At 38.0% G+C, this 288358-nt stretch overlaps 1 long non-coding RNA gene across 1 annotated transcript; it reads right to left on the bottom strand.

The window, feature by feature from the left end:
- Positions 1-112752: 112752 nt before the first annotated feature.
- Positions 112753-243935, bottom strand: LOC148106991 (uncharacterized). Its single transcript, XR_015723492.1, has 3 exons — positions 243754-243935; positions 230897-230999; positions 112753-112845 (listed from the first exon to the last, which is right to left on the bottom strand). It is a non-coding gene; the product is annotated as an uncharacterized LOC148106991 (long non-coding RNA).
- Between the last annotated feature and the right edge of the window lie 44423 nt (positions 243936-288358).

The raw sequence follows: 288358 nt of genomic DNA, 5'->3' as shown, positions 1-288358 counted from the left end.
TACTTCCTTTCTATCTATGGACAGAAAAGAGGGAGCCAAGGAACAGAGGGAAGGAGGAAGGGAAGGAAATAGTGGGGATAAAGAGACTGAAAAAGAGTGAGGGAAAGAAAGTGTTCTCAAAAATCATCAATACTGAACTCCTCACTTCAGAATTATTGGATAGAGGAGAAATTTTGTAAAGGTAGTTTTTAAGAAAGATGTCAACTAGGAAACCTCGAGCCACTTATTAGTTTTTAGAGTGAAAACTTTTGAACCAAAAATAGGCAAGTAAACATTATTTTGTATTCCTTTCAGCACACTGATGATATTTTGCAGTGTGATGGATTGAAGTTGTTTCAGATATTCTACAATTTCAGTGATTTTCACCCACTGAGACTCTATTCAGATAAAAGGATCAATCTAAATTCTGATGGTTAAGAATTGCGTGTGCCACTTTTCAATCATATTTCAAGAAATCAGCTGAATATACCAAATAATTCCAAAGCATTTTTGTCCTATCTCAGCCCTTTGGGTCTGGGTTTCACAGGGAGTAAGTTTTAATTGCTCTTTAGCAGAAAGTAGAAAGCAAGTTATAAACAGAAGCCTTAAGACAAACATTGGAGGGGTTGTCATATTATATCCTGGATTTTCATGTTTTTGAAACAACCATAAAGAAGCATTTTCATATTTTTTTTCATATTTTTCCATACACTCAAAATTACAGAATCTAAAGTATTCCAGGGGCTTTTGTTTAATTTTTCTATTTATCAGTAGATCTAAATAAAATTAAGATTCTTCTTAATTCTACCCATTAGTTGTTGTAGCTCACGTTACATACTTTTCACACTCTAGTTCTGATCAGTCCATTTTGTTGAGAACGGGAAGAGAAATAGGTACGTTTGAAAATGAATGGGTTTTATAAAGCCTCATGAGGGGCTCCTGGGTGGCTCAGTCGTTAAGCGTCTGCCTTCGGCTCGGGTCATGATCCCGGCGTTCTGGGATCGAGCCCCGCATCGGGCTCCCTGCTCGGCGGGAGGCCTGCTTCTCCCTCTCCCACTCCCCCTGCTTATGTTCCCTCTCTCTCTGGCTGTCTCTCTCTGTCAAATAAATAAATAAAATCTTAAAAAAAAAATAAAGCCTCATGAGAGGTGATTCACTAAGATATCAGAAACAAACTCTCCCATCCTGCATACTATCTGGCAATGGGACTCTCCCAATAACCCCATTAAGAGGCAGTGCCTATTTGCTTTCTCCTTGAATCTGGGCTGGCCCCATGTCTTTCAAATGGAATGTGGCAAAAGAGATATTGTGCAAATTTTATGGCGTTAAGAGGCCTTACCACTTCATTTTTTACCCTCCTGTGTTCTGAGGCCCCATGGCGACCCTGCTAGAGAGAAACGTGAGCTAGAGGTCTTTTTTAGATGGTACCAGTCACTAGACATGAGCAAAGCCATTCTGAATGATTTGACCCCAGCTGAGTTTCTAGCAATTACTACCATATGAATCATCCCAGCCAACATATATGAAGCAGAACTAGCCAAAAGAGCTCTACAGAACTATGATTATAAAATCCTTGTTGATTTTGGAGGGAGTGTGATATGCCGGGGTAGATAATGAATGCAAGCCTCAAATGCCACTGCTGTCTCCTTCTCTGTAATTATGATGAAGATGATGTTCCTTTTCCTCTCCGAGAACACATTTCCATCTTTGCTCATTGTCTTGCATTTTTAGGAGACCTTCCTTATTTCAACTATGCCTTCTTTAATCATGTATATCATGCATCTTCTACTACTACCCCTCTATTAGTTCGTTCCTATTCATATTTAAACATCGCTTGTTCTGTCTTATCTTAAAAATACACTTTTCAGTATCCATCTTATCAATTCCAGTTAGCAACAAATCTCTTCTCTCTTCTCTTCTCTTCTCTTCTCTTCTCTTCTCTTCTCTTCTCTTCTCTTTACAACTCAACAGTTTTAAAGAGTTCTTTACACTGGGTGATTTTACTCTCACTTCATTTTTTAACTCACTGACACGTGACTTCTGGAGCACCATGGAAATGGAGTATTACCAATGATCTTGCTCTCCCTAAATCCAATAGAAATTTCTTAGTATTTTTCTTACTGAACTCTCCTGTATCCCCTGATTTTATCAGTCATTCCCTTGTCCTTTAAACACTATCTTCTCTTGACTTGATAACACTTCATATTTCTCATTTTACTCTAACAACTATCCTGTCCTTCTCAGAATCCTTTGATAATTCCTCTTATTCTGTTCACTCTGGTTTCCTTTAGACCAGCAGTCAGTGAATTATGGCCTATAGGCCAAATTCTGACCTCTATCTGTTTTTGTAAATAAAGTTATATTAGAACCTAGCCTCACTCATTCATTCATGTATTGGCTATAGCTATGATCAATGACAAATGAACAAGTTGAGTAGTTGTAACACAGACCATACAACCCACAAAGCCTAAAATGTTTTCTATCTGGCCCTTTACAGAAAAAACTTGCTAACCTCTGATACATAGCTCTGATATGTGTTCTATTTTATTTTTACTATAAAACTTTTCTGAATAAGCTTACCCTTCTCTATCATAAACACACAATGAAAGTAATAGCTATACAGTGGATAGCTTCTACAAATCCTGTCTCTAACCCAGGTGACAGATTCAGATCTTCTGTTGGCTATTCCCCCCGCCCCTTTATTGGTCTGTGTGCTTATCCATTTATTCTCTGCCTTACTCTGTGACTGGAGAAGCTGAGCTCCATGGACTGGGCTCCCTTGCCCTTTGCTTTTAATTGGTTTAGCTCAAGTGGAGGCCTTAGTGGGAAATGGGAGGGCAAAGAAAGAGAAAGGTGAAGGTATATACTCTACTGCTTCCCTCACTTACAGAACATGGTTTTGCAGTGGTTTTGTTGTTTTACTGAAGGCAACATCTCTTGTCCTATGATGCTCTTTTTTTTTTTAATTTTTAAAAAAATTTTAAGTTTTAATTTAAATTCTAGTGAACATATAGTATAATATTGGTTTCAGGAGTAGAATTTAGTGATTCATCAGTTGCATATAACACCCAGTGCTCATCACAAGTGCCCTCCTTAATACCCATCACCCATCTAGCCCTTCCCCCACACACCTCCCCTCCAGCAACCCTTGGTTTGTTCTCTATAGTTAAGAGTCTTTTATGGTTCACCTCCCTTTTTTTCCCTTCTCCTATATTCATCTGTTTTGTTTCTTAAATTCCACATATGAGTAAACTCATATGGTACTTGTCTTTCTCTATTTTGCTTGGCATAATACAATCTAGCTCCATATACATCATTGCAAATGGCAAGATTTCATTCTTTTTGATGGCTGAGTAATATTACAGTGTGTGTACACACACATATCCCACATGTTGTTTATCCATTCACTACGATGCTCTTCTATAGCTATATGTCTTCTGAATCTTGGTAACCGCTCATTCCCCTTTCTCCCTTAGGTCTAAGGAAGGGCTCCCTACTGTTGTTAGCCTCAAGTGCCTCCTCAGTTTTTTGGTTTCCTTAAACTCTACCTACATTTTATAAGGCTTTCCTTAAAATCTCCTTTATCATACATTTTGGATATATCTTTCAGTTTCTCCAGGATTTTGATGTAAGCAACTGTCCACTGGATATATAAACGTAGACATCTGATAGTTAAACATGAGGTATCCTTAGGGCACTTGGGTGGTTCAGTTGGTTAAGCATCTGACTCTTGATTTTGAGCTCAGGTCATGATCTCAGGATTGTGAGATGAAGCCCTGCTTCAGACTCGTGCTGGGCATGGAGCCTGCTTAGGATTCTCTCTCTCTCTCCCTCTCCCTCTGCCCCGCCCCCCACCATTCATGCTTGCTCTCTCTCTCTCTCTAAAAAAAAAGAAAAGAAAAAAGAAATGAAATCACTGCCACAAACCTGAGTATTTATCATGACCTCTTCTGAGTCTTTCACAGCTCAGCTAGACCAAAGTTCTGACCTAAATCGATGCTAAGCCCACTGACACCTCTGCCTAAGCCCTGTTCCTGCCTCCAGTGCCCATCCCGACATTCTATTTTTCATAATGCAACCAGATTCTGCTTTCTAAATTAAAGTCTGATCATAGCAGTCTCTTTCTTAAAACTCTTCAACTCTATCTCTAAAATAAAGGCCAAATCCTTTAACATGGCATACCTGATCCTCCATGACCTGAACCTGTTTACCTCCCAGTCTCATCTCTTCTCACTTCTTACAATGTGTTGCATGCTCTGAGCCAGATTTAAATTCCTTTTAGTCCTTTGAAAGTGCCACACTTTGTCTTGCTTCTGTGCCATTCTAGCTGCCATTCCTCACATGTGGAACACTTTTTCTCTCAAGTTCATTTGGATAATCTCTAGTTTTCTTTCATTTCACTACTCCCAGGAAGTCTTCCTTTACACACTCAGACTCAATTTAACCTTGCTGTGTTCTACATCTGTGCTGAATAATACTTCTGCAGTAGCAGTAATTGCATTATTTTGTAATGCGTTTTATGCCCTTCCACCAGGCTATAAATGAAGAAAGGGTAGGAATGCCATTGATGTCATTCACCATTATATCAACAGGAGGTATCATATGCCCATACTTACCATAGTCATATAGATTTAAAAAATTAAATTAATTTGATAATAAAATGATCTACTATTTTAAATTGTGAGCCTCCTAGATTAGATTAAATTTCATGGCAAATATGTTACAGCAGCTAACACAGCATGACATTTGCAAAGCTCCTGCTTTCAGCGTGCTTGGTAGAATACAGTTGTTTGAGGTAGGTCTTTGTGACTCTACGTAATCTCACAGCGGTCACAAGGGCAAGATAAATGGGAGATGTTGTGGCAACTTACAGGTATCACAAAGGAAAGTGAATTGGGACTTCTAGAGTTTAAACTGCTTGAATATCTTAAATGAATGAATAACTATCCATTTATGTGCCCTTCCACCATGACATGTCCAGAATTAAGGCTCCTGTACTCAGAACTCTTGCTTAAGATATTCACTTGAGCTAAAGAGACAAATGAAAGCTACAAATGTTGCTTTTCTGCTCGGCCACCAACGGAGGAGGGTGACTGAGGCACCATCAGCGTAGCGGGCCTGGTGGCAGCATCTATATATCAATCACTCGACTCTTCGAGGTACAACAGATCCTATGAGGTGAAGTTGAATGAAGGTTGTCTTGATGTTTTCCAGAAACCACTCAGAGGATGGCTGTGATAAAACCACTGGGAGCACAACTGCACATAATGCGCATATAGGTAGCTACAGATGACTATTCAAGTCCGTAACTACTGTGGTTAAAATTCTTCATTGCCTCAAGGGCATGCAATTGGAAGGAAAAATGAAGAATTGGTCAAGAAGACATGAATTGAAACCAATGATGAAAATTCCTATTTTATTCAACATTGATCACCTCACAAAGGTCATGTAGAAAAATACATGTTCAAATACTTTCAATTGCTGGGCAATAAAGTCTACTATTTTTAAAATATATCAAGTGTTTAAACAGCTCCATTCTCATAATCACTAGTCAGACTTGTTTTTAACATACTTTGAGGAAAGTATGTTCTTGTCAATAATTAGCTCATTTGTAGAACGATTCCCTTTGAGGGGGCAGTCAGCTGCGTAGACATTCTAGTACCTCCAGTTCTCCTGCCCTTTCTTACCTTAGGGGAGTTCAGCAAACTAGATAAACATGGAGGCCTCCCTTTCAGAACCTGATCTTATAGCTAAAAAGCAAATATTTGGTATCTCCTAAACACCTTAATGAATTATCCCTTACAAGTAAAGATTTCACCTGTGACCTACAGAATGTTTGTTTAAAATTAGAATCTTGTTTTATTCGTTGTTTTTACCTTTGAATAAAAAAGTAATCCTGGGGGGGGAGAAAGCAACAAATGTTAAATCTAGACCCTCATTTATAAAATGAAGAGAAAAACAAGTATCACCATACATTTGAGGAAAAACAAGTGCATGAAAGAGAGGTGCCAAACTTAGCAAAATGAAGAAACTCACAATGAAAGAGAGAGTGAGAACAGAAAACAGAACCTACTTAAAAGAAGTATAATGCAAAACAAAGTAAGTATAATGGATATCTTCAGAGTAATGCTAATACATATTATTTCTGAAAAGAAAGATTTTAAGGATGAAATAAATACAAATCAAAATTTAACCATGAATTCTGAAGTTAAAAATTCCAAATATAGGCTAAATAATGGAAAGAATGACTTCAAAGAATAAAATTCATGAGCTGGGGAATATTTCAAAATTGAGAGGAAAAGAATAAAGGGACGAGGAATATGAGAAAAAAATTTAAGTAACATGAAGGATAAAACCAGATACACCAAAACTGATCCACCGAAATGTTGCACAGAGATAAGAAAGAGCAAAGGTAAGGGAAACAAACACTAAAAAATACAGAAAAAAGTTTTATGATCTGATAGGAGAATTTTGTATATACTTAGATTGGAAGAGGCCTTTAGTGAGGAGCAATAAAGAGGACAAACGATTTAATTCTAGACCTGCTTCTGGGGAAATTTCTGACACTTACATCAAAATATTTATCACTGTTATACCAGGAAGACATTCCAGGACAAATTTCAACGCTCCTTTTATATCCTTCCCACATGAACCTTCTGACAGGGAACCAGAATATTTTTATTATGTGGTATAATTGCACTTGAATTCTAATTGATATAATAAAAAGTGAGTCATATCTTTAATAACGATTTGAAGGCACTGGGGCCATAGTGTGTTACCGTCCTCATTTCTCCACTCTGATTTACTGTCCCATTTTTTCTCCCAGTGTCCTGGAAAATTACAGTGAGAAATCTATTATTTCAGCTTGCAGGGTTTTTTCCACCCTTCATTCTGACAGACTCTCTCTACATTAGAAAATGGGAGGGGTGTAAATTCCCCTATTCAGTTCCCATGTTAACACGCTGTTTTTGAAAAATCATCTTAAGAACCCCTAACCTATGTTCACCTCACTTTTGGTATATAGGTAAGTTATAAGCCTACTCCCCACTCTCAAAACAGAAGGTAGAGTATAAGTATTAGTTCACTCCTACAAGGAGTCCTCACAGCTTTAGCAATACTGGAAGATTCTGCCATGTATCAGTCTCTATGCCGGCACTGAGTAACATGGCCCATCAACCTGATGTCTACAAAGTATATTTAAGTGTAGCTGAATACTGATTGAGCTTCTCGGATATCTCACCACCTCCCTGTGCGTTCTTAAAAGGGAGATTAGTGGGCAGCCTACTTTCTTGCCAAAGATTATGAAATAAGAGACAGACAATGGTGTAAATCTTCATGGCATACACTAACAATTCGACTTATTGTCTACAAAGTTTCTTCTGTTCAGTGGCCATTCCATAAAAAAAATTGGTGAAATTTGGTTCATTCTCTCTTATTGATTAATTTGTTGTGGGTTGTAAGGGGGAAATTCTGTCCTACATTGTAGAGAACTGTGTACTTTCCACAGAAAACTTAACTCTCAGAGTCTAACCCTTGATCAGATTGAGTTATATCATTGAAACTATATAGTGAATGGTAGTTCACCCAGAATGACACAGTGGTAGATACATTCTGGTTCCTGGTGAAATAAGCATGTGGATAGTTGTTGAACATCATGACAAATGTATTAAGTTCTAGTGAGATGAAATTCGTGCATTCTAATTGCAGGTACTTACAGCTCTGAGAAGTCTCCAGACTTTTGACCTGGATGTCTTTTGCTCTTATCAATTCAAACCACTGGGCCCAAATTAGCTCTAAAATTTCCTCCCTGAGCAAGTGACTGGAGTCATCAGATAACATTCTCCAACATGGAGAGTAGTACACTGGTGACAGTATCGATAATTTCAATTATATTAGCACTAGTCACTGAAGTACTTAGTAGAACTCACAGTAATGAATTTACATGTACTTATTACTTATGCAATAATAGTTTCAAGACATTTAGGGACATCTCTGAATCTTTTTTTTTAATGTTCAGTTAGCCACTGTATAGTACACCATTAGTATTTGATGTAGTGTTCAATGATTCATCAGTTATGTGTAACACTCAGTGCTCACCACAGCACGACATTTCTGAATCTTTTAGCAAAGACTATTGTCTCTTTCCCTTTTCAGCCTCTCTCAGCTAGCACCTAGTTTGATATTTATGTTTTGACTCCTCCAATCTGACTGAAGTAGTTGTGATTTCTCCAGTGGTATGTGTTTTATGGTTACCATGGATGTTGCCACAGAAGGATGACGCAAAAACTCATCTGTACCATATTTTTCCCTTTAGTGTCTTTCCTTTTAAGGAAATACAATGTTTTAATAGATTTTTGTGAGTTGCAAGTAGGAAAATGCATCTATATCTCTTTGATATTCGATCTGATATGTAATGAATACAGAAATTTCAAACAGTGTAACTACCCATTGCTGCCACATGGTATTTTCTCTGTTGCTGGTAACATTTTATGTAAGTGGATTGTTGCCATTCTCTATTCCAAAAGGCACCTTCAAACTTGACAGTGATAGATCATTTTGGTTTAAGAATTCACCTTCCACAGTACAGAATTTCATTCTTAAATAATTTTGGCTAGTAACTTATGTAACTTCTCTTTGACTTGACAAGACACAGCCTCTGTGGCTAATGAAGGACTGAGTGTGGTCATGATAATTTATGACAGTGTTCCGTATCAGACGCATCTTATGTGCCACCTCAGATATCTCTTGATCCCACTTATCTCTATAGCCCTTGTCCACCGCTTCCAATAACCCGCTCCAGAATTATACCAGCCACTGCGAAGTTACCAACTTTGTGTGGCTACATGCAGCACAACACAACATGACCTCACTTCATTTTTTTACTGTGTGCCTCTAGCCTCCCACCTGGAACTTCCCTGTTACCACTGAGGTATGAGATCAAAGCATAATCCAAAACTGTGGGGGAATTGAAACCCATGGAAAAATAGCTTTAATGAATGGGATTGAAAGCCAGTGAATACAATTTCAACTACTTTTCCCTCCAACCAACTTCTCTGTGACTCATAAGACTTGTCAGAGTCCACTGAGATTGAATAATAAGTTACATCTGATGCCAAGTGGAGACCAGTTCGGCAACCCTTCCTTATATTGTCTCCTCCTCCTGATTCAGTCTTCATTTACTTCATTCTTGGTGCCTTAGAATTACATTCCCTAATAAACTAGCAGCACGTAAGATTTCCCTTACGCTTTACTTTTTTAGAGAATTCGGACTGATAGTCGGTATCAGAAGCGGCCCTAGAACAGAGACATATCCCATCTTTTTTTAATGGATTTTTGGAGTCGGATTACTCATCAGATTAATAACAATAGAGACACCACTTCTGGTGATAGGTGAGGTGGTGATGGCTCATGTCACACAATGGCATTACAAGCAAAAAGGCTTTTTTAAAACATCTGGTTAATTGGGATAAAATCAGGTTGACGGTGAGACTATGGAATATATGGTTGCTATAGCAATTGACCTGTATGAGGCCAAAGCTACTTTAGACTGATGGTAGAGTAGGCTGGCTTCTGTTACTAGCATTGGAAGCCTAGCAAAAATGAAACAAAAATCTCAGAGAAGACAACTGACAATGATGGCATGCTATAAAAGCCAGAGGGCCTCTCATTCCCAACAGCTGCAAGCAGGCAGGCCCAGACACACACACACACACACACACACACACACACACACACACACACACACACAGAGTTATAAGATATTATGGAAAACACGGCAAACACTGACTAGATATTTGATAGTTTTAAGGAATTATTATTTCTTTTTGGTTTTATAAAAATACTTTGGTTGTATTAAAAGGAATCTTTTTGAAATACAGACATTTAAATATTTACAAATAAAATACTGATGTCGGAGATTTGCTACAAAATGACTGGGTCGTGGGAGTGAGTCAAGATATATTTAAAACAACATTTGTTATGCACTGATTATTGTTGAAGCTGGGTGATGGGTGCAAATGTCTTCATTTTACTATTATATCTACTTCTATACATATTTGAAAATGTCCATAGTATACATCCATAGTATATTATTGTTTAAGAAAATCAGGCCTAGGATTTGATTATAAATGTAGCAGAGCTACAAAAGAGCTGGGATATGCAGTCATGATAGCAAGCTGTGACAAAGTTAGGACTTCGATAGAAAAAGAATGGGTTCTTGAAATCTGGAAAGAGGTCACATGTTGATAAGCCTGAGAATATTATACTCACAAATTCCCCTAAATCCTCCAGGCCAACAGAAGCAATCTCCTCTACTTACAGGTATATACCCAAAATAATTGAAAGCAAGGACTCAAACAGATATTTGTACATTGATACTTATAGCAGCATTATTCAAAATAGACAAAGGTAGAAATAACCCAAATGTCCACTGGCAGATTAACTGGTAACTAAAATGTGTTATATACATACAATGGAATATTATTCAACTTTCAAAAGGAATAAAGTTCTGATACATGCTACGACAGGGATAAAACTTGAAAACATTATGCTGAGTGAAATAGGCAGATACAAAAAGACAAGTATTGTATGTTTTAACTTATATGAGGTACCTAGGATAGTCAAATTCCTAGAGACAAAAAGTAGAATAGTGGTTATGAGGGGCTGGGGGATAGAAGGGAATGAAGAGTTATTGTTTAATGGGTATAGAGTTTCAGTTTGTGATGATTAAAATTTTCTGGAGATATTTGGTGGTGAATGTACTTAATGCCACTAAACTGTATATTAAAAATAATTAAAATTCTAAATTTTATATTATATATATTTTACCACAACAAAAAAATTATTTCTTATGACTTAGGCTTTTTGTGTCTTATTTTAAGAAATCTTTGTGTACTCCAAAGCTACAAAGATATTACCCTATAGTTACTTCCAGGAATTTTATGGTTTTATGTCCATGTGTATGATTCATTTCAAGTTATTTTTATACAGTGCAAGGATCAAAGTTCATTTATTTCCACATAATTATCCAGTTGTCCCAGCACCATTTGTTTAAAAGTTTATCTTTTCCACACTGAAACACCATGGCACATTAAATGAAAATCAATGGCCATATCTTATTCCTTTGACTTATCTGTTTATTTTTATGACAATATCATGCTATTTTGATTACTGTTGATTTACAGTTAATTTTCACATCAGACAGTATAAGTCTTCCAACTTTGTTGTTTTTCAAGTGATTTTGGTTACTTGACTTTCTTTCCATTTCTATATAAATTCTGTAATCAATTTGCCAATTTCCACAAAGACCCTGCCAGCTGTGGGTTTACTAGAATTACAACGAATCTGTAGATAAATGCTCTTAGAATCAGCATATTAATACAAATGAATCTTCAAATCTATGAACATGGCATACTCTCCAATTATTTAGTCTAAGTTTTTTTCTCTAAGCATTGCTTTGTAGTTTTAACGAATGTAGAAATTGTATACCTATCTTATTAACTAATTAATTAATTAATTTATTTATTAGGCTCCATGCCCAACGTGGAGCCCAATGTGGGGCTTGAACTCATGACCTGACCGACTTGACTCAAGACCTGGGCTGAGATCAAGAGTCAGACGCTTAACCGACTGAGCCACCTGCATACCTCTGTACACCTGTATTTTTAGACTTTACCTAAGCATCTCATATTTGGGATACAATTTTCAATTGTTTATTGTTGGTTTATAAAAATCCTATTTAATTTTACATATGATCTTGTATCTGCAAACTTGTTTAACTTTTAAGTTCTAATATCTTTTTGGAGATTCCTTAGTGTTTTCTAAGTGCACAATCATATTGTATACATTTAAGACAGCTTTATTTCTTTATTTCTGATTTCTATGACTTCCTGTTTTTCCTTGCCTTGTCACACTGTCCGGGTCCCCTCACTGAACTGTTGAATAGAAGTGGAAGGAATGAACACCTTTGTTTTGTTCCTAATTTTAGGGGCAAAAATCCAGTATTTTACAAATAATATGATTTTAGCTCTAGAATTTTTCATAGATGTCTTTTACCAAGGTTGAGGAAGTTCCTAAAAGAACTTCCTAGTTTTCTAAATATTTTTATCATGAATAGGTATTAGAATGTATCAAAGGATTTTTCAGCACATTTTATTCCTTTTTTAAAAAAGATTTTATTTATTTACTTGAGAGAGAGAGAGAGCACGCACACAAGCTGGAGGAGGAACAGAGTGAGTAGGACAAGCAGACTCCATGCTGAACTTGGAGCCTGAGGTGGGGCTCCATCTCACATCCCTGAGATCATGACCTGAGCCACAATCAAGGGTCGGAGGCTCAACCAACTGAGCTACCCAGGCACCCCTTGGAGCACATTTTAAGATGATACTATGGTTTACAGCAAAGGAGCTAACAGGAATACCCTGACATGCCTGAGCCATTGCAACTTAGATTGGTAGAGTAGGAAATAAGGAATGAAAAAAGAGGGCAAAATAGCAACTAGGAAAGAATATACTAGTAGAGGGCACTGTGAGGCCAATTAAGAGGGTGGAAGAATTTGAAGAATAGGAGAATGACTTTACTGATAACATCTTTTAAGTTAGGCAACTTGGAGGCAAAATTCAAACTAGCTGTGTAGATGTAATAAATTCTATAAAAGAAGATGTAGAAATATGAAAGGAAAAATAAAGTAGGTCTGTTTGTAGACACATAAGAAAAACAAAATCCCAGATTTTTTTTTAAGGTTTTACTTTTTTTTTTTTTTTTTTTTTTTGAGAGAGAGAGTGTGAGTGGTGGGGAGGGTCAAAAGGAGAGGGAGAAGGAGAATCTTAAGCAGGCTCCATCCTTAGCATGGAGTATGACACAAGGCTTGTCTCATGACCCTGAGATCATGACCTGAGCTGAAATCAAGAGTTGGACACTCAACTGACTGAGCCACCCAGATGTCCCAGATTTTACTTTTTAGGTTATCTATATACCCTATGTGGGGCTCGAACTCACAACCCTGAGATTAAGAGTTGCACGCTCTACTGGCTGAGCCAGCCAGGCCCCCTCATAATCTTAGATTTTAAAAGCACTTTGTAGTTTATCTAGTTTATTGACCCATTATATGTTTGAAAGTTTCCCACGTCAGTCAGGAGCACATTTATTAAACATTAACACCACTGGCGATAGAAATTCCCTTCTATACTATATATTTTTTTACATATTAAATGTCCATACTGTTTCTACTTGTTAGGCATTATTCTACTCTTTGGACATAGTAGAATTCATTTGAAAGCCTGATATAGAGCTGTTTTGAGAATACTTAAGAAATTAGATATAAAATCAGTAGAACTTTGGTGTGTTGATGAGTGGTGATGGGAAAAAGTAAAAAGTAAAGCTGAATTACCTATTCTCAACAGTTGATATATTACCCACAAGAAGGGAGATAAAAAAAACTTCTTGGTTAGACAGGGTGCCTGGCCGACTCAGCTGGAAGAGAATGCAACCCTCAATCTTGAGATCAAGCCCCACGTTAGGTGCAGAGATTACTACAAGAAAATAAACTTAAAAAAAAAAAAAAAACTTCTTGGTTAGAGGCGGTAGCTGTCCTTTCATAGTAGAAGTAATACTATTACTACGACCACTATACTGTTGTTGCTGTCGTTGCTGTTGTTCATCTCAGAGTGCCTATAGAACAATCAGGTGAGCTATCCGGGAAGGGACTAGGGAAGTGAGTCTTGCCCCTCTTCACTTACTAGCAGGTGATGAGGGCACTTCTTGGGCATGATTGCTTGTTACTGAGGTTTCAAAATCTCTGAAATAGGAGTAATAACACCTACCTCACAGGATGATTATAAGAATAAAATGGATTAACTCGTTTAAAGTGCTGAGTTCACTTTATATAACCACTATTTTTATTACTGTAAATAACCAAAATATTTAGGAAAATATATGTAATATAAATGTAAGTAATATATAATGTACTATATATTGTAGGAAATAATAGTAGAAAATATCTGTATTTTAAATTATTTTGAAGCATTAGTATAATTATAGAATCATGTCAAATTTCCTTCCAATATTTTTGATGGCCAAATGGACTCATTTATTATTTGGTATCACAGTCATTGTGTTATTTATTTATTTATTTATTTATTTATTTATTTATTTATTTTTAAAGATTTTATTTATTTATTTGACAGAGAGAGAGACAGCCAGAGAGAGAGGGAACACAGGCAGGGGGAGTGGGAGAGGAAGAAGCAGGCTCCCAGCGGAGGAGCCTGACGTGGGGCTCGATCCCAGAACACCAGGATCACACCCTGAGCCAAAGGCAGACACTTAACGACTGAGCCATCCAGGCGCCCCAACAATTTATAAAATATTTTTTGTTTCTCTTTTCAGGTGTGTAGGGAGTTTGTATCTCCCCACCATTGAAATGGTAACTGAATATGTGAGTTCCTTATCTGAAGAAATGTGAGTAGAACATGATGTGTCATTTCCAGACTGAATCATCAGTCTCTCTCTACCCTGAAATGAGGAGAGCCTCTAGCTCTCCCATGTAGCAGGAACAAGAAATACATCTTAATGACATAAGCCACTAATCATTTTTTAACTGCAGAATAATCTACATATATCATCTCTCTTAATTAATACTGAAATATGTATGTAGAAATGTGGTATGGTCATAACAAAACCTTAACATATAAAGACTGGGAAGTGGGTGGTGAGGAAAGTATGATCAGAGGCAATAAGAATGGTGATCTATGTTATGTAGCATCTAATCAGTTGATAAAATTGTTGACATAATTGTTGAGATAATCTGGAAGACAAATTACATATCTTGTGAATTTGTAAATCAAGAAGTAAATATTGCAAAAGAATGTAAGTGTGTGTTGACTGGGTTTGTCGGTAGCTTTGAAAAAGTTCTACAAAAAGAGATTGGCTCTAAAAAACATTGGCTGGTTTGCAAGAAGAAATAAAAGGAAGGAGTGCGAGTCCAGAAAGTTGGGGACTATAGGATTAGAAGAGGCAGTTGTTTTTTAACGCTAATTGGTAAAATATACATCTGAGAAGGGCTTTGAGAGACAAAGGCCAATTAAAACCCAGTCTTGTGACAGAAATCAAATCAAGAGTACTCCCTCCATAACCACTATTAAAATCTCTGGACAAATTAAGATCTTTCAGAGAAAAGACCCAATTAAGGTTTTGACACCCAGCAAATCCTTTCAATTGGACAAAATGGCTCAAGAAAAAGAGAATAAAGTTGTGGCTTGCCTACTGCTCAAGAAATAAGCAATTAAGTTGAAAGAAGATGTGGGGATGAAAAAGTCAAGAAATAGAGCAAATCTAATAAGCAAGTACAGAAACAGACTGTGTGCACAACTTTTAGAGCACAGAACTGACTAGAATGAAATATATAATAAGCCTACTAAGTTTTTAATGTATGTATGTATGTATGTACTTATTTATTTATTTATTTGAAACGGGGAGGGGCAGAGGGAGAGACAGTCTCAGGCACACTCCATGCTTAGTCCAGAGCCTGAGGAGGGCTCCCTGAGATCACGACCTGAGCTGAAATAAAGAGTCGACCACTTAACTAAGCCACCCAGGTGCTCCAAGCCTACCAAGTTTCTTAAGAGAATGTTACGGCAAAAGAAACTGAAAACTTTATGACTGTTTAAGACTCAAAGTGACCCGTGGAGTCTCAACCTTTCCAGGGGCAGCAGACTGAGAAAAAACCCCAAGGAGAGATATTCTCCATTGCTTATTTCAGATGTGTGCGAGGAGGATAATGGAAAAGGAAACATCTTCACAGTTTGTAGCTGGAGACCACGGAGAGCAATGAATTGGACACACCTTCCCTATAGCAGAATTGGGGCCTAGTCAAAAAACATTTTACCCACTCACTTCCCCTCCAGCTTTTATCCTTATATTTTCCTCAGTATATATATATAATATTGGTGTGGGACATATCATTTAATCACTGGTCTTATTGGTTTATAGTTCTCTAAATCAAGAGTGGCTATGTGTGGAAATTCTAAAATTTCAGCTAAATGTATGAGAGTATGGAATTTGGGGGTTTTATTCCTTAGAAAGATGTCAAGGAGATATGTGTATATTTTTCATGCAAAAAGAGAAACCAAATATCTGGTAACCATCAGAGCAAACTGTGAGAGTCATTAATGCTCTTCACTAACATTTCTTGCTCTCTTTCCAGATATTTGCCAACATTGCATTTATCCTCTCCCTTGAAGTTGAAACCACATGAATGGTTTTAGGTAATAAAATGTGAGTGGATGGGATGTATGCTGCTCTCAAGAAGAAGTTACAAGAATCTTTAAAAGAAATAGGAGATATCAGTCAGTGGGTACAAACTTCCAGTTAGAAGATGAATAAGTTCTGGGGATCTAATACACAGAATTGTTACTATGGTTAAAAATAATACACTATTACTTGAAAGTTGTTAAGAGAATAGATCTTAAATGTCCTCACCACAAATAAGAAACAGTAATTATGTGACATGATGGAGCTGTTAGCTTATGCTATGGTGGTAATCATTTTGCAATATGTAAGTGTGTCAAATCAACACATTGTACACTCTAAATTTACACGACGGTATATGTCAATTGTATCTCAATAAAGCTGGAAAACTTTTAAAATTTAAAAATTAAAAAAAGTAGGAGATTCATAATTCTCTGTCTTTAACTTTGTCCAAACGAATGGGCAAATGTTTAACATAATGTTTAACATAATGACTGCTACAGCAGAACTGGTCCTGAATTGAGATGATGTAGAACAGAATTCCCAGCCAATCGACCAGTCATATGGTACATAAGTGAGAAATGAATTTTTGTTTTATATGTCATCAAAACTTGGAGCTTGTTTTTACTGTAGAATAACTTAGCCTACCTGATTAATTAATTTTGGTTCAAGCACTAATTGATATTCTTTAATCTCATTTGAAGACAATGGTGATTTATTTATAACAAAGTATCAGATAATTCAGAAACAGTAAAGTTACATTATATACACACTATTAATTCAGAATTATCTTCAGATTTCTCTTCCTCCTTCTAGAAATTACTGAAATATTTTATTTATATTATTTACTTGGGTTAAAATGATTTATTTCCAGGATTCAGACTAATTTTTAAGTTTTTTAATATTTCTAGTCTAACAAAATAGCATATATAGAATTAGATGTTATTATATTCAGAAATCATCTGAAAATCATTAAGAATACATACTTGAAAATTATTTTGTATGTTACTACATATACAGGTAACAAAATGACATAAAATAATTGCTAAAGGAAAGCATTAATTGGAGAATGCTTAGGATAATGTTGAAAATATTTATAAATTCTGATAAATTCTGATAGTTCATATTTGTTTATTAGTTTCTAAAAAGAGAACATATATGACTTGTCTGTGCATGACCTATGACCTTAATACTTCAGTTAGAACATATATGTAGGTATGTGGATAATGGGAAGAACGATGATATATAAGTCCATGGCACATGGAGTTACATTGGCAAATGCAGTGTTTCACTATGCCCTTGTCCATTACATCAGAAAGTAGGTTGTTAAGATGATAAAGAGGCAGGGGCACCTGGTGGTTCAGTCCGTTAAGCATCTGCCTTCAGCTCAGGTCATGATCTCGGGGTCCTGGGATCAAGCCCCACGGCAGGTTCCTTGCCCAGGGGGGACTCTGCTGCTCCCTCTCCCTTTACCCCTCCCCCCGCCTCTCTCTCTCTCAAATAAATAAAATCTTTAAAAAAAAAAAGATGATAAAGAGACAAAATTGTGATAATCTTAGGTCTGGAAGCTGGGCAATGAGTATATGTAGAACTTTCTTTTTTTTTTAATCCCCCCCGCCCCCTGCAATGTGGGGATTGAACTCAAGACCCTAAGATCAAGACTGGAGCTGAGATCAAGAGTAGGACAATTAACTGACTGAGCCACCCTGGTGCCCCAAATATATGTAAAACTTAAAGAGTAAATATATTGTTGTCCCTGTAACATTTTAACAGTATTGTGAATAAATATTGAGTTTATACTACTACAGTATATCATTTTGGTTTATGGAATATTGTAAGGGAGGGAGGCCTGGTAGGACCAGTAAGGATCATGGTGAAATAGTAAGAGCATAGCCTTTGGTTAAAAAATCAGAATCTGAAAAAAAAAAAAAATCAGAATCTGATTTAAATCTAATTCTACTAAAACTTGACCATATATCCTTAGACAAGTTACTTTCTTAACCTTACTTTTTTCATTTGTCTACCTACTTCATGATGTTATTGGATAAATTACATCAGGTTAAGTGAATAAGTAGGTACCTAATAAATGCTAATTGCCTGAGTTTTAACCAAATCTTTATCCTCTTTTTGGGGACAGAGGTTTTACTGAGTTGACATGTCCCCCCAGATTCATGTCCATCCAGAACCTCACAATGTGATCGTATTTGAAAATGCCTTTATCAATGTCATCAAGTGAAGATAAGGTTAAACTGAATTGGGTGGGTCCTAATCCAATGACTGGTGTCCTCATGAGAAGAGGAAAATTTGAACACATACATAGGGAACATAGCCATGTAAAGATGGAGGCAGAGATTAGAGTTCTGCAGCCAAAAGCCAAGGAACACCAACAACAGCCAGCAACCACCTGAAGTTGTGAGAATGACATGGAAGAGATTTTCCTTCAGAGCCTCCAAGAAGCAACTAACACTGCCAACACCTTAATTTCATACTTCTAGCATCCAGAATGATGAGAGAAGAAATTTCTGTTGTTTTAGGTCACGAGGTTATGGCAATTTGTTAGGGTAACCCTAGGAAACTAACACAAAGGTAATAAAAACATGGACAAAAATGACATTTAACTTGGAATTTTCAGTGATCTACCAAAAGGGTGATTTAGGCAGTAAGTTAGCTATGAATCTATGTGCTTCGGAAAAAATAAAAGTACAGAAAACTCTAAAAATTAATTTTAAAAGACAACAAAGAAAATAGTTCCAATTGGACTATTGTCTCTCTTTTGGAATACTGTGAGATAGTAATTTTTAATTTATATAAAGAAAATATACCAGGAAAACTCTTTGAGTATTCCTAGTTGAATATTCCTGGATAAAGTATAGTGGTTCCATTTTCTAATCTGTAACATCAGTGGACTTGGGGAGCAATAGGGGAAAAAAGATGAGGCATTATAGTGGATGATCATTCTAATTTGAATGAATTACTTTATTTACTCATTCAACAGATATTACATAACTACTCTATGCTAGGCACTGCAGGTGTAATTTATACCCAATCGCTGACTTGAGGGGATCACAATATGGAATTAGAGATACACTGTAAATAATCAAACAAATGGATAAATACCAACATGCGTAAATTAAAGGAAAGTACAAAGAGCTATAAGAGAATATAAGAGGTGGACTTTATTCAGATGAGAACTGTCTTTGGACATGTTATCGAAAGGATGAGAATTTGTTAACTAGGTAATGGGGCAGATATACAAAGAACAGTATCTTTGGAAAGAACTACACAGGCAAAGGTCCTGACTTAGGAAGAAGTATGGTTCAATGATCGAAAGTGACAGAAGGCTAGAATAATTTTATTATAGAGAGCTGAGTGGTGGATAGGGGATCATGGAGAGTGGCAACAGTGGACAGTACCAGAGGAGGTAGCCAGATACTGTAGATCAGTTTAAGAAGATTGAGGTTCATCCTTACAGAAATGGTAAGGCATTAAAGGGTTTTAGTGAAGAAATGAAATTATCAAATTTGCAATTTTAAAGATTTATTTATATATTAGAGAGAGAGACAGAGCACAAGCAGGGTGAGGGGCAGAGGAAGAGGGAGAGAAGCAGACTCCCCAACCCACTGAGCCCCCAACCCATCCCTCAAATTTGTATTTTAAAAGGTCATCCTGAAAGATTCTAAAAATTCTGTATATTATACATTTTATTTATGACTTTTAAAACTATTCATAAATAACTATTTTCTTGGGATACATAGTCCCATCTCACCTGATACACAATACTATTGTATAAAGCATTGGGTACATGTCTGTACCTATTACAAGAGCTATACAAAATAAATATGATAAAGTTTGTTTCTTCAGAATTTTCAACCCAACAATAGCCAGAGTAGTATGTTTCAAAATGTAGCATACATGAGCATCACCCAAAGGGTTCAATAAAACAGACTGCTGGGCCTTAACTCCTGATAAGTTTCCAGTGACACAGATGCTGCTGGACCCGAGATCATGCTTTGAGAACCACTAAGCTCGAATTCTAACCTTAAAAACTACTTTCAAACTCTTCAAACTCAATATTAACAAAAACTGGTTAAGATTTCTGGATAGTGCCCCTTAAACTATAAGGTACATGCAAACTGCCTGTGAATGCGGTTCAAAAACAGATTCTGATTCAACTACTCGAGGGCGGAGCCCAAGGTTAGGCATTTCTAAAACGCTGCCAGGTGATGCTAATTGAGCTGGTCCATGACACACCCTTTGAAGAGCAGCATCTCAAGCAGACCAATAACCTTTGGATCATGGAGAAACTTACTAGAAATCTCAGGTCTCACTTCACACCCACTGACTCAGAATCTGTAGCTAAACAGATCTCCTATGTGAGCTCCATAGGTGATTCCCGTGCCCTTTAAAGTATAAGCACTGTCACAAAGCACTAGTTCTCAAACATGGCTAAACATTGGAGTCACCTAGAAAGAGATAAAAAAAAAATACTGTGTCTTACCAAGATAATTCATTATTTGTTTGGTACTTGGTTCAGCCTGGGCATTGAGGGTTTTAATGCTCCCCAGGAGCATTAATGTTTGAGAATGATTCTTTCAAAGCTTTGCTCTTTGAAGTGTGGTCAACTGGGAGTTTGCTAGAAATGCAGACTCTCAGGTCCCACCCTAGACGCACTGCATCTGAATTTTCCTTTGAACAACCTCCCCTGCTATGTATTAAAGCTTCAGAAGAGCTGTTGTAAAGTTGTGCTGGCCAATATCAAGAGAGTAGCTACAAGCCTATTACTGTTTAAATTAATGACAGTTTAAAAACTGAAAATTCATTTCCTCAGTCTTACTAGCCACATTTCAAGTGCTCACTAGTCACCTGTGGCTAGAGGCGATCATAATGGATAACATAGATATGGAACATTTTCATCATAGCATAAAGTTCTATGGGCTAGCACTGCTGGCAGTATGGCAGGCTTGTATTTAAATCACTGGGCAAAGCCAAGTTTAAAATAGATACAGAAAGCTGAAGAGAGATTGTAGTATCTGAAATAGATACCCATGGAAACATATATTCATACATCTTTATAAAAAGCACATTATAAGTAAATGAAATTATTTCTCAAAATTCTGACCTTGCTTAGAGATCACTACTAGCGTAACTCCTATGCATAGCTCCTACAGAGTAATTATTTTTCATAAAAGTATTACATATGGTTTATGGGAAGAGAAAACTTTTCCTGTTTTATATTCTGGAAAGGCTATTTCTTTCCAGCTCCCATTCATGCTAAAGGCATCTCTGAACTATGCTCAGGCAGCTCTGCTCTTACAAGGTGCTTCAGGGAATAGGAATTTACTTCCTCTACTTAAGTCAGGAGGATAACTAGGAAGCTTGCTGATTTAATTTTTGAAAAAGGTCTTGACGTTTTGCCTCTATTTGCAAAAATGTCTTCAGGGGTTGAGTGACTCACCAAGCCAGCCATCAGTGCCATCCCAGGTATGCGATTGGGGGCATGCTTTGTTAACATGCAGCATTGATCGCTGCCAGGGTCATCACTCCAGACACACACATATTTCTGGAATGAAGGATGTTTGGAAGTCCTCCTTTCCTTCTAATTGTGAGATCCAAAATGGGGACAATTTCTTTGAAGGCACCCTTAGGCATTTCTATGTAGCATTATTTAGAGTTTGACAGTAAATGATCTACTGCTTTAAAATTCCTTTACCAGAAATGCTTTCATCCTATTCTAATGCTTTGACTTCTAGTTTACAAGTAAATCTCCTGCTTGCCTTGTGGTGAAGCACATTGCTCCTAAGGAGCAAAATTAAATAATAAGATATGTTTAGAAATTATATTTTAAACAGACAATTTATAAAAAGTGAGTTTTCTGTAGCTTTCATATTAAAAGGATCGTTAAGTTCTAACATTAGAATGTAAGTGGGAGAGGAAACCAAGAGAAGATACTTTCCTCAAACAATGATCACTTTATTTCCTTATAATATACAATATTTAATAAACCCAAGTAGGTGAAGGAGGTGATTTGAACTTAGCGAGTAGAAGTTTAAGTTATTTCTGTAAATTACAGATTTAGAGTAAACATTTATAGACCAAACCTTAATGGAAATTTTAAATTTTAGGTTAATAAGAGAAGGCACAAAGCCCTAAAATGATGCGCTAAAAGATAGGCATGCACATACATTTTCAAAGGTTTCGCTTTGTCCCCTTATACAGGTATGCATGCACAATGGGAATGAGTTCTGTATTCATGCAATAGTGATAGAGTCTGATTATACTAGTATATAAATATTATACTTTATGGTATAAGAATGACATAATTCATAAAAATCAAAACAATGCAAATTGACAGAAGAAGTACAAATCTTGTTGGATTACCCTTTCCTTCCCATACCCAGAATAATGCTGTTTTTCACCAGGCAGGAAATTAAGAATAACGAATGTTTCAAACCTGGAATGTAATTTTCCAGATAAACTGATGCTTCATTGATACCAGATCCTCCCTGAGACTCAGCTGACTCAAACATCACTGACCATTCAATAATGTTTCCAACAGAGGGTGAAAGGACTTCAGGAAAATGATCAGATTGCTTAACTATTATTTCCAAATAATAATGTGCCAATTTGGCTGTGGGTTCAAGCCAAAACCTTCTCTATGTTTCCATACAGGATCGCCTACATTTCAAAAACTTAACCATTTGCTCTCAGGCTGAAGGGAATACATCTGTTGGATTTTTTTTTGACATTATCGTGTATTCACAATGGAAATTTACTGCACATACCTCTAAAGTAAGGGAAGGCAAATTCCAAACTTACCTAAAGGAACAAAGAAGCTGAAAGTTGTCTTGTCCATAGTCCCTTGGTTCTCGTAATGGTGTCTGCTGTTTTTATAGGGACGTGGAGTACAGTGGCACAAAGACAGATGCCTGGATCTCATCTCATAGTCACCTAGGGAAGTTTAGAAGTAATAAAAGTGAACCACAAAGAGGAATTATTAGAAAGAGAAGTTACTGAGGGAAGTATTATATTGGAGGGCAGTGAGGATAGGGAATGGGAGGTGAAACACCACAAAATGAAAAGGGAAGCTGGGGGTCTGGCTGGCTCAGTTGCTGGAGCAGGTGACTCCTGCTCCTGTGGTTATGAGTTCAAGCCTCACATTGGGTGTAGACCTTACTTAAAAATAAATAAATGAATACATACATACATATAAACACACATAAAATGAAAAAAGAAGCTAGAAATTTTGGACATTTAAGTCATCATTACTAAAAATTGCCACAGAAAAGTGATATATTGCATAGTTACACATAGAAACAGATACTAGCAATACTCCATAAATAAGTTATGCTGTAAATTTCAACCATTTGGCTGATATTTAGATGAATGTCTTGCGTCACACACAGGGGCAAAGCTTTGATGCATGAAGAGGGAATGACAACTCAAAAGATGGTGGGGTCAGGCCAGTAATATACAAAAGAAAGAAGTGGGCCAGGTGGGAACTATGGTGATCTAGGGAAGGTGGGTAAATACAGAGAAATCAGAAACCATGACACAAACAGAGAACTGCAAGTACTTTATCATGAATGGGGCACAGAGGTGTGAGAAATGGCAAGTCAATAGATAACTAGAAAGATAAGCAAAGGCTGGATTTTAAGGAAGAGAGATACCACGCTAAGGATGTTCATTTCATCCTTACAGGTGTAAGAAAGAAATGATTATGGTACAGGTTTTAAAAAGATTATGTTAATGGTATTGTGTATAATTCTTTTGTCCCCAGGAGACCGAGGTCTGTAGAGATCATATGTCCAAAACAGAAATCTAGATAATATCAAGACTAGAACTCAAAGTCATCAGACTCACTCCTGGTTCAGTGTAGGATACAACTATCTTTGGTTGTGTGATATAATGTGACTATTTGTATTGGCAAATGCAAAGTTAAGCCAATAACCTTTCTTAATTTAAATGCAAAGGAACTATCTGTATTTGACTGAAAATTTCTGGAGACTTGGGTTGTATATGGGTAAATATATTTTAAAAACAAGTATCTAATGAGGTGTGTATATTTATATACTTAATATATGAATATTGATGATGAAGATATAGAGCATGTAAAATTGCTCAATTTCTCTCTCTGCAAAATCATTTCAGAAGCTGACCTTCAGAATTCATTAGCATCATTACTAATTGATTCAAGTATTGACTTAGGTGACCTTTAGTAACAGCCTTAATTCAAATACTAAATCTAGCAGAAGCAGAACATTCTCTCAGGCAGTTTATCTTGTGCTGTTCACTTTTTGTTATGGAAATATTAAAAATATACTGAAGTAGAGAGAATAATACAATAAACCACCCATGTGCCCATCACCCAGCTTCAAAAATTAATAACTCAAAGTCGATCTTCAAAAACAGTCAACTTTGCCCTCCAGTGGAAATCTGTCAATGTCTTGAGACATTTTTGGTTGTCACAATTGGTAGAGGGGGTACTACTGGCCAGAGACTTTGGTAAATATTCTACAATGCACAGCCCTTGATGACAATTACTTAGCCTAAAATGTCAGTGGTGCTGCTGTTGAAATATCTTGATCTATGTCCTAACTCACTCTGTCCCTTTTCTGTATTATTGTTAAGCAAACCCTAAACATCATATAACTTCATCCATATTTTTTTTTGGCATAGAATATAAAGGGTTAAGAGGTTCTGAAGAATTTTAAAAAACATGGTAAGTAGGTTGTTTTTTTGTTTGTTTGTTTCTCAAACCCATACCTAGCAGCCCCTGATCTGCTTTGTATCCCAAAGAGCTGTCCTCTGTAAACCACATTTCTCAGTCTCCATTGCCAACTAAATTCTTGGTAGGTTTGGCAAATGGAAGCCATTGGAAGGAAAATGCTTCAGGTGACATCTCCAACAAATTCCAGAGTGGATCCACTTCTTGCCTGAGTTGAATGGTGTCCCCCACCCCCAAATTCATGTCCACCTGGAACCTGTGAATGTCACCTTCTTTGGATATAGGGTCTTTGCAGATGTAAGTACTTTAATATGAGGGCATACTGGACTAGAGTTGGCCCTAAATCCAATGACTGTTGTCTTTATAAAAAGAAGGACATCTGAACACAGAGAATTAGAGGAGACAGACACACAGGGGGAAGACAGCCATGTGAAGGTGGAGGCAGAAACTGGGATAAAGCAACAACAAATCAAGCAATGCCAAGGGTTGCAGTTAACAACCAGAAGCTAGGAAGAAGCAAGGAGTATTCTTCCCCTGAGCCTTCAGAGGGAGCCTGGACCCACTGACACCTTCATTTCAGACTTTAGGACCCCTGAACTGTAATGGAATACATTTCTCTTGTTTTAAGCCACTCAGTTTATGACAGTAGTTACGGCAGCCCAAAGAAACTAATACACCACCCCTCCATGGCCCCACTTCCTGCTGTGATTTCAGGTGCTACTCAGAAGCACTAGTAGCTTTTTTATTCTTACAGATGCAGTGGCAACATACAGTTGGTAATCTTTTAGTTGACTCACCATCTTCAGTTTTAGTTTTTCTAATATCTTTACAACTAGTTCCCTGCATTAAATACCTTATAATGAAGTATCTGGGTGGTTTCTTTTTTCCTCACTGAATCTTTTTACACATGGAAAATACAGTACCAAATTTAGTAATTTATAGAAAATACTTATCTTTGGGTAGTACTTGAGCTTCTTTTAATTTCTCTCTTAAACAGATTCCACAGTCTGGCTTTTACACAAAAGGATTATTTTCAATCTATTTAATATTTTGCATTTTTATGTGAAATCTGATATAAATTAACCTGCACGAGCATTATCATTTAGCACTTTATATCTGGGCAATACTTAGCAAACATGTATTAATTAGTGAAAGAAACACTAAGTTTTACAGAACTATAATGCAAAACTATAAACCAGGGGTCTGTCAACTTTCTCTGTAAAGAACCAGATAGTAAATAATTTAAATTAGGCTTTGTAGGCCTTATGGTCTCTACCACAACGGCTCAACTCTGCTGCTGTAGAGTGAAAGCTGTCGTAAACAATATGTAAAAATGTGAGCATAGGGGCACCTGGGTGGCTCAGATGGTTACGCATCTGCTTTCGGCTCAGGTCATGATCCCAGGGTCCTGGGATTGAGCCCCATGTCTGGCTCCTGGCTCAGCGGGGAGTCTGCTTCTCCCTCTCCCTCTGCCTCTCTCCCTGCTCATGCTCTCCCTTTCTGTATCTCTCTGTCTCAAATGAATAAATAAAATCTTTAAAAAAAAATGTGAGCATAGCTGTATTCCAATAAAACTTTATTTACATACAAAGGTAGTGGGCTTGATTTGTCCTAGAGGCCATAGTGTGATGACCTTGCTATAAACTATCTAGACTTTGGAATGTATATTTTTCATCAATATCACGTATACACACCACATGCTTCTATACATTTTCCACACAGAGAAAAAATATACTTTCTTTCTCTTAAAAAAGTCAATTTTTCAAAGATCTGCTAGCTTCTACTCTCAGTATTTCATTCTTTCAAAAGATTGATATCTTGGAAAAGAGTCATTAGGCCAAAACATTAGACCTTAGGGATAAACCTACAGAAAATTGATTGAGTGAACAAACCAACTTACTCTTTTGTAAAGTCTCCCTACACTCTTATTTAGAAGGATGAATAATATCTCAACAACTGGTCAGGATTTATTTTTGTCAGTATCAAATTTTGGTTCCATTCTCAAACACTTCCCCAAAACAAAATCAATATTTTAAAAAGTAAACAGATTTGACCACACACAGATAACAAAGAACATATGACTTACTTATGTTTCCACTAGACATATATTTTGAAGGCATGCTCTAATTTGTTTTATTGTTCTTAACATCCAACTTAATTTGTCTCCTCATTGTAAGTCATCAAATAATATTTGTTGAATAAATGAACATAGTATTCTAAGATGGTGAAATATGTATAATAATGTGTCATGTAGAATCTATGACTGGTTATTTCATAAATACAGAAGTTAAAAAATTGGCTTATGGGAACAAGAAATTATTTACTTCAATGGAGGAATCTATGAATCTGAACATGGAGAGAAGGGCTAACAGGTGCTAATTTACATTGAGGTCAATTCTTTTCTTGGAATTGAATGTTCTCTCTGTTATGAGCAGGCAGTCCAATAGCTATAGGCACAAAAAGTATTGTGTTATATCCTGGGGTTAACCAAGTCTGATAACATGGTAGACTTTGACAGAATTTAAGATTGAGATTTCCTTCCAGGTGCCAGAATGTCATACAACAGTCCACAGTAACCATGCATGTAGGCAGCCCTAAACAGGCTGCTAGTTCCTGAGTATCTAAATTTGTGACAATTTGTGAATGAATCACCATGCCCTCCATAGAACTTGGCAAATGGATCAGCGCTTCTGCATCTGGCATTGTACACAATTTGCATATTGTGGAATTGAAGCACTTTGCAATCTCTGGAGCCCATCTCATTATGGCATGATGAGCTCATAGCCATGTGCTTTCCATCTTTAGTTTTAATTTCAGGGCAGCCGTAGTTGAAACCTGAGGACATACATACATAGCTTATGGATAATGATTGGCTAAACTGTTTTTACTTTAGTAAACTTAAGATGTTAAATTAAGGACAACTCAACACTAACTCAAGTGGAAAAGAGGACAGGCAAAAGTCTTCCCTCCTTAATACCAGTATTTACAAAATAAAAAAAAAAATTAAGAATACTTGTTACTTCAAATGAGAAAAGTGCTGGAAATAGTTATTAAAATTTAAACTACCTCCATAATTTACATTTAGTTTCCATAAAACATTGTTAACAATCATAAATTCATGGGAACCATGTGCTAAAAATGTGTTTCTAAAATATGACAGTAGTTATATTTCTTCTATCCTTTATGTAGCTTGATTTTGTTATTATTTAAAAACAAGATTAAATGAGCATATGGGAGTAGGGTTGTTGTTGTTGTTTTTTGCAAATTTGTTTAACATGTATATTTAAAATTAGAATTAAGAGAAAATTTAGATAATGTTCCGTGGTGCTAGTGTTCATTACACAGATTGTGAGACACATACAAGTAGAAGAGCACATAACCATACGCTGTCCATTACTACTGGAACTCTAAATGCATTGACAATTAATGTCTTATAAATGCATCCCAGAACCAGATTTTGGCTTCAATATTCAGCTCCCCTACAGATTCACTAGTTCCATAACTTACCTCTTATGATTGATAATTTCAAGAGTTAGAACTTCGAACTTAATGGATTTATTATGAATATATTTTTGTGATATGTGATCTCAAAATAATTTTGAGGAAAGATTACTAATTAAGAACACTCAGATCAAAAAATGGTGTTGGGGGCGCCTGGGTGGCACAGCAGTTAAGCGTCTGCCTTCGGCTCAGGGCGTGATCCCGGCGTTGTGGGATCGAGCCCCACATCAGGCTCCTCCACTATGAGCCTGTTTCTTCCTCTCCCACTCCCCCTGCTTGTGTTTTCTCTCTCGCTGGCTGCCTCTATCTCTGTCAAATAAATAAACAAAATCTTAAAAAAAAAATGGTATTGGGAAAACTAGACAGCAACATGCAAAAGAAGGAAACTGGACTACTTTCTTACATCACATACAAAAACAAACTCAAAATGGATTAAAGACCTAAATGTGAGACCTGAAACTATAAAAATCCTAAAGAGAATACAGGCAGTAATTTCTCTGACATTGGTTGTAGTGACATCTTTTTAGATATGTGTCCTGAGGTAAGGGAAACAAAAGCAAAAATAAACTATTGAGACTACATCAAAATAAAAAGCTTCTGCACAGTAAATGAAACAACCAACAAAACTAAACTAAAAGGCAACCTACTGAATGTGAGAAGATATTTGGAAATGACACATCTGATAAAAAATTAGTATCCAAAATGTATAAGGAACTTATAAAACTCAACACCAAGAAAACAAATAATCCAATTAAAAATGGGCAGAAGAGAACAAACATTTCTCCAAACAATACATACAGATGGCCAACAGACACATGAAATGATGCTCAGCATCACTCATCATTAGAGGAATGCAAATCAAAACCACAATGAGATATCCCCTCACACCTGTCAAAATGGCAAAAATCAACAACAAAAGAAACAATAAGTGTTGGTTGGGATACGGAGAAAAAAGAACACTGTTGGTGGGACTGCAAACTGGTGCAGCCACTGCAGAAGACAGTGTGGAGATTCCTCAAAAAATTAAAAATAGAACTAACCTATGATCCAATAATTGTACAACTGGGTATTTACCCCAAAAATAAGAAAACACTAATTCAAAGCGATATATGCACCCCTGTGTTCATTGCAGCATTATCTACAATAGCCAAACTACAGAAGCAGCCCAAGGGTCCATCAATAGATGAACGGATAAAGAAGATGTGGTATATATATGTGTATACACACACACACACACACACACACACACACACACACACACAATGGAACATTATCAGCTATAAAAAATGAAATCTTGCCAACTTCAACAACACAGATTGGTTTAGAGAGTATAATGCTAAACAAAATAAGCCAGTGAGAAAAAGGCAAATACCATATGATTTCATTCATATGTGGAATTAAGAAACAAAACAGCAAAGGCGGGGGCGGGGGTAGAGACAAACCAAAATACATACTCTTAGCTATTGAAAACAAACAGATGGTTATGGCAGGGAGGGTTGCTGGTAGGAAATGGGTGAAATAGGTGAAGTGGATTAAGAGTACCCTTATCTTAATGAGCACTGGGTAATATATGGAATTGCTGAATCACTATATGGTACACCTGAAACTAATATAACACCGTATGTTAACTACGCTGGAATTAAAATAAAATAAAATACATGCATAGGAAAAAAAGAATGCTCAGTATTTTCATAGTATGGGGAAAAGCATCAAGATAAAAATGATCCAAAAATATATCTTCTTCAAGCTAATGAAATATTTGTCTGAAAAAGATCAATGTGGTCAATTTATTTGTGGTCTTGAGATAGCCACAAATGTACTTCAGTGTTTTTAAAAATCAATGAGAACTTTGTTGATGGATTGTCACATAGTCAAATTACCAAGCAGGTAATATCTCAAACACAGAATTTGAAATAACGCATATCACATGAAGGCAATGAAATCTGGTCCCAAAATATGGGGAATTTGGGAGGTGGATGAGAGGTTAAACACTTCTTCTGGCAAGATATTGATTTATCTAAAAGTATGTAGCTCAAGTTTCCAAGATCTTGCTAATACTCCTGTAGTGAAGATAAGAGATCCTGAAAGCTGGGCAGCCATGGGAGAAGGAGAATGTTTCCTTAAAGACTTTTTCCCATGGTTAATTATAAGTTGAATTGGATGAAGGAATAACCATGCAGATAGACACCCTGTCTTTTTTTTTTTTTTTTTTTAATGCATTCATTAATGTAAAGGAGCACCTAATAACCACCAGCCTTCTGGAGAAATCCTGGATCATGAAAAAAAAAAAAAACCAGACTAAGAAATATATATTAACATATATTAGATAAATAGATAGATGAATAGATAGATGGATAAATAAATTCTGAAAAAAAGGGGATAATATAAGAGATAGAAGACATTTATTTTTAAAGAACTGTTCATTAGATATCTAGTTTCTGGTCTGGCATATAAGGAGCCTAGAAGTTGTCGTGCCATCCTAACAACAAGGAAAAAGATGAACAAATTAAAAAATTAACAGCTCTTCTTGGATCTGTCACAGAAGTGAGGTCACAGGGCAAAGTGCTGCCCCCCATGTATGATCCACAAAAGAAATAATTAATAAGTTGGACTTCATTAAAATTAAAATCCTCTTCTCTGCCAACAACACTCTCAGAGAATAAGACAAGCCACATACTGGGGAAAATATTTGCAAAAGACATTTCTCCTATAGGACTGTTCTTTAAAACGTACAAAGAATTCTTTTTTTTTTTTTTTTTTAAGATTTTATTTATTTATGTGACAGAGAGACAGCCAGTGAGAGAGGGAACACAGCAGGGGAGTGGGAGAGGAAGAAGCAGGCTCCCAGCAGAGGAGCCCGACGTGGGACTCGATCCCGGAACGCCGAGATCACGCCCTGAGCCGAAGGCAGACGCCCAACGACTGCGCCATCCAGGCGCCCTAAAACGTACAAAGAATTCTTAAACGCAACATTAAGAATATAATAACCATAAGAATGGGCAAAATATCTCACCACATATGGCAAATAAGCATATAAAAAGGTGTTCAGCATCATATGTTATTAGGGAATTACAAATCAAAACAATAATGTAATACCATTATATGCCTGTTAAAATGACAAAAAAAAAAATTCCAAAACACTGATAGCACCAAGTGCTGGCAAGTAGGTGAAGCAACAGGAACTTCCATTCATTGCTGGTGGGAATGCAAAATGTCTTCATAAGACAGTTTGGCAATGTCTTACAAAACTAAACCCGTTCTTTCTTTTTTAAATTTTTCTTTTTTAAAAATTTTACTTAGTTAACATACAATGCAATACTGGTTTCTTGAGTAGAATTCAGTGATTCATCACTTGCACACAACACCTAGTACTCGTCACAACAAGTGCCCTCTTTAATCCCCATCACCCATCGAGCCCATCTCCCACCCACCTCCCTCCATCAACTCTCAGTTTGTTCTCTATCATTAAGAATCTCTTATGGTTTGTTTCCCTCTGTCCTTTTTTTCTTTTCCCCCTTCCCATATGTTCAGCTGTTTTCTTTCTTAAATTCCACATATGAGTGAGATCATATTGTATTTGTCTTTCTCTGATTGACTTATTTCACTTAACGTAATACACTCCAGCTCCATCCACGTCATTGCAAACGGCAAGATTTCATTCTTTTTGATGGCTGAGTAATATTCCACATCGACTTTATCCATTCATCAGTCGATGGACATTTGGGCTCTCTCCATAGATTGGCTATTATTGATACTGTTGCTATAAACATTGGGGTGCACATACCCCTTTGAATCTGTATTTTTGTATCCCTTGGGTAAATACCTAGTTGTGCAATTGCTGGATCATAGGGTATTTCTGTTTTTAACTTTTTGAGGAACCTCCATACTGTTCTCCAGAGTAGCTGCACTGGTTTGCATTCCCACCAACAAAACTAAACACATTCTTTTTTTTTTTTTTTTTTAAGATTTTATTTATTCATTTGTCAGAGAGAGAGAGAGTGCGCAAGCAGGGTGAGTGGCAGGCAGAGGGAGAGGGAGAGGGAGAAGTAGGCTCCCCGCTGAGCAAGGAGCCCGATGTGGGACTCAATCCCAAGACCCTGGGATCATGACCTGAGCCAAAGGCAGACGCTCAAACAACTAAGCTAACCAGGCATCCCAACTAAACACATTCTTAACACATGATCCAGCAATTGCACTAAGTGTTGGTTGGGCTGAAAGTTTATGTTCACACCAAGACCTGCATGAGGATGTTATGGCAGCTTTATTCGCCATTGCCAAAACTTGGAAGTAACCGAGATATCCTTTAGTAGGTGAATGGATATATAAACTGTGGTACAGACAGACAATGGAACATTATTCAACACTAAGAGGACATGAGCTAACAAGCTATGAAAAGACATGGAGAAACCTTAAATTCATATTACTAAGTGAAGGAAGCCAATCTAAAATGGCTGTATATTTTATGATTCCAACTATATGACATTCTGGATAGGAAGAACTATGGAGATAGTAAAAAGATTAGTGGTTGCTAGGGGTGGGGAGGGCTGAACAGGTAGAGCATAGGGGATTTTTAGGACACTGAAAATACTCTGCATGACACCATACTGATAGACACATGTCATTTTACATTTATCCAAACCCACAGTATGTACTATACCAAGAGTGAATCCTAAGGTAAACTATGGACTTTGAGTCATTATTATGTGTCAATGTAAGTTTACCAGTTCTAACAAAAGTCCCACTCTGGTGGGAGATATTGATAACGGGGGAGGCCATGCATACATAGGAGTAGGAAATACACAGGAAATCCCTGTACCCTCTCCTCAATTTTGCTGTGAACCTGAAACTGCTTTTTAAAAAGTCTACTTAATAAAATGATTAATTAGTATTTTTAGGAAGATTTGAGAATAATATCCACCCAGTGAGATATAAAGAGAGAACAAGACAGTCCTCTTAGAATTAATAATATCATTTAAAAAATCAGTAAAAGCATTGGAGAGGAAAGCTGATAATTTACCAAATAAAAATGAAAGAAGATATTAAAGATAAGAGAAATAGGAGATAAGTGAAACAACAAAAGATTTATACATTTTTAAAAATGTATTTGTATACAGATAACTGAGGGGTGACATAAGGGTAAGAACTCTCTAGATTTCCCAAAATGAGGCAGAAGTAAGAACCCTTGCTGGTAAAGAAGCACCAAAGCTTGCTTTCAATATAAGTGTACTAACCAAAACCCAGATAATTTAAATTTTTGGGTAGGTATCACAGCAAGAATTTAAAACCTAGAACCCACCACAATGGATAACCCAATTGGAGAATTCCTGCATTAAAACGGAATTGCAAACTATGAATACGTAATAAACTTGCTGTAGAGAAGGGAGCTAAAGGAAATTCAGCTAACTTAGTTTAGGCACGGAGTAGAAGTTTAAAAAATAAACATAGCAAGAAACCAAAAGAAAAAAATAAAACCCCATATGATAATTCTGGAAAGAAATATCAGACTCAAGCAGGTTCTTGTTTGATTTGGGGCCACTTGATTTTTTTAAATGTCATTTAATTTTAAATTGTGCTGAATTGGTGGGGCACCCAAGGAACAGTCAAAAGTAAGCTATTTACAGCAAGACACATGTAAAGCAAAAGAATATAAAAACTTGAACATGAATGTGAAAGATTAGAAACATACAGACAAAAGGAAGATTTATCATTATCAACTAAAACAGACTTGAAATCATTATTAAAGTTACAATGGCTACTACATATATAGTAAATATTTTAGTTCTAAACTTGTATGGCTCTACTAACATGGTTTATAACATTTAAGCAAAATATTTTATTTTATTTTAAAGATTTTATTTATTCATTTGAGAGAGAGAGAGAGAGAGACAGAAACAGCACAAACAGGGAGAGGAAGAAGCAGACTCCCCGCTGAGGAGGGAGCCCGACGTGGGGCTTGATCCCAGGACCTTGAGATTATGACCTCAGCCGAAGGCAGACACTTAACCATCTGAGCCACCCAGGTGCACTAAGCACAATATTTTAAAAGAGTGACAAGGGGCACCTGGGTGGGTCAGTCATTAAGCGTCTGCCCTTGGCTCAGGGTGTGATTCTAGCATTCTGGGATCGAGCCCCGCACCAGGCTCCCAGCTGGGCGGGAAGCCTGCTTCTCCCTCTCCCACTCCCCCTGCTTGTGTTCCCCCTCTCGCTGGCTGTCTCTCTGTCAAATAAATAAATAAAATCTTAAAAAAAAAAAAAAGAGTGACAAAAAGAACTTTACAAAGAAACCAATATTTTAGGATATTTTAACATAATTATTCTAATAAGTTATAAATTGACCAGGTGAAATATCATATATTGTCTTAAATAGAAATGAAATTAAATTAGGGGCACCTGGCTGGCTCGGTTGTGGCACATGCAACTCCTGATCTTGGGGTTGTGAGTTCAAACCCTACCCAGGGCCTAGAGCTTATTTAAAAAAAAAAAAAAAGAAGAAGAAGGAGAAATGAAATCAGAACTACGTTTTGGGAAACATGAAAAGATAATTAAAAATCATCAAAATATTTCCAAATCTCATAAGTCAGAAATATATTAAAATAAAGATAATATTTATAACTGAAACACTCCAAATCAAAATTTGAAAGGTGCAACTAGAGCTGAGAAACGATAGCCTTAAATACTTACACTAGGAAATCAGACAGTATGAAAATTAATGCAGTAATTATCAAATTTAAGTAGTTATCAAGAAACAGTAAAAAAAAAAAAAAGCCTAAGGGAAAAAAGACAAAGGGAATAAATGCTGAACAATGTTAAAAGTTAATTGTTTAAAAAGACAAACATTTGACACAATTCTAGTGAGATTCAGCAAGGGAAAAATGGCAAAGAAATAAACAATATTAAGTTATACTTTAAAAAATTACCTTCAGTGATAAAACCAGAGAAGCTGTACAAACTAAGCAGATATTAAGTGCAAATATAGACAATATTATGACAATATATCTTTGCACCCAGTCATCTGTAGAAAATCCACTTTCTTTCTGCTCTATAGTACATGGAGTTTGCCTTCACCCCTAGCCCACGCACCTAATCTGACATTTCTCATGACTTAGTTGTCATGGCTTCATATCCTGTCATGCCTTAATATCCTGTCAGTATTCATCCAAGATAGTAAATATTAGTTCTCTGCTATAGTATTTTATATGGAGATATAGATTACTATGAATACTATAAACACCACCACTTATCTTGGCCACTAAATCTTGCTCCTAAGTATCGACAACTGACTACGAGCTAAATAAATGGAACTGTTCAGAAGTAATAAGAGGGAAAGAAAGGGCTTCATTTTGGAATGAGGACTAAGCTGTTTTGTTTTATTCCTCCTGGTAAGAATATCTAGAAAATTAGAAAAAAATATAAAACAGAAACAGCGAGACAATTGCTAAGATTTAAAGATACTGCTCAGTGTCTGAGAAACAGTGATTTCAGATTCACAGGGATTGGTAAACAATGATGGAATTCAGGTTCTGCCAAAACGAGGAGCCCAAGAAAACATCCAGAAAGGCTACAAACTAGAGACAAAACTCTGCTGCGAAATGAAGCCAACAAATATAAATCTTCAGGGGAAGGTCTCACCACCTAGATCCTCCAATTAGTCCCTCCTTATTTCACATCCAATGTGCAGTGCTAAATAAAATATAAGCAGGCATAAAACAAACAACAGTACACTCAACAAGAGAGAAAGAATGAGTGAAAAGAAAGATACATCAAAAGAAAACATACAGAAGATAACGAAAGGAGCAAATGGAAACAAACATATGAGACATGTACAAAATCCGCATTGGTCAATTCTGAAATCTATGCTAGTAAAATGATCCAACTTAAAAGATAAAGAAGAACTCCTCTGGTCTTCCAGCTGAAAAGAATGTCACTTACAAAGGAAAAACAATCAAGTTTAAATCTGACTTCTTGATAGCAGTACACAAAGCAAAGCAACAGAGAAGCAACATTTTTAAGAAATACAAGAAAATAAAGTGAGAATCAAGGACTTTATATGTTGCCAATGTGTCCTTCAGGTACAAAGCTAAAACAAAAGACTGTCATTCATGCTAGACATCAGAGAATATTGTTCTCATAAACCCTTACAAACCTACTACACTCACGTAACTAGAGGATAAGCTTCCTACAACCCATTGATAATATGAGAAACTTCAAAAAGATGACCGGTAGTGAGCACCAGATGAATTTAATGGTTGGTTTAGGTCAGGACCACAGGCGGAGGTAAGAACTGAAGACTGAAACATAAATGTTTTTGGTTTCATCAAATAGATGTAATAGAATTTTTAAAATTGAGAATTGAAATTTAGAATAAGCACATTGTTTGCCTCATAGATAATATGTGGGTGCCAAGGACTAATATTTAAAGCTTACAAACCAAACATGACTAAATAAGAAAAAGAAGGATAATAACATTATATTAGAGTATTAGTTTAAAGGTTATCACTTGGATAAAATCTAAATAAACCTTCCTAAGTGCAAACAAACACAAAACTAACACATCAGATAAGGAGAACAGACAGCGGAATACCACGCAAAAAACATAATGCATTTAAACATAATATAAAATATTTTTAAAAAGCAGAATCTAATTATGTCAGTCATGTCAGCCATCCTCATAAAAGCAAACATGCTAGGCTCACCATTAAATGGAAATTATTTTCAGAGTGGCCTGCAAGGCAAAACCCATGTCTGTGCTGAAATCAAGAGACATAACTTTGGGGCGCTTGGGTGGCTCAGTCGCTTAAGCTTCCAACTTTGGTTTCAGCTGCAGTCATGACCTCGGGGTAGTGAGATGGAGCCACACATCGGGTTCTGCCCTGAGTGTGGAGCTTGCTTGAGATTCTCTCTCTCCCTCTGCCCCCTTCCCCTGCTCTCACTCTCTCTCTCTCTCAAAAAACAAAAGAAACGTAACTTTTAAAAGGTGATTCAGAAAAACTAAATATAAAGGATAAGAGAAAGTATATCAGAAGACTGAAAAAAAAAGGAGTGGATACAATATTGATATTTGGCAAGGCAGAATTAAGGCCAAAAACAATCATATACAAAAAAAAAAAAAAAAAAGAAAGAAAGACAAGAAAAGAAAGAAACAACACATTATAATTCAGAAGTCAAATTCACAATGTAGACATAACAGCTATGAATGAATATATCTATGCCCTAAATAACATACAGCAGAAATGACATGAGATGCTAAGAGTAATAAATAGAAACACACTAATAAATACAAATGCTTAACACACTACTTTCAAATCAACTGAAGTGAAGTGAACTGAATCAGTAGAGAAATGGAAGACCTAAGAACACTCATGAATAAAGTCCATCTAGTGGAGTATATATCAAATTTTGCACTCCACTAATTGAAGATGCACTTTTTTTTCCAAGTACATTTGGAACACTTATGAGATTAATTGGGTCACAAAGAAAAGCTTAATGTATAAAAATAATACAAACTATGTACTTAGTTCACAATTCGATATGTTAGAAATCAATATTTTTTTTCAAAAGACCATCCTTTCTGGAGATTTAAAAGCTCAATAGTGCAGTTTAGTTTCTATGGAACACAATGAAAGGAGAGACAGAGAAGTCACATCCTTAAATATTCATACCAACACAAATGAAAAAGAAGAAAATGCAGGAAAAAAATTAACCCATTAGCTAAAAACAAACAACAAAATAAAATGAAAGAGAGCAAAAAAGGAAATAAAAGGGATAACAGCAGAAATGAATGCATATGGGGCGCCTGGGTGGCTCAGTCAGTTGAGTGTCCAACTCTTGATTTCAGCTCAGATCATGATCTCAGAGTCAAGGGATCAAGCCCTGTGACAGGCCCTATGCTCAGGGCTGAGTCTGCTTGAGATTCTCTCTCTCCCTCTCCCTCTGCCCCTTCCTGCCCTGTGCACTCTCTCACTCCCATTCTCTCTCAAATAAATAAATAAATAAATAAAATATTTTTTAAAAAAGAAAGAAACGAATGCATTTGAAACAGAAAAGTACTATAACTGCATACACATGAAACCCTTATTTCTATGAAAAATTAGTGAAATAGATAGCCTCTGAAAAACTAACCAAGAAAACAAGTACAATTTATAGTTGGTCTGAAATAACCATGGACACAGAGCAAGTTATTTGCAAAACTCTTTGCAAGTATACTTGGAAACCTCTGTGAAATGGATGAGTTATTAAAAAGTACAATTTACCATAACATATCCCCATAGAAAAACATATTGCAAACCAATTTCCATGGAAGAAGTAAAGGACATAACCAAAGAACTGACCTTAAAAAAAAAAAAAAAAAGAGTAGGTTCAAATTGTTTTATTGGAAATCCTATTATACCCTCAAAGAACAGATGCTGCTAACTTTACCTACACTTTTGCAGAGCCTAGGAAAAGAAGGAAAACTTGTAAATGTTATTTATTTATTTATTTATTTATTTATTTATTTATTTATTTATTATTTTATTGTTTATTTCTTTTTTTGCAGTAAGAACACTTAACATGGGATCTACCCTCTTAATCAACTTCTATGTGCACAATATTGCTAACTACAGTCATTGTGTTGTATAGCAGATCTTTGGAACTTAATCAACTTGCATAACTGATACTTCGTACCCGTTAAATAGCAACTCTCCATCTCCCCCTCCCCTGAGACCCTGGCAACCACTATTTTACTCTATGCGTCTATGGATTTGATTACCTTAGATAACTCACATAAATGGAATCATGTAATATTTGTTCTCTGTGACTGGTTTATTTCACTAAGCATAACGTCCTCAAGGTTCAATCATGTTGTTGCATATGGTAGGATTTCCTTCCTTTTAAAAGCTGAATAATATTCTATTGTATGTATATATTTTCTTTATCCATTCATCCATCTATTGATATTTCGTTTGTTTCCAGATCTTGGCTCTTGTGAATAATGCTGCAATAAACATGGGTGCACAATAATCTCTTTGAGATTCTGATTTCAATTCTTTTGGATAAATATCTAGAAGTAGTATTGCTGGATCATATGGATTTCTATCTTTAAAAAAAATGTTTTTAATGAAGCAAGAATAGCACTGACATCTAAATCCAATGGATACTGCATAAAAAGTAAAACCAAAAACTGACCTCATTTCAATTCTTCTTAGATCTTAGAAGTGGTGAATGATATTAATAGATTTTCTAATATTGAACAAGACTTGCATTTTTAAAATCAACCCTACTGGTTCATGGTGTAGTTCTTTGGGAAGAGGGCCTTGGATTCCATTTACAAATAGTCTGCTTTCAATTTCTAGATATTGAAAATGAGATTGGATGCCAAAAACACCATAACAAAATTCCACAAACATTCCTGGTAAAAGCAGTTAAACTAGGAATCAATAGGAACTTCCTTAACTATAGATGGATAGAAAGATGATAGATAAATGATATAGTACATAGGTTAGACAGATAGATGATGGACAGATAGACAGATGGATACATAGATACACAGATGGATAGACAAATAGATACACCTTAGCATAACTAACATCTTACCAAAGGGTGAAATAATGCTTCTTTCTGCTAAAGGAAGAAGCATTACATTGATGTTCACACTTATGTATTAATACACTGAATATGTAAAACACTGTAATTAGAGAAAACAATTAAAATAATAAGAATTGGAATGAACTGATAAAACTCTCTGCAGATGATACAGTGTACCCAAAATATTGATGGGGCACAATGCTAAAACTAACAATACAATACAAACAATAAGTTAATTATTAGGATATAAATTAGCATGGAGAGGATAGGTTAAGATGGCAAAGGAGTAGGGGACCCCTTTTTCAGCCGGTCCCCTGAGTCGAGCTGGATAGGTACCAGACCAGCCTGAACATCCACGGAATCAGCCTGAGACACAGGAAGATACATCTGGATCTCTACAAATGAACATCTCCAGCGCTGAGTATTGAGGTACGAAGCGGGGGGCCATGAAACCACGCACAGATATCGGAAGATAAACGGAAGGGGGAGGGAGCCGCCGAGCTCCGGCGCCGGGAAGTGGTAGCCACCTGCACGGGGGAGTGGGCGGGGCTCGCGGACCGGCACCTGCGAGAGAACAGACTGAGACCGTGAGCCGGGGAACGTGCGCCACCAGGCTTCTCACAGAACTCTGGTGTGCTCGCTGGATCCAGACTGAGACCGGGAGCTCTGGAGCGCGCGCCACCAGACTGAAAGGGAGCTCCGGTGTGCTCACTGGAACCAGACTGAGACCGGGAGCTCCGGGAGCATGCGGGGGCGGCTGGCGGCTGGCGGTGTTAGAAACACAAAGGACAGAGACGCGCCGGCCCTGGAAGTGAGGGCAGGGACGCTGGCTGTGGAGCGCACATCCCCGGACGCTGCAGGGTTGAGCAGCACCAACAGTAACAGAGTTAAAGTGGCCAGAACATCAGTGGAGAACGGTCTGCAATCCCTCTGTTCTGTGACAGAGGCTGAGATTCGGCCACTGCTGCTCTGACTCTCAGAAGAGGCACAGCAAACCACCAGGGAAAGCCGCCAGAGAACAAAAGCCTGGAAACACCGGCTCACAGGGTACCCATCCCCATTCCCCCTCGCAGGGGACACGGAGACCCTACCCAAACAGGGTTGCCTGAGTATCGGCGCGGCAGGCCCCTCCCCCAGAAGGCAGGCTGAAAAATCAAGAAGCCCACATCCCTAAGATCCCTATAAAACAAGGGTGCACGGCCTGGGTCCCGGTCAATAATTTGGGCTCTGGACAACCCCACAACCTCTCCTCATCAGAATGACGAGAAGGAGAAATCCCCCCCAGCAAAGAAAAGACAATGAGTCTGTGGCCTCTGCCACAGAACTAATGGATATGGATGTAACCAAATTATCAGAAATGGAATTCAGAGTAACAATGGTCAAGATGATGTGTAGACTTCAAAAAAGTATTAACGAAAATGTTAATGAGAATATAGAATCTCTAAGGGCGGAAATGAGAGCGAATCTGGCAGAAATTAAAAATTCTATGAGCCAAATGCAGTCAAAACTAGAGGCCCTGACGGCCAGGGTGAATGAGGCAGAAGAACGTATCAGCGAATTCGAGGATGGGTTAGTAGAAGAAAAAGCTAAAATAGAATCAGGACTTAAAAAAATCCATGCCCAAGAATGTAGGTTACGGGAGATTACTGACTCAATGAAACGTTCCAATGTCAGAATCATTGGCATCCCTGAGGGGGTGGAGAAAAACAGAGGTCTAGAAGACATATTTGAACAAATTGTAGCTGAAAACTTCCCTAATCTAACAAGGGAAACAAACATTCGTGTCCAAGAGGCAGAGAGGACCCCTCCCAAGCTCAACCATGACAAACCTACGCCACGTCACGTCATAGTGCATTTCGCAAATATTAGATCCAAGGATACAGTATTGAAAGTGGCCAGGGCAAAGAAATCTCTCACGTACCAAGGCAAAGGTATCAGAATTACATCAGACCTGTCTACACAGACCTGGAATGAGAGAAAGGGTTGGGGGTGGGGGGACATTTTTAAAACTCTTTCAGAGAAAAACATGCAGCCAAGGATCCTTTATCCAGTAAGGCTGTCATTCAGAATTGACGGAGAAATGAAGACCTTCCAGAATTGCCAGTCATTGACCAATTTCATAACCACGAAACCAGCCCTACAGGAGATATTAAGGGGGGTTCTATAAGGGTAAAAAGGCCCCAAGAGGGATACAGAACAGAAAGTCACAACTGATAGAACCAAAGACTTTACTGGCAACATGGCATCATTAAAATCATATCTCTCAATATTTACTCTCAATGTGAATGGCCCGACAGCTACCATAAAACGCCACAGGGTTGCAGATTGGATAAAATGACATGACCCATCCATGTGCTGTCTATAAGAGACTCATTTTGAACCTAAAGATACATTCAGACTGAAAGTAAAGGGATGGAGTACCATCTTTCACGCAAGTGGACCTCAAAAGAAAGCTGGGGTACCAATTCTCATAAGATAGATTGGATTTTAAACTAAAGACTATAGATAGAGACACAGAAGGGCACTATATTATTCTTAAAGGATGTATCCAACAAGTGGATATGACAATTATAAATATATATGCCCCCAACAGGGGAGCAGCAAGATACATAAGCCAACTCTTAACCACAATAAAGAGACATATAGATAAAAATACATTAATAGTAGGGGACCTCAACACCCCACTATCAGAAATAGACAGAACACCCTGGCAAAAACTAAGCAAAGAATCAAAGTCTTTGAATGCCATACTTGACGAGTTGGACCTCATAGATATATATAGAACACTACACCCCAGAACCAAAGAATACTCATTCTATTCTAATGCCCATGGAACATTCTCAAGAATAGACCATGTTCTGGGACACAAAACAGGTCTCAACTGATACCAAAAGACTGAAATTATTCCCTGCATATTCTCAGACCACAACACTTTGAAATTGGAACTCAACCACAAGGAAAAACTAGGAAGAAACTCAAACACTTGGAGACTAAGAACCATCCTGCTCAGGAATGATTCGATAAATCAGGAAATCAAAAATCAATTTAAACAATTTATGGAGACCAATGAGAATGAAAACATAACGGTCCAAAACCTATGGGATACTGCAAAGGCAGTCCTAAGGGGAAAATACATAGCCATCCAAGCCTCACTCAAAAGAACAGAAAAATCTAAAATGCAATTTTTATATTCTCACCTCAAGAAGCTGGAACAGCAACAGAGGGACAGGCCTAATCCATGCACGAGGAAGCAGTTGACCAAGATTAGAGCAGAAATCGACGAATTAGAAACCAAGAGTATAGTAGAGCAAATCAACAGAACTAGAAGCTGGTTCTTTGAGAGAATTAATAAAATTGACAAACCTTTGGCAAGACTTATCCAAAGGAATAGAGAAAGGACACAAATTAATAAAATTATGAATGAAAAAGGAGAGGTCACAACCAACACCAATGAAATTGGAAATATTATTAGAAACTTTTTCAACAGCTTTATGCCAATAAATTAAGCAATCTGGAAGAGATGGAGGCGTTCCTGGAAACCTATAAACTACCAAGACTGAAACAGGAGAAATTGATTTTTTAAACAGGCCAATTAATTATGAAGAGATTGAGTCAGTGATAAACAACCTTCCAAAAAATAAATCTCCAGGCCCAGACGGTTTTCCTGGGGAATTCTACCAAACGTTCAAAGAAGAAATAATACCTATTCTCCTAAAGCTATTTCAAAAAATAGAAACAGAAGGAAAGCTACCAAACTCATCCTATGAGCCCAATATTACCTTGATCCCCAAACCAGGCAAAGACCCCCTCAAAAAGGAGAATTACAGACCAATTTCCCTAATGAATATGGACGCCAAAATCCTCAACAAGATCCTGGCTAATAGAATCCAACTGTACATTAAAAGGATTATCCATCATGACCAAGTAGGATTCATCCCTGGGATGCAAGGGTGGTACAATATTCGCAAATCTATCAGTGTCTTAGATTTTATCCAGAAAGAAAAATTCAGAAATCATATGATTCTCTCAATAGATGCAGAAAAACCATTTGACAAAATACAGCATCCTTTCCTGATTAAAACCCTTCAGAGTGTAGGAATAGAGGGTACATTTCTCAAGTTCATAAAAGCCATCTATGAAAAGCTTACAGCAAATATTATTCTCAATGGGGAAAAGCTGGAAGCCTTTCCCTTAAGATCAGGAACACGACAAGGATGCCCACTCTCACCACTATTATTCAACATAGTACTAGAAGTCCTTGCAACAGCAATCAGACAACAAAAAGGGATAAAAGGTATCCAAATCGGCAAAGAAGAAGTCAAACTGTCTCTCTTCGCAGATGACATGATACTCTATATGGAAAACCCAAAAGAATCCACTCCCAAACTATTAGAAGTTATAGAGCAATTCAGTAATGTGGTGGGATACAAAATCAATGCTCAGAAATCAGTTGCATTTCTATACACAAATAATGAGACTGAAGAAAGAGAAATTAAGGAATCCATCCCATTTACAATAGCACCAAAAACCATACGTTACCTTGGAATTAACTTAACCAGAGACGTAAAGGACCTATATTCTAGAAACTATAAATCACTCTTGAAAGACATTGAGGAAGACACAAAAAGATGGAAAAATATTCCATGCTCATGGAACGGAAGAATTAACATAGTTAAAATGTCCATGCTACCCAGAGCAATCTACACTTTCAATGCTATCCCGATCAAAATACCGAGGACATTTTTCGAGGAACTGGAACAAATAGTCCTTAAATTTGTATGGAACCAGAAAAGGCCCCGAATCTCCAAGGAACTGTTGAAAAGGAAAAACAAAGCTGGGGGCATCACAATGCCGGATTTCGAGCTGTAGTACAAAGCTGTGATCACAAAGACAGCATGGTACTGGCACAAAAACAGACACATAGGCCAATGGAACAGAATACAGAACCCAGAAATGGACCCTTGGCTCTTTGGGCAACTAATCTTTGATAAAGCAGGAAAAAACATCTGGTGGAAAAAAGACAGTCTCTTCAATAAATGGTGTTGGGAAAACTGGACAGCTATATGCAAAAGAATGAAACTTGACCACTCTCTCACACCATACACAAAGATAAACTCCAAATGGATGAAAGACCTCGATGTGAGACAGGAATCCATCAGAATCCTAGAGGAGAACATAGGCAGCAACCTCTACGACATCGGCCAAAGCAACCTTTTTCATGACACATCTCCAAAGGCAAGAGAAACAAAAGATAGCATGAACGTGTGGGACTTCTCAACATAAAAATCTTCTGCACAGCCAAGGAAACAGTCAAAAAAACTAAGAGGCAGCCCATGGAATGGGAGAATGTATTTGCAAATGATGCTACAGATAAAAGACTGGTATCCAAGATCTACAAAGAACTTCTAACTCAATACGCGAGAAACAAATAAACAAATCATAAAATGGGCAGAAGATATGAACAGACACTTTTCCAATGATGACATACAAATGGCTAACAGACACATGAAAAAATGTTCAGAATCATTAGCCATCAGGGAAATTCAAATCAAAACCACACTGAGATACCACCTTATGCCAGTTAGAATGACAAAAATTGACAAGGCAGGAAACAGCAATTGCTGGAGAGGATGTGGAGAAAGGGGATCCCTCCTACATTGTTGGTGGGAATGCAGGTTGGTGCAGCCACTCTGGAAAACAGTGTGGAGGTCCCTTGAAAAGTTAAAAATTGAGCTACCCTATGACCCAGCCATTGCAATACTGGGTATTTACCCCAAAGATACAGACGTAATGAAGAGAAGGGCCATATGCACCCCAATGTTCATAGCAGCATTGTCCACAATAGCTAAATCGTGGAAGGAACCGAGATGCCCTTCAACAGATGACTGGATTAAGAAGATGTGGTCCATATATACAATGGAATATTACTCAGCTATCAGAAAGAATGAGTTCTTAACATTTGCTGCAACATGGACGGCACTGGAGGAGATAATGCTAAGTGAAATAAGTCAAGCAGAGAAAGACAATTATCATATGATTTCTCTCATCTATGGAATATAAGAACTAGGATGATCGGTAGGGGAAGAAAGGGATAAAGAAAGGGGGGTAATCAGAAGGGGGAATGAAGCATGAGAGACTATGGACTCTGAGAAACAAACTGAGGGCTTCAGAGGGGAGGGGGTTGGGGGAATGGGATAGGCTGGTGATGGGTAGTAAGGAGGGCACGTATTGCATGGTGCACTGGGTGTTATACGCAACTAATGAATCATTGAACTTTACATCAGAAACCAGGGATGTACTGTATGGTGACTAACATAATATAATAAAAAAAAAATTAAAATAAAATAAAAAAAATACCTCCCCAAAAACAAGAGTCCAGGGCCTGATGGATTCCCCAGGGAATTCTACCAAACATTCAAAGAAGAAACCAAGGCAAAGACCCCATCAAAATGGAGAATTACAGACCCATTTCCCTAATGAATATCATTTATGTTCTTTAGATTTTTGAATCATGTAACTAGTTCACATATTGAAATATAGAAGTAAATAGGGGCACCTGGCTGGCTCATTTGGTAGAGCATGTGACTCTTGATCTTGGGGTTTTAAGGTCAAGCCCCATGTTGAGTGTAGAGATTACTTAAAAATAGTCTTTTTTAAAAAAGTATATAAAAAGTTGAATAGAAAAGAAACAAATAAAACTGAGTGTATATCAAACTGACAACTTAATCACACAGAGAAAATAATTATTTCCTATAATTTTTAGCACAGTAGTCTAACTGCAAAGAATATTTGTGTTAGTAGTGATATAGCAATTTTGAAATAATTTTATAAATATTACAGTATAAAACAAGAAAATGAATATATTAGAAACTGACACTTCCCTGAAGGGAAAAAGAGATACAAATATAAAATATAATATTTTAAAGAAACCCCTGCAACAATAAATTTGAATGGGAAATAAACACATGAACACATAATTTTGGAACACATATAATTTTTAGTTTTTCCCCTGAAAGGACCTAGAGGAAATGACACTGCAGTGTTAGAGGCTTACAGTGGGCTCTTGGGCTCTTGGGAAAAATCTTCATTTTAGGTTTGCAAAAGGAAAGTATAAGAAAATCCAGGTCATATTGTGCCAGTACACAAGGAAGCACTAAAGAACTAATGGAATCATGTCAATAAGACATCGGGACGAGTATGAAGGGTTCAGAAAGGTCAAGTTGGGAACAATCTGATCATCTAAAAAAAATGACTTTAATTTATTGTAATTAAATAAATTACAAAACAAATTATAAAATTTATTTATTATAAAATGAAAATCATTAATACCCCCAAACTATACAAAAAAGAGTGATAAGGAGTGTTGAAAGAATGGTAGAAGTGAGGGGAAAAAAATCATGATTTTATAACCCTCATGGCAAATATCACCAAAGAATGTTAAAACCACTGGGTTAAAAGTTCTTAAATTAGCCAAAGTACTAATATGGTTACATACACACATATACACACATATAGAAGATTTCATATTAAAAGTATATTTTAGGGGGATCTGGGTGGCTCAGTCAGTTAAGCATCTGACTCTAGATTTCAGCTCAGGTCATAATCTCAGGGACGTGAGATCAAGCCCCAGGTCAGGCTCTGCACTGGGCATGAAGCCTGCTTAAAATTCTCTGTCTCCCTCTCCCTCTTCCCCTCTCCTGCCTCAAAAAAAAAAAAAAAAAAAAAAAAAAAAAGGCATATTTTATATCCCTCTTCCTCAGTCTCTAGAGAAAATATGAACACTTTTTGAATTTACATGGATAATATGGAGATGATTGTTATATTAGTCTTAAATTTTCAGTTTGAAAATTTTAAATGCAATAAATTGGAGGGAAATATATTATTTATAACAATAATATGGTCAACCCCATTATAAATACATTTTTTAAAAAAAGACATTAAAAAAGATCTAAATAAATATTGACATATTATATTCATGGCCAAGAAGACTAAATATTGGAAAGATGTCAATTATTCACTAATTATTCCATTGATTCAATATACTTTCAACATGAATTCCCGAAGAATTTTTCATTCAAATCAACCAGTTGTTTCTAAAATTTATATAGAACGAAAAGGCCTAAGAATGGCCAAGATATTCCCCCAAAAGAACAAATGTGAGGATATATGTTGTGATAAACCAAAACTATTTATAGAGCTATTATGTGGATTTGGTGCCATGAAAGCAAATAAACAGCCCATAAGGAGACACACGCTTATACGGAAAGTGATTTATGTTCCAGTTGCCATTGAATATCTTCGAGGAAATGTGGGTGGTGGAATAATTGGTGACCCATGGAGAAGAATGCAATTTGATCCCTCTAAACTATTTTTATAAATCAACTTCATCATTATTAAAGACTTAATTTTGACAAGCAAGACTATGAAACTTTTTTCAAATCAATATAAGAAAATATATTTAATATATTGGATTAGAAGAAAATGTCTAAAGATATAAACAGCATTAACTCTAAAGAAAAGGACTGGCGAATATAACTTAATGCAATTAAGAAATTTTGTTAAGTAAAAGACTACCACAAACCAGAAGGAAATATTTGCAATGTGTGTGAGTGACAGAAAATCACTGTAACAATATAAAGAATCAGTAAGTACACAAAGGATGAAAAATCTCAAAAGATGGGACACCTGGGTGGCTCAGTCGGTTGAGCGTCTGCCTTCATCTGGGGTCATCATCCCAGAGTCCCGGGATTGAGGCTTGGGTTGGACTTCCTGCTCAGCAGAGATCCTACTTCTCCCTTTCCCTCTGCCTGCCGTCCCCCCTGCTTATGCTCTTTCTCTCTTTCAAATAAATAAATAAACAAACAAAATCTTTACTTTTAAAAAATCTCAAAAAACAAAAACAAAAGATATAAACAGAACCTTCAAAAAACAGGAGATATATGTGACTCACAAACATAAAAAATATATAATTTCAACCTCATTAGTAATCTGTGTAACAAAAATTTTAATCACAAGAAATGCAATATTATACCCATTAAAAGTCAGTTAATATGTTGGCTAATATGAAGAGCAATACATAGTTTCACCCAACTGCTGCTAAAAGTTTACAGTGGTACAACTCCTTGCCACTTCCAAAACATTTTGGCATCACATAAGAAAGTTGAGCACGTGCTTATACAAAAACCAGCAATACTGCTTCCATCTATATGCTCTAAGGGTTGACTTTTTTCCTAAAGGGCTAATTGTAAGTATTTTAAGTTTTGTGGGCCATGGAGTCTCTATCAGAACCACTCAACTCTCTTTCTTTGGAGCATGAAAGCAGCCATAGAGAATACATGAACAATTGAGGATTGCATTATTCCAAAAGAACTTTATTTATGGACACTAAAATGTGAATTTCATATAATTTTTATGTATCACAAAATATCATTCTTCTTTTTTTAATTAAAAAAAATAAAAATAATTCTTAGCTCGTGGACAGTACTTAAACAAGCAGCAGGCTAGATTTGGCTCAAGAGCCATAGTTTGCCATAGTTTGCCAATCTTACAACTCCCTATTTAGAGAGGTCCAATGAAAGAGCAGCAATGAAATCACCTGGGAGTTGATAGAAATGCAGAATATCAGACCCTACCCAAGACTTCCTGAAAAAGAGTCTGCACTGGCCAACACATTAAGTATGAGTTATATTCACAATGAAATTCATGAAACATTGCTCTAGGTAAAATCTTGCACAACTGAACTAGAAAATATGAACAAATTGTTTACAGCAGTATTTGTTACAACTGAAAACTGATTAAAAATAACCTCATATAAAAAAAATAAACTTGTATGTCCATTAATAAAAGAATGGACAGATCAACTGTGCATATTCATAAAATGGATTATTATATAATAATACAGGCATCAACAATAGATGAATATCAAATACCCAAAATTGCAGAAGAGAAGCAAATCACAGAATAACATCTGATATGACCTGATTTATATAAAGTTCACAAAACAATACATTGTTTAAGAATATCTAACAAGGTAAATGTCCACAACAGATGAATGAATAAATAAATGTAATATATGTTCACAAGCAAGCGCGCACCCACAAGGGAATATTATTCAGCCTTAAAAAAGAAGGAAATCCTGCCATTTACAAATGGATGAAGTTGGAGGACATAATGTTAAGTGAAAGAGGGCAGACACAGAAAGACAATACTGCATGGTCTCACATGTGGAATCTAAAATAGATGCACATATCTCTGAAACCAATAATACATTATACGCTAATTAACTGAATTTAAATTTTTAAAAAATGGGAGGAACAAATTAAAAAAAAAAAAAAAACAGACCCACAGAGGGAGCCTGGGTGTCACAGTCAGTTAAGCGACCAACTCTTGGTTTCAGCTCCAGTGGTGATCTCAGGGACCTGAGATCGAGCCCCATGACGGCTCCCCACTGAGCACAGAGTCTGCTTAAGACTCTGTTTCCCTCTCCTTCTGCCCCTCCCCCATGCTCTCTCTCTCACTCAAATAAATAAAATAAATCTTAAAAAAATAAAACAGACTCACAGAGTCAGAGAATACAATGTTGGTTGCCACGGGGTGGAAGGGAGGGGGAAATGGGGAGATGGAGGTCAAAGGGTACAAAGTTTCAGTTATACAGGATGAGCAAGTTCTGGGAATCTAATTTACAGCAGGGTGCCTATAGTCAACAATAAATAATACTGCACCATACACTTGAAATTTTCTAAGAAAGTAAATCATTAGTGTTCTCGGCATACATACAAAAAAAGAAAATGGTAACTATGTGAAGTGATGAATATGTTAATCAGCTTTATTGTGGTGATTATTTCACAAAGCATATATACATGAAAACATCAAGTTGTATACCATAATACATACACTTTTCATTTGCCAGTTACACCTCAATAAAGCTGAGAAAAAGAATATCTAGACACGTGCAGAAACTAAAAGAAAAGCAGAAAAATTATAATGCAAAAATTAGGTCAAAATTCTTCTTCCAGCCATGATGGAATAATAGGTACCAAAGTAATCATCCCATTTTAAACAGTTAAAAGTGGACAAAATATATGAAACATATGTTTTCAGAAATTGGACAACTCCTAGCACAGGACAGCAATCCCCAAGAGACAGAAAACAAATTAGGGGAATCCTGTGATTGCCCGCATTTGCTGTCCCAGTGAGTATCCAACCAGGCTGCGCTTTAGAGAGGTACAACCAAGGCTGAGTTGGGCAAGCACCAGAACTTGAGAAGAAATACCTAAGAAACAGAGAAGCTAGGGAGGTTAGAATTTGCAAGTCCGCATACCAGAGAAAAGAAAGTCGCACAGAAAGAAGAGAACTCAACAGAAAAAGAGCTCAAGACAATTGCAGATGTTTCCATTGGAGTCCTCAGCTGTGCACAGATCAGTGCATGAATGCAAAAAAAACTCCCCAACGCCGAGGAAAGAACCACCGGAAAAAAGCAGACAGAATCATCAACAGAGATTACAGATGGCCAGGAACAGTCTGCATTCCTCAATAATAAAGAGAAAAAATCTTGAATACTGGAAGTCTAGAATACTAACAAGGATATGTTCTCAGTGGTATTTTAAGTCAGATGGTTGATTTTATATATTTCCTGTTTTCATTATGTTACAATCTCTTTTATCCTTTTAAAATTAAATCAGTTCATTTTTAGTTTATTATTATTATTATTATTTTAAAGATTTTATTTATTTATTTGACAGAGATAGAGACAGCCAGCGAGAGAGGGAACACAAGCAGGGGGAGTGGGAGAGGAAGAAGCAGTCTCATAGCAGAGAAGCCTGATGTGGGGCTCGATCCCATAACGCCGAGATCACGCCCTGAGCTGAAGGCAGACGTTTAACCGCTGTGCCACCCAGGCACCCCTAGTTTATTATTTTTATTAATGGAGATTTTTGTTAACTGAATTTGACAATTAGGATATGTGAATGCTGTTTTATTAATCTAATGCTAAAGAAATAAGAATGTAACTTTTTCTTACAGCCCTGTAATTCTTGGTGAATCAATAGAGAAGGAGGAGAATCTTAAGCAAAAACAGCTGAAGCTGTAATTGTCACAAATTATTAATTTTTTAGACTCTCCCTTGTTAATTTTGCAGGAAAACATTCTATATTGGAAAAGATTTCCTTTTATCTGTCCCTGCATCACCTGTCTCTAATGTCTCCTTTATGTTCCGGCAGGGAGAAGAGGATCAGCAGTAAAAACAACAGATGGGAGGAACCATTTCCTTGGTAATGATGCCTCTGTAACTCTGTGGATTTGATTGAGTCTATCAGTCAACAGCTTGTAGATACCTTTGGATTAAGAATTTTAAATGTCTGGTTTATTCAGTGTGATTTTCTGTTTTTAATTTATAACTATGGAGGAGTACTAGCTTCTTTTGTCTTTTTTAAACTAAAAGCCGAATTTCACCCAGGTAGCGTTTCACACACAGGATTGCCATCCTTCCAATGATGGTGTGTCGCTCTAACCTTTTGAGTTTGAGAGGGCAAAAACAATTTCTATTATATTCCTTTCCTTAGCCACACTTCTTTTATCCTTCACATTTGGACTGCTTGCAAAAGAGAATAGTATTTCTTAGATTTTTTTGCTTGAAAAATCAAGGAATACAATAACCAGGTTTTGAAAGAAATATCTGTAACAATTCAAGTTTACAATTGCACCACAGAGTCTGGTTATACCCATTTTTTAGAAATCCACAAGGGGATTCTTTTTTCTTAAAGAAAAAATCTGATATTTGCTTAAAATGTTTGAAAAACTATGTTAAGACACAACCAGAATGAGAAGTTTATTGCTTCTGTGCTCCAAGACACTTCTCAACATTTACTGTAATTTTTGTCACAACTGAATTGTAATTAATTTGAGGAAGCACAGTAGTATAGAAAATCTGATAAAAATACGCTAAAGAATGAGCAAATGAATATCAGTATCTGAAAGAAAGAAATATATTTTTGCATATGTCCTTAAAAGAAGCATCATAAACACAAACTGTTACAAAAATACCTATCAATAAAAATGACCACTTAGAAAAAGAAATGTATTTAATTTTAAAAGGACAAAAGATGAAATTATTTTATAATAATGAAGTGGCATAGTTAACATAACCTATTCATAGAGATATGCGGAATAATATGGTGAAAAATCCCATCAGTACCAATAAATTTGGGACAGACTTTTCGTGAAGTTTGTATAGATTTAAGTTTTCATTGCATCCGGTTAAAGTGATGAAAAGGTATTTCAATTGATTTAAGGATTATGTTTTAATTGTTCCTCAATGAGTGATTTGAAAAGCTAAAGCTTTGTAAAATCATGTTACTAACTATACTTAGATCTGAAAGCTTTTTTTTTTTTTTTTAAGATTTTATTTATTCATTTGGGGAGGGGCAGAGGGAGAAGCAGATTCACCACTGAGCAGAAAGCCCAATGGCAGAGCTCGATCCCAGGACCCTGGGATCATGACCTGAGCTGAAAACAGATGCTTAACTGACTGAGCCACCCAGGCACCCCCATCTGAAATCTTTTATAGTCACTTTGGTTAAAGGGGTATCTAAATATTGTTTCTCAGTGACCCATGATTTTATACAATCAAGTGTTCATACCTCCTGACAACGTGTGACATTTTGCATTCCAGAAAATAAATCCTAAGCGATATCTTCCTGATTTCAACCTGTTTTTGAGATTTCTCAGAGGATCCTGAGAAAATCACACAGGATCTTTCACTTTGTAAAAAGAGAGGGGCTAGAAATAATTAGATTTATTTCATATGTTTTCAGTTGTGTGGGAAGTGTTATCAAATCAGTAGAGATGCTTAACCTTACCTAGTTAAAGTTTATATGGGGAAAATGTTATAAATATTTCAGAAATTGTGCAAAGTTCTTAGAGATCTGCCAATGTCCTTGCTGTCCATGATATGTTTTGGTGCTGTTTTGCCTGATAACAGACAACAGTGTAGTGTGAGTCATAACTTCAGTTATTTTTTAAAATGTTGTATGACACAGAAACAACAAAATTTCCTTGTCAATTGTATTTATTTTCATAATTAAGTTTCATCAGATATTTAAATGTGGCTCTTTTAAGTCTTTTGTCACCCACACAGTTTTCTGTTTTAATTTGAGGCGTCCCTGAAAGTGCTTGAAAGCCAGAACATTTGCCTTTCTATGAGACCCATGAAAAGGACTATGCCAAGTACTCTGGAGCACTTTTGATAGCCTCACTTAAGTAACGGCTGAACTGAGTATTTGCAGAAGTATAGTCGAGAAGCTGATGAGTTCATGAGACTCCTAATTCAAGATCGAACTGAATGAGAATGAATTGCATAGGACTGAATGAACTTCTGAAGGATGTTTATGGGTTTCATTTAAAATATTCATGTTTTAACATTTTATTTTCTGAATGTAATGAACCCATTTTTTTCTTGAACTGGTTATGACAATTGAGTAGATTATAATTTTATAAAGAGACGAAACTTTTTTTTTCCTTGCCTGATCCTTCCAGAATTCAGAAACTCCTATTCAGTATTGTTATTTTCAAGGCAAAATAATACTTTGCATGGGTTTAATAAAAATCGGCTCTTCTTGTTAACAGAATATAATTGGCGACATTGGTTATATAACTAAGGCTTTGCCTGGAATGCCATATTTGAGAATGATGCTCATAGAACCAGACATGACCAGACACTTTGAAAGAACTAAGCCTGACTTTTTGAAGCCACTGCTTACAAAAAGCCAACCTGATACCTGACTCACAGGACCCCCAGCATTTCAGGTCAGTAAGGAAGGTCACTTCCTGGCAGGCCCAAGAAGCTTGAGACACTTAGGGAACTTTGAAAAGAGAGGAATTTATCCAAATTTAATACAGGTGAAATCCGCTGGTGAGGTCTTGGCTTTGCTTACTAGCCTTAAGAGGTTTTTAAAAGCCCAATTTAGAATTCCTTATAAAAACTTCCTTCAAATCATAACTTAAAAGACCTATATAGTAAATTATCATCCTTGCTGCACCCATGTAAATAATCTGGCCAAATCTAATGAGAGACGTATTTTGTGACCAAGAATAATCTTTCTTGGGGTGTCTGAGTGGCTCAGATGGTTAAGCGTCTGCCTTTGGCTCAGGTCGTGATCCCAGGGTCCTGGGATCAAGCCCCACATCAGGCTCCCTGCTCAGTGGGGAGCCTGCTTCTCCTTCTCCCTCTGCTGCTCCCCCTGCTTGTGGTCTCTCGCTCTCTCTGTCAAGTAAATAAATAAAATCTTAAAAAGAAAAAAAGAATAATCTTTCTTTGAGATTGTCTTTGATGAAAAGGGGCATGACTATAAGAGAAAGTTTATGTTTCAATTGTAAACTATAGCATACTATTGTGGATTATAATATTCTGGTCCTATTCATTGTCTGTGAGCTATTTTGTACCTCCTTGTAAACTGTATGGTTTTATTATCTACCTGGAAATTGGACTGAATCCTGTCATCTTGCACACATTGTCAACCATTAGCAAATTTTAAATTCTTGCAGTTTCCTTCCGTATCCAACTGCAACTCTCCAAGCTAACATTTCCCATTTTTCTCCCTCCCTCCTGACTTGGCATCACTGTGAACTGAAACCTGATCGCCCGGATCCTTACCAAGAGGCTCTAGGTTGCCATGTACTTGGTCCTTTCTCCCAGGAGCTGAAGAAGCACTGAGAGTTATAGCTCATTGACTACATATATACATCAAAGGACTCATTCCTGCAAGTGACTACACACGGGCTGGATTTCTTCCTGGACAAGCTGCTGTCCGGGTCACTAAGTAAGTCTGGTAAAATGCCCAGATGATGCAAACTCTTACATGATAGGCAATCAGGACTGGGCAACATCACTAAGAGCACTGATAACTTAACTTTGAGAAACTCAACGAGCGGTGCTGCATAATCAAAAGATTTTCACCTACCAACCACCTGCATGATTCAATGTATTAATGTTTAATACCACATTTTATATTGATATTCCTTTTTTTCATTATTGGTATCCCTCTTTTAAGACGCCTGACACTAAAACAACTGACCTTTGCTGCCACCCCTCAACGGATGGTTTAATGAATTTTGCAGGAACGATGTCCATATCAGTCCTCAGTCCCCTCGCTTACCTATGACAAGGCCAGACACAGACCCTACGAATTCCCTTTTTGGTCTCGTAATTAGCTGAACGGCTGCCTCACTAATCAATAGGAACAAAGCTTTTTCTCCTTTTTTCAAGCCCCTGAATTTTGGCCCACCCTTGGCCTGAGTCAGCAAACAGCCCCTCCTTAATGGCTCCTCCAGGAAAATAGGCTGGCCACAGATTAAATCATTGTCTGATTTACTAGCTGATCAAGCTATGGTTTCATTCCATTTCCCAAACCCAGTTCTTTCTAGCCTTGTTTACTCCTCTCTATAAAACAACAACAACAACAACAACAAAAACAACAACTCTATTTGCCTAACTCTTGAGGTTCTTGCAGATCTTACGGACACAGCATTCTTCCCACTGCCACAGTAACTCCCTCCACTTGCAATAATGCTTTTGAATGAAATCTCTCCTTACTAAGAAAAAAATTAGGGGCGCCTGGGTGGCTCAGTCGTTAAGCATCTGCTTTCAGCTCAGGGCGTGATCCCAGCATTATGGGATCGAGCCCCACATCAGGCTCCTCTGCTATGAGCCTGCTTCTTCCTCTCCCACTCCCCCTGCTTGTGTTCCCTCTCTCGCTGGCTCTCCCTCTCTCTGTCAAATAAATAAATAAAATCTTAAAAAAAAAAAAAAAAAGAAAAAAAGAAAAAAATTAATTGACCATATATGTGTTGTTCTATTTCTGTACTCTTTTCTGTCTTATTACACTATCTATTCTTTCACCGATTAAACATAATATAGATTACTATAGCTTTATATTAATTCTTGAAATCAGATTACAAGCATCTCCCAACTTTATTCTTTATAAAAAAAATTTTCCATGTCTAGGTTTTTGCTTTTCCGCATAAATTTTAGAATGACCTTGTCAAATTTTACAAAAACACCTGTTGGGATTATGAAGACAACTACACTGAATCTCTAGATCAATCTGGGGAGAACTAACATCTTGACATATTGAGTCTTTCAATATATGAACGCAGCCAGAACTCTCATACATTTTTGGTGAAAATACAAAATGGTACAGCAAATTTGGAAAATAATCTGGCAGTTTTTATATTTTTAAACATACACTTGCTATATTTTCCACCCACTCGGCATGTAGGTACATAACCAATAGAAATGAACACATATTTATACACAAACACTGTAAGTGAATGTTTACATCCACTGGAAACAACCCAAACGTTCATCAGTGGGGGAATGGTTACACAAACTGTGATGGGTACCTACGGTGAGTACTCAGCAACGAAAGCGTACAATCCACTGCTACATGCAAAAACAAGGACAAATGTCAAAAAGCACTATGCTAAGTACAAGAAGCCAGACCCCAAATTCTACAAACGGTTGGATTCAATTTATATAACATTCTGGAAAAATGAAAACTTGAGATATGGAAATGAGATCAGTAGTTGCCAAGGACGGGAGAGAAGGGAGGGCCTGACTGAAAGTGGTGCAAAGGTACTTTTCCAGGTGACAGGCATATGTTCATATATTGATTTTCAGTAATAGTTACTTGATTCTGTAAGATTGTCAAATTTCACGGAATGGTGCACATTAAAAAAGGGTGAATATGGGGCGCCTGGGTGGTACAGCGGTTAAGCGCCTGCCTTCGGCTCAGGGCGTGATCCCAGGGTCCTGGGATTGAGCCCCACATCAGGCTCTTCTGCTATGAGCCTGCTTCTTCCTCTCCCACTCCCCCTGCTTGTGTTCCCTTTCTCGCTGGCTGTCTCTCTCTCTGTCAAATAAATAAATAAAATCTTTAAAAATAAATAAATAAATAAATAAATAAAAATAAAAATTAAAAAGGGTGAATTTTACTATATGTAAATTATACTACAATAAATGAAAAAATGTAACTGCAAAAAGAGGACAGAATTCATTGGAGATTGCTTTTCATGTTCTTTTATTGTGTGATATTTGTTTGATTTTGTTGTCAATTTTATGCTGGTTTCTTAAGATACATTTGTTGCATCTTATTGTATGTCTTTTTCTTTTTTCACTATTCTAGGTAATTGGTTTTTGTTTTTGTTTTTTGTTTTTGGTGTGTGTGTGTGTGTGTGTGTGTGTGTGTGTGTGTGTGTATGTAGGTGTGTCTGTGTTTTGCTGAACTAATAGAAACAGAGAGTAGAATGGTGGTTACCAGGGCCTAGGAGGTGGAAGCATTGGTGAGATGCCGGTCAAAGGGGACAAACTTGCAACTACAAGATGAGGAAGTTCTAGAGAGCTAAGGCGCAACATAGTGATTGTAGTCAACAACACTGTATTTTATTTATTATTTTAAAAATTCTTCTGCCCACCTTTTTTTGTTTTAAAGATTTTATTTATTTTGAGAGAGAGAGAGAGTGCATACACCCGAGTAGGGGGAGAGGCAGAGAGTGAGGAAGAGAGAGAATTTCAAGTAGACACACGCTGAGCACAGAGCCCAACGTGGGGCTCAATCTATCAACCTTGAAACCATGACCTGAGCCAAAATCAAGAGTTGGACACTTAACTGACTGAGCCACCTGGGTGCCCCTTTAGTATTTTATTTTTTAACAATACTGTATTTTAGACTTCAGAGTTGCTAAAAGACTAGACCTTAAATGTTCTGCCTTTTCAGTTTAAACATTCGTTCCTCTCGTCATGTCACATGAATTTTCTTAAATAATTTTTAATAACTTTAACCTTTTTTCACATTTAATCTTTCTGGAATTGCTATAAATTTGATGTTTATCCCACTTCCCACTGGATTGACGTTCTCTGTGTCTTTTCCCTGCTCCACTGAACCCCCCCCCTTTTTGCTTTCTCCTTTTCTAGCTTCTGTTTTGTTATGTTTTCTTGATTTTTATCACCTACTACGGATTTTTACTTTTTGAGCAATTTTGCTTTTAAATTCAGCCTTTATTTTTTATCTCCTATTACTTTTTTTTAAAAAAGATTTTATTTATTTATTTGACACAGAGAGAGAGCTAGTGAGAGAGAGAGAGAGCACAAGCAGGGGGAGTGGCAGGTAGAGGGAGAGTGAGAAGCAGACTCCCCACTGAGCAAGGAGCCAGACATGGGGATTGATCCCAGGACTCTGGGATCATGACAGGAACTGAAGGCAGACTCCCAACCAACTGAGCCACTCAGGCGTCCCAATCTCCTCTTACTTTTTAATCATTTTAGATTTTTGTATTATTCATTGATTTTTTAAAAAATATTTCAGAAAATATTTAATTGAATTTCCTGTTTGTTGTTTTAAAGTATCTCCTGTTCCTTTAATCATCTTCTCCCCAACTTTTCCATTTTTGTGTTAGCTTCTGTTGCTTACTCTCTCATTTATTGCCATATTCCCTTAATGTCTAACAGTCTGAGGGGTCTGTCTATGGTTTAGAATGAGACTGTAAGTTTTATATGGGTCTAGAGGATCAGAATGCTCTGTTTAGAATGAGCAATTTGATCACCATCTTCATGACTGAAGATTCCTAAACATCAGATTGAGAAAAGGCATTACTTTGGGGTTCAAATTTGTTTCTCTCAGGCCCCATCTTTCAATTGCAAAGTTTCCTGTAAGGTTTTTAGAGTAGCTACATGGATTCAGATGACTCTGTATTGAAATTAGGTGAGGTGGTATTTAGGGAGAATTAAACACTTCCGTAGTGGAGAATGACTTCTGGCCCATTAAAACCCCCATTCTTACTATGATCTTCCACCATACACGTGGCCTCCAAGACCAAATGATCTCTCAGATTTTGCTAGGTGTATCATCTTCAGTCTCTACAGCCAATCCCTCCTGAATGGTTGAGATTTCTGCACATGTTCTAAGCTGCTGCTTCTTTGGTGCTCCATATTTTAGGAAGTTTTTTTTTAGTTCTTTCATCCTCTATTGGAATCTCACATTTCTAAAACATTGTTGTAGAAGGTACCTTTCTTCTGATCCTTTAATATAATTTTATGGCCTTTTAAGAAGGAGAATTTAAGTAAATGAGCTAAATTTGACATATTTCATCCCCATTTACTTAACCATTTTTAAAATTAATTTCATTCCAAGGTACCTGGGGAGCTCAGTAGGTTGAACATCCAACTTTTGATTTTGGCTCAGGTCATGATCTCAGGCTCCTGGGATCGAGCCCCATGTTGGGCTCCCTACTCAGGGGGAAGTCGGCTTGAGGATTCTCTCTCCCTTTCTCTCTGCCCCTCCCATTGCTCTCTCTCTAATAAATAAATAAATCTTTAAAAAAATTTTTTTTTAAATAAAAGTGATTTAATTCCAGAGGATTCTCTCCCTCTGCCTCTGCCCCTCCAACTGCTCGCACACACTCTCTCTCTAAAAGAAAGAAAGAAATAAATCTTTTTAAAAAAATGAAGTGATTTAATTCCAAATATACCAGTAACTATTATTCTTGGGTATGAAAATGAGTCTATCAATTTTCACCATAAAGGCACAGAAAAGTATAAACAAGAAATAGTAAACATATATTGAATTTCAACAGACATCTGCTACTAGTATTTCAGTGAATATTTTTACAGATTATTCTCTCTCTTTTCTGCCTTTCTTTGCCTCCGTTTCATATTTTCACTATCGCTATGTACATTTACATATATATCTACAACTACACTTTTGTTTGTTCAGTGTCTATTTATCATACATTTTATAAAATACAATGTCATATGTATTTTTCGTATACCTTAAATTAAAAAGAAAAAAGATAAAAAATCAGTAATCAAATAGATTATCTTAAGAAGAAAACCAGGGGTGCCTGGGTGGCTCAGTTAGTAAAATGTCTGCCTTCAGCTCAGGTCATGATCTCAGGGTCCTGGGAACAAGCCCCACCTTGGGCTCCCTGCTCAGTGGGAAGTCTGCTTCTCCCTCTCCCTCTTCCTCTGCCTCTCCCCCTGCTCATGCTCTTTCTCTCTCAAATAGATAAATAAAATCTTTTTTAAAAAGAAGAAAATCAAAAGCAGAGAAGTTACCCAAAGAAAAAGGGAGTGGAATAATAAAGATAAGAATGTCCATGACAGAGAAAAGAATCACTTGTATGACTTGGCAAAGGAAAAATAAAAATCACTGAAAAGAATAATAATACATATGTTCCTCTGGAAAGATTATGTCAAAAAAAGAGAAAAGCATGACAATGCAAAAGAAAGAAGAAAACAAAAAAAAAAAATTAAATAACATAAAAGAGAAAACATACAAAGAAAAGTCACTATATATACAGAAAGATATCTTTAAATTTGTAATGGAATATAATGAGTAATATGCCAGCAGACAGATGACCTTAGAAAACATGGAAAATATTTTAGAAAATAAACATTTATTGATTCAAGAGAAAAAGTAGAAAACTTGATCAGTTATAAAAACTGAATGCATTTTACCATCAACCCAAAATATACTTCCTAGCTTCAGAACAACTCCAAACCCTCCTGTCCCAGAGAATTATACAGGCTTAACAGTAAAAAAGGATCATTTAGTGTGCAATTTCAATAAATCAAACATTTTGCTATATGTAAGGTCATATATTCATGCCTATATTTTCACTTTCAGCTCTCCTATACATGTACATCATTTCATGGACTGCATACAATTTTTTTTCATCAAATGCAAAAAAAAACCCAAACCTTCATATTTTAGTCTCTTTGACAGTGGGTTTATTACATTTATATATATCATTTTATCTGCTATATTTGGGATTTTTCTTCTCACATTGTTTTTATATTTCCTTGCTATGCATTTGTGTTATATTTAGACAATACACAATATAAATCTGTAACCTATCACATTTCATTTTTTGTCTTAATCTGCAGGAATATTAGAACCAAATGTGCAGTCCAACTTAAATATTACAAGGACATTTTAATGTACATTTTTCTAGAGTAACGTTACATCTGTTCTTTTCATAGTATTTCCCTATATACATAATTCCTTCTCATGTTTCACTAATACGTATATATATTTTAAATTTTTTATGTGTCATCTCTTTTTTAAACCTTTATTTATTTATTTAAGAGAGAAAGAAAGTGAGAGAGAGAGAGAGAGAGCATGAGCAGGGGGACGGGCAAAGGGAGAGGGAGAGAGAATCTCAAGCAGACTCCTTGCTGAGCGTGGAGCCCAACACTGGGCTCCATCTCATGACTGTGAGATCATGACCTGAACTGAAATCAAGAGTTGGACGCTTAACCAACTGAGCCACCCAGGCGCCCCATGTGTCATGTTCCTTATCGCAAGTTACCCGACGCAGCATTTGAAATAAAAGGACAAGTAAGTGTAAAATGATGCCCCAAACTCAAAAAGTCAGACTTAGCAGAAACATAGAAAGAAATTTAAACATAAACCCTTATATATAGAAAAACATTTTTGACTAAATTTTTTACCTATTAAGCCTATAACCTTAGTACATCACCTGAATTTTTATTAACAAACTTTTTCAGAATTATTTTTATTTTTTCACTTTTATATAAAAAACTTTTTATAATCCATTACCCAATTAGTATGAAATGATGAATAGTTTTTCTATAATTTTTGTGTAAATTTAAAAATTTAAGTACTGAACATTCTGCTTGGATATTACATATGTGCATATGTTTCTGCACATGTGCGATTTTGTCTGAGCTATTTCTACTTAGTAGAATAGCGTTTTTATAGTTTTAGTACATTATGGCTTGGGCTTTTGGCTCTAAATTTCTCTGTTTTCACACTAGTTATTCGAGTATATGCAGTTCAATGAAATCATCTCAATTACTCGATACTTCCTTATTTTTAAAGAAAAGTGCTCATAAAAATTACTCATTACATACAGTAGGCTGCTAGGAAAAATCTAAAAGTTTTGCTGCTCCTTTCCTTGATTTATGTAGTATTGTTCTTTTTAACACATCAAATTATTTCAGTGATATCTTTGGCAGGATGTTTTACTAAATAATACGTGATTCACAGCAATGGAATGGATGCTCCGAGTGTGACTGTACTCTCTGATGTGTTTGCTGATTAAGGATGTTTGACAAACTGTGTCTCAGCTGTGGCGCAACCCACAGGCATTTCTGTTGTGGGAAGCAAATGACAACATCTCTAACGGTAAAGCGGCGACATGGTGCCTATGTTTCCCCGACAGTAAAACTTTTATCGCTAACCTTCAGAGGTCAAAGAAAATGATATCCCAATTGAGCACATACAAACTCCCAGCTTTCCCAGGGCAAAATCCACAGCAAATAGGCCAATATATGAAGCACAATGGAGAAACATAAAAACTGCTATTGGGCTCTGGAAAATTATATGTTATCTCCAGCTGTTAATTGTAGGTTTAGTGCCTTTTGTTTTAATTCCAGAGATGTGCAGAAGTAGAACCCTTTATTAAGCTCATCCAGTATCAATCTATGAACATCTCAATTACATGTTGTTTGTTGGTAGGCAGTCAGGTTGAACTAAGTAAGGAATGTTCACCAGTAATGTATCACTGGATATAAAAAGAGACGCATGCCCAAAGCATGATCCCCCTGTGCTGCATGGATTATTTTCCTTATTTTCTTTCTTCATTAAATAAGCAACTGCCTTAATTATGTCCTAAATATGAGTAAACTTTCGATATATGTTTAGAGTCTAAGCCAACCACTATTTTGTGATTAGACAACTCCTTCCACTATTTAATTCCTAAGATATAAGAAATAATTCAATTGTTTGCTCATTTTAGTGCCTTAAAAAGAGTTTTAGTTTAAAGCATTTTAATTTCTATTAGCCATTCAGGGTCTAACTCACTAAGAAGCAAAATGAGGAACTTCAACTTCTGCTTCCAAAATATATAAAAATATTTTTGAGAGTCAAAGAAAAGTACATGTTCTTTCTCCCATATGTTGTCTTTATCATCTGCTGAAACGTTAGCCCTTTTAAAGTGAAACCTATTATAGTTTAAAATATAAACATCATTTATTGTGGAATTGTTTTGTCCAGTAAAAAAAAAAATAAAAAAAAACCCACAATAAATGCACAATGTTAATGCTAATGTGTTTATAGATTTAAAGGATCAATGAAAATACTTGCCAGAGTAGTAAAATGAATACAGTATGACTCACTGAGTAGATCAACTCAACAGTCTTTCTAAATTGTTTTCATGAATATTATGCGAAGCTTAAATCTGTCAAAATAAAATCATCTAAAAAACAAACTAGAGTCTAGAAAGAGGTAGTACATCAAGTTGATATATTAATACCATAAGGTCTATCTATCTTTTGTGTTATATTGTAACTGCTTGCTCCTGTTTATTTATTGAACACTATACATTTCACTTATATTTGGGGGCCTATTTGTAAGTATTATCAGTTTTTTTTTTTTAAATTTTTATTTATTTAAGTAATCTCTAACACCTTACATGGAGCTTGAACTCACAACCCCAATACAACAACCACTTGCTTTTCTGACTGAGCCAGCCAGGCACCCCAGTTTAATTTTTTTTGATTTCTCAGTTACTGGAGAAATGTGCATATTTCACTGATACAGTAAAAACAGTAGGAACACATTTCCCTCAGATTTGGATTTTTAATATATATGAGATAATATCTCATCCAAGTGTTTCATGTGTATGTACGGAGTTTCACCGTTTGATCCTGAACAGGGAACTCAGTCAAGCTGAGGGGGGATAATATAAATGGGATATAAGCTCGATGTGCAATGAGACAGACTGGATTATACTAACACAAGCTGAGGCCCAAACTTAGTTTATCACACGCCTATTTTTCTGTTAGGAAATTGTGGGAGATGAGCTCTTACAAACATTATATTATAAAAAGAATGAAGGCTCCAGAAAAACAGATAACTGATAAGCCTTCAAAAGCAGCAAATTAGGGGAACATGGGTGGCTCGGTTGGTTAAATGTCTGTCTTCGGCTCAGGTCATGACCCCAGGATGGAGTCCTGCATCTGGCACCCTACTCAGGGGGGAGCCTGCCTCTCCCTCTGCCCCTTCCCATCCCCCCCCCCCCGCTCCTGTTTGCGCACTCGTGCTCACTTGCTCTCTATCAAATAAATAAAATCTTTTTAAAAAGTAGCAAATTAAATCGTCTCCTCAGAGATCTACACTCTGTTTCTTATGCATTATTGTTAGCCAGATTGTGGCCCCTGTCCTCAGTTCTCTTACCTGGTACTCTCTGTACTTGCTCTGCAGTTCAAGAGTTCAGAACCGAGCTTTCTCCAGTCTCTCTTCAATGACGATAAGGCTAAGTCTTCTCATTTTCATCTCCTTCGTGTTTTGCCTATAAAAACAGACACAGGCCATTTGACCAGATTCTGGATGGAAGCTGATTCTTATAATTTCTGGGGTGTTCACTATCGAGGTCTTTTCTAAATAAAAGGGCTAGAGTTCAAGCCACAGGAAAGGTGACTTAGGACCTTATAACATAGCCTGCACAGACTATTAGAATATTTGATGAGGTTTAGTCAAAAACAAGAAAAAATGTCAGGAATTAATTACCCTGTGCAGATGTGACAAAATGCCAAATGGATATAAAACTAGATTTACTTTTTACTTCGACAGAAGACAGAAAAGAGAATGTTATTTTCAGATATCATTCAGTAAAATGTTGGGTCAACATAAACATTAAAGTTTCTTAATAATCTGAACTTTTTAGAAATGAATGAGATGAGCTCTATAACAAGTTTGGAATTACTAGAAATGTTCTACTGGAAATTACATATGCCACTCCCAGGGGTATTACTGTTCATGTGATTTCTGTTTGGAAATGGAACATAAACCCCTCTGATAATTAGGACTCTGCAATGACATTCATTCATACATTCATTCGTGGGACAAACATCTCTTAGGCATTTCTGATAGGCCAGAGGCTGCGAAAGGCCTTGAAGAGACAGTAGTGGGTAGGACATAGCTCCTGCTTTTCAAGTGCTTCGATCTGGGGAGAAAGCTAAGCAAAAATAGAATCCCAAGAGTGTGAGAACATGATGTAGGTATGTACTAAATGGTACAAAAGTACATTAGAAAGCGCTCCACTCTTTTGGAGTAAAGGCTCCACAATATGTGTACAACCCATTTGGGAAAATGCAAAACACAAGCAAAACTATGTTGCTCATGCACAGAACCTGAGCTGAGCTATAAGCAAACACAACCGAGTACACGTGTGTCTTGGTGGAGCTGTTAGTAAAAGTACATATGACTTGAAGTTTGGTCCATGAGAGAGAAAAATCATTAAAATATTTACTAGCAAATAAATCACTTTAAACAGCTGGGGGCACTAAATATTAGCAATTTTGCAATATATAAACATTTAAGTGGCACTAAATAATCTAATCTGTTTATTTAAACATTTATATAAAATCTCAAGGTTAGCAATACTGTGTAAATTTAGTGATAGATCTGAATATCACACGTATTTCTGTTGTTCACAATTAGTACCTACATCATGTAATTCACTTTGGTTTAAAGTGCTGGACGAAGAAGACAGGATGACGAAATCAAAGGCAAGATACAATTAAAATTTGGGAAAGTATTTTAAAAGTGAATATAATCCAGGTAACATAAGACTTTTATTCTCTGGGTTTGCACAGAGTAATGAAAAACAGCTAGAAAAACAATAGATAACAGGCTACTACTTTCTGTTACCAAAAGTATTGGAGTAGAAGGTTTGAGAGGTTCCTAGAAATTTGAGTGTTGGGTGTGGGGTCAAGGGTCAGCCTGGGGAGGAAGTAGTCTCCCACAGAGATGACACACTGGGGAGATGGCCACACTAAGCAGAGCTGCTCTACATTATTTTCTATTATTTGAAAATCTATCGTGAGAGATGAAGTGATCTCCATCTACAAGTATTTCAATCATCAGACATCATCCACTGAAGAGAAAATATCGCTGGAAACAAACATCTTAAGCTACTTAGTTGGAACCATTGTCTGGAGTCTGGAGGTCAGGGGAGGTGCAGAACAAGAAGAGGTTTTCCACCTCTGAACAAGTTCAGAGGACTGTGGTAGGAGCAAGAGGATTTAGAAAGAAAAATGTTGTACTCTATTTCTTTAATAATAATAATAATAATAATAATAATAATAATACCACCTATTTAATACTCAATATATACCAGAATCTTTTATGTGAAATTATGTTGTTTCGTCTTTTAAGTACTTAAAGTTGGCAGTGTTGTTTTCTTGTTACAAATGAAAGTTGAGGCCTAGAAAATGTACATAAATTGCCCAAATTCACAGTTAACAATGGGCAAAGTGAGATTCAGACCTCTTATCTATTTGCTTGCAAATACCATGGCTTTCCAACATCCTGAGCTTAGCTGGAGTAACACATGAGTATCTGCTCTGATCACCTTCCTTGTTTAACTTATTCATCCCATGTGCTCCAAGGAGGCCTAATTTCAGAGCCAGCCTGAATGACAATTTTCTTGCTGGAATATCTGGCACACAGTGCTGCTGCACTTTAGCTGAATTATGACATAAACTCTCCGAAAGTTAAAAAAATTTTTAAAAAGCCAGTACCTGTAACATGAAAAGTCAGACAAAGCATAAGCCTGGGCATACAGTTTGTAGCAGCAGTCAGAAAGCAAACTTCAAAGTGATGAGTCCCAAGATAGAAGATTCTGACTCACTGGGTCAAAAGAGGCCTCCAGAGAAAAGCCTTATGGTATCCAGGTTATTCCATCAAAGTGGAAAAGCTCTAACAGAATCCAAGGACAGCTGGGTGGTTTTGGTTTCAGGTATCCATTTCCGGTTTGCTGGCTCTGTTGTCTCAGTAAGCATTACCCAGGTTGAGGTCTGTGGACCTTCAGTTCTGCCAGATTTTTGAAAGGAAAAAAAAAAAAAAACCCACTTTATGGCCAAAATATAAGTTTGGAAAATCTTCCCCTCTTCCCCTTTTGCAGATACATAGAAAGGCAAAGTATTTATTTAAAACAGAGCAAATCTAAACATTTGACCATTGAATTATTTTTGTTTGTTTCTAGTAACACCTATTAACCTACAGAAATAATTTCCTGAGTAATATACATCGGGAAATTCTATACTAGAGCAATGACTTCCAGTTTTTATACTAGAGCAATGACTTCCAGTTTTTTTTCACCAACTAGAGCCTTCCCATTATTTTTCCAACTTAGACCTCATGTTTTGAAAATGATTTAGTTCTTTCATGGTTAGAAAACCATTGCCGGATTCCCAGCACGTTTTGCTAAGCCCTCAGAAGTGTGGGAATACTGCTGCTTTCAGTTTGACTAAGAGTTCCCCAGCGATGTCCCTGTTCTAAGGAGGTTTATCAATGTGGACATGAGGGGCTCCACTTTAATCTTTATTTGGTAATTCATGTTCTAGGTTTCCTCTCCTTCCTGCTAGCCTGGTCTGAGCGTAGGGGTTTGGCCAACCTCTGACACAAGCTGAATCATACACAAAAGATCAAGAAAAATTTCAACTGTACCCATTATTCAAAGTTTAAAGAAAAACCTTGACCTTGGGTTTTTCTTGACCTCTCTATTTTTCTATTTTTAATAAGAATGGTATTTCTGACTTTGAAACATCACTAATAGGGATTTAATACCATACTTTAATATATATCTACCAGAATGTATATTAAATTCTGTTTTTCAAACACTAATTTATCATTACACAGGCTTTCTAATAAGACATTTTTTACATTATCTAAGCTATGCATAACACACAAATAGAAAACATTAAATACATCTTTCTCTCTTCACTGGTGTTAGATATGAATGTATTACCATTCACATAAGCATCAACAAGTTATTATCTGATAAGATACAATTTTCTTTACTTGAATTTTGAATTGTTCGATTTGCTTATTTTCCAGATGCATTATGTGTTGGTTATAAGAAATGAGACTTCTATTTTAGAAAAATCATCATGTTGCCGATCAGTGCGCATTAGGGGCTCTTCTGTTTGTTTGCTTTTGTTTGCTACCTGCCTTTGTTTGTGGGTTTATTAACTCAAGAGATATAGTACTTGCTCTTCTTCATTGCTATGAACCCAGTACATACACATACACACACAAACATGCTAACAATAATTTTATTATGTTTCTCACAATGCTCTAAAATAATGGAGAATTTGTCTAATTAAAATATCACTGTGTTGCATAAATTGAATCCAATTTATTATTGGATTACTATTAAGTAGGGATTTTAAATCTGTAAATATGTAAATACCTTCTGGAAAGTATGTCACATCTACGTTCCCCAAAAGGAAGGGCGATGAGCCCAATAATTGAAGCAAAACATGGTATGGCAATGACTACACACACACACACACACACACACACACACACACACACACACACACAGACTCACTGTGTCCCCCAAACATATACACTCGTACACTGTGCTAAAACTCCAACGTTTCCAAAAAGTGTCACCAGACTCCTTTATACCTTTACTATTTGTTTGAAACACAGTATTGTTGAATATTATTGAAAAGACAGAGTGAGGATATGAGTTGTTGACACTTCAGGTTGATATGTGGACAATTTTTTTTAAAGGATTTTATTTATTTATTTGTCAGAGAGATAGAGAGCACAAGCAAGGGGAGCAGCAGTAGTCAGAGGGAGAAGCAGGCTCCCCGCTGACCAAGGAGCCCGATGGGGGACTCTATCCCAGGACCCTGGGATCATAACCTGAGCCAAAGGCAGACATTTAACACTGGACTGGTTTGGTTAATAGTCTGATAGCTTTAGTTTAATTTGGGGATGCACTAACTGTTCATTTAACTATGTCAATTGCCAAAATCACTTTGCTTTTGAAGAACACTGCCATGTGTTCTCAGCACCTTAAATTCCAAGACTATTTTGATAACCTATGCAAATATGATTTGTTGTTGTTGTTGTTTTAAGATTTTATTTATTTATTTATTAGAGAGAGAGAGAGAGCCAGAAAGCACAAGCAGGGGGGAATGGCAGAGGGAGAGGGAGAAGCAGGTTCCCCGCTGAGCAGGGAGCCCGAAGCAGGACTCCATCCCCGGACCCTGGGATCATGACCTGAGCTGAAAGCAGACACTTAACCATCTGAGCCACCCAGGAGCCTCCAAATATGATTTATTAATATCTGTAGGGGCCAAGGGCAGGTTACTCCAAGATAGGCCACTTTGGCATAAAGATTATTTTAAGTTAAAAGTAATCAAAACCCAGAAGATGCAAGAAAAGCCCTTTGCCTCCCCCACAACCACCTATATTTACATTGGAAAGGAGAGCTTGTACCGGGAAGAGAGCTATCTGCCCAGTAGGGCAATTTTTGTTTTTCAAACCTCTCCTTTTCTTCATACTGATGGCCTTCTCCCTTTTGTGTCTTCAGACCCTGACCCCCTCCTTAGCTCCTATGAGCTTTGCATTGCCTCATTGTCTTTGGAATTTCCTGTCTATATGGATTCCCCATATTTATGCCTATTAAATTTGATTTTCTCCCGTTAATTTGTCTCATGCCAGTTTGATTCTAAGTCCAGCTAGAAGGCCACAGGGCAGAGGAAGGTCTTCCTTCCTGACATATCTCTACTTTAAATGAATATCTGCCATAATTATTCATACTTTCTACATATAAAATGACAAATATTATCTTCTAAAACTGTCTGGAGAAATTTACATTCTTCTGATAATTCTTCTCTCACATTCTCTTTGTCAAAAAACTTGAAAATATGAATTCTTGACAATATTGTGCAAGAGGAAAAAGAGGAAATCTACTGAAAAACAATGGGGAACTCTCCTCCTTTCTCCACTCAGGGTTTATAAGGAGTTTGAGAAAACAAAAAGAACAAAAAAAAAAAAAAATAAATCGCTTTTCACAAGTCTTCATATATAAATTTTTAAATTCTGATCTGATACATAAATTTTTACAGGGGTAATTATTATCATTAAAGTTAGACTTGGGGATCTTAGTGTTGGAATTTTGTATTATTGTGGTTTCTTTATATATATATATTTTTTTAAGATTTTTTATTTATTTATTTGACAGAGAGAGAGAGGCAGCCAGCGAGAGAGGGAACACAAGCAGGGGGAGTGGGAGAGGAAGAAGCAGGCTCATAGCAGAGGAGCCTGATGTGGGGCTCAATCCCATAATGCCGGGATCACGCCCTGAGCCGAAGGCAGACGCTTAACCGCTGTGCCACCCAGGCGCCCCTATATTTTTATTTTCTTAATACTATATTTCTTTGTTAGCCATATCTTTTGAAAAAAAAAATATTGTAAGCAGATTGAATGACCTATTTTGAATCCATTTTATCTATGAACACATTCTTTTAAATAGAAATTATTATTTGATTTGAAGAGAAGCGGAATATGCCACCCCAAAATATGCGTCTTTGGTTTAAGGATTATTTTAGGCTGATTATTTTTAAGAAACAGCAGACAGAGAAGCTCTGCATACTGAGTAGAAGGTCACCTTTTTCTAAGAGGCATTTACATTTATAAGGGAAATCTCCATTTGTAAGGGTGTCTCTCCGTGCTGTGCCAGGAAGAGAAAGACACTCTAAATCTCTAGAAATTCTGTTTTGTTTTGTTTTTTAATCTCTAGAAACTCTTATCCATGGAGAAGGCAAGGATTTATATCTGCACCACTTCCTTACTCTTGTTTACTGTGCTTTTTCTGGTAACCGCCCTTAACTGACTCCCCACGCCCAGCATCTTCTTTTGTCTTTAGCTAGAGACGGTATTAAGGGGGTGGCTTGGGCCATTTCAGGGAGTTACTCAGTTTTCCTGGGTCTCTCCTATGCATAGAGGAGGCATACATCTAATTCAACTTCTGTTCGTTTTTTTCTCCTATTAATCTGTCTTTTATTCCAGGGGTATCTAAGTCAAGAACCTAGAAGGATAGAGGAAAAATGACTTTTCCTCCCTCACAATATCTAATGATTACAAACTATCCTAGCAATGTTTAGTAAGACTCTAAATTAAAAAGTTGTCAGTGAAAGGGGTGCCTGGGAGGCTGGGTTGGTTAAGCATCCGACCCTTGATCTCAGCTCAGGTCTTGATCTCAGGGTCGTGAGTTCAAGCCCTGCATTGGGTTCAACACTGGGCACAGAGCCTACCTAAAAAAAAAAAAAATTGTTGGTGAAAAAGGCATGTCCAGGAGTTCACAAGTCATTCAAATGAAGGCACAGGGGGCGCCTGGCTGGCTCAGTTGTTAAGCGTCTGCCTTCGGCTCAGGGCGTGATCCCAGAGTCCTGGAATCGAGCCCCACATCAGGCTCCTCCGCTATGAGCCTGCCTCTTCCTCTCCCACTCCCCCTGCCTGTGTTCCCTCTCTCGCTGGCTGTCTCTATGTCAAATAAATAAGTAAAATCTTTTATAAATAAATAAAATCTTTTAAAAAACAAACACACAAACAAACAAAAAAACAAATGAAGGCACATAGCACCTGACAACAAGTCACATACAAAATGTACTATCTCTGCCTAGGAGATGGTGACAAAGAACAAAACTGGTTTATAAATGGAGGCTTAGAATAAATCCTAATTCTTTGCATTACAATATCTATGCCCATGTAGCTGTATTTTCATTCACAATATCTACCTGCGTTTAAAAGTATTTAAGTGTATAAATATACACTTAAAGTATTTATGTGTATAAATATGTACTTAAGTGTATAAATATGTACTTTAAGTGTAAAGTATTTAAGTGTATAAATATGTACTTAATCGTAAAAATACCGCTAGGTTGTTAAATTTTCTTAGCATGACCAAGAATTTAATTCTGTTAAAAAAAAAAAAGTCACCAAATGATAGCAACACTTCCCTTAGAAACACTTAACAGAAAGTAACTTTTGTTCTCTTAGGAACTGCAATACCGAATCAGTGTACTGGTCTATTTTTTCAAAGCTGCATCATGAATGTGAGAGGTGGCTGTGCATTACGAAAGCATCTCAAGATACTCTTCACAGACAATTAAATATTTCCTTGTAGTTTTGTCACTAATGTAATTTGTTCACTCTGCTACCGTCTATTCTCTAGTATAAGATTAGTCTTTAAAACAGGAGAACTATATTAAAGTTTTAAACGTATGACTCATGCTCTATTATGTTAAATAAAAGTCAAACATTTTGTGATAGGCCATGTTGACTGTACTGCTGAGACTCTTCATGTGAGATGTAAATGAATTTATTACTGTAAAAATGGGTTGACATCATTTTTAAGGGCTACTTGGACACATTAGAGAATATGAAATTAAAGCAAAACATCAGAACAAAATCTCTGAAGAAACATACTTGTGTTTGATAAATGAAACATGTTTTTCTTTTTTTTCTTCACAAGAAAAACAAAATACAAGGTTTAATGCAATTCACTGACACCCTGAATTGAATTTTAAACCTAGCATCTGTTTCTTGGATGACTGTGGGCTTACCACCCAGGGTGTTGAGAGACTCACATGAACTGACTAGCTTCTCTTTGTTCTGAGCTCTATTTATCTCCTCAGGCCCAAATCTCTCCTCCTTCTGCAGAAGACTGAAATTAAGTAATGCTGCCTGCACTCTCTAATTTTAGTCCTAGCATTCTTCTCAGGATGGTGGGGTGGAGAGACTATATTGTGACAAATATTTCACCCTCTTCTTCAATCTAAGGATGATAATTTCAGTGTCGTTTATAATAGATATGGGAGGTTTAAAAATGTCTCCCTCATAGCAGCTGTAAAATTGTTATCATAAAATAACATGATTTTAGCCATTTCATTTCATTGCTTTAGAATCAGGAGGTGGAGTTATTTTGATTAGAGAGGAAAAAAAAGAAAAAGATTCTGTGAACTTCTATTCATCTGGGAAAAAAATTAAGTTTAAGGCTACAGTTGTTAAGAGATACTTAGTTTTATATTATTATTTATGTTTCTGATTTATACATTTATTATGACAACTTAATGCTCAAAAATACTTTTTGGTGAGTGAAATTATAAAAAGCTTCAGTGGTTTTTATATGCTAAATCTCAATTCCAAAATCTCCATATGTTGGAATTTATATTTCCAAATCACGTAGTCTGGTAGCATTATTTCTTAATCCCTTCTCTGATATAATTTTGACTTTCAGGCAGCTATAAAACCATTTATAAGGTGCTATGGTGTCTTCTTTCAGTTTGACCCAGTTACAGATTCTTTATTATTCTTACTGACACATACTATACATAGTAATGATGGGATATAAAAGCATTTGAGTTGACTGAATGAGCTATGAAAATTTAAATTCACAGAAATGATAAAGGAAATCTGAAGGGACCTGGGGGAAGCACTAACTGCGGTCACACTTTGAACCGAGCAGTCTAATTTCCCAGGTTTTAGTTCAGTTACTCCACAAATTCAGTATTTACAGTAGTGCAAGCCAAGTGTTTGGGATTTGCTGGTAATAATGGTAGAAACCTACCTAAAGATGTTAGAGTCCATGAAACAGCACATACAATTAAACCAAAAATTATTTTATGATGTGTGCTGTGGCTGGGGTCACAGATATTAAGGAAACATGGTGGGGGAAAAGTGCCCCATGTAGATTAGGGGCAAAGTGTTTCTGGAGGAAGAGACATTGACATTGAGATCCGAAGGACGAGTGATTATTAGGTGAAGATAAGAAAAGGGGGGGTCCAGAGAGAGGGTACACAAAGAGAATGATCCATTGCCCAAACTGAAGGAGATTCCATGGGAAGCCATCTGTACTGGTGAGATTAGGGGAAAGAGAGGCAGAGTGACTATCTGTATTAATGGATGACTTAATTGAACTGAGTTCGGAGGACTTGGCTGAGTGGCCAAAAGGTATTCTGTGGGAGTTCTTAACTGTAACTGTGGCTTCTGGCTATCTCACTGCAGAGTCACCTTCTATTCTTTTGTAAATTCTTTTCAGTTCAGGAAAAATACTCATACTCCCCAACCAATTGTTACTCTTTTACCAGACTTCTCCTAGTTTTTATCTTCCGGGCCAAGAGCTTTCTGCTTGGCCAAACTCATTTCTTTCACTTGCAGCTAAGAAAAACTCTCTTTGCCTTTTTCCAGAGGCAGTCCAAAGGAGACATAAATTACCTTGGGCACCTGGGTGGCTCAGTTGGTTAAGTGGTTAAGCTTGGGACTCTTGATTTCAGCCAGGGTCACGGTGTGAGGGTTGTGAGATCCAACCCCACCTCAGGCTCAGGATTCCCTCTTTCCCTCTCCCTTTCCCCCTCGCCCCAACCCGCGCCTGTGGGTGGGGGCTTTCTTTCTCTCAAGAAAAACGGAAAAAATAGAAAAAAAATTGAAATCTACCCCACAAACCACTTGCCACAGCAAGGAATTTGGGCAGCTTTACAAAGTTAGTGTTGATTCATATTTGTATGGATTTATGCTCAACTACAAATGTTGACCTCTACTCTAAAATAAACATGCGCTTACTCTGATGTTTGCTCAATTGTATGTAAAGGACTTTGTATAGAGGAAAGGCTATAAACATATGGAAGACAGCTATCGGTTTTACTAGAGTCTCCAGAAATTCAAAGAGTAAGATTTTTCAATTGTCCCAAGGGCAGTTTTTAGACAAAATGCAAAATAAAGGTTTTTCACCAGAAAATATTTTTTGTATGTGCTGAGTTGGAATGACAAAAAAGGGAAACTCAATGTAAACCATTATTTGCCTAAGAGATACACTGTGTATTTTTAGACAAAATGTTAATTTTACAACTTAAAATTAGTTTATCCTTTTTCTTCTTCGAAAAATCTGAAAAAAAGGCATTAAAAATAAATAAGGTAAATAAAAATAAAATTGTCACCTAAACATAAGCAAACAAATAAACTTATTTATATTGCACAGCTAATAGTAGCACTGTTGAAATAGAGCCATCTGTTCAACTTGAAAACTTCATCTTGAAATTGTTACTAAGTATAGCTAACAATAGTCCTGGATATCCCGTAATCCAAAATTGGTTCTCCTTTAAGAACATTTCAAGAATTTTTTTTACGGTTAAGACATTTCTCTAAAATTTTACATAGGGTTTCCCAGTTTGGTTATTATTTCTTTGATTTTTTCAAAATCACTCATTACAGATTTCTTATGTTTATAAAATATTTCCTATTTTTTTCTATTTTCCTATTTATCAGCCATGTCTCTATAGCTGTGTTGTGGGTCACTCAGAATGCATGATCATTACCTTGTTCTCTTCACTTTTCAATATTTCCACCTTAATTACTAACTAGAGACAGCAATGGACTCTTCACTACAATGCATGAAGGGAATTCTATAGAGAATAAACAGTTCTGAATCAGCAAAGAATTCCTGAGGCCCAGGGAAAAGAAACAAGATTAACCTGGAATGATAAATAAATGCATGGCACTGGGCAGTGCATCCATATATTACTTCTCTTAGCCCAGATAGGATGCCATTGAGCAAGCAGTGGAGCTTACACTAGAATATGTTTCATGAGAAGAGGGATTTTTGTCTTTTGCACGCTCAAGTATCCCAAGTGCCAAAGAGAATATTTAGCCTATACTAAATGTCCATTAAAAATGTGTTGAATGAATGAACAAGGGGAAGAGAGGAGATAGGATATAACATTTCTCCAATGTAGGCATTGTGGGGGCACCTGGGTGCTCAGTTGGTTAAATGTCTTCTTGATTTCAGCTTGGGTCATGATCTTAGGGTCATGGGATCCAGCCCCTCATCGGGTTCCCCACTCAGTGTGGAGTCTGCCTGAAATTCTCTCTCTCCCTCTACCTCTCCCCCCAGCTCACACAGGCTCTCTATAAATCAATCGATCAATAAATCTTAAAAATGAATGTAAGCATTGTAATGAGCACTTCACATCTTAATGAATCCTTTACACAATCTTTATGAAGGGAACATGAATCTTTCCTTTTTTTCTAATTTAAAAAAAAATATTTTTTAAATTTTTAAGTAGGCCCCAGGCCCAGTGTGGGGCTTGAACTCATGACCCTAAGATTAACGGTCACATGCTCTACCAGCTGAGCCAGGCAGACACTCCCTTCTGCTCTTTTTAACAGAAAACTACTGCTCAGTTGGTGAGTTTAATTACCCAAGGGTTCACAGCCAGTAACCAGCAGATGTGGCAATCAAGGTCTAATAGGAGGCCCAAATAATACATCAGTAATGGTATCAGGCTACTCCTAAAATGGACCAGAAAGAGTAATGGATAAGTACTGCAGTTGTCCATGGCTGCTTCTGCATGGAAAAACCGTGACTGGAGAAGCAACAGAGATTAATTATTGTGGATGGAAGACACCACAGATCTAATCAACTGCTAAGGTTTACTGCTGAGAGCCACCAGTAAAATACATCACTGAAATTATCTGTTGATTGGTAAAATGTTTAAAGAAAACTTCACATTGCCATGTTAAGGAAAACTACCATTACTTGAGGGTCGCTGAATTAGTTTCCTATTGGTGCTATAACATATTAGTCACAAACATAGTGGTTTAAAACAATACATACTTATTATTTTAGAGTTCTTTAGTTCCAGAAGTCCAGTGTGAGTCTCAATGGGTTAAAATTATGGTTTGGTAGGGCTGCATTCCTTTCCTGAAGCTCTAAGGGAAAATCTGTTTCCTTGCTCATTCAGATATTGGTAGAATTCAGTTCCAAGAAGAGCTCTCCATTTCCTGCTGACTGTCATCTGAGGATTGTCCTGAGCTCCTAGAGGTCTTTCTTTGATCCTTGCATACTCCTTCATCTTAGAACCAGCAATGGGGCATTGAGTCCTTCTAACTCTTCCTGCTGACCTCCTCTTTTGCCCTTTTCTTCCACCTTTTAGGACTTGTGTCATTAAATTTGGGTTACCCAGGATAATCTCTGCATCTCAAGGTCCTTAACCTTAATCACATCTGCAAAGTCCCCTTTATCATAAAAAGTAATATAGTCACAGGTTTTAAGGATTAGGGTACCAACATCTTTAGGAGGCCATTATTCTGGCCATACTGATGTGTAGTTCTCTTAACATTCTGATGGGCATAAAGATTGCTAAACTTATATTTTGCAACCAAGAGATAACATAATTCACACACACACACACAAATGATAGCGATAACATAATTCCTTACCAAGGAACTTAGATGGCTTTTCAGTGATCTCTTAAATTATAACTAGTAAGTTTCTTTTTTTAATTGAAATATATTTGACATATAGCATTGTGAAAATTTAAGGTGTATAACATGTTAATTTGATACATTTGTACATTGTAATATGATTGCCATTGTAGTGATAATTAGTACCTCTATCATGTCACATAATTATCATTTCTTTTAAAAATATAACCCATCATTCAGAATTTAGGTAGTAGGATTTCTTCCAAAAAAGCATCGCACTATTACTTATCTTTTTTTTTTTTTTACTTCTTTGAATGCAGTCCTGTCTTTTATTTATGTCTAAAACTTTTCTCGTTGATTTTAGATTAGAATCAGGATCTGTAACTGATTTTCTTTTAGTACAGACCTTGAAAGTGGTTTCTTAGCAGTCACTGAGTAATGACCAGGATTTGACAAGTGGGAAATAGAGCTGGCCTTGCTCCCATAACCACATATCCCAAACTAGTTAACTACCATCCATGTATCAGTTTGAATTTTGGGAAGAAGCAAAAGCAGGAAATTAGAAAGAAAATAAGGATGAGAAAATGAAAGAAATACTTCAGAATGCATTATTGCATCTATTTTAAACACAAGGTTATATAATAAAAATTCTAAGGAAATAAATCCTGTTTGAAACAGAATGATAAAAATGTCCTTCAGATTTCTGACTGACACCCAAAACTGACAGCAATGGAGGGTAAAAGCTCAAATATTCTAAAAGGACACCCTAGACACACCAATGCCTAAGGGGCAAAGCAGTAGCGAAACTGGTGTCATGACCATCATCCATGTTTATTGCATATAAGAAAAAGCTGAAAATTCCGTAATGATATTTTTTGTAAGAAGAACTTCATAGGAGTGGAGAACACTATGACATTTCTCTCCATTCCTCGATTCAAGTCTTAAGGTTCCCCAGAGACCCACTGTGGATTTTTACTGAACTGCAGAATTTGATAGGCTACCCGTATAACAGTGCTGGAGCAGGGCACTAACAAGATCTTGGACAAACCTGGCATATCCTCAGGAATCTGGGAGAATCCATAAAATGTGTGGAAAAAGTGTGACGGCAAGAGGCAGAGTAATGCTATGTGTGATGGGAACTACCATTAAGCAAATTGATTCCCATAATTTGGTGGAGGCTATAGGAGTTTTCCTGATGGTCATGTGAATGCCGGTATTATTGAGGTTAATGCAAAGTTGTACCACGGCTTAACAGAATGACAACTTAGTTCTTACTTATGCAGAGTCTTGTATGGATCAGGTAGCCAGGTAGCTCTCCTTCATCTTGAAGCTGTGCCACCCGAACATATGGCTCCCTAAATTGCCATCTAGGGTAAGAGTGAGATGATGCACAACACCATTCCCTCACCTGGACGATACTCTCCTTTGTGATTTTTTGAAGCTCCATTCATTCATGCACACAAACAAAATAAAACAAAACAAAAATGATATGACTACTTCTAAGTGGAATAAAAAGGATGATACCTGTCTAGAAGCAATTCTTTTTTTTTTTTTAAGATTTTATTTACTTATTTGAGAGACAGAGTCAGAGAGAGAGAGAAGGAGCAGGGGGAGGGGCTGAGGGATACGGAGAAAAGACGCCCTGCTGAGCAAGGAGCCCGATGCAAGACTCGATCCCAGGACGCTGGAATCATGACCTGAGAGATGCTTAACCGAATGAGCCACCCAGTCACCCCCGTCTAGGAGCAATTCTAACAACTAAATATCAAATGCTAGGTTACAGTTTAAGAGGTCAATAGATAAACTGAAGACACACCTAAATTTCTTGGTAAGAAATTTCATCTTTTATTCTGCTAGATCCTTTTTCTAGCAGACAGGGTCTTTTCAAGATGACTTGAGTGGGCCACTTTATCAAACAGTACAAGCAGTCAATTAGTACTCAACACATATTTCTTGATTTCTTAACTCTTTTGAATTTCCCCTGAAGTTAGTTTGGAGCCTTATGGCATGTTCTGACAAACAAATGGCAAGTGGATATGATATGTGCCACTTCTGGAATGAGGTGGGTGATCTTCAGTGTGTGTGTGTGTAATAAAATACAATTTTCAAATATAGTGTTGTTCTACTTTTACTCCCTCTGAATATACTATTTAATATAGTAACAATTTGAATTCTGGATGTGACTAGCTGTGATTTTAAGCCATTTCAACTTCCAAATTATCAGTTTCATTATCTATAAAATTGGAGATTAAAATGATATACCTATTGGCCTCTAGTTCGTAATGGTAAACTGAGAACATTTATGGCCTTGCCTTCTTTTCAGAGTACCAGTGAAATTACAGAAAATATATGAAATGTATATTGTAGGTTAGGAAAAATAAAAAAAGATGTCACTAGGAACCTTTTCTTTTTTTTTTTAATTTTCTGGAAAATAGAATTGAGGCATAGATTGTTATGGAGAGGATAGTGGATTCTTGGCTGATGATTCAAGATCTTCCCAAGAGAATTCTGGAGATTCTTAAAATAAGAGTGTACTGCTATGTAAAAACGCAAATACCCTTCAAAAACTTAGTAGTTTAAAAGAGCAACTGTTTTGTTGTTGTCATTGTCATCATCACTGGGTTTTTGTTTTGGTTTTTTTCCATGATAACGTGAGCTGACTGGCTCAGTTGGGCAGTTTGTTCCATGTGGTTCCATCTTGGGTTGCAAACATCTAGACGCTCAACTGGCCTGGAATGTCCAAGATCCCTCATTTATGTCTGGTGCACAGACGGGGACAGCTGAAGAGCTGAGCTTGGGATACTAGGATAACTAGGGCTCTCGCTCTTTCTTTATAGTCTCAGGGCCTCTCCTCCTTGGCTTTTCCATGTAGTCTCTATATAACACCTCTCCAGTAGGACAGTCAAATTACTTACACAACAGCTCAGCACTCCCAAGAGCACAAAAGCACAAAGTTGTCAGGCCTTCTCAAAGCTTAGGCCTGGAACTAGCACAGCATCCTTTCATTACAAGGCATTGAATTAAGTGAGTCACACAGCCAGCCCAGTTTCATCATGGAAGGGGATATACAAGATTGTGAATATTCAGGTAAACTGGTGGCTGTCTTTAAGATTACTTACCACAGTTACTCATTGGAGCAATTCATTAAGAATGAGCATTCTGAAGAGCTATTAGACTATCAGCTCTCCCTTCCCTAAGCAGATGACTGAGGGAAATGTGCTCCTGACCCAAGATTTTAGTATTTGAAAAATGGGTGCAATCATCAAAAGAAGAGATCCTACTTATGATACTTGGCCCTGATAGAGAAGCAGAGCAGAATTTAATTTATGTCCAGTATTTTCACAAGAAAAGGTAGAATGGTGGGAAAGTATAAATGCATGGAATCAAGGAAAACCCCTTTTACCTAGTAATACACTATTCTAATGTCTTCCACTCTTAGAATAAAGTGCCTTCCAGACACTGATGTCAACAGTCCAAATCAAGAAAAAAAAAAATATTAAAGAAACAGTTCTCCATAAATGCAGAGAAATCTAATATTAGGTGTCTTTATTAATTAACCTATTCCACCATCCATGCATACAGAGAAGAAAAACAACCAATTAAAAAATAATGGAAAATCAATGTCATGGGAAAACAAATGAAAACAAAAACCTGAACTACACACATGCAGGTGTGTGTGCACACACATATTCATATTGAAACCAAAATTAACCAAACAAAATTTAGGTAAAATAATAAAATTATATGATGTCAAATACTTTGAATTTATATCATAATTATAAACAAAAGTAAATAATTCTGAAAAAACTAAGAGAAAGAAAAGAAGTCCAGGAAATTAATATATAATTTATGTGATTAAAAATCATAAATGCTCAGAGTAAATATTAGCTAGATAGCAATAAAGACCAAGCTAGTGTTCTAGAAGATAAAATTGGGGAAATTATGCAGTTTGTAAGGCTAAACAAATACACATGAAATATTAGATAGATGTTAACAGAAATGATTAATCCTTCCAGAAGGTATATATAACAGGGGTTCTAAGAGTCAAGAGCACAGGTAATGGAGGGGAGGGAATAATTAGTTAAGAAAACAAATTATATTAAATCACATTTTTTAGGATTTAAAACCATACTCACAGATATAAAAAGGAGCCCAAGATATTTTCAACAAGTGGTCATTGGATTCTGACACTTGAGCATTTTAACTGAACTAACAGGAGTTTGGTGATACAGCAGTGAACTTCAGTCAGTAGATGTCTATTCTATTTGCTTCTTGCTTTGGGAGAACTTCAGGAATTTCTTGGAGTGAGGCTTCAGACACTTGATACGGCCATTCAAAATGAATTCCTTTTCACAGAACTATATAAGTAATCAATTTGTAATCATTGTTGAGCAACCTATTTGTAAGAATGGCTAACATTTTCTACCTGCATGCCAGGCATTGTTCTAAGTACTTAAAACATATTACCTCTTCTAATCCTCACAAAAATCCTAGGCAGTAGGCAGGGGGGGGAGTCCGGATTTTGTAGTACCTGGGGCTAATGCAAGACACTCTTCATTAAAAAAAAAAAAAAAAAAAAAAAAAAAAAAAAAAAAAAAGTATGAAATTATGAACACAGAAACTGGTATGAAAATGAATATTTATGCAGTGTGGAAAGATGCCCTGAGGAATTACTGGAGTGTTGGAGCTGATCCATTTCTTTTGAGAAACTTCAGGTAAATTTTTTGGAAATGACTTTTATAAAGTGCTTCCAGTTAGCCCGGATTTCCTTCCTCATTTGGATAAGAGCTTAAACACGTGATGAGTCCCAAAGTTTAAGTTCCATTGGCTTCCTGGTGAATTAACCTTGGGAGATGGGTATTATTATATTCATAAGGAAATGGAGGCACAGAACATAACTGTCATAAGGAGCGGAGGCAGGGTTCAAACCAGGATGCCTGGTTCAAGAGTCTGAACTCTTGATCTCCATGTTATACTGTCAATTGCTGGGCATCAGGGAGAACTATTCTGAGGGAGAACAAGTTAAGTTTGCATACCACCTGATTAAAATCATGTCTTTTTTGATGAATAATCTTATTTTTACGTTAGTGATATATTCATCTCCACTGATGCGCTCAGGAGTAACTTGTCCTTTTTAGTCCCAAATATGACAAAAGGGAAATATGTTTGCATTTCCCCATAGACCCACAAATTCTGCCCATGATAGCTATCAGGTCTGGAACTGCTTGCAATGTGTTTCCCACAGGGGCCTTAGGTAAAGATTGTTCAAGATACCAGCCTCCCAATCACCAAGTTAAAATACTGATGCTGGAGTTCATAAACATTATGATCATTGGAGATTCAGATCCTCAGACCCCTTGAATGAGGGTGGATGAAATGTAGAATCTGGCCTCATACTCAATTGGGAATACTGCATACGTGAAGCTCATTGAAGATAATCTTTGTTTACTGAAAACTTCCACCTCACTGTGATCAAAAGAACATGTGTGGCCAATAAGAAGAGGTTTGCCAGGCCTAAAATAACTTTTCAGCGATTATCATTTATATAACTATAGTACTTTTCTTCTTCTGTTGGATTTAATGCTTTTGATTCAACTTAAAGCAAAACACAACATAGTTACTCCAATGTCACCTAATGGAAATGCTGAGGTCAGAGAGAGAGCAGGGAGTCAGAGCACATATGCCATTTAAATTATTTTGGCTTTTATACTAAGAATGATGCAGAGCCATTGCCATGTTGTGAGAAGAAGTATGACATCTGGGGACACCTGGCCGGCTCAGTCAGAAGAGCATGTGTCTCTTGATCTCAGGGTTGTGAGTTTGAGCCCCAGATTGGGGTAGAGATTACTAAATAAATAAATGAACTAAATAACTAAATAACTAAATAACTAAATAAATAAATAAAGTATAAAATTAAAAAGAAAAGAAAGGAGTGCCCAGGTGGTGCAGTTGGTTGTGTCCGGACTCTTGGTTTCAGCTCAGGTTCTGATATAAGGGTGGTGGGATCGTGCCTCATGCTGAGCTCCGCACTCAGTGGGGAGTCTTCTTAAGACTCTCTCTCCCTTTGCCCCTCCCTTCCCCACGCGCTGGCCTGCGTGTGTTCTCTCTCTCTAATAAATAACTCTTTTTTTCTTAAGAAGCATGACATCTTCAAGTAAGCAACAAATGACAGACCTAGGTTGTGCTGAGAATAAACATTAGAGGTCAAAGGGCTGAACAAATGAGGTCGATTAAGAGAATGTTACAATAATTTTAACCAAAGACTGTGGTAATTTGGACCAGAGATAAAGGTAATATGGTATCTATACAGACAGTTAGGAGCAGTTGGACTTGGTAAATACTTGGAAAGTAGAGAAACTAGGATTTGTTGGGAAACAATATAGGGGGAAGCGAGAGCAAAGGTATTGGGATGATTCCCTTTTTTAAACTGGTGACACTGAGAGGACAGGGCTGTTACTGTGAGGGAGAAGACTGTAGCAGCTTGGATGTGGGAACCAGGAGAATCTCATTGAGATGGTAAGCTTGGGATTGTTGGGGCACAGAAAGGACGGACAAGGCTCTCATGGAGATCGCCAGTCTCCAGAGCCTGCCGTCCCTCTTGTCATCATGTTGTGAAGGTGGACAAGAGGTAGTGCTGCCAGGAGCCCAATGAACACTGGGTGACTGAGGCCTATTGTTCAGCCGGATATTGAAGCAGTATGTATGTGGAAAAGGGGACCATGATACAGGGACCATTAGGAATTCTGGATTCTACTCTTCCTTCAAGCACATGAATAATTTCATATTACACTTTTTTTTTTATTGAATTAAGAAAACAAACAGTAAGCACGCTCTTCATTTTGGAGAGTTAGCATCCAATTATTTAAACAACAGCTTTTATTACTGAATGATCACTGCAACTGAAACAAACGTTTGATTTATTTTTGATATATATAATTTGGATGCAAAATGAATTAGATAAAAAATGTGTTATAAATGCATGTATATTATTAAAGTGGATCAAAGTCAGAATACAGTGAAGAATAAATAAGAGTGCTTTTTAAAAAAGATTTTAAGTAATCTCTACACCCAACGTGGGGCCTGAACTCACAACCCTGAGATCAAGAGTCACATGTTCCCCTAACTGAGCCAGCCAGGATCCCCTTAATAAGTTCTATAAGCTTTTTTCCTGTTCTTTTTTGGAGCACAGATCAGAATATTTTAGGAAAAAAATATTCAATAAATGATTAAGTGATTTCATAGTAATATACTTGTGTTGAATGCATTCAGGCTCTTTTAAATATACTATTATATGAGTAACCAGAATAGAAGCCAAAGAACAAATCAAGAAAATAATTCAAGATACATAAGGCCTTTCATCTAAGAAAAAGAGATACTTTGGAAAGACTGATTTTATATGAACTGCAGCAAGTGAATAGTGGCCCTTATATAATAAGTCACACTCAGAGAGTTTTACTTTAAATTTGACTGTTTTATTTTATTTATGTATTTATTTATGTATTTATTTATTTTAAAGATTTTATTTATTCATTTGACAGAGAGAGAGAGACAGCCAGCGAGAGAGAGAACACAAGCAGGGGGAGTGGGAGAGGAAGAAGCAGGCTCCCAGCGGAGGAGCCTGATGTGGGGCTCGATCCCAGGACTCTGGGATCACGCCCTGAGCTGAAGGCAGATGCTTAACGACTGAGCCACCCAGGCGCCCCAAAATTTGACTGTTTTAAATGCAACAATCCATGATTTAATCATTTTGTGCTTGACAGAGTCAAACAATAATTCGCAAACCATAATGAACATAGCTGTACTTAATTAACACTTTTTGTCATGCTGCGTCTAAAAGAAACTAAAATATCTCCTAGGTGTAGCTAACCCTTAAGATGTTTATCCACATATGGACAGTCACTCAGATTTGGGGTAATTGGTGCACTGATACTGAGTTTCCATCACTTTCTGCTTAACACAGCCCTCTCAGTGAATGAAATTGGTTGTGATGCCCTTATTTGTGCTGCCAGTTCATCTGGTGTACACTTCGGTGACTGTCGTGCTCCATGTTGGTGGTCTGCAAGCTTTGCTTGTAAAGTGCCACATAGTAAATATTTTCAGCTTTGTGGGCCAGATGGTCTCTGTTGTTACCGTCCAAGTCTATCCTTGTAGTGTGATAGCAGCCATAGAAAAATACATAACAATGGGGGTAGCTGTGTTCCAATAAAACTTTGTTTATAAAAACAGGTAGCAGTCTGAAGATGGCGCATGGACTGCAGTTTGCCATCCAATGCTCTATTAATCCTTGGCATATCTTTCTATTTCCTCCATTACATTTGGTTGATGGCAAGCATCATTTCAGGTTTTTATTTTTATTTCCAGAATACAACGTAATATCTAGAACATAGTTGGTATGTAAGAAATGTTGAACTGAATATTAATTTCTAAGGAGAATTAATTATTCTAAATGCTCTTTATGACTATATGAGTCACTATATTAAAACAGTAAAATTCTAAACTATGAAACATTAAAATACATTAAATATTAAAAATAAATTATGTAATATTAAAATTGAGAATGATTCTGAAGTTCTGTGTATAAATTCTATAGCCAAATGAAGCAATACATTAATGCTTACTTTTTAGTAAATATATTCTCATTGGCATGGTCTTTCCATTACAATAATATTTTTTCTATCTTTAAAAGCAATACAGATTTATCGTAGAAAATTTAGAAACTCAGGATTTTTTCACTGTGTTGTTACTAATAAGAAGGGCAATCCCATTTATTAGTCCAATGACTGTTTCAAGAATGGACTTATGCCTCCTGGTGTACTGGAAATGGCTCGCAAGAGATGACTGTGCACATCTCTTCCCTATTCTGTCTTCACTGGTGTAATACCGGTAGCTTGAAATAACCATCATGGGAGCATTTACACGACAGAACTTGGTGAAAGTGACTTTCTTTTGGTCAATTTGCCACCACGCTACTGCACTGCATATGATCCTGATCCTGGTCAGTGAGAGGCAAAGAAAGGTTTGCTGAGAACTCTGGGAAAGTGTTTTCTCACTCTAAAGAAAGGTCTGAAAATAACACATTTTCTTTCACCTGGAAATGAACACATAAACCCTTTTCACAGTTACTAACAGCAATCGTATGCTTTGAAAAAAATTACGAAGGCAAAGTTAGCACATAGGGAATCAGAGAAATGAAGCTGGAGATCTTTTTCAGTTCAGCTTGAAACTCTTTCCAACGCACAACTTCCAGGTATATGAGTTCTTTGATGTTGAGTCAATCTGAGACACATTTTAATTACTTGTTAACTGATATATGTCCAAATATGTGAATTTGTATTCCTCTCTTCCTGCCTTTATGTTTTCTCCTGCAACTCATGTCTCCTCGGTTCCATCACTTTTTCCTGATCAGCATAATATTAAGCTTCCCCATGAGTCTGATTGTTGGTATTATCTCTCATATAATGATTCCCAGAAATAATTACAATATTTCAGTTTAGCATTTCTGACACACGGCAAACTATTCACATTTATATTTGGATTATATTCCTCCATTAGTTAAAAAAAAAAAAGGTTTATGGGTCAGCTATTTCAAAAACGATGTTGTTTAATGCTACCCCAAACAGATGGTGGTTTAAAACACACATAATTTATTCTTGTCCACATGTCTCCTTGTCAGCTGGGTGTTAGCATATCTAGGTTGAACTCAACTGGGCTTGGCTTCAAGTTGCAAGTTAGGTTTAGATATGCGCCATATCTCTTTCATTTTCCATTGACCACAGAACTAGTTTGAGAGATGGGAGAAGCTCAAAGGGAATGAGTATAAAAATACGCACGACCTCTTACGGTCTAGTCTCAGAACCGGCACACAATATGGCTTCAGGCAAATCACAGGGTCAAGTCTAACATCAATGAGAGGGAATTGTACTCTGCCTTTAGGACAAGAGGATACAAAGTCACATAGCAAAGCAGGTAAACACAGGGAGGGGTGAACGGCAGTTATATATTACTACTTGGCTTTTCTTGGTAATCTAAATTGTTAAAGTTGTTGATATAGGCCAGTTACATGAGCCCCAGTTACATCATTTTGGTGATCATCATGTCTTCTCGATACAACAAGGCAACTAAGTAAGGCAAGTAAACGATATTAAACATGCTTACATAACCAAATTCTTAGACTGGTGCTTTAAATATGACATCCCTGTGCTCAAAAATCTTCAATAATTTTCCATTACATACAATGTAATCGCAACGTCTTAAAGAACATCACAATGTAGCCCCAAACTATATTTTCATCTATGTTTCCATAAGCCCTCTTGTCTAAGTAAATTCCTATCATCATTCTGCACTTAAACATTTTCTTGTCTTTCACTTGACTCATTATTCTCTCTACCTCAAAAGCCCTCCCTTTTTCTTTATGCATTCTGATTTCTAGGCAGATCAAGATCCCTGATAACCTGGCCCAGAGTAATCCGTCACTTATTTAAATTCCTGTAGAGTTTATAAGCTGCTGTACAGAGCTGGCCCTGACAGTCATAAAAGGATTAGCATAGACTCTTGTGCACTACCGGCCATATGGCACACTGAGAGGAAGGAGAGGCCAAGCTAGTAAGAGGAAGCAAGTGGGAATGAAGCCAACTATAAGGACAGAAGTTAGAAACAACCCCAGGTGATAGGACAGGCAGAAATGAGATCAAATAGAAAGGTAAAGAGATAGCCTACAGCATCAGAAAATTACTTCCAAACCCCCACACGCTGATTTAAGAGAAGCTGTACTAGGTGACCAAGCAGGGGTCCTGCTGGCTCTGCGGCCAGGACAAGCCTGGGGATTACTGGACTAGTGTGATGGGGATGAGGCCACACAGACTCTGACAATGATCATAACCTGCCTTGACCATTAATTCTTTTGTATTTGTGTTTATAGCTAAAACGACATACATCTTTCCCCACGAATTGACTTCAAGTTCCTGGAAGGCAAGCTTTAGATTTTGTAATTTATACCCATGAAACCCACAGGATTTTGAGCATGGCTGACTCTAAATGAGAATGATTTATTGATACATTTGAATCTGTGCTTTTTAAATAGCAGAAGTTACCTTCTTTCAAAATGCCCTCTTGGCTCAATCTGGTAGGAATAAAGAAAAAATAATGCATTTAATTTATATGCCAAAAGAAAATATATAAGCAAAATAACTGGACCAAAAAGTAACTTCTAATATGTATGCATAACAATCCAAAGGTGAGAGAGCATGAAGATTCTATTATTTAACTCATTCCTACAAAGACCGGGCTAGTTTCCAAAAACGTCCCCATACATCTGTTGCTTTTGGTGTCATTTGGGACTGTTGACATCACTGTCAAGTATTCTTCAGTTTAAATTAAATCTTTCTTCCATCCAGGCAGTATGAAAGACCAGTGTAGTCATTAAAACTGATGGGAGTACAAAATCAAGAGCCATCAACAAAAGTGGAGGAAATAGTGAACATCAGGTCTACTTGGCAAGGAAGCAAGGGGGAGGCAATACGAAACTGACAGCATACTCTGATTACATTTCTCCATTTTGCAACCTGCATGACAAAAGTTTGGTTTTAGATTGGAAGTGGATAAGAGTAAACCATATCCCAAGAAATAATAGTTGGGTTAGCTGGACTATATGCTAGAGAACAGAATCCTGTAGAAACCACACACACACATACACACACACACACACACACACACACACACACACACACACACACAAAACCAGACTGGCATTACACCCATGAAGTATAGTAGGAAAATCAGCAAAAAGAAAGTGTTGCAAAGAAACAAACAACACAGTTGTGGTTCCCAAAAGAGATGCAAATATGGGAATGAAATGGTTCCCTCTCGCTTTCTCTCTCTCTCTTTTCTTGAACAAAATTGTCATGGTGTTTGGGAAAATCTTGGCAGGTCCTGGGCAGGCAAGTGATAATAGCAGCAATAACTACCAGAACGATCAGGTATAATTGCTTTCTAGCAGCTAAAGCCAAGCAAGTAGAACCATGCCAACAGACCACAATTACATCTGAATAATGAAGCAGGTCAGATCAGGAATGCATTCACTGGAGTAAGATTAAGACAGACTTAAAACTGTGACAAGGAGGAGGAAATTGCTAGAATAGCCAGGCCATGGTTTGGCATCTTCTGTATTTATTATTTCTTTTTTGTTTACTTTTTAAAAAATTCCAGCTATATTAAATTATATTCTTATGTTATCAGATATTACCAATATTAATACCTAGAGGTATTTCTAAATTTGTTTTATGGCACAAAGTGCATGGTGTAAAGTGTCATTCATTGTATTTAGTTTGCAGCTTGTGGACTTCAAAAAACTATTATAAAATAAGTGTGAATAGACAGAAAAAATAAGATTGACATCTCCAAAGTAGGAATAAATTCATACCATGATATAACTGACTTAATCCCATAATTATACCACTGAACTAGTTAAACCAATGAAGTGCTTGCTCATCAATTTTCAAAGGAATTCCTACAGAAACTCATAGGCTTAATATCATTAAGGCTTAATGAAATTCATAGGCTTAATATCATGATGCAATTCTTCTCTAGTAGAATTTAATTACATGTAATTAATACCCTTCCCAAAATATAAGACTGCATTCCTCCTCCTCACCGTGTCCAACTTTATTTTATAAAAATAACAAATAAAATGATCACTCATCTATTTTATTAATTACTCAATTATTCATAAAGTGCCAAGTGTATTTATTTGTTAAGCTCGGAAAATACCTACTTATCTACTTGCCAAATCTGGTTCCCAATGCTGCCACAGCAAAGCCTGCTTTGCTGCTCCCATGTAAATGTTCCAAGTTCTTTAGACCTTGTTATCTTTTTGCTTTTAAATGTTTTTGATTTAGGTTTACCTATAAATCTGCCAAAAGTAATGATTGAGATTGATTTTTACTTAGATAGCTCAAGGTCATGATTCAAAATTTTTTTATGCCAACACTTTGGAATGGGTGAGATGCCAACTGTTATATGAGTCCACTTAACTAAAACTGAGAAAGTGAGCTATGTTATCACAGTGAACCCTAAGTGGCACTTCAAAAGATCAAGGCCACTGAAAATATAAAATATTTCCTATTATAAATATCTAGGGACAATTTTCTAATCAATGTGATTTCTGAACTAAAATAGACGCACACACAGATAATTTATATATGTAAAAATAGAGGGAACTCTTTTTAGTCATCTATAGAAATAAGAGATAGGAAAATTATAGACATGTCAAATACATCATTGATCCAAATATCTCATATTAACCATTATTTTAAGATTCCACCTACTAAATTTAATAAATAGGAACACTGCAAGTTTCTCCTTCCTTTTCCTTTTTTTTTTTTTTTTGTCATCAAAGGTGAATGGAAGAAAGAAAAAGACAAAGGTGATGATTAATATACAGATGAGATAATTATCTATAAAGTAATTAAGAATTACCTGTTAGGGCCACTTATTTGATTAATAGTTTAATGGTATTCACTGACCCAGTGCACCCGATACATGGAGGAAGCGGGTAGCTGCATCTGCCCACTCCTAGGCTTTAGTAAGTCTGAAATTATTTATGTTTCTCTTCTCTAGTGAAAGGCAGACTTTGCCTCGCGAGGACAGTTATACCTCGAACACAAGATGGAGAGTGACTTGTTGGGTAGACAAAAAGAAAGATAAATGTCCACTACAATAACCACACCCTAAGCAGTTTAATAACATACTACAATTACACATTGAGGAAGAAAAACACCTACTTCAAATACCATGCTTTCATTTTCAAGAATAAGGATGACATACCCCAAAATAATATAGTAACAAATTCTGAAACATTCAGTAGACACTTAACTATTCATATCTGATTTATGTTCTTCATGGGACTTGATGTTTTTAATTCCTCTTTATTGAAAATATTCTGTTTTGGTTTCTAAGGCACTACTCTCTCCTGATTTGCCTTATGATCAGTGCAATAAAATTCTTTTCTTTTTTTTTTAATTCGGTGATTACTATGTATCTTGGTTAGGCATTAGGAATAAAGTGTCAGTTAGAAATTGACACAGAAAGATGTACCATTTAATGGAAGAGACAGAGAAGTAAATGGATGGTTACATTGTTATTATTTGTGTTATAAATACAGGAAATTATGGAAATACTGCATGTGGACATTTAAATCAGCCTGGGGGGTGTTCTTCAGTGAAATCGTCTCAGAGTGACTGATGATGATAAACTCTATACCTTGCTCCTATATTTACTTTACATATTGGTTTTACTAGGATTCTAACTTTGAACCTACTTTTTCATCATTCTCCACACCAGTACACCCACAGTTACAGCTTTATCTTCTAACTTGACACCAATGATCTCTGAATTTATAGTATCTGCTGCAATCTCTCTCTCTCTTAGCATGAGGTTGGGTTTTTCAATACTTACTGGACCACATCTGAAAATGCCATAGAAATCTCCAAATAGGCTTACTACAAGCTTAAGTCATCCTCTTCTTGCACCAAAATCCTTCTTATATTAAATGTTTCACCTGACAACACCAAATAATTCTGAACTTCCTTAAGAACCATATCTAATTAATCAACAACCGTATAATCATTTCTTTTTTGTAATTATCTTACCAAAGCAGTCATTCATATCTATCTACAGTTTATCTTTCTGTATTTATACTCTCATAATTTCTTACCTCTGATATGATGTAAGAACTGAACTCTGCCTAAAACCTGTCTCTTGCACTCAGTCATGGTAGAATTACAACTATGAGTGAGGCACTTGCTGGCTATTATGCATGACTCCCTATTGCCTGCCAGGTAAACTACTTATTACTTCAGTATGTCATACAAAATTCATCTTTCCTCTGACTATATTTCTGAGAGCATTTTTTTACCAGACCTCACTTGTGTAGTCCCTAGAATAAGATATATCCTCTTCAACCTATCTATCTTTGCTCAAATTATCCTCCTTGTCTATGATCCCTTAACTTCACTTATGTGTTTGGTGAATTCTTTCCCACCTTTCAAGGTTTAGCTTCCATTTCACCACTTCCATGGTGATTCAAAAGACATTTCCTATCCCACCTCCATCTGGCAATACCACCTTACTTTGTTTACTGTTTTGCCTCACTCACCAAAATGTGAGCTTCTAGAATCCAGAAATGTTACCTTTTTTTTTTCCAGTCTCTTATGTGCCAGCATGAGTAGATGGTCAATACAGATAAATGGAATAAATGGTCATTGATTCATCTCTTAGATGTCAATAACAGGAAATTTAAAATCTGTGGTCATAAGTGGAGAACAATCTATACGAACTGTATCTTTACAGAAATTATTGCCTAAAGGCAAACTTGGTAGATCACATTAAGTTTGTAATTTTATATTATCACTTCAGAAATTCATATTCTAATACTTATTTCAATGTCTTCTTTCAAAACTCAGATTTTGTAAAAAAAATTCTATTACCAGTTTTGTTTTTCTTAAATATCTTGTAGCACAGTTTACTTTTTACCTAGATGGAAGTTTATACTATTCGATAGATAGATAGATAGATAGATAGATAGATAGACATATGCATACACACACACACACACACACACAATGTATATACACACACACATGTACACACACAATGGGTGAATGATGGGTACAGTGGAGGGAAGGCATTGTATTTATGTACAAAGTTTTCCCACTTAAATATTACATTATAATAGATGGTCTAAGATGATGTGATATGTTCATCCTGATGTTTTCTATACCACTTGGCACAACCCAAAATTAGGCATAATTCAGCCTGACAGACTTTTCCGGATCAACATTTTAGTGTTTTAAGCTATTTTTCCTGACACAGAGAATAATGTGTTTAAAATCTATAAATACCAACTTCCTCTAGTAATAAGAGTCACATACATTTCTCATTTAACTTTTAGCACAGTTTGATAAGGTATTTATATTAAGAGACATCTTACTTTCTCTATTCATTTATTTCTTCTTGATGAATAAAATCCCAGCAATGTGCTTACCTCTTCTTCAACCTTTTGAAGATAGAGATGGTTAATAAGATGATGCAGAAATTTGAGGGACATCCAGGAAAGTACTTCATAACTTTCTGAACATTGTCCTTCCTGTTATTGACTAGAAGGAACTCTGGAAGCCATGTGTGGATTATGAGACAAAGCTTAAGACTGTACTACAGACTTGGCCCTGTTCTCCTTGAGCAGCTGAACCTACACCATCCATCTTCGACTTCTGTACTTAGTATTAGTTGAGACTATCACACCTTATGTATTTAAGCCTATGTACAATTTGTAGCCAATTCAGCAAATTTATCCTCAGAGAATTTATAGAAGTGATCCAAGGAGGGGCACATAGGTGGCGCAGTCAGTTAAGCCTCTGACTGACTATTGGTTTCAGCTCAGGTTGTGATGTCAGGGTCGTTAGATAGAGACCCGCGTCTGGCTTCATGCTCGGCGGGGAGCCAGCTTGAGATTCTCTCTCTCCCTCTCTTTCTGCCTCTCTCCCCACTCGTGCTCGCTCGCTCTCTCGCTCTCAAATAAATAAATAAATAAATAAATCTATTAAAAAAAAAAAAGAAAGGATCCAAGGACACATGGATATCAAGGGTCAAAGTAGGACCATGAGCTCCAGCCTGGCTTGCTACCATATGCTCACTTTGTTACACTATATGACATTATGTGTGTCCTAGGAATTGTGTTTTCTTTCAGTGCTCTGTGGCAGTTTGTCTAAGGCCCATGAGACATCGCAGTAGTAAATTGAGACTGAATTTAACAAGGGGGCAAGAATATGCACTGGTTAAAATTTTTCTCCTTTTCAACCTCAGTCCCAACCTTTGCATTTGCGCAATCAACAGATCAACATGCTATCACTTATATTAAAAGGCTGACATTTGCCTTTGTCAGGACAGCTTAATTAATGTTATAGTTAATGCAGGAATATCCCAAATTGGAGCAGTTTTAGTGAAAAAAAAAAAAAAGGAGGGAGGGAAGAAAGGAAAGAGAGAGAGGAAAAAGAGAAAAAAGGAAAATGAATTCACTCTGCTTTGTGTGATGTCTCCCCTTTTTTTAGAATATTGCTTCTTGAAGCATGGAATTGCTTCCATTGAAAATATAAAAATTCTTTGTCTTCATTTTGAATATTTAGAGAGTAATTTCAATATGAAAGTGCACCAAGAAAGTTTTATTTTTTCTTAATTGTTTCATTTTTCCTACTCATGGTCTGAGGGCCACATGATTTTATACTTGGTGCACTCATCAAATGCTAAGTATTAAGGCAGAAATTATCAGAGAGAAACAGTAAATTATTCTTTTTTTTTCCCTCGGACACTTCTCTAACTGGAGAATCCTCTTCATTTCAAATGGAAGATCTTTCTTTCAGTAAGAACGCTCTGACCTGTGTAAACCGCCTGGCAAAGGAGCCATGTTTTTTCTCTTTTAAACTCCACAGAAGTTAATCTCCACACCAGAAGGTTTTATGCTCAAAAATAATTAACAATGCTATCCGTTTTGCTTTCTGAACTCTCCTCAAATATGAACTATTTGGCTAGATGAGTGACCCTAAAAGTGAAAGCTCTACTCTTTGTGCTTTCTCTTCTAAAATGTTATCATCATTTGTTTCATGTTTATGTTTCATAATGCTGTTGAAACAGAAATTATTGTAAAACTGTATCCTCAGTCTCTTTAACTCCTCCTATCACTATCAAATCTATCAGCCACATTTCTAAAAATTTTCTTTAGTTGGATATTGTTTCTCTATTACTTTTTAATGTAGCATCATTAGATACGCCAACGAGCCAAGTTCCACATTACGCATTGTGTGTGTGACATCAGATCTCGGTCTACGACAATTTTCTCCATGGGTTATCTGCTTCTGGAATCTCTTTCCTTCACTTCATCCTGTACATCACCAGAAATTCGATGTCTGTAACATGCAACTTCACTACCCCAAAGATACTCAGTATCCTCTCATTGCCCAAAAGATCATGTATAAAATTCCCAGCCTAAAAATACTCAAGGTTCATGACCATTTACCTTTTGAAAGGTAAATGCAGTACAGGTACACTACGTCATCGCCATCCACCTTAGAGTCCTAGTCAGTCGCTCTGATTTGCTCCAAGTCTACTGAACAGATTTTGATATATTCTCTCCCTGCAGATTTAATAAGGTATAAATAGAATGCATAAATAGTATAAACCATATAAACAGGGTATAAAGAGTATAATTTGAGTATAAATGGAACATAATATTTATAGAAGTTTGTTAGTGCCTAGCACGGTTCTCAGTATGCGTTAAGTATTTTTGAGTCTGTGTAACCAAGGCATGATGGATAATCTCATTTATATTAAATTCATCTCTCCCCCCTGCTTGGTAGAGGTACCAACTCTTAGTAGGTATTCATAATGTGTCTGAAGCAGGAAGGATGCAAAGGAAGGAAGGAAGGGAAGGAGGGAGGGAAGGAAGAATGAAGTCAAAGAAAGAATCGTAAGTAGATTATTACTGAAGAAATTCAACTACTCTACACACGTCAGTCTTTAATGATATTAAAAGCAACCTCAGTATTTAATTCATTATGTTATGGATGGACAAAATATGAAATGGTCAATAATTATTTATCATAAGTATTGGGAAAACAAATGACTATGTAAAGTTACCCTTTCAAAACCAGGAAGGAGAATTAAAATCAGCAATAATTATTGATTCTTCATATTAACTGAGAGAGAAGGCAAATCAAGGTGGATAATTCTACTTTAGATAAAAAATGAAGGATGACAATATAGATGGTTGACTGATTGATTATCTTGTGCAGCTTGTCAAATGTCCTCAGGCACAGTTCCAAAAAAGAATCCAAAACTGTGTTAAAAATACCAGCACTGAAGCAAAATTACATGTCATTTCACTAATTCCAGTCACATTTTCCAAAATTAACCTAAATTTCTGCCATGATACTACACCTATGCGCACACCATGACTCCTGAATTAATTGACAAATATTCTCCTCCAGGCAATCTTGGTAATTAATACCCTTTTTGAAAACAAATCTAATAAGAACAATATACCTCTAAAGTGAGATGCAAATTGCTTGGAGAATAAAAATTTGAATATAAAATTATTTAGTCTGAATCCCAAAGCTGATCATCATCCACTATATTAAATAAACTTTTCTTATGAAATGAAACCCATGTTCCCCAAGGATGACTTCATAGTGTTTTTCCTTCTAGATGCTACCATCTCAATTATGGAAATAATTGAGCCCTGTGGCTCAGTGTGCCCAGAGATGGCTTTTGAAAACAATACTAAGGGTGATAAAATGATAACTGGCTAGCTTGTCTTTCTCTGACACAATCTTTTGTTATGCACAGGTTGCATTTTTTTGGACAATGGAATCACAATTTCACCCGTTTTTCTTCCACCTTTACTAGATCCTGTGATGAACATAAAGATGCCCAGGGAAGGCCTCAACTGCAGAGAATTGCCACGCCCAAGGTCGTGCCTTCCAGGAGAGACTGTCATGCAGTGACTGACTGAACCAGCTGGTGTGCAAGGTGTCCAATGCACAATCTGACAGGCCATTTTAGCTGCAGAGTTCTCTGCGGGAGTCAGCTGAAGCTACTGCTTGGGTCTGCCATGAAGTTTGACTTCTCCATCTACTTTATCCTGCTTCTTCCCTCTTTCTTCCACAGATGTACCCGAGGGCACATAGGCTAGATCTAAATTCAGTCTCCGAGTCTGCTTCTCAAGGAACCCAACTGCCAGAAACCATGTGAAGTACTGATGGATTCACTTTGAGTCTATCTGACAGGATAATATTGAGAATTATTAACCATGTTATTTGGCTTTCCCAGTCATATCCTTTTCATGCTTGACTCTTGCTCCAGTGAGTGCTCTTTTTTCCAGAGCCAAACAGGCAAGGGTACAAAAGTTGGAGAAGGCTGAAGCAGAAGACCCAGTGGGAGCTGGAAGGGCTGTGGGTCCAGCCTCTGCCCTGCACAAACAAGGTGAGTCAGCAGATCAGCAACCACCTGCACGAGTGGCCATAAGCACTGGTGCCTTGCAGTGTGCTTCCAAGTGCAAAAAGTGTATTCTTCTCTCTCACCTGCCAATTCCCGTGCAAAATGTCTCTATTAGCCAAAGAGAATTCTGAGAAGCATAGTTCCAGCTTAGCTAACGTGACACAATACAAACTCATGACACATATATACTGTATTTAATCCTCACACTAAACCTATTATTATCCACATCTTATCTGCATCTTACAGATGAAGAAAACAAGACACACAGAGGATGTCATTTACCTGAATACATGCAGCTAGTACCTAGATTGGACTAACTTCCCAAAGATAACAATTACAAAATCTGGACAAAATATAAAATAATAATAATTTCAAGGTATAGAAAAAAAAAGAACAAAAGAAGGTAGAAACTGGAGGGGAATCGACCCTTGAAAGAACATAGCTGTACTTGGTGAAATTTGTGTTTACATCTTTTTGCCTTCTAGTATGGCTAGATCTCTATCTAGTGGGGGAACACAGAAGCCTGTGGCTTTATACGAACTGCATAGAGCACACGCCCAGGAAGCCGTGGGTGCAGCTGTTATTTGCCACTTTCAGGAGGAGCAGGTTTTGTGGCTAGGAGAAGGGAGTTTAGGCATTGCAGGTTGACGCAACGCATTTGATGGCGCTCAGTACACAAGAACATTTACTTTAAATATAAAGCATTTTATACTTTAAAAAAATCCATCCAGTCACTGAGAATTTCTGTTCATAGAATGGTACACCTCTGAATATAGAGAAATACCTGAACATTAGCAAGTCACCTTGAAAGATTTTACATTAATCTCTATTGAATTACATTTTTTTTGTTTCATTAATATATCACCATCTACAGATTACACGACATAATTTATAATTCTACCTGTCTAGATTGGAAGATTATTATATGTGTGATTTTCATTTCCATTGTACTTTAAAACCCTCTCAGATGTTTTGTGTAATTAAGCCAATGCTGGGTAATTATTTTAGTTCTGCTCCTAGTCTTTTAGTTTTGTGTACTACTAGTAACTTTGGCTATCTAAGCCAACACATAAATAACAATACTGATTACTAGTCATTACAACCTAGAGGAAAATGGGTATTATTTCTGAATTGTCTCTTTATCTTATATTCTTCATACTTTGCAGCCCCAGCACAAAATCTAAATGCAAACAGATGAACTTTAATTGTCTTACAATTCTTAATATTCTACAAAGAGCACAACTGCTTGAATTTAATGAGAATACTCACATGTAATATCACTGTTATCCTACAGTAACTTCTAAATATTTCAGAAAACTGTTAGAGAAAAAAAAATGAGCTAGGGAAAAAGGTGGTCATGAACAAGTCTCTAATTGGGAACTACAGAAAGTGAATTTACTCTTGTGGGGTTTTTTCCCCCACTTCCATTTTCAGCCACGATTACAACATCTTTCTATTTTTTTAATAAAGTTTATTTATTTAAGTAATCTCTAAACCCAATGTGGGACTCGAACTCACAACCACAAGATCAAGAGGCACATGCTTTACTGACTGAGCCAGCTAGGTGCCCCACAACATCTTTCTAAGAGAAGGAAGCAACATAAAACTTTGTACTATAGAAGATTTTTATGAAGACAGGATAAGTGAAAGTTTTCTTCATGGTAAAGAAAAAGAAATTCAGAGATGTAATTCTGTATAAAAGAAAATCATTTTTATAAATGATAGTGACCTATGACATATTGAAATGAAATTTCTATGCCCCAAAATAATTTGCACAATCTTTAAAACTTTACTTTGCTACTGTATATACACTGTCTTTACATTTTAAGTCTAAAACTTAAAAAATAAACCCACGTGGAGATTGAACCAGTTTAAAGGAATGACAACATACTCAGTTTGTGAAATTGTAAATGCTTCATGAAATCTAACCATGAGAAAGAGAGACTTTGAAAATCACCAAATGCTAGAAAATTAAGCCTGTCTCTAATAAAGAAAGCTATGTATCTTTGCAAAAGAGCTTAAGTTCAATGTTATATGGAAAAAGTAGATTTTGTTTATATTGTTTTTAACTATTAATCAAGCCACTTATAGCTATAGTTTATTGTTAAATAAGATAATTAACAATCATGATACCATAAAATATTATTAACTTATACAATACATATTACTTAATATATTTTCTTGTGTAGAAATATGCTCTTTCTTAGAATAAATAAAATCCAGTGTCCTACTTCCCCACTTTGTAAGTCCAATTCATCTTTCACTAGGCTTTTTGTAAGTTAGTCCTAATATTTGTAGCTATAAGTGACCTTAATACATCTTTTTAGAAATATAAATCTAATTTCCTTTTTCCTCTTTTGACGTAATGTTGAGAATTCTCACGACAGTAATTGTGATATATTTTGATTGGCTCTACTTTGTCTATATTCATGTAAAATCATGGTATTATGATCTGTACCCGATGCTCTGGATCTCAGCAGACAAGGCAAAACAAAATACTCATCTTTGGCATTCTAGACACTGTATTTGTAAGGAATTAGGATTTATATATTAACTGTTTTTACCTACATCTCACCATTCGTGTACTGAACTTAATAAGCCTGAAATTATAATCCACTCCAAAAGTACAATCCCTACTCCACCAGCTCCTCCAAATTATATTTGTTACAGAGTAATTAACTACACGAACTCTGGCCTGCTCAAAATAAGTGAACTTCTCCGAACTTCTACTATTGCATAATTAAGGAAACTACACCCACCCTAACAGTATGGTTAAAAAGAGAAAATTAGATAATATAAATTAAATACATATCAAATGTACAAATTAATTATGCACAGTAACGTGGCATTTTAAACTAGGTAGCTATGGGCATTTTAATTTGGGAGCATATATGCAAGGCTCTTAGATGTTTTCTGTCAAATTTCCCCTTGTTAGATCTGGCTCACCATTCCAGTCTATTGACATCTTTTTGAATACAGATTCTGTTATCCAGCCAATTTATTCTTTCTACTTTTGTGTCATCTGTAATTTTGATAATCATGTTTTCCAGAACTTGGCTGCAGTAACTGACAATATTAGGCAAGACAGAGCCTCCCCTTCTCTAGTGTAGCCAACTGCATATGATTTTGACTAACTGAACTCATATCTAGGGCTTGTGTCTACAGTTTCTCATGGAAATATTCATAGGAGAAAATGCACGTGCATGTTGATGTCCACATGTACACAGTTCTCTGCTCTACTATCCACATAAGCTATCATGAAATGAAGGTACTTCAGCTTTACATGACTTGTTCTTGTGAATTCTGCTGGCCACTCTCGATAAAGGCTTGTTTTGGAACTGAGATTTTCATTACCTGAATGTTACTTCTAGAGCTGGAGACCTTCACAATCACAGTCTAGAGCCTCACAATCTACAGCTGGAGACCTTCACAATCTCTCTATCAAGTCCTGCACGGCCTGGGGATACCAAGGGAACATGTTTTGTCATAAAACACAGCTTCCCCCCCCCCATCCTAACAGACTGTACAGGCCCACAGGCAGCTCAGTCCTATCTCTTCTTAATGCATGAAACTATCCCTGCCATACCAACATAACAGTTTCAAAGACTGTCAAGGTCAAAGACCATTGCCAGAAATTTCTCACTATGCTCAGAGATAATTTGTTTGGACCAGGACACTTGAATTCATACTTAGGAGCATGGTAAATTTGTAGGCTTGTGTTTTCTCTTGTCAATCTTTGAGTAAAGGAAAAGACAGACACTACAAAATGAAAATAATGATTAGCTGTGTCACTTCCAACACCTGTGATGTCATCCACAGAACTTCCTTTCTTGTGCTAATTCTTGCTCTAAAGCCGTGATTATGAAGGACAGTAGTATCTAGATAGAGACGCTTATCCCTGATACTTCCTAGGTGATACTAGGAATTTAAAAAAATGTTTAATCTAGACATAAAAAGGGTACCTGCAAGAGGCAGAATTCATAGATGGCATCAGTAGATTCCCAGCCCCTGCTATATGCACACCTTCTCCCAGATATTCATTCAAACACTAACCTAGGTATTGCTGAGAAGGGATTTTGATAATACAATTAAGATCCCAAATCAACTGACCTTAAGATATGGTGATTATCTGGGTAGGCTTGGTCCGTTTAAAAGTAAACAGTTTTCTCCAGCTAATCAAAGACGAGGAAGTCAGAGAGACATGCTCCAGTTGGCCTGGAAAGCAAGTACACATGTGTGAATTGGGGTGGGGACCACACGGCAAGACAGTATGGGCAGCCTCTAGATTCTAAGAGCAGTCTACAGCTAGCAGGAGAAGGAGGACCTCAGTCCTAAAACCACAAGGCAATTAATTCTAACAACCAGTGAGCTTGAAAGAGGACTCCCAGCTCCAGATGAGAACTAGACAACATCTTAATGTCAGCCTGGTGAGTCTGTGAGCAAAGAATCCATCCACACCATGCCCAGAGTTCCCCTTACAAAACTGAGGTAATAAATTTGTGTTGTTTTAAGCCACTAAGTTTGAGGTAATGAGCTATGCAGCAGCAGAAAACTAATATAATGCATGTATCCTAAATGCACAAGTCAACGAATTCTCACTAAGTATAATCGGTATCCTGAGCAAGACATAGTACAACATCCCAGAAGTTGCTCTCATGCTCTCTTCCAGCCACTGCCCCAGCCACCACTCACCATTCTTCTACCTCTGCTCTCAGGAGAAACAAGTGCTCAGACTTCCAACAGTATAGGTTAGTTTAGTCTGTTCAAGTACTTTATATATCTGGAATAATTCATTATATGCTCTTTTGGCTTTGGTCCTTTGGCTTTAAATGGACAATATCGTCGGTAAGGTTTATCTGAATTGTTGCACAGAGTTGTAGATACTACATTTTCATTGCTGTATAATAGTCTATTGTGTGAATAGAACACAGTTCACTTATTCATTTGATTTGTTGGTCATATGGGTAGTTTCCAGTGCAGGGTCTCTTTCAAAGAATAATGCCTTCTAGCATATATCTTTTGGTATGCATGATACTTAGTTTTAAACTAAGAGAAAAATTATCAGTCATTTCAGAAAACTGGATAAAGATAAAATACTGAGAAAAGAGTAATTATTTTTAGTCAGAAACCCCTGGATTTATGTTGTGGACAGCGCCATTCTCGATGTGATCTTGAGCAACTTACTTAATCTTCTTTACTCAGTTTCTACATTTCTAAAATACAGAGTACTAAAAACAATCTCTGACTTCTCTTGAGGATTAGAATCTGTGCTGTGCAATACCGTAGCCACTACCACATGTGGCCTCTTAAATTTAATGGGAACAATTTAAATTAAATTAAATTTAAAACCAAGTTCTTTGGTCACACTCGACATATTTCTGTTGCTAAATAACCACATTTATTTGACAGCGCTGTATGTATATGAAGTATTTAAGCCACACTGACACTCTTACATTGTTTCTCAATAAATGATTGTGTGTCTTGTGTTTTCTCCACTCAATCCTATTACAATTTTAAGACATTCATTCCCCCCGCCCAAATAATCTCCTAAATTACTCTGGCATCCACGGAAGTTATCTCAATGATGCTTCTGAAAGTTTTGTCCAGTACTGTGAGTTATCTTTTATTTTTTCCTGTTTTCTCTTTCTTTTTGGTGATAGACACAGTGAGGTCCATGACATGGGGACAGGCCAATGATATGGCTTCCTTTGTGTCCTCCCCCCGCAGGGGCTCCTGGAAGTTTCATCATGCCAGACCACAGCAGGCTAAGCCTGTCCTTTGGACTCTGAAAACAAAATATCTACGCTCATCACTAAGCACCCCTCTGTCACAATGTTTAGAGAAGTGTCCAGGTATCTTATCAACATCTCACAGAATCATATGGACAGCACTCCTTCCATTTCCTGCTTAAAAACTCCATTTCTCCTTAAAATTCAGGCATGGGATCTTTGGGAATGGTTTAAGGATAAACTTGAGAATCACCACGCTTGCTCAAAATACTCTTTCTCTTTGGAATGGATATTTCTTTCCTTTAAATTATTTTTTTCTGTTTTTTTTTTTTTGTGTGTGTGTTTCATTTTGTGGTTTTCTCTTCAAAAGCTATGATAGTTATTATTATTATTATTATATTATTTTTTATTAGTAATGCTTACTATGTGACAAATGCCATCACTGGTGCTTTGGGAGTTTAAAATGTCACGGCCTTTGTCATTCAGAACTTATAGGAAGGAAGAAAAGATCTAATCTCAAGTAATTATAATCTGAGGTAGATAATTATGTTGCTGGCAGTAAACACGTTTATCTCCATCATTTTTATCATACTTATAAATTTGAAACATAGAAATAACAGGAATCAGCAAACAGCACCATCTGGTTTTATTTTCCCTTTTTATTTCTTTTATTTTCTCTTCAGAACTATTCCTCTGTATAGGCAAGGAAGTAACTGTATATGTGATGTGACTTTAAGAAAAACTAAATATCTCATTTGCATTATTTTGTTTTCTTTCTAGGCTACCCGAAACTCTCAGTTTCATATTGAGGCCATTTACATCCATCAGACTCTTATTAAAACATAAAAATGTCATTTGGCAGTTGACAGGTGAAAAGGTTGCTTGATGATCCATTGGTATTTCCTGAACTCCAATAAACAGGGGGTTTCTTGGCAAGTGTCACAAAGAGAGTGAGGGACCGGGAAGGGAGGAGAAAGCTTGGGAGGTGAGTAGCACTGGATGCTTGTGCCTGGAAGCTGGGCTGGGGACCTCCCAGGAGCCCAGAGCCGAAGAGGAAATGAAGAGAGAGGATGAGGGCATAGAAACATATCTGGACATGGTGACAGTCGAAGGCCATTGTTTGTGAAAACCCATTTCACTTTGTCATGATCTGTCTCCGCTATATTTCATGTACTTGTGCTTAGCCATCCCTCATTAAATGCCTCCAATTTGGAATCAAAGGATCACATAGGAAGGTTTTTTCAAAGAGCATGAAGTATTTTGAACTCTCCAAAAGACTTCCAGAAATATTTTTGGTGCAAATGTGTCATTTTAAAGTTGGAAAGCAATATGGAACTACATGATGTATATGCATTAGCAGCCAGAATTCATATTCTCGCACAAAGATTAGAAGACTGATCCGATATACAGACAGACTGTGAGGGAAGAAAAGACATGTTAAGACAGGAGCGACTGCTCGATAAAGGCTTTACTGAGCTGTTTTTATTGAAATAAAATAAATGAAGCATTCTTTAGGTTAGAACAGATCTTAGCATAGTTTGCAGTAGCTACGAAGCTAGAGCCCAGACAATCCTAAACTGCACCTCCGGAGACATCAAATGCTGCAGCAAGGTCTCGGAAGTAACCAGTCGTACAGAGTCAAGGTGAAATAGATATGCAAGCCTTATAGCACATATGATAAGCTCTTTGATTCCTTTCTCTTCTAACAGGAGGCTATTCTCTTACGTTAAATGTAATACATTCACACATGCAGTATGTGGAATTTTGAGCACGACTCACGGCCTCATACATATTTGTTGTATTGCTCTTTACTACTGTTTCCATGGGTCAGTGATTCACCGTTTGACCCCCAAACTGACAGCATCGGCGTCACCTGAGAACTTGTCAGAAATGGAGTCTCAGCACCACAACTCTCCCCCTCCAACTCCCATCAACTGCCCTGATGTCTGCTCACCACAGACTCTGGAGGAGAGATCCAGGGATTTGTGTCTTAGCAAGCCCTTCAGGGCACTGGGATGCGCGGTACTGACAAAGACAACAATAGGACTCATAGTGGGACTGCATCACTGTGAAAGGGGAGTGTGGCTGAAAAAAATGAATTTTCAGTAGTCCTTTCACCGCGAACCAAAGGTGTGTGTGGGAGGTTCCTCATCTCCCTCATGCCTCCTCTTGAGCATTTGTCACCACATTTTTGTGCAAAAGGCCATTTAAGACTCCATCACCATGATCAGTGTTCAATTTAAAAGGCAGTTCATTCTGAAAAACTTAAAAATTATATTACCATGTGATCTAGTAAATCCGGCTCTGGATATATATCTAAAGGCACTCAAAACAGGGATTTAAAGAGGTATTCATATACCCATGTTCACATTATTATTCACAATAAAAATAAATTCAAAACAAACAGACACAATGGGTTTCTATTACCTGCCTTGGATCTGCACTCCATTTTTTGACATTAACCCCTCCTTACTCATCTTATCTACATTCTTCTTTTCCCTGTTGATGCAAGGGGGAGTGGGCCTGTGGATCTGAACGCAGTGTTTATAGTCTTAACTCTGAAAATAGTCTGTAACTCTGGGCACATGATATGTGCATTTTGGCCTTGATTTTCTCATCTATAAAGTAAGGGAGTTGATTAAACCATCTCTAAGGTTCCTTCTAGCCCCAAACTTGTGACTTTATATGTCATATTGAGACCTAGACCTTCTGTTTTCCTAAGAAACTAATGAAATTATCTGTCTTAAAAGTCAGATATCTGAATATATTTTTTAGTAGTTGCCTTTTGGAGGTTAGAACCATCACTTGGTATGCTAAAGGCTCAATAATAGATAGTAAGTACACACTATCTAATAAAGGACTCACACGTGACAATCCAAGAAATGTCACTAGTGGTAAAAAATTCGAAAAAAATTCCAAGTTTCCGAGGAAAAACCGTGCCAAGATGACCTTGGTAAAATGAGAATTGGGGCTTAGGAAGAAGGAACTGACCACAAAGCTTTTGCATAAGGGTAACCACATGTTTTTCTCCCTAAATACCATGTAACTCATGCACCTCTGACAGGCTGCTCATCAGATGCCAGTGGGGTCTCCACTCAGATTGTTCTATTTCACATGTCACGGTAGAATAGTGTATTTTTTTAAATTTATTTTTTTAACTATAGTTTTTATTTATTTATTTGAGAGAGAGAGATTGCTGGTGAGAGCAGGAGGAGGAACAAAGGGGCAGGGACAAGCAGACTCCATGCTGAGTGCAGAGCCCGATGCAGAGCCCCATCCCATGACCTTGAAATCATTACCTCAGCAGAAATCACGAGTCAGCCGCTTAACCGACCAACCCACCCAGGTGCCCAGAAAAGTTTATTTTTAAACAGAAATAGTAAATTGTAGTAGCAGTTATCAAGTGTTTACTGTGTGCCAGGGACTGTCTGAAATCTGTTAACTGTATTAACTCAAACCAAACTTGAAACAACACTTTGAGACTTGTAAAAATATCATCCCAATTGTCTAGGTAAGAAAACTGAAGCACAGATGTAAAAAATCAAATCATGCTCCAGACAACAAGAAGCAGAGCTGAGATTTGAACTCAAGGACTCTGCCGTTGGCTCTTGATTTCCAATTCCCAACCAGTACGCTATACCATTTATTGAGGTAATGAAATCACTTAAATAAGAGTGACTGATTGGATTTCATCATAAAGTAACTTTAGTTTTGCCTCTCACTGTCCCTCTGTCTTCAGTGAGTAGGGATAGTTCTTCATCAGGCTCAGTATGAAAATTCAAGGCAAGCTCCAAAGCTTCTCTCGTCACACTAATAAATGTTCAACTGTTGCTTTCAGTTCCAAAACACTGTCTCAATTCAGTAATTGAGATATCCAGTCTCACAAAAAAATTTTGTAATGTCTCAATTTGCTCTGAAATTTAGTCTTCTCACCTGCCTGAACTTGGTCCCACTTCAGGTGAAAGTGAACTTTCTTATCACCTAGGCTTTTTTAATACTCTCAGTTGATTTTACTGATTACAGTGTCTGATTATCACATGGTTGAATACTGCCGAAAGGGAGGAGGTAGACTGAGCACTGTGATGGACTAATTGAAAAAAACGCCCCCAAATCTTTACCCCTCCTTTATCCATCACCTTCTCCCTGAAATTTGATAATGCTCCTTCACTTCAGTTCTAGGGATGGGCACATGACTTGTTTTGTCCAAAGGAATGTGAAAAATCATGTTGGAGGTAGGGGCTTGAAAAGTACTTGTGTAAATGGGCTGGCCCTTGCTTTTGTGCCTCTGCCACTGCCATGAGAACATGCTTATCCTAGCTTCCTAGAGGATAAGAGACGCATGCCATCTCAGTTGTTCCAGTCAAAAGCATCTGAGATAAAGCTGAGAGTCAGCCGATACCTAAAGACCTATGTGAGTCAAGCCTGAATCAGTAGAGGCATCTATGTGACAAACCTAGATGCATGAATTATGAAGTTGTTATTGTATGTGGATGAGGTTTTGTTTGTTTGGCTGGTAGGTTGCTTGTTATGTAATATTACTGTGACAATAGATGTCTGATACAGGTACTCCCATGAGTTCCTTTGGGGCTCCCCTAAAATTATGGGGAAATATCTCACCTGCTTTTTCATCGATGAGGAAAATCATAGGCATTTCTATGCTCATGGGTTACCCTTTCATTCTCCAGCCCCTAGACAGCTGGAAAAACTCTCAGATTATTTATTCCATAACCTAACATTTCCAGGGGCTTCAGTGAACAAAATCTTAAGAAAATCATCTTCTTTCTTTCTCTTGGTCTGCCTCTGGGACACAGGAAATAGTCATACAATTTTAACTCAAATGAACACTTGGAGTGCAATCTAGTTGCTACACAAACAGCTCTCTGTTGCTGCTGGTATGAGTTAAATGCCAGTTCCCTGTGTACATGAAATTTATAGGGACACATATTAAGCTCATTGTGGCATCTCATTAAAGCACCTCTTTTTTTATTTGATAAATTTGACATGTCACAATTTGTAATTTAAGGTATACAGTGTATTACTTTGATACATTTATATATTATGATTGCCACTGAAACAATATTTACCACATTACATCATTATACAGAGTACTATTGACTGTATTCATTATACTGTGCCTTAGATCTGTATAGCTTATTTACTACTCATTACACTCTCTACTGATTTGGGGCTTGGAAATAATACCACACCTTCTCCTCTGGGAGAGAAAAAATTCTATCCCCCATTCCCTTCAAATAAACTTGCTAAACATATTCTGAAATAAACTCTGTGAAGCTACTATGATTACATCTGAAGTTAGAAAGTATCATTCTAGGGGCGCCTGGGTGGCTCAGTGGGTTGAGCAACTACCTTCAGCTCAGGTCATGATCCCAGGGTCCTGGGATCAAGCCCCGTGTCAGGCTCCTTGCTCAGTGGGAAGCCTGCTTCTCCCTCTCCCTCTGCCTGCTTGTGCTCTCTCTGTCAAATAAATAAATAAAATATTAAAAAAAAAAGAAAGTATCATTCTATCCTTCCTACTTTGGGGGTAAGGAGGTCCCTAAGGCACAGTTGTCAACAAGTAAATTCTCTTTCCAATCTTTCTCTAATCAAACCCACCATTTAATATCCTTCTAGGGTTAAAAAGACTAAAATTCTTCTGAATGCTTCCCTGTTACTTTTAACATTTTCACATATTGGTCTAATACATTATTTTATAATGTGATTGACTCAACACTTCTATTTTGAAATATTATACTATGTTTCTTGAACACATACAATATTTCAGGCTCTGGAAGATAAGTGTAAATCCTGGTTTGTTTGTTTTTAAGCAAAAATCTCTGGGTCAATAAAAGTAATATTCACCCTGACCATTGTCACTGAAGACCTCTTCACTATCTGCTCCTCCTTATCACAGATCTCCTAATGACAAAAATTTGCTTACATTATATAAATTTCTTCCTTTTTACCACCCAACCCAGAATACACACACACACACACACACACACACACACACACACACACTCCTTATGCAACATTTACATGCATACACACATATATTCATGTCCAAGAAAGATAAAGTAAAAAGGAATGCAAAAAATGATAGATTTCTATATGCATCATTTCTTCCACATATATTGTCTGGTTTCATTCAAACCATATTGTTTTGTTGTTCACTGCTCAAAAGCTGTTCTTTGATGGTACACATACAGCATGGACCAATCTAACAAAAGATTGAAATTAAATCTAAATTTGGACAAGGCTGCAGCTAGAGACACATCCTCAATTTCAGCCATGGAGAAAACATCCACTTATGGGAAAAGCACAGTTTTCAAGAAGTGACAAAAGCATGTTCAGTTGTCATCAGGAGCCCAAGATAAAAAGAAAATAAATAAAGTAAAAAAACAGGGAAATGGCAATAAAGAAGCATAGCACAGTGGTGTATAATTAAAAGCCAGGATATATTTGGGGACCACGAGCAGGCAGGTGTTGAGCATTATGCAAGGCTAGCTGCCGTGACAGAGTCCTCCTAATTAGGTTGGTTGTTGGAGTAGATAAAGAAATTGCCAGAATCAAATGAAGCCCCAACATTCAGGCATCAGAATATTCTGTAGCTTATTAAAGAAGATGGCAATGAATTAATGAGCTACTACTTACTGGGTGCTTATTATATTTGAGCCCTGAAGTTAACAGTTCAAGTTCATTTACTACTTATGAGATAAGGTTATTTAATCCATTATAGAAAGTAGGAAAACAAAGTTTATGTAAGTTAAAGTTACGGTCACACAGTAAGGAGATACTCGATCCACACGCCTCTTCTATAGCGATGAGGTGATTACTGAAACATGACTGTGTGGCAAGAAGCTGCATTTGCCAGCATCCTTTGTACCTAGCTAAGTCCTTATGACTCAGTCTCACGAGTGGCGAGTGAGTGGAAGGGATCTGTTTCTCTTCTAGGTCACAGTGGTTAAGAAGTGACTGTGCCTTCTCTACCCTTTTTTTCATTTTCTGGCTGTGAGCAAATGTGTCCACGGCCCTAGCCGATGGTGGAGCCACCAGATGGAAAAAAAGCCGGCCTTATTCATGTTGTAAGAAAGAAACATTTATTTTTCATCTAGTTTGGGGGCTTCTCAGTTATGGCATCTATCTTAAAATGCACTAAAACATGCTTCTTAATCACTGGATAGACCACCTTAATAAAAATATCTAAAACACATTGAGTGAGTGTTCCTGCTTTGAGGGGTTGTGGTGAGAATTTAGTTAAGACACTTGTAGAAACCTCTTAGCACAGTGCATACACCTAGGTAGCAGCATATATGTTTGGAATTACTGAAATGAAAATAATTTTGTAGCTTTGCTTTAAATGTATTTATTTGCTCATTTTACACTGGAAGATGGAATTTTTAAGGGAATTAAGTAAATATGGAAACTGAATATCAGAAGGACCCAACACCTTGTTTGTCACGGAGTGGGAACGAATTCAAGTTCTTGGCTAAAAGAATGGTGCTACAACATTACAATACTTCCCGGGGCAGAAAACAGAAAACCCAAACTTCTTGGGTTTATTAAGCAGCGTGGAGTTGAAAAGGTATGACTGAAGCCTTGAGAAAAATTTAGAAACTCATTTATTCTAGTTGGGGTACAAGATCAGGAATGAGTCAAAGAAGATTGATGATAAATGACTTCAATTCCTCCAACATAAAGTTAGGATTGGAGTTGAATTGCCAGTAGAAAGTCAAAGACTACAGCTTTGTAAATATTAAGACTCCTGAGGCTGAATCTCCTCATTTCTTTTGGGCATATATTTACTTTATGTATGGGCACGGAAATAGCATGGTGATATGAAATCACTTTGTCAGGAATGCACTCAATTTAAAATCACCAATAAACATGATTTTAACAGACTATCTTTATTTCATTTAAATAAAAATTACCCAAGTGGGAATGGCATGATTCTAGACCACGTTTATCCAATATAACTTTCTGCAGTGATGGAAATATATCTACACTATTAAATATGTCAGCCAGTGGCCACAGCTGGCTACAGAGCATTTAAATTGTAGCTAGTACACATGAGAAACTTAATTTTTAATTTTCTTCAACTTTAAATTTAAATAGCTACATGTAGCTAGTGGCTACCACAGTCAACAGTGCAATTCGAGACATACAAGTATTATTCTAGTAAAGACACCAGGGATTTAATGCAAATTTGTGTGCAAATTAAAAAGATGCTTGCAATTTGTGGTAGAAACAGGAACTGGATGGCAACATTAAAAAAAATACAAGATTTGGAGAACTGAAGTTATGTGTACATAAATGTAGACCAATTCAGTCTAAATAGTCAAATCCATGTCATTGGAGTATCAGAAGCCCAGAATGAAGGCAATTTGCAAGGACATACTCCTGGCTACGTGAACAGACCTTATGTTCCAAATCCTAAATCAAATATTTAGTTTATTTCTGAGCTTCCAACGTCTCTATCTACCACTAGATCCCAGTTAATGAATGAATTTGTTTTCTACTTTAATGGGAAAATAGAGGTACTAAAACGTGGATTCCTTCCATTTTCCTTCCTGCTTTCTTAAAGTCTATCTTTATTTAAATATGCTAGCCCCCCTTTTTTTTTCAGAGAGAAAGGAAAAGCTATTTGATGCCAATTAGCTATCTCCTTCATTTACTCTTGGCTTCACTAACATGAACTTTCTCAAGGACCAGCATATTAAGCTGCCTCTCTTTAGAAGTTCAATTTTAACCTTTATTAATTTCCCTCTGGTTAAGTTTATAAGTATACTCAAAAGATTATAGTCATTAAGACCAACCAACCAACCAACAATATCTTCTTTGAACTACTGCCAGTGGTTATATGTACATCATGTTCATTTTCTTACCTCCCTCATCCTTCAGGTCATGTCTTCCTTGTTTCTTCTCCCAACATCTAATGAGATGCTCTTTCAAAGTTCAAACTGTCCTCCATGAACAGCTGGAACTGTAAAGTACAAAATTGTATTTAGTAACATCCATAACTGATATGTATTGATGATGTCAGGCTTTAGGAAGATATTATGGTGTGTAAATTTGCATGGCTCTGTTGACAGATGGATTAGAGATGTCGACTTTTATCAGAGGCACGTTATTTTTATTTTCTTCTGAATACCTAAGGAATATGCCCACATACTGATTGATAGTGATATACCTTTGCCATCGGTGTAGTTATTCCAAAGGACTGTATACCTTTTGTATGGCATTTAACTTTATTTAAAATGTTCTGAAATAAAATGAAATTGCTATGTTACAAAGAAAATAGTATTGCCTGGCATATTAACAAAAAGGTACTAAACTTAGGTCATAGAAATAGTTTGAATTTTTAGTGAGAGAATAAAATATCCTTACTGTGGCAGCATTAAAGGGCTTGCAAAAAGGAACTCAATCTTCTGTTTTAAGTTGTAGCTTTATCTGACAGCTTAAATGTCTTTGTGAGATATGTGAGATTTTAATACATACAAAAATATAGAGATGCTAAAACCACTCCTACTAAAATTTGGAGCATCAGAACATTCATGGGTATTCACTGGGTCATGTCCATAATTCAGAATAAAGGTCATTTAAATACTACTTTTTTTATGCCTTTGAGAATTCAAGTAATTGATTTCTATTCAAAAGTGTCATAAATATTACATTAGTACTTGTTCATAAGCAAGAACATTTTTTCAATCATGTTTTAATATTTTATGTTCTTCTAAAAACACAAATTGCAAATTAATTGAAAAGCTTGAAAAATTGGAAAGACAAGTTGAAATCATTTAAAAGTAAAAGGCTCCAACTTCAGCCCTATTAGAAAGAATATAAACAAGACCACAGTGAGCTTGAGTTCATAGTTTAATATTATATCCCAGGAAAAGAAGGGTGAAAGGGATTAAGATGATTGTTCAAAGCAATAAGTGATTTAGTAGCTGATTAAGGATCAGCCAGCCAGGCAGATAGATACCTGTATTGCCTATATGCATGTGATGGAAACATAACAAAGGTATAAATAAAGACTGGATTGCTGGGTACCTCGGGTTTCCAGGTGTATCACTTTACATCATACTAAAAGGGAGAGTACCTTCAATTACAAGTAATTTCAAGGCATTCCTGTTGGTTGACGCAATTACAAGGAATCACAAGGCATTCCTGCTGGCTCACGCAGCCATATCACATATTTTTGCAATTCAAATAAAAAATTGCAGTATGCAATTATGGTTAATATCACCAATCATGAGAACCATCTTGTTGACAATCCCCTGAAGTCTGCAGTCTTAAATAAAACTTAAACATCTATAAATTTCCAGAGTGCCATTTTGTATTATAATCTAAATTCTCATTTGTTTAGGGGCACCTGGGTGGCTCAGTCGGTTAAGTGTCTGCCTTCAACTCAGGTCATGATCCCAGAGTCCTGGGATTGAGCCCTGCGTCAGGTTCCCTGCTCATGGGGGAGTCTGCTTTTCCTTCTGTCCCTTCCCTTGCTCATGTTTTCTCTCTCTCTCTCCCAAATAAATAAAATCTAAAAAAAAAAAATAATAAATCTTTAAAAAAATAAATTCTCATCTGTTTTGTATCACTTCAAATGATTTGCTTGCTTTATCAAAGAAAGTTAGAGTGAGTAAAAACTACCAAGAAATCGAGACTTTCAGAACCCTCCCCCACTGAATGTTCTACTACAGCTCACATTATAGAATTAGTAAATCAAAATTCTCCTGTAAAAAAGTTTCTTGTTCAAGGCAAGGAACAACAATTGCTGGAGAGGATGTGGAGAAAGGGGATCCCTCCTACATTGTTGGTGGGAATGCAAGTTGGTACAGCCACTCTGGAAAACAGTGTGGAGGTCCCTTAAAAAGTTAAAAATTGAGCTACCCTATGATCCAGCCATTGCACTACTGGGTGTTTAGCCCAAAGATACAGACGTAGTGAAGAGAAGGGCCATATGCATCCCAATGTTCATAGCACCAATGTCCACAATAGCCAAAGCGTGGAAGGAACCGAGATGCCCTTCAACAGATGACTGGAGTAAGAAGTTGTGGTCCATATATACAATGGAATATTACTCAGCTATCAGAAAGAACAAGTTCTCAACATTTGCTGCAACATGGACGGCACTGGAGGAGATAATGCTAAGTGAAATAAGTCAAGCAGAGAAAGACAATTATCATATGATTTCTCTCATCTATGGAACATAAGAACTAGGAAGATCGGTAGGGGAAGAAAGGGATAAAGAAAGGGGGGGTAATCAGAAGGGGGAATGAAGCATGAGAAACTATGGACTATGAGAAACAAACTGAGGGCTTCGGGGCGGGGGAGAATGGGATAGACTGGTGATGGGTAGTAAGGAGGGCACATATTGCATGGTGCACTGGGTGTTATACGCAACTAATGAATCATCGAACTTTACATCGGAAACCGGGGATGTACTGTACGGTGACTAACATAATATAATAAAAAAACATTAAAAAAAAGTTTCTTGTTCAATATATGACTCACATTACAAAATATATATATAATGTATATACGTATACACAATATATATATTATATATATTATATATATATATATATAATATATATATATATTAAATTTTTAATGTCTAAGTCTGGTCATATCCAAGACTAGGGTTTTATTTTTCAGATTCAAATGTTAGTTTTTATTCGATACTTTTTTTTAAATGAAGTTAAAAAAAGAGAGAGAAGGAAGGGATGAACAGTAGGTACTAATTCTATGTCTTTATCATCCTTACATATAGACAAGTCATGCCAAACATTGTTACGATTGTGCCAGACAGTGTAAGAAATACTTTTCTAGGGAAGTAGAAATAAGAAGGTTCTTTTTTTTTTTTTTAAAGATTTTATTTATTTACTTATTTATTTGACAGAGATAGAGACAGCCAGCGAGAGAGGGAACACAAGCAGGGGGAGTGGGAGAGGAAGAAGCAGGCTCATAGCAGAGGAGCCTGATGTGGGGCTCGATCCCGTAACGCCGGGATCACGCCCTGAGCCGAAGGCAGACGCTTAACCGCTGTGCCATCCAGGCGCCCCAGAAATAAGAAGGTTCTTATACGCATAGATCCAAAAGTGCGCCCAAAAGGTTAGCACAAATAAGCAAGTACCTATTACATTATAAAGATGTTTTGACAGAATGTAAATGAAAAATTAATAATATACTAGTAATCTATTAATTTGAAGAATGCCAAAATGCCCACATATGCATTTACCTTCTGGTACAAAAATTTCCATATTGACTTCTTATTTGAGGTAAAGAACATTAGACAAAATATAACCACTACTTGATTGCTATTATTTAAGAGTAATAGTATTAGAAACAGCAGCAAAGCACTGTATTGTGCTAGTAGGCTGGTTTGGTTAAAATGCTTTTCATATGTTAATATATTTAACCTTTATAATAGTCCTAAGAAGTACATACTAATACTCTCAACACCATTTTCCATTTGAAGAAACTGAGACATAGAAAAGTTCAATGATTTGCTCAAGGGCATACAGAGAGCAAGAAAAGATGGGATTTGAATCCAGATTATCTGGCTGCAGATTCTATGTTCTTAACCACTATTCTATATCGTCTCCATTAAAAAAGCAAAGTATATTTTAACTTTGTTAGGAATACTCTGACACATAAAAAGCAGCAACACCTGGGGGCCAAGCAGGCCACATTTCAAAAAATGATTCTGGGACTTTAAAGCTGGGTCTAGATCTGCCATATGTTTTTGATCTGTACTGAATTTTTAGGCTTCATGAATATATTTCAATTTCCACATAATTCACCACCTTGGTCCCAGACACACTGCCAATATCAAGGCAGGATAGGAAACTAGTTTAACAAGAGATAACTTATGTCACATAGATACTATTTCTCACAGAAATAAAACACAAACATATTTACTTTTCCTCCTCCAGGGACACACTTTTCACACCCTTAGTACATTCTTTGCAGTCCTCTGAAAAGGAGAGAAAGTCAGCGCTATGCTAGTGTCTTTGTGCAAATTAGAAAAGTGACCCGCCCTCAAGACACTGTGTTGTGACTATTGGAAATTTGTTACAGTAAACTGACTGTTGCAGAACAAGACAACATTGCTTCTACCTGTCGTGACATTTTTGCAAAAAAACGCTCAAATTGATGATACGTGTTATGTGAATGTCCCTCCTCCTTTAGATACGGCACCATGTGGTACTGCACAACCCATGAGGCTGTACTTGGTGGTTATGAATCCACAGCCACCCAGTGATCGTTCTCTAAAGGTAGAGGGAGCAATCTTAATAGCTGGTATAGAGGGTTTCAATCCTGGGAATTTGCTCCCTGCAACTTTAACTCCCATTTTACAATAACTATACCTTCTGCTGGTAGCAACTGTGAAAATTAATAAAAGGAAACCTCATTTAAAATGGAGTCGGAGGGGGCCAAATGAGGTGTCTCTCATGTCCCACCACTTGTCCGTCATCACTTGTAGACACACAGAGATGTACCATACATTCTCGGCAGGAAGAAGTCCATACTTCACCCCCCAGGAGAAGAAAGAAAAGTTTTCTTCTTGCCCAGCAACAGCCCAGCCAGTGAGAGACTGTCACAACTCAGCCAATGAACAGCCACTACACTTGAACTCCCAGTTTACTCCAATGGACTTTTTGTTTATAAAACCCCTCCCTACTACCCCCTTTCCTCTATAAAAGAATATTCCTCTCCTTTGTTCTTGGGACTTGCCTATGGTTTTGCCACAACTTGCATGGCCCAAATTGTAATTCTCTGCTCTTCTGAAATACACTCATTTTGTTGGTAAAATAACTGGCTGTTTTCTTTTTAAGGTTAACCCAATCTATGAGCATTAACAGTAGTGAGCTGGATTTCAGGCAAATTCTCAACCATCTCTATTAGAATTTCTATGTGTTAGCAGCATTATCCACAATAGCCAAACTGTGGAAGGAGCGAGATGCCCTTCAACAGACGAATGGATAAAGAAGATGTGGTCTATATATACAATGGAATCTTACTCAGCCATCAGAAAGAATGATTACCCAACATTTGCAGCAACATGGATGGGACTGGAGGGGATTATGCTAAGTGAAATAAGTCAAGCAGAGAAAGACAATTATCATATGGTTTCACTCATTTGTGGACCATAAGGAATAGCAGGGAGATGGTTAGGAGAAGGCAGGGAAAAATGAAGGGGGGTAAACAGAGGGGGAAATGAACCAGGAGAGACTATGGACTCCGGGAAACAAACTGAGGGTTTTAGAGGGGGGGGTGGGTGGGGGGATGGGCTAGCCCCGTGATGGGTATTAAGGAGGGCACGTATTGCATGGAGCACTGGTTGTTATACGCAAACAATGAATCATGGAACACTACATCAAAAACTAAGGATGTACTGTATGGTGACTAACATATCATAATTAAAAAAAAAAAAAAAGAATATCTATGTGTTCACTTGAGGCCTGTTAACCATTTGTTTCTTCCTCTCATTGGTGGTAACTTTCCCCCAAAGGTGGGTTATCAGAGTCCAGTGGCTTTTTTCATTCACTAGGACTTCTCTGGGTGGACTGACTAGTTTAAATGGTACCATGAATGGGTTACAGTCTATGTACGGGTGGAGGCTAATTTCCCCCTAGTATGTCATTGTTTCTCTTCTTCTCATTCATCGTTTGACTAATGTTCTTTAGACTTTCATGGTCCAGAGTAGTAATTTTCATATACCAACTGGAAAGTAGTTCCCTTTCATAGCCTTAATGCCTATCAAGTGAGTTAAGTGTTTTTTAGGTGGTTTAGTGTTGTTTGCTGTGATTCCTCTGCTTCTCTAGTACCAACTGCGATAGCTCATTAGCCCAGAACCCTGGGTTTCAGCCATCACTGGCACAGTCTGCGGTCTGCCACAGTCTCAAGCTTTCTGCCATGTCTCTGAAGTCACACAATCAAGACTTTGAAAATTTCAAACGTTTCACTCTTCTCTCTCTCAATGCATATAGGTTGATACCCCAGAGAGAAAGGCTCAGCATCCTTGTTGCTGAGCAGGTTTTATTGTTAATACTGAGATTAGAGTCAATAAAATCCGTTCAGTCCAATCCTTGCAGCCACAAAGACAAGTGTCATGTTATCAATGCATGCCTAAAAAAAGATCCACACACATATGTCTGGTCTTATCTGTCATGAGACAAGAAGTCTAATTGGTGAATAAAATATGGAGTGTCACTATTTGATAGCTATATTTTGACCAAACTTATAATTTTTCTTTTCTTTGTCTCAATATAGCATGGCCCCTAAGGCCCCAAATCCCAAATTAACAATTAAAGAGAGATTTGGCAAGATAGGTATATGCTAAATCAAGAATATAATCTGAGTACTATTTCAGGAATTTATCTGACTTCTTACATCTCACTTACCACAAAGTTCTAAAGGGGCTGAGGAATCAAAGAGGCCTGGCTCCCTTGGGATCTGATGCCTTTTATTTCTTCTTGGTATTGCAGTCTCGACTTGATAATTCACTTAATAATTAAAAGCTGCCGCAGCTTTTTAACAAACTTAAGGTTATAGGTCCTTCACCCCTAGAGAATAATTTTAATTCTCTAAAATTTTAAGTGCTATCTGGTAGAAGTGAAAATATGGTGTTTGATATGCCCCTTATTGTAATAGTATCTCACCAAGTATTTGTCCTTCAGAATTGGCTCTTGTTAAGGGACAATTTTGATTTGATTTTTCAGTCTCTTAAAGACTCTACTAGGGGCGCTTGGGTGCCTCAGTCAGTTCAGCACCTGCCTTGGGCTCAGGTCATGGTTCCAGGGTCAGGGATTGAGCCCCACGTTGGGCTCTCTGCTAATTGGGAGCCTGCTTCTCCCTCTGCCTGCCACTCCCCCTGCTTGTACTCTCTCTCTCTCCCTGTCTCTTTCAAACATTTTTTTAAAAAAGATTTTATTTATTTATTTGACAGAGATAGAGACAGCCAGCGAGAGAGGGAACACAAGCAGGGGGAGTGGGAGAGGAAGAAGCAGGCTCATAGCGGAGGAGCCTGACGTGGGGCTCGATCCCATAATGCCGGGATCACGCCCTGAGCCGAAGGCAGACGCCCAATGACTGTGCCACCCAGGCGTCCCTGTCTCTTTCAAATAAATAAATAAAATCTTAAAAAAAAAAAAAAGATTCTCCATTAATCCTCCTACAAGGATCTTGCAAAATGGAATTACTTTACCTAAATAAACAAGGACAGATGATATTTGACTGTTCCATCTTTATTATCCATAGGGATTTGAGAGTAGCTTTACTAAAATTCAAACACTAAAGGGGATGGATTTTAATCCAAGAAGTCCAAATAAGAATTGTACACACTACCACAGTGGAATAAGCACAGCATGTTCTCGAAAAAGCACCTCAGACTGCAATCATTCTAAAACTTCTAAGAAACCTCAATTAACACTCTGTATAGCTACATGAGAATGTCCCCCATGTCATTCAAAGATAACATTTTGAAATTTTAGATTCCTCCTCATGCTCTCCTCCCATTTTTCAGATATTAAAGATTTTCTAAAATAATTCCTCTCACAGTGTTTATGGAGACTTATATGATGGTGGCTTTTGGTTCTTTTTTTAAAAAATTTTTAGAAGATCTATTTATTTTAGAGGGACAAAGAGCATGAGCAGGGGGAGGGGCAGAGAGAGAGAAGGAGAGAAGCAACCTCAACGCTGAGTGTGGAATCCGATGCGGGCCTCGATCCCACAGCCCATAAGATCATGACCTGAGTTGAAATCAAGAGTCAGACGCTCAATCGACCGAGCCACTCATGTGTCCCATTTTTGGTTCTTCTCTGCCTCAACTTCTGATGGGCTACAAATGTGAATTCTCAGTAATGGTGACAAAAAAACATTCAGCTATTCTCTCTCTGCGTAGGCAATATTTGAAGGAGCCTGATCAAAACAACAATCTCCATTTAAACCTCCCAGGTCCAGGATAAAACATTAGATACATTTCCATCTTTTGACCATATCCCTCCTTCAGTAAAGTTTAGATGGTTTAAAACTGGCTTATACCTGATATACTATAACATTAAAATTACAATCAGTTATGTCTTATTATCTGGCATCACCAGCCCCAAATCCTTTTTACCTGTGTTTCGACCTCTAATTTTGGCATCACATGGGCATTGACTCAAGTAAGGGTTAAATTTTCTAATTTCCCTTGGTGTCCTTTATTTATTTAAGGCTTATAATCTGAACAACTTTGTTATCTTCTGTTAAATTTTATTTTTCCTGCATTTTTTCCATCATAAACGTAATATACATTCAAATAGAAAAATGGTAACATCAACTGCTATATGCTGGACACGACTAAGTGAGAGAGAAAGATATATATACACACACAGACACATTCTTATTTATTCCTCACACTTCCATGAGGTAAATTAATATAACCATTACAAAGATACTCAAACTGAGACACAGGGATTATGCAAAGAGCACTTTTCACAGAGAAAGCAGTACATTTTTGTGCTAAAGGCATGCAATCTGGACTGAGATTCTGTGTATGAAAATGTTAGCATAACAACTTATTTTTGGGGCACTATAAGCAAGTCTACCTCCACTGTCTCCCTCATAGTGGTCAAACACAGATTTCATTTGAATAAAAGTTAATATTCCACATTATTAGACCCCCCAGTATAGGCACATAAGCTTATACACACATATCTGCATTGTTGTTTCACTTCATATATGCACCTGAAGCAACAATGATAATGACGCAAAGATAAAAATAAAGTATCATTCAAATTTGTTTGTGCCAAATGGTTTCTCTGAAAATACTTGTTTTGGATGTAGTCATGTAAATATCTGTATTTCTCAGTACTGAGAAAGCCATTACTCAGCACCTAATCCTGAATTTCTCAATACTAGGACGCAGAAAGCAATGGCATATTGTTAAACATTTTAAAAATAGATCATATGCTCTATAAGCTTATGAACACAGACTCAGCGTTATTATTATGTATTGTTCAAACTAATTTGACAATGTAACTTTCAAATTATGACATATTAGCTAAAGTTTCTTACTATTTATTGGATAATTTGTGTTAGAACTTCATGCAAAGCATTTCTGGAAAATGCAAAGATAGATAAGGTATGGATCCTGCCCAGTAGTATTTTATAATCTATTCATATAGATTTAAAGCAAAATGGAAGAGATATCTGTAATTCAAGTAGAGATTGATAACCAAATGGTAATTCTCGTAAAAGTGGGTACAAATAAATGCGAAGAGGAAGAAAAAGGTGATTTCTAGGTATGGTAGTCAGAAAAAGATTACAACAGAGCACCTGGTTGCCTCTGTCAGTTGAGTGTCTGACTCTTAGTTTCAGCTCAGGTCATGATCTCAGGCTCTAGAGATCAAGCCCCTTGTGGGCTCCCCACTCATCAGGGAGTCTGCTTGAAGATTCTCTCCCTCTGCCCTTACCTCAATTCGTGCACTCTCTCTCTCAAATAAATAAATCAATCTTTTTTTTTTTAAAGAAAAGGATTAAAACTAAGAAATAATATGCACATATACCTCTATTTACACTGAACATTTGCATATAAAATTTTTTGAAAAATCTTTTGTTAATACCAACGCAAGAAATTTAAATATATTATCAGATAATACAAAGTTATAATTCTCAGGTAATTCAAATAAAGATTTTCCTTTTGTAAAACCATTCAAATAATCATTTATAGTATCTTATCTTGTCTAGTGATATGTCTATCTACAGAAACAAAGTAAGCTTTATATTACTCCACTTCTATTTTTCTTCAAGAATATAAGCATACTTGGACTCACACACCAATCCTAGACATCCTGGAAGCAAAACTAGGAACTATGAGTCCTTTATGTTTTTAATTCACAAACTTTCAGTGAGTTCTTACTGTGTGTCAGGCACACTTCTAGGTAATGCAGATAGAACAGTGAACAAAAGAATAATGTTTCTGATCTTACATAGCTTTTATTTTAATGAGGGAAGTCAACAATATATAAACAAACACACACACAACATACGTAAATATTACCTATACTGTGCTGGGAGATGCTATGGGCCATGAAGGAAAATATGAAAGGCTTAGGGGATAGAGAATACGACATGGGGCACTGTGCTCTCCAGTGGTCAGGGAAGTTGTCTATGAGGAGGTGACAGTACATTCCTGGTAGATAAAGCAGCATGTGCAGAAACCCTGAGGTGGGTATTAGACACAGAAACAGCAAGAAAGCCAATAATCCTGGAGTAAACCATGTAGGTTAGAAAGGGGCAGATGATACCAACAGGCAGGAAATTCAGGACACGGTAGGACTTTGAATATCACTTGGAATGAAATGTGAAGCCATTGGAATGTCTTAATGAAAGGAGTCAAAAGGTCTGATTTGAAATTTTAAGTAACTATTCTTCCTGGTATCAATCGCGGAATGTAGATGAATAAAGATGAAGCAGAGAACCTCACATCATAAATAAAAATTAATTCAAATTGTATCATAAACTTAAATAAAAGAGCTAAATAAATAAAACCTTTAGAAGGAACAAAGATCTTTGAGAGCTTGTACTAAGTCAAGATTTATTTTATGTATATATATACACTAATGATATACCTTTTCATTATTTATCGGTATTATTTATAGAAATGCAGTATTATACAATTCTACACCTAGATTTTCTCACTCAATAATACTTCATAGAAAGCCTAACCAAATCAACTGGTTTTGCTATAATTCATTCTTTTTAATGGCTGCATAGTATTTTATGAAAAATTATTTTAATTGAGGTATAGTTGACACCTAATGTTACGTAGTTTTAGGTGTACAACATAGTGATTTGACAAGTCTATATATTACACTGTGCTCTCCACAAATATAGCTCCCATCTGTCACCATACAACACTATTATAATACCATCGATTATATTCCCTATGTTGTACCTTTTATCCCCATCACTTATTCATTCCATAACTAGAAAGCCTATATCTCCTACCCCCCTTCATCCATTTTGCCCATCCCCATCATCCCCCTAAGCAAAGGTTTCTTAGATATAACACTAAAATATGGTCCATGAAAGAAAAAAAATTGATAAATTGGACCTTATCAAAATTCAAAACTTTTGTACTTCAAAAGACACCATTAAGTAATGAAAAGACAAACAACAAACTGAAAGAAAATACTTGTCAACACATATTCAATATGAGATTTGGGTCCAGAATTTATTTTTTTAAATCCTTAACACCTCAATAATAAGACAAAAAAAATCAGAAAATGGCCAAAAGATATGAACATTTCATCAAAGAAGATATATGAATAACTAATAAGCACATGAAAAGATGCTTAACACCATTAGTCATTAGGATATGCAAATTAAAACCATAATAAGATACCTTTTCACATGCACTAGAAAGCATAGTATGAATAAGAAAGGATGTGGATAAGCAGGAACCCTCATACATTGCTGGTGGGAGTGTGATATGGTGTAGCCACTGTAGAGAACAGTTTTCAGCTCCTCAAGAAGTTAAACATGCAGCTACCATATAACCCAGCAATTCTACTCCTGGATATCTATCCAGGCAGAATGAAAACACATGTACACACAAAGACACCCATGTCAAAGTTCATAAGAGAATTATTCATAATACCCTCAAACTGGAAACTTAAGTGTTCATCAACTTATAAATGGATAGACAGAATGTGTATCCACATAATGAAATACTCTAAAGCAACAGAAAGGAATAAAATACAGACGCATGCTATGTCATGGACGATCCTCAAAAATATTATGCTATGTGAAAAAAGCCAAACACAAGGCTAGGTATTGTATCATTCCATTCATGTGAAATGACCACAGACAGAAAGTAGACCAGTGGTTGCTAGAGTTAGGGGTGGGAATGGGGAATGAGCATGAGAGGCTTTACTGAGAGGATGCAAATGTTTCCAAACTGATGTACTGTGGTGGCTGTCCTGCTCAGGACAGTTACTAAAATCACTGAACTGGAGTTTCCTGGGTGGCTCAATTGGTTGAGTAACCAATTTGTGATTTCGGTTCAGGTCATGATCTCACGGGTTGTGAGATCGAGCCCCGCATGGGGCTCAGCACTCAGGGGGGAGCCTACTTGAGATTCTCTCCCTCTGCCCCTCCACCCACTTGATCACTCTCCCTCTCAAATAAATAATCTTTTTAAAAAATTATTGAATTATACAGTTGAAATTTTGTAAAATTTATATGTAAAATATAACTCAAACTGTTTCAAAAAGATGGAAGCAGGTAGACTACCCAGGAGGCTCTAATTATAGTCAAAGGAAGAGAGCTATGATAGTGGCTTCACAGTGAAGAGAATATCTGGTCAAAATGTGGATATATTTGAAAGTTAGGTCAACAGGATTTACTCCTGGATTTGATGTGAAATGTGAGGGATTGGGGAGTAAAAAAATCATTTCAAGTTTCTTGCTCTAAAACAACTGGTAGAATGGAGATGTCATTTATTCGGATGGCAAATAATATGGATTAGGTTCGGTCAGTGATAAATCAAAAGTTTGGTTTTAGACACGTTAAGATTGAAATCCTTAAAAAAAAGGACTGAAATCCTATTATATAGCCAGGTCATGTCAGCTGCACAATTGGAGTTCAGGGAAGAACTCAGGGCTGTAGAAAAAAATACGGAATCATTGTTACAGAGATTGGATTTAAAGCTAGATCAGTTCACTTACAGAGTGGGTGTATACAGAGAAGACAAGTGAGGGAACTGAGCCCCAGAACACTCCAAAGTTTAAAGATAGGGAAAATAAAGAAGAGATTTCAAAGAGATTGAGATGGAGCAGCCAATTAAATAGGAATAGATCTAAGAATTTGGAATCCCTGAGGTGAAGTTGAGAGTGTTTCAAAACAGTGGGAGTATCGTATGTTACGATTTGTTTGAGGAAAATGAGAACTGAGAATTAATCACTGGGATGGCAACATGGAGGTCAGCAGCAACTTGTAAGAAGTGGTTTTAGTGGAGTGTTGGGGATGCAAGTGTGATTGAGTGATGTGATGGCTAATTTTATATGTCAACCTGACTAGGCCATGAGGTGCCCAGATTTTTGGTTAAACGTTATTCTACGTGTGTTTGAGAGAATGTTTTTGAATGAGATTAACACTTAAATTGGTAGACTGAGTAAAGTAGATTGTTGTCTCCAGTATGGAATGGGCCACATCCAATCTTTTGGAGGCCTGAATAGAATGAAAGGAAGAGTAAAGGAGAATTCATTCTCTGCCTGTTTCTGAGCTGAGACATCAATTTTCTCCTGTACTCACACTGGAATCTAGACCAATGGTTTTCCTGGGTCTCCAGTATGCCAACTATAGATCTGGGGACTTTTCAGCCTCCAAAACTGCATAAGCCAATTCCTTACAGTAAATTATGTATGTTTCCTATTTGCTTTGTTTCTGTGAATAACTTAGACTAATACTGATGGGTTAATGGACTGAAGCAAGAATGAGAGGGAAGAAAGTGAATTATAAAGCGAAAGCAATTCTTTCAAGGAATTTTACTGTAAAAGTTCAAAGAACAATGACAGCACCTAGAAATAAACCTAAGATCCTGGTATCTTACACTTGTTTTTTTGTTTTTTAAAGAGAGAGAGCGAGCACCAGGAGGAGGGGTAAAGGGAGAGGGAGAGAGAGTCCTAAGCAGACTCTGCATTGAGCATGGAGCCAGACACTGGGCTTGATCTCATGACCCTGAGGTCTTGACTCTGAGATCACCACCCTAGCCGAAACCAAGAGTCTGACACTTAACCTACTGCGTCACCCAGGTGCCCCTCCTGGTATCATACACTCTTAAAACAAAGATTAGGATGACCAGGTTGAGCTGGAGAATGTGGTTATTCAGGACAAAGAAAGAAAACTGAAGTTGCAAAGTCCTTGAAAAGGCATGATGATATGAGATTGAGTTCATACATTGAAAATTGGCTTTAGAAAGGATTTCAGACAGGTTAGTAATTGAAATGGGTGGCTAGGAAGTTTACGTGGCTACACAAGCAGATCTGTTCTTAGATTTGGACACAGGAGTATAAAAGAGTTCTCTCTGTAATGCTTCTATTTTCTCATGAAATAAGAGATGACCCACAGAGAGTGAAAGGAGTGTTTAATGGAGAAGAAGCGTTGAGTTTTGAGAAAAGAGGACAAAGTGTGAATAATTACCAGAGATGGGGTGGCGGGGGGAGTCTTCTAAGGAAAAAAAAAAAAAAAAAAAACCCACAGCTGAACTGTATGATAGTAATAAAGGCACATTTAAGATTTGTGGTCTCATGAACATAAAACTATATGACATATTCAAGTGATCAACTATAAGAACCAGATAGTTAGAGAATTTGATTTAATCAGGTTTCAGGTTTTTCAGATGACTATGGTAGCCAGGCAAGAAGGGAAGTGAATGAAAAAGAGTGGAAACAGGACAGGTCAGTAGAATATGAATGGTAATGGTAGCAAAGAACTGTTGTGGTGAAGGTACTAGAGGAACTGAACTAGAAAGAGAGAAGGTGAGACATAAGAGTGCAAAATGTTTGAAAGTGGGGTTATAGAGGAAACATACACATTGGGAATGATAGTATCTGGCATGACCAGGATATTGGTGGCTTATGTAGAGTGAAAGCCAAGATAAATACAAGCAAGAACAAGAAACTGGGAAGTCCATATCTTGGAAGGATTCTCTGTGTTTAAATCACCACGCATTTTATCAGGAATGGTATACAAGGGAGATAGAGTCCGCCATGTCCAAATAGCTTCAAGGAACAAGAGGAGGGACACAGAGATCTGTAGAGGTTTGCCACAAGGAGTAAAGGAGAGTCGTGAAACCTAAGATCAAAAGTTTCAGTGTAGATCTCCGTTCTTAGGGAGGAGAGAGAGAACAATTTACAAACAATAAGGAAGAAAAAAGAAAGAACTCTTCCAACTTAAAAAATTGTATGAGAGATATAGAACAGAAAACCCTACCTTTCGAGAAGAAGCCACTACACAAGAAATAGTGACTTAGGGAGACAGCCAGCTTTCACTAAGATAAAAAATAGTAAGAAAATATAAGGAGTGGTATTTCTCAAACTTGAATGTACATGCTAATCACACAGAGATATTGTTTAAAGGCAGATTCTGAGGTCTGGTTTTCGATTCTGCTTTACTAACAAGTTCCTGGGGGATGTCAACACTGAGTAGCAAGGATATAGGCAATTCCAGAACAAAGAATGAAATGGCTTGGTGAATCTAGGACTCGTGGAGGTCTGAGTCAGACTGAGGATGAGAATGAGAGTCTAGATGATGAGTGATGAGCTGTGGTCTCAGGCCTCTCTCCTGATGGAGACAAAAGGGACTTGTATATGATTGAACTGAAACTAATCATCTCTTCCTAAGTTGTAGTCATGAGGCTAACCAAGTGGGGGAATTTCTTGCCAAGGAACCCAGAGCCTCTACAAGTTTCTGGTTCAGACTCCAATCGGCAGTGTCAGGGTCAGAGTGAGTGATAGTAATGGAAGTACGTGGGACTCTGTGGATGTCCTCTGGCTGCTTTTGATGGTATATGAAGTTATTCCTACATCATCTTCCAGTATGATTCTTACAAAAATAATTTCCAAATTAACATGGAAAAAGTAATAGGAAGGTTTATTCTATTCTAAGTCAGTTTCCTATTCCCCTATTTTTTTTACACCCTCCATCCCCAAGACTTTGGGAATAATTCCCACGCATTATTTCTATCCTTGTAAACTATCTTCAATTCTTAATGCATTAATATTTACCTCACCTTGAAATTGCCCAGAATTGGACATTATTAAAATGAACCTGAAAAAAAGGAATTTCGCTATTTTATCCATCCATAAAAAAAGACAGGTCTTCATTTCCAATTCTACATATAGTTAGAATATATAAATTGATGATACAGTCAAATACACTTTTGGAGACTATAAAAATTCCATTTCAAAGTATAATGCAAAGAGAAACTATTTAAAGTAATTGTGTAAATATGTTTTAGAGATACATAAGACAAATTTATGAAGCATCGGTGTCCCACTCTAGCTAGTCTCTGCCACTAGTATATTTAGTCAATCATTCTGAAATAGTGAAATAATCTCAAATTGGTGCAATTAAAAAATAAGGTTTTCAAGCACAAATGTGAATATGGTGTTTATTCCCCATTCTTCAACATACAGGTTTTAACCATTAGTATGTTTGAAATAGCAACAAAACATACATGTACTCATTCGCAGGGTATGAAATTTACAAAATGTAAATTGGGGAGTTTTAGCTTTGTCCATAGGCACACTGCTAGCAACCTGAATTGAATCAAAATTTTAAAGAAACTATACTGTTAGGATTACTACATTTGGTTAGCTTACTTTTTTGCTACTAATCATCACAGAATCAAGACTAAAAATGATGAAGATCTCTGAGTTCCAAAGCAAATTATGATTAGACTGATGGAAATACTTTTAGGAACAAATATTTGGAGAACCACCAAAATGAATGATGGAGACAATGACATTTTTAAATTAACACTGAAACACAGTTCTTCTGAACCTGAGACTTCCTGCCCCCCTCACAAAATAAATTGGGCACATTCCTCTTTCTCAAACACTCCACTCCAGGGTTGCTCCACCCTGAGTCTGCAGAAGTGTTTTCTGATGGCATGTAAAACTCAGGCAGGCTAACATGGATCATGGATGGGTTTATGAATAACTATAAGTGGGATCAATGACTTACATTTGTCTTTGAATGTTGTGATGGCCTAAGCATCAGTAAGGCAGGAGCCTGCCATTACTAAATCCATATTTGCTGCAGAGCAACCCTGTTGAGAGTGCTCTGCGTAGAGAACTGATGATAGCTGGCTTCCTGAGCAGCTGCCGTGTAGTTAGGGAACATAAGCTGAGTGGGAAGAAGAACCCTCTTAAGGAGTTACTGAAGCACAACATTCAGATTAGGTGGCATAGCTGTGGACTCCTGGGAGCAAGAGTGGCAGAGCCGATAGCTCTTTTCTATCCTAGCTGTCAGACAGACAGTGAGCAGAAGCAGCAGGGTGACAGACCGCCACTTCAGTTACCAGCAGAAGGCTACATATCATTAAGAACGTAGAAATATAAAAATCACTGTACTGAAATGTGCAGCTCTGTAGTCAGGAGCGTCCCTTCCAGGAAACCCAGATGAAGGCATCTGGTAATCCTCTTACTCAAGTGATAGATACTTTCTATTAGAAAATGTGATTCGAGGATTTAACCTGGAAAAACAATTGACCACACAATCACTAATAAGTTTCACAAGCTCTAGATATTCAAAGAAATGCTTTAAATGAGTCATTCCTCCCCGACCTTACAAAATATTCCATATGCTGTAAATGATGTTTTTACTCAAAGGAAAGGTATAATTTATAGTTAGAAAAAAGATCTTGTCTTTTTTTTGCCAGTGAAATTTACCACCCCATAAACTTGGATGAGTTTCTCTCCAAGCCTCAATTTCATCCTCTTTAAAATGGGAATAATAGCTAATTTTCGTTTTTATTATTTTGAGTATTAACAATATTGTAAATACACCTGGCATAGTGTAGTTATTAAATACATGGAAGTTATAATATTTAGTACTCACTAAAATATATATATATATATACATATATATGTATATATATATACACACACACACACACCCTTTGTATTTGGAAAACATTCCGTTATAAAGTGCTTTTATACATACTCTCATGAATTAAGCAGAACAAGCATTTTAACATTTTACAGATGAAGAATCCAGGGTTCAGGGATAGTGACTTGCACAAGCTTTTAAGTGGTAGAAACCTCACTGAAAATCAAGTCTCTCAACTTCGATTCCACTGTTCTTTGACATGTAACAAACATTCTACAACTTGCTTTTATCAGATTCTCAACATTGTTATTTTTGAGATTTATTCGTGACAATGTAGACTAATTGAGTTCAAAAAAAATTTTTTTTAAAGATTTTATTTATTTATTTGACAGAAATAGACAGCCAACGAGAGAGGGAACACAAGCAGGGGGAGTGGGAGAGGAAGAAGCAGGCTTCCAGCGGAGAAGCCTGATGTGGGGCTTGATGTGGGGCTTGATCCCATAACGCCAGGATCACGCCCTGAGCCGAAGGCAGACGCTTAACGACTGAGCCACCCAGGCGCCCCTGAGTTCAAAAATTTTAAATGATGAGTAGCAATCTGCACTACTAATAGAAATTGCATGTTCACATTTTATCTATTCTTCAACCTTCTTTTCAACCAATAAAATGCCCCCAGTAATTATTTGGAATTTGTTAAAGGCTTCCTTTTCTGAATTCATGTGTCTTTAATTGTGTACCATGAAACTAGAATTTTTACCCTCTTTTTATTAACCAAAGAGCTCTCTTCCAATGGCTACATAGAGAGGGAAGTTAATAGTGTTGTGCAAATGATCTATTCATACTTATTTATGCTCAATGTGATATATTCTAAGACAATTTTCTTAAAACCTTCAAACAGGCTGACACATATAAAATTTTATTTTTATGCTATTTTATGTTGTATATTTCAAAGATAAGCTCTTAGGTTTGTACAATTTATGACTGCTATGTATTTCTCATAAATTTTTACTTTTATTATTAGCTATTATGGATTCTTGGCATGTGAAATTCTATTTTATCTAATATTATATTACAAATTGCTTCATTATCTTCTATTTGGTTTGTCAGGTATATATTGCCTTTTATCTCTGAATATTCAAATTTCATTTATCATTTTGCTTTATGTGTTTTTCTTATAAGTCATGTATATTTGATTTTTAAGAATCTAGTCTCTTACTATCTTCTAATGAATGTCTAATCCATTTACATTTATTGTTTCTATTAACATATGCAATTATTTCTAGAATATTTTAAATTATGTTTTGTTATTAATGTTCTTGTATTCTGTTATTGTTTAATAGATTAATATTAAACTTTATATTTAACTCACAAATTTAGCATTGGCCGTATTTTATTTCTCATCCTTTACAAAACAAAGACCTTGTTTGAAGGTCTACTTATCAACCATCTATTTTTTCCTAGTCTTTTCATTGAACTTAACTTTTAAGCTATCCCAAACTTTTATTATAATCTTTGTAAAGCTCACACATGTTTAGGATTTTTCATATCCCCTTTCATCATTGCTTCTTTTATTCAATTCCTTTCTTCTAGGTTCATTTTTCTTCTTGTTGAACTATGGCCATTAGTGGTTACTTTGAGGAGAATCTGTGAAAAGTTAACTCTCTTTATCTTTAATTGATTGTAAATGTCTTCATTTCTGTTTTTGGTCAAATTCCCTAAGATTTCAAAAAAAATTGGTTTTGGAAATAGCTATTGCTTGTTTTATGAAACAAATGAGTACATTATGGAATTATCTGGAACACAAAACACAATGGTTTTTTTGGTAAAAACTTTCTGTAACAGCAAATAAGTCATAAGTGCTCCCCAGAGACTTTTAAAATAATTTCAGTGTATTAACAGTCTCGAATGTTATTTATTTTTGTTTTTAAATATTTACAGAAACCATTTAAAAGCTTTTAACAAAAGCTAATAAAATTCCTTTTTATTTTTTTCCATGGAGCCAATTTTCAAAATTTATCATAAAATATAACAATGAATCTACATAAGCAAATAATTTGCAAAGTTCTGGCAAATTTGAAGGCTTTATCCAATGTGCATCACAAAACTTATTCACTGCAGTTAGATTAATTTTCCCGAGATTATTGATCTATATTTTCTTTTCATGTGAAAACTACTAAATAACAGATATATTACTATTCGCATTCATAGTCATAGAAATGTGTATTAAAATCTCTACATGTAGTTGCTGTATATGATATATCCCAACATCCCTAGAAGGAGCATCAAGAATAATAAGTTTACAAACACAGAGAAGAAACTGGTAGTAGCCCAAGGGGAGAGGGGTGGGGGGAATGGGTGAAATGTCTTAAAAGGAAAAGAGGTACAAATGTTCAATTATAAAATAAATAATTCAAGGAGAGGAAAAGTACGGTATAGGGAATATAGTCAATAATATTGTAATAATTTTGTATGGTGACAGATGGTAACTACACTTACCATGACGAGCATTTTGTAATGTATATAATTGTTGAATTACTATTTTGTACATCTGAAATATAATATTGTATGTCAATTATGCTTCAATAAAATATAAAACAAGAATAATATGTTTACTTTTTTTTTAAGTTTTTAATTCCAGTTAACATTTAGTGTAATATTAGTTTCAGGTGTACAATATAGTAATTCAACAGTTTCATACATCACCCTGTGCTCATCACAACAAATACACTCCTTCATCCCCATCATCTATTTCACCCATCCCCCCACCCACCTTCTCTCTGGTAACTATCAATTTGTTCTCTATAATTAAGGATCTGTTTCTTGATTTGTCCTTCTCTGTAATTCTACATATGAGTAAAATCATAGGGTACTTGTCTTTCTCTGACTTATTTCATTTAGCATTATACTCTCTAGCTCCATCCATGTCATTGCAAATGGCAAGATTTCATTCTTTTTTATGGCTGAATAATATACCACTTCTTCTTTATCCATTCTTCAATCAATGGACACTTGGGCTGCTTCCCTATCTTGGCTACTGTAAATAATGCTGCTGCAAGCATAGGGGTGCATGCATCCTTTGAATTAGCGTTCTTGTATTCTTTGGGTAAATACCCAGGACTGTGATTGCTGGATCATAAGGTAATTCTATTTTTAACTTTTTGAGGAACCTCCATACCTTTTTCCACAGTGGCTGCGCCAGTTTGCCTTCCCACCAACAGTGCCAGAGGGTTCCTTTTTTCTCCACATCCTCACCAACACCTGTTGTTTCCTGTGTTGCTGATTTTAGCCCTTCTGACAGGTGTGAGGTGATAGCTCATTGTGGTTTTGATTGGCATTTCGCTGATGAGGAGTGATGTTGAGCATCTTTTCACGTGTCTGTTTGGTCATCTGTATGTCTTTTTCATGTCTTCTGCCCATTTTTTTTTTTTTTAAGATTTTATTTATTTATTTGACAGAGATAGAGACAGCCAGCGAGAGAGGGAGCACAAGCAGGGGGAGTGGGAGAGGAAGAAGCAGGCTCATAGTGGAGGAGCCTGATGTGGGGCTCGATCCCAGAACGCCAGGATCACGCCCTGAGCCGAAGGCAGACGCTTAACCGCTGTGCCACCCAGGCGCCCCACTTCTGCCCATTTTTAATGGGATTACTTTTTGGTGTAGAGTTGTATAAGTTCTTTATATATTTTGGACACTAACCCTTTATCAGATATGTCATTTGCAAATATTTTCTCCCATTCTGTAGGTTGCCTTTTAGTTTAGTTGATTGTTTCCTTCACTGTGCAGTAACTTTTTACTTTAATATATTTACTTTTGAAGATACACATGATTCAGTTAAAGTATATAGCCATGTCTCAAAAGTTAATACCAGACTCATGTGGACTATATGGTCAAATACACACAGCACGTGTAAGCCTAGCTGCTTTATACCATAGGCACATGCATCGCAGCACGCATTCTACAATACTTCAGTGATGAATGGAAGGCTGCTCTGTTTCTGTGAACCAGACACCAGTGAAAGCTTCACTGGCTACCTGTTTTTTTTCTTTTTTAATACTAGATTTGAGTGTTATATGGAATGTTTCTGTCTCAATCTTAGAGGGTATGTGGGCCACTCTTAACGTGACCGTCATTTTTGTATATGTACAAGTTTCACAGTGCAAGAGAAAAAAAGTTAACAGATGACTATAAAAGAGGTCACTACAGGTAGCTTAAATAGAAGGAGTTGGGGTTACATCAGGGTACCACTATCGTTTTGTGGGTTTTTTTTTTTTTTCATGTGTATATCCCTGTTATAAGGTATTGGGGATGTCATGAAGAAAAATCACCAGAAGACCTTGAGGCAATATTTAAAAAGATGAGACTGACTTTTCAGTCCATCTGTTTGGACCACTTTAGGACCACTCGTCCTCCTCCACTCACTATATATTTCTTACTTTGATACCAAATATTTAACCAATTGCCCCTCTTCCCAAATTAAGTGGACTTAGATTCGATGATAGAGTTCTGTCCTCTCCATAGAAAACAACTAGAATGACTCTTGAAATCTGACCTGTGCCTTCTCTGAAATAATGAATTCTGTGTCAGGACAGCATGAAGTATCTTGTAAGCAAGATTCCAGTCAAACAAGTAAATAGGAGAATATTTATTTATTTACTTACTTTAAGTGTGCTGAGTTAATAAATAGCTAAATTTTTCAATTGATTTCCTTTAGGAAAAACTATACAGAATACCTTCAGAGAAGAGCTTACTTAAGTAAAGGAGGCACTGATAGAGAGTTTCTCTATTTTGTCTCACAACATGGCAAGTTGATTAAATGTGGTGACTTCAAATATACACAAAATTCACTCCCACCTCTCGCAGGTTTACTTCATAGTGCTCAATTTGCTAAAAGAGACAGTTCCATTTTGCAAACAAAAACATATGTATGGGTATGCATATGTGTATCATATGTAGGACATATTTTGCCCCACTAATCAAGCAAACTATAACCCACTGCCCCGCCACCTGTTTCTGTAAACAAACTTTTATTTTAACAAAGCCACATCCATTTCCTTACATATTATCTATGACTGCTTTTCCATTAAACAAGAGTTAAATAGTTGTAACAGACCATGTGGCCAGCAAACCCTAAAACTGTAACTATCTGGCCCTTTAAGAGTTTGCTAACTGTTGCACTCATTGGTTCATTTTAAATAAGTGCAGGGAACATATCTGCATAATCAATAAGCTGTCAAGTTCCTTGCTTCTGTAACTAATGCCCATTTCTAAATATTTTTAGGGAATATAATACAATACACTTAAGTCAATACAATAAGCATTCTTTGTGCAGTGATCACATGATTTAGTTAATGAGCATCTGAGGGAGCTCACATCATTGCCAAGGGGGAAGTCTGACTTGACCTTTTCATTCAATAAAGATCTAGTTAGTATCTATACTGAGGAACAGATTTTGAATATGTAAAAGTACATATGAACAGCTAATTCAGCCTAATGAAGACTTAGTTATTGATTTAGTAGGGTGCACCTGACATTCAAGAACCATTGATAAGCTCAGAAATGGGTAGTTTAGGGGCACCTGTGTGGCTCAATTGGTTGAACATTAGGCTTTTTTTTCTTTTTAATTTTTTTAAATTTTTAAATTTTTAATTTTTTAATGTTTTTTTAATTATATTATGTTAGTCACCATACAGTACATCCCCGGTTTCCAATGTAAGAACATTAGGCTCTTGATTTGGGCTTGGGTCATGATCTCAGGGTTTTCAGATGGAGCCCCATATTAGGCTCCCTGCAGAGCAGGGAGTCTGCTTATCTCTTTCTCCCTCTGCCCCTCCCCCTGCTTGCACACATGTGTGCATTCTCTCTCTCCCTCTCTCTCTCAAATAAATAAATAAATCTTTTTTTTAAGATTTTATTTATTTATTTGAGAGAGAGAGACAGCCAGCAGGAGAGGGAACACAAGCAGGGGGAGTGGGAGAGGAAGAAGCAGGCTCCTAGCAGAGGAGCCTCATGTGGGGCTCGATCCCAGAATGCTGGGATCATGCCCTGAGCCGAAGGCAGACACTTAATGACTGAGCCACCCAGGCGCCCCATAAATAAATCTTTAAAAAAACAAAAAAAGAAAAGAAATTGGTAGTTCAAAAGCCTAGATTAAATTAGGGGGAAAGAGTTCAGATGACACTGATGTTGTATTTGTTTTGTTTTTAAGTAACTATTGGCATTGTAATATATATATTTGTAGAGGCAAATAAACACAGATATACAAGAAATTTAATTACATAATGGTCTCTTGAAAACTTTTATAACCTATGATATTGTTTCACTGTTTGGTGATAAACCAAATGCTTTTGTTTTCTATACATTTGGAAATCTTTTACTTAAATGAGACATCATTGCGATAAAAGACCATGATGATTCCTAAAGAAGGAATCAAGCAAGTAATCAAAGATTTAACATAACAAAGGGATATAAGAGGTATAATCAATTCTAATAAAGTAACTGAGGTTGACAAAGTTAACATTGTTTCTGATTTCTTGGTCACAAATTCACGCAACACAATGGTCCAGTTTATTCTAGTCGAGAGTCTTAATCCACTGTATCTAATCGAAATGAAAAGATATGATTACAATTAGCCAGAGACATTGATTTGTAACCAAGGGGAAGGACAAGGTGAGTGTATTATATAAGAAGCAGCTATCCCATTGGAAACTATTTCAACATTCTATTTGACTGGTACCACTGGGTGATGGGAATTTCTTTGGTTCAGATCAGCGATTTTCAACTCTGATTGCACTTTAGGAGCATGTGGAGCTCTCTTAAAATCACATCAACTATTAAGGGTCCACTCCAGACCAATTACATCAGAATCGCTAGTGGTGGGGCTCAATAAGTGCTGGTTCTTCCAAGTTCCCCAGCCGCTTCAATAAATATCCAGCATTTGGAAACCACTGAATAGACTAAAAAGATAAGGCAGTTTTTCCTATCACATAAAGGAAAAATTCAGTAGAACTGTAAGATTTTTTAGGACCTTTTGATGGTGAAACAAAGTGAGAATTCTCAGTTCCCAGTTGTTTGAATGAATTTACTTAAACTGAGCATTCTGCCAATTTCTTCACAGAAGACAAGTAGATATAATGGCCAGGGCACGATATACTTGTACTGGAACCTCAAAAATATTAAAAGCTGAGATTGTTAAGTGATTTTGTTGGCAAACCATATTTTTGGGTTCTCTCCTTTGGAGAGTGAATGTGCTAGTCATGGCAACCTCAATTCTGAAAACTTTGTTGAAAATAAACCTAAAGTCTCCTTTATTTTTACTATCAAATAAGGATAATTCTGGAACATGAAATTGGAAAATAAAGCTAGTAAAGTCCTAATGTTTAACAAGAATAGTGTAATTACTGATGTATGCTCCTTAAAGGAGGTCCATATAGGGGCGTCTGGGTGGCTCAGCTGATTGAGCAGCCAACTCTTGATTTTGGCTCAGGTCATGATCTCAGGGTCCTGGGACTGGGCCCCGCATCTGGGCTCTGCATTCAGTAGGGAGTCTGCTTGAGGGTTCTTTCTGTCCCTCCCTGCCCCACTCACATGCTCTCTCTCTCTAAAATAAATAAACAAAATCTTTAAAAAAATACAAAGTAAATGAGGGCCACATAAAATGTATTCTAACATCTTACTTAAATTTTCATGGTGTATTCTTAACTAGCTTAATACAAAATTTCAGAAAATGTGTTGTGATTATTTATTTAGTTATGGAAATTGAAAGCTCTGGCAGGTAGGAAAATTGGGACTCTCCCAAAGTCTGGCTTAGTACCCATTTTATTCTTAGATCTTAGAATGGACTGAGTGAAGTTTTGGAAACTTTATACGTATGTTTTCAATTTTCATGTCTCTTTATATATGGACAAGACAATTCTAGATGGCAGTTGGTTAGTATTCACATATTCAAACTCCAAAAAAAATAATTACTAACATTCTATAACATAATTGTACTCCTAAATAAATGTACTCCTAAAAAATTTCATGGACATGAAAGGCAAAAAAAGCTGAGAAACAATTTCAGATTAAAGGATACTAAAAATATATAACAACTAAATGTGATGCATGATTGTGGGTTGGATCCTACATCAAAAAAAAAAATGCTAAAAGAATATTTTGGTACAATTGTTAAATTTGAATACAGACATCAGATTAACTAATAATACCATTAAAATAACAAATTTCCTGACTTAGAACACCTGGGTGTCTCTGTCAGCTGGGTGTCTGCCTTTGGCTAAGGTAATGATCCCGGGGTCCTGGAATCAAGTCCTATATCATCCTCCTTGCTCAGTAGGGAGCCTGCTTGTCCCTCTGCCTGCAGCTCCCTCTGCTTGTGCTCTCTCTCTCTGACAAATAAATAAATAAAAATATTTTAATAAACGAATAAATAAACAAACAAATAAATAAATATCCTGACTTTACTTCCTACATGAGGCTATGTATGAGACTATTCTTAGAAAATACATACAGGGGCACCTGGGTGGCTCAGTCAGTTAAGCGTCTGACTCTTGGTTTCAGCCCAGGTCATGATCTCAGGGTCACGAAATCGAGCCCCATGTCGGGCTCCCTGCTCAGCACAGAGTCTACTTGAGTTTCTCTCTCCTCCTTCTTCTGCCCCTCCCCCCTTCGTGTGCACACATGCACGCTCTTTCTCTCACTGAAATAAATAAATCTTTTTTAAAAAAGAAAAAAGAAAATACATACATGTAGACAACAGATAGACACAAACATTTAGAAAAAGTTATAAAACGAATGTGGAAAATGTTAACAATTGATGAATCTGGTTGAAGGGTATATGGGCATTCTTTGTTCTTTCCTTGCAACTTTTCTGTAATTTTGCAATTGTCTTAAAATGAAAGTATGAAAAATGGTTATTAAACAGTGTGTGACAGGCACTGTTCTAGATTAACAAGAAAATAACATAACTAGAATCATGGTGCTTACATTCTAATGGATCAGAACAGACAAAAACAGGAAACTAGCAAATAAACTAGATCATTTTGAACTGTGATACTGTGTAAGAAATATAATGGGATAGTACAATTATGTGGTAGAAAGAATTGGGATGGAGGGTGTCATTTTTATATGTTGATACCATAGGGCTTCCCAGAGTAGGTGATATTTAATTAACTGAGCTAATCATTAGAATATCTTAGAAAATGGCTTCCAGACAGATGTCCTTGAGACTGGACAATGCTTTATGAGATTGAGAGAAAAAGGAAGGCCAGTGTAGTAAATGGAGTTTAGTGAACTCCCAGAGAGTTCATTAAAAACTGAGGTTAAAGTTTAGATGATTCTGCTTACTTCAACTATTTCTGGGTACGCATTCTAAGAACCACAGGCTGAGATAATTCTGGATACAAAGGCTACACGTAAAAAAGGACAATTCTTGAGCGAACGTACCAGCCGGAGTTAGAATGGACAATATTGCTAAGATTAATATGAGCATTGGTTAAACCTGAGGGTAAATGTGGCTTGGCCTCCCTCTTCTGGAGAACGGGCTACAAACTGAATTGTTTCCTTTGAGTTAGAACTTCCTATTCCCCATATAAATTAAGTAAAATAATATGTTGGGCTTGAATTTTAAAAGCCCTAATTAAGTTTTGGAATGCATTCCCTTATAACATATAATTTTGCCCAGAGATTATTTATGGACAAAAAAAAAAAAAAAAAAAAGAAGACAACGGGTAGGTTTCTTTAAGTTTTACTTATTTTTTTCCTTTTGCTTTGATTACTTCCCCACCCTCTCTACCTAGAGAACAGCAACTACAAAACAGATAAAGTGAGATAGGGGTATTACACATAACTTTTCTTCCTCTGGCTCTTAGATTAGAGGATAAATTATATTAGAGCCACTTATTATTCCTGAGAGGTTGATGACTGGAAAAGACAGAGGATCCTCAAAAAATCATGCTATGGATGTGATTTTTAAATCTGCTCCATTTCAAAGTGGCTGTATCAATGTTTTTGCCCATTCATTGAGTTTGATCTGATGTGTGAAGTGATAATCACTGGTCATAGCGGCAGGGAAATAGACCAGAGGGGTTTCTTGCCCTACTCAGCCTGTGGCAGAGCTTCCCCACCACTTTCTTTATTTTAAGACCCTTATTATGAAATACATTCTTTTTCAATTTGGCATCTGTTATTACAGATATTGGTTGCCCTCTGCACCAACCCTTAAATTATTATTAACACCCTCCTATGTCTTTACCTTAAGCAATTCGCTGCTACAAAGGTGAACTTTATAACTACATGTAAAATGTCTTGACAAACATAAATACCTTCCTAATTATTTCACAAGCACAACGAACCACACTTACACATACAGGAAGTGGAGAGATGATTAGCGGTATCTTTACAGAAAAACCTAGAGAAGAGAGGACAAAAAAAGCAAAGGTGGGTGGGCCAAAGCCAGAGAAGGCGGGTACAGTGGGATATGACCATAGGACTCGGGAAATGTTGATGAACACCGTAGTTTTAGCTTAGGACAAAAAGGCTTAATGAGAGTTGGTCCTTCACTACCTCTCTGTCCTCATCCCCTATTCTCTCTGCTTCGTTCACTGCAGTTTAGCTACCTGGTCATTTGCTGCCTCTGAGACATGACAAAGACTTCATCCTAACAGGGCTTTTCATATGCTCTCCTGGGAACTCTTCCCCTGCAGAAGGTCACAGGGCTATATCCCTCAATTCATTCCAGCCTCAATTTGTCTCTCCTAAGCAGGCTTTCCAGAGCAACTAATCAAAATTAGTAATGTTGTCCTCCACAACCTTACACTACTATGTTAACATTCAGACTTCTCACTACACCTGGAATTTTATTCATCTATTAATTTTTTGTATCCAGATCTATTGTCTGTCTCCCACCTTAGACTGTGAATTCTGAAAGGCAACAACTCTGTTGGTTTCATTCACCACTGTATTCCTCATTTAAGGAACACTGGTGCATAAAAGGTACTCAGTTCATTCATGTAGAATGAAGAATAAATTCTCATGTCATCAATAATAAAAGGAAATGATAAATTACTTAATAAAAGTAAACAATAGGATTGTACATGACTTAAGCCAAATTAGATCTCAAGGAAATTGATATGGCAAGGGGGTTCCAAGAAAGATAAAGTAGAAGTGGAATGGACCCAATGTAAACAAAACAAAACAACATGAAATACCTACTTCTCTTAGAAATCAGGGTTCAGTAACATCTTTCAGGCCCGAGACAGAAAACGAATGTTTTGGCATGTGATCTTCACAATGATCAATTCCTTCGCACTGTAATACACGTTCATGGCGAACTGTGAGGGAGCATTGTGTTCTAGATGGCAATGAGCAGCACTGCAAACACGACACGATGACAACGAAAACGAGAAATTATGAATATGTTCTTGACTCATCCTTGAAGGAATGCTCTCCTGCCTTTTTAGCTCAGATTGTAAAAGTGAAAGTTAAGCTGGGCAAAACTAATTTAAAAAATGATAATGACAAAATGAGCCTCCTGTTGGGGAATGTACCCTTCGTGGGATGGCTTATTTCATCCTTTAATCTTTACCAACTGTAACTTAAAGAAGTCCTCACTTTATATACAAGACTGGGATTATTTCAGAAATGTTGAGTCTCCCAAACTCATTGTTTTACTATGCTGCTGCTGTCTTTTGTTGCTATTTGTCTTCTGTTTATTTAGAGCCACTTTTGCATGTTATCGTCTACCATTATACCATACACCTCCTGACAGTGTGAGCCACAGCTTGGCATTCTTCACAGCAATAGCTATTGACCTACCATTACAATGTTCAAAACTTTTCCTTTTATTTTATTTAAAAAGTTTTATTTAGAGAGAGAGAGAGAGAGAGTGAGAACATGAGCAGGGGGAGGGGCAGAGGGAGAAGGAGACAGAGAATTTCAAGTAAACTCAGCGCTGAGCGCGGAGACCAACTGGGCACTCAATTTCACAACCCTGAGATCATGACCTGAGCTGAAATCGAGTCGGACGCCAAACTGACTAAGCCACCCAGGCGCTCCTCCTTTTATCTTAATATAGTTCTTAACTTTTACCTAATTTTTTTTATATTAGCTACAGCCCCAATTCTTTTCAAACATCATCAACTTGTCCATAGCTCAACAAGAAGATAAAATGTATATGCAATATAACTCATTCCCTGTGTCACTTAGGGGAAATCTATAACTGGTCATGGAAAGACTTCAAGGTGGGGTTGAGCTTTTGGTAGCAGCATAAAGTGTTTGAGTGATCAAGGCAAGAGTTCTATGTTCCAGGCATACTTTTTTCTGTTGGAAACATGACAATTCTTGTTCCAATCTGTGAAAGCTCAACCTCAATGCCTGATTCTTCATGATTCTTCATAATCCTTATCTCTTACTGAGAATTCAGATGCAAATTCTGGGTGATTTTAAACCTCCTTTCTTCTCCACAAACACAGCTTTGTCCGAAAATAGGATATTCTAATGGAGACTGCTGATCCCTTTTTTCTTCTTAACTGTCATTGGCATTCTTTTTTTTTTTTTTTATTTTTTTTATTATATTATGTTAGTCACCATACAGTACATCCCCGGTTTTCGATGTAAAGTTCAATGATTCATTAGTTGCATATAACACCCAATGCACCATGCAATACATGCCCTCCTTACTACCCATCACCAGCCTATCCCATTCCCCCACCCCCTACCCTCTGAAGCCCTCAGTTTGTTTCTCAGAGTCCATAGTCTCTCATGCTTCATTCCCCCTTCTGATTACCTCCCTTTCTTTATCCCTTTCTTCCCCTACCGATCTTCCTAGTTCTTATGTTCCATAGATGAGAGAAACCATATAATTGTCTTTCTCTGCTTGACTTATTTCACTTAGCATTATCTCCTCCAGTGCCGTCCATGTTGCAGCAAATGTTGAGAAATCGTTCTTTTTGATAGCTGAGTAATATTCCATTGTGTATATGGACCACATCTTCTTAATCCAGTGAAGAGAAGGGCCATATGCACCCCAATGTTCATAGCAGCATTGTCCACAATAGCTAAATCGTGGAAGGAGCAGAGATGCCCTTCAACAGATGACTGGATTAAGAAGTTGTGTCATTGGCATTCTTGACCCAGGTTCCTTTCCAATACTGATTTGCCCAGTTATGAGGCCTCACAAGTTTTCCCTTCACCCAGTTAATATAATGTTAAAGGTAACTGAATGCTCGAGCATCCCACAACTTCTGAAGGTGCTAAAGTCTTCTCTTATTTAGAAAACCAAATTTAAATGCATTCAATTTTATCATCATAATTACCCTCTTATAAGTAACAATAGGCCCACATTGGAAGCAAGTCTTTATTTCGTAAGTTTTTCTTTCTCTGGGGCTACCCGCCTTCCTTATGTATTTATGATGAAATGACTTGGTTTTCTTAGTCTAAATACCTCTGACCTACTTTTCTCCTTTATCATCCAATTCTAATAGAACTCTTCAATGCACCTATTGTCCTTTAAAGGATTTCTGTACTCTTTGTTCTTTGACTTCAGTTGGCATTCTAAGACCTGAAAGTCACCAGCACTTTCAAAGAGAAGGAAAGAAGTAATTGGGATAAGATTTTGTAGTAATTATTTTGATAATATTTGTATTGCATGCATATTAGGTATAAGGAAATGTGCTAAGTCCTAATTGCTGTTATAGAGAAATTACTAAGGCTACAGAGAAGCTAACACAACAGTGTTTTGGGGGTAATAAACCATATTTTAACTATGCAGAATAAGAAATTTTCCTTGTTTATTTCCATTTGTTTTCTGTGTATAGAATCATGTATTTACATCTTGAGCGACTAAAAACCTAACTTCCGACATAACTCATTACTTCCTTTTTTGATGCATATATAATACTTTGTTTTCTTATTTGAATTCAAATTTTCAAAACTGGAAACAAATTACGTGGTTTTACTTGAAGGAAATGTTCCATCTTTCACCAACAGTGGTCCCTTTCCTACACCTGCCACCCACTGAACCACAAACAGGAGGAATTCTGTTTGTCTTTTCTTTTAGACTATATGGGGTAGATGGAAGTTGTGCACCTATTCTATGAAATTATATCTGGCAGATAACAAAAATATATTAGAGGGGACAAAATATGGAATATGTACAGGGGTACAACTTAGAAAGTAGCCTCTGACTAAACATCAGAGTATTAAGGACATGTTGCTACACTAATAAGAAATATTTGCTGTTTCCTAACAGACAGAAAAGGCTCCAAGAATCAGAAGGAGCCAGATGGAGATGGAAACAAGTTTCACAGCTGGCCCATCTGCCAAACACACTGACACTAGTGCGCAGTCCGAGGAGAACCCAATGACTTCCTTTGGATAATCAACCTTATTCCAGAAAGTAGTCTGTTCACTTGGCTTGCTACCCAATAAGCTCATAAAAATCAGCATTTACGAGGCATGCTATATACTATAAAATGCTATGCCATCACTTTTATTAGCAAAAAATGGTATTGTCATGCAGTTGTTTGGGAATATCTTTCCTGCTTGCTCTTTTACAAATTGAATTCCATTTGTTCTTTTCTGCCCACAGACTTATTTACAACCAGTTATAGCATCTCTCTCCAAAATGATTTTTACAGCACTTTCCAAGCTGATATAATTTGCCAATCTAATTCAAGCCCTATTTGCCCTCTATTTATGGTCAGAAATCCAGTTAATAGAGCCAAGAATCATTTTCGGGTACTACAAAGGTCCCACTCTCATCTATCATTCTCCACACTCACAATCTTTTAGTTTGTTTTTAATCCATTTTATTGTGTTCTTATCAAAACTGATTTGACAATTTTTATACACTTACTTGAACCACTGTCTCAACCACCTTATTGAAACCTAGACATTTATTACCCATAGTCCTCCCTTCATAAGCTAATTTTATAAGACATCAAAAAACCCCCCCTAACTTTGCCCAGAATGATTTACTGGTATGATGCCACTGGGTTTATTTTGCATGGTTTCATTGTACTCTAGGTGTTGGTAGAATTTCTCTTACTTTTATTAGTGACTAAGCCACATTTTATGCTCAAAGAAAGGTTAAGTGGGTCTTTCAAGGAATGTGTTAATTCTTTCAGATGAATTAGAGTACTTTCATAAAAGCAACTTTCACAGATGGGGACACACACATACAAACATAATCAAATTCTTGCATTTCCCCTTAATACCATATTATGAATAAAACCACAGTAAGAATAATGGCTCAAGTTTTTATATTTCTTATCCTCACATACATGTTTTCTAAAATAAAATTCAATTAAATTATTTGGGAGCATCATTAAGTATTTTCTTGTATGCATTTACAAATTGAATAATAGCTCCAGGTGATTCTGCTCACTCCCATACACGTTAAGTATTCCTGTGTCTACTAGCTATTTACCACATCTCAGGAGTCAATTTCATTACCACTTCACCACTGTTCTATTTAGCCGCATCTCCACTGCACCTGAGCACTCCAAATGCTCTGGCAGAAGACTGCCATACAGAGTTGAAAAAAAAACACCTTGCTTTCTGCACTCGGGCCACTTTGTCATCATCCTGAAGCCCTTCTAGTACAGTGTCCTTTATGACAGTGTCTCCTAAAGCTTCTGCCTCAAACTTATTTTTCCAAAGGGCTCATCAACCAGATTGCTCCATGGATCTGAGTGGGAAACATACTTTATTATCCCTTAACACTGTTCTGCTTTCTGGCCCTGGATCAATGGTACAAACCTTCCTTTTATAATTATATCAGCAAAAATGATAGAACAACAAATAAGCTAGTCAATGTAAATCATCTCATTTTGATTTTCTGCACTGGTTTTCCAGACACTTAAGACACGTGTGACTCTTGATTTGGGCTTATGGTAGATCTGTCCCACAGGTACTATGAGTTTACAGTTTTGTGGATGGGATTCGGGAGTGCTTGATATTTTAGCAAGGTAGGGGTCTGTTGTATATAGAGTTCAAATAATCCTGTGTCAGGCCATCAAAAATTGGTCTTCTTGACTACATTGAACCAAGGTACAAATAACAAGGTTGTGATCCAATTTCTAAAGGCCTCTGTTACTATATTACTTCTATTAACACCTGACTGGTTAAACCGCCTGGTTCTATTCTAATGAAACAAATATTTTTTATGAAACTATTATAACATAGACATGATGCTTGGTCTTAGAACCAAAGATGATTGCAATATAGAGGGAAACTCACGGATAAGATTTAGGTAGCACAGAGTAAGAAAGAACTATCTGCCTTGGCCATCTGATTTAAACCAGAAATAAAAGGCAAGCACAAATGTATTCTTCATTTGAAAATAGAGTTTAACCATACCGATTCTAAATATATGGCTGGCAAGATTCCTTACAATATTTCCAGATATGAAGAAATCATTTGCTTTTGGTAAAATTTGTTATACTAATAGAAGGTGAGGGATTGAATATTCTCACTATCTCTATTTTCTCACTATTCTTTCACCACAGAACTCATTCAGTCATGCATTAATCTCCAAACTGTTTCAGAAACTTCTCTCGTTATGATCACTAGTGACTTGAATTTTGCTAAATTCAGGCCAACATTGAGTCTTCATTTTCTTCATCCCTTTGGTAGCATTTGACATTCCTAAAAACACATCACCATCTGACTTCCATGATGCCAGGCTCTCATGTTTATCTTCCTACATTAAAGAGGTAGGGTATGGGGCACCTGGGTGGCTCAGTTGGTTAAGCGTCTGCCTTTGGCTCAGGTCATGATCCCAGGATCCTGGGATCAAGTCCCACGTTGGACTCCCTGCTCAGTGGGGAACCTGCTTCTCCCTCTGTCCCTTCCCCCACTCGTTCTCTCAAACTCTCTCTTTCTCAAATAAATAAATAAAATATTTTTTTAAAAAAAGGTACGGTATGCTTTGAAGAATAAGAGGATTATGTTCATGAAGCAATTGATATCATAACTAATATCATACTGTGGTATTATTAAACTCACTCAGAAGAACATATTTAACTACCGTTCATCCCATTTGCCTCAAATATCTACAAGAGTATCTTGGATATAAAAATATATGAATAATTTATTTTAAAGCCTTGTTATATGTTGAAAATAACAAAAATAGAAAAATATTTTATTAATTACTATTTTCCTTTATTAAATTCAGTGGTGTGGATCAACATTCCTATAGCTTATATTCAAGTATTGAGCACTGAAAAATAATGTGTTGGCATAGGGGTGCCTGGGTGGCTCAGTCGTTAAGCCTCTGCCTTCAGCTCAGGGCGTGATCCTGGCGTTCTGGGATCGAGCCCCACATCACGCTCCTATGCTGGGAGCCTGCTTCTTCCTTTCCCACTCCCCCTGCTTGTGTTCCCTCTCTCGCTGGCTGTCTCTATCTCTGTCAATAAATAAATAAAATCTTTAAAAAAAAAAAAGAATGTGTTGGCATAAAAACAATTAATTCACATTCTCTAAACTCTTTTCTTAAGTAATTTCTGTGCCCAACATGGGGCTCAAACTCAAGATCAAGAGTCACATGCTCTACCTACTGAGCCAGCCAGGTGCCCCACTCTAAATTCTTTTTTATAAATATATGTAGACATATAGAGAGAGATACATAGATATATGTATCTATGAACACACTGAAATTAAACAAAATGTCATTTTTTGTCATTAATTTGATCTTTAATGAAAAATCTTAACTTACATCACAGTTTTATTCTCTGTTCTTTCCCCACCATACCTGGCTATTGGGTTTGTTAACTGTTCATATTAGATGCTAAGATTTTGAATTATATGCTAAACCTTGTTTTTCAATAAGATAGTACTTATATTCTTTGTATTGCTTTTATTTTTTTGGAAAGCATTTATTTTGCTCCATTATATGCCAGGCATTGTGGATGTGTGCGTATATACATACACACATATATTATATATATTATATTTATACACACATACAATATAATTATCTGACCTTTTGAATTACAAACGAAAACACATGGCTATACAAAGAGACTGGTTTTTACAAATACCTCCCTTTTTGCAAAACGACAGAATAGATAAAATATAGGATAGCAAATTGTCTACATAGTATTCCTCCCTGTAATCACTGAAAGCATTTACCTTAATGTTACAATTGCAAAATTGTTTCAACTATACAACTTGCCTTTCATGTATTTATTTTATAAAAATAAAGAAGAAAATATTAAAATTCTACTTTTTAAGTTGACAGTGAGAACCTTGCACATGCTGTGTGTGTGTAAGTGTGTGTGTGTGTGTGTGTGTGTGTGTGTGTTTGTGTAGTGGAATAGTGTGGTGCTTTTTCTTGACTGATCTTGGGTGCCATTTTATTAACACAGCCATCTGGGCTGAGGTGAAGCTTGGTGGAAATCTTCTGTAGGAACAGTTATGAGATCACAGAAACTACAGGCAGATATGCATAGTACACAGTTGCAAAGTCAACTCTTCCCCTTGATTCTATTTTTCCAAGAGTATTTTCTCCTCTACACACCTACTGCCTCCTTTCCTAATGTTTGGTCATGCTGCCACAGTTTTACCTTTCTTCGCAGTGTACATAAAAATAGCCTAGATTTCAATGAATAAATTAGGGGTCTAATCCCAGTAAGTTCCTGCATACTGGGATAAGACTATGTCTCCTAGGTCTTCTGTATCCATCTACATGGCTAATATTGAGCTAAAATATGAATCACAATTTTCTATTTCCTTAACAAAGTCCTAAACGAAACAATTTTCCTTGTCAATCAGACCTAGTATCCGCTTGTCATTAACTTTGTTCGCCAGTCACTAAACGACCCCAGTGACACGTTCACCACTCATCTCCTACAATCTTTTCGCTATATGGTTCTGCACATTTCTTATTTTGTTCCTGTCATTCCTTCTGGAATTTCTGGTGCACCATCAGCAAAATCCTGTGTTATCCCTCAAACTGTTTTTTTTTAAAGATGTTATTTATTTATTTGAGAGAGCGAGAGAGAACACAAGCAAAGGGGAGGAGCAGAGGGAGAGGGATAAGCAGACTCCCCGCTGAGCAGAGAGCCCAACACGGGGCTCGATCCTAGGATCCTGGGATCATGACCTGAGCTGAAGGCAGATGCTTAACACCCAGGTACCCCTCAAACTGTTTTCTTTTCATTCCCTTTACCTTCATAGAGGTTCTCCTCTGATACCACTGCTTCTCTTGAAGCTCTCCCAAGTGATGGCTGTTATTGTCATCACCCACGGCCCTCATATGTCTGCTCTGGAGATGAGTAGGTGTCATTCTTGCTTATCGTTGCTGCTTCTAGAATATTCTATCTTCTTTATCCCTAAACTTCTCACTAATGAAGCTTATAACATCAATCTATATAATATCCCACCCTTCCATGTTGCTAATATCTACAGAACCCTGAGTCATTCTCCTTCATTCTTGGAAGATTTTAGTTTCCTCCTCACTGTTCTTATGCCCATCACTACAGTTGATATGATTCTCAACTGTATAGATATACATATAGATTTATAGATATAGATAAGTATTTTTCTAACAAGTAGTCCTTTCCTACCTCCTTTTCTCCAATTATCTGCTCCTCCGTTGTACCACATTGACATACTCCCATGTTCATTGCCTGGACTAAAGATACTCTGTCCTACTTACATTATGCCTGTTCTTTATTATCAGTGTTCAACAAACAATCTCAAAACATAGTGATTTAAAACAAAACCACTTTATCGTTTATGCATGTAGAATCTGAGCTAGGTTCACAACCAGTCTTGCCTCATATGGCTGTGTTCAAATATTAAGTTGGCTGTGGGCTGGGTTCACTTGGGATCTCTGTAAAGGATGAGACATATGGGTAGAGGAAAGGGAACCAACCTCTCTATGTGGATTTGCCTCAAAAGTATGTGGAAATAACCACATTTATGCACACAGAAGTTTTAATTTTAGTATCTGAACCTTAAATATAACCTAAGAGCCAAGGCAAAATATGATGTATGGTGAATGGCTTTAACAGAAGCACATTAAAATGTAACAGACACCAAATATCCTTTCACTTCTCTTTGCTGGTTTATTGGCTGTTATCTCTGACCAAAGTTTACTCTCTCATGCCCAATCCTAGTCTAATAAGCATCTTGCACATGTTTTTCAAATGTTTAGTGATCTTACGGCACATCTACATATACAATTGGTTGGCCTCTTTTCTGTAGTTCCATTCTATCTTCTACAGACCTCTGCTGTATTATCTACTCTATTAAAATTTTACTTCATGTACCTTTTCCTCCTAATATATCATCAATCCCTAGAGGAAAAGAACTTCCTCTTTAAAAGTCTCTCTGTCTTAGGGTGCCTGTGTGGTTCAGTCGGTTAACTGTCTAACTCTTGATTTCAGCTCAGGTCATGATTTCAGGGTTATAAGATCAAGCCCTGCAAAGGGCTCCATGCTGGGCATGGAGCATGCTTAAAATTCTCTCCCTCTCCCTATGCCCCTACTCCCCCCTGCTCCGTGTCTTAGTTTTCAACAGAGTCATGTGTTAGGTATTGTGTAGTATATCCTCAATAAATGGATAATAATCAATCAATAAATGCCTAGAAAATTGGCCAAATTCCATAGCTTAATTTCATGGTAAGTAAAAAGGCATGCCTTTTTTCTCTAAAAAAAATATTTGAGAACCTACTCTGTGTATGGCACTGTGCCAGGTACTAGGATACAATAGTGAATATGGGGGATGAGGTCCATCTCATCAGCATCCCATCTTCTGGTGAAGATGGAAGCGATTAACAAAAATAAATAAATATATTACAATTACAGTTTATGATAAATGCTAAGAAGGGAATAAACATGGTGCTCTGCTCAACAATGGGGCACATTCTTAAATAGTCTGGCTAAGAAAAACCTCTGTGAAGATGTGATAGCTATTTCTGGTTAAAAAAATAAAAGGATACATGCATGTAAATATTTTGGAGAAAAGAAATTCCTGGTAGAAGAAGTATTCAAAAGAAGTCCCTGTGGAGTAAAAACGTGGCTTGTCCAAGTAACCGAAGGAAGCCAGCAGGATTCAAGTACGAACTGGTAAGTGATATGAAATGTTATTTAAGAGATAGGCAGAAGCCACAACATGCAGGGCTTTAAGAGTCCTGATATGAAGTTTGAATTCCATTCCGTATATTATGGGAAACTGCTGAAGTATTTTAATTATGGGAGTTGCATAAACGAATTTATGTTTTCACTGTATAAACTGATCAGCTTCCCCCCAAAAGAGTGTTACAGATACTCTGTTGGGGGTGATCCTCACTAAAATTCCCCCTCACTGCCAGATAAACTTGTAGAAAAACTATCTTTATACACACAGAAAATTCAATTTTGAGTATTGGAAGTTTAAATATGAGCAAAGAGTTGAGGCACATCAAGTATGTGGTGAATGCTTTTCAAAGAAGTAAACGAAAATATAAAAGGAAACAAAACATAAAATACTAAAATAATTTATATTTTTAAAATATAAATGTAAAAAGAACCAAAGAAACAGAGAAAGTATGAGGAACTGGTAGAAGAAAATATCAAAGTAAAACAACAATTAATATAATCAAAGGGATAGGAAAAGTTTTTGCATCTATTAAAAACAAGAACAGAAAGCCCAAATGTCCAATGACCGATGAATGGATAAAGACGATGTGGTATATATATCCAATGGAATATTACTCAGCCATCAAAAAGAATGAAATCTTGCCATTTGCAACAATGTGGATGGAGCTAGAGTGTATTATGCTAAGTGAAGTAGGTCATTTAGAGAAAGACAAATACCATATGACCTCACTCATATGTGGAATTTAAGAAAGAAAACGGATGAACATATGGGAAGGGGGAAAAGAACAAAAGGACAGAGGGAAAGAAGCCATAAGAAACTCTTAACAATAGAGAACAACTGAAGGTTGATAGAGGGAGGTGGGAGGGGGATGGACTAGATGAGTGGTGGGCATTAAGGAGGGCACTTGCTGTGATGAACACTGGGTGTTGTATGTAAGTGATAAATCCCTGAATTATACTCCCGGAAACCAATAATGCACTGTATGTTCACTAACTAAAATTAAAATTGAAAAAATAAAAATAAAACCAAGAACAGAATGCTATAAAAGGAAGAATGATCAGAGAAACAGAATTCTTGCAAATTAAAAATTAGATAACCAAAATAAATAATATAGTAGAAGTGATGAAAGACACACTACGGGAAGTATCCTGAAAAGTAGAGTAAAAATATTGAACAGTGGAGTGAAAGAAAAGAAGAAAACGAGAGGACTGATTCGGATCAAATATCCAACTAAATGATATCCATTTCAATAAACACAATCATAGGAGAGGGTAGAGAAAATTATCAAAGAAATTACATGAGCAAATGAAGGAAGTAAGGGTTTAGGCTGAAATGTTTTTTAAAATCCAAAATAAGCTGTAAGTCATATAATGATGAAATTTCTAGAAGTGAGTGCTAAGCAGGTGATCCTTAAAATTTTTTTTTGGGGGGGGAGTGGGTGAAGGGGTAGAGAGACAGGGAGAGAGGGAATCTTAAGGAGACTCCACACCCATTAAGCAGGCTCCACACTCATTAGGCAGGCTCCACACTGGGTATGGAGTCTGAGGAAGGGCTCTATCTCAGGATCTTGAGATCATGACCTGATCTGAAATCAAGAGCTGGCTGCTTAACCAACTGAGCCACCCAGGCGCTGCAAGTGATCCTTAAAACTTTTAAAAAGATGGGGCGCTTGGGTGGCTCAGTCGGTTAATCATCTGCCTTCGGCTCAGGTCATGATCCCTGGGTCCTGGGATTGAGCCCCACATCTGGCTCCCTGCTCAGTGGGGAGTCTGCTTCTCCCTCTCCCTCTGCTGCTCCCTCTGCTTGTGCTCTCTCTCTCTCTCTGTCAAATAAATAAATAAAATCTTTAAAGAAAATCCTAAGCCAACTTAAAAAAAAAAAAAGAAAGAAAAAATACTACTGATGTGGAGAACAAAGGCAAAATGAAATGTAGATAAAATTAAATTTCCTTATAACCTGTAGCCCATTGACAAATACTTGAGACAGACAGAGTATAACATACCTCCAGGAACTCCCAACTGTCTTTTTTTTTTTTTATCTATCTATCTATCTATCTATCTATCTATCTATCTATCTATCTACCTGAGAGAGAGAGAGAGAGCAGAGGGAGAGGCAGAGGGAGAGAACCTTCAAGCAGACTCCCTGCCAAGTGCGGAGCCTGACAAAGGGTTCGATCCCAAGACCCATGAGATCACAACCCAAATCAAAACCAAGACCCAGACGCTCAAACAACTGAGCTACCAAGGCACCCCAGGAACTCCTAACTGTCTTAATGTTAATGCCTTGCTAGAGGGGAAAACAACCTTAGCTTGACAATAGCTAGGCCTCCAGGATCCTGTAAGTCTTCTTTAATATATGAAAATCCTTTTGGAAACTTCCCTTGTCTTTACCTCTCCCAATTTCGAAGTATATAATCAACCACTCCTCAGAATCCCAGGGCAGCTCTTTCTTCCCACGGGTCCTGTCCCCATGCTCTAACAAAACCACCTTTTTGCACCAAAAATGTCTCAAGAATTCTTTCTTGACCATTCACTCATGAATCCCACTCCAAATTACATCACCACCACATAATGAAAAAAGAGAATGGATATCACAAATGACATGGAATTCTACCAAGTTACACTGAAATCTAAAAGACAAAGGGGAAAAAAAAAAGGTTAAATTGTGGAGGAAGTTTATTAAACAAGACTTTAAAATCCAAGTCAAATGCTTCATTTATAATAGTGGAATAAATATATTGCTGGATGTAAATACTCCATTTTGTTTTACCTCCCAGAAACCTTTTATTAGGAAGTTCATGGAATGTGTCTCCAGAAAAAAAAGGATAGGGTAAAACAAGACAAAAATGTAGGATTTGGAAAATATGAGATGCAAAATTGAGAGGCATCAATGTAAAGTCTTGGGATGATGAGGAAATTCACTTCTAGGATAAATGGCTATGGATATGGTCTGGAGAGGAATTATTCCACTGTGAGAGAACAGAGGCCCAAAAGGAAGGACTCCAAGGAGAATAAAATTCAAGCCATGTGTGAAAGATTACTGTAAGTCCTTGCAAAGAGATGCTGGAACAAGGTGGAAAATGATGTAGGTTAAGGAAAAACAATAGGCAAAGGCATATAAGCATACACGGCAGTGATTTATTCTAAGAAAAGTAAAGCACTTCCTAAGAAAGATATATTCACAGGGGCGCCTGGGTGGCACAGCGGTTAAGCGTCTGCCTTCGGCTCAGGGCGTGATCCTGGCGTTATGGGATCGAGCCCCACATCAGGCTCCTCCGATATGAGCCTGCTTCTTCCTCTCCCACTCCCCCTGCTTGTGTTCCCTCTCTCGCTGGCTGTCTCTCTCTCTGTCAAATAAATAAATAAAATCTTTAAAAAAAAAAAAAAAGAAAGATATATTCACAGGTCACGACTTGGCAAAGCAGTGACAAAATACTTTTTTCAGTAAAATGCTTTATACATACATGTATATACACACATATATTAAATAGAGATTCACTTTTACAATTGAAAAGTATTTGGTTTAAATGCTAAGTAATTCTGTTTCTTTTTAGCAACGTATGTTAACTTGCTACTTCCATCAGTTTACCAAGTCTAGAATAAATTTACATCATCTATAATTATTTTCATGAAAATAAATAGGAATATTTATTTCTTCCAGAGAAGACTTGAAGATGTAGAAATCTTCCTATTCTTTAATGTTTTCGATTATTTTGGGTTCCTTTAATGTATTCTGAAAGATAATCACCAGCACAGGCCAGGTGTTTCTTTAAGGAAACCCTTCTGCAGATGTCCTTGGAGGAAGACATAATTTCAACTGTCTTTGACCAGGTAAAATATCCCTTATCCTGATCAATTAATGATGGTGATTTAAGAGTAATCAACCTGAGAGACATTTACTTGAAAAGGTGTTTGCATTTTAAAAAAGGTGATCTTGAAGTACTTTTTCTTAAACCAGAAAGCAATAATTCCTTATAAAGCAAAAGCTTTCATTGTCTGAAAACAAAATTACATTCCTGGTTGCCATACCTTTAACAATGAAGCAGAAACACCTAATTAGTTTTGAGCAGTTTTAAAGAAGTATTACACAACTCTAACAATGAATTGCTAACAAAATGTTCCTTTTTTACATTTCTTTTAATAAATTGTCACGTTTATCAGATTAAGATAGAAATGTAACCTAGCACCAAAAGATGAGGGGAAATGACATAAGAAATATTAGTCATCGAACATGGTCTAAAGAAAAAGGTTTTCTAGCCATGGCAATAACTGACATAGAGATTCCGTATCCTTAATCAATGTCATATGTAAGTTTTTAGTCATTTGTGAAAATATTGTTCCACTCATTCATAAACATATGTCTATACAAATATATATTCATCAACAAAATTGGAAGTGGTAAAAATAAAAGATCGTCATTAGTACTTTTATTAGATTTATGAGTCTTTCAAGAGAACTTTATATCAAATATGTTTAGAATGAGATTTTATATTAACAATTTATATCTATAACAAATATATATGTTATGAATAATAATAAATATAAATTGAGAAAGTGTTTACTAAAGATCCTGGTAAATAATAAACCACCAATTAATGCTACTGAAATCTCAATCTGAAGGAGGCTTTCTTTTTTTTTTTAAGATTTTATTTATTTGACAGAGAGAGAGACAGCCAGCAAGAGAGGGAACACAAGCAGGGGGAGTGGGAGAGGAAGAAACAGGCTCCCAGCAGAGGAGCCCGATGCGGGGTTCGATCCCAGGACTCCGGGATCACGCCCTGAGCCAAAGGCAGATGCTTAACGACTGAGCCACCCAGGCCCCCTGAAGGAGGCTTTCAATCAAGATAATATTTCTTTTTTTTTTTAAGGTTTTATTTATTTTTTTCTGTGAGAGAGAGAAAGAGAGCGAGCGAGAGAGCAGGGGGAGGGGCAGAGGAAGAAGCAGGCTCCCTCCTGAGCAAGGAGCCCCATGTGGGATTCGATCCCAGGACCCAGGGATCATGCCCTGAACCAAAGGCAGACACTTAACCAACTGAGCCACCCAGGCGTCCCCAAGATAATATTTCTTATAATACTTTGTGTCACAATATTCAACACTTACTATTAAACACTTAATGTTTATATAATACTTTATATATGTTTAAAAATACATTCAGAGGGGGAGAAGTTATTTGCAAATGATATAACCAATAAGGGGTTAATATTCAAAATATATAAAGAACTTATACAATCAACCCCCCAAAACAAACAATGCAATTAAAAAGTGGGCAGAGGACCTAAATAGACATTTTTCGCAAGAAGACATACAGAGGGCCAACACACACATGAAAAGATGCTTAACATCACTAATCATCAGGAGATGCAAATTGAAACCACAATGAGATAGCACCTCACACCTGTCAGAATGATTAGAATCAAAAAGACAAGAAATAAGAAGTGTTGATGAGGACATAAGGGAAAGGGAACTCTAGTGCACTGTTGGTGGGAGTGGAAATTGGTGCAGCCAGTAAGGAAAACAGTATGGTAGTCCCATGAAATATTAGAAATATCATAGGATCCAGTAATTCCACCACTGGGTATTTACCTCCCAAAAACAAAAACACTAATTTGAAAGGAAAAATGCACCCTGTTTATTGCAGCATTAATTACAATAGCCAAGATATGGAAGCAACCCAAGTATCCATCAATACATGAATAAAGAAGATGTCATACACACACACACACACACACACAAATATTACTGAGCCATAAAAAAGAATGAAATTTTGCCATTTGCAACAACATGGATGGACCTAGAGGGTATGATGGTAAGTGAAATAATTCAGAGAAAACCAATCAATACCTTATAATTTCACTTATATGTGGAATCTAAAAAACAAAACCAAGCAACCAACCATGCACCCAACCGACTCTTAAATACAGACAGCAAAGTGATAGTAGCCACAGGGGGGTGGGTGGGGGGATGGGTAAAATAGATGAAGGGGATTAAGTTGTACAGACTTCCAGTTATAAAATAAATAAGATGAAAAGTACAGCATAGGGAATATACTCAATAATGTTGTATGGTGATAGATGGTGACTACACTTACTGTGGTGAGCCCTGAGTCTTGTATATAATTACTGATAACCACTATGTTGTACACCTGAAATCCACGTAACATTATATATCAATTATACTTCAATAAGAAATACATAAGTCTTTGTCAACCACTGATTCTATAGTTTAACTTTGCTATGGTTTTGCCTGTTAAATGATGTCCTACATCTGGGATCACACAGTTGTAGCTTTTTCAGACTGTCTTGTTTCAATCAGCACATTAAATTCATCCATGTCTTTTCATGACTTGATAGATCCCTTCTTTTTATTGCTGAATAATATCTCATTGTATGGAACTACCAATTTGCTTATCCATTTACCTACAGAGATTATTTGGGTTCCTTCCAGTTTTGGGTGACTATGAATAAAGCTGCTATAACATTCTTTTTTTTTTTAATTTTTTTTTTTAAGATTTTATTTATTTATTTGACAGAGAGAGAGACAGCCAGTGAGAGAGGGAACACAAGCAGGGGGAGTGGGAGAGAAAGAAGCAGGCTCATAGCGGAAGAGCCTGACGTGGGGCTCGATCCCGGAACACCAGGATCACGCCCTGAGCCGAAGGCAGATGCTTAACGACTGAGCCACCCAGGCGCCCCTGCTATAACATTCTTATTCAGGTTTTTGTGTGGACATAAGTTTTCAGATCAGCTGGGTAAATACTTAGGAGTGCAATTGCTGGACTGCATGGTAAGACGATATTTAGCATTGTAAGAAACGTCCAAACTGTTTCACAAAATGGTCGTTACCATTTTTCATTCTCACCAGCAATAAGTGGGAGCTCCTAATACTCCGGATCCTTGCCAGCAGTTGGTATTGCCAGTTAGTTGTTTTTTAAAAACTATTAGCCATACTAATAGGTGTGTGGTGGTATCTCATTATTGTTTCAATCGGCAACTTATTAATGGTAAACAGTGTTGAGGATTTTTCATATACTTACTCACCACATGTATACATTGGTTGGTAAGGAATCTGGCTTTTGTCCATTTTTTGTGGGTTGTTTTCTTATTGTTGAGTTTTAAGGGTTCTTGGTAGATTTTGGATACAAGTCTTTTATCAGATATGTGTTTTAAAACTATTTTCTCACAGTTTATGGCTTGTCTTTTGATTATCTTAATATTGTCTTTTACAAAGTTTTTAATTTTAATACAGTCCAGTTTATCACTTTTTTCTCTCACATATTGTGCCTTTAGTGTTGTATCTAAGTATTTATTACCAAATCCAAAGTCACCTAGACTTTCTCCTGGAAGTTTATAATTTTGTGTTTTACGTTAGGTCTATGACCAGTTTTGAGATACGTTTTGTGAAAGGTATACAGTCTGCGTCTAGGTTCATTGCATATCAACACCCAATTGCTGCTGCACCTTCTGGTGAAAAGTTTATTCTTTCTCCATTGGTTTGCCTCCAGTTCTTTTTCAAAGATCAGTTGCCTATCTTTATGTGTTTCTACCTTTGGGCTCTCTTTCTGTTCAATTGATTTCATTCTTTTTCCATCAACAAAATGTCTTGATTATTGTAGCTTTACTATAATTATTGAAATTAACTGATGTGAATCTTCCAAGGTTGTTTTTCTTCAGTACTCTGCTGGCTATTCTAGATTTTTATCTTTGCATATAAACTTTAGAATAAGTTTACTGACATCTACAAAATAGCTTACTGGTCTTTGGATTAGGATTGCATTGGATCTATAAACAGAGGCAGGGAGAAAATGACTTATCAACAATAGTGTGCCTTCTAGTCTATGATTACAGAGTATTTCCCCATTTGTTTACATCTCCTTTGGTTTCTTTCATCAGAGTTTTGTGGTATTTTTGTATATAGATCCTGCACTTAGTTTTTTAGTTTTATACCAGAGTATTTTGTGTTTACAATGTGCAATTATAAAAGGTACTGTGTTTTGATTTTGTGTGTGTGTGTGTGTGTGTGTGTGTGTGTGTGTGTTTTAAATTACAATAGCTCATTGCTGGTAACAGGAAAGTAATTAATTTTTGTACGTTAACCTGTAGCCTGCGACCTCGCTATATATTCCCTTATTAACTTCAGGATTTTTCTTTTTTTTTCCAATTCTTTAGGAAATTCTACATAGACAATATCATCTGCTAACAAAAACATTCATTTTTTCCCTTTTCAATCTGTATACATTTTATATTCTTTTATCTTATTGAACTAACTGGGAAATTCAGTATGATTTTGAATAGAAACAGAGTACATTCTTGCCTTGTTGCCCATCTTAAAGGGAAAGCGTCCAATTTCTCAGCATTAGGTATAATGTTAGGTGTATGTTTGTTTTGGTAGATACACTTTGTCAAGTTGAGAAAGTTCTGTTCTCTTTCTAGTTTTTTGAGGGTTTTATCACAACTGGCTTTGGATTTGGTCAAATAATTTTTCTGCTTTAATTAACACGATCATGTAATTTTTCATTTTTAGCCTTTTAGCAGGTGGATTGCATTGATTATCAAATAATGAACTAGGTTTGCATAATGGGAATAAATTCCACTTGGTTATGGATCATAGTTATTTTTATATATTGTTGATTTGTTAATAATTTGTTGAAGATTTTTGCATCTATGTTAATGAACACTATTGGTCTGTACTTTTTCTTTCCTACAGTGTCTTTATCTGCTTTTGACATTACGGTAATGCTGACCTCATTGAATGACTTGGGGAATGTTCCCTCTGCTTTTATTTTCTGGAAGAGATTGGCAGAATTGGTATTATTTCTTTGAAAATGCTAGGTAGAATTCACCAGTAAAACCAACGAAGTCTGGTGATTTCTTCTTTTTAAGGTAAATAATTATTGATTTTTCAATATGTATATGAAGAACCATGCAGATTATCTATTCTTCCTTGTGTAAGTTTTGGTGCTTTGTGTCTTTCAAGGAATTGGTCCACTTCATCTTATCAAAATTGTGGGCATAGGATTCCTTTATTAACCTTTTCGTGTGCATGGGATCAGGAGTGTAATGACCCTTCTTTCATTTCTGATATTGGTAATTTGTGTCTGCTCTCTCTTTTTTCTTAGTTGGTCTGGATAAAGCTATCGATGGCATCAATCCTTTCAAAAAGTCAGGTTTTGGCTTTGTTGATTTTCTGTATTGTTCTCCTATTTTTAATATCAATTGTTTCTTCTCTAATTTTTATTTCTTTTTTTCCCCTGCCTGCTTGAGGTTTAAGTGGCTCTTTCTCTAGTTTTCTAAAGGTGTGAAATTTAATTACTGCTTTTAGAACTTTTGTCTTTTCGAATATATTCATTTAAGCTATTAATTCCCCTCTAAGCACTACTTTCACAGCATCTCACAAATTTTGTAAGTTGTATATATGTTTTCACTTAGTTTAACTATTTTAAAAATTTCTCTTGAGACTTCTTTGACCTATGTATTATGTATAAGTGTATTGTTTAATCTCCAAATATTTGGGGATTTTCCACCTATCTTTCAGCTATTTATGTCTAGCTTAATTCCACTGTGGTTTGAGTAGATACAATCCATGTATGGAATTTTTACGTCTTCTTGAAGAATTCACCCCATCAACCTTATCATTCCATAATGTCTCTCTTTATTCAAAATCATATCCCTTGTTATGAAAGTAGTTTTTCTGAATTAAAATAGCTACTACAGCTTTCTTTTGATTAGTGTTAGTATGGTATATCTTTCTCCATCCTTTCGCTTTTAACTTTACTTTTAACTTATTTGAATCTTGAGTCTTTATGTTTAAAGTGGGTTCTTATAGACAATGTATAGATGGTCCCATATTTTTTTTTAATCCACTATGACATTAGTTTTTTAATTGGTGTGTTCAGACCATTCACATTTACAATGATTATTAGTGTAATTGGACTAATATCTATCATATTTGGAAGTGTGTGTTTTATTTTGCTTGTTCTTGGTTTCATTTCCCCCTCTTCCTGCCTTCTTAGTTTTATGTGAGGATCTCATATGATTCCATTTTATCTTCTCTCCTGGCATATAAATTACACCGCTTTTTAAAAAATTTCAGAAGTTGCATTAGAGTTTGCAATACACGTTTTAACAAATCTAAGTCTGCCTTCTAATAACAATATAAAACTTCATGTTCAATTCAGGAAATATATAACACATTACTCCTAACTTCCTCTGTCTTGCCCTTTCTGACATTGGTATCATTATTTATCTATATTCTATAAATACTTAATACATTGTTACTCTTTGCCTTTAATCAAATAGTTATCTTTTAGAATAAGGAATAAAATTATTATTTAACCTTCACTTATTCCTTCTCTAACACCCTTCCTTTCTTTATGTAGATTTAAATTTCTGACCTATATGATTTTCTTTCTCCCTGAAGAACTTTTTTTAACATTTCTTGCAGGACATTCTGCTGTCATTAAATTCCCTCAACTTTTATTTCTCTGAGAAAGTCTTTATTTCCCCTTCAATTCTGAAGGATAATTCACTGAATACAGAATTCTAGTATTTTTTTTTTCCTTTCAAAGCTAAATGTTTAACTCTTTGCTCTCTTCTCTCTTGCATGGTTTCTGATGAGAAATCCACTATTATTTCTTTTAAGATATATTTATTTGACACAGAGAGAGAGACATAGAGAGAGAGAGCACAAGCAGGGGGAGCAGCAGGCAGAAGGAGAGGAAGAAGCAGGCTTGCCGCTGAGCAAGGAGCCTGATGCGGGGCTCGATCCCAGGACCCTGAGATCATGACCCGAGCTGAAGGCAGATGCTTAACCATCTGAGCCACCCAGGTGCCCTTTTTTTTTTTATCTTTGTTCATTGATAGGTAAGTTTCCTCTCATCCTCCTACCCTGGCTTTATTCAGTATTTTCCCTTTGTTTTTATTTTGCTGAAATTTGAATATATGCCTATATATTTTTGTTTGTTTTTTGGTTTGGGTTTTGTTTTATTTTATTTTGTGGTATTTGTCCTGGTTGGTGTTTTCTGAGCTATTTGGACCTCTGGTTTGATGTATGTCATTAATTTTGCATAGTTTCTAACTATTATTCAGATACTTCTCTTCTCACTTTATCTCCTTCAGGTATTACAATTGTGTATCTGTTTCACATTTTAAAATTGTTGGGGCACCTGGGTGGCTCAGTTGGCCGACTCTGATTTCAGCTCAGGTCATGATCTCAGGGTCATGAGATTGAGACCCACATCAGGGCTCCGTGCTGGGCATTGAGCCTGCTTGAGATTCCCTCTCTCCCTCTGCCTCTCCCTGCTCATGCTCTTTTACTCTCTTAAAAAAAAAAAAAAATCACAGCTATTTTAAAGTCTCTGATAATTCCAATATTTATGGCTTATCTTAATCTGGCTCTCATGTTTGCTTTATCTCTTCTAACTGTATTTTTTCTTGCCTTTTAACATGCCTTGTCTTTTTTTGTTGAAAGCAGACATGAGGTATTGAGTAATGGGAAATGAGGTAAACAGGCCTGAGCATGACATTTCATGTCAGTTCGGTTAGGAGTTGGGCTGTGTTTAATGTTTGCAATAGATATGTGTGTCATAGGCTTCAAATTCCTCTAATGTCCTTGTTCTATCTCCCCTTTCCCCTTTGGACTTCTGTAATACTCCTCTGAGACAGTCTGCATCTTACAGTTCTTTTAATCATAATCCATTGTTATACTGAAACCCTGTGGGTGTGGTGGTAAGGTGTAGGGAGGTGAAGAATTTTACAGTTTTACGATTAACTGAAACTTTTAGTAGGCCCACGGTCCTGGCCCATGACTTTCAAGAGTGTTTCTTAGTTATACCCCCCTTAGGTGAGGAAGAGGCTAGAAAAGGCTGGAGTGGGGAAAAAGCCCATGTCCCAGCTGGGATAAGGCTCTGACAGTGTTTTCTCTAGAGAATAGGCTTTTGTTTGGGAGAAAGCTCTGAACCCTGTTCCACAGTGATTATTCTTTCTGTCTCCCAGCTAGAGCCACCAGAGGATCTGTCTTGACTCTTCACCATGAGCACCTGGAAGGGCTCCTATAGCTAAAATCTGGTGAAGTGGAGGCCTCCATGATTCTGCAACCCAAAGGAGTTTCCCCCTCTTAAGCTAGTCTGAAATCAGTATTATCAAAATTACTATTTATGTGTTCATACCAGTTTATGTCTCTAGCAGCTTCAGCTCCAGGTAAATAGATCCTAACTTTCACTCTTTGGATCCATTTCTCTCTCCGGATTTAAGGGTGGTGGTTTGCTTTGTGGCCTTAGTTCTCTGTGTCCAAGAAAAGTCACTGATATTCAGTTCGTTCAACTTTTCCTTCTTGTAAAAATGGGACTGTGACTTCCAAACTCTTTACATGTGGGAGTATTTACATGACACTAAGTTGGCCTAAGAAGCTGTGTTTCCTTCAGACAGTCCTGTAGAAAATGAAAGCTCCTTCTGATCACTTTTAAAAATATTTTTATTCTGTTAGTCATAAGTTCCTGTGGAACTAATATAATCAGATATACTTTACTTCTTTCATACCTGGGTATACCATAAACTATCCACGCACAAATTCAGATCCAACTTGTCAGTGTATTCGAAAGTCAAGGTTATCATCAGGTAGATGCTGAAATTAGCCTTGTTGTCATAAACCCGGCATGATGCTCTAGGAATCCATGTCTTACCAAGTTCTCTCTTTTCTCCCTAATCTCTCTAGGTTTCACTTTTTAGTAGATCTGGATTTCTAATTCCTGCTAACATGTTGTTTTTCCTGTAGCCTAGAAACACGCCCTAAACACAAACTTGCCTAACTTGGACACTTGTAATACACAGTCTTTCCAACTTTCTCTTCCTATATCCCAACAATGTACTCAGTTTAGCTCCAAAACAAATGAGCCTTCTTCAAATATTGTTATCCACCTGACTGAACACTGCAACTGCTTAGACATTTCTGAAAGCAGGCTCTTCCCTACATTGATCTCACTTATAAAGGCTTACATTTTCTACTATCAGCACTTAGATGCTGTGATATGAATTACTGCTACCTCTCAGGAGTGCCACTGCGTTAGCTGCCCCAGTCCCAATCTCAATTTATTTTTCCGTATTTAGGAAATTTTAATGAAGTCCTTATACACATTGTAGCTAGGGCCATATACATTAAATTACCATTTAGGTGTATTTCAATGGAGGGAGAGAAACCAACACATACACACACATGCCAGATGTGTATTTTTGACTGGAAAGAGAATGCATTGTGTAGTTACTGAAACCACATCAAACACTCAAAACAATTAGATTTTTACTCATGCACAGTAGGAAAAAAAAGACTATTCACAAATACACATAGTCCCTTGAGACATCTTTACTATGCCTAGATACCAAAAGTGTGACTTCTTAGCACAAAGAACTTTAAAAAGCAACAAACAAGAAATTGAATCGTCTCACTAAAATCAGAGATTCTAAATCTTTTCCCCCCCTTGTTTGCAGAAGCTTATAAAAGCTGAAATAAAGTCTTTCTATATTTTATATGATTCATAGGTATCTATGACAACACAATTTAATAGGAGCTGACAAAATACAACTCAGCAGACCTATAAAGGGAAATCTTTCAGACACTGAAAAAAAAAAAAACAATTTCCCACTTATTTTAGAGGACTAAGTTGCTGGGAGTCTTCACGTTTTATTGTATACCAATTCTTCTCTCTTTTTATTCCATTTTGCACAATATATTGGACAAATTTGGGATTGAATACAACCATTTATGAAACCGACCATTTTAGAAACAGGATAAATGATGGTAAGAGGTATATATCTTTACCTGCCTTCAGGGAAGAGCTTCGAAACCCCTTAAATCTATTGTTACATAGTTTCAGAGGTAGTCTTCAAGTTAATTGATTCTCAACAGAAAAACATCCCTGCCTGCTAAGAGAGGAACTTTGAGGTTGAACCCATGTTGATATCCTTTTAGCAGAAGAAAGATTGGTTTTGTCTTAGCCCAACTGGCTTCAGTCAAAATGTGTAATGCTAATATTTCAGAAGCTGGGACCATATACAACACAGGGCCACATTACACAAAGGAAACTGGATAAATGAACAGCATTTTTTTGACAAAGGTATTGTACTAAAATATTGTTTTGGGAATCAAATGCTAATCTGTAGCAATACTGAAGCCTGAGGCCATTAAAATTCTAAGGCCTTAAGATGGATAAGATGGATATTGCATAATCTGGGGGTATAGGGCTGAACTCATTGACATGAAAAGTCAAAGCAAATGGGTCTAGAGTTCATGACACAGTTAGACATAGCTTGCCTCTTTAGGTGACAAAAAATATTATCGGATATAGTGGTAGTAAAACAACAAGAAAATAGATATAAATTAGAAGAGGAGTTGGTTAGTTGCCTGTGTCTAAAGGTGTTTTCCAAATCATAACAGAGATTAATGAGTCCAAGGAGATCTGTGGACTCACTAGATGGAGGGGCCATAAAGGCAGCTAGAACTTGGTGGATCAAGAACTGGATAAGAGAGAACTAGAGAAAAAGAGTTCTAAAAATCTATGTATAAAGTCCCCTTTTGGGTTCTTGGCCAGCTTGTAAATTGAGCATACTCAGAGTGAGATTCTGGAAGCCAAGAAGAGAACACCATCAAGAGTCTGGAAAGGTGGCCAAAGATTTCGGAGCTCACACAATACTGGGGAGACACTGGAGCCTCGGCTCATCCAAAGGGAGAAGACCTTCATGAACACTGCAGATTTTCCACTAACACCCCAGAAAAGCTATGCTCTAGACTAACGATGATGCTCTAAGAAAACAGGCAAAACAGAAATAGACGAACTCTAACAAAGATTAAAACTAAGTCTTTTATTTTTATTTTATTTTATTGTGGTAGGAACACTTAACGTGAGATCTAGCCTCAACAAAATTTTAAATGCACAATACCTTATTGTTGATTATAGGTACAATGTTGTTAGAATTGTGGTGATCACCAAAAAGACATAATATTTTTAAGAGGAAGATAACATAACCAAGAACTCCCAAAATCCTCTACAATACTTGGCATTCTATTAAAAAAAAAAAAAAAAAAAAAAAAAGCTAGATAGACAAGCAAGAAAAAGTTCCTGAAAAAGTGCTAATAGAATCAATCCCAGAAATTATATCAAAACTGGCAAAGACTTTAACCATAATTAATAAGCTAAATATTTACTATGTAGGGTTGTGGTTGGGATCAAATGAAATCATGTCTGCACAAATGGTTAATACCTAAATTTTTTCTCCCCACTTAGACGTTGCTAGAAACACCCTATAAATTCCTAGTAACTACTGATTTCTTAAGGCTGTAAAGAACACAAATCTTAGAAATAATTATTTCAAACACATAGAATGACACTACGATAATTATAGTATCATTTCCCATGAATTATACACCAAATCTATCTTTTTTAAATTTTATGTTTAAGTAATCTCCACACCCAAAATGGGGGTCGAACTCATAACCCCAAGATCAAGAGCTACATGTTTCACGAACTGAGGCAGCATGGAGCCCTAAATATGTTTTTCTAATAATATACCTTGGTTTCTATGATTGAACTTCTGTCTTTATTAGCAGTATAATAAACTATTTAGAGTAGGCTATGCAAAAGATAACTAATTTTAATTACAATAGAATACTTCTATTTATTTAGCCTTGAGAGTATGACCTTTCATGAACATTTGCAAATTTTGTATATAGCTTGCTGTTATTCACGATTTATTGACTATAATATGAGATGCTGAGGGAATATAAGTATTAGACCACTCCACTGTAAGGCTAAAAGATGAAAAATTCTCATGAGTTGTAAACCAAATAATAGTTCCAACTGGGAAAATGAAATATTACAAATGGCAAAATTTAGCAAGAATAAAAGAAAACATATGTGCTGAAACATTACAAGGAAAATGTTATGTATAAGAAATTTTTGTAAACTAACATCATCATCAAAAAGCACTTAAGTGCCCACCTGCACCTGGAACTCTTTAGAAAATGAACGAAGCAAATTAGATGATAAGCTACTTTTGCTATTATAAAAAATATGGTATGTTCATATGTTTTATGAACAATCTGCTTAGAATATACATTTAGTATATTAACAAAAATACATGTTCATACTGTTCAGGCTTTACTGTACCATATAATCATTATGTAAAATTATTCATCTTTGAAGCTTCAGCAATAACAATATAGGATAACAGAAGCTTGAGCATCAATATGGAAATAATAATTTAATGTTATATTATTTGGAATGTTTGCACAAGCTGCTGAAATCATCATTCTCAAGGCCCTTTCCCTGGGCTATATATTTCAATAATCTCGTTAAAGGGGTGGGAGAAAAATGAAACTTGGTAACACTTTCCCATGTTTAATGTCGTTCCATAAAAACATCTTGTATTTAATCAACACCCATTCATTTGTATGCAATACATTTGTCAACTCATTCATTCATTCATTCATTCACTCATTCATCTGTAAGTTTATTCATGTTCCAGTTATTTCTTGAACATTTTTCTGCCTGTCTGGCAGGATTCTAGTCACTGAGGATATACAGCAGAGAGCAAGACAATCAAAGTTGCTGCAAGCATGGCTCTTGCATTCTAACTAGGGTAACCAGAAACTAAGTCATGAAATAGATGATCTCAGATGTGAGAATTACACTGAAAAAAATGTATGGTTCTAAATAAAGTGACAGAGGAGCTGCTTTTAGATTTCAAGACCTGAATGTCAATAAAAAGCAAACTAGGTTACCATTTTGGAAGATAGTGTTCCAGGCAGAGGGAACTTCAAGTGAAAAGGGGTAAGAGTGAATTTGTTTGATTCTTTGTTCAAGAAAGAGAAAAAGGGTCAGTGTAGCTAGAGCTTAGGGAGCAGTGATGTGAGATTTGATTGGGAGTATAGTGGGAAGCCATTAGAGCATTTAAAGAACAACATGATTTGATTTTTAAAAATTTAGACACTTTAAGAATTATATTTACAGAATAGTGCAAAAATCACAATTATACAACTTCATGAATTTTTAAAAATAAGCACAGCCACGTAATAAATACACATATCAAAAAAAATAGAACATTAATAACACTCTGGAAGCCCATCATACTACTAAAATACCAATAGTAACCATGACTCTGACTTCTATCACCATGGCTTAGTTTTGCCTCTTTTTGAACTTTTATAAATGGAATCAGGTCCTCTGTGTTTAGCTGCAGAAGCTCAACATTTTTCCGTGAGATCCATCCACAAAGTACCAGTATTTTGTTCATAATTAATTTAAATGCTTTGCTTTTGATATTTAAATTGCTTCCACTTGAGGGATATTACAAATAATGCTGTTATAAATATTCTTGTACATGTTCAGAGGTTAACAAACAGTTGTATGTATCTTGCTTATAAACTCAGGTCATAGGTATAAAAAGTCCATTCTAAGTAAGTACCACCAAAGACTTCTCCAAAGGGGATTAGCAATCTACATTCATCAGTAATGTGTGTGTTGTATTTACTCTACATACTTTCTAACCCTTGATATTGTTAAATAAAATTTTTAATTTAGGGGTGCCTGGGTGGCTCAGTCCATTAAGTGTTTGCCTTCAGCTCAGGTCATGATCCCAGGGTCCTGGGATTGAGCCCCGCATTGGACTCCTTGCTCAGCGGAGAGTCTGCTTCTCCCTCTCTCTCTGCCTGCTGCTCCCCCTGCTTGTGTTCTCTCCCTCTCTCAAATAAATAAGTAAAATCTTTAAAAAAATAAAAATAATAAAATAAATAAATAAAATTTTTAATTTAAGTTGAACCATTCTACTGGACACATTGTGATGTCTCACTGTGATTGTTTAAGAAACACATTTTACAGTTGTTTTAATTTTGCAAATATTTTATATATTTAACAGAGAAGAAAATCCTTCAAGTTTATAGCACAATGAGTTTCCACAAATGTAAACATTCATATAGTTACCACCACAATCAAAATATTTCACTTTCCACCCAAAACCTGCCTTCATGTCCCTGTACAGTTAACCCCTACCCACCCGCAGCCCCAGGCAATCACCAATCAGTTTTTGGTCACAATAATTTTGCCTCTTCTCTAATTTTGTATTTGTGAAATCATACTGTAAGTGTTCTTTCGTGCCTATCTTCTTTTGTTCTGCATATTCACTCATGTTGTTGCGTGTATCATTAGTTTTTTTTTTTTTTCATTTTTATTGCGGAGTAATATCCCAGTATATGGATAATCATAAAATTTCATCCAAATATTTTTTTAAGGTTTATTTATTTATTTTAGATGGTGGGGAAAGGGACACAGAGAGAGAGAGAATCTCAAGCAGATTCCCCCAGGAGCACAGAGCTGAACTCAGGGCTTGAACTCACAATCCCGAGATCATGACCTGAGCAGAAATCGAGTCAGACGCCCAACCAACTGAGCCACCCATTTGCCCCTCATCCATAGTTCTATCCACTCATCTGTTGATAGACATTTGAACAGTTTCCAATTTGGAGTTATTATGAATAAAGTTGCTGTGAGCACTCATGTACAAAACTTTATAAAGACATGTTTTCTGTTCTCTTCACTGCATCCTGGAATAGAATTGCTATGGTTCATGCTAAGTATGTATTTAATTTTATCAGAAACTGCTGAACAATTCTCCAAAGTAGTTGCACAAACTTTACACTCTTACTAGTAGTATATGAAAGTTCTGCTTTCGGAGCACCTGGGTGGTTCAGTTGGTTAAGCGTCTGCCTTTAGCTCAGGTCACGACCCCAGCGTCCTGGGATCCAGCCCCATATTGGGCTCTCCACTCAGTGGAGAGTCTGCTTCTCCCTCTCCCTTTGTGATCTCTCTCACTTTCATTCTCTCTTACATAAATAAATAAAATCTTTAAAATAAAAAAAAAAAAGTTCTGCTTTCTCCTCATGCTGGCCATCATTTGGAACTGTCTACCTTTTGAATTTAGGTATTCTAATGGATATGTGGTGTTAATGGTTTCTTTAAAAGAGCAGACATTTTAACTTTGATGACCTTTCTTTTCTTGTATGATCAGTGCTTTCTTTCTTTTTTTTTTTTTTTTAATGATTTTTTATTATATTATGTTAGTCACCATACAGTACATCCCCGGTTTCCGATGTAAGGCTCGATGATTCATTATTTGCGCATAACACCCAGTGCACCATGCAGTATGTGCCCTCCTTACTACCCATCACCAGCCTATCCCATTCCCCCACCCCCTCCCCTCTGAGTGATCAGTGCTTTCTGCATAGTAATACCTCCTTACTCACAGATGAGCAAGATTTTTTTATGGGTTTTCTTATAGGCATTTATAGGTTAGTGTTTACCTTTAAGTCTATGATCCCCTTTATGTTGGAACTGTGATAGGAGAATTTGGTCAAAATTAATTCTTTTTTTTTTTTTTTTTTCTTAAGTATATCCCAGAGTTTCAGCACCAGTTGTTGAAAAGACTATTTTTACCCGCTGAATTATCTTGGTACCTTTTCAAAAACTAACTGAACATACATGTGTGTGAGTCTCTTTGTGGACACTCTACTCTATCTTATCATTCTGCATGTGTACCCCTCATATCAATATTGCACTGTCTTAATTACTATAGCTTTATGATAAGTTTAGAAAGCAGGTAGTATAAGCCCTCAAACTTTGTGTTCTTTTTCAAAATTATCATAGTAAGTCTAGGTCCTTTACTTTTCCATAAAAATGTTTAGAATCAGCTAATTCATGGGGAAAAAACAAGCCTGCTTGGATTTTGATTGGGATAACCCTAAAAATACAGATCAGTTTTGGAATAACTGACATCTAAACAATACTGAGTCATCAATTCATGTATTAGGTATATCACTCCAATTCTTTAGATCTCTATTTACCTTATCAGAGTTTTATAGTTATAAGTGTACAGGTCTTTCATATACTCTGATAAATTTATACCTAAGCTTTTCATGATTTTGATGCTTTTGTAAATGCTTTTGTTTGACTAGAAGTCATGAGAGAAGACATCTTTACTTTTTCCTGAGTTTTAAAGGAAAAGCACTCAGTCTTTACCATTAAAACGGAAGTTACCTTTGGGTTTTTAAAGGCACTCTTTATCCTATTAATTTCCTATTATTGTTAGCTTGGCTGAGACATTTTATGATGAGTGGATATTGAATTTATCATATGATTTTCCTGCATATACTGAGTTGATCATTTAATTGTACCTGTTTTTGTATTGACATAAAGTGTTTTTCATTATATTTCTTTATTTTTCTTTTAATGTCCCTAAGACCTGTAATTATGTCTTTTTAATTCCTAATATTAACAATCTGTGTTTTCTCTTTTTTTTCTTAACTTAGATTTTTATCAGTTTTGTTGTTAACAGAAACTTTTTTGGGGGTTTCATTAAATTTCTCTAATGTTTTCTGTTGTCTGATTTCTACTTTTACTTAGTTATTTCCTTACTTTTACTTACTTAAGGTTTAGTTTTCCTTTTGGTTTTCCATTAATTTTTACTTAGAAGTTTCTTAAGATGGCAGCTTAGATCATAGTGTATGTGTGTGTGTGTGTGTGTGTATAAATTTAGCTGCGTCTCAGAAATTTTGATGTGTTTCTTATTTTATTTCAAAAAATGGTTTTTAGTTTTTCTTATGATTTCCTCTTTGATCAATGTGTTATTTAGAAATGGGTTGGTTAATCTACAAATACTTGGGGATTTTACAGATACCTATTATTGAATTCTGATTCAATTCTGTTTTGGTCAAAGAACTACTCAGTGTCATATGGATTCTTTGAAATTTATGGAAACTCATTATGTGGTCCTGCATATGGTCTATACTAGTGAATGTTCCATATACATTTGAAAAGAATGTGTATTCTGCTGTTTTAGGTAGAGTGCTCTACAAATATCAGTTAAGCCAAGTTTTCTATTCCCAATTTGTTAGGAATTAAATAATGTTTTCCTGCACCTCTTGAAATAATTATATGACTTTTTTCTCCTTTAATGTGGTGGTTTCTATTGATATGCAAATGTTATTTTAATGGTGCATTCTATGAATATATCTACTTAATGATGATATATCTTTTTTATATGTTGCTGGATTTGATTGGTTAATATCTTATGTAAGACTTTTGCCTCTTATGTTCATAAGAAAATGGCCTTTAGTTTTTTCTTTCTTGTTAAGATGTTCTCAGATACTTTGGTATCAAAGAATGCTGGCCTCACAAAAGAAGTTGGGAAGTAGTCTCCCTTTTTCTTCTCTAAAGTATTTGCACAAGATTGATTGATGTTTGTCCTCTCTGAACTATGAAGATATATGTGACTAGAGTTTTCTTTGTGGGAAAGCTTTTTTTTTTTTTTTTTTTTAAGATTTTATTTATTTGTCAAAGAAAGAGAGAGAGAGAGCACAAGCAGGGGGAGCAGTGAGCAGAGGGAGAAGCAGGCTCTCTGCTGAGCAAGGAGCCCAATGTGGGACTCGATCCCGGGACCCTGGGATCATGACCTGAGCTGAAAGCAGACTCTTAACTGACTGAGCCACCCAGGCAATCCAATGTGGGAAAGTTTTCAATTACAGAATCCATTTCTATACAAAATACTCCTACAAATAAATAAGAGGGAGAAAATTCAATATTGACAAAATGGGCAAAGTCTTGAACCGGAACTTCACAGAGGACGTTCAAATGGCCAAAAACTTTAAAGTGTCCAACTTTACCATTCTTCTGGGAGATATAAGTTAAAACCACAATGAAATACATTACATACCACCTGAATGGCCAAAACAAAAATGATAGAAAATGCCACACGATGAGAAGGATGGGAAATAACTGGAAATTTACACAGTGTACCGCACAAAAGAAGATACCCTAATTGCCAACAATTACATACAAAGGTGCAAAACCACATTAATTTTCTGGGAAATGTCAATTAAAACCACAGTGAGATGCCACTACACATCACACACACAGGTGAAGACTGAAAAAGACAAAGTATTGTTCAAGATGTGGAATGACAGGAACATACTTTGAAACACTGGGCATTGTCAATTATGGTAAAATATATTCATATGCTGTGATGATGTCACTGTAGTCCAAGATATATACCCAATATTCCCCATCTGATCAAAGGCTACGTGGCAAGCATGTCCATGGTAGCACTGTTTGGAACAACTCAAACGTTCATAAAGAGTAGAAAGGATAAATGAATTGCAAAGAGTGAAAGAGTGGGAAACACACAGGAGTCACTGATGCATAGCATGATGACAACATGTGAGACAGGTACGAAGACTCCCTGCCATAGGAAAAGTCTTCGATTGGATTCTGATTCGGATCTCTGCAAGAAATTTATCATTGGTCTCCAAATCTGGATGGACACTGGTGAGTTTATCCCCCTTGGGTGATACAGAGCTTTGCAAGCCACTTCATTATTTGGCTAGTTTATAACATAAAGTTTTCTTTCTTTGTCAATTACACTGTCCCCAAAACAGTGCATTTCTGATATATTTGCTAATGTACAAGAAAACATAGGTTTTTAATCTCTTTTCCCTGTTTTTAATCTCTTGTTCCTTCTACTTCTGCTTGAAGACTGGTTTTTGAATAGTCTTGTTTTCTAATGCTGTGTTAAAAGCAGCAAACTGGGGTTCCTGGGTGGCTCAGTCAGTTAAGCGTCCCACTCTTGATTTCGGCTTGCGTCATGATCTCAGGGTTGTGGGATCGGTCCCACATAGGGCTCTGCGCTAAGCATAGAGTCTGCTTGTCCCTCTCCCTCTGTTCCTCCCCCTGCTCTCTCTGGCTCTCCCTCTCTCTCAAATCAATCAATCAATAAAATCCTTTTTTAAAAAATAAAAGCAACAAACAATTGAAAATGCACTTTTAATGCTCTATTTCCAGCAACATACTTTCCAGACTCAGCAGACAAAAGTTCTAACTTCAGTTACACAAGTTGTCAATGCTACATTTGTATGTACTTTGCAAGAAGAGTATCTAAACCATATGTATGGGACTTGAATGATTAAATGATGTGAAACTTTCGATCATTCTAAATCTGAGGTTATGGGAAAGAAGCTAGTTATGCATAGCTCTAAGGATGAACATGAAATCCCTAAAACTGAGGAGGAGGAAGTCTTTCTTCCTTTTCTTGAGCAGCTTTGTGAATGGAAAAGTTTCCAATGTTAAATGAAGGAAACCATGTATGTGGCCAAAAGTATTATCTCAGAATCACGTGTACCTCTTTTTGTCTTCCAGCAAAAGAAAGCGTCTGACCCCCTATTTTTTTTTATTCAAGAGCTGAAAATCTTCAATAAAGCACAAAGGCTCAATTTTAGAAAAAAATAGAGCCCAAATGAATAATATAATATGGAACAGAAGCAGATGCATGTGAAAATAAAATGCAATTTCATAACTGGATGAAAATCATATACTTCAGCAGCAAGATGACAACCCTATTTTGCAGCCATAATTGTTAGTCTTGTAGGAGCACAGGCAGTCTGTACTCAGCAGGCTTTTGTGTGCGAGTGTGTGTGCATGTGAGAGAGAGAGAGAGAGAAAGAAAGAGAGAGAGGTTAACAGAAGCTTATTATACTTTCTAATACATACAAATTTTACAGATATCTATATCCCTTTCCATGTATGTATTTAATATGTATTTATAGTTTATGTATTAATAAAATACTGCACATACATGCATATATATGTTTAAATGTTTTTACCCTGGAATAAAATATTGATTCTGTTTCCACATAAGGTAATACAAATTCAAAAAACTTGAAAAATTGGATTTTTGTGAAATTCATAAAAATTTGTTATTTAATTAAAAGCCTTAGTTCTCATTTTGCTCCCTATGAACAATACATATTTAATGGCAGATTTACACAAAAATCATTGGGATAATACACAGAAGTCCCACGCATGCTTCTGTGGAAGAAGGAATAATTATATACTTAAAATGAGTAATAGTTGAAGGCTTTTTATATCTCACATCAATACATAAAATTTGATTAAACAAAATCTTTAGCCCAAAGTATGATATTATTCTCACTTCTCAAAATAAAAGGTCTAAAATCTATGAATTTCTAGTCCTACATAGTGATTTTTTAAACTAGTCATCTGTTTACTCTCCTATATACACGCCTTGTGTGTGTGCGCATGTGCCTGCCTGTGTATCAAGGCAAATTTTATTCTAAATTAATGGTTGCATTCAACTTTAAATTCTTCTAGTTTCCACGGCTAATGCATTGACAATGACTCTCTCTTTTCCTTATAGGCTTCTGTTTGTGTGTTTTACATTTAAACTAAGATTGAGCTTGAGAATAATATTTTAATCAGTTTAAAAACAGAGATATAACTCATAGATGTTATATTTCTTTAACAGAGAATTATCTAATGGAGACCTTTTCTTGTTTTTGTTTTTTGTTTTTGTTTGGTGCTTGTTTTCACTCCTTTGCATTTTAAAAAGATATAAGGCTAAATTTGTTCTAATTAATACTTTAAATAAATCTGCTTGGTTATAACAATAATATTTTATTGATAGATATCTCTCCTCAACTGACTTATTATGTTTAATAAAGGAGAAGATCTCATGGCATTCAACATTTTAAAAATCAAATTTGAAAAAAATCTGCTATTTAACTACTGTTACAGATGATCGTATTCATTCATTAAACATTTAAGCAGTAACTTAAAAGATACTCAAGGCAATTCACAGGAAAAAATTAAGATCAGAAGCAATTAGTGCTGCCACTCATGCAAAACATTTGTTTTTATTTTTCTTTTCCATTTATAACTTGAGTTTCAAAAAGGAGACATTTATGTTGGGATCCTACAAATGACTCTTATTTTTCTTGTTTAGCTTGTTTCCCCCAACTGAAACAAGAATGTGCTTGTCAAATACTTTGCAAAACAGAGGCTTCTGGATATTTTCATTATATTTCTCAGGAAGCACAAAATCACTTGCCACCAGCTTCAGAGGGGACATCGTGAAATCTTGGTATTATATAAACAAGCTACCAAAATAAATTACTACACCGATGGAAATACTTACATGCAATCTTTAATGGAAAAAAATGTAAAGATCACCTTCCATGCAGAATTTTGATAGGTAATATTCATTTCTTAATTGAAATATTAACTATAATAAAATGGATTTGACAAATGAATGCACAGATATGTGAGCACTGGCTTGCACTGCTGGCATACATGAACTATTATTTTATAATTTAGTGTATAATTTAAAAACTGAATATTTAAAATAAAGTGCAGTATTTTTTAAACATGACATTAACTTTTTAAAATCTCATTTTCTGGGGCACCTGTGTGGCTCAGTCAGTTAAGTCACTGCCTTTGGCTTGGGTCATGGGTCATGATCTTGGGGTCCTGGGATGGAGGCCCATGTTGCGGCTCTGCACTCAGCAGGGAGTCTGTTCCTCTCCCTGTCTCTCTCCCTCTGCCTCCCCCCGCTGCTCATGCTCTCTTGGGCACTCTGTCTCAAATAATCTTAAAAAAAAAAAAAAAAAAACATTTTCTCTGGAGATCAAATTAATGACAAGCTGGAATGGTTGAATTCATTTATGAAAGAAATTTCTAAAACATATATTTTTATCCATTAAGTAATTTTTTTACAGATTTATTTAAAAATTGGAAGAATCTTAAAATGCATACTTCCTGCTCGTCATTTTAGAAACAAAACCCAGTTTGTAGAGGATCAGTCACCTGCTATATCAGTACGGATTTATGTTGTAAGAAGCATAAGCAAGGCAAAAATCAGAAACAGAAAAGTAAGTGTTAGAAGACCATGAGAAAGCTCAAAGTGTGAGCTGAGAGGAAGGCCAACGAATCACACTTGTAAAATAACAGCCCTGTATCAAGATAAGTAGATTCGGTCACATTCAGGAATATAAAGAGACTGGTCAGAATGCCTCTGCTAGCACCACTGTTATTGGATAAATGTCCCTGAAACCACTGAACTCAAGATACCGCTGTATCCACACTGAATAGTTTAACTTCTCTGGCTTTTTTTGGTTATACCTCCCAGTTTAAGGAGCTCAGGTCAGCACACCCTACCTAATTGCCACGCCTATGTCATGCCCCTGTTTCATGACTACTTGAAGGAAAGAGAGGAAATAGTGGCCATGATAGCTTTCATACTAGAAAACAGGGCCTCAGCCTACCAGGATTAACTCAAGTAGGAGGAGCTGCCTCTCCCCCCCCCCCCCCAACCCCCAGAAAAGAGTCATTCAGATGTCAGGTTCCAAAAATAATAACAAGGGCACACTACAGACTCCTACATCCAAACCCGTCCTTTTTTCTTATTTCAATTTCCGAAACCAATGGGCCATTCTCGGTTACTACAAACAGTAACAAGTCACAATTTCTAGGTGATGTCTCAATATTCAGTAAAGATTTGTATCAGTATTCTAAAGTGTACTACCATTATGTAACTCACTTATAGTAGGATGAAAGCAGGGAAAGAAGGGTCAATTATCTAAAATATCTACCTATACATGATACAAGCATGGAAGGAAATATAGGTAAGAGGGTGGCTTCTCTATTTTTGTAATCGTTCTCCAGATTGTAAATATTTGCAATATTTCTCTTTTCCCATTCTATGTTCCCATTTCTTCAGCCATCTCCTGAGCTGATGAAGAGTTCATTAGGCACATGTATTTACTTCTGAGTGGTCTGAGCCCTCAGTGGCTTTCTTTCATAAAACTGCAGTTGTTTTCCCTTATCACTTACTTCCAGACAATGTAGTATTAAAAAAAAAAAAAAGTCCTCCAGGGGATCACATGAATTTTATAAACACTGTTTTCCCTCTGTTAGGTATCAGCAACCTTATTTCTCCTTAATAATTAGGATCAGTCACTCCAACCAATGCCATAACCTCCCAACTCTCCCAATCCCTTTTTTGTTGGGTTTTTGTTGTTGTGGTTTTTTTGGGTTTTTTTGGTTAATGTTTTTTGTGGGAGCTCTTGTGGTTTTGTTCTGCTTTCTTTTTTTTTTTTTTTTTTTTTTTTTTTGCCTGTTCATCCAATGGCATTAAAAGGCTGAAATTGCCAGGTGTCAGTCATTTAGAATTTAAGAGAAATATTATAATATTTCACATTGGAAGCATGCATTTTAGGGTACTAAAATGAGAACCTAGAGGTATCAAAATTTGAAATGAAACTGAGTGAATCATTAGATTTAATCATGAAAGATACCATCTCCACTTCCTCCTGTTCATTACACGCAAGTTAGGCAGGGACAACCGGCTTCACATATTGTACAGTGACTCAGATCCTATATGGCACCTCATAAAAACAGTGCAGTTTCACCCCTTTCAAGTCCCTAATCATCCAGTTAAACCATGAACCACCATTAGTGTCTGCTCTTGAAATACTGTTTAGGTTTACCTCTTTTCTTGCCATCTTTTCTTTCAAACAAGGGCAATTATTAAATGGACCATTTGAAATTTTGCCCACTGGAAGATTTTTCCTTCTAGGCCATCTCTAACAAATATAACACAATCATCAACTTCCAGCATAGGTCAGCATATCATGCAGAACCATCTATAATCTAGGCTCAATTATTTTCCTTAGTTCATTATATGTAGAAAACCACATGAATTCATAAGTACAGGTTAACTGGGGATGGGAAAGTAAAGCAGAAGTAGGCATTACCAGAGTTTTACTTTTTATTTTAATGAAGTGCTATGCCCAGCGTGGGGTTCGAACTCATGACCCTGAGATCAAAAGGTACATGCTCTACAGACTGAGACAGCCAGGCGCCCCAGCATTACCAGAGTTTTAATCATCCCATTCGTACTACGAGATGCTGGAGCATTCCTGGCCCAGTAACTGATTTTGGTAATCAGAAATAAAGATCCCATTTATATTGGGCAGATCAGTTTACATGGTTGCCTGTTGTCCCATGGTCAAGGATACAGACTTCACAAAGATTTCATATTTCCAAAGTCCATACCCTCTTCATGACACATACATATGTATATATGTATTTATCTATATCCATATTGCGATGAGGGTATGACCCTTCCAGAAAACGCTAATGGATTTTTTTCTGTGATTTGCTTATGAAGCCTTGCCATAGTTTTCATATAGATTAGATTTCATAGTCATGAGGCAAGATGTCTGTCCTCCTTAGGTGATGGCAAATAGCTTCTATTTTGTTTTTCTCTTTGTTTTTTCAACCCATTGCCAGAGTGTTTGTCTGTTTTTGTTTATTTGTTTTCAAACTGATATCTGTGATAAAATGTCAGGAACTCCACAGATTGACCAGAAAGGAAAATCCAGAGGTACACAGACTTACTAAGCACATTTACGATAATCTGCTATCATTCTCTGAGACATCCATCTACCTTTTTCATTAGTCAGTCTGTAATCCTGAATGGAGATATGACAGGCATCTCAATTTGTGCATTTTGTTTTCAATTCTTTGAACTGATCTTTGTGATTCTTCCAAGGATGCTAGATTCCCTTTTATTTATTATTGTAGTTTGTGAAGATGATTTCAGAAACATCTACTTGCTTCTATGCAACAGAAAAACCAATGTTCCATAAACCAGAGAGCCAATATGGGATCCTGTCATTTGTTGAGACTATTTATAAACCACACAACCAGCTGCTGGTGGAAGAAATGCAGGATGTATTTTGAGATCACTGCAGTTCTACCATGAGGCCGACTTAGAAAACAACTCAAGTTATAACCAGACACTTCTAAGCCTGTGCTCTGACTGAGAGTGAATTGGTGTTCTTGGTCCACTGGGGGTAGTGCTTGCTCAGAGTCAATTCAAAAAAGCCCCTTAAGAGATGGCGTCCTGTGGATATGGATTGAGTACTCAGAAAAAGAGAGGGTCCTACTCTGGGTCAGGAGGGGGATAAGGGAGAGGGCAGCATTGCAAACTCAAATGTCTATATGCCCAGTCAACGATATAAACTGGTGCCATAGGCTGGGCAATATAAGAATGCTCTCAGCTTTCATAAATAAATACAAGCTCTCCTATATTTCTTGAAACAGGAGGCCCTCTCTCAGTCTATCTTTTGTTTCCCACTTTTGATACATAAGGCTTATGAAACATGTTTTGCTTTCTTCTTATCTCTACTATAAAAAAAATCAGCCAAAGTTCGAGATACACATCTACAGATGCTAAGCTTCAGGACCAGGAAGGGAATGGCAGAGCTGGGGACTGGACACAGAATCCCATCTAAAGGGGCAGCTGGCTCTTCTGCTCTGGGTGCCAGCTGGGTAGGGGGCTGAAGGGGGGAATTGAGACCCAGTAGGCTGTATCTTTAAAATTTTCAATAAATGCCATGGTGTATGTGAAAACTTATGGTTTATAATTTTTAACAAATAATTCTTTCTAATTAGCCTTTAAAAAAAAAAAAAAAAGATCCAAAACCAAAATTTAAAAATCCCTTGAAAATCTTGGCATTTCCCTTCTCAAGTATAAATTTGCCCTGGTAAAGAACCATAGGTCCTACAGTGGAAGAGTAGGGGAAATTGGCAAAGTATTTGTGATGTTATCACAGGGTGCTTCTTTAAGAGTTTGGTTCCTCAAGGGACGCCTGGGTGGCTCAGTCGGTTAAGATCTGCCTTCAGCTCAGGTCATGATCCCAGGGTCCTCTGATCAAGTCCCACATAGGACTCCTTGGGAGTCTTTTTCTCCCTCTGACTGCCACTCCCCCGCTTGTGTGTGTGCGTGTGTGCGCACGCACTCTCTCTCTCTCTGACAAATAAATAAATAAATAAAATCTTAAAAAGAAAAACAGAGCTGGGCTCCTCAGATGCGGATCAAAAGCAGTAAGAAGGAATAAAGTACAAGTGATATATTAAGGAAGTATTCCCATGAGAAACCACTAAAGAATTGGAGTGAGCAGAACAGCAAAAAGGAAGAAAAGTCGAGGTTGCTTTAGTTTGTTTCAAAAGGAAATCTTTGGATTATAAATTACTCCTCAAAATGCTCTAAGACAATGGAGCTGGGCTTTTATATTCTCCCTCAAATATTAGTCATTGTTGGTCACAAGGGTTGCTTGAGGAGACAAAAATTCTCACACTTCCAGATCTCTGCTTATGTGGACATAGTTTCAGTAGCCCAAAGGGAGTCTTCCAAACAAGAATCAAAAGTAAACACACACCAAAACTGGAGGGGATGCACAGAGAAGAAAAAAAAAAAAAATGGGATCCAACAGGAACCCTTAAAAGTACTACAAGAGGTACTCAATGTCCCCTCAAGTAAAGGGCCACAGGAACTACAAAGAATTGAGTGAGGTGACAGTGACTCAAGTTTGAGATCCAGTCACCAAAGTCAGGTTTCAAATTTAGACAAATAGAAATAAGACTTCAGTGGGCTGGCCATCCATTTTGGCCCTAAGGTTCTGATGATCAATTAGCCACTGACAAAGATCACTGTATACCTGATCTTTCAAAATACTACTACTAACTTTGGTGCTTATGTAACCATGCCACGATGCTTACTGTTTGGGCTATTTTCCCACAGCATGCCCAAGGAATCTGTCATCTGTATGAAAATCAAGAGCCGTTTTAATTTTAGAATTTCTAACCAATAATCCAAAACTAAATGAAACATGCACTACAGTGTTTTCAAATATTACAGGGATTCTGCCACCAATATAATTCTTATAGTCTTTATAAAGGGAATATTATCTTGGACATCTTGGGACTACAAATATGTGGGCAGGTGGACCACTCATGTTGAAAATATTACAGTATTCCTACCATCTGGAATACTTGAATTCATGAATTTTTGGCACCTGAACTTTATTTAGGGTGGGTGATAAATGAACTTAGGTTTCTACGTAGTGCCTTTGGCATAGCTGCCAGAAGGCAGAGTATAGCGAAGATCCCGCTCAGCTAGAACTCACTGAAATGTTATTTCTTCCCAGAGGAACCACAGTTCTGTCCAGATATCCCCTTCGGCCACAGCCAAGTGATTCACGGGACACTGAGTCCGATCAGTTCGGGAATATTCAGATGACTTAACATGGCCATTAAGACATGGGGGGATGTCTTGTAAGCTCATGGAAATGTTTCCTCACTCCTAAGAGAGCAGAAAAACCACCTTATCATCCTTTGGGCATTGTTATTTAGATATGCTGCCTAGACTTCTGCAGCTACCAAGCCCAAAAGGTACTCAACTTTGCGGAATAGAGTTGGAAAGAAACTATGTCCCTGATGACATCACTGGGCTATTTAAATGCCTGACTCTGAAGCCCTCCTGTATCTCTGAGCTTTGTGATATATGAGATACTGTATTTACTTATTTTTTAATCCAGTCTGAAGTGGAATTCTGCCACTTGTGGGTGAAAGCATAACAGGCTAGGAGATAAAACATCTTGTCTCATTAACTTTCATAAGTGGAGGCAGATCTTTGCTTCTCAAGACTTCCATTATTCGTCACAGGATACATATATGAGCATTTCAGAACTTAAGCCCCTGTTGCATAGATGTCCTGCTTTTTCTGGGCACGATGAATCTTCAAAGCAAAATAAGAGAGGCTTGACACGGGCAGTCCCTGTTCATATGAGTATGAGCCTCTTTCTGGCAATGGGAAAACTCTGAGGTTGGATTTGCAGAAAAATATGTACTTAAAAGTTAATGTGATGGGGGGGGGTGCGCCTGGGTGGCTCTGTCAGTTAAGCATCTGACTTGATTTCGGCTCAGGTTATGATCTCTGGGTCGTGAGATTGAACCCCGTGTCAGGTTCTGCACTCATTGCAGAGTCTGCTTGAGCTTCTCTCTCTCTCCTCTCCCTCTGTGCCTCCCCCAGCTTGTTCACTTGCTCACTCTCTCTCTCAAAATAAATACATAAAATCTTAAAAAACAAAAAACTAATGTTATAGGAGCATGTGGCTGGCTCAGTCAGTAAAGCATGCAACTCTTGATGTCAGAGTTGTGAGTTCAAGCCTCACACTGGGCATAGATCTCACTAAAAAAATAATAATAAATTAAAAAAATTGTGATAGATCTCTTCCTATCTTTTGACATCCTGAAAACTACAGAGGTACTTCCATTTGAGGAAAGCATGTGAATAAGACACTGCAGAACCATATTTCTTCCCATAGGCCCACTTGATATTATTAAACAAAACACTCATTTGATTAGTGTGGAAAGATAGGAGAAAATAAGTATAAAACATACAAAACAATAATTACATAGAATTGCTTGGGACATTTACAGACATTGCGGGCCACAGGAAGTTTATAAATTAGTAATAAGTGTCAAAATATGCTATAAGTTGACAAAATATATCTAGCTTTATGAATTTGAGATGTATAGGATTTTGAAGAACAGATTTCTTAATTAAAATGGACTTTGAAAAAGCTTTAATACCAGGGCTAAAAACTTGGTCTAGAAGAAAAAAGAAGATGTGATAATCAGCAATCTCTAATTTACAGGAATTGTCCATGAACTACCCAGTTAGTATCATCAGTGATTAAGAAGAAGAAGCAAACACTCTATATGAACATGCATAAATGTTTTCAGTCAGATGTGGGGAAATGGTGGCAATGAAATACAGAATTTAGTACTTGTACCAGATACGTGTTTCAGACAAATGCAAAGTTATACCTTAGAGAAAATAATCTGCTATATGCCTAATGGTGAGAGAAAGAAACTGGGGTTGGGCAAGCATTGAAAGAGACTCTCATGTGAAACCAGGCAGAAAATTAAATGGGAAATTAAAAGAAGATATTGGTCAGGACCACTGGGAAATTTATTCAAAAAGACTACTCTAATAGGGCTCTTTCTAAACTAGAAATAAAGCATTGAATTTAGCACTCCCTGGTTTCAAAGAAATTTTAGTATATTCAGGACTAGGCTTGTTTAGCAAATGAAACCTTAGGAAAATAAAAACAATAAAATAAAAGCAATAGAAGCAAAAAGTGATATGAGTGCATACCTACTAGAATGCACACAAATATTAAAACAAAATGACCGTTCAAATAGTTCAAAATAAAGGATTAACCAGAACCATAATAGTTGTATGAGTAGTGCCAGTTGTGAAAATTATTAAGAATTTACATATTTTAGTGGAAATCTATATTTATATTATGAATGCAAAAGTAACCAAACTCTCCTTTATTCTTTTTCACTTTCATTTCTTCAGTTACTATGTTTTGTTTTGTTTTCTTTATCTGAGTCTATAAAATGATATTCACCAAACAGAAACTATCAGACCCAGGATAATGTATTAGATGTATCTATGTCCAAAACAGGAATATACTAGCCATTGGTATTATTCTATTAGCTAGTACAATCCTGACAAATGTTGGAACCATCTTTCCATCCATCCATCCCACCGATAGACACATGTTGAAATTTGTATGCCGTTAGAGGGATAAATAACCAAGATAACAACTTACTCCTTTCTGATAATCAAATTTCTATATTTATACTCACTATCCCCTTCTTCCAGAGGCATTCTTTCTCTAGCCATAATATTAGCATTAAAAATCAGAAACATATTTAGACATGCCAAAACAGCATGACCATGTTTATATTTTAAGCCTCTGGCCTGAATACTTTTCAATGTGATTTTATAAGCTAATCTGGTCCATTTCAATTCAAGTGTCAGGCTGATTGCTGTGCCCAGTTACTGACCTTAGTAAGAGGCGTTACAGATTTTCAATGCTGATACATTCTCTCATGAGCCCTTATTTCAGCCACCTAAGGCAAGCAGGTCCAAGGGAACTGCTAATAATTGCAGATCTCCTTTCTCACAGCTAATTTAGAAGCCCAAAGTTCACAGACAAATTTCATTCTATTTATGAATTTTATTGTGTATGTTCTCCACATTGTTTCAAAATGTGAAGGTCACACTCCAATAAGTTGGGAAAACTTAAATGCAGAATTTTCCCCATATGTGCATAGAAAGTTTGAATCATTTGCAGCCCTTGATTTTTCAAAGACAGTCCTGTTACCAAGAAAAGAGATGACAAAAATCCTGTCTAGGCAGATCAATTTAGCAAAGTTATCAGGTCCAGGTTGACAGGGTCATGTGTGTTTTATGACTTCTGTTATATCTTTACATATAAAAAGTGCCTGGCACAGAGATGTCAATAAATATTTAACAAATGGGTGGATATATAAATCTTAGTGTTTACCTACCATGAACTCAGCACTTGATTTCTGCCTCAATCTGATCTGTTAGATTTAGTATGACCCTATCTTCACTTCTGAATTTCTAGCTATCATCATCTGAAGATGTGTGTCATAGTACATCCCAATATTTAATAACCCTCAGATTAATTTGACTTGTATCTTTTCCTCGACTGATTTTCACAGTGCTGTACCTGTACACATTAGTAGATGCTAAACAGATGGCTGCTGATAAATCTGAATAAATGTATGATGTTTCTGACAGGCTGAGTGTTCTTACGCTTGTAAACATATTCTTTAGACTATGAGTTCCATTTGTCTCTCTTTTTTTTTTTCTGTTCCTGTCCTCAGTCTGTAAGAGATGATCAATAAATACTGGTTCTTTTATTAAGAGCCACCTGAAGTTATTTAATATATTCTACTTCTAAAAAAATTGCTCTTCTTACCTAAACTAACACAGGTAGTTTGCTTTCTCTTTTTAAAAAAATATTTTCTTTATTTGAGAGAGAGAGCAGGAGGGAGAGGGAGAGAGAATCAAGCAGACTCCATGCTAAATGCAGAGCCCGACAGGGGGCTCGATCCCATGACCCTGAGATCATGACCCAAGCCAAGATCAAGAGTCGTACATTTAACCAACTGAGCCACCCAGGTGCCCTGGTAATTTGCTTTCTAACAGCATTTCCCGATTTTATAGTCATCGTGATTCTGTACCATTAGGCAATTACCATAGTGTTTTTTAATTTAAATTCAATTAGCCAACATACAGTACATCATTAGTTTTTGATGTAATGTTCAATGATTCATTAGTTGCATATTAGCATCGTATCGTTAAACTATGTATAGTGTGTATTATGATTTTTATATTTTGTATATTGTATTTTGTATTATTATTGTATTGTATTATTATTACAGCATTATACTTTTTTTCTTGCTTCCTATTAACTTTACGTAAACTGTTTCTCCTCTAGCCCTGAAACTCAACATGACATATTTCATTTTCAAGGTGAATATGAACCAATATGATATATATGTTTCATATCTTTCACACTGAAGGTTTTAACCTAACTTGCCATCACTCTAGGCAACGGAAATTGAAATAAATCATATGCCAAAGATAAACACTACTCCACTAAATAAATAGATGAAAAGAATTATATGAGCTCATACACAATATGCGTAAAAACAGTAAGCAGTTATATGGGATAACTACGACATCCAAGAAAATAGAAAATATAAAAATAAATCCTCAAAATCATAGTATAATGTCAAATCTGTCAAATGGATTAAGATGGCTAGGACTGTCACACATTAACATGTAGACACAACAATGACTTTTAAAGCTATAGCAGCATATGTTATACATGGAAAACTGACCACAATGTAATTTTGTGTTTTGATTGGGGGGGGGGCAGGAGAATCTCAGTATTTTGCTCTAAAAGTGTAAAATTACAATACAACAAAAACAATTCAATTTTTTCTTTGTAAATTAATTCCATTAAAAGTGCACGGAACACTTCACAGCTTTTGCAGTTTAGGTTCAGATGATAAAAAATTTTAGTTTGTTATACGACAGTGTTTTTAAATGTGCTACTTGTAATTTATTATAACATTGCCGTAGTGTATTCTGTATATGTATGTACAATTTGTTTTCTCATGGGGAATAGGCATTTTTATTCGCATTTTTATTTTTAAATTCTCTTCTCAATTTTGAGTTTTTATGTAATAAAGTTATGATATGCCAAATCTGATAAAATTTTCAAGTAAAAACACTACATATTTTCACCAAATCATGTAATTTCATCCCTTTTCATTGTCTACTTAATATTTTTGGTCACTAAAGCAGTATTACTATACATATTTGGGAGAATTACACCTTTTCTTTCTATGAAGAAAGAGATGATTCGCATAACTGAAATAACTACACTTTCAGATCATTTTCATGTTATTGAGTATTATACTAAGTATTTTATATACCTTTTCCAATGATGCAAAAGTTGTTGACATGATTCTATTGTCTCAGGTAAGTGAACCAAGATCGCATAGCTACTACTTTATGGGGCTGAGTTTCAAATTTGTGTTGTCCTGACTGACTCCTATCCAAGAGCTGCTTTTCAGTTCATATCAGGAGCTTTGGACCAGAATTGATGGCAGCCCTCTCCCTTCTATTCTATTTGACTATCTGAGTCAAATACAGAGTACTCCTAAATCTTCCTTCCTCAAAATGATTTAACTTTCATATATTTATACCTATATATATAGAGAGAGACTGAGAGAGAACATCATTATGAACAACTAAAATATCCAGGATGGCAACCCTAGGGAGTGAATTGTTATATTTTTGTTCCAGACTTCTAATAGGAAGGGTCCTGTATGTTTCTTTGGTTCTTCCCAGAAAGAATATGGCTTTCAGACCAGCGGCCCTCTGAAATCATCACTGCCACAATGCAAGATTGTAGTCTCAATGTTTCTTTTAGTTACATGTTTTCAAACACCTTCCCCTAGAATGCAGACACTTGGGGGTTCAGTTTTGGAACTGTCTCCTCCACCCTTTTTGTTCCACTGTTGTCTCAGGAGATAACTAACAGAAAGAAGGTGTAAGTTACAAGGTCAATATCCTCCTCTCCACAAACCACCAATTGATTAAATGCCCACTCCTGCATACATTTCTACTGTAGCAAATGAAAAGGAGAAAGGTCACTGAAAGCATTGAGAGCACTCATGCTAATATCTAGAATGGGGGTGGCAGTGAGTGGTGAGACCCAGAAAAATAAAGGTAGAGTTAATAAAATTTCTTCCACAACATTTTTTGCTAATGAATTACTAATTTTAACGTAGAAAAAAAGTTCATTAGTTTGTTACCAACACTTTTTTTTTAAAAAAGGGGTAAGTGACATGTAATAAAAAAGACAGTCATTACTTAGGAAACTTTTGGTTAGTTTATTGCTCCATAAACTAGGATGTTATCACTGATGTGGGAAACAAAGGCAAAAGAAAAACGAAATTTCCTTACTACCTATAGCCCATTCAGAAGTCCTAGAAACAGGCAGAGTGACATTCCTCTAGGAACTCGATTGCCTAGATGCTAAGGGCAAAAGGCAATCTTAGCCGGACCCCCAGGATCCTCTACCTCTACTTTAACATATAAAAATTCCTTTGGAAACTTACTTTATCTCTATCCCCCAAGATACATGTTGGCAATCATCCCCCAAGCATATGACCCACTGATATACATCTGAAGGGTCCCATGATTGAGTTTTTACTGAACAGTAATAAATGACCTTTTCCTAACAATAGCTAGCCCCCTCAGGAGCCTAGAAACCATGTTTCCAAAATATCTGGGAGATTTAGGCTATCCCTAACCCACTCCCAACTTGAAAGTACATAATGGGCTACTCTTCATGACCCCAGTGCAGCTCTTTCTGCCCACAGGTCCTGTCCCTGTGCTTTAATAAAACCACCTTTTTGCACCAAAGATGTCTCAATTCCTTCTTGCCCGCCGGCTTTGAACCCTGACATCTTTCCTACATCAATCACCGTCAACAATCACCGTCAACATTCTGACATGTTAAGCAGCGGGTCAAATTACCACTCTCTATTTTATTTTGTTCATCTGGAAAATGGGAAAAAGTTGCCATTGTAGGGGCCAAGGGCAGGCTGCCCCAAGATGGGCTACTTTGGCATGAACGTTACTGTGAGTTAAAAGTAATCAAAACCCAGCAGGGGCGCCTGGGTGACCCAGCCTGTTAAGTGTCTGCCTTTGGCCCAGGTCATGATCTCAGGGTCCTGGGATCAGGCCCATCACGAGCCCAGGGACGAGCCCCGCAACACGATAAGCAGGGAGTCTACTTGTCCCTCCTCCTCTGTCTCTCCCTCTGCTTGTGATATGTCTCTCAAATCAATAAAATCCTAAAAAAAAAAAAAAAAAAAAGAAGAAGAAGAAGAAGAAGAAGAAGAAGAAGAAGAAGAAGTAATCAAAGCCCAGCAGTTGCAGGAAAAGCTCTCTTCCTGGCCCTCAAAAGCCCAAATTGACATCAGAAAGGAGGGTCTGTACCAGGAAGAGAACTATTAACGGAGGGACTTCTCTTTCCCTAAGAAACGTATCTGCATAATAGGGTAACTTTTGTTTCTTAAAACATCTCGTTTCACCTTCCTGCTAATAGCCTTCTCCTTATTGTGTCCTCAGACCCCACCCCTCTCTTTAGCTCATATAATCTTTGGGTTGTCTCATGGTCTTTGGAATTTCATGTGTGTGTAGATTCTTAAATTTGATTTTGTCCTATTAAATTTGATTTTGTCCTATTAATCTTTCTCATGTCAATTTCATTCTTAGTCCAGCTAGAAGGACCTCGTAGGGCAGAGGAAGGTCTTCCTCCCAGGCACTACTTACTTATAAAAACATTAATAAATATAGGGAATTGAATACACTTCAGGTCTAAGTTTAGTTTACACACCTCACTGTCAGGGTTATGATCCCTCTCTGCAATTTAAAACCTGATAACATCCTGAGAGTGTCTTTCAACGGTGTCTTCTGGGCTTCTCACATCATTTCAATTTGTTCTTGGCTACACTTTACAGAGTTTGTTTCCTCCACACTCCTACCACTAAGACTTAAAATGGGAGTCCAAATTGATAGATGAAAAACAGAGTAAGGTCTGACAATGAGACCACAGCTACTTTTGATGTCTCATTAGCTCCTCTAATTGCAAAAAAGCCTTGTATGGGTGTACCTTCAGGATGAATGAACACACTGGTACTCATCGAAAGTTTTCCAAAGAGGAATCAGGAATTCACTAAAGCCTGAGATCATTTAACCCCAGGCAGAGTTTAAAGTTAACCATTCATCACTTTCAATGGAATGTAAAGACCGGCTGGCTTCCTTTATTTACCGCCGGGGGGGAAAAATCACTGCAGAAATCCATAGAGCGTTTGTCTCTGCCCATAAACATCAAGTCAGGGTGAGTCCTTGCAAACTACAGAGTTTGCTCTGTCACAGCTTTCTCAGTAAATAGCTTTCTCAAGGAGAGTTATCAGAGACAGGGGTGAGAAAACAATCAGAAATTAGGTGGTTTCATTAAAGGATTCAAGACTATCTTAAATTAATTTTCCTCATAGGTATGTGAGGCATTGATAACCATTAGACTAGCTAAATGTAGGTCATGGATCTGTCTGTGAAAATAATGCACAGGCACAAGGAGATGGAAATGTGAGGGTGGACACAGTGATGAGGGAAAAGAAGGCAAGTTGAGGACAAAGCAGAGACTGACACCCCACAACCCCCCCCCCCAACCATGGGATGTATGTGACATTCCTCATGCACTCCTGGCTGCCCTGAAGGAAAAAGAAATAGTTAACCTATAGATACCACAATCTTGCAGGACTTGAGTCTCCCTCAGTTTACAAGAGTCTTAGCAGTTTACAAGAACAAAGCTATCAGTAACCTAGCTTCCAGAAGGGAATGTAAATACAACTGAATGTCTTTATAATCTGCAGGCCATACACAGATACTTCCAGGGATCCCAACTATCTTCATGTTCACGCCTTACTAGAGGGGTAAACAACCTTAACTTGACAATGGCAAGGCCTCTGGTATCCTGCGAGTCTTCTTTAACATACGAAAGTACTCTCTCGAAACCTCTGTTTTTCTTTACCTCCCCCAACCCCATAGTATATAATCAGCCATCCCTCACAACCCGGGGCAGCAGCTCTTTCTGCCCACGGGTCCTGTCCCCGTGCTTTAATAAACCACCATTTTGCACCAAAGATGTCTCAAGAATTCTTTCTTGGTCGTCGGCTCTGGATTCCACCCCACTGAACCTCACCTATATTCCAAAACCCCATCATTCATTATCTAAAAATTTTTAAATGATAATTAGATTGAGCTGAAGAATGAAAAAAAAACAACATCCTAGAAAGGACTTCAGCTTGACTCATTTGGAAATTCATATACAAAATCCTATCACTCACAAAACTCTTTCAGTCCACTAACTCTTTTTTTTTTAAAGATTTTATTTATTTATTTTTATTTTTTTAATGTTTTTTTATTACATTATGTTAGTCACCATACAGTACATCCCTAGTTTCTGATGCAAGGTTCGATGATTCATTAGTTGCGTATAACACCTAGTGCACCATGCAATATGTGCCCTCCTTACTACCCATCACCAGTCTATACCATTCCCCCACCCCCCTCCCCTCTGAAGCCCTCAGTTTAACTCTTAAAGCATGATGCAGTGCAGAAAGTGGGGAGCAAAGGGATATTGGCAGAACAAAGATAATCTCCCGTTCATATCTGGAAAGCTTTGCAATTTCTTATTATTCATAAAGGAGAAAATGTATCAGAAATAAACAGTCTGTTTTATAGGCCTGCTCTATAGGCCTGATGGTTTTGTCTGGGTTTCTACAAAAAAGTCCTCAATCCTTGCTGCTGTTCACCAAGAGTACATTTTCCTAATCTGATGTAGAAAGAATCAAATCTGTTCTCCCTCACCTACCTAAATCTTGTCTTTCTTATATGGTCCCAAATGTATGATATTTCTGGTTCTCAAAATATATTCATGCAATATGCACTTTACACGAAAGCATGGGATCAAACCCTTAATCTCCTCAAACAAAAATGCCCTTTAATATTTTTTTCACTCTGCTACTCATACATCCTGAAAAACAAATATGCACACAAAACAAAATAAAAGGTGATAAATGGCCACATGTTGCCAGTGTTTTTATGAGATCTATCCACATTAGACATTTGACATTTCATCTCACCTCTACTATTTATTGGACTCAAGAATCAATATTTATGTTATATTAGATGATGTTTAACAAATCCTTGATGGAATCACTTTTTACAGAAACTTTTCTGGAAATTGTGGGCCACCAGCTCCAATATAGTTATTTACTGTCTGGTTTTTAGATGTTCATAAATCATAAGTTTAACATTCAAGATTTCAACGTGTCCTTAATCACAGTCTTCTTTTTCATGTGGATTAAATGAAGGCATTTAATAAAATTTATCTTGTCCTTCCACACTGATGAATTTTAGTTAGAACAAATACGGCATTGAGTTGTTTTGTTCCCTACAACAAATTTCTTATAGTTGTTACTGCTCCTAGTCCACAGTCTTTTTTCTTTTTTAAACCTCAACTTCGACATTCAATAACAATTTCTCCAAGTATATCATTGCCCAGTTATATATAAAACATTAGTCATGGTGGTCTTTTCCACTGATAGACTTAAATAATGTTACTTGGAAAGCCAATATAAATGTATTACATATCTCTTTCTATCTATAGATAGATGGTTATAACTTATAAGTAGAGTTTATAAAACCACCTCTTAGCAAATTATCTGTGTCTCAAACAAATAGGGGTCTTATTTTCTCAGGCAACAAGAAGCCCAGAGAAATGGATTTCAGGGCATGAGTCGTTGTTTAAGAAAAATGTCAAGTCTACAATATTCTAGCATCCTTCCTCATAACACTTATAAGGTAACCTTTTAAGTCATAGTTGCAAGACGGCAGCTCCACCATCAAGCATCAAGCCTTTACTCAAGGCAGGAAGCTGAAAAAGGGCACAGGGAAAAACAAGCTTAAGGGGGTGTTGAATCTGCCCCTTTTGTTAGAAAAATTACAGATTTTTTGAAAGCCCAATACGCTTGATTTCTTTTTATATCTCACTGACCAGAATTTGGGTCACGTGGCCAGTCTAGTTGCAAAGAACCTGGGAAGAGGGGGTGTTTTTAACCAGATCCACGACAAAATGTGTCAGAAATAAACTGGGTAAACATGGTATTTGCTCTCTAGGCTTGATGGTTTCATTTGTCCGGGTTTCTGCAAGAAAAGTACTTGTTGCTATACATACATTTCTACCCCAAAGATAATTATAGTCAGTAAAAGAAGAGAAGTGAATACTGGACAGGCAATTGAAAAGGTCTGCAGGATGGATATGGAACTCAAATGTCTAGGGAGATCTCTAGATGTCTCACGAAATACCACAATTTTGAGTAAATAGATTGCAGTTTGTGTGCAATTTTCCATTTCAGCAATAAGCCATATAATTTGCAATTCACTCTGCTAGGCATTACATACAGTGTATAAGACATCTTTTTTTTTTTTCTGCCATGAAGTAACTTATGTGCTAGTAATAGAGTTGCTGTATAATGATTTAATAGTATACAAAATTTAATTATTTATGTGTGTGTGTGTGGAGAGAGAGAGAGACAGAGTGAATGAGAGAGAAAGAAGGAGATCAATGGGCATTACAATCTTAGATGCCTTAGAAGGAGCTGGTGGGTTCCATTCCACCGTCTGGCTCCGCTTGCACTCTTTATTGTCAAGCTGAGGTCAGTGAAATGGACTTCCTTATACATATAAAGGAGAAGTTTAGAGGAATCTTAGAGTTCCTGAAATTCTCTCCAAAATTTTCCTTTTTGTTTTCTTGAGTTCTACTTTTTTCTTCCCTTTCCTCTTGCGCTTTTTAATTCCCATCCTATAAATTCTTGACTTGATAATAGCTAACTTTGACGACTTCTATGATAGGCCTTCTAATTTATTTCTTCCATTCTGCTCTGATGCTAGTAATGAAGAAACGACTACGACCTCTCCATCTCCTTGGTTCAACTTTCTTTTTATGGGTGGCCTAGTCACGGTTTTATCAGACTGTAGACAGAGAAGGTGAGTAACTGACGAACAGAAATTTTTTAAAGCTAAACTACCAAGGGACCACCTAAAAAGTAAGGTAGTAAAGTGCTCGATAGAAAAACAATCAATTGATAAAGCCAATTTATTTTGGCCTCATCAGCAAATTTATTGTGAATCCCATGGCTTTATCTCACTCAATTTGGCTTCTCAGATATATGGGGCACTGACTATCATACCTTCTTAAAATGCCACCCTTCGTTAATTCCCACAGTCATTATATCCTCCTGAATTAACTATCTCTCCATCTGTATACTTTTATTGATGTCCTTCTTTTATTTCATCACTTTCAGGCTGTCTGTCCAGAAATGAAGTGCCTGCCAAGGGGGGCTTTAGCTGTGGGTGTACTTCTTTTGGAAAACCAGGCACTTATTTGCAAACAGCATTCTATGGAAACTCCAGAGTTAACAGGGATCCCAGGGCATTTAAAATCCCAAATCTCATGGTCCCTAAAGCAATCCCTGTGTAAAGGGCATTGAATTAAGTGGCTGAAAACTCCCATTTGTTTGAAGTGCTCTCCAGGGAATCAGTTACATTACAGCTTGGAAATGTAACCTGGCAGGTAGTTGCTGAGCAACAAGGCCTGGAATCAGCTATGGATGAGACAGACTTCCATTAAACTTTATTAATAATTCCTTGGAGTACAGAATGCATTTATCACGAAATTGGATTCTAGTTAAAAATGTTAATAACAGTTTATATTCGGTTATCTGTACTAATACTATTTTTTCATATTGCAAAAATTATGCTTAGTAAGGTACTCATTCATTCATTCATTCATTTACTCATTCATCTATTGTCTTGGCCCAAAATATTTAGATATTGTGAACTGCAATTCAGTGTAAGACAACTGCAGGAAAATATAGGTTAGTAGGGACCAATATAAATTGGACCATTTGAACTCTATACCATTATAACCCCAATTAAAGTTCTAAAACAGATCATTTCTCACAAAATCTTTCCTACACATAAGGCTCAGAAAGTAGTTTCTTGTTTTCTTAGTTACCTCACAATGTCTTTTGGATGAATACTTAGGGGTGAAAATAGTTTTAGTTTATGTGTGCTAAATTGTATTTACATTAGTAAATGTAACTAGTAAGTGTCAAAATTTTATTGCGTTTTGCCACGATTCCACTACTCATGCCCTGGTTTTCCCCCTGAAATTAGTGGTTATTTTTCCATTTAAGTGTGAAAAAATACAAATTTTTGGTCATGGAATTTTATTTCCCAGGACCCAGAGGCTCTTGCATCTCTTCAATAATGTTTGGATAGGGTCAAAATCTCCTGGTTAGCCATTACATGCTCATGAATTCGCTAAAGCAGAAGTTTATCAAAGAGCAGTAGAAGGTTTACATGACCAATTAATAATTAAAGAAATAGAAACAGGAGCGCCTGGGTGGCTCAGTCAGTTGAATGTCCAACTCTTGGTTTCAGCTGGGGTCATGATCTCGGGATGGTGAGATCAAGCCCTGTGTGGGGCTTCAGGCTAGCCGTGAAGCAGGCTTGGGATTCTCTTTCTTCCTTTCTCTCTCTGCCCCGCCCCCCACTCGCTTGTGCTTTCTCTAAGATAAATAAATAAATCTTTTGTTTTGTTTTGTTTTGTTTTGTTTTGTTAAAGAAATAGATACATCAGAAAGAAAGAGGAGTATCAGTCAAGATTCTGGTCTGCAAACAAGAGAAAACTACTCTGGTTATCTTAAGCAGAAAAATACTTTATTGGAAGAGAATGAGATAGTTCACAGACTATAGGAGCAGCTGGGAAGTGACACTGAGGCACTGAAGGATCCAAGGTAGAGCCAACATCATGCCCCAGAAATACTACTGATGCTCACCACCAAAGCTGCTCTTGCCATGCCCTCTGCACACCTCCAGTGTGGTGCTCAACCCTCCAGTCTCCAAAACCCCATGCCTCACTGCCCTACTGCATTCAAAGACTCACTGCAACTTCTACACATAGAATGTCCATTACCTCTCTCAAGTCAGGGGCAAAGAATATAAAGGACAACCACTAAGCAATGCTACCAAATACCAGTCACCAGAAATACCGAGAGGGGATATATATTGCAACATTCCCATTGGATATCAGTTATGGGGGCGCCTGGGTGGCTCAGTCAGTTAAGCATCTGCCTTCAGTTCAGGTCATGATTCTGGAGTCCTGGGATGGAGCTCCGCATCAGGCTCCCTGCTCAGTGGGGAGCCTGCTTCTCCCTCTGTCCCTCCCCCTACTTGTGCTCTCTCTCTCTCTCAAATGAATACATAAAATCCTAAAAAAAAAAAAAATAGATTTGTTATGTTGGACGGGAAAATAGATTCTGGAAAATCCAAATGTTAAGTGTTCTTTTAATTTTTCTATCCCCCAAACACAGTGTATTTTTCACAAAAGGAATTTAACATACCTAAGCAATTATTCCTTTTATAACAAATGGAATAATGAAGTAATTATGGTGGTATTTGCAAAGCTACTTTGACTTTCAGCTTGGTTATGAGGAAATATTTAATCTTTGTTGATATTAACAGAAGTCAAATTTAGCCTTTAGTATGTAATAAAGTTGAATTCCTTAAACTACTCTTTTTGCAATCATGGAAACCATACTAGTTCTTTCAAATAACAGGTTTGACATTCACCTGCAATGCCATTAGCTACCACATAACACATAATCAGGTTAACTACTATGGATGCTTATTTATTATGTTGTTATAACCTCTATTTTTTTTCTCTTTGTGATTAGACAGCATTCTTTTCATGTATTTTATCCCACATTTTCTCTAACTCTAATATGTAAGATTCAGAAGAGTAAAAGTAATCATGTAGTCATTGTGTGGCTCTTCTGATTGGTAGAAATTTTAAAGTTTGTTCTATTCACTATAGAGAAATTCTTAGTTTTTTGAATCAATAGTAATTTCAATTTCAAATACAATTTATAATATCCAATAACAGATACTCTGCATTGTGATTTAAGGAATGCATTTATAGTTCTATTGTTGCCCATTTTATGAATACCAAATGTATTCACCAATAAAATAATGGGGAAGATAAAAATATATATTATAGGTTAAACTGAAAATGGATATGTATCTGCATTTTACACAAAACCAATATTTAAAATTTTTAAGAAAATCTGAGGAGAGGAAGATTTTTCCTATGTAATAGTAAATAAATATGTATTTATATATGCATATGTGTATATAAAAATATATATTGTTTATGTGCAAGCAGTTGTTCTAGGATTGTGAGATTTTATATATACATGTAAATTTATATAATATATCTATTTCCTTTACCTTTATAACTTGTTTCTTGCTTGCTAAAATTGCTGATTAAACAGTTTTCATAGATGAAGTAATTTTGTATTTTTCATCCTGAAGTAACTGAAATTGTCATTTGTTTTTAAAACAATTTTAACATGCTCAAATAATTTCTGTATAACGCAGTGGTATTATCAAAGGGTAGCTTGTAATTGATAGCTAAATTAACTCTACATATGTACAAAGAAATAAATTGTAGAGAATTATCAGTGTGAAAAATTGTGAATATAACATTGCCTACCAACCATAGCCAGGGCTTACAAATTCTCTGTTGTTCTGGTTAGCAAAAAATTTTAAGGGGAAAGCATAAGGAGAATACCCTTCTCCTGAAGAGAGAAAACAGAGCATGTGGCATCATAAAAAATAAATATACGTAGTAGTTACCCAATATAACTTTATCTATCATGGCCCATATCTGAACTTCTCATGTTAATAGTCTGTAACAAACTGTCTGACAGAGAGCATTTATTTGGATACCAAAAAGCACCATATGGAAGACTATCCACTGATGAGAATGCAAATGATCAACTGTGATTTCTCACATGCATTGACTGGTCTCTACTCACATTCTGCCCTGTAGGGAAGGAATAAAACAACAGAACAATAACAACCACAGCTACAGCGAGGATCCCTGCTCCTTACTTTGATCAACTGGTAAAAACCATCCCTTGATGATTTAATTGTAGTAATTTAAGGTTAATGATTTACAAGTTGAAGGGGCAAGTGTATATTAAAATTGAGGAATAATTGCTTAGATATTCAACCTAGATTCCCAAGAACATATTGCTTTATTTTAGACATAACTTTTCTGTGAAATTTCAAAATTCTCTGTTGCCCTGACAGTGAAACAAAGACATCAATGAAAGTGTAATTCAGGGGCACTTGGGTGGCTCAGGTGGTTAAGCATCTGCCATCAGCTCAGGTCATGGGCTGGGATCGAGCCCCACATCTGACTCCCAGCTCAGCAGGGAGCCTGCTTCTCCCTCTCCCTCTGCCTCTCCCCCTGCTTGTGCTCCCTCTGTCTCTGTCTCTCTCTCTCAAATGGATAAATAAACCCTTAAAAAAAAAAAAGTGTAATTCATCTCAAAATCAGAAAAAGTACCTTTAAAATTTTTATTCATAGGATCGTGTGCCTTTAACTTACACACTTTCTTTATTTACATTAGTTTTCATAAAGGTGTTACAAGGAAATGATGTTTTAATCCTATGCTTCATTTTTATCTCTATCACTGCACACATAATTTCAAAGTCATTAATGAATGCTAATGTGTATAAACTCCAAAGGTTTATTACGGCCATCTGCATAACTAACTCATACATAGCTTAACCGCTGTGCCACCCAGGCGCCCCAATAAATAAAATCTTTAAAAAAGAAAAGAAAAGAAAAGAAAACCTTCCAGATAGTAAATCATTATGATTTTTATCTATTCTAGGCATTTGGGCTAAGTTCATCTTCCATACGGGGTAGTGTACTAGTGTCACAAGAATATTTTGAGAACAATATATTATAAATCCCCATTTTACAGATGAAGAAACTGAAGCTCATAGGAGTTTTGGTGCTTGCCAAGGTCACATGGCCAGTAAGTAGGTAGCAGAGCTAGAATTTGAGCTGAGATCTGCCTAACTATTGTTTTCCCCTGGCTATGGTAATATCCAATGCCCTTGTAGTAAATATACTATGTTTATCATTTTTAGAGATGATGAAACTGAAATCAGTATGCTATGACAAGCTAATTTCTTGATATGCTTTAAAATTATACAAATTGTCAATATACATTAAATATCCACCCAAAGTACATAACAAGTCTATCAATTTATGTAGGTTATTTATACATCCATTTGCCGAGTTATAATTATTTATCCTCCCCCCCAATGCTGTCCCCAGAGGGTATTTCAAAGACAGCCTGTGGCAATAGAATGTGACTTCCAAGTAAATAAATCTAGATTTGAATCCTGGCTCTATCACCTGTTAGCGTATCTTTGGCTTGAAACAGGAAAACAAGATGTTAAATGAGGCTACATATCTCTAATACTTAGCTCAGGGACTGCAAGAGTGTATGTAATAACAAAGATTTGTCAAAAATGAAGTTGAATTCAGTCATGTGTCAGTGTAGCAATACAGAGACTAAGTCAAATGATATGACAAACTAATTTGGTGTCAAATACCTGGTTTATTTAAAAATTAATCCTTTTATCTTTTAAGGAAGAACTAACTGTTAGCATCTGATTATTTTTACTGAATTTACTGAGGCTGCATCTGAATTTACTGGGCCAATGCCAATAGAAAGGTGGCAAGGTGACAGGAAATCCAATTAAAAGAATGAGATTTAATGGAGTTCTTGCTTTTCTAAAATGATTTACAGGCCACAATAGTGGTGAATTATTTCCGTGTCAATTAGTGTTATTTTCTCTTGAAACCTTTATTTAGAGAAATGGCAAGAAGTAATGGGCTATCTAGTATCATGTATTTGACATTTCAGTATTGGGTCAATGTGAATCTCAGTAAGACTGTTCATGGTATTTCCTTGGGGGATGAAATTAAAGCAAAATGGTATATTGTATTTTAATTCTGTTTGTTGATAGGCAAATACTGAAACATTAGTCATCATTTGAAATCTGACCAAATTTCAGAGAATACATCATTTAACATGTCATTTGCCTATACACAGCATTAGTTGAAATACCACTTTTGACCAGTCATTTTAGAATTTTTAAAAATCATAGTTTGACTTTAAGTTTCAGAACTTAGTTGCTACCCCATGTCTGTTTCAATTTAATTTATTCTATTTGAAATGTACTTCATAATCTTTATACTACACACAGAAATATATACATAGACACACCCACCCACAACTTCCATGTCAAACTTGAGGTTGCGTGGACATTTTAATTCTTAATTTGTAGCCTACCGAGAATTTTAATATGCATTGGCATTGCCCGATTGTGGTTAATGTGCCACACCGTGCTAATCTTAGTTTCTTGCTCTTCTTCACAATTATACAAATTTCAAGTAAGAAAGAAGATGTTTATCCATCCATCTACCTATCTACCTATCATTTATCTTTCATTTATCTATCATCTATCTATCTATCTCTCTATTCGCCTTATTATTATTTATGCATACCCCCAACCCTGGGCTCAGTGGTTATTCTTCAAAACTACAAAAGTTGGCCAGCCTGAGCTTGAATACACAAAGTTAAAGTTACTAGAAATTTCCTCCTTTTTTTTTTTCTCTTTGTCTTCTTCATCTCTTCCCCTCAGGTCCCCATTTCCCTTTCTGTTACCCCTCTTGGTTGTCAACTACTCCTCTATTATTTGTGCAGAAACTGATCAAGGGCCGTCAGTGTTCTAATCTCCTTGCACAATTGCTTAGCACTACCTTCTAATTGCCCCAAGGCATTTAGGGCCTTTTAGGTACTTCCATATTCCCTTTCCTGTACTCTATACCTTAATTTTCTCTATTGCTGCCAAGCTAAGATTTCTTAACATGTAATATTAGAAAACTGCCATTGTTCTGCATTGCTCCCTTCTAAACTATGGAGAATCACACTTTTACAGCACAGCAGCCTAGTAATGAAAATCATTTGCAATGACTTTTTAAATGTTTCCCCAAATCATGCTCTTTTATTTGGATAAGTCATTTTGGTTACATAAGTGGCTCAGAAATATGACATTATTTAGTTGCAGAGGGGTTTATTTTTTAACAGTGCGGCAATTACATCCTAAAATAACTATTATTCAATCCATTCTGCCAGCCTTGGGAGACTAAGCAGATGTCAGATATTCTAAAATATCTGACTTTAGGTGAGTTTGGGATGTTACTGTGAAAGAGGCATTTTGAGATCTGTTATATAGGAGAATGCCAGTGAGCTGTGCACTTACATAATGATGGCAACAGCTCTCAGAGGGGCAATTTCAAGCATAATTGTCGGGTCTTGAAATAATACTATTTTAGAGCTAGATGAGGAAATTTAGAGCTCATTTCTCTATTCATTTTTGTAATAAGGTGAGGAAACGAAGTGATCCAAATAATTAGAGGACCTGCCTGAGATCATGCATCTAATTAAAGGCACATCCTAGGAAGATCTCTGGACTTTAAATTATCATTCCAGTAAATTGGCTTTACTACATATCTTCCCACACTCATTCCACATTTACTGCTTTGAGAGAGAAGCTTGACAGCATATTTTAATAGAAACTGTGTGGATTTTCACGACAGGACAATCTGAATTTGAAACTTTCCTAGGCCCAAATATGCACTTGTATATGTAGCATCATCCAGAATGACTGGAGTGATTCCTTCTTGCATCATCATTTTCCCCCATTCTACTGGACCATTCTTATCTGCATTCAAACATGCTGTCATTTCTGTCATCCAAAGGAAAATCATTTTTTTGCTCGACATCTCTCTTCAGGTACTTTCCCATTTCTTATATCCCAGTCATGGAAAATCACGAAAACAGTAGAGAAGAGTTGCTATACTATATCCAATTATTTTCTTCCCATTCTCCTTTGGACTTACTTTAGTCAGGCTCTCTATCCATCATTCCAACAACACAGCTCTTGTCAAGGTCACCATATCAGTTAACCATGTAGCAAGCACATAATGTCTCTGGCATCTATCCATCAGAAGCAGTGCACCTAGGAGTCAGTTGATAGAGACGTGCTAGGCTGGACAGCTCCAAGCTGCAGATTAGGTGTGTGGGCCTGTCTCAAGGGAGCCTCAACCTCCTTGGACCAACAGGCTAACCAGACCACATCCTGCTCTTAGTGATAGAGAAGGGCAAGACAAAGGCAAATACGCTTCTCTCTTAAGAAACTAGTGTACTAGAACTCCCTTCTGTGTTCTATCAGCCAAAACAATGCTGAGTCCAAGATCCTGAGTCCACTTTGTCTCTGTGGGGAGAACTGAAGAGTCACAAGGCAAGTACACAGACAGAAACAAGGGGGAAGCACCGGGGACAAAATATGAATGTTAACACAGCACTGTCACCGATGAGCTCCGCAGTACTAAATCAGATGGCCAAATCTAAGTGCTCATCTGTTGTGAATATTCAGCAACACATGACACAGTTAACACAACTTCTACCCTGAACCTGTTTTTCCCTTGGCTTTTTATTCACCCCATACTCTATGGTGTTCCCTCTCCCCTCTCAGTGGCTTTTCCTTCTATACTGTTGGTTCTTCCTCATCATGTTTACATTGGTTTACCCCAGGGACTAATCTAGGGAGACTTTCTCCTTGCTTTTCATACCTATTCTTGTTGATCTCACCCATGGGCATGGCTTAAACACCACCTATAATACTTAACATTACTGAACTGTACATTTTAAAATGGTTAAGATGCTGAATTTTGTGTTATGTATTTGTTCACCACAGTTAATAATAAAAACAAATAAAACAAAAACCTATCTATAGCTGGATAAATCACAAGTCTGTATCTTTATGTTTTTTATTTAAATTTTAGTTAGTGAACATACAGTGTGATATTGGTTTCTGGAGTAGAATTCAGTGGTTCATCACGGACATATAGTACCCAGCGCTCATCATAACAAGTGCCCTCTTTAATCCCCATCACCCATCTAGCCCATCCCCCCCCCCACCTCTCTCCATCAACCCTCAGTTTGTACTCTATCACTAAGAGTCTCTTATGGCTTGTTTCCCTCTATCTTTTTTTTTTTCCCCTTCCCATATGTCCATCTGTTTTCTTTTTTTTTTTTTTAATTTTATTTATTTATTTATTAGACAGAGAGAGACAGCGAGAGAGGGAACACAAGCAGAGGGAGTGGGAGAGGAAGAAGCAGGCTCCCAGCAGAGGAGCCTGACATGGGGCTCTATCCCAGAACACCAGGATCACGCCCTGAGCCGAAGGCAGACGCTTAACGACTGAGCCACCCAGGCGCCCTACTGAGCCACCCAGGCGCCCCCATCTCCTTTCTTAAATTCCACATATGAATGAGGTTATATGGTATTTGTTTTTCTCGGGCTTATTTTGCTTACCATAATATACTCTAGCTCCATCTACATTGTTGCAAATGGCAAGATTCTTTTCTTTTTGATGGCTGAGTAATATTGCAGCATGTGCGCGCGTGCGCGCGCGTGTGTGTGTGTACAGATATACCACATCTTCTTTAGCCATTCATCAGTTGACGGACATTCGGGCTCTCTCCACAGTTTGGCTGCTATAAACACTGTGGTGCAATGATCTCTGGGTCTTGAGATTGAGCCCACATTGCACTCTGTGCTCAGTGGGGAGTCTGCTCAAGATTCTCTCTCTGCCTCTTCCTTTACCCCTCCACCCCCATGCTCTCTAAAATAAATATAAATATATCTTTAAAAAAACACATCAGGTTGCATGTACCCCTTCGAATCTGTATTTTTGTATCTTTTGGGTAAATACATAGTAGTGCAATTGCTGATCATACGGTAGTTCTGTTTTTAACCTTTTGAGGAACCTCCAAACTGTTCTCCAGAGTGGCTGCATTAGTTTGCATTCCCACCAAGAGTTCAAGAGGGCTCCCTTTTCTCCACATCCTTGCCAACACCTGTTGTTTCTTGTGTTATTAATTTTAGCCATTCTGACAGGTACACAAGTTTATGTCTTTAGTTTGTATGTCTCCCTTTAAAATTCAATGTCATATATCCAAATATACCCAAAAGTCTAACAGAAATATGAAACCTGATATATCCACAGTCAAACTACCAATCTTCTCCCTTACCCCCACTCCGACACAAATATGCCCTATGGGTATTTCCTCCATCTCCGTAAGTGCCAATTGCATACTTCTTGCTACTCAGGCACAAAACCTTTCTGGTCATCCTTGCCTCTACCTTTTCTCCTACACCCCACACCCAATATGTCTGCAATTCCTACTGGCTTTACTTTCAATATATATCCAGGACCTGAGCATAACTCTCCATCTCCAATGTGCTGTCCCCTTTTTGCCAAGCTGTCATCATCTCTGACTGGATTCATTATAATAGCCTCCTAATTAATACCCATGATGCCATCTTCCTCCCCAACAGTCTATTCTCAACTTAGCAGTCAGAGTGAACCTTTTTCCCCCCTTTTTAAAGTAAGCTCTATACCTAACATGGGGCTTGAACTCAAAACCCTGAGATCAAGAATAGCATGCTCTACCTACTGGGCCAGCCAGGTGCCTCCAGAGTGAACCTTTAAAGTACAAATTGGATTAGGTCACTCATCTCATTATCACTTTCCAGTCATTACAAACCCTCAGTCCAACTAAATTCCAAGTTCTTACAATGCCTTCAAAGCCCATCCATAATCAGGTCTCATTATTTCTCTGACCTTGTCTCCCAATACCCTCAACCTCACTCCTATGATAGGGCAAAAAAAAGCCCAGTAAGAATCCATGTCCTAATAGGACTTGAATTACTACGAAAGAGCAGGGGGATGACACATTATACAACAGGAAGTAAAAAAATGTTTCTGTTGAAGCTGTGCAGATCTCAGCCTGCATGGTCCTACATCTTTGCACAGGGGAGACAGAAAAAAAACAGGATCAATATGTAACACAGTAGTGAGTGTTACAGAGAAAAACAGAAAAAAAAGAGAGACTTCGTGTAGGCAATACAAGGCTAGATAGGATGGACCAGAAGGTCTTCACTAAAGGGTGATCTTTAACTAAATAACTGATGAGACAGTAACCCTGTGGATAACTAGATAATCGTAGTTAGGCAAAGGAAGAACATCTGAGATGAAAACATGTTTGGCATATTCCAAGAAGAGGCGAGAAACCAGTGTTGCTGGAGCAAAGTGAGCTAATTGGATAGTTTCAGAAAATGAGGTCATAGGCATGAAGGGAGCAATGATTGTATAGGCTCCCATCAGGTCTTTGGCTTTTACTCTGAGTGAGGAGATAGCTATCAGAGGTTATGAACAAACTTAATTTCAGCTTTTAAAGATACCTCTTACCAGAAAAAAAAAAAAAAAAAAAAAAAAAAAGATACCGCTGGTTGCTGTGTTGAAAAAAGACTGCAGGGAACCAAGGGTGAAAGCCAAGAGACCAGTGAAGACAGAGATAACTGGACATTGGACAGACTAGAGAAATGTAGCACTGGACTTGGCGTGAAATTTCAGTGGGTCACTATTGCAAATTGGGCCTTTTTATGATTACATTTTCTCATTATTTATTGGTCATATATAGAATGTGACCTCTGTGTGTGTGTGTGTGTGTGTGTGTGTGTGTATCAAAATGACTGAGCGATTTGGTTCTAATGACTGTTAACTTCAAAGTTAGGCTTTTTAGACCATTTATCTTCTGCAAATGAAATTAATCTCATGTGTTATTAATATCCATATTTCTTTGCTTATTTTATTATTTTTTAAGGATTTATTTATTTATTTGAGGGGGGAGAGGGAGCAGCAGAGGGAGAGGTACAAGCAGACTCTGAGCTGAGCTGAGCAGGGAGCCCAAGTCTGGCTCCATCTCACAACCTTGAGATCATGACCTGAGCCAAAATCAAGAGTCAGACATTCAACCAACTGAGCCACCCAGTCACCCCTCTTCGCTCATTTTAAACATTTTTTGTAATCCAGAAAAACTTTGAATGGTTCGAATGATTTTACACACATTTAGGTATGTATTACTGATTAACATTATCGCTCCATTAATTCATATTATTTAGGTATCATGTTTATTCTCTATTTATGATAAAATACACTTCACGAAATGGAAAGGAATCTATTTCTAGCTAAGAATTTTAATAGGAATTGCTGTTAATGTTAGTTTTTTTCTAGCAAGTTTTCAAATATTCGTATAGTTTATTTTTGCCTTTACTATATTTCTCAGAAGAATTACATTAATTTTTTTTTAATTGTGAAACTTCATTGAATTCTTGGGATAACATCTACTAGGTCATGAATAATTACTCTTTTTAAGAATCTGCTATATTTGTCAATATTATATTTCAGGTATATTTTATCTATCTATCTATCTATCTATACACACACACACATACGCACACACATATACATATATACGTATTTATTTATTTCAGGGATTTATATACATAGTCTCAGGTGAAATTGATCATTTTCTTTCCGTGTTTTCTTTACCCAGTTTCGCTCTCAGAGTTAATGTGACAACCAGAATGAATTGACAAGTTCTCCATATAATTCTATGTTGTTTAGCCATATGCTTTTGAAAAATTTCCTTTATATTTTGTACCTCTTTGTCAGATCTTTGTTAGATAGGAGGTCAGTGCGATGGAAATGTGGGTGCCCAGCGTTCTATGATGAACCGAATTCTCCAAACATATTTTGTATATAATGCTTTAAATATTATTTTTTATTATAATTTATTGTTAATATTTCATTTTATAATATTTATTATACATATTATTTATAATTTATTATAATAGTTCCATTACATTTTCTACTTTATATTATTCTAGTATAACTTTGTCTTTGAAGTCAAATGGATAATAAGGACAATTAAAGGGGTACAGGATGAGACACTCCAAAATGTGCCACTTTGGCACAAAGATTATTTCCAGTTAAAAGTAAATGCTCTGCCTCCCCTTTAATTGCTTAAATTTACATTGGAAAGGAGAGCCCCAACAGGAAGAGGAGCACTGATAGTGCCCCCCCTTTACAAACGGAATCATCTGCATAATAGAACAATCTTGTTTTTCCACACAGCTCCTTTCAACCTTCTTACTAACAGGTTTTCTCCCTTTGGGTCCTAAGACCCTACTGTCTCCATAGCTCCTATGAGATTCTCTTACCTGTCTTTGGAAGTTCATGTTTGTGTGTACTCCCCTCCCCGTGCATATACCTAATAAATTTGGTTTTCTCCTGTTAATCTGTCTCATGTCAATTTGATTCTTAGTCCAGCTAGAAGGACCACAGGGCAGAGGAAGGTCTTCCTCCTTAACACAGTTTTTTAAATTTATTTATTTATTTATTTATTTATTTATTTATTTATTTATTTATTGTATTTTTAAAGAGTTTATTTATTTGAGGGAGAGAGCATAAGTGTTTTATTGTAGAATTCAGCAAACATGGCCTATGTGGGCTTTTTTCTATTCCAAATAATTTTTAATTTTCTTTGCAGCCTATAATGTATTGGTTTTTGGAAGTGTTCCAGAACAACCGGACAAGAATATATTTTCTGTTCCTTGGATACAATTTTCGTTACACATTTTAATTGACTAAGCTTATTAATTCTGTTACCTAAATTTTCTATTTTAATTTATTTTATCTACTTGTTCTGTCAATTTCTAGGAGAATATTAAGAATTCCCTCTATGATTGTGGATTCATCCATTTTTAAGTATTTTTACAAAATATTTTACTTTATATTTTGATATTACCTTATTGAGTGATTAATTACACTGAACCATTATATATATTCTTATGGGCCATGCCATTTGACAACACAAAATATCCCCAGTTATTCCACTGAACGATTTTTAAACTTAAATTCCACTTTGCTTGATTATACCACTAATAACCTCATTATGTTGTTATTTTAAAAATGTGGATTATCTTTCCTTATGTTTAGCCTTATAATGTCATCATAGATATTTTTATCTCAAATATTTAGAAATTTCTATTACTGATTTAGTCTAATTTCTGTCATAATATTTAGTTTCCATTTGTGATTTGAATTTTACCTCTTTCCCCATTATTTTCCTCTTTTTTAGCATGACTTATCAAGATTTTTGTTACTTGCTCTTCTGCTTTTAAATTCTTCTCTAGTTCCTTAGAAATTATAGACTCATTTTGATCTTTACCAATCGCTATAGAATGTTAACACAGTGATGTAAATTTTGTAGGTCTATCAATGTCAAGAATTAGACAGTATCTGTGTCAGAGACTGCTAATCGTCCTCAAATATCTTTTCCTACCATCTTTATTTTAAAAATAAAACATCTTAGTTTAAGCTGGGCACATTGCCACCTACCCTGGGAGCGTACTTTCCATCCTTCCTTACAAGTTGTGGTCATGAAACTGAGTTCTGGAGAAACTTGTTTGTGTGTTATGTGAGAAACTGCTGTTTCACTTCCTGTTGAAAGACAAAAATACTTGCCCTAGATATCCATAGGCAAGATGAGATGATTTGGAAAATATATATAAATTTTACAGAGGGGTAATTACTATATGTATATAAATCTCCCAGGCTGTGTATAAAATATGGTTATACAAGTTAAAATTATAAAAACTTAAGAAAAAAATATATTAGGTTAGACTATATATAATTCTCAATAGTTGATTCTTTCAACCTTGAAAAATGGCAATTTCAATTTCATATAGTTACACCTAATAAGAAACCTAAATTTATGGTACGGGGTGTAAGAAAGTATAAGTGTAATAACTTCACCATTTTCCATAGAGGGAAGTAAAACATAAAATCTTGATCTGAGAAGTCAAGAACTAGATTATTATTGCTTTAAAAGTATGTATTATAGGGGCGCCTCGGTGGCTTAGTCATTAAGCGTCTGCCTTCGGCTCAGGGCGTGATCCCGGCATTATGGGATCGAGCCCCACATCAGGCTCCTCTGCTGGGAGCCTGCTTCTTCCTCTCCCACTCCCCCTGCTTGTGTTCCCTCTCTCGCTGGCTGTCTCTATCTCTGTCAAATAAATAAAAAAATCTTAAAAAAAAATAAATAAAAGTATGTATTATAGAGCTTATGATATCAGATGTAATATATAAATAATTATCAGGAAGTAGAGATAGAAAGAAGTTGTCTGCTAATAGTCTCATCTTTTAAGGTGGAGAGGTCAATTAAGGTTTTAATAATTATATATCATAGTTCATTACAGTGTCACTGATTTTAAGATGCATTGTTATGGTATGTACAATTTTACTTTTATTTCAGAGTTATTAATGTCCTTTTTTCATATTTTAATATCCTCTGTGCCTTTAAGAGCACTGGTGATGCTGCATTTCTTAAAAAATAAATAAATAAATAAATAAATAAATAAATAAATAAATAAGTAAGTAAGTAAATAAGAGTGTAAGAGCCATCAGAGATAGGCCCTTAACCTATCTTTGATTACTTAGAACTGGCCTACTTTGGATTTTCATTCTGAAATGCAGATACATCTGATTCACCATCACCACCCCTGCCAATACCTTTCAGTAATTCAGATTACACATCTTCAAAGTTATAGAATCAAACAAGAGAATGATAGAAATTGATTGCTAACCTTCTGAATTATGAATAGAAAAACAGAATCATATAAGTTTAGCAAAAATAAAAGGGAAAATATTAAAAGCAGGTAATATAATATAGATAAAGGGAAAGGAGTAAAATCAATTCTTTTTATCACATCAGTAAGTATAAACAGGAAAAGTTAACCTATTAAAAAAAGATTCTATAATATCAAAACCCATAGCCCAACAATGTGCTATATGACAGAGATTTATCTAAAACAAAGTTACACAAAATGAATAAAAGTAAAATGACTGTAAAGGACCTACCAGCCATATTTCGAAAATAAAAGAGCTGTTATGTTAATATGGAAGATTTAATTAAAGGCTAAATGTTAAAAAACTGATGTGCTACTTTCTAATAAAATGCATAATTTACCCTAAAGATATTTTTATACATCTTAATTTATGAAAATCAAACAAATTTCTCAAAACCTGAAATGCAGGAGAAACTGAAAGAAAAACCACATTAAAAGGCTTTAAGTACCCCCTAGCTGCTCATAACAGTATAATATAGAGACTAATGAAAAAAATGCATATAAATATCACCAACATTTTAAAATTAAGAGACATGCAAATGACCAACAAGTATATGAAAAGATGCTCAACATCACTAATAATCAGGGAAATGCACATCAAAACTGCAATGAGATATCACCTCACACCTGTTCAGATGGTCGTTATCAAAACAGGAGTTGGCAAGGACATGGAGAAGAGAATCCTTGTACACTGTTGGTGGGAATGAAAATTGGTACAGCCATTACGGAAAATAATTCGGAAGTTCCTCAAAAAATGAAAACTAGAACTATCATATGATCGAGCAATCCCACTTTGAAAGGTGCATATACCCAAAGGAAATAAAATCACTCTCTGCAGTAATACCTGCACTCCCATGGTCATTGCAGCATTATTCACGGCAGCCAAAATAGAATGGCTTAAGAGTCCACCGACAGTTGATTAAATAAAGGAAATGTGATAAATATAAGTGTGATAAAATGAATTAGCGTTAAAAAGAAATCCTGCCACTTGCAACAACATGGATGAGCCTTGAGGACATTATGCTAAGTGAAGTAAGCCAGACGTGGAAAGACAAACACTGCATGATCTCACTTATATGTGAAATCTAAAAACGTTGAAACAGAGTAGAATGGTGGTTGCCAGGGGCTGAAGGGTGGGGAAAATGGGGAGAGGTCAGTGAAAGGGTACAAAGTTTCAGTTAAGTAGAATGAGTAAGCTCGGGAGATCTAATGTGCAACATGGTGCCTAGAGTTAATATACTATGCTGTATATTTGAAATGTCCTAAGAGACTAGATCTTAAGTGTTCTCACAACACACACACACACACACACACACGCACACAGAATGATAACTATGTGACATGAATGAAATTAGCTTGACTGTGGTAATCATTTCGTAGTGTATACATATATCAAAACATCACATTATATAATATAAACATGCACACACACATATATATTTGTCAATTATACCTCAACCTGGGAAAAATAAAAAAATAAAATAATATTGTGTGACAAAGATGTATGTTGCCACTTTTGTCAGCTCATAAGAACTCTTCCATCATGATATTTCATGGGATTGACTTGACAGATGTTGATCATATAAGACAAAGTACCACAGATACATTTAATTACACAAAACACAGAGGGGGTCCAAATACCAGAATAAAATGTGTCTCCAACCTTCAAGTGGGAAGTTTTCCAATTTGGTAGTCAAGAATAGAGTCTCAGCTTAGGAAACCACATTGAAATATCTCATTTAGCATATAATTTATTTAAAACACAAATGACCTATTTTATGTTTAAAATATTATTTGGCTTATACAGTGTATACTTTTTTCCATGTTATCAAATAACATATAAAGTTAGAGGCCCTTCTATCTTGGAAGAATTTAATGTTGATTTTGAATGGATAAGATTGGAGAAGAAGAGTGAATGTCTTGAGTTCCCAGAAGGCTGGGAATCCATGCATATATGGTTAGCAGGGGAGAAAGGAACGGTTATGTGTTTTATGGGGATACATTGTTTTGATGCTTATAAATGTATACATCTTAGTGGTAAGGAAAGTTCTGATAAATACGCTGGGTAGGAAAAGTGTAAGCAATGCAGAGAAGCCACCACTATGGAGAAGGAAGAGAAAATAAACAATTATTCAATCAACACTCACTTTGGATTAGATATTGTTCTTCTCTATTCACCCCAAACCCACCAACTTTTAGTGCTGGCTCTGTCCAAGAATGATTGGAGTGAGGCGACAGAATAATATCTAAGGCCAGGAATAAAGATACTACTCCTGTGATACTATTATTGTGACGTGTAGACAGTATGAGATATTGACAAGATAAATGGGAGTTCAGAAACTATGTATTACTATGCTAGCTCAACTCCATGGGGACACCTGATAAATTGATACCAAAAAAATTAGAGAACGCCTGGAAAGAGATCATATAGAGCCAATTTTAGGCAGTGCTACAACTGTATATAAATTATGCAATTTTCTATGTATATAACGACATTTCCTCTCTGCTGTTGAGGTTCAGATTGAGTTTTCCTTAACAGGGTGTATATTATTGTTGCCATATCTGGAAAAACCCACCAATATTAATCTCTAATGATTCCACGTATGTAGAAAAGAAAGAGACAACCATCAGAAAAAGAAAACATCTTTGTACTTTTTTCTTACTTTTACTATGAGTAGGAATCAACAGTGAGCCACAAATTTCTATGGATCTGTTCACTTACTCATTCATGAACTCTGTGTCATGTGTGCTAGGAGCTGAAACAATATTCATGAAAAAGGTATAAACAGCCCTTTCTCTCTAAGACTTCTAGAAGAATCAAACTGGTAATTACAATAGCATCATTACTGCTATCTAAAAATTGGTGATTACTTTGGGATAACAAAGAATGCAAAATCAAATTTCCAAAAATGGAAAATCAAAAAAGACCCGAGAGAGACACAAAATTTGACTGTGTCAACAGATATACTGAAATATGATTCAAAGAGTCTGTCCACTCAGTTGTAGAAAAAAATGCAATTGATCAGATTAAAATGAGCATTTCTAAAAAATAAAAAATAAAATAACATTAAATGAGCATTTCTTTAACTTTTCAAGGTAGTAATTGTATCTGTTACCTTGATTGCGATGATGGTTTCTCGAATGTATGCACATGTCAAATCTCATTAAATTATATTCATTTAATATGTGCAGGTTTTTGAATATCAATCATTCTTCAATAAAGTTGTTAATATTAGCATTTCCTTAGATTATGAACATAGACACACATCATAGCGGAATTAGTCTCGGCGGCATATTAATATTAGAAATTACATATTTTTTTCATATCACATATCAAGTAGTAACTTAAAATTATGATAGTTATTACATCTGCTTCAAGATCTTACTTGACTTAATGGAAGACAAAATTATATAATTTTAATATTTTGATAATTACATTTCTATATAACCAGCTTCTCTTGAAATCCTATGTATTTGACTTTATGCTTATAAAAACATTATCTGAGAAGGGGTCCATAGACTTTACTTCTCTGTGTGAGACCAAACAATTACAAGAACAAATGTGGATGCAGAGAGAGTGTTCCTGGAAGAGGAACTACTGTATTAAAAAAACAGAAAAATAAAAACCTTGGCCTAGAAAAGGAAGAACATTGTCCAACTAAGGAACAGAAAGCAGTTCCGTAATTTCTGATTTGTAGCATATGCCCTACATAGCTGATTTTAAGATATTAAGTGGCATCCTTAAACATGAAATTAGGAAAAGATGTATACCACCAGCCCTCCTAAGATTCTACAGGCTGGCTCCAGCATACCACCAGATTCTTTATGTGTATTATTAGGTGAGGAAGAACAGACCACCAATAAAATTGTAATATATTCCTTTTTATTTTTACAGCCTTCCTGTAACCCCTTTTCAGTATTCAATATTCTTTTCCAAACTGTCAGAAACTCAGGTCTTCTCTTGAAGATTTTATATATATATGTATGTATATATACATGTATATACACACACACACATATATGTATATATACACACACACTTTATATATATATATATTTAAATATTTTTATATATAATATAAATATATATATATATACACATATAACACTTGAAAAATCAATACTACATATTCAAATTATTATTAGGGCTATGAGAATTTTTAATGTTTTTTTTCTTTATCTTGTTTCCTTTCAGAGTTAAAATCATATAATTTAATCAAATGAATATTCCAAAAACAAGAAAAGGAATTTATTTCATATGACAACAAGGAGAAACTAGCATGATGGCAAATTTGGTATTTTAGGGAAAGTTTTACACTAGACCTATATTCCAGGATTAATTTTATAACAAATTATATCTTTTTAATAACAAATTATATCGATAAAAGCAACCATGTGTATATTTTACAATGGTTTTAAAAAAGAAAAGACCTTGTTTATAGAAATGTAAAATAAAGTGTATCTTTAATCAGATGTATCAATAGAACCACTGGAATAATAAATAACATGTTTACAGGAAATATTAATAGGATAAGGCATATTTGAACCTTTTTACTCCCTAGACATCACTTTTCAACTGAGAAAACTAAAGTTTAAAGATGTGAAATAACTTACTCATGGTCACACCGTTCAGAATGACACATTTGATATTAAAGCATCCTTTGATTTACTCCTAAGCCATGTTATTTTTCCTCCAGGACTCCATTAACTCTCAATAGAATAACAGTTTCAAGTTCTTCATTTTTGGTAAGATGAAAAAGCATTTGCCAGGCAGCAGTATTTTAGCAAGTGTTAAGTATCTAGCATATACTCAAGACACTATTGTACAAACTGTAACGTACAAACATATATATGAAGAAAAATTTTAATTTGTGTTTATCTATTTTATAAACACTAATGATAAGAATAATACACATGAATAAATGTGTGAATATAAGAACTTATATGTCAATACATATTACTCAAAATTTACTATTTCCAGTGTGCTCTGCCTGAGTAAAATATAGTGAAAATATATGTTTTCCTCTTTGTAAAGAAATGGATAACCTACTTCTTTCACTGCTCCCAAAGATGGCTTCATGTTGTTAGAAACTGCATGTGCAGGGGTGCCTGGTTGGCGCAGTCAGTTAAACAACCAGCTCTTGGTTTTGTCTCAGGTCATGATCTCAGGGTCGTGGGACCCAGCCCCGTGTTGGGCTCTGTGCTCAGCATGGAGTCTGCTTGAGATTCTCTCTCCCTCTCCCTCTGCCCTTCCCCCTGCTTATGTTTTCTCTCTAAAATAAATAAAATCTTAAAAAAAAAAAGAAACTATATGTGTATAAATATACACACACACATATACATATTTACAGATAGGTACATTTCTGTATTTATTTATTGTTGCCAAATTGTGTTTTGCTGACACATCTACGAGTATTAACGTACTTATACAAATATTCATAACCATATGATGTTTTGTCTTGAAAAGGAAATAATTTCGTTCATGTAGACATTTCAACTTTAATAAAGAAAGAAAGTTAAATTATACTTAACAAGAAGGAATCATAGTGACATTATCCAAAAATTATGCTTGTCTTAGTTTTTGGCATGTTACTTTGTGGTAAAGCATGAATTAAGTAGCTAACTGAATTTGACAGAACTAGGTGCTTTCGATACTACTCTGCTAACAATAGCAATGATTTCAGTATATGAGAAATATCACTGACAATGTCCCTGATTAATTGATTTCCATAAATCAAATTCTTCAAGGGCAATGAAGAATGCGTACCGTTAGCACAATTATGTATTATATCACTTACTTTTCTGTGAATGAGGCATACTCCATACACTGGTTCTAGAATTGTAAACTATCAGTTTCAAGGGACCTGCATTTTAATTAAACTTTAGGACAAAAAGCATGAATTTGTAATGCCATATAATGTACATATTATAATAACATTGTATGGTGACAGATGGTGACTACACTTATCATGGTGAGCACTGTACAACATATAGTATTGCCAATTCACTATGTTGTACACCTGGAACTAACACCACATTGTATGTCAACTACACTTCAATTAAAAAAATTTTAAAATAATATGAACCTTTCCAAAGCAATTTTAATTAATACAGTTTCAGCATTTTTTTCAAGTTTGTATTTTTCATTTATTTACTTTTCTTTTCCGGAGAGGACATAACTGGGTAAAAGCCACATGGTTTTGCTGTACTATCCTTTATTTATTTATTTACTTACTTATTTACTTATTTGAGAGAGAGAGAGAGTGGATGGGAGGGGCAGAGGGACAGGGAGAGAGAATCTCAAGCAGACTCCATGCTGAGCGCAGAGCCTGACACGGGGCTCTATCTCATGAAGCTGAGATCACAACCTGAACTGAAACCAAGAGGCTGACACTTAACCGATTGAGCCACCCAGGTGCCCCTTTGCTGTACAATCCTTAACAGGGACGTTTTGTATATGGCATACAAGCCTCAGAATTGTACCATTTCTGCTAGAATGTTGAACAATAACATGTATCTTGACTAGTACTTTGGAATGAGATTCCAAATATTTAGGAAAGAGGCAGTGAATGTGGCACTACAATAATAATTTCTAATATGGGAAACAATTTAAAATAATTCCCAGGCTCCTAAACATAATTCACAAACACACAAGGCCAAGGTATTCTCTTTTTTAAATAACCAAGACTTATGTTTAATCTTGATTAGAGACAATGAAAATAGGTTTCAAGAAGAGCCCTTCTCCAAATTTCATTCCATGGTTTAATAAGACATAATACAATTTTGAAGCAGTGATGAGAGATAGGAACAACTGTTCATTTCTAAGTTTCCTTTACTTTATTATCCCTTGAATTTTCTAGATCTGTGCTGTCCGTTTTGGTAGCCACTAGCCACATATGGCTATTGAGCTTTTTAAATAGCTAGATCAAATTGAGATGTGTGCCATAAATATAAAATAGATGCTAGATTTGAAAGACCTAGGATGAATAAAAGAAAGCAAAATAGTCCCTTAATATTTTATGTAGATTTAATGTTACAATAATATTTTGAATAAATTGAGCTAAATAAATTTATGATAACTAGTTTCACTTTTTTTTTTTTTTAAATGTGGCTAGAAAATTTAAAATCACACTGTGGCTGGCTAGCATTTACACCTGCATCATATCTCTGTTGAATAGCGCTGCTCTAGATGGTCCTTCCACATTTCTCCACATATTGTAATACGTAACCTGTAGATATTTACACTGTATATTTATATGTGTGGCTTGATGCAAGTCTCAGAGTTTTCTGATGTTGCAGGAGAATTGTAATTACCTTCTCTACTTGAGCATAGATTACGTGAATAAAACCATTGATTTTCAGCATGGAGAATGTTGCCACCCAAAACCATCAAGTCAAGGAAACATCATGAATGCAGATACAAATATCATCTTATGTCTCTGTACCTATACATAACTCACTTCTCAAGCTCCAATTTCCCAGTTCAAGGTTTCATTTATTTATTCACCCACTTATCCATCCAACTATTTATCCATTTATTCAATCACTTATTCATTCTTTTCAGCAAAAATATACCTAGCCTCTGCTAAACATAATGTAAGGCTGTAGCCATACAATGTGTGAGACACTGTCCCTTCTATCAAAGAGGGCCTAGTACAGTGGCAGAAACTCACATAAATGATGATGATAACATATAAAAACAATGATGAGAATGCTTGGCAAATACTGGAAACTCTCCACTAAAAATCCTCATCAGTGTGCCCTGCCCATAAGACTGTCTCAGCTTATTCAAAACAAATTCATCATCTCTACCTCAATTCACCAAAGAAATTACTCCTCCTGATAGTCTTATTTCTCTAGTCAAACTGAGATTCACATTAAATTTCACATCCTCCCAACGTATTCAACCCAATTCTCGATGTACCCCACTCTTCCCATCACTTTCTTCCCTTGGTTTCCAGGATACCATAATTTCTTGATTTTCCTCTTTTCTCACTGGCTGCAACTTAATGTCTCCTTTCCTGATTTCTTTTATTAACCTAAAGGTCTCAACTTTGGAGTATTCTAGGTGTCTGTTCTCAATCCTCCCCTCGTCTATATACACCTAATCTCTTGTTGATCTTCTCTAATTAAATGGTTTCCAAATTCATCTATATGATTGATTCCCAGACTTCTATCTTCAGCCTGAACTTCTTCCCTGAACTCCAGTAACATATATCCAAATGCCAAAGGGATATCTAATAAATATCTCAATAAACATCTCAAAACTTACATGCCCCTAACTGAAAAATTCTATATCTCACCTATTTGCAACTTCCTTCACTCACAGTTTTCTCCTTTGCTCATGTCAATTCCTTCCTTTTACTTACCCAGGCCAGTAATTTTTTTTTTTAACGATTTTATTTATTTATTTATTTATTTATTTATTTATTTATTTATTTGAGAGAGAACATCAGTTGGGGGAGGGGGAGAGGGAGAGGGACAAGCAGACTCCCTGCTGAGCAGAGAGCCCCACGTGGGGCTCAATCCTGGGACTCTGAGATCATGACCTGAGCCAAAGGCAGACTCTTAACCAACTGAGCCACCCAGGCGACCCAGGCCAATAATTTTTCAGTCACGCTCAACTCCTCTATTTCTTTCACAACTCCCATCCAATCAGTCAGAATATTCTGTCACTCTACCTCCAAATACGTCCAGCATCCACCATTTCTCACTGTTCCCACTGGTATTATTTCATTATTTCAGGCTACCATCCTCTCTTGCCTGGATCATTACAAGTGTTTCCTAATCCATCTCCCTGCTTTCGTCCTTGCTCTCCTGCAGTCCAGTTATATTAAAAAGCTGAAATAATCTATTATAAATAAGTCAGATCAAGTCATCTATTCCCCCAAAAACCCTCAACTCCTCATTTCACACAGTGTTGAAGTTCAAAACCTTAACATGATCAAACGGGACCCTTCATGATCTGGATACAGCCCTCCACCCCCGTTACTGCTCTGATTCTATCTTTATTTCCTACCACCCTGACCTCACTCACTGAACTCTAGCCACACTGACCTCATCATCTCGCAAAAGGGCTAGGTACACTCCTGCAAATTCCTCCAAGTTCTGGATTAAAAAACCTTCCTCTTTTCTATTTCCCTCTTGGGATGAAAAACTTAGTTCTTACACTAGCTTTTTAAGGGTCTCAGTTTCATCATTTTAGCTTTATCTCCTTAAAATCTCCAGACTCATCTACCCATTGTCCCCAGAAAACATCATGGTCTTTCCCATTCCTGTGTCCTAGTGAATACTCATGCGGTTCTCCCACTTCATGTGCCTTACTCTCTGTTTGTCACATTCTATCCATTTGTCAATGTTCAACTGAATGTCTGTTTCCTTTTTCAGGATTTTTCTAATCAGAGCACAGGCTATTCTCTCACTTGTCCAAAGTCCAGTAATTAATAAATATCCATACTTGTCATCAATTACTTCAAATGATACTGCTTTTACTATTTATTGCCTTGATTTCTGGATTATAAACTTAAGATAAAAAATGTAAATGACTCTAAAATCCTTATAGTAATAGGCATTTTATATTGACTTAGTCATTAAAGAGGTTTATATCATATTTTTATTAGTTTAGTTCTTGTTTTTTTATATCTTCAGAAATTACTTCCCCATACAATAAAGCATACACAATAAGATATACTATATTTTTCCTTTTATCTTTATGTCTAAACTCAGAACATGATTAAGAAAGTTGAAACTGAAGAGTTTATATACACTACTGCAAATACATGGATTTATACTTAAATTTTTTTTTAAGATTTTATTCATTCACTTGACAGAGAGAGAGAGAGCATGAGGGGGAGGGGCAGAAGGTGAGGGAGAACCAGACTCCCCACTAAGCAGGGAGCCCAACATGGGGCTTGATCCCAGAACCTAGAGATCATGACATGAGCCGAAGGCAGATGCCCAAACACCTGAGCCACCCAGGCACCCCAAATTTATACTTAAACAACAGAAATATTTAAGGCATTTTGATGGCTTGAAGAACTCTCATAATAAGAGTTAAAACTTAAGGTATTTTGTGTGTCATAAGCACTTTATATTCATGTTTTTGTTATGAGAATAACACATGTCTATTACATTCGTTTTGGAAATGATGAGTGTGAGTCTGAGGAATATTAAGTAAGTTCTGCAAGGTGAGAGAGCTAATAAGGAGTATAGGAGAGGATTACACCAAAGCTGTCTTACAAAGACACAATCACACACAAACACATTCAGAATGAGGACTCATTAGAGTACAGAACATCCAAATCTCTGACTTTACAGGTTAAATGTCTTGCCAACATCACACAGGTACTAAGTGAAAAACTAAGATGAGAACAGAGATTGAGTGCCTCCAATCTTGCTATTTTATAGGCATAGACCATGTTTGAGTTAATGCTATTGGTAGCTTAATTAACATATTGGTATTTTTAAAATTCTTCAATGTTCAGTAGTAAAACCAACTCTTCAGACGTAGGTAAATGCTAGAACAAGCTAGGCACATTTTTTTAAGTGAGAAAAGAATCAAGGTGAGATAAAATTATAGAGAGAGAGCTATCTCAAACCACACAGCTGTAATTCCTGTGTTTCTAAAAACGAGCACCGTACTGTCCTAGGTGCACCCCACTGTAGCTCTACCAGCGAGTGCGCCATCAGCATCCCCTTCTCCTTCTTCTTTCTGTTTAATTAACTAAGATGTTCTCTTCTTTCCTCCTAATGCCTACGTTAGAAACTCATTTGGCATTTGTAGGTATTCATAAGAAAATTCTAGTTACTTCCTACACATACCTGTTCTGATATAGCCAAAAACCATTTGGTGACATTATCAACTCATTAAAGTGAGAGATGTGACAGAAAGAGCACATGCCACATGGAATAAATATAAAAGTGTCAACCACTTAAATGGAAAAAAAAAATCCATCTGGCTGATTTGTCTTTGAAAAATGAGTTGTGTATTAAATTCCTTCCTTAATATATGACAGCCAATTAATCTCAAAATGGGTAGAAGCATATAGTATTCAATTTAATTAAAACCAAAGTGATTGAGAGTCTACTATATGTAACACATGTGCTAGATTTGAGAAAGATTATATATAAGAATAAAAGAGTCACTTCCCTTAAGGGTGCTTGTCTTCTAAAGGAAAGGGGAGTAGTTAAAGGGGAATTAGATAAAAATGCTGCCAGAGAAATTTTTAAAAAATGAATAAGTTCTGTATTACAGAATGAAAATTCAATCACATTCAATTGAGAAGGAATTGAAAAAAGTTTCAAAAGATGCTCTAGGTAAGCCTTAAAGGAACAGATCAAAATATTTAGCACCTACTATTAGTATCTGCCTAGAGTATATTTTGTTTCACACATTGTGAAAACATGAATGTACTGCCTATAACATAAAATGTTGCTATAATTATAAAATGGTGACATGCAATGCAGAAGCAAAATTAATAGGTGCTGCAAGTCAGGTATCAAAAATCAGTGGAAGACTATTTCAGTTTAATAATCTCTCCATTAAAAATAACATGTTGGAATAAAAGTGTTCTTTTTAGAATATAAGGCAATTTAAAATAATCTATTCCACTGTTTTTGATTACATGCTTATAAAACAGAAGCCATTTGATATTTTCAAATAAAGAACGCTATGGATACACAAAGACTACTTGGAAGATATTTGCCAAACCCAGACAACGAATATTTAAGAAAACTGACTTACCCCAAATATTTCAAACATTAAGATACCAATCTGACCAATATTACATCTTTTATCAAATACTTTCATTTACAAGACATCTCTTAACTCTCTGCACCAACAAATTCTGAGAGGGTGATTCCAAACCAGATCTTACAGGACCACCTGGCTGAAAGATATACCATATAACTCACTGGAAGTTTTCTAATATTGCCTTAACACACTGGCCAAATATACTTAATTAACGACTCCAGTAAATGGAAGTTTCAAAAATAAATTAAACTCCTTCCTTCTTGTGAATGTATTAACACGATATGCCACAAATGATTATTCTTTTAAAGCAGATGGTACATTTTCAGCAACAATTATTGAAGAGTAGATAGCTATATTTAAACAAATTCCACCACCTACCATCATGTTTCATTTGACAATCTGTTCTTCTCAATTCTAAGATTCCCATCTTTTGTGAGCAGAGAACTTTCTTAAAGTGTTTTAGAGACATTCGAAGGCTTTACAGTTATATCAACTAAATCCCAAATTTGTAAGCATTAAGCTACCTCTTCAAAGCAGAAACAGAAATCCCCCATAATTCCTGCAATCGGAGAGCGAGTTTATGGGAGGAAAAGCACCAAAATTAAGATATGTTACTTAATGGACTATAATACATGTTCTTCAAATCCATCCCAGGTACCACATACAAGAGTTTTCAACAATAGATTACATCATTTAAACAACTTGCTTCTATTTTCTGTGGAACAAATACATTTTAAATTATTTTGAGATTGTTTTACTCCTTTTAAGTAAGAATGAAAATGATACCTGTTGTGTTTATTTTATATTTATAACCTTACATCTTTTCGGAGAATAAGTTAAGGAAAGATAGGCTTCCAACTTCTTATAATCTATAGTCAGGATTCCAGTTAGCACTGTCTACTCATACAATAATCCTAATTTATTGCCTACTTTCCCAGAACAAAGTTAATTCCATAATAACTGTACTTAAAAGGGTGGGTATTTTGACCTAATATCAACATTTCTTTTTTTTTTTTTTTAAAGATTTTATTTATTTATTCGACAGAGATAGAGACAGTCAGCGAGAGAGGGAACACAAGCAGGGGGAGTGGGAGAGGAAGAAGCAGGCTCCCAGCAGAGGAGCCTGATGTGGGGCTCGATCCCATAACACTGGGATCACTCCCTGAGCCGAAGGCAGACGCTTAACCGCTGTGCCACCTAGGCGCCCCTAATATCAACATTTCTAAGCTACAAACCACAGAACTGGAGCAAGTCATGAGCATAGCATATTTAACTTTTTTTTATTTTTACTTTTTATATTATTTGATTTTGAGAAACAAAGAGTGGGGGCAGGGAGGGGCAGAGGGAGAGAGATTCTTAAGCAGGCTCCATGCCCAGCGTGGAGCCTGACATGGGGCTCGATCTCATGACCCTGAGATCATGACCTGAGCCAAAATCAAGAGTTGGATGCTTAACTGACTGAGCCACCCAGGCACCCCTAGCATGTTTAGTTTTAAAACAGAGTAGTCTACTTAAATATTTTGTCTGTCTTAATATACAAGAATTGCTTCAAGTAAATAAATATTTAAGATTCCTCTTAGTAAAGTATTTTCTTTTTTACTATTATTAAATAGATTTCAGGCTATGATAGAGATACACGTAATATATCTCAAAAGACTTAACAATGTAAGTGACTGAACTGCTGGACTGAAATGGAAGTTGCATTACATTCCCCTAATATTCCTTCTAACTTTGTGACTGTCATCAAAAGTGATCATTTTGGAGATAAGATTTAACACGATTATGAAAGTGTTAAGATCTTCGGTAAGATCATTTGATAAAGAAAACACTGGTCACACTGGGTGGCACAATTCAGTTTAGACCATTATAATTATTTTGCTCTATGTAAGATATGGGTGAATAACAGTAAAGGTAGGAGTAGAGGCAAGTTGCCCTGCCCAGTACAATTAGCCACCAGCTCTAAGTGGCTATTGAGCACCTAAGATGTGGCTGGTCTTAATTCAGACGTACTGTAAGTGTAAAATAAACACTGGATTTCTAAAAGTATTAAAAATGTAAAGTATCTGTCATGCAGTATTAAATGTATGCTGAAAAATAATATTTTAGATATGTTGGCTTAAATAAAATATATTATTATAAATTACATCACTGTTTCTTTTCTTTTCTTTCTTTTTTTTTTTTTTTAATGTGACTACTTGAAAATTTTAAATTACATACCTGGCTCTCATTTGTGATTCACTATATTTCTATTGGGCAGCAGCAGAATTTCTTAACCCGCAGTAAAGCAACACTACTGACATTTGAATCTAGATAATTCTTTGTTGTGGGAAGCTGTCCTGTGGATTGTAGAAGATTTGGAAGCATCCCTGAGCTCTACCTGCTAGAAGCCAAGAGCATTTTGCCCCAAGACGTGACTACCAAAAACTTCTTAGGACATTGTCAAATACCCTCTAGGGGCAAAACTGCTTCCATTTGAGAACCACTGGTCTATAGTGTCCCTAGTGGTGTCATACAACTACACCAAAACGAGTCTGCAATACCAAATTCAGAAAGGAGATACTCAGATACCTTAAACTCAAAGGCATTACGTTTGCTGATTTGATGTGACTATCAGGAGAATTATTTTTCAGAATGTTGTTTTCTATCGGAAACAATGGAAGAGCAATCTGCATATGGAAACGTTAACTGCAAATGTGTCCATAAACTGTGAATTCAAACATATATATCCTTAATTTAAAATATATAATGTTCACAAAAAATGAAATTAAAATTTCAATATGTAATATTTCTTTTTTAAAAGATCATCTTTTCATGACATGGTGTCATTTTTCTTTTTCTTTTTTTTTAAGGTTTTGTTTTCATTTGTTTTTGTTCTTGTTTTTTGAGAGAGAGAGAGAGAGAGAGAGAGAGAGAGCATGAATGGGGAGGGGGAGGGGCAGAGGGAGAAGGAGAAACAGACTTGCTGTGGAGCAGGGAGCTGGCAGCAGGACTTGATCCCAGGACCCTGAGATTATTATGACCTGAGCTGAAAAGCAGATGCTTAACAGACTGAGCCACCCAGGCGCCCCAGGGTCATTTCTCGTATTGAGAAATATATGCTGTAGGGGCACCTGGGTGGCTCAGTCGTTAAGCGTCTGCCTTTCAGCTCAGGTCATAATAATCTCAGGGTCCTGGGATCAAGTCCTGCAGCCGGCTCCCTGCTCTGCAGCAAGTCTGTTTCCCAGAGTCCTGGGATTGAGCCCTGCATTGGGCTCCCTGCTCCGCTGGGAGCCTGCTTCTTCCTCTCCCACTCCCCCTGCTTGTGTTCCCTCTCTCTCTGGCTGTCTCTCTCTCTCTGTCAAATAAATAAATAAAATCTTAAAAAAAAAAAAGAAAGAAATATGTGCTCTAAATGGCGAGCATTTTAAATATATATATATAAATAGATTAATATGAATGAATTCTTTCTGTGAGTTCCCTGGTTGTGACTTTGGATCACATCTGAAGAGAGATGGCTTTTAAGACATTTATTTTTGACTTCATAATCAGTATTTTATCACATAAAGAGAATAATAAAACTGTACATGACGAATAAATCTCAAACTACTTGTTTTAGTAATCATCCATGTAGCAATACAAAACGCACCTCAAATTCCTAAACATACAACTAGTACTTGTTGATTATACTGTTAAGCAAAGACATCTGTAGTATACTTAGCTCAAGCCAATTGTCGGTAATGAATTTCACCTCAGTTCTGCTGTAGGTTCTTTCAAATAGTTACTATTTTTTTTTATTGTGTGATATCATACAAATCAATAACCAACTGAATTAGGGCTTGTATGTAATATTAATGACTGTGTTAATACTCAATGTTGTTTTCAACTGTGAAAAAGTGACAGGAGATCTCATGCTTCATTTGTGTTTCATCTGAAGCAAAGGCAATAACCAAATCTTTTTAGCAAGAAAGAAAAATAAATTTGTATAATGAAATATAATCATTTTGTATTTTCTCATTTTTATTTCAAATGAGGGAAATGTGCATTTGAATTCACAAGAACTTCTCCCAAGGCACAGCAAGTTAACAATGTCAATTCTGGGCTAAGGTTTCATTTAAAGAATGGTCAAAGAGAAGAAAAGAACTGTTCAGATAGTGGTGTGCTCTGTAGCCATAAATAGCACAATTTTCACTGGGACAACAAAGAAGAGAATAAGATAATTTATGTTAACATGCTTGTTATCAAATACATCCTCCCTGAGGGTTTTACAATACCTGCTCTATCTCTTTTTCTACCACTATAGTTGTCCTACGTCCCAAGAACCATTAGCAGCATGTGGTCCGCTAAGGGACAAACCTGTCACTCTGGGTCAATGAATAGCTGCAGGGTAGCACTGAAACTCTGGGACACAAGGCTGTGATGGATATGTGCAAATATGTCTACAAAATATTCTTCTTGTTAAAACAACTACCTTCCATTTCAGAAGACGTATCCATTTCCTATCAATGTAATCTAATGTGAAATAAATGCTGAACAGTTGGAGGGTGAGATGATTTCATTAGTGTAGACAGTCAAATCAGTTTTCAGACTAAAAATAAAAAAACAGAGACAAATGTGGCTAACTGCTCGCTGTCTCCCTGATTCTATGCTTTTTGTCACCATGCCAGATAACTTATCTCATCCTTTTGTTTATTCATTGTGCGAAGAGACACTTCCAAGGGCTTGTAGCATTCTACCTTGGTGAACACATTTGGTGTATCTTGATGGGAAATTTTGCAGCCGTAAGCCAAGAATTTTGAGAATTGTAATAATTCTTCCGGAGGCTACTCTCCCAAAGTGATCTCATTTAAAATACCCTTCTGAAAAACCTATTTAAATAATAGGAGATAATATGAGGTCCAAAAAGATGAAAACACAGAGTCCTAGGATAGGAAACAGTCATTTAGAACTACTGGTTAGAAATTCCTAAAGCAGTGAACAACTGATGGGCAGGGTTTTTTCTTTCTTCTTCACTCCTCCTCTCCCCGCTACCCCTCCACCCACCCAACCCCGGCCTTCTCCTCCTCCTCTCCTTCCCCTCCCTGTACAATTCTCCCCCACACCCTCTCTCTGCAGAAAAATAAAGTCAGCATACTGAACTCCTGAACTGATCTGGCCCTAGGCAGAATTGTAAAGCAGGTGAAGATTCTGTACCATTTCTACTGACATTTGCAGTTTTTTGTGCTATCTGTCCATTCCAGTCCATCATCTACCAGCTACCCACCGTGCCATTAACTTAATCTCATGATCTTACTCATTGTCAAAACTACTGTTACAGAACCTACCAGTTCCTCAGGAGCTTTCTCATTTATGATATTAACTCATATAAAGGAAATTGTTGAATCATCAGCTACTAGTGACAATAATTTTTAGGCGATCTATTAAAGACAATAAATCAAATGAATACATTTCTAAAGTGGGACTGAAACAAGCAATGATGCAAACTGGGAGAAATTGGGTCAAATTTCTTGTCAAGTTGTATATTATGAACACACTGTATACCCATTCCCTCGATTACACGAAGCAGAAAAGGTATCTACTCCAAACCTGATCCCTGATAGTAAAGAAGCTAGTGGAGAAGAAATTGATGTGAAAAGATTGTTCTTGTTTTTTTGACATAAAACATCCTTTTGACAAGAACAGTCATGCCAAGACATTTTGACCCAGAGAAGGATGCAAAGAAGTGGTATACAAAATAAAGTAAAAGTTGAACTGAATGGTTTATGGTCTTCTGTGCCCTTCACAGGTGATACACATATGATAACAAAGTCCCAGACAAAAAGCAGCGAATCCAAACTTTTGGAAAACTGGCTTCTTACTTAATCTGCTTCTCTGCTTTTCAATTGGTTGATATTCTAGATACCAGGATCTAGAATATCCAAAAAAATACCCAAATGGTGTACCATTGGTGATAAAATCCATTTTAAAACTTGAGAAAATCCCCAAATAACTAATAAAAAATGGCTGAATCTTATTCTAGAATCAATGATGTGTTTTTTACCAAATGGTTTTATACGTACACATACAACACAGGCAATCAGGGTAAAATATCCAAGGTAATATTTAAATGTATGTAAAATTATTATCTCATAAAAATAAATACGGGAATTTAATCATTAAATGTTTATACTAACAACAAGTCTTTTCAGAAGCTTTAGTGGTATATGTCAACTCCAGGGAACTATAGATCAGAAATCTTTTTTCTGTAAAGGACCAGAGAATAAATATTTTAGGCTTCAGAGGAACTACGGCACCAGTTATAACCAGTCAACTCTGCCATTAGCCTGTGCAAGCTGTCGTAGATGATACAAAAATACATGGGTGTCACTGTGTTCCAATAATAGTTTAGTAATGAAAACAGGCAGTGAGTCGGATTTGACCCACAGGCCAGAGTTTGCTGACGTCTGCCCTAGATTATATTTCCACATAAAATTCTTTGTTCTTTTTTTTGTTTTTAAAGATTTTATTTATTTATTTGTCAGAAATAGAGAGAGAGCACAAGTAGGGGGAGTGGCAGGTGGAGGGAGAAGCAGGCTCCCCACTGAGCAAGGACCCGATGAGGGGCTCCATCCTAGGACCCTGGGATCATGACCTCAGCTGAAGGAAGACGCTTAACAGACTGAGACACCCAGGGGTCCCTAAAATTCTTTGTTCTTGAGTGCAGATTTATTTCTTGGGAAGTCTATTTCCAGCAGTACTGAGGCATGCTGCAGTAGGATTCTTATTTTAACTTCTAAGCCCATTTCAGTAGAGTTGAGATTTCTCTCTGTTAATTACCAAGAGAAATGGTTCTTTTTATTCCTTTTATTATTTTTGTTTTTATTTTTTTGCCTCCCTTACAACTTTGGATTGAAAAGACCACTATCTGTTATCACGATCTTTCTAGTAAGTTCGGAGAATTTTCAGTCTCTACACTTAATCAAAAGCTGAACAACTATGGTTGCTCTTCAGAGCCACTGCACACCTTTATACCAATGCTTGGGTGATCCAGCACAGTTATGTGAAAACATGTGTCTGGTTAGCTGGAACAAGTTTCTTTCTGTCTACTGCCTCTGTGTTACAGAGTTTCCTGGTTGCTATGAATGTTCATCTGAGCAAGGTGGTAATTATAGTGCCTTTCCATTCTTCCTTTAGAGGACAGAAAAGCTCCCTTTATGCAGAAGTCGTTGGTTCTACCTTTCTTCTATCTTGTAAATTAATCGATAAAATAATGCTAGTGTGACTGCCTATCCCATTCTGTGTCTATCCCACAAATGCACCATAATAGTGTTCACTTCTACATCTTTGAGGCAGGTAACTTCTTAAATGTTTTCTTCTTCAATACATAACATTAACACAATCCTATTGCTCTAATATATCTGTATTCAATATTTGCGTGATTTATGCACACATTTATGTTAGCTACTTGGATTCTTTTTGAAGACTGGCTAATTTCTGTCACGTAACATTCCCCTGGTTACCAAATCCCATCATCAGCAGACTTCCAAACTGAGATCTCCTAGGAGCGGCACACGCTGAAGCGCTTATGGCATCTTAGTAATTTTGTCACTTTAAACAGAAGAATTTCAAAGCCAAAAATGAATCAGGTTTTATCTGGCTGAACATTCTGACAGAATATCTCCAAGAAAATAATGCTTCTTTCATCTTAATCTCAAAAATTTTACACTTCTAATATTTGTATATGTTTAATAATGAACACAATATACGGTACATTAGTACAAGTATAAAGTACAAAGTATAAAGTTATGATCAATCTATTCTAAGGAATTGCAAAGTCACTTAGAGTTCTGGGTAAATCATCCAGTTCTTCCTGGGGCACTGGTCATGTCTCCAGAAGGAGAGAAACAGGATAGCATACACAGCAGTATGGGATATATAGTGCTTACTGGATGCTACTTTGAGAACCCATGTTGATATTCTGATATAGATTACTCTACTGCTAATTATCCAATCCTATAGGTAGATACACATTCTGGCTTTATGGTGCAGTTGATCTATCCTATCATGCTACTAGTTATCAAGACTATGACCTTACAGATTTCATGTTTCCGAACTTCATAGAGATCTCTTACATATGACCTAATGTTATGTTATAAATAGATCCTTTTGCAGTAAAGATTGCCCCAACTAAATAATTCAGAATTATATTGGCTAGAGAGTTGTGTGATAGCATGGAAGTTTACCCTGACAACTGTTGCACTCAGTATCATAACTTCAGCAACTAATTTGCACCAACTCAAATTCAGGGCCTGAAATGGTCGCTTGAATTCTCAGTGATATATACAGAGGAGATTATAGGCATTCAGAATCTTTGAAAATTAGAAAACAACATTTGTGACAAGTAAAATTTAATTTTAAAAATTCAAAACTTTGTGGGGGCACCTAGGTGGCACAGTTGGTTAAGCATCCGACTCTTGGTTTCAGCTCAGGTCATGATCTCAGGGTCCTGTGATCGAGCCCCACATCAGCTTCCATGCTCAGTACAGAGACGGCTTGGGACTCTCTTTCCCTCTGCCCCTCACCCCTGATCTCTCTGTCAAATAAATAAATACATCTTTAAAAAAATTCAAAACTTTGAAACAGATGAAAATGTATTATAGCTTCTTAAGGAGATAAAGAAGCTTAGCTAAGTGATTCAGGCAAAAATTAAATTCAGTCAGCACATCTTTTGTCTTTTTGTTATATGAATGATCCCCCAATTGTCCTCTATGTTTCCAATGTGGCACTTTCTGGCTATTGATTTCAAAACAAATATATAGGATTGAAATGTGTACCATTAGTAATTGGCACAAAAAATCTGAAAAACTCTGAAAGTTCTAATTATATCAGAACTATTAAGTAGTTGACAGTATACATATTCACCAAATGCAATCTTCCTCTTCTCTTTTATCATAATGAGGATTGCAAATCATCCAGGAGCAGATTAAGGTCTATCACAAATGCTCTAAGGAAGATACACATTCCTTTGAGCCCTGTGTTTGTTTTACATAAAATAACCATACAATCTGTTTACTGTACAGGTAGTATCTTTTAAGGCACAAATGTAAAACATTTATTATTCTCACTGACCCTTTACACCAGCTCCATATCTTTCCCTGCCTAGGATGTAATTTCAAGCAGATCCCATAACCTTTATGACACTGTCAGAAAATGAAAAGATATTTGGTCCCATTGAGTCATAAGAACAGTCTTATTTTTACAATTAAAATATCATTTTTTGCATAATTATCAAAATTCCATAGTTTGATTCAGTTAGAAGCTGGTTCTCTTACCTAGACAATCCTGTATCTCTCCTGAGGTATCATCTGGTTCTTTGTCATTTTTACCCATCTTATTCTTCTCCTTTTTCTCACTCTCCTACTCCAAATGGGCAGCCTATAGGATCAAGAAAAGATTTACTTCAATGACAGATGTATTTCCTTGATGATTCCCTCGGAGTATGGCAGATTCTTAAGGCCAAGTAATATTTCACAGAATGCTTTTGTGTTTATGAGAACTACTGAGAAATAGCCCAATTGGATGCCAAGTTCATCATTCTTTTAAATTTTATTTATTTATTCGACAGAGATAGAGACAGCCAGCGAGAGAGGGAATACAAGCAGGGGGAGTGGGAGAGGAAGAAGCAGGCTCCCAGCGGAGGAGCCTGATGTGGGGCTCGATCCCATAACTCCAGGATCATGCCCTGAGCCGAAGGCAAGCGCTTAACCGCTGTGCCACCCAGGCGCCCCCCAAGTTCATCATTCTTGACCTTGAAAATGTCTCTTCTATGGCTGGGCACTCAGGACACTTCCCTCAATTTCTATTCACAAGCTGGGATTACATTCTACAACCAATCAGGCAATAATTTTAGGAAGAATCCAAGATAAACCCAGGCAGGCTTCGTCGCATAAAATCCACACTTATTAAGCTGTGAGCTGCTTTTTAATTTTTATTATTTACTTATTTTTATTTTTGATGGGTGGCCAATTTGACTTCTGTGGCCTCCCTGTCAATTCAGTATTTTTTTTTCCAGATCCAAATCTGTCAACAGTCCCCCTAAAACCCAAATTCTAGGAGGCAGTTTTAATTTTCCAAACGGTGTAGTTAGCACTGTGCCACATTTGCCACAAGTTCTTGTTTTCAAAGAACTAAATCATTTTGGATCCCTCTCTGAGAGTATTTAAGTTTCTCCCCAGAGGTACCTACCATCCGGTGTTTAGCATGAATGGCTACATGCAAAAAAAATGAAACTGGATCACTCTCTTACACCATATACAAAAAAAAAAATAAAAAAAAAAATAAAAAAAAAAATAAAAAAAAATTCAAAATGAATTAAAGACTTGAATATAAGGCCAGAAACCATAAAATTCCTCGAAGAAAACATAGGCCATAAGCTCTTTGACATCAATCTTGGCAATATTTTTTTTGGAACAGTCCTCTCAGGCATGGGCAAAAATAACTAAAATAAATGAATAGGATTACACCAAACTAAAAAGCATAGCAAAGGAAAGGAAACCACAATAAAACAAAAGAGCAATCTGCCGAATGGGAAAAGGTATTTGCAATCACACATCTGACAATGGGGTAATATCCAAAATGCATAAGGAACACACACAACTTAATATATATATAAAAAAAAAAACAAACCCAACCCAATTAACAAATGGGCAGAGGACTGGAATATACATTTTTCCAATGAAGACATACAGATGGCCAACAGGCACATGAAAAGATGCTCAACATCATTTATCATCAGGGAAATGCAAATCAAAACCACAATGAGGTATCACCTCACACCTGTCAGATAGGCAATTATCAAAAAGACAAAAAATAACAAGTGTTGGTGAGAATATAAATAAAAGAGAACCCTCATACACTGTTGGTGGGAATGCAAACTGGTACAGCCACTATGGAAAACAGTATGGAGGTTCCTCAAAAATTTTAAAATAGAACTGCTGTATGATGTAGCAATTCCACTTCTGGGCATTTATCTGAAGAAAATGAAAATGCCAATTTAAAGAGATAAATGAAACCCTATATTTACTGCAACATTATTTACAATAGCCAAGATATAGAAGCAACCTAAGTTTCCACTGATAAATGAATGGATAAAGAAAATGTGGTAGTTATACAATGGAATATTACTCAACCATAAAAAATAATGAAAGCTTGCCATCCGTGACAATATGGATGGACCTTGAAGATATTATGCTAAGTGAGATAAGTAAGATAGATAAAGACAAATGACATATGGTTTTACTTATATGAAAACAAAACAAGCAAACAAAAAACAGGAATGGACTCATAGTTATAGGAAACAAACCGCTGGTTACCAGAGTGGGGAGGAGTTTAGGGGGTGGCCTAAATAGGTGAAGGGGATTAAGAGGTACAAAATTCCAGTTATAAAATAAATCATGGGAATGAAAAGTACAACATAGGGAATATAATCAATAATACTGTAATAACTTAGTATGTTGGCAGATTGTAACTAGACTTATGGGCATCATTTTGTAAGGTATAAAAATATTGAATCACTATGATGCATAGTTGAAACTAAGGGGATACTGTATGTCGATTATGCTTCACTAAAAAAAATTTTTAAAGGTAGTATTTATTTTTCCTAAATTTTATATTTCATTATATCTGTCTCGTTCCATAAATAATGTATTATGAATTTTTTTGCTTTTAAGCTTCATATAAGTGATGCAATATAATTTATCTTTCTGTAATCTTATTTCCTCTCTTTGGTTTAAAACTTTAGTGTTATGGGGCACCTGGGTGACTTAGTCAGTTAAGCATCTGCCTCTTGATTTTAGCTGAGGTCATGATCTCAGGGTCATGAGATCGAGCCCTGCATCAGGCTCCATCCTCAACAGGGAGTCTGCTTCTCTCTCTCTCTCTCTCACCCTTTCCTTCTGCTCCTCTCCCTGCTTGTTCTCTGTCTCTCTAAAATAAACAGATCTTTAAAAAAATACATAAAAAAATAAAACTTTAGTGCTATAGCACATTTATAATTCAGGATTTGCAGAACATTACATCACTGACTCACAATATATAAATGCCTATTCATTTTAGCATCTACTAAGTATTCCACTGGAAAATATATAATTTATTGATTTACTTTTCTATGTGTAGATCATAGGTGATTGCTGATTTTTCACCATTACAAGCAATGTTGTATCACATAATTGTACAAATGTTTCCCCATGTTATATTTTCTAGTTTTTCTAGGGTATATTCCTACGAGATGAAGAGTTACTTTGAAGGCATGAACATCCTTAACAATTGTAAAGCTTGTCAAATTTTTCTTTTAAGTGACTGTACAATTTTACCGTATCATGGCAGCTTTGGGGGGCTTTTGTTTTCCCAAATTCTTACTGAAACTTACCTAGCAGACCTGAGAAAAATTTGGTAATCTGATGAGTATTGTATTATTATTATTTTTTGCCATTCTTAAATCATTAGTGAGTTTTTACGTATGTGTTTAAAAAATGTTGGGGCTTCTCTTTCATTGGGTTATCTGTTTCTCTCTCTAGTTTACAAGTACATCTTATATATTTTGATTACTAATCATTTGTCACTTTTATGTGTTGTGTTTTTATGTGTTATTTGGTTTCTGAGCTGTGAGAGTTAACTCCCACAGGTCCGAAAATGGTCTGAGTTGTTTTATTGAAAAAAGAAAAGTACCTGTACAGCACTGACCCAGACCAGGGCATAAACTACACTGACTACTAACGTTGCTTTTAACTATAGGTCTGGGAAGTTCTGGGATGATAGACCAGCACGTCAGCATTATTTATTGATAAGCAAGCCTGATGATTTGCACCTGGTATTGGTGAAGGACCTAGAGCAGGAGGAAGATGCTTACACACCATCAGGGTACACGGAATCTTGGCTGAGACTCCACTTTGACTTTCCCAGCTCTGTGGTTTTATGTACACACATAGGTGGTTTCTGATATGAGAGAAAATCATGTTCCTGGTCTGAGAGACAAGGTGTATCCTGATATGGCCTTTGCAAAGGGAAGACGATAGGAACTTCTGCCTGGCTTCTCTAGACCCTTGCTCTGAAAGCCTTTGGCTGTGATCCATATTCTGACTTTAATGCTGTTGCTTTATTTAGCCTTTTCATGCAACGAACTACAGATTTTTAAGCCTTATCATTGTCGGTCCTGTGAGTCTTTCTTCTTTAGCAATTGAACCCTGTCTAATACCTAATGCCTAATGTCTTATGTCTAATTCAAAATGCAGTTTGCCATTTAATACTGTTGACAATGGAATCATCGATTTCTGTAATAAGAAAAAAAAATAAAGCAACATTTGTTATTAAAATGACTGTATTACAGGCTGTTTGGGTTGTGTTTACAATATGAAAATTCCTATTTGCTATTTGGGACTAATATTTCCTAGAAAAGACATGAACTTCTCAAGATACTCCAGAGGAAGTTCATAAAATATTAAATGGAGTATCAGGTTTTTCATATATTGGTAAGCACCACAATTTAATAGTTCCAAGGGGTAGAATGTCCACTACGCAATTTTCCTTAATAGTAATGAACAGTTTGCTTGGACTGAATACAGATGGCAAACAAATGTTCACGGTGGGAAAATCTTCTCAACTTAACATAATATTCTGGTTTAAAATAAATATTTTCACACAATGTTTTGTTTTGTAGCATATAATTATAATGTTTAAGATTGCTTTACATGTGGGCAATAAAATGGAGAACAGAGCCAATTATCTAGAAAAAATTTTAAATTACAATTACTTTTCTCTATACATCAGACAAAAATGTATGTGTTATATATGCATATAAAAAGAGAAAACAATTTCTGCAAAATATGTAAGGCATTCAACTATCAGTAAAAAGACTATTTGCATATTTGGGAGTATATATATATATTTATGTATTTCAGAGTTTTACATATATATATACAAAACATGTCTCTATATATGGAATATATACATTTATAAATTCTTATCTACCTAATGATTTAATTACTTTCCTTTGATATGTTCTAATGGTGATAATAAGAGTCTTAAATTCAAATGTCCACATTCATTCATTTATTATTTAATCCAACTATTTGACAAACAGTGGTTTTGAGTGTTCTATATGCCAGACAGTGGACCAAAGACTTAAGATTATGGAATAAATCAGATATAGGATGTAACCACAAAGAACTTATAAACTTACAGAAAAATCAAATAAATATATGCCAGGAGATAAGAGATAACTAGAGTGATTCAGTGGAGGGAGAACGTGCTTACAACATGAGAAACTGGGAAAAGTGTCATGAAATAAATGGCAACTTCACCTGAAACAACAATTAATCCAACTGAAAAATGGGTAGAATATCTGAACAGACATTTTTCCAAAGCAGACATCCAGATGGTCAGTGGACACATGAAAAGATGCTCAACATTACTAATTATCAGGGAAATGCAAATCAAACCACAATGAACTATCATCTCATGCCTGTGAGAATGGTCACCATGAGAAACACAAGAAACAAGTGTTCGTGAGGATGTGGAGAAAAGGGAATCCTTGTGCACTGCTGGTGGGAATGTAAACTGGTGTGGTCACTGTGGAAAACAGCATGGAGGTTCCTCAAAAAATTAAAAATAGAACTACCTTATAATCCATCCGTTACATTTCTGGGTTTTTAGCCAAAAAAAAAAGTGAAAACACTAGCTTGAAAAGATATATGCACCCCCATGATCAGTGCAGCATTATTTACAATCTCCAAAATGAGACAACAACCTAAGTGCTCACAGATGGATGAATGGATAAAGAAGATGGGGTGTATGCATACAGTGGAGTACTGCTCGGTCCTAAATAAGAATGAAATCTTGCCATTTGTGACAACACGGATGGACCTTGAGGGTATTATGTTAAGTGAAATAAGTCAGAGAAAGACAAAAGACAAATACTGTATGACTTTTCTTTTTTCTAAAGTAAGCTTTATGCCCAAGATGGGGCTTGAACTCACAACCTTAAGATGGGCAGTCACATGCTCCACTGACTGAGCCAGCCAGGTGCCCCTATATGATATTTCTTATATTTGGAATCTTAAAACAAAAACAAAAGCAAACAAACAAACCAAAAAAGCTCATAGATACAGAGAAGAGAACAGATTGGTGGTTGCCAGAGGTAGGAGTGAGGGGTGGGAAGAATGGGTGAATTTTTTTTTCCCCTCTTACTTTAAATAAATTGAATTAAAAAAAAAAATCACCTAGAAGAGACACAACAGTTTATTAGGCACAGTTCCCTGGAGGGGAAAATAACGGGGATAATGAGACAAATAATCTTTTTTTTTTCCCTAAGATTTTTTAAATTTATTTTAGAAAGAAATAGAGGGAGAGAGGAGAGAAAAAGAGATAGCAAGAGCGAGAGAGAGAGAGCACATGAGCAGAGAGCGCAGAGAGAGACAGAAAAAGAATCTGAAGCAGACTGCACGCTGAGCCTGGAGCCCAACTTGGGCTCCATCTCACAACCTTGAGATCATGACCCGAGCAAAATCCAAGAGTTGTGGACACAACCAACTGTGCCACCAGGCACCCCAGACAAATCTTTTTTTTTTTTTTTTTAAGATTTTATTTTATTCGAGAGAGAGAGAGAGTATGTATGTATGAGAGAGAGCATGAGAGAGAGCAAGAGCACAAGCAGGGGGGAGGAGTAGAGGAAGAAGCAGGCTCCACACCGAGCAGGAAGCCCAATGCAGGCCTCCATCCCAGGACCCTGGGATCATGACCTGAGCCAAAGGCGGACGCTTAACCGACTGAACCACCCAGGTTCCCCCAGACAAATATTCTTAAGGCATTCTGGGGTTTCTGGTATAAACCAGACTCTAGTCCACTGAAATAGCTGATTCTGCGTAATTTCACAAAATGTATTCTGTTGTTATATTCCAAATACATTTGAAATTTCCTTAAAAAGACAACCAAAACCCTCCCAAAACTATTAAGATGACTTGGAAATGCAGTTTGGGCAGAAGATTCTAGAAGAGAATAATAGATGAGTCAAATTCTGAGTGTGGAAAAAGTGTAAGCAATGAACTCAGAATAAAGATAATTCAGTTTGGACTGATTAGAGTATATAACGATGGGTTTAAAGGACGCATGACTGGAAAAGTGTGATGGAAACAGACCAAAGTGGACATTGGATATGAACCTATGGAATTTGGTTTAAGTAGTAACAAAAGAGGAGGCACTGAAAGTCTTAAATAGCAGAGTAATATGTAGTTTCCTGTGTTGAGGAGCACAGAGATACAAGGGCCTGTATCTTGGAATTTCTGAGACCCAGACTACCAAAAACATTCTATAGCTGTGCTCTTCAAGATAGTAGCTACTAGTCTTAAGTGTGCATTCAAATTTAAATTAATGTTAATTAAAATTAAAGTTTCAGTTCCTCCTTTGCATTACCCACATTTCAAGTGTTCAATAGCTCCCCTAATGGCTACCATATTGGACAACACAGATATAGAACATTTCCATCATTGCAGAAAGTTCTATTGGCTAGCACTGTCTAGAGCTATAGATCTTACCTATCTTATTTATGGCTACAGCAATAGATATTGGAGAGGAGAAAAGAGATTGATGAGATATCTCAGATGGATTTTTTGAAACTTAGTGATGAACTAACTGGAAAGGGACAGAAAGAGATGGGCATTAGAAATTGGCCACTGGAAAGAGTCGAGGAGACTAACATTTGGTTATTATCTGCATATACTTGGCAAATAAGGTAAAAAGATTGGATGAACATATTTAAGGAAGACACTTTGGGAATACGAAGACTATTTTTTTAAACTGCCATTAATATGTGAGGGAAGTGGAAGGAGTAAAAAAAAAAATGAGATACAGAAAGAAGCGCTGGACCAAAAAAAAAAAAAAATGGAGAAGAATGAGAAAAACAGTAAACCTGATAGAATACAAAGGAGGAAATTATTTCAAGGACAGAATAACTGTGTTCAACATCAAATTTCATTTTGATAAATACTATAGTATTCTTGCCGCAATAATAAAATGGATTGGGGTGACATTATTTAAAATAGAGTTAATAGCTTAGTTAATGTGCTTTAATATATATTTAATAACATAAAATACTCTTAATTTAGTCTCATATTCACAAGTTAGTTAATGGATGGAGAGCCGATTTGCCTTCCATAACATCACTTAATAATACTGATGTATGAATAAGTGTTAACGAATTAATGACAGCCAAGTTCTTCCAGCCATTCTGTCTTATTTTCCTTTTGAATATTTTTGTACATGCTTTTAGTCTACTGAAGTCATAGCTGAAAGAATTAAATTTACAATCACAATTCATCTGCACTTTGTCTCACTGGAAAAAAGTCAGCAAAATTATTTCTTCCATTTTTCTTCAGAAAGAACATAGAAAGATACTATTTAGCATTTAAAAGGCACCCCTGCATTTCCAAAGTTCTCTGAAATTACATAATATATATTCCAAATGTGCTGGTCATCAAATTGTTTAGTCTACTGTACAACAGCATGGACTCGCCTAAAAATTCCATTAAGAAATATCTCTAGAGTGCATTTGACCTTGGTACATTAGATTGAAAATATGCTGACAGATTTGCATGGCCTAGGAATAAGCACTTTAAAACAATGAGAAGGACTGTAATTTCCCTTGGTTCATGCATCACTTATATGATCAGCATTTTAAAATGTTTTAGAAGAAAATGAAATAAATTAGATTAAAATGGTAATTACACGGTGGTTTATAGTTATTCCAACAAAAAACACATTTGTCAAACTTTGTTTTAAAATATTATTTTGGGGCTCGTGGGTGGCTCAGTCAGTTGATTGTCTGACTCTTGGTTTCAGCTCAGGTCATAATCTCAGGGTTGTGGGATCAAGCCCTGGTGGCAATGGGTGCCATGCTCAGTGGGGAGTCGCTTCTCTCCTTCCCCTTCTACCCTTCTCCCTACTCATGGGTGTGTGTGTGTGCACATGCTCTCTAATGAATAAGTAAATCTTTAAAAAAATATTCAGTCTGGTGCTATACAAGAGCAATATTTGAAAAATTGGTCATATTATAAAATATGATTCTCTTTTACTTTACTGAAAACTTAAATCTAAGTACATATTATTTAGTATGTTTTAAATGCTATTAGTTAAGCAAAACATTCATGTTATTTTTTAAGTAATGAAAAACAAAAATTCATTTCACAAGTGTCAATTTGCATTAGCCAAATAATATACATATACCTTAAACATTTTTAAGGTTAAAATTATTGTTAAATTTTGACTGCAAAATACTGGTAGGAAACACATATAGATTATAGTGATCATCTGGTTATCTCTGACTTCATGTTTTCCTTATATGATCTACCTGTTACAAACAGTCCATAATAATCATGTAGCACTTTTTAAAAAAAGATTTATTTATTTATTTATTTATTTGTGAGAGTGTGAGAGATAGCGAGAGAGGAAGAGAGAGAGAGAGCATGAGTGGGCTGAGGGGCAGAGGGATGAGCAGACTCCCCGCTGAGCAGGGAGCCCAATGAGGGACTCGATCCCAGGACCCTGAGATCATGACCTGAGCTCAAGGCAGACGCTTAACCGAATGAGCCACCCAGGCGCCCCATCATGTAGCACTTTTAAAATGAAAAAAAAAAAAAAAATGTTTTTTTGTTTTTGTTTTTTTTTTTAGTAATTATAACACTTCTTAACTATACTGCTATCAGTCAGAATGAGGATCTTGTTTGAACTATTAAAGAGGGTGGTCAAAAGGGTACAAACTTGAGGTTGCATACTTTCAGGGGATTGAATGGGCAGCATGGTGACTATAACAGTACTGTATACTTGAAATTTGCTAGGAGAGTAGGTCTTACAGGATCTCAACACACACATACACAAATGGTAACTTAAAAAGCAGTATCTGTGAAGGGAATTTTGAGTAGAAATCCCTCTGAAATATCATTACAGGTCAACGAGGAGAGGGTATCATTTAACAGGTATATGTTTGAGCTATTGGGTTTTATCTTTTTCTGTCCTTTAAAAAATTATCTGGTTACAGGGGTGCCGAGCTGGCTCAGTTGATGGAACATGCAACCTGATCTTGAGGTTGCAAGTTCAAGCCCCATATTGAGTGTAGAGATTACTTAAAATTACCTGATTACAAAAGCTGTACTTTTGATTAAGAATGATGTTATTATTTACTATTTTTGACAAAGCAGGCACTATATTAACACCTTTAAACATAGTACTGCATTTAATGATCTAAAATAATTCTATACGGTTATTCTATTTTACATATATGGATACTGCTAACATCATTTATCCAAAGTAACACAGTTAGCAAGTAAATAGATCCAGGTTTGTCTAAGTCAAATCCTTGGCTCTTAACTGCTCAATTACACAGTTTCTTTAGAGAAAACAAAGCAAAACTGCAGACACTATAGACAATATAGAAAAGACTGAGGAAGAAAATATATATTACTCAATTCCCACAACTCAGAAAAATTTTTGGTGAGTTTTTTTTCCCTGCCTTACATTATTTATTTCAAAATGATATATAATTTTAAAGCTGTGGGTTCAAATAACATAGAGAGCTGTGTATTCAGCTCATTTTGTGAGCATCCTCCATATCATTAAAAATTCCCTCATTACTTTCTAACAGTAATGGGAAACTCATTTGTTTGATTTTATCTTTTCTAATGACAAAAGAAGTATACATTGTTTTGAATTCTACTAGTGTTAATTTTAAGCTTTGCTAGCATTTAATTTATATTTCTTCAATTATTTCTGCATCACTTATTAGCCATCTCTGTTCCTCAAGCAAACATGGTGCTGTTCCCTCCCAAAGATCCCCATGCTTACTGTTTTCGCTGTCCTGATTGTTCTGACCACAGATACTTGTGGAGCTCACTCCCCTACCTCCTTCTGGTCTTAAGTCAAATGTCACCTTCTCAGTAAGGACTTACTGGCTGACCTATGTAAAATTGCAATCATGCGACTACAAACTCTCCCCACTCTCACCATCTCTATCCCCCTTTTATATTGTATTTTACTATTTGTATTGTTACTCTCTAACATGCAATATAATATTTTACCTATGTCATGTTGGTTATTACTGCTCTTCACGTGCTAGTGTGCAAGCTGCGTATGAGGGCAGGGATAGTTTTCCTGGTATCTCTAGTACCTAGAACAGTTCCTGATATGTACATGTTCAACAAACATTTGTCAAATGAATACATGAATCATCATCAGTAAAATGACCACAGTGTGTCCCTCGTCCTTCTCACTGAAATCAATGGATTGAGCATAAAAATAAATAATGCAGGCTCTCAGGCACCTAAGATATCTAAAAATTAGTAGATTCAGGAAGAGAGATAGTAAAGGCATCCTCAGGTGACCCAAATAAATATAAAACACTTGCTGGAGCCTAAATTTTGGTAGAATGGTGAAATGGAATATTGTTTTCAGCTTTCTAATATTTCAAATTCTTGCTAGAATGAGCAAAAATTTGACTCAATCGCCAAAGTGGGTACACTTACCCAGTTCCTACACTCAAGTCAGTTCAGAAACCCAGAGAGTCTTGACTGATGGGGAGGCTAAGTCACATTGAAGGATATCCCTGCAATACAGCCAGAAGTGATTACAATGATTCCTTCAAGCCTTTCCTAGAGGGAATGATAGCCATTTACTAGGATGTATGGGCACTAGGGAAAAAAAAAAAGTGCCCTAAACTTTTGGGAATTATTAGATGCTAGCTATGAACTGTCTCTAATCCCTGGGGAGTCAAAATGCTACCTTGATCTACTGATCCAAATGGAGGCTTAGGGAAATCAGATGTAGAATGGGTCTTGGGCTAAGTCATTTAACAGTGCGTTCAGACTGTTCTTACTGAGTATATATCGGCCAAGACTTATGAAGTATCTAACAGAAACCCCACATTAGCTCCTGAATCCACGGGGTGGGAGCTATTATAAAAAAAGAGGGCCAAATTCAAGACTGTGGAGCTGTGCCCTTCTTCCAAAATAGTAAGCCAAAACACTACCACATCACCAGAGGATGTCAGAGATTTATGCCAACTTCAAAAGCTTAAAAGGTGCAGTGTCAGTGATTTTAATTTAACTCACCTATTTTACAGTGCAGAGGGCAAATGGATCTCAATGAATAACTGGAGATTATTATAAATGTAATCACGTGGTGATTCTAGCTGTTGTTCCAGAAAAAAATATCTTTACTGGGACATACTGACACTGGCACCTGGCATAAGGCTAACCTAGCAAACACTTTCTTTTCAATACAATTCAGTAAAGAAAATGTGAAGTTGTTTGCTTTCCCCTGCCAAGGGCAACAGTACACATTCCTTGTGTTATATAAGGACTATATCAACTCTACTGCTCTTATTAGTTTTCCTTTTTTTTTTTTCCCCCATGTAGGCTGCAGGTCCAGTGTGGAGCCCAACATGGGGCTTGAACTCATCACCCTGGAATCAAGACCTGAGCTGAGATCAAGAGTCAGACCACCAACCAACTGCTCCAACCTAGGAAAATGTAATGCACAAAAGGGACTTCAGTTTTATTCAGATTCCACAGATCATTGCTCTGGTCTATTACATTGCTTATGCTAACTGAATCTTGTCACAAAGAAGTAGCCAGCACCCTGGATGGCAAAATACAGGCAAATAATCCTTGGAAAGTTCATTTGCCACATCAGTGAAGTTACTAGGTATCCAATAGTCTAAGGAACATTGGGATATTCCCTCTAGAGTGAGAAACACAACAACGAAAGAAGCGCAATTCTTGCAACTGTGAAGCAAAACAAACCCTGCTTAGGAGTGCTTTTCTGATCAATTCCGGTAACTCAGAAACTAGCCACTTTTAACGAAGGCCTTAAAAGAGAGAGAATTCTATAGCAAGCTCAGACTTTGGTTCAAAATGCCTGAGCACGAGATACTTGTAGTGTCTGTGGCATAGAGGCAAAGCACAAACACGAATCAGAGCAGAGACCCCTAGAGTTTTGGAGGAAGGTAATGCTATATTCTGCCAAAAACTGTTCCCCTTTTGTTGGTTCACAAACTGGACCCTCATAGGCAGAGGGCAAGGAGAGGGCTAAGACAGAGGTGGCCACTCAAGATGGATGGGGGATGCGTTTAAGAAACAAGGGAACTTACCCGTTCTCTGTACCTGCCGCCAGAATTTTTTTTTTTTTTCTTTTAAGTAAGCTCCCCGCTCAGCGTGGCTCTTCACTTCATGATCCTGAGTGATCCAGAATTGCATGCTCTACCGAATGAGCCAACCAGGTACTTCCACCACCAGAATCTTAAAGTTTACAGAGGCGGTCGCTGGGCTCAGTCACAAAATACGGAGCAGGTAGGCTCAGGAACACAGCTGCATCCGGGCTAACAGCTCGGGCAGTTCGAGCATGCGCAGGATGTACATTCAGTGCACAGGTGTCGATGGGGAGCGTCCGACCGCCTCGGGTTAGCTCCCGGGTCAACTAGCGGTCACGTCCTTTCATTGACCTCTTCTAACACCTTTTGAAAATGAGGCCCTAGTTTGCTCTAGATGCTGATAGAGAATGAATGTGTGTGTATGGAAAATCAAGTGAGCATGCAACCTCAGCTTCCCACTGTCGATTATGTGCTAGCTGACTATATTTGAATTTACATATCAATTATTCCATTTCTTTAGATGAAAGGTAGGATACTGAGCAAAGCTGCTTTAATAGCACAAGTAAATTTTATAAGCATGTGACTCATACTCTTACTGTACCTACTTCTGCTAGCTCCACCTGCCTCTAACCCACACCTATGGTTTCCAGGGGAGTTCCTGAGATAAGTTAAAAGAATCAGGAAAAACATGGACCTGACTCGTGGATGATTCTGCATGTCTGTGGGGACCAGCTGGCAGCACAAGTTTACTCCATCACAGCCTTACAGACGGAGAGCCTTGACAGACCATGGTAATGGGAATTCCTCTCAATGGGCAGAACCTTGAGTTCATTTTGTCCTCTTCATATGGAAAGGGAGAGCGCCTATGATACTGTTAGACAGTAACTTATGGACAGTTTTGGTAGTACTAATGAAATTTTGGTATTAGCTACTTTTGTTCCTTTAAAGCCCTACAGCTCCTCCTGGGCACCTGCTCCTTCATGGCCTCATGAAGGGTTCCACTAACAGCTTTTCCTCCTCTTGCCTCCCAGTATTAGGGGAGGTAAAAGGATTCCCACAGTTCCTTTCTGAGTGTCCCCACATTCCTTATTGATCCCCTTAATCCTGTCGTTGCCTCTTACATAAAACCTTCACTGAATTCAATCAGACCTTTTCGAGTTAGCATTCTATTTTCTGAGGGAACCATGACCAATGTAGATGTGGTAAGAGGCAAGCAAAATTGCCCCTCTATTTCTAAGAAAAGTCTAGAGAGCCAATGTAATGTAAAGCTCTTGAAAGAGAGCTGTTGCTGATTACACTCTCATAATTAGACCATTCTATGAATGAGGTTTACCACTGAGATGTAGCCGATGTGGAAAACGATCAACTTAGCCACCTCAATATACCCAAAATATAACAGTAGGGGAAAGACAGGGTAACAGTGATCTTCAAAAGTAATTTTATTTAGAAAAACAGTGAAGGTGAATTAGCATATAGTGGTTATTGGTACCAAGCATGTACCATTTCTTTATGGACAAAAATGATAAGAGTTATAAGTGGAGAGGGCTCTGAGTACATACACCCTTATACCCATCAGGGGGGTTTTTCTTGTCCACTACGTTCCATGAGTGTGGACGAGAGGGTGGTATGTATGGACTGGTAGGGATAGGAAAATCACTACAGTAGATAAGTGCAGACCTATTTGCCAGATACCGTCTTTCTCTTACAAAAAACTACCACTGAAAACTATAATCTGTTTTTTTTTTTTTTAAATCTTCTTCAGTTTAGGTGCTCTTTTAGGTGTTAATAATTGAAAGAAATTTAACAGAATATGACACTTGAATGTGAGCAAAGACTTTTTTTCTGAATTTTCACAAGCTAAGCTGAAGAAGCTTCCCATTTCCCTTGGTCTTTGTTATAGAGAAGAAGAAATAAGAAAGTAGGGTAAGCTCATGCTATCATTATTATTTCAAGACTGAGCAAAACTGCCTAAACCTAAAAAAAGATGGCACATCTGATTTGAATTAAGATTCTTGGGACTGAGTTTATTCATTTGTTCAATAAGAAATTATTGAGCACCTATTCTGTGCCAGGCACTCCTCCACCATTGGAGATCCAGTAATAATAAAGGTTGCTTAAATTTTAATAGAGCTATTTAGAAAATAAGTAAAGCATATTCCATGAGTTGGTAAGTATATGGAGTAAAATAAGGCAAGGCAGATGCATAGGGATTTTCGAGGAGTGAAATAAGAATCCCAATATTAGTAAGTTGGTCAAAGAAAGTCTCACTGAGAAGGCCTCATTTGACTTGGAACCTGAAAGAAGAGAGGGAGGAAACCACATAGATATCTTTAGAAGAGCAGTCCAAGCAAGGTCAGTGGAGGTGAAAGTTGCCATTCAGGGTGTGTGGGCACTAAGGACACATTTGATTTACTTAAACTTTTAACTCAGGGCATGGGCTTTCAACCCTACCACTACTGACATATCGGGCCAGCTCATTCTTTTTTGTGGAGACTGTCCTGTATGTTACAGGATGTTTACCGGCATCCTGGGCTCTACCTGCTAGAAGTCAGCTAGTTGAGACAATCAAAAATGTCTTCAAACACTGGCAAATGTCTCTTGGGGAGCAAAATTGTGCCGGCTGAGAACCACTGACTAGGGTAACATAAATAGCGACGGCCAAATATATTTTTCTTTAATTGCACAGCAATCATCTGCTAGGCCTGTAAAATGAAGAATAAATTCTTTTAGTTTTTTTTTTTTTTTTTTTTTTTTTTTTTTGTGGCCTTGCTACATACTCAGTTTGAACTCAGTGGGAAGAATTTCATGATAGATGGTTTTTCTGGTCCTGAGATGATATTTATTTTTCCAGCCATTCCACCCATGTTCTGCTACGCGTTTTCTCTAGCTGTGACAAGAATTCAGAGTTCAACTGTGGCCACTACAGTGCACTAGGCCAGACCTCTCTAATATATATATTCATTCAACAATAAGAGCTTTTGTAGATCATGGGAGCAGAGGCAGGAAAAGGTTCCGAGCAAAGCCAGCACCCCTCATGCTACCATGTAACCGTGTCACCCTCAGTACCTTGCAAAGTTCAGAGGCAAAATCTGGACAAACGGAATACCTAAAGCACCAGCACCACTCACTCAGATGATTTTTAAACTTTAGGTGATAGACCTCTTTAAGACCTAGAGTCTAAGAGGTCAAAAACACAGAAAATTGTCCCCTGGGTGGCAGTAATCACAAAGATACTGATATATATGCCTACATATACATAAACACAATTCCCATCAAAATCCTGATTTACTTTGGGTATATACAGACAGAAGGTTACAAAATTTCGATATTCTTATGTTAAACACACCCAGTTGAAAATCATAGTCAGGAAACTTTAAAAGAGATTTCCCTTACATCTCTAAGCCTGGATCCCATCCTTCCTTTCCTCATCAATTCTAATGTATTTGATGCTTAACTTTTTGCTAAACATATTATTGGAAAATATGTATTATTATTTTATGAGCATGTATTTTTAATTTATGTAAATGGAATTTTTCACTGAGCCTCATTTTTAGGATTCATCTGCATTGCTACATGCATTTCTAATCAGTTGTTTCTAACTACTGCATAATGATCAATTATTTCCAAAAGTTTTTTTTTTTTTTTTTTTTTTTTTTTTAAGATTTTATTTGTTATTTGAGAGAGCGAGAACATGAGAGAGCACAAGTGGTAGAGAGGGAGAAGCAGGCTCTCCTCTGAGCAGGGAGCCCAATATGGGGCTCAATCCCAGGACCCTGGGTTCATAACCTGAGGTGAAGGCAGACGCTTAATCAACTGAGCCACCCAGATGCCCCCAAAATTCTTTACTATATACTTTCCCAGTGAAGGACACACTAGTAGCTTCCAATGCTGTACAAATAATGAAGCAACATATATCATGCTTTAAGTCTGTTCATGGGCCTACCTAAGAATTTTCCTGGAAAGTATACATAGTAGAATGGCTGGACTATAGGTCACATTTATTTAATTTGACAATGTAGCAACTGATTACTCTCCGGAATTGCTGCGCCTGTAGGATATGGTACCTCCACGCCCTCACCAACACTTGGCATGATCCAGATTTCTAAATGTTGCCAATACATTCTTATTACAAATGACTATTAATTTGTTATTTTAATTAACATTTTCTGATTAGCTCTGTACTCTAAACAGCTCTACCAATGCTATTTTCACTTTTTGGATCTCCAATTCTAAAAAGTGATTGCCTATTAGTGATTATGTATTTTTCTCAACTTGTAGTTGTTTCTTGTACAATTCAGTACTAAGTACTTGTCTGTTTTAGACGTTGTAAATATCATGTGTTCACTCATTCCTCAAAAACTGTGTCATGTCCATGGTGGTTTTAATGAACAGAAATCTTTGCCTGCAATGTAATACAAATTGTAAAAATTTTGCCTTCTCTGCTTTGTATCCAATAAACACGATAATCATCTATGAAATGCTGAACTCTAGGGAAGAGATTCTTAGTCCCACTCACCCAGGGGTTATTAGTTGAGAAGAGAGAAGCATAATTTTAATTAAAGGAAGCTTTAAGTGAGAGAAACATCAAACCATTAATATGGGAATATAGGAATGGGAAAATATGTATTAGTAAAGATTGGCTTTGCTGAAGTCACAACTGTGGAGAGAAAAAGGCTTCACTCTTCTGTGAAAAGGGAGGCAGGCTTTCCACCCCCTCTTGGCTATCCTCCTGAATTTTCTAGGTGTTTCCCTAGTGGAAATGACAGCTTCTTAATCTGTTTTAAGAGCATTTATTGAGACAGACACTGTCTTGGAAGCCAGTGATGTGGATATGACTAAGAAACATATCCTGCCTCAAGGTAACAACAAAAAAATCTAGACATTTTTCTTTTCAAATACTGGGTTAGGAACTTCCTGAGCCTACTTTTATTCAAACTATTTAACTCTGAAATTCCATATTTGTTCTTTCTGGATTATATTCTGCATATCTTGGAATCACTTCTCTATAACATTAACAATTATTCATTTAAACTCTGTATTTGTTTCATTTAATAGAGCTGAGTCCCACAGGGAGATGCTGCAGATAGAGAGTTAAAAAAAGGCAGATAAAAAATGTAATAATAAACTGGTTGGAGACTGATAAAGACTTGGAAGCAGAATATTGATGCAACCAGATTTTCATTTTAAAATGATTATTCAAACTACAGTGTGAGAAACGTGTTAGGCTTATTTTGCTTTGAAGGTAGTGGATAAGATGACTAGGTGAAAATAAGTATAAATAAGTTTTAAAAATGCAGATGAAAGACAAGGTTGTCTTTACTATATAAATATCACCATTGGAACAAAATTCACAAAGAGAATGTTTATGAGGATTAATTCAATAGCATTGAAAAACTTCATTAACACTTTATAAACCTTCAGGTGAACTATTAGGGATAACATATAATTTCTGATTAGCTGATAACAAGTATTATCCCATAAACGATTCTTCATGGTCTAAAATAAAAAAATATCACAGGAAACATGGAATTAACAGAAATATATACTCAACATTCGTACAGGCTGTAAGCCACCACACCCCCCCCCCCCCCAAAAAAAAAACAACCCAGCAAGGGCTTAGCTTTGGCTGTCTCTCTGGCCAGATGCTCACATAGGGGAACTGCTGCCCTCCACACCCAGCTGAACGCAGGCTTCCGGGCCTACGTTCCACCCACGAGACCTTCGCTCACGATGCCTCTCCCTACAGGCAATAGGGGCGGATGTGACGACCTTTCTGAGACGAGAGGAGACGGGGCCTGAAGCGACCACAAAGCCGTCAGTCGTGGCCGCACACTGCTCTGGCCTCAGACGGACCATGGAGAAAATGTCTCCCTGCCCGGAAGGACAACGGACCCGGTAGCTCCACAGAGAAGTGCTCACGTTTTCACATGTTACCGGTGGTAAAGCTAGAAGTACCACCCAAAGAGAAGCCCATAGAGGAGCTGAATATTCCCAGATCGGCCTGGAGGAAGGAATCAGCCTGCTACGTCTGGGCACCACATCGTTTCAGGACAGATATTTCAACAATATCGGTGGAATTAGGATTCCAAACATGTAAAGCTAGGAATTATCCAAAAGCAAAGCCCAAGAGGAGAGGCATGATTTCTGACAACTTTGGTGTACGTGGCCAAAGCCAATCTGACAAGGCATGACAGGCACGGAAATGTGGACACGTATTTACACCTCACTGCCCGCAAAACTAGACATTGTTTCCACTGGGAATCGCCTAGAAACAGGGCAACGCCCCGCAGACAAGTCTACACCGAGCTATCAGCTTGCTGAATTAGGGCTTCACAGCAGTTTCAGGAGAGAGATTTCAACAATATTAATGGAATAAGGATTCCAATTAGACGAATCAAAGGAGTTTGGAGCACTAAAGCCAAGGAGACCAGGCGTGACTGCTGAAAACTGGTTTACTCAGCCACAGTCCATCTGAGGCTGTGAAGGGATGCACTGAAAAGTGCCCAAGTTTTCACACGTCTCTGGTGGGAAAACTACAAGTACCACCCAAGGGAAGCCCAGAGAAGCACTGAATATCCCCAGATCGGGTGGAAGAAGGAATCGGCCTGCTGAGTCTGGGCACCACATCAGTTTCAGGAGAGAGAGTTTAACAACATTGATGGAATTAGGATTCCAAATATGTAAAACTAGGAATTATCCAACAGTAAAGCCCAACAGAAGAGGCATGATTTCTGACAACATTGGTGTACACGGCCACAGTCAAGCTGACCAGGGATGACATGCACTGAAATGTGGACACGTACACACACGTCACTGCCAGCAAAACTAGGTATTGTTTCCACTGGGAATCGTCTAGAAACACGGGAATGCCCCCAGAGCAGTCTACACCCAGCAATCCGCCTGCTGAATGATGGCTCCACAGGCGTTTCGGGAGAGAGATTTCAACATTAATGGAATTAGGATTCCAATTAGATGAAACAAAGGAGTTTGGAGCACCAAAGCCAAGGAGACGGGGCTGCTTTCTGAATACTTTGTGTTAACCGCCACAGCGAAGCTGGTGATGGGAAGAATGCGCCGAAAAGGGCACACGTTTTCAGGCACACTACGGTGAAAACTAGTAATCATTATCAGTGGGACTGGCCTGGATGCTCTGAATACCCACAGGTCTTTCTGGAGCCAGCAATCAGCCTGCTGAAATAGGGACCCCAGCAGGCTCACGAGAGATCTCTCAACAATCTTAATGGAATTAGGGTTCAAATGACATGAAACCAAGGAGTCTGCAGTATCTAAGACAAGGACACCAGGCATGCCTTCTGAATACTTTGGGTTAATCAGCCAGAGTGAAGCCTGTGATGGGAAGAAATCCACTGAAAGGTGCCCAAGTTTTCACACGTCTCTGGTGGGAAAACTACAAGTACCACCCAAAGGGAAGCCCAGAGAAGCACTGAATATCCCCAGATCGGGTGGAAGAAGGAATCGGCCTGCTGAGTCTGGGCACCACATCAGTTTCAGGACAGATATTTCAACAATACTGATGGAATTAGGATTCCAAATATGTAAAGCTAGGAATTATCCAAAAGCAAAGCCCAAGCGAAGACACAGGATGTCTGACAACGTTGGTATATGGGGCCAAAGTCCATTGACAAGAGATGACACGCACTGAAAAGTGGACACATACTCACACGTCACTGCCGGCAAAACTAGTCATTGTCTCCACTGCAAGCCGCCTAGAAACACGGGAACGCCCCCAGAGCAGTCTACACCCAGCAATCCGCCTGCTGAATGATGGCTCCACAGGCGTTTCAGGAGAGAGATTTCCACAGTGTGAATGGAATTAGGATTGCAATTACGTGAAACAAAGGAGTTTGGAGCACCAAAGCCAAGGAGACCGGGCTGCTTTCTGAATACCTTGCATTAACCGCCACAGCGAAGCTGGTGATGGGAAGAAATGCACCGAAAAGGGCACACGTTGTCACACACACTACGGTGAAAACTAGGAATCATTACCAGTGGGACTTGGCCTGGTTGTTCTGAACGGCCACGGAATTTTCTGCAGCCAACCATCAGCCTCCTGAAATAGGGAGCACAGCAGGGTCTCCAGAGATCTCTCAACAGTCTTAATGGAATTAATATTCCAATCACATGAGACAAAGGATTTCGGAGCATCTGGCCAAGGACACCAGGCAAGCTTTCTGAATACTTGCGGTTAATCAGCCACCTTGAAGCCAGTAAAGGAAAGAAATGCACTGAAAAGTGCACAAGTTTCGTGAGTGAAGGTCTCGTGGGTCGAACATAGGGATTCCTGCAGCCTTGGGTTTCAGCGGCCACAGGGAAGCCGGGATGGGGCGACGGGCACTGCAACGTGCGCAAGTTTCCACACATCACCGGTGGGCAAACTAGCAAGCACGCCCCACGGGCCACCCCTGGAAGCACTGCAAAGGCACAGATTCCGGAGCCCGCAAGCCAAGGCGATCGGGCACTGTCTCTCAGCTGCTTGGCCGAAGCGGCTACAGCGGAGCTGGGCCTCAGACATGCTGGCACAGGCACCTGCACACGTTGTCCACCCGTCACTGCCGGGAGAACGAGGTGCCGAGTGACCCCACGGGACTCCACGGGAAGCAGAGCAGTGTCCGCAGATCAGGCCAGGAGCAAGGAACCCGCCGCCTTCTGGAAGAAAGGAAAGCAACAGGTTGCAGGAGATGGCTTGCAAATTGGCATCTAGGTCCCTAGTGAATACTGGCTTTGAGGAACTCATTGTGTGATCTGATGGGAATGACTCCGGATAGGCGGAGTCCCTTCTCTTCTCCAAACCTCTGAAACCTACTGCAGGATGGCCGCAAAATTCCTGCCTTGCCAACCCGAGTTCCCAACCAAACACACCATTTCGGCATGCCCAACCTGATCACCTAGTTGCAGCAAATTATGTACGGTGGGGCTGGTTTCGGTGGGCTACGCCCGTAATTTATGAACAACATGACACCTTTTCGAGGACCTTAGAGAATATCTGTGCCCCCACCCTTTGGCGCTCAACATCCCATTTCCCTCTGGATGTTTTCTCTCGCAATGGAACGGTTTTGTTCCACTGAAGTAGAGAGGAAAACACACGGGGAGAGGCCTGCTACCGGGGCATTCCGGACACTAGGCACACTCAGACCCAGAATGCTCGGGACATGTCCAGGTTCCCCCTCGAGCCACGCTGATGACGTTCTCAGATCATGCCCCTTCCAACACCAGCCCCAGAAGAGAAAGGAGGGGTGGCCCAAAGGAGCTGCATCCCTGTCACCCAAGTACTCGTTAGAAATGCAGAAAGCCCACATCCCAGCCCAGAAGTACGGGGCCAGAAAGTCTGGGGGTGGAGCGGGGCCCCGGCAAGGCCAATTTTCAGAGGCCTCCCCGGTGATCATAACGCATGCGGCCATGAGACAGACACCTGAGGGCACAGGAGGAGCCGCTTACCGGGACACTGGGACCCATGAAGACGATCCTCTTTGGCCACGGAAACTTCTGAGCCTCTGCAGCAGCCAATAACATCACTTTGCCCACAGGCCCTGGAGCCTGAAAGGTACAGGAAAAGCGCCCCACCTGTGAGCTCCGGCAGCTTCCATAAGGGGCGGGAGCACCTCGTCGGCCTCAGAGAAGGTGTCCATAATGGAGCATCTCCAGCGCCCCGTTGGAGCAGGCATCCAAACAGAGCCATCTTGGAGGACCACAGGCTTTCCCGGAGAGCCTCTGTTCCTTCAGAGGTTGGAAGACACTCCTCTCCCTGTGTCCGCAGTGAGTTCACTGCTGGCCTGGCCCCGATGGGGGCAAAGGCCCCGAAGCCCCTCAAACGTGGCTTGACACAGACGGAAAGCCATCTTTTGTCCTTGCCTCCGGAGCTGGGGGGAAACGCCCCACAGGGTGGCAACTGCCTGAGGAGAGTCTTTCCTCCGTCTTGCCGCAGCTCAGCTCTTGGCCATCACCTCGCTCAGCCAACAGCGAATGCCTGCAGGTCCTTCGGCAACACCGTCACCGTCCATCGCCTCCCTTCAGAGCCTGGGAGCGGGGGAGCTCCCCAGCTTCTGCGTTCAGCCTTGGCTGTCTCTCTGGCCAGATGCTCACATAGGGGAACTGCTGCCCTCCACACCCAGCTGAACGCAGGCTTCCGGGCCTACGTTCCGCCCACGAGACCTTCGCTCACGATGCCTCTCCCTACAGGCAATAGGGGCGGATGTGACGACCTTTCTGAGACGAGAGGAGACGGGGCCTGAAGCGACCACAAAGCCGTCAGTCGTGGCCGCACACTGCTGTGGCCTCAGGCGGACCATGGAGAAAATGTCTCCCTGCCCGGAAGGACAAGGGACCAGGTACCCCCAGCAGGCATGACACCTCCTCCTCACCCTGCTCCAGAGCACAGCTTTGGGCTCCTGCTTTGCTAGCTTCCAAGCCAACCTCTGCCACCAATTCTCCCCGTGGCCTGAACAAAGTCCTTTCCCCTTTGGATCCTCGGTTCCTTTCTTGCTGGAGGGTCACACCCTCCCGCATTCCCCATGTGGTGAAGTTGAAACGAGATGCGAAACAGAAGTCTTAGTATCACGCCTGGTCCACAATGCAGGAGCTCTCAGTAGTTGTCATATGATTAGTCTCCAGGCTTGTCGGTAGGATGTCAAACTGGGAGTGAGGTAATAAGTACTGACAGTCAATAACCGTGACCTTATGATAGCATTTGCCGAGCCACGAACTTCCTTAGAAATCCTAACTTTGTGCATCCTGTACCTATAGACTCAATTTCAGTGTATGTGACTAACTTGAGAGTTCCGCCAGGAAAAATTAAAAGAGAAACAGGAACGTCATCTGCTAGTCCACGTTCTGAACAGACGTTTGGTTTGGCGTATTTCGAAGTGAACTCCTAAGACGATCAGTGTTTCCTGAAGCAAGTTCCCTTTATCCAGCAAAGCCACCCTGCTGTGAGAAATCAGAAGTTTTTCAGTCCTCCTACCCTGAGCAACCTTGGAGGGAATAGAGGAAGCCACCCGGATTTCTGGGAAGAACTCGGAAGACTCCTCGGGTGCCGAAGGTGGATAAAACGATTCTCTTCGTCATGTGCTTTCTGGATCTCGATAGGACACACCGCGCGATTTGGTTTCAACATTCAGCTCCGAGGAATGGCATCAAAAACGCCTCCATTCAGGACAGCAAGAGGGGCTGGGCTTGCGGCAGAAGGCAAAATGTCAAGCTCAGAAGACATGTTTCTTCAACCTTATTGGGATTAGCATTCCGACTATATAAAGAATAGTATTTTGGATCAGCAAATCCAAAGAGCACAGCTGCCCTACCTGCAGTCTTGGTTTCAGCGTTCACAGGAAGCTGCGATGGGTGGAAGCCACCGCAAAGTGTAGAAGTCTTCTCTAACCACTGGTGGGAAATTAGTACGCCGGAGCAACAGGAAATCTCTAGAACTTTGAAAGTACACAGATTTCTTTCCACAAAAAAATAAGCATGCTGAAATACGGAAGACCGCTGATTCAGGGGAGATACATCAACGAGAAGAAAGGAATTATAATTCCAAATACATGACACAAAAGGAGTTTGGAAAACCAATCCAGGGACTAGCACGGCTTCCTGAATAACTTCGGGTAATGGGCCAAGTGAAGCCAGTGAAGGGAGGAAATGCAATGAACAGTGCAAATCTTTTTATACACTCTGGTGGGAAAACTAGTAATCATTACAGTGGGACTGGTCGGGTTGTTCTGAACGCCCACACATCTGTCTGGAGCCAGCAATGAGTCTGTTGAAATAGGGACCACAGCTTCATGAGAGATATCTTAACAATCTTAATACAGTTAGGGTTTAAATTACATGAAACGAAGGACTTTGGAGCATCGAAGCCAAAGACGCCACGCATTCTTAGTGAATACGTTGGCTTAATCAGCCACAGTGATGCCAGCGATTGTACGAAACGCACTGAAAAGTACACACGTCTTCACACATTACTGGTGGGAGAACTAGCAGTACCACCTAGGCGAAGCCCAAAGAAAAAATGAATATGTCCAGATCAGACTGGAGAAACGAACCAGCCTGCTAGGTCGGGCCCCACATCAGTTTCAGAATAGACATTTCAATAATATTGATGGAATTAGGATTCCAAATATATAAAACGAAAAATTATCCTACAGCAACGCCCCGGAGAAGAGGTACGGTCTATACAACGTTGCTGTAAGTCTCCACAGTCAACCAGACATCAGATGAGATGCACTGAAACGAGGACACATATTCACAAGTCACTAACAACAAAGCTAGTAATCATTGCCACTGGGAATCGCCTAGAAACACGGGACCGCCCCCCAGATCAGTCTCCATTGAGAAATCAGCTTGCTGAAATATGGCTCCACAGGTGTATCCAGAGAGAGATTTCAAGAATATTGATGGAATAAGGAGTCCAATGAAATGAAACAAAAGGAATTTGGAAAACCAAAACCAGGGACTAGGCGTGTTTCGTGAATTATTTTCGGTCATCAGCCAAGTGAAGTCGGTGATGGGAAGAAATGCACTAAACAGTGCCCTCATTTTAACACACACTGGGGGAAAACTAGTAATCGTTACCAGTGGGATTGGCCTCATTGCTGTGAACTAGAACACATCTGTCTGGAGCCGGCAATCAGCCTGCTGAATTAGGAACCACAACAGGTACAAAGAGATAACTCAACAATCATAATGCAACTAGGTTTAAAATTACATAAAAACAAGCAGTTTGGAGCATCAGCGCCAAGGACATCAGGCATGCTTTCTGAATACTCTGGTTAAGAGGCCAAGAAGCCGGTGATGGGAAGAAATGCACTGAAAAGTGCACAAGTCTTCACACATCACTGCTGGGAGAACTAGAACTACCACCCAAAGGAAAGCCTTACAAGCCCTGAATATCTCTAGATCAGGCTGGAGGGAGGAATCTGCAGCCACGCCTGGGCATCCCGACACATTTAGGACAGATATTTCAACAATATTGATGGAATAAGGGCGTCAAATAAGTAAAACGAGGAAGTATCCTACAGCAATGCCCCGGAGAAGAGGTACGGTTTCTGACAAAGTTGGTGTAAGTGTCCAAAGTCAATTAGAAATCGGATGATATGAACTCAAATTGAGACACTTATTCACAAGTCACTGAGAGCAAAACGAGAAATCATTGCCACTGGGAATCACCTAGAAACACGGGAATGCTGCCCAGATCAGTCTCCGTTGAGCCATCAGCTTGCTGAAATATGGCTCCACAGGCGATTCGGGAGAGAGATTTCAACAATACTGATTGAATTAGGATTCCAACGAAATGAAACAAAAGGAGATTGTAGCACGAAAGCCAAGGACACCAGGCATGCTTTCTGCATACTGTGGGTTATTCGGCTGCAGTGAAACCTGTGATGGGAAGAAATGCGCACTGAAAAGTGCACAAGTTTCCACGCATCACTGGTGGGGAATTTGAACGCGTGACCCACAGGAAACCTCCATTTCTTGAAATGCGCACAGCTCTGTTTCCAAAAAAAAATAAGCCCGCTGAAATAGGGAGCATAACAGATTCAGGAGAGATACATCAACAATATGAATGGAATTAGGATTCCAATTACATGAAATAAAAGGAGTTTGGAAAACCAAAAACAGGAACTACACGTACGTCGTGAATAACCTCTGGTCATCAGACGTGTGAGGCCAGGGATGGGAAGAAACGCACTGAACAGTGCACACGTTTTCACACACACTCGGGGGAAAACTAGTAATCATTACCAATGGGACTGGCCTCATTGCTGTGAACTCGAACACATCTGTCTGGAGACAGCCATCGCCCACTGACAGAGGGACCACAACAGGATCACAAGAGGTATCTCAACAATGTTAATGTAATTCGGGTTCAAATTACATAAAAACAAGCAGTCTGGAGCACCAGCGCCAAGGACGTCCGGCATGCCTTCTGAATACCTTGGTTAAGCAGCCACGGTGAAGCCGGCGATGGGAAGAAATGCACTGAAAAGTGCACAAGTAAACAAGCATGTCAGGTGGGGAAACTAGTACGCACGACCCTAGGAAACCTCTATTTCTTGGAATGCGCACAGCTCTGTTTCCAAAAAAAAAAGAAGCCTGCTGAAATAGGGAGCTTAGCAGATTCAAGAGAGATACATCAACAATGTGAATGGACCTAGGACTCCAATTACATGAACCGAAAGGAGTTTGGAAAACCAAACCCAGGGATTAGGTGTGTGGAGTGAACAACTCTGGGTAATCAGCCAAGTGAGCTGGCGATGGGAAGCAATGCACATATCAGGGCACACCTTTTACACACACTGGGGGGAAAACTAGTAATCGTTACCAGTGGGACTGGCCTCCTTGCTCTGAACGCCCACACATCTGTCTGGAGCCAGCAATCCGGCTGCTGAAACAGGGACCACAACGGATTCAGGGGAGATCTCTCAACAATCTTAATGCAATTAGGGTTCCAATTATTTGAAACCAAGCAGTTTGGAGCATCGAAAGCAAGGACATCAGGCATGCTTTCTGAATACTTGGGGGGTAATCTGCCACAGGGAAGCCGCTGATGGGAACAAATGCACTAAACAGAGCACAAGTTTTCACACGTCACTGGTGGGAGACTTACAAGTAGCAGCCAAAGGGAAGCCCTTACAAACCCTGAATATCTCTAGATCAGGCCGGAGGGAGGAATCTGCGTGCCACGCCTGGGCATCCCGACACATTTAGGACAGACATTTCAACAATATTGATGGAATTAGGACGTCAAATATGTCAAACGAGGAATTATCCTACAGCAATGACCCGGAGAAGAGGCACGGTTTCTGACAAAGTTGGTGTAAGTGTCCAAAGTCAATTACAAATCGGATGAGATGAACTGAAATGGGGACACTTATTCCCAAGTCACTGCCAGCAAAACGAGTAATCATTGCCACTGGGAATCGCCGAGAAACACGGGAACGCCCCCCAGACCAGTCTCCATTGAGCAATTAGCTTGCTGAATTGTGGCTCCACAGACATTTCGGGAGAGAGATTTCAACAATACTGATGGAATTAGGATTCCAAAGAAATGAAACAAAAGGAGACTGCAGCACTAAAGCCAAGGACACCAGGCAATCTTTCTGCATACTGTGGGTTATTCGGCTGCAGTGAAACCTGGGATGGGAAGAAATGCGCACTGAAAAGTGCACAAGTTTCCACGCATCACTGGTGGGGAAATTAGAACGCGTGACCCACAGGAAACCTCCATTTCTTGGAATGCACACAGCTCTGTTTCCAAAAAAAAATAAGCCCGCTGAAATAGGGAGCATAACAGATTCAGGAGAGATACATCAACAATATGAATGGAATTAGGATTCCAATTACATGAAACAAAAGGAGTTTGGAAAACCACATCCAGGGACTAGGCGTGCTTCGTGAATAACCTCCGCTCATCAGCCATGTGAAGCCGGGGATGGGAAGAAACGCGCTGAACAGTGCACACGTTTTCACACACACTGGGGGGAAAACTAGTAATCATTACCAGTGGGACTGGCCTCATTGCTGTGAACTCGAACACATCTGTCTGGAGCCGGCCATCAGCCCACTGACAGAGGGACCACAACAGGATCACGAGAGATATTTCAACAATGTTAATGCAATTCGGGTTCAAAATACATAAAAACAAGCAGTCTGGAGCACCAGCACCAATGATGTCCACATGCCTTCTGAATACCTTGGTTAAGCAGCCACGGTGAAGGCGGACATGGGAAGAAATGCACTGAAAAGTGCACAAGTAAACACGCATGTCAGGTGGGGTAACTAGTACGCACGACCCACAGGAAACTTCTATTTTTGGAATGCGCACAGGTCTGTTTCCAAAAAAAAAAAGAAGCCTGCTGAAATACGGAGCGTAGCAGATTCAAGAGAGATACATCAACAATATGAATGGACCTAGGACTCCAATTACACGAACAGAAAGGAGTTTGGAAAACCAAACCCAGGGATTAGGTGTGTGGAGTGAACAACTCTGGGTAATCAGCCAAGTGAGCTGGCGATGGGAAGCAATGCACATATCAGGGCACACCTTTTACACACACTGGGGGGAAAACTAGTAATCGTTACCAGTGGGACTGGCCTCCTTGCTCTGAACGCCCACACATCTGTCTGGAGCCAGCAATCGGGCTGCTGAAACAGGGACCACAACGTGTTCAGGAGAGATCTCTCAACAATCTTAATGCAATTAGGGTTCCAATTATTTGAAACCAAGCAGTTTGGAGCATCGAAAGCAAGGACATCAGGCATGCTTTCTGAATACTTGGGGGGTAATCTGCCACAGGGAAGCCGCTGATGGGAACAAATGCACTAAACAGAGCACAAGTGTTCACACGTCACTGGTGGGAGACTTACAAGTAGCAGCCAAAGGGAAGCCCTTACAAACACTGAATATCTCCAGATCAGGCTGGCGGGAGGAATCAGCCTGCTATGGTTGGGCATCCCGTCAGTTTCAGAACAGATATTTCAACAATATTGATGGAATCAGGACTCCACACATGTAAAATAATGGATTACCCTACAACAAAGCCCCGGAGAAGGGGCACGGATTCTGACAACGTTGGTGTAAGTGTCCAAAGTCAATCAGACATCGGAGGGGATGCCCTGAAACGAGGACACGTAGTCACAAGTCACTGCCAGCAAGACTAATAATCCTTGCCACTGGGAATCGCTTAGAAACCCGGGAACGCCCCCCAGATCAGTCTCCCTTGAGACATCAGTTTGCTGAAATATGGCTCCACAGGCGATTCGGGAGAGAGATTTCAACAATACTGATGGAATTAGGTTTCCAATGAAATGAAACAAAAGGAGATTGTAGCACGAAAGCCAAGGACACCAGGCATGCTTTCTGCATACTGTGGGTTATTCGGCCGCAGTGAAACCTGTGATGGGAAGAAATGAGCACTGAAAAGTGCACAAGTTTCCACGCATCACTGGTGGGGAAATTAGAACGCGTGACCCACAGGAAACCTCCATTTCTAGGAATGCGCACAGCTCTGTTTCCAAAAAAAAAATAAGCCCGCTGAAATAGGGAGCATAACAGATTCAGGAGAGATACATCAACAATATGAATGGAATTAGGATTCCAATTACATGAAACAAAAGGAGTTTGGAAAACCACATCCAGGGACTAGGCGTGCTTCGTGAATAACCCCCGGTCATCAGACATGTGAAGCCGGGGATGGGAAGAAACGCGCTGAACAGTGCACACGTTTTCACACACACTGGGGGGAAAACTAGTAATCATTACCAGTGGGACTGGCCTCGTTGCTGTGAACTCGAACACATCTGTCTGGAGCCGGCCATCAGCCCACTGACAGAGGGACCACAACAGGATCACGAGAGATATCTCAACAATGTTAATGCAATTCGGGTTCAAATTACATAAAAACAAGCAGTCTGGAGCACCAGCGCCAAGGACGTCCGGCATGCCTTCTGAATACTTTGGTTAAGCAGCCACGGTGAAGCCGGCGATGGGAAGAAATGCACTGAAAAGTGCACCAGTGTTCACACAACACTGCTGGGAGAACCAGAAGTACCACCTAAAGGGAAGCCTTACAAACCCTGAATATCTCTAGATCAGGCTGGAGGGAGGAATCTGCGTGCCACGCCTGGGCATCCCGACACATTTAGGACAGACATTTCAGCAATATTGATGGAATTAGGACGTCAAATATGTCAAACGAGGAATTATCCTACAGCAATGACCCGGAGAAGAGGCACGGTTTCTGACAAAGTTGGTGTAAGTGTCCAAAGTCAATTACAAATCGGATGAGATGAACTGAAATGGGGACACTTATTCCCAAGTCACTGCCAGCAAAACGAGTAATCATTGCCACTGGGAATCGCCGAGAAACACGGGAACGCCCCCCAGACCAGTCTCCATTGAGCAATTAGCTTGCTGAATTGTGGCTCCACAGACATTTCGGGAGAGAGATTTCAACAATACTGATGGAATTAGGATTCCAAAGAAATGAAACAAAAGGAGACTGCAGCAGTAAAGCCAAGGACACCAGGCAATCTTTCTGCATACTGTGGGTTATTCGGCTGCAGTGAAACCTGGGATGGGAAGAAATGCGCACTGAAAAGTGCACAAGTTTCCACGCATCACTGGTGGGGAAATTAGAACGCGTGACCCACAGGAAACCTCCATTTCTTGGAATGCACACAGCTCTGTTTCCAAAAAAAAATAAGCCCGCTGAAATAGGGAGCATAACAGATTCAGGAGAGATACATCAACAATATGAATGGAATTAGGATTCCAATTACATGAAACAAAAGGAGTTTGGAAAACCACATCCAGGGACTAGGCGTGCTTCGTGAATAACCTCCGCTCATCAGCCATGTGAAGCCGGGGATGGGAAGAAACGCGCTGAACAGTGCACACGTTTTCACACACACTGGGGGGAAAACTAGTAATCATTACCAGTGGGACTGGCCTCATTGCTGTGAACTCGAACACATCTGTCTGGAGCCGGCCATCAGCCCACTGACAGAGGGACCACAACAGGATCACGAGAGATATTTCAACAATGTTAATGCAATTCGGGTTCAAAATACATAAAAACAAGCAGTCTGGAGCACCAGCACCAATGATGTCCACATGCCTTCTGAATACCTTGGTTAAGCAGCCACGGTGAAGGCGGACATGGGAAGAAATGCACTGAAAAGTGCACAAGTAAACACGCATGTCAGGTGGGGTAACTAGTACGCACGACCCACAGGAAACTTCTATTTTTGGAATGCGCACAGGTCTGTTTCCAAAAAAAAAAAGAAGCCTGCTGAAATACGGAGCGTAGCAGATTCAAGAGAGATACATCAACAATATGAATGGACCTAGGACTCCAATTACACGAACAGAAAGGAGTTTGGAAAACCAAACCCAGGGATTAGGTGTGTGGAGTGAACAACTCTGGGTAATCAGCCAAGTGAGCTGGCGATGGGAAGCAATGCACATATCAGGGCACACCTTTTACACACACTGGGGGGAAAACTAGTAATCGTTACCAGTGGGACTGGCCTCCTTGCTCTGAACGCCCACACATCTGTCTGGAGCCAGCAATCGGGCTGCTGAAACAGGGACCACAACGTGTTCAGGAGAGATCTCTCAACAATCTTAATGCAATTAGGGTTCCAATTATTTGAAACCAAGCAGTTTGGAGCATCGAAAGCAAGGACATCAGGCATGCTTTCTGAATACTTGGGGGGTAATCTGCCACAGGGAAGCCGCTGATGGGAACAAATGCACTAAACAGAGCACAAGTGTTCACACGTCACTGGTGGGAGACTTACAAGTAGCAGCCAAAGGGAAGCCCTTACAAACACTGAATATCTCCAGATCAGGCTGGCGGGAGGAATCAGCCTGCTATGGTTGGGCATCCCGTCAGTTTCAGAACAGATATTTCAACAATATTGATGGAATTAGGACGTCAAATATGTCAAACGAGGAATTATCCTACAGCAATGACCCGGAGAAGAGGCACGGTTTCTGACAAAGTTGGTGTAAGTGTCCAAAGTCAATTACAAATCGGATGAGATGAACTGAAATGGGGACACTTATTCCCAAGTCACTGCCAGCAAAACGAGTAATCATTGCCACTGGGAATCGCCGAGAAACACGGGAACGCCCCCCAGACCAGTCTCCATTGAGCAATTAGCTTGCTGAATTGTGGCTCCACAGACATTTCGGGAGAGAGATTTCAACAATACTGATGGAATTAGGATTCCAAAGAAATGAAACAAAAGGAGACTGCAGCAGTAAAGCCAAGGACACCAGGCAATCTTTCTGCATACTGTGGGTTATTCGGCTGCAGTGAAACCTGGGATGGGAAGAAATGCGCACTGAAAAGTGCACAAGTTTCCACGCATCACTGGTGGGGAAATTAGAACGCGTGACCCACAGGAAACCTCCATTTCTTGGAATGCACACAGCTCTGTTTCCAAAAAAAAATAAGCCCGCTGAAATAGGGAGCATAACAGATTCAGGAGAGATACATCAACAATATGAATGGAATTAGGATTCCAATTACATGAAACAAAAGGAGTTTGGAAAACCACATCCAGGGACTAGGCGTGCTTCGTGAATAACCTCCGCTCATCAGCCATGTGAAGCCGGGGATGGGAAGAAACGCGCTGAACAGTGCACACGTTTTCACACACACTGGGGGGAAAACTAGTAATCATTACCAGTGGGACTGGCCTCATTGCTGTGAACTCGAACACATCTGTCTGGAGCCGGCCATCAGCCCACTGACAGAGGGACCACAACAGGATCACGAGAGATATTTCAACAATGTTAATGCAATTCGGGTTCAAAATACATAAAAACAAGCAGTCTGGAGCACCAGCACCAATGATGTCCACATGCCTTCTGAATACCTTGGTTAAGCAGCCACGGTGAAGGCGGACATGGGAAGAAATGCACTGAAAAGTGCACAAGTAAACACGCATGTCAGGTGGGGTAACTAGTACGCACGACCCACAGGAAACTTCTATTTTTGGAATGCGCACAGGTCTGTTTCCAAAAAAAAAAAGAAGCCTGCTGAAATACGGAGCGTAGCAGATTCAAGAGAGATACATCAACAATATGAATGGACCTAGGACTCCAATTACACGAACAGAAAGGAGTTTGGAAAACCAAACCCAGGGATTAGGTGTGTGGAGTGAACAACTCTGGGTAATCAGCCAAGTGAGCTGGCGATGGGAAGCAATGCACATATCAGGGCACACCTTTTACACACACTGGGGGGAAAACTAGTAATCGTTACCAGTGGGACTGGCCTCCTTGCTCTGAACGCCCACACATCTGTCTGGAGCCAGCAATCGGGCTGCTGAAACAGGGACCACAACGTGTTCAGGAGAGATCTCTCAACAATCTTAATGCAATTAGGGTTCCAATTATTTGAAACCAAGCAGTTTGGAGCATCGAAAGCAAGGACATCAGGCATGCTTTCTGAATACTTGGGGGGTAATCTGCCACAGGGAAGCCGCTGATGGGAACAAATGCACTAAACAGAGCACAAGTGTTCACACGTCACTGGTGGGAGACTTACAAGTAGCAGCCAAAGGGAAGCCCTTACAAACACTGAATATCTCCAGATCAGGCTGGCGGGAGGAATCAGCCTGCTATGGTTGGGCATCCCGTCAGTTTCAGAACAGATATTTCAACAATATTGATGGAATTAGGACGTCAAATATGTCAAACGAGGAATTATCCTACAGCAATGACCCGGAGAAGAGGCACGGTTTCTGACAAAGTTGGTGTAAGTGTCCAAAGTCAATTACAAATCGGATGAGATGAACTGAAATGGGGACACTTATTCCCAAGTCACTGCCAGCAAAACGAGTAATCATTGCCACTGGGAATCGCCGAGAAACACGGGAACGCCCCCCAGACCAGTCTCCATTGAGCAATTAGCTTGCTGAATTGTGGCTCCACAGACATTTCGGGAGAGAGATTTCAACAATACTGATGGAATTAGGATTCCAAAGAAATGAAACAAAAGGAGACTGCAGCAGTAAAGCCAAGGACACCAGGCAATCTTTCTGCATACTGTGGGTTATTCGGCTGCAGTGAAACCTGGGATGGGAAGAAATGCGCACTGAAAAGTGCACAAGTTTCCACGCATCACTGGTGGGGAAATTAGAACGCGTGACCCACAGGAAACCTCCATTTCTTGGAATGCACACAGCTCTGTTTCCAAAAAAAAATAAGCCCGCTGAAATAGGGAGCATAACAGATTCAGGAGAGATACATCAACAATATGAATGGAATTAGGATTCCAATTACATGAAACAAAAGGAGTTTGGAAAACCACATCCAGGGACTAGGCGTGCTTCGTGAATAACCTCCGCTCATCAGCCATGTGAAGCCGGGGATGGGAAGAAACGCGCTGAACAGTGCACACGTTTTCACACACACTGGGGGGAAAACTAGTAATCATTACCAGTGGGACTGGCCTCATTGCTGTGAACTCGAACACATCTGTCTGGAGCCGGCCATCAGCCCACTGACAGAGGGACCACAACAGGATCACGAGAGATATTTCAACAATGTTAATGCAATTCGGGTTCAAAATACATAAAAACAAGCAGTCTGGAGCACCAGCACCAATGATGTCCACATGCCTTCTGAATACCTTGGTTAAGCAGCCACGGTGAAGGCGGACATGGGAAGAAATGCACTGAAAAGTGCACAAGTAAACACGCATGTCAGGTGGGGTAACTAGTACGCACGACCCACAGGAAACTTCTATTTTTGGAATGCGCACAGGTCTGTTTCCAAAAAAAAAAAGAAGCCTGCTGAAATACGGAGCGTAGCAGATTCAAGAGAGATACATCAACAATATGAATGGACCTAGGACTCCAATTACACGAACAGAAAGGAGTTTGGAAAACCAAACCCAGGGATTAGGTGTGTGGAGTGAACAACTCTGGGTAATCAGCCAAGTGAGCTGGCGATGGGAAGCAATGCACATATCAGGGCACACCTTTTACACACACTGGGGGGAAAACTAGTAATCGTTACCAGTGGGACTGGCCTCCTTGCTCTGAACGCCCACACATCTGTCTGGAGCCAGCAATCGGGCTGCTGAAACAGGGACCACAACGTGTTCAGGAGAGATCTCTCAACAATCTTAATGCAATTAGGGTTCCAATTATTTGAAACCAAGCAGTTTGGAGCATCGAAAGCAAGGACATCAGGCATGCTTTCTGAATACTTGGGGGGTAATCTGCCACAGGGAAGCCGCTGATGGGAACAAATGCACTAAACAGAGCACAAGTGTTCACACGTCACTGGTGGGAGACTTACAAGTAGCAGCCAAAGGGAAGCCCTTACAAACACTGAATATCTCCAGATCAGGCTGGCGGGAGGAATCAGCCTGCTATGGTTGGGCATCCCGTCAGTTTCAGAACAGATATTTCAACAATATTGATGGAATCAGGACTCCACACATGTAAAATAATGGATTACCCTACAACAAAGCCCCGGAGAAGGGGCACGGATTCTGACAACGTTGGTGTAAGTGTCCAAAGTCAATCAGACATCGGAGGGGATGCCCTGAAACGAGGACACGTAGTCACAAGTCACTGCCAGCAAGACTAATAATCCTTGCCACTGGGAATCGCTTAGAAACCCGGGAACGCCCCCCAGATCAGTCTCCCTTGAGACATCAGTTTGCTGAAATATGGCTCCACAGGCGATTCGGGAGAGAGATTTCAACAATACTGATGGAATTAGGTTTCCAATGAAATGAAACAAAAGGAGATTGTAGCACGAAAGCCAAGGACACCAGGCATGCTTTCTGCATACTGTGGGTTATTCGGCCGCAGTGAAACCTGTGATGGGAAGAAATGAGCACTGAAAAGTGCACAAGTTTCCACGCATCACTGGTGGGGAAATTAGAACGCGTGACCCACAGGAAACCTCCATTTCTAGGAATGCGCACAGCTCTGTTTCCAAAAAAAAAATAAGCCCGCTGAAATAGGGAGCATAACAGATTCAGGAGAGATACATCAACAATATGAATGGAATTAGGATTCCAATTACATGAAACAAAAGGAGTTTGGAAAACCACATCCAGGGACTAGGCGTGCTTCGTGAATAACCCCCGGTCATCAGACATGTGAAGCCGGGGATGGGAAGAAACGCGCTGAACAGTGCACACGTTTTCACACACACTGGGGGGAAAACTAGTAATCATTACCAGTGGGACTGGCCTCGTTGCTGTGAACTCGAACACATCTGTCTGGAGCCGGCCATCAGCCCACTGACAGAGGGACCACAACAGGATCACGAGAGATATCTCAACAATGTTAATGCAATTCGGGTTCAAATTACATAAAAACAAGCAGTCTGGAGCACCAGCGCCAAGGACGTCCGGCATGCCTTCTGAATACTTTGGTTAAGCAGCCACGGTGAAGCCGGCGATGGGAAGAAATGCACTGAAAAGTGCACCAGTGTTCACACAACACTGCTGGGAGAACCAGAAGTACCACCTAAAGGGAAGCCTTACAAACCCTGAATATCTCTAGATCAGGCTGGAGGGAGGAATCTGCGTGCCACGCCTGGGCATCCCGACACATTTAGGACAGACATTTCAGCAATATTGATGGAATTAGGACGTCAAATATGTCAAACGAGGAATTATCCTACAGCAATGACCCGGAGAAGAGGCACGGTTTCTGACAAAGTTGGTGTAAGTGTCCAAAGTCAATTACAAATCGGATGAGATGAACTGAAATGGGGACACTTATTCCCAAGTCACTGCCAGCAAAACGAGTAATCATTGCCACTGGGAATCGCCGAGAAACACGGGAACGCCCCCCAGACCAGTCTCCATTGAGCAATTAGCTTGCTGAATTGTGGCTCCACAGACATTTCGGGAGAGAGATTTCAACAATACTGATGGAATTAGGATTCCAAAGAAATGAAACAAAAGGAGACTGCAGCAGTAAAGCCAAGGACACCAGGCAATCTTTCTGCATACTGTGGGTTATTCGGCTGCAGTGAAACCTGGGATGGGAAGAAATGCGCACTGAAAAGTGCACAAGTTTCCACGCATCACTGGTGGGGAAATTAGAACGCGTGACCCACAGGAAACCTCCATTTCTTGGAATGCACACAGCTCTGTTTCCAAAAAAAAATAAGCCCGCTGAAATAGGGAGCATAACAGATTCAGGAGAGATACATCAACAATATGAATGGAATTAGGATTCCAATTACATGAAACAAAAGGAGTTTGGAAAACCACATCCAGGGACTAGGCGTGCTTCGTGAATAACCTCCGCTCATCAGCCATGTGAAGCCGGGGATGGGAAGAAACGCGCTGAACAGTGCACACGTTTTCACACACACTGGGGGGAAAACTAGTAATCATTACCAGTGGGACTGGCCTCATTGCTGTGAACTCGAACACATCTGTCTGGAGCCGGCCATCAGCCCACTGACAGAGGGACCACAACAGGATCACGAGAGATATTTCAACAATGTTAATGCAATTCGGGTTCAAAATACATAAAAACAAGCAGTCTGGAGCACCAGCACCAATGATGTCCACATGCCTTCTGAATACCTTGGTTAAGCAGCCACGGTGAAGGCGGACATGGGAAGAAATGCACTGAAAAGTGCACAAGTAAACACGCATGTCAGGTGGGGTAACTAGTACGCACGACCCACAGGAAACTTCTATTTTTGGAATGCGCACAGGTCTGTTTCCAAAAAAAAAAAGAAGCCTGCTGAAATACGGAGCGTAGCAGATTCAAGAGAGATACATCAACAATATGAATGGACCTAGGACTCCAATTACACGAACAGAAAGGAGTTTGGAAAACCAAACCCAGGGATTAGGTGTGTGGAGTGAACAACTCTGGGTAATCAGCCAAGTGAGCTGGCGATGGGAAGCAATGCACATATCAGGGCACACCTTTTACACACACTGGGGGGAAAACTAGTAATCGTTACCAGTGGGACTGGCCTCCTTGCTCTGAACGCCCACACATCTGTCTGGAGCCAGCAATCGGGCTGCTGAAACAGGGACCACAACGTGTTCAGGAGAGATCTCTCAACAATCTTAATGCAATTAGGGTTCCAATTATTTGAAACCAAGCAGTTTGGAGCATCGAAAGCAAGGACATCAGGCATGCTTTCTGAATACTTGGGGGGTAATCTGCCACAGGGAAGCCGCTGATGGGAACAAATGCACTAAACAGAGCACAAGTGTTCACACGTCACTGGTGGGAGACTTACAAGTAGCAGCCAAAGGGAAGCCCTTACAAACACTGAATATCTCCAGATCAGGCTGGCGGGAGGAATCAGCCTGCTATGGTTGGGCATCCCGTCAGTTTCAGAACAGATATTTCAACAATATTGATGGAATTAGGACGTCAAATATGTCAAACGAGGAATTATCCTACAGCAATGACCCGGAGAAGAGGCACGGTTTCTGACAAAGTTGGTGTAAGTGTCCAAAGTCAATTACAAATCGGATGAGATGAACTGAAATGGGGACACTTATTCCCAAGTCACTGCCAGCAAAACGAGTAATCATTGCCACTGGGAATCGCCGAGAAACACGGGAACGCCCCCCAGACCAGTCTCCATTGAGCAATTAGCTTGCTGAATTGTGGCTCCACAGACATTTCGGGAGAGAGATTTCAACAATACTGATGGAATTAGGATTCCAAAGAAATGAAACAAAAGGAGACTGCAGCAGTAAAGCCAAGGACACCAGGCAATCTTTCTGCATACTGTGGGTTATTCGGCTGCAGTGAAACCTGGGATGGGAAGAAATGCGCACTGAAAAGTGCACAAGTTTCCACGCATCACTGGTGGGGAAATTAGAACGCGTGACCCACAGGAAACCTCCATTTCTTGGAATGCACACAGCTCTGTTTCCAAAAAAAAATAAGCCCGCTGAAATAGGGAGCATAACAGATTCAGGAGAGATACATCAACAATATGAATGGAATTAGGATTCCAATTACATGAAACAAAAGGAGTTTGGAAAACCACATCCAGGGACTAGGCGTGCTTCGTGAATAACCTCCGCTCATCAGCCATGTGAAGCCGGGGATGGGAAGAAACGCGCTGAACAGTGCACACGTTTTCACACACACTGGGGGGAAAACTAGTAATCATTACCAGTGGGACTGGCCTCATTGCTGTGAACTCGAACACATCTGTCTGGAGCCGGCCATCAGCCCACTGACAGAGGGACCACAACAGGATCACGAGAGATATTTCAACAATGTTAATGCAATTCGGGTTCAAAATACATAAAAACAAGCAGTCTGGAGCACCAGCACCAATGATGTCCACATGCCTTCTGAATACCTTGGTTAAGCAGCCACGGTGAAGGCGGACATGGGAAGAAATGCACTGAAAAGTGCACAAGTAAACACGCATGTCAGGTGGGGTAACTAGTACGCACGACCCACAGGAAACTTCTATTTTTGGAATGCGCACAGGTCTGTTTCCAAAAAAAAAAAGAAGCCTGCTGAAATACGGAGCGTAGCAGATTCAAGAGAGATACATCAACAATATGAATGGACCTAGGACTCCAATTACACGAACAGAAAGGAGTTTGGAAAACCAAACCCAGGGATTAGGTGTGTGGAGTGAACAACTCTGGGTAATCAGCCAAGTGAGCTGGCGATGGGAAGCAATGCACATATCAGGGCACACCTTTTACACACACTGGGGGGAAAACTAGTAATCGTTACCAGTGGGACTGGCCTCCTTGCTCTGAACGCCCACACATCTGTCTGGAGCCAGCAATCGGGCTGCTGAAACAGGGACCACAACGTGTTCAGGAGAGATCTCTCAACAATCTTAATGCAATTAGGGTTCCAATTATTTGAAACCAAGCAGTTTGGAGCATCGAAAGCAAGGACATCAGGCATGCTTTCTGAATACTTGGGGGGTAATCTGCCACAGGGAAGCCGCTGATGGGAACAAATGCACTAAACAGAGCACAAGTGTTCACACGTCACTGGTGGGAGACTTACAAGTAGCAGCCAAAGGGAAGCCCTTACAAACACTGAATATCTCCAGATCAGGCTGGCGGGAGGAATCAGCCTGCTATGGTTGGGCATCCCGTCAGTTTCAGAACAGATATTTCAACAATATTGATGGAATCAGGACTCCACACATGTAAAATAATGGATTACCCTACAACAAAGCCCCGGAGAAGGGGCACGGATTCTGACAACGTTGGTGTAAGTGTCCAAAGTCAATCAGACATCGGAGGGGATGCCCTGAAACGAGGACACGTAGTCACAAGTCACTGCCAGCAAGACTAATAATCCTTGCCACTGGGAATCGCTTAGAAACCCGGGAACGCCCCCCAGATCAGTCTCCCTTGAGACATCAGTTTGCTGAAATATGGCTCCACAGGCGATTCGGGAGAGAGATTTCAACAATACTGATGGAATTAGGTTTCCAATGAAATGAAACAAAAGGAGATTGTAGCACGAAAGCCAAGGACACCAGGCATGCTTTCTGCATACTGTGGGTTATTCGGCCGCAGTGAAACCTGTGATGGGAAGAAATGAGCACTGAAAAGTGCACAAGTTTCCACGCATCACTGGTGGGGAAATTAGAACGCGTGACCCACAGGAAACCTCCATTTCTAGGAATGCGCACAGCTCTGTTTCCAAAAAAAAAATAAGCCCGCTGAAATAGGGAGCATAACAGATTCAGGAGAGATACATCAACAATATGAATGGAATTAGGATTCCAATTACATGAAACAAAAGGAGTTTGGAAAACCACATCCAGGGACTAGGCGTGCTTCGTGAATAACCCCCGGTCATCAGACATGTGAAGCCGGGGATGGGAAGAAACGCGCTGAACAGTGCACACGTTTTCACACACACTGGGGGGAAAACTAGTAATCATTACCAGTGGGACTGGCCTCGTTGCTGTGAACTCGAACACATCTGTCTGGAGCCGGCCATCAGCCCACTGACAGAGGGACCACAACAGGATCACGAGAGATATCTCAACAATGTTAATGCAATTCGGGTTCAAATTACATAAAAACAAGCAGTCTGGAGCACCAGCGCCAAGGACGTCCGGCATGCCTTCTGAATACTTTGGTTAAGCAGCCACGGTGAAGCCGGCGATGGGAAGAAATGCACTGAAAAGTGCACCAGTGTTCACACAACACTGCTGGGAGAACCAGAAGTACCACCTAAAGGGAAGCCTTACAAACCCTGAATATCTCTAGATCAGGCTGGAGGGAGGAATCTGCGTGCCACGCCTGGGCATCCCGACACATTTAGGACAGACATTTCAGCAATATTGATGGAATTAGGACGTCAAATATGTCAAACGAGGAATTATCCTACAGCAATGACCCGGAGAAGAGGCACGGTTTCTGACAAAGTTGGTGTAAGTGTCCAAAGTCAATTACAAATCGGATGAGATGAACTGAAATGGGGACACTTATTCCCAAGTCACTGCCAGCAAAACGAGTAATCATTGCCACTGGGAATCGCCGAGAAACACGGGAACGCCCCCCAGACCAGTCTCCATTGAGCAATTAGCTTGCTGAATTGTGGCTCCACAGACATTTCCGGAGAGAGATTTCAACAATACTGATGGAATTAGGATTCCAAAGAAATGAAACAAAAGGAGACTGCAGCACTAAAGCCAAGGACACCAGGCAATCTTTCTGCATACTGTGGGTTATTCGGCTGCAGTGAAACCTGGGATGGGAAGAAATGCGCACTGAAAAGTGCACAAGTTTCCACGCATCACTGGTGGGGAAATTAGAACGCGTGACCCACAGGAAACCTCCATTTCTTGGAATGCACACAGCTCTGTTTCCAAAAAAAAATAAGCCCGCTGAAATAGGGAGCATAACAGATTCAGGAGAGATACATCAACAATATGAATGGAATTAGGATTCCAATTACATGAAACAAAAGGAGTTTGGAAAACCACATCCAGGGACTAGGCGTGCTTCGTGAATAACCTCCGCTCATCAGCCATGTGAAGCCGGGGATGGGAAGAAACGCGCTGAACAGTGCACACGTTTTCACACACACTGGGGGGAAAACTAGTAATCATTACCAGTGGGACTGGCCTCATTGCTGTGAACTCGAACACATCTGTCTGGAGCCGGCCATCAGCCCACTGACAGAGGGACCACAACAGGATCACGAGAGATATTTCAACAATGTTAATGCAATTCGGGTTCAAAATACATAAAAACAAGCAGTCTGGAGCACCAGCACCAATGATGTCCACATGCCTTCTGAATACCTTGGTTAAGCAGCCACGGTGAAGGCGGACATGGGAAGAAATGCACTGAAAAGTGCACAAGTAAACACGCATGTCAGGTGGGGTAACTAGTACGCACGACCCACAGGAAACTTCTATTTTTGGAATGCGCACAGGTCAGTTTCCAAAAAAAAAGAAGCCTGCTGAAATACGGAGCGTAGCAGATTCAAGAGAGATACATCAACAATATGAATGGACCTAGGACTCCAATTACACGAACAGAAAGGAGTTTGGAAAACCAAACCCAGGGATTAGGTGTGTGGAGTGAACAACTCTGGGTAATCAGCCAAGTGAGCTGGCGATGGGAAGCAATGCACATATCAGGGCACACCTTTTACACACACTGGGGGGAAAACTAGTAATCGTTACCAGTGGGACTGGCCTCCTTGCTCTGAACGCCCACACATCTGTCTGGAGCCAGCAATCGGGCTGCTGAAACAAGGGACCACAACGTGTTCAGGAGAGATCTCTCAACAATCTTAATGCAATTAGGGTTCCAATTATTTGAAACCAAGCAGTTTGGAGCATCGAAAGCAAGGACATCAGGCATGCTTTCTGAATACTTGGGGGGTAATCTGCCACAGGGAAGCCGCTGATGGGAACAAATGCACTAAACAGAGCACAAGTGTTCACACGTCACTGGTGGGAGACTTACAAGTAGCAGCCAAAGGGAAGCCCTTACAAACACTGAATATCTCCAGATCAGGCTGGCGGGAGGAATCAGCCTGCTATGGTTGGGCATCCCGTCAGTTTCAGAACAGATATTTCAACAATATTGATGGAATCAGGACTCCACACATGTAAAATAATGGATTACCCTACAACAAAGCCCCGGAGAAGGGGCACGGATTCTGACAACGTTGGTGTAAGTGTCCAAAGTCAATCAGACATCGGAGGGGATGCCCTGAAACGAGGACACGTAGTCACAAGTCACTGCCAGCAAGACTAATAATCCTTGCCACTGGGAATCGCTTAGAAACCCGGGAACGCCCCCCAGATCAGTCTCCCTTGAGACATCAGTTTGCTGAAATATGGCTCCACAGGCGATTCGGGAGAGAGATTTCAACAATACTGATGGAATTAGGTTTCCAATGAAATGAAACAAAAGGAGATTGTAGCACGAAAGCCAAGGACACCAGGCATGCTTTCTGCATACTGTGGGTTATTCGGCCGCAGTGAAACCTGTGATGGGAAGAAATGCGCACTGAAAAGTGCACAAGTTTCCACGCATCACTGGTGGGGAAAATAGAATGCGTGACCCACAGGAAACCACCATTTCTAAGAATGCGCACAGCTCTGTTTCCAAAAAAAAATAAGCCCGCTGAAATAGGGAGCATAACAGATTCAGGAGAGATACATCAACAATATGAATGGAATTAGGATTCCAATTACATGAAACAAAAGGAGTTTGGAAAACCACATCCAGGGACTAGGCGTGCTTCGTGAATAACCCCCGGTCATCAGACATGTGAAGCCGGGGATGGGAAGAAACGCGCTGAACAGTGCACACGTTTTCACACACACTGGTGGGAAAACTAGTAATCATTACCAGTGGGACTGGCCTCGTTGCTGTGAACTCGAACACATCTGTCTGGAGCCGGCCATCAGCCCACTGACAGAGGGACCACAACAGGATCACGAGAGATATCTCAACAATGTTAATGCAATTCGGGTTCAAATTACATAAAAACAAGCAGTCTGGAGCACCAGCGCCAAGGACGTCCGGCATGCCTTCTGAATACTTTGGTTAAGCACCACGGTGAAGCCGGCGATGGGAAGAAATGCACTGAAAAGTGCACCAGTGTTCACACAACACTGCTGGGAGAACCAGAAGTACCACCTAAAGGGAAGCCTTACAAACCCTGAATATCTCTAGATCAGGCCGGAGGGAGGAATCTGCGTGCCACGCCTGGGCATCCCGACACATTTAGGACAGACATTTCAGCAATATTGATGGAATTAGGACGTCAAATATGTCAAACGAGGAATTATCCTACAGCAATGACCCGGAGAAGAGGCACGGTTTCTGACAAAGTTGGTGTAAGTGTCCAAAGTCAATTACAAATCGGATGAGATGAACTGAAATGGGGACACTTATTCCCAAGTCACTGCCAGCAAAACGAGTAATCATTGCCACTGGGAATCGCCGAGAAACATGGGAACGCCCCCCAGACCAGTCTCCATTGAGCAATTAGCTTGCTGAATTGTGGCTCCACAGACATTTCGGGAGAGAGATTTCAACAATACTGATGGAATTAGGATTCCAAAGAAATGAAACAAAAGGAGACTGCAGCACTAAAGCCAAGGACACCAGGCAATCTTTCTGCATACTGTGGGTTATTCGGCTGCAGTGAAACCTGGGATGGGAAGAAATGCGCACTGAAAAGTGCACAAGTTTCCACGCATCACTGGTGGGGAAATTAGAACGCGTGACCCACAGGAAACCTCCATTTCTTGGAATGCACACAGCTCTGTTTCCAAAAAAAAATAAGCCCGCTGAAATAGGGAGCATAACAGATTCAGGAGAGATACATCAACAATATGAATGGAATTAGGATTCCAATTACATGAAACAAAAGGAGTTTGGAAAACCACATCCAGGGACTAGGCGTGCTTCGTGAATAACCTCCGCTCATCAGCCATGTGAAGCCGGGGATGGGAAGAAACGCGCTGAACAGTGCACACGTTTTCACACACACTGGGGGGAAAACTAGTAATCATTACCAGTGGGACTGGCCTCATTGCTGTGAACTCGAACACATCTGTCTGGAGCCGGCCATCAGCCCACTGACAGAGGGACCACAACAGGATCACGAGAGATATTTCAACAATGTTAATGCAATTCGGGTTCAAAATACATAAAAACAAGCAGTCTGGAGCACCAGCACCAATGATGTCCACATGCCTTCTGAATACCTTGGTTAAGCAGCCACGGTGAAGGCGGACATGGGAAGAAATGCACTGAAAAGTGCACAAGTAAACACGCATGTCAGGTGGGGTAACTAGTACGCACGACCCACAGGAAACTTCTATTTTTGGAATGCGCACAGGTCAGTTTCCAAAAAAAAAGAAGCCTGCTGAAATACGGAGCGTAGCAGATTCAAGAGAGATACATCAACAATATGAATGGACCTAGGACTCCAATTACACGAACAGAAAGGAGTTTGGAAAACCAAACCCAGGGATTAGGTGTGTGGAGTGAACAACTCTGGGTAATCAGCCAAGTGAGCTGGCGATGGGAAGCAATGCACATATCAGGGCACACCTTTTACACACACTGGGGGGAAAACTAGTAATCGTTACCAGTGGGACTGGCCTCCTTGCTCTGAACGCCCACACATCTGTCTGGAGCCAGCAATCGGGCTGCTGAAACAGGGACCACAACGTGTTCAGGAGAGATCTCTCAACAATCTTAATGCAATTAGGGTTCCAATTATTTGAAACCAAGCAGTTTGGAGCATCGAAAGCAAGGACATCAGGCATGCTTTCTGAATACTTGGGGGGTAATCTGCCACAGGGAAGCCGCTGATGGGAACAAATGCACTAAACAGAGCACAAGTGTTCACACGTCACTGGTGGGAGACTTACAAGTAGCAGCCAAAGGGAAGCCCTTACAAACACTGAATATCTCCAGATCAGGCTGGCGGGAGGAATCAGCCTGCTATGGTTGGGCATCCCGTCAGTTTCAGAACAGATATTTCAACAATATTGATGGAATTAGGACGTCAAATATGTCAAACGAGGAATTATCCTACAGCAATGACCCGGAGAAGAGGCACGGTTTCTGACAAAGTTGGTGTAAGTGTCCAAAGTCAATTACAAATCGGATGAGATGAACTGAAATGGGGACACTTATTCCCAAGTCACTGCCAGCAAAACGAGTAATCATTGCCACTGGGAATCGCCGAGAAACACGGGAACGCCCCCCAGACCAGTCTCCATTGAGCAATTAGCTTGCTGAATTGTGGCTCCACAGACATTTCGGGAGAGAGATTTCAACAATACTGATGGAATTAGGATTCCAAAGAAATGAAACAAAAGGAGACTGCAGCAGTAAAGCCAAGGACACCAGGCAATCTTTCTGCATACTGTGGGTTATTCGGCTGCAGTGAAACCTGGGATGGGAAGAAATGCGCACTGAAAAGTGCACAAGTTTCCACGCATCACTGGTGGGGAAATTAGAACGCGTGACCCACAGGAAACCTCCATTTCTTGGAATGCACACAGCTCTGTTTCCAAAAAAAAATAAGCCCGCTGAAATAGGGAGCATAACAGATTCAGGAGAGATACATCAACAATATGAATGGAATTAGGATTCCAATTACATGAAACAAAAGGAGTTTGGAAAACCACATCCAGGGACTAGGCGTGCTTCGTGAATAACCTCCGCTCATCAGCCATGTGAAGCCGGGGATGGGAAGAAACGCGCTGAACAGTGCACACGTTTTCACACACACTGGGGGGAAAACTAGTAATCATTACCAGTGGGACTGGCCTCATTGCTGTGAACTCGAACACATCTGTCTGGAGCCGGCCATCAGCCCACTGACAGAGGGACCACAACAGGATCACGAGAGATATTTCAACAATGTTAATGCAATTCGGGTTCAAAATACATAAAAACAAGCAGTCTGGAGCACCAGCACCAATGATGTCCACATGCCTTCTGAATACCTTGGTTAAGCAGCCACGGTGAAGGCGGACATGGGAAGAAATGCACTGAAAAGTGCACAAGTAAACACGCATGTCAGGTGGGGTAACTAGTACGCACGACCCACAGGAAACTTCTATTTTTGGAATGCGCACAGGTCTGTTTCCAAAAAAAAAAAGAAGCCTGCTGAAATACGGAGCGTAGCAGATTCAAGAGAGATACATCAACAATATGAATGGACCTAGGACTCCAATTACACGAACAGAAAGGAGTTTGGAAAACCAAACCCAGGGATTAGGTGTGTGGAGTGAACAACTCTGGGTAATCAGCCAAGTGAGCTGGCGATGGGAAGCAATGCACATATCAGGGCACACCTTTTACACACACTGGGGGGAAAACTAGTAATCGTTACCAGTGGGACTGGCCTCCTTGCTCTGAACGCCCACACATCTGTCTGGAGCCAGCAATCGGGCTGCTGAAACAGGGACCACAACGTGTTCAGGAGAGATCTCTCAACAATCTTAATGCAATTAGGGTTCCAATTATTTGAAACCAAGCAGTTTGGAGCATCGAAAGCAAGGACATCAGGCATGCTTTCTGAATACTTGGGGGGTAATCTGCCACAGGGAAGCCGCTGATGGGAACAAATGCACTAAACAGAGCACAAGTGTTCACACGTCACTGGTGGGAGACTTACAAGTAGCAGCCAAAGGGAAGCCCTTACAAACACTGAATATCTCCAGATCAGGCTGGCGGGAGGAATCAGCCTGCTATGGTTGGGCATCCCGTCAGTTTCAGAACAGATATTTCAACAATATTGATGGAATCAGGACTCCACACATGTAAAATAATGGATTACCCTACAACAAAGCCCCGGAGAAGGGGCACGGATTCTGACAACGTTGGTGTAAGTGTCCAAAGTCAATCAGACATCGGAGGGGATGCCCTGAAACGAGGACACGTAGTCACAAGTCACTGCCAGCAAGACTAATAATCCTTGCCACTGGGAATCGCTTAGAAACCCGGGAACGCCCCCCAGATCAGTCTCCCTTGAGACATCAGTTTGCTGAAATATGGCTCCACAGGCGATTCGGGAGAGAGATTTCAACAATACTGATGGAATTAGGTTTCCAATGAAATGAAACAAAAGGAGATTGTAGCACGAAAGCCAAGGACACCAGGCATGCTTTCTGCATACTGTGGGTTATTCGGCCGCAGTGAAACCTGTGATGGGAAGAAATGAGCACTGAAAAGTGCACAAGTTTCCACGCATCACTGGTGGGGAAATTAGAACGCGTGACCCACAGGAAACCTCCATTTCTAGGAATGCGCACAGCTCTGTTTCCAAAAAAAAAATAAGCCCGCTGAAATAGGGAGCATAACAGATTCAGGAGAGATACATCAACAATATGAATGGAATTAGGATTCCAATTACATGAAACAAAAGGAGTTTGGAAAACCACATCCAGGGACTAGGCGTGCTTCGTGAATAACCCCCGGTCATCAGACATGTGAAGCCGGGGATGGGAAGAAACGCGCTGAACAGTGCACACGTTTTCACACACACTGGGGGGAAAACTAGTAATCATTACCAGTGGGACTGGCCTCGTTGCTGTGAACTCGAACACATCTGTCTGGAGCCGGCCATCAGCCCACTGACAGAGGGACCACAACAGGATCACGAGAGATATCTCAACAATGTTAATGCAATTCGGGTTCAAATTACATAAAAACAAGCAGTCTGGAGCACCAGCGCCAAGGACGTCCGGCATGCCTTCTGAATACTTTGGTTAAGCAGCCACGGTGAAGCCGGCGATGGGAAGAAATGCACTGAAAAGTGCACCAGTGTTCACACAACACTGCTGGGAGAACCAGAAGTACCACCTAAAGGGAAGCCTTACAAACCCTGAATATCTCTAGATCAGGCTGGAGGGAGGAATCTGCGTGCCACGCCTGGGCATCCCGACACATTTAGGACAGACATTTCAGCAATATTGATGGAATTAGGACGTCAAATATGTCAAACGAGGAATTATCCTACAGCAATGACCCGGAGAAGAGGCACGGTTTCTGACAAAGTTGGTGTAAGTGTCCAAAGTCAATTACAAATCGGATGAGATGAACTGAAATGGGGACACTTATTCCCAAGTCACTGCCAGCAAAACGAGTAATCATTGCCACTGGGAATCGCCGAGAAACACGGGAACGCCCCCCAGACCAGTCTCCATTGAGCAATTAGCTTGCTGAATTGTGGCTCCACAGACATTTCCGGAGAGAGATTTCAACAATACTGATGGAATTAGGATTCCAAAGAAATGAAACAAAAGGAGACTGCAGCACTAAAGCCAAGGACACCAGGCAATCTTTCTGCATACTGTGGGTTATTCGGCTGCAGTGAAACCTGGGATGGGAAGAAATGCGCACTGAAAAGTGCACAAGTTTCCACGCATCACTGGTGGGGAAATTAGAACGCGTGACCCACAGGAAACCTCCATTTCTTGGAATGCACACAGCTCTGTTTCCAAAAAAAAATAAGCCCGCTGAAATAGGGAGCATAACAGATTCAGGAGAGATACATCAACAATATGAATGGAATTAGGATTCCAATTACATGAAACAAAAGGAGTTTGGAAAACCACATCCAGGGACTAGGCGTGCTTCGTGAATAACCTCCGCTCATCAGCCATGTGAAGCCGGGGATGGGAAGAAACGCGCTGAACAGTGCACACGTTTTCACACACACTGGGGGGAAAACTAGTAATCATTACCAGTGGGACTGGCCTCATTGCTGTGAACTCGAACACATCTGTCTGGAGCCGGCCATCAGCCCACTGACAGAGGGACCACAACAGGATCACGAGAGATATTTCAACAATGTTAATGCAATTCGGGTTCAAAATACATAAAAACAAGCAGTCTGGAGCACCAGCACCAATGATGTCCACATGCCTTCTGAATACCTTGGTTAAGCAGCCACGGTGAAGGCGGACATGGGAAGAAATGCACTGAAAAGTGCACAAGTAAACACGCATGTCAGGTGGGGTAACTAGTACGCACGACCCACAGGAAACTTCTATTTTTGGAATGCGCACAGGTCAGTTTCCAAAAAAAAAGAAGCCTGCTGAAATACGGAGCGTAGCAGATTCAAGAGAGATACATCAACAATATGAATGGACCTAGGACTCCAATTACACGAACAGAAAGGAGTTTGGAAAACCAAACCCAGGGATTAGGTGTGTGGAGTGAACAACTCTGGGTAATCAGCCAAGTGAGCTGGCGATGGGAAGCAATGCACATATCAGGGCACACCTTTTACACACACTGGGGGGAAAACTAGTAATCGTTACCAGTGGGACTGGCCTCCTTGCTCTGAACGCCCACACATCTGTCTGGAGCCAGCAATCGGGCTGCTGAAACAAGGGACCACAACGTGTTCAGGAGAGATCTCTCAACAATCTTAATGCAATTAGGGTTCCAATTATTTGAAACCAAGCAGTTTGGAGCATCGAAAGCAAGGACATCAGGCATGCTTTCTGAATACTTGGGGGGTAATCTGCCACAGGGAAGCCGCTGATGGGAACAAATGCACTAAACAGAGCACAAGTGTTCACACGTCACTGGTGGGAGACTTACAAGTAGCAGCCAAAGGGAAGCCCTTACAAACACTGAATATCTCCAGATCAGGCTGGCGGGAGGAATCAGCCTGCTATGGTTGGGCATCCCGTCAGTTTCAGAACAGATATTTCAACAATATTGATGGAATCAGGACTCCACACATGTAAAATAATGGATTACCCTACAACAAAGCCCCGGAGAAGGGGCACGGATTCTGACAACGTTGGTGTAAGTGTCCAAAGTCAATCAGACATCGGAGGGGATGCCCTGAAACGAGGACACGTAGTCACAAGTCACTGCCAGCAAGACTAATAATCCTTGCCACTGGGAATCGCTTAGAAACCCGGGAACGCCCCCCAGATCAGTCTCCCTTGAGACATCAGTTTGCTGAAATATGGCTCCACAGGCGATTCGGGAGAGAGATTTCAACAATACTGATGGAATTAGGTTTCCAATGAAATGAAACAAAAGGAGATTGTAGCACGAAAGCCAAGGACACCAGGCATGCTTTCTGCATACTGTGGGTTATTCGGCCGCAGTGAAACCTGTGATGGGAAGAAATGCGCACTGAAAAGTGCACAAGTTTCCACGCATCACTGGTGGGGAAAATAGAATGCGTGACCCACAGGAAACCACCATTTCTAAGAATGCGCACAGCTCTGTTTCCAAAAAAAAATAAGCCCGCTGAAATAGGGAGCATAACAGATTCAGGAGAGATACATCAACAATATGAATGGAATTAGGATTCCAATTACATGAAACAAAAGGAGTTTGGAAAACCACATCCAGGGACTAGGCGTGCTTCGTGAATAACCCCCGGTCATCAGACATGTGAAGCCGGGGATGGGAAGAAACGCGCTGAACAGTGCACACGTTTTCACACACACTGGTGGGAAAACTAGTAATCATTACCAGTGGGACTGGCCTCGTTGCTGTGAACTCGAACACATCTGTCTGGAGCCGGCCATCAGCCCACTGACAGAGGGACCACAACAGGATCACGAGAGATATCTCAACAATGTTAATGCAATTCGGGTTCAAATTACATAAAAACAAGCAGTCTGGAGCACCAGCGCCAAGGACGTCCGGCATGCCTTCTGAATACTTTGGTTAAGCACCACGGTGAAGCCGGCGATGGGAAGAAATGCACTGAAAAGTGCACCAGTGTTCACACAACACTGCTGGGAGAACCAGAAGTACCACCTAAAGGGAAGCCTTACAAACCCTGAATATCTCTAGATCAGGCCGGAGGGAGGAATCTGCGTGCCACGCCTGGGCATCCCGACACATTTAGGACAGACATTTCAGCAATATTGATGGAATTAGGACGTCAAATATGTCAAACGAGGAATTATCCTACAGCAATGACCCGGAGAAGAGGCACGGTTTCTGACAAAGTTGGTGTAAGTGTCCAAAGTCAATTACAAATCGGATGAGATGAACTGAAATGGGGACACTTATTCCCAAGTCACTGCCAGCAAAACGAGTAATCATTGCCACTGGGAATCGCCGAGAAACATGGGAACGCCCCCCAGACCAGTCTCCATTGAGCAATTAGCTTGCTGAATTGTGGCTCCACAGACATTTCGGGAGAGAGATTTCAACAATACTGATGGAATTAGGATTCCAAAGAAATGAAACAAAAGGAGACTGCAGCACTAAAGCCAAGGACACCAGGCAATCTTTCTGCATACTGTGGGTTATTCGGCTGCAGTGAAACCTGGGATGGGAAGAAATGCGCACTGAAAAGTGCACAAGTTTCCACGCATCACTGGTGGGGAAATTAGAACGCGTGACCCACAGGAAACCTCCATTTCTTGGAATGCACACAGCTCTGTTTCCAAAAAAAAATAAGCCCGCTGAAATAGGGAGCATAACAGATTCAGGAGAGATACATCAACAATATGAATGGAATTAGGATTCCAATTACATGAAACAAAAGGAGTTTGGAAAACCACATCCAGGGACTAGGCGTGCTTCGTGAATAACCTCCGCTCATCAGCCATGTGAAGCCGGGGATGGGAAGAAACGCGCTGAACAGTGCACACGTTTTCACACACACTGGGGGGAAAACTAGTAATCATTACCAGTGGGACTGGCCTCATTGCTGTGAACTCGAACACATCTGTCTGGAGCCGGCCATCAGCCCACTGACAGAGGGACCACAACAGGATCACGAGAGATATTTCAACAATGTTAATGCAATTCGGGTTCAAAATACATAAAAACAAGCAGTCTGGAGCACCAGCACCAATGATGTCCACATGCCTTCTGAATACCTTGGTTAAGCAGCCACGGTGAAGGCGGACATGGGAAGAAATGCACTGAAAAGTGCACAAGTAAACACGCATGTCAGGTGGGGTAACTAGTACGCACGACCCACAGGAAACTTCTATTTTTGGAATGCGCACAGGTCAGTTTCCAAAAAAAAAGAAGCCTGCTGAAATACGGAGCGTAGCAGATTCAAGAGAGATACATCAACAATATGAATGGACCTAGGACTCCAATTACACGAACAGAAAGGAGTTTGGAAAACCAAACCCAGGGATTAGGTGTGTGGAGTGAACAACTCTGGGTAATCAGCCAAGTGAGCTGGCGATGGGAAGCAATGCACATATCAGGGCACACCTTTTACACACACTGGGGGGAAAACTAGTAATCGTTACCAGTGGGACTGGCCTCCTTGCTCTGAACGCCCACACATCTGTCTGGAGCCAGCAATCGGGCTGCTGAAACAGGGACCACAACGTGTTCAGGAGAGATCTCTCAACAATCTTAATGCAATTAGGGTTCCAATTATTTGAAACCAAGCAGTTTGGAGCATCGAAAGCAAGGACATCAGGCATGCTTTCTGAATACTTGGGGGGTAATCTGCCACAGGGAAGCCGCTGATGGGAACAAATGCACTAAACAGAGCACAAGTGTTCACACGTTACTGGTGGGAGACTTACAAGTAGCAGCCAAAGGGAAGCCCTTACAAACACTGAATATCTCCAGATCAGGCTGGCGGGAGGAATCAGCCTGCTATGGTTGGGCATCCCGTCAGTTTCAGAACAGATATTTCAACAATATTGATGGAATCAGGACTCCACACATGTAAAATAATGGATTACCCTACAACAAAGCCCCGGAGAAGGGGCACGGATTCTGACAACGTTGGTGTAAGTGTCCAAAGTCAATCAGACATCGGAGGGGATGCCCTGAAACGAGGACACGTAGTCACAAGTCACTGCCAGCAAGACTAATAATCCTTGCCACTGGGAATCGCTTAGAAACCCGGGAACGCCCCCCAGATCAGTCTCCCTTGAGACATCAGTTTGCTGAAATATGGCTCCACAGGCGATTCGGGAGAGAGATTTCAACAATACTGATGGAATTAGGTTTCCAATGAAATGAAACAAAAGGAGATTGTAGCACGAAAGCCAAGGACACCAGGCATGCTTTCTGCATACTGTGGGTTATTCGGCCGCAGTGAAACCTGGGATGGGAAGAAATGCGCACTGAAAAGTGCACAAGTTTCCACGCATCACTGGTGGGGAAAATAGAATGCGTGACCCACAGGAAACCACCATTTCTAAGAATGCGCACAGCTCTGTTTCCAAAAAAAAATAAGCCCGCTGAAATAGGGAGCATAACAGATTCAGGAGAGATACATCAACAATATGAATGGAATTAGGATTCCAATTACATGAAACAAAAGGAGTTTGGAAAACCACATCCAGGGACTAGGCGTGCTTCGTGAATAACCCCCGGTCATCAGACATGTGAAGCCGGGGATGGGAAGAAACGCGCTGAACAGTGCACACGTTTTCACACACACTGGTGGGAAAACTAGTAATCATTACCAGTGGGACTGGCCTCGTTGCTGTGAACTCGAACACATCTGTCTGGAGCCGGCCATCAGCCCACTGACAGAGGGACCACAACAGGATCACGAGAGATATCTCAACAATGTTAATGCAATTCGGGTTCAAATTACATAAAAACAAGCAGTCTGGAGCACCAGCGCCAAGGACGTCCGGCATGCCTTCTGAATACTTTGGTTAAGCACCACGGTGAAGCCGGCGATGGGAAGAAATGCACTGAAAAGTGCACCAGTGTTCACACAACACTGCTGGGAGAACCAGAAGTACCACCTAAAGGGAAGCCTTACAAACCCTGAATATCTCTAGATCAGGCCGGAGGGAGGAATCTGCGTGCCACGCCTGGGCATCCCGACACATTTAGGACAGACATTTCAGCAATATTGATGGAATTAGGACGTCAAATATGTCAAACGAGGAATTATCCTACAGCAATGACCCGGAGAAGAGGCACGGTTTCTGACAAAGTTGGTGTAAGTGTCCAAAGTCAATTACAAATCGGATGAGATGAACTGAAATGGGGACACTTATTCCCAAGTCACTGCCAGCAAAACGAGTAATCATTGCCACTGGGAATCGCCGAGAAACATGGGAACGCCCCCCAGACCAGTCTCCATTGAGCAATTAGCTTGCTGAATTGTGGCTCCACAGACATTTCGGGAGAGAGATTTCAACAATACTGATGGAATTAGGATTCCAAAGAAATGAAACAAAAGGAGACTGCAGCACTAAAGCCAAGGACACCAGGCAATCTTTCTGCATACTGTGGGTTATTCGGCTGCAGTGAAACCTGGGATGGGAAGAAATGCGCACTGAAAAGTGCACAAGTTTCCACGCATCACTGGTGGGGAAATTAGAACGCGTGACCCACAGGAAACCTCCATTTCTTGGAATGCACACAGCTCTGTTTCCAAAAAAAAATAAGCCCGCTGAAATAGGGAGCATAACAGATTCAGGAGAGATACATCAACAATATGAATGGAATTAGGATTCCAATTACATGAAACAAAAGGAGTTTGGAAAACCACATCCAGGGACTAGGCGTGCTTCGTGAATAACCTCCGCTCATCAGCCATGTGAAGCCGGGGATGGGAAGAAACGCGCTGAACAGTGCACACGTTTTCACACACACTGGGGGGAAAACTAGTAATCATTACCAGTGGGACTGGCCTCATTGCTGTGAACTCGAACACATCTGTCTGGAGCCGGCCATCAGCCCACTGACAGAGGGACCACAACAGGATCACGAGAGATATTTCAACAATGTTAATGCAATTCGGGTTCAAAATACATAAAAACAAGCAGTCTGGAGCACCAGCACCAATGATGTCCACATGCCTTCTGAATACCTTGGTTAAGCAGCCACGGTGAAGGTGGAGATGGGAAGAAATGCACTGAAAAGTGCACAAGTAAACACGCATGTCAGGTGGGGTAACTAGTACGCACGACCCACAGGAAACTTCTATTTTTGGAATGCGCACAGGTCTGTTTCCAAAAAAAAAGAAGGCTGCTGAAATACGGAGCGTAGCAGATTCAAGAGAGATACATCAACAATATGAATGGACCTAGGACTCCAATTACACGAACAGAAAGGAGTTTGGAAAACCAAACCCAGGGATTAGGTGTGTGGAGTGAACAACTCTGGGTAATCAGCCAAGTGAGCTGGCGATGGGAAGCAATGCACATATCAGGGCACACCTTTTACACACACTGGGGGGAAAACTAGTAATCGTTACCAGTGGGACTGGCCTCCTTGCTCTGAACGCCCACACATCTGTCTGGAGCCAGCAATCGGGCTGCTGAAACAGGGACCACAACGTGTTCAGGAGAGATCTCTCAACAATCTTAATGCAATTAGGGTTCCAATTATTTGAAACCAAGCAGTTTGGAGCATCGAAAGCAAGGACATCAGGCATGCTTTCTGAATACTTGGGGGGTAATCTGCCATAGGGAAGCCGCTGATGGGAACAAATGCACTAAACAGAGCACAAGTGTTCACACGTCACTGGTGGGAGACTTACAAGTAGCAGCCAAAGGGAAGCCCTTACAAACACTGAATATCTCCAGATCAGGCTGGCGGGAGGAATCAGCCTGCTATGGTTGGGCATCCCGTCAGTTTCAGAACAGATATTTCAACAATATTGATGGAATCAGGACTCCACACATGTAAAATAATGGATTACCCTACAACAAAGCCCCGGAGAAGGGGCACGGATTCTGACAACGTTGGTGTAAGGGTCCAAAGTCAATCAGACATCGGAGGGGATGCCCTGAAACGAGGACACGTAGTCACAAGTCACTGCCAGCAAGACTCATAATCCTTGCCACTGGGAATCGCTTAGAAACCCGGGAACGCCCCCCAGATCAGTCTCCCTTGAGACATCAGTTTGCTGAAATATGGCTCCACAGGCGATTCGGGAGAGAGATTTCAACAATACTGATGGAATTAGGTTTCCAATGAAATGAAACAAAAGGAGATTGTAGCACGAAAGCCAAGGACACCAGGCATGCTTTCTGCATACTGTGGGTTATTCGGCCGCAGTGAAACCTGTGATGGGAAGAAATGCGCACTGAAAAGTGCACAAGTTTCCACGCATCACTGGTGGGGAAATTAGAACGCGTGACCCACAGGAAACCTCCATTTCTAGGAATGCGCACAGCTCT

The sequence above is a fragment of the Ursus americanus genome, chromosome X (genome assembly GCF_024610735.1).
Source record: "Ursus americanus isolate L20-20 chromosome X, mUrsAme1.1.p, whole genome shotgun sequence".
Taxonomy (NCBI): domain Eukaryota; kingdom Metazoa; phylum Chordata; class Mammalia; order Carnivora; family Ursidae; genus Ursus; species Ursus americanus.
The sequence above is the reverse complement of the archived record's forward strand: the minus strand, read 5'-3'. Positions and strand labels throughout refer to the sequence as shown.